The sequence below is a fragment of the Saccopteryx leptura genome, chromosome 7, assembly GCF_036850995.1.
Source record: "Saccopteryx leptura isolate mSacLep1 chromosome 7, mSacLep1_pri_phased_curated, whole genome shotgun sequence".
NCBI classification, from domain to species: domain Eukaryota; kingdom Metazoa; phylum Chordata; class Mammalia; order Chiroptera; family Emballonuridae; genus Saccopteryx; species Saccopteryx leptura.
Window position 1 is genome coordinate 68,303,078 of NC_089509.1, and position 211,452 is coordinate 68,514,529.

General features: G+C 36.8%; 1 protein-coding gene across 1 annotated transcript; it reads left to right on the forward strand.

Moving 5' to 3' along the window:
* Positions 1 to 70,082: 70,082 nt before the first annotated feature.
* Positions 70,083 to 211,251, forward strand: PPP1R1C (protein phosphatase 1 regulatory inhibitor subunit 1C). The gene is made up of 5 exons (XM_066345979.1): positions 70,083 to 70,163; positions 71,826 to 71,886; positions 142,721 to 142,758; positions 145,178 to 145,238; positions 211,156 to 211,251. Exons 1-5 carry the CDS (start codon positions 70,083 to 70,085, stop codon positions 211,242 to 211,244), a joined length of 330 nt encoding a protein of 109 aa, XP_066202076.1. The 3' UTR covers positions 211,245 to 211,251.
* Positions 211,252 to 211,452: the final 201 nt, after the last annotated feature.

Below are 211,452 nucleotides of genomic sequence, written 5' to 3' on the forward strand. Positions count from 1 at the left end.
TTAAAAGCACTTAAATAAAAAAATGTGTTTACCCAAGTCTCATCAGCCTGTGAGGACATAGGGGATTGCACTTATAATATAAACAAATTTTAAAATCTTTTCCATCACCTGCTGAGGTATATCCTCTACCAAATTTCATAATTTTATATTGGGGGGAATATCCCCAAGAATTATTCATCTATCTTTACAGCTGTTCTAATCTATTGATTGCAAGTGATTTCTTTTCTTCTTCTTTTTCTCTCTGTTGTGAGCCACAGAGCTGCTCTGCTCTTCCACTGGAGCCCTCAGTTGACCACATTAAGATAATACAGTGTGTCCGTAAAGTCATGGTGCACTTTTGACCAGTCACAGGAAAGCCCCAAAAGACAATAGAAATGTGAAATCTGCACCAAATAAAAGGAAAACCCTCCCAGTTTCTGTAGGATGATGTGGCAGCATGTGCGCATGTGCAGATGATGACATAACACCGTGTATACAGCGGAGCAGCCCACAGCCATGCCAGTCGAGATGTGCACGGTACAGAGGAAAGTTCAGTGTGTTCTGTGGCTCGCTAAATTCGAATCTGTGACCAAAGTGCAACATGAATATCAGCGCGTTTATAACGAAGCACCACCACATAGAAATAACATTACTCGGTGGGATAAGCAGTTGAAAGAAACTGGCAGTTTGGTGGAGAAACCCTGTTCTGGTAGGCCATCAGTCAGTGATGAGTCTGTAGAGGCTATACAGGATAGCTACCTAAGGAGCCCTAAAAAAATCTGTGCTTGAGCCCACATTGAACTGCATTGAATAGGTATGAAACTGGGAGAGTTTTCCTTTAATTTGGTGCAGATTTCACATTTCTATCATCTTTTGTTGCTTTCCTGTGACTGGTCAAAAGTGCACCATGACTTTACGGACACATTGTATATGTGGAAGCAGAGAGAGAGCTTCTCTTGCTATATCTACTTTCTATTTTGGCAGCAAAGCAGCTGCTTATAACCCAGCTTCGTCTCAAGAATCTTTTGCGAATGCATCATTGGTCATTTGTGTTTTCAGTTTATCCCCATGGGCTTGTCTATGGGTAAAGGCACCTGGAACGGACACTTTGCAGTCCTTTCCACCCCGTCTTCTCAAGCACTGACAAGCTCTCTTGCCCTTTGCCCAAACAGTCTCCTGCAAACCAACTACTGCAAGCCGACCCTGCCTGACTCTTTTGCATGAACACAGTTTAGGCACAGCAGGTATTTTAATGACAAATATTGAGCATTTGTATTTTATTAATTTCTATTCTGAAATCTTACCATAATTCGATTCATTCAACATATATTTAATGAACAATTGTTGAGTGCAAAGCATTAATGACAAAGTTAATATTCTTATGACCTTATTCTATTATTTGCTAATTATTAGCGTTTGAGCCAAGTTTTTTATTATTCAGAAAAGATAGTTTTTATTTGGTGCAATTTATTTTGTTGTGGTTTTTGTTACCTTTCATTTGCTTTCTAGGAAGTCAAAAGCAGAACACAAATAACATCACAATTCTGTCAGGTATAATCCTAAACCATCTTTTAGGCGATGTGAACTGGTGGGGTATGGATTAAAGAGTTGAGAAGATATTGGCTAACAAATTAAGCCAATTTATTATCAACATAGAAATGTTACTTCTGAGGGGTTCTTCTATGCAGAATACAGTTTTAGAGTTCTAATTGATAGAGATATTAGGCAGATGATTTTCAAGTTCTTATAACTCTGAAAGACAATCTAAAGTTAAATAGATATTCAACTGGTAGGAATTGCAAATAATTTGTACAACAATATTTTAAGGCACTATAATGGAGCAGTAGGCATCTCTCTAGCGGGAAGAATTTACTGCTCTGGGTCATGAGGATTGCTAAGGGAGTAACACTGAACCATAACTTAGAAACTGTGTATCTTAGAAACTGAAAATCAGAAAGCATGGACGTCAAATATTTTATGACCTAGACATCTCATTATAGGCAAGAAAAAGAAGAGGCACTTTGGAGAAGTGATGGCTACTGCCAACTTTCTAGTTTCTTCTTTAAACAAACATTTAGACATTTCTAAAATATTCTGATACAATGCTAGAAAAACATCTTATATGCAGAAGGAGCTTCTTTCCAACCCACCTATTTTTATGGTTGCTGGTATAAAACTTTGTAGTTGTTTCTTTAAAGAAAAAAAAATTAAAGGACTTCTAATTAATGATGATACTGATCTATAGAAGTATTTCTAAAAGGAACATAATATTCATAGTAAGCCCTGCTTTGGTTGTTAGGTAATTATTAAAATACATATTTGACTTCTGCTCAAAAAAGAATTGTGTGACCAATTTTATATACTTAAAGTTTTTCTTTTTTTAAACTTATAGATTCTAAGCACATAAAAATATATTTATAAATTGTGCATGGGGAGGGGAGAAAAGAGGGAAAAATATATGGTGACAGAAAATGATATGACTTTGGGTGATGGGCACACAACACAAGAGTTCAAAGGCTGTAGAAATGTTCTTCTGAAACTTATGTTTTCTTATTGACCAGTGTCACTCCATTAAATTTAATTTCTAAATACATAATAAATTTTAAAAATTGTGCCATGTTATTTTTTCCCTTCAAAGGAATGTTATATGCAAGGATTATGCCATTTGAAACAGCCATAGATTACTTTTATATTTTTCCCTTGCTAAAATAGCTAAGTAATAGCCCTACCACACTTCCAGTTCTGCTCAGCAAATTTATTGTCTTTTTTTATGCCAGGTATTTGCTGTTTTCCACCAAGTTCTGATAGTCTAATTCCTTCATGTCTAATATCTTCACTGCTAATATCTTAGTTCAGGCCCTCTTACTTCTTGCGTGAGTTATGGTACTATTTTCCACCGAGGTTTTCCTGCCTATAGTAGTTCATCTGAAGTCCTCATTCCCCATATTGTCAGAGTATTCTTCATGCAAATTTGATTCTATAGTCCTTTTATCTCTATTGCTCAAAGACTTCCAATGACTTCCCATTGTTTTTGAGTTAGTCTCCTATTTATATTTCTTTCAGTGATAGAAATGTTCCCCCAAATATTAATTTCTTTATGCAATCTTTTTTACTTAGTTCAACAGATTAATTTTCCAAAAAGTCCAATAATATGTCTCGTCCAACATATTCTAAAACCTTGCGACTACCCCCATCAAAAACTGGAGCCTATATCTCTTCTCCTTGCAACTGATTGAAACTTTATGGGTGCTTCAAACTATAGAGTGTAGTAGAAGTACTTACCTGTGGCTTTCAAGGTTAAAATATAAAAAATGCCATGCACTACCATTTAGTTCTTTCCTGATGCTTGATCTCAGAACCCAGCCACCATGCTGTCAGGAAGGTCAAAATACCTAGGAAGGAGAGGCCTATGTGGAGAAGAACAGAAACTTTTAGCCTTTGGTTCTGGCAGAATTTCCATCCAATGAATAGTATCCAATTGCCAATCACATGAGTGAGTGACCCCTAAATGTGAGTATTCCAGTTGCCAGTCAAGCCACACCAGATAGTGCCATGTAGAGTCGAGAAAGTTGTCCTTGCTAAGCCCTGCCCAAATTACAGATTCATGAACAAAATAAATAATGATTGTTGCTTTAAGCCACTAAATTTGGGGGTTAGTGTATATATCAGTAGGTAATTGCTACTAATTTTGGTACCTAGAAATAGAAATATTGCCATGACAAAAAAGCTAAACTTGTGACATTGGCTTTGGAATTGTACTGTGGGGAAGAAGTTGGAATGGTGTAGAGACTGTGAAAGCAAGAGGGTCTCGAGGAGAGTGTTATTGGAAGCCTAAATACCTTGAGAAGGCTGTCAGCAAAGCCTTCAAGGAAAATATCATTGAAAACTGAAGGCAAGGGACCCTAAGTAGGTGGTGGCAGAGAGTTTGTCAAAATAGTTGTCTGTGGTAATGTGCAAAAAGGAAGTGTACCTAATAAACTCAATGATCTAACTAAGATTTCCAAGCAGAATATTAACAATGCCACTTGATTTTTTTTCTCATTGTCTATAATAAAATAGGAGAGAGAGAGAGATGACCTAAAGAATAAATCACTAAATATAAAAGAGTCAAAACTTTCAAGGTTTGAAATAAAATTACCTTTAGTAATTGTCTAAAACAATGACTAAATTTAAAAATGGCTTCTAAAAAAGATCAAATCCAGGATAACTCTCTAAGCTGTTTGTTAATAGCTCAGGAGGATTTAGGACTGTTGTTTATAAAACATTTCAAAGGAAAGATTCTTTAAAAACCATAATGTGGCCCTGGCTGGTTGGCTCAGTAGTAGAGCGTCGACCTGGCATGTGGATGTCCCGGATTTGATTCCCAGTAAGGGCACACAGGAGAAGTGAACTTCTGCTTCTCCACCTCTCTACCTCTCTTCCCTCTCTTCTCTCTCTCTCTCTCTCTCTCTCTCTCGCTTTCTCTCAATTCCCCTCCTGCAGCAATGGCTCAATTGGTTTGAGCACAAGAGCCCCAGGCACTGAGGATGAGTGTTGAGCCTCTGCCTCAGGTGCTGAAAATAGCTCCATTGCGAGCATGGTCCAAGATGGACGGAGCATTGGCCATATATGGGGTTGCCAGGTGAATCCTAGTTGGGTACAAGTGGGAGTTTGTCTCTCTATCTCCCTTCCTCTCACTTTGAAAAGAAGAAAAAATAAAAATATAAAAACCTTAATGCCTACCTGGCCACCTCATTTCAGTTAAACAATAGGGCTTCTAAGATTAAGGGTGTTCTACTCTAAATATTTGATGGCAAACACACAATACTCTTTTTGGTGATCATACAGATGCTAACTTTCTTAGTAAATTTGGTGTGATTGAAAAATTACATGACTATCTTTAGTCATAAATTCAAAAACAAGGGGATTACAGTGTTAACTGCCTCTATTAGGAACAGTGCATGGATTATGGGAAATGAAGTGGGAAGCAAATATATCATATATGGCCAGCAGAAACAGTAAATATTGACAGAATCCTGTTTGAATAGTCATAGAGGATTATTCCAGGTGTTTTCTTTTACCTGTATTCACTTCAATTATGCTATGTGTAAGGAGGCAAACGAGAGTTTAAATTGCTGTAAAGTACCGTTTCACTGGGTTTACATAGAGACACCAAGTCCAAATGAATTTTAAGAAGTTTTATTAAAAGGAGGAAATTTAATATGCCAGCCGCATATGACTAACACGGGGCATAGCTGACCCAAATCATGTGCACCGCACACAGCCCTTGAGGCAGGTTATATACCTTTGATCACACACAGGTTGATGGGAAAATGGGGAGGGGGGGTAATGACACAATTTATTAGCAAGCTTATATATAAGCTTGTCTATAGGATTTATAAAAATATTCCTATATATCAAAACTTACAAGGTAACACATTAGCGAACATGTCGTTTTTCATATTAAAAGACATTTTCAAATTTTTCAGTGTTTATTTGCTACTCCTTTGTCTAGAGGTATATGCATTAACTATATGCTTTCAGGATAGGGTGGGAAGCCTACATGGCACCAGGGAATAAGCTTTTGTAAATGGCCAATTAAAGAAAGAAGAAGAGGAGAGGAAAAGATTCGCTTAATCTCTCCCTCCCCTCTCCAAACCTGGCTAGGTGTTTACCCTGTCTTCTCACAGAGGTGGGGAAGGGGGAATCTAAGTCTACCCAGCACAAAATCTCTTTACAATACAATGTTGTTGTCTATCCTGAGTTGATGCAAATCACACACAAGTATAAAATCATATTAACAAAATCTCTTTGTATGCTTAGCCCAAATTATAAAATGCCCTTTAAGCTTCCTAGTAAAAAGAGGGGTTTCCTACACAGTATGTTTCTGCAAACTGGGAAACTTTCACATTTCTTTCTCTTTATTCTTTACAGGAAGGAGAGGACAAGAAACCTATTTTCCTTAAAATATTAATATTAATTTTCTATTCTTTGGTACCTTATCACAAAATGTACCTGAAATATTTCCCTTTGGATTTGGCTTTTTGGGATTGGAAGCTAGTGTTACAGCAAGTGCATATTTGGGATTGTCTCAGCCTCGATGTGAAGTATGTTTTTCCCTGTGCAGCCTGCATCCTCCGTATCAACAGTAACTAAGTAAGCACCAGCTATGTAGCATTCCTTGGGAAACAATCTAATTATAACGAATCCAAAGACCTTAGCCGGGTGATAATTTCCAGGGTTAAATGCTCACAGGATGAAGTGGAAAAACAGTAGCAGCTCATCCTTTTCTTTGTCACCTTGTTTATGGAAACCTAAATATGCGAATGAGCTTCCCTTGTGTTTCCCAAGCTTCCTAGGGACATATATGGAATTCAACCCAATGAGTTAGCATTTCCATGCAAGTTCTATACAAATGGCTTTCTACTGTTTCAACAACTAGTCACTGTTTTCTGCATTTGAAATCATTTCCTTTCAAAGAAGCAAACCCAATTTGATCAAATTGCTAATCTAAGACCTAATGTTGAGTGATGATGGAATTTCATTTCTTAGTTGTCTGTCATTTGATTAGTCCAGTTTTATATTATTTAAGAGAGTCAGTGTCTGTTAGATTTTTATTTCTGGTTAACTCTGGCAGGACAATTTTTTCATATTAATTTATGCTCATTTCCTTGGTATTTTTCTCACTCCAATAAGAAGACACTAGCCAAGATTTACACGTCCTTGCTTCAGAGTTGTGATGCAAGGCTGATCCTATGAACTGAAGAAGGAGAGGCAGCTGTCCTGGACTCCGCACTCGGTGTGCTCCCCTTTGGCCCTCATCTCTTGACTGTTTCGGGAGAAAATTCACTACCACCATATGATAGCAACAGGTGGGTCTTTGTGTTATGACAGTCGACATACGACGTTTCCAGTTTACTACAATTACTCCCATAAAAACTTTAAAAAACTGAGTATTTTAATCAGAGAAGGGAAAGAGATTGGTGGAATTATATATACATAACACAGAGTTATAGAGAGCAGGAAAGCAAATCCTGGAGGGAAGGGGGGAGGGCATTGGAGGGAGGGGGGCAAGGGGGACGTTGAGGGGCGGTGTTTCCCAACGTGGGGCCCATGCCCCACAGGGGGGCAATTCGATAGTTAAGGGGGGCAATTTGAAAATGGACTCGACACGACTTTAACTCTTTCGCCCCGGGCCATTTAAATGCAATGCTAGATATCGGTGCCAAATTTAACAAAAAATGCAATTCTTAAATGATTGAGGTAAATAATTATTAAGTATAATTTCATTTGACGAGACCAAAATATCAACTGGGTGATTGGCGTCATCAAGTAAACTTCGTCCTGGGTTCACCGCGGAGCGTGCTGTCTGCCGCAGGGAACCCCAGATGTTTTAAAAACTCGCTAAACAATGCAGTTATTCTCACCTAATCGGCCCATCACAACTTCTGTAGTGTTTCACATCATTCAGTTGGTGTTAATTTGAAATAAGTGTCAGTCAAAACTGTTGTAAAAGCTCATTGATTTAATAAATATACATATATATATTGTATAGATATAATTGGTAACTATTTGATTTTATTTTTATCAATATTAAACTCTTTATTAAGTACTTCTTGCATCGGGGCTAGAAAGCACTAATATTTTATAAATTTTATTGGGGCTATAATAGTGCATGCACGACAATTTTAATTTTAGAAGCATAACTTTCCAGAAAATTTTGTCAAGTGGAAAAAATATAGATACCTTTTGATTTGCGGTGGTAGTGTAGTAAATGTGTTCTATACATTTAAATAAATATGAATTTTTAGTATACGTTTACTCTATGTCACATTGAATATATTTTAACACATATTTTAATATTAGTTTTTAATTGATCTTATTTTTATTTCTTATAGCCCATAGTAAAATGAGTGGTGCAAGCAAGAAAAAAACTCATCAATATTCGGAGGAATATTTAAAATTTGGGTTCATACCCGCTGTTCATGATGAGCGGATTCCTTTTTGTCTTTTATGCCAGCAATGCTTGACCAATGAATCAATGAAACGAGGTCATCTTGAGGGGCATTTGAAGGCGAAACGTAGTGCTCATATTAATTCAGATTTGAGTTACTTTAAAACTTTAAAGAAAATTTTTGAAAAAAGAACAACATTAAAGTCTCTATTTACTGCTCATACTTCAACTAATAATCGTGTTCTTGAGGCTAGTTATCAAATTTCTTTATTCATCGCTAAAACTGGAGAAAATCACACTATAGAAGAGAATTTAATAAAACCATCAATATCAGCATTTCTTAAAGCGGTTCTTGAAAAAGATCACAAAGATGTAAAAGCTATGCCACTCAGTGACAATACTGTTAGCAGAAGAATAGACAAAATGAGTGAGGATATTGAAAAACAACTTATTGAAAAGCTGAAAACAAGAAAATTCTCCTTGCAAATGGATGAATCAACTTTGAGAGACAGTGAGGCAGTATTGATAACTTACGTAAGATATATTGATAAAGGACATTTTGCTGAAGAAATGTTGTTCTGTAAAAGATTAGAAAGCACCACTACCTCCAAAGATATATATATATATATAATAAGCTAAAAGACTACTTAGATGTCAATGATATACCAATGGAAAATATAACATCTTGTGCTGCAGATGGTGCTCCCAATATGATGGGCAAGAAAAATGGCTGCTTAAAATTGATGAAAGATGCGAATCCAGAAATGATTCTTGTGCATTGTGTTATTCATAGGGAAAACTTGGTAGCTAAAAACATCTCGCCTGTTCTGAATGAAGTATTACATACAGTAATAAAGTGTGTTAATGCTATTAAAGCTAGTGTCAAATGTGAGCGTCTTTTCAAGCTATTTTGTGAAGAACAAAATGAAGACCATGTGAGACTTTTACTTCATACTGAAGAAAGATGGCTATCTAAAGGAAACTGTTTGAAAAGATTTATGGAACTGTTTGATACTCTTAGTGATTTTTTAAGCGACAAACCTGAAATGAAGTATCTGTTAACAATAGATGGTAAAGCATTTGTGAGTTATTTAGCCGATATCTTAGAAAAACTAAATATATTAAATAAGCAACTTCAAGGAACAAATAAAACTCTTGTCGATGCAAAAGCAAAGATATTTGGTTTCATTACCAATATTGAGTTATGTCAGAAACATATTAACAACAAAAACTTTAAACAGTTTCATTGGCTCCAAAAATGTGAAGTAACTGATACTGCTTTATTTGTTATTGTCAATCATTTGAATATTTTATCGGCTGATTTAAAAGAAAGATTTTCTGATTTAAAACAAATTGATTTCCCAACATGGATGATGCAGCCAATGTTAGTGGATTTGTCTGATATATCAAATATGCAGTATCAAGAAGAACTCGCAGAATTGCAAAATGATGAGTCAGTTAAAGCTTTATTTAATATCAAAGGAGCGATGGCATGGCTTTGTGAGGAAACAGAAATCAAATACCCAAATTCAACCAAATGTGCAAGAAAACTATTGCTACCGTTTCCATCTTCATTTTTAGCTGAATGTGGATTTAGTGCTGTAAATGATTTACTGGTAAAAAAAAGAAATCGGCTGGATATAACACAACATGGAGACTTGAGACTAAAGCTAACCAAATTGGAACCTAATATAAAATCTCTGTGCAGCAAGCATCAAGCGCAAGGATCACACTAAATTAAAATAATAAATTAATATAGAAAAATCTGTATTAAAATTATTTGGAATTTAAATTTCTGTTTTTCATTATATGTTTTGAAATTTTACTTACTGTGTTTTGTTAACAATTTCATAGTGATTTCTTCCTAGAACCTATCATTTATGTTTATTAAGGGAACAAATGAATTTTTTAATGTTAAAAATTATGTATGTTACATAGGGGGGACATAAAAATTTTAGAAAGGTTAAGGTGGGGCATGGCACAAAAAAGGTTGGGAAACACTGTTGAGGGGAATGTACATAGGTGGGGGATGTACTCAGTGGGACACTTGAATCTATGTAAACACAATAAATTAAAATAAATAAATCTTAAAAAATATATAAAATTGAGTGTTTTGGCTTACTCTGTTAGCATCGTACTTATAGACTACATGGGTGAACTAGTTTCAGGCTAGCCTGGAACAATTCTTTTAGAAGGGAGAGCGACCTGCAATATATCCTGTACCCTCCACATCAGCTGCTTCTCGAGATGAAACACCTGTAGTACAGGTAGAATCATCTCCAGCATCTCCTGCATGTTCCTTAGGCAATCCTGATTCACCTGACCCAGTATCTCCAACACCTTCTGCAGGTTCTCCTGCCTCTCCAGCTTCCTCTTCTCAATAGGTTACTCTCTCCCACCTTGCAATGCCCCTTCCAGTGTGCAAGCCAGCCACAGGAATAAAGGTTAGGAATTTTTTTTTTACACTCATTTTTTCTGTTAATACAGTATGGTATATTTATATCCTTTTTTCCCCCCTGTGGCTTAGTTGTGTTGATTTTACAACTGTGTTAGGATAGGTAAGTGACTTAGGCTAGGGTGTTTTTTGACTTACACCAAAATTCGAGTTACATCACTGTTGGAGGAACAGAACTGTGTTGTAACCCAAGGGCCCCTGTATAGCCATTCCATGTCAGAGTCCCTAGAAAAAGAGTTATGGGGCAGGGTGGGTAATCTCAGACCAGACACCCACTGTTCAACTCTGATGACATGTATAGAACATGGACTTTTATAGAAGGACTTCCAGTAGAAAGAAGACAAGATAGCCTTTGTCTTTTGTCTAGGAATAACTTTTGTGAACTTAAATGTTTATAAACAGTTTAATAGAACTTACTATAACTAGGTAAGAAAGAAATTGGAGATTCTAGAAAAATGATAATGGGCAAACGAAATTGGGAATTTCTTAAGTTTGTAGTTTTCTCATTTATTTATGTTCATCTGTTTTCCTAAAATAAACATCTGTAACCCACAAAAAAAAAAAAATCTGTGTACTCTCTTGGGGATTAGCTGATGAGATTGTATCTAGCATTTAGACATTCTTGGGAGATAAGATTAAGGGACAATGTGAACAAGACAATGATCTCTTGAAAGTAGAAATTCCTATGCAGGTTGACTAATCCTGTGACACAAATGAGGTGAGTTCTTTTTTTCTTTTTCTTGAGAGAGAGAGAGAGGGAGAGAGACAGAAACAAAGAAAGAGAAAGAAACAATTTATGCCATTATTGTCTGTCTCTTGTATGTACCCTGACTGGGGATTGAACCTGCAACCTGGGCATTTTGGGATGACACCAATCAACTGAGCAACCAACCAGGGTCATGAAGAAATTTTTTAATTTATTGTGAATTAAATGTGCAAAAATAAAGATTTTTATTTCTTTAAAACTGTGCATGCTCACCGTCTCTTTGAACTTGATGCTTATCAAATTATAATTTTTAAAATACTAAAAACATGATTCTGGCCCTAGCAGGTTTGCTCAGTGGATCGGGTGTCAGCCCAGTGTATGGACATCCTGGATTTGATTCCCCGGTCAGGGCACACAGAAGAAGTGACCAGCAGCTTCTCTTCTCCTCTTCCTCTTTCCCACTTGCAGCCAATGGCTTCATTGGTTCCTGTGTGGCCCCAGGCACTGAGGATGGTGAGGTTGGTCCGCCCCAGCCTCAGTGCTAACAATAGCTTGGCTTGGAGAGCCAAAATGGAGTTTTCCAGGTGGATCCTAGTCTGGGTTTATGCAGGACTTTATCACACTATCTCCCTTCCTGTCACTTAGAAAACAAAAACAAAAATGATTCTTCTACAAATATAAAATTGGCAAGTTTCAAAAATTGATTTAGTCAATTACTGAGGGAACCAAAGAAATAATAAAGCTAATTAAAAAATATACTGGACAGGTGTTGGGCAGATAAAATATATTATGATCACTTTGTTAAAGATGGCACTGCCCACATGGAAGCCGTCCCCCAGGTGATATTAATGTGTGTTGGGGGCAGGCTGTGGGCAGGCAGGATCCTTGTAGCCTGGGGCTTGTGTTGGGCAGATAAAATGTATTATGCTCACTTTGTTAAAGATGGAGGCCATCGCCCAGGTGATATTAATGTGTGTTGAGAATCCTTGTAGCCTGGGGCTTGGTTTTGGGATTAAGCCTTTCCCACCCTTTTTGATGTGGGGCGGTACAATCCAATCATGCCTCAGAGAAGTGACTTTGTACTAGAGACTTCCCTATTTTGTATATTGGATTAGAGGTTGTGAAGCTACAGTATAAAGTGGGGGCAAAACGGGAGTTTGGCTCTTGGTTCCTGAGATTAGCAAGAGAGAGCAGAGGAGAGCAGAGAAAGGCCACGTGGAGGAGGCCAGGAGAAGCAGCCAAGATGGCGGAGTGCTGAGTGAGATGCCAGTTTGTACAGAGTTTGTATCTGGAATAAGGAAGGAGATGGGGAACTGAGGAGAATAAGGCTGGTGAGCTAGAAACCTTTGATTCTAGGAAACTCAGATAAGTCAGTGGCTTTGTGAGCACTGAATGTGATTGGGTTTTGGAGCCCAGTGTGTGTTTTTACTTGCCCGCCGGGTGCAAGCTAGGATTAAAGACTATGGCCCACCAGTTTGTGGCTCCGTTATTTCTTTACCGACTGTCCGAATCCAATGCGAACCTGCATGGGCCAGAAGGCTGCTCTGATGGTGGCCCTAGCCGTGGCCACTGGCTTTACAGCTTGGTTTTAGGACTAAGCCTTTCCCACCCTTTTTGATGTGGGGTGGTGCAATTCCATCATGCCTCAGAAAGTGACTTTGTATTAGAGACTTCCCTATTTTGTATATTGGATTAAAGGTTTTGATTTCTGCACTATAAAGTGGGGCAGATGAGGAGCTTGCTCTCTTGGCTCCTGAGATTAGCATTAGAGGAGAGAACAGAGAGGAGAGCAGAGAAAGGCCAGATGGAGGAGGCCAAGAGAAGCAGCCAAGATGGTGGAGTGCTGAAAGAGAAGCCAGTTAGTGCAGAGTTTGTGTAGAAAGAAGGAGATGGGGAACAAAGGAGAATGAGACTAGTGAGCTAGAAACCTTTGATTCTAGGAAACTTGGATAAGTCAGTAGCTTTGTGAGCACTGAATGAGTGGGTGTTGGGCAGATAAAATGTATTATGCTCACTTTGTAAAAGATAATGCTGCCCACATGGATGCCGTTGCCCAGGTGATATTAATGTGTGTTGAGAATCCTTGTAGCCTGGGGCTTGGTTTTGGGATTAAGCCTTTCCCACCCTTTTTGATGTGGGGCGGTACAATCCAATCATGCCTCAGAGAAGTGACTTTGTATTAGAGACTTCCCTATTTTGTATATTGGATTAAAGGTTGTGAAGCTACACTATAAAATGGGGAAGAACGGGAGCTTGCTCTCTTGGTTACTGGATGATTAGCATGAGAGAGCAGAGGGAGCAGAGCAGAGAGCAGAAAGAGGCCATGTGGCCAGGAGAAGCAGCCAAGATGGCGGAGTGCTGAGTGAGATGCCAGTTTGTGCAGAGTTTGTATCTGGGAGAAGGAAGGAGATGGGGAACTGAGGAGAATAAGGCTGGTGAGTTAGAAACCTTTGATTCTAGGAAACTCGGATAAGTCAGTGGCTTGCTTTGTGAGCACTGAATGTGAGTGGGTTTTGGAGCCCAGTGTGTGTTTTTACTTGCCTGCCGGGTGCAAGCTAGGATTAAAGACTATGGCCCACCAGTTTGTGACTCCGTTGTTTCTTTACCGACTGTCCGAATCCAATGCAAACCTGCATAGGCCGGGCTGCTATGATGGTAGCCCTAGCTTCTGGCTTTACAGTGGGTTTTGGAGCCCAGTGTGTGTTTGTACTTGCCCGCCAGGTGCAAGCTAGGATTAAAGATGATGGCCCACCAGTTTTTGGCTCTGTTGTTTCATTACCATCTGTCCAAATCCAATGTGAACCTGCGAGGGCCAGGCAGCTGTGATGGTGGCCATGGCAACTGGCCTTACAACAGGCAGAAGTATTATCATTTAAAAAACAGAATAAGAGCCCTGGCCGGTTGGCTCAGCGGTAGAGCGTCGGCCTAGCGTGCGGAGGACCCGGGTTCGATTCCCGGCCAGGACACACAGGAGAAGCGCCCATTTGCTTCTCTACCCCTCCGCCGCGCTTTCCTCTCTGTCTCTCTCTTCCCCTCCCGCAGCTAAGGCTCCATTGGAGCAAAGATGGCCCGGGCGCTGGGGATGGCTCTGTGGCCTCTGCCTCAGGCGCTAGAGTGGCTCTGGTTGCAACATGGCGACGCCCAGGATGGGCAGAGCATCACCCCCTGGTGGGCAGAGCGTGGCCCCATGGTGGGCGTGCCGGGTGGATCCCGGTCGGGCGCATGCGGGAGTCTGTCTGACTGTCTCTCCCTGTTTCCAGCTTCAGAAAAATGAAAACAAACAAACAAACAAAAAAAAAAAACAGAATAAGATTGTTAAATATTAAAATTTTGTTTTAATCTTTTTTGAACATACAGAAACCATTTATACATCTACAGAATAAAATTCACTTGCAATGCTAACATACAAAAAAATAATTTGAATTATCAGTTTTCTATAAGTTGTTAAGTTTTTATAGTTGTAGATACTCTAATTAATGGAAATAGTAAGTCAAAAGAAAACTAAATACTGTTAAATAATCAATCTTTTGCCTATTTCCAATTTGGGATTTTTTTTTTCTGTAATGATATTAAGTCTATTTTCTCTCAACATAGAAAATATAGAGCAATTCCTTCTAAGTCCTGATTTCAATGAGGGAGAGAAAATATGATACAAATATTTTGGTATATATTTTATGCAAAACTAAAAACTAGTATTGATGGTTTTTGTTTAATTTAAAAGTGTTTGGAAGTCAAAGTAAAATAGTCAATGAAACAAAATGATTAATAAATTTAAATATAAAAGCTATGAAAATATTACAAATCATAAATTTAAAATAAATTTGTTATACATTTTGTCACTCTACTATAGATTAAAAGATAAATTGTACAAAAAATAAAAATTATATCAAAAACATTGAAATACTTAAAGTTTAATTAATCATAAGAAATAATATTTAATTTTTAATTACAATTAAGGAAAATAAACTCTTGAATACTGGAATAGTTATACACAAGGCTCCTTTTGTGTAGATCGTTACAGATACTGAAGAGGGCTTTTTGGCTTTTAATTAGACACGATAATGTTAAGTGTTAACTCTAAACTGAGGGTTGTTCTGTGATGCAAAAGGATGCTTTCTAAATGAAGACACTATTGCTTAATCAAAGTTATATTTTTTATTTATTTTAATTCATTTATTGATTTTAAAAGAGAGAAAGGGGGAAGGGATGGAGAGAGAGACAGAACATTGATCTTTTCCTGTATGTGCCCTGACCAGGGATCAAACCTACAACCCCTGTGTTGGGCAGATAAAATATATTATTCTCAGTTTATTAAAGATGGCGCTGCCCACGTGGAAGCCCGTCACCCAGGTGATTGCTTGGGATGGGCGTGATTGTATTGATGTGTGTTGGGGGAGGGCTTTCGCTCCAAAAGTTTTTAAAAGGAAGAGAGATTATGTTGTTTGGTGAGAAGAGTGATTACATTCTATGAGGAGCCCATGCTGTAGCAGAGTAGAGTAAGGCCACGTGGAGGAGAGGAGAGGCAGCCAAGATGGAGGAATGCTGAAGGAGAAGCCAGTTTGTGCAGAGAAAAGGAGATGGGGAACAGAAGTGAAGAAGGCTGGTGAACTAGAAACCTTTGATTCTAGGAAACTCGGATAAGTCAGTAGCTTTGTGAGCACTGAATGAGTGGGTTTTGAAGCCCAGTATGTGTTTTTACTTGCCTGCTGTGTGCAAGCTAAGATTAAAGGTAATGGCCCACCAGTTCTTGGCTCCATTGTTTCATTACCGGCTGTCTGAATCTAATGCGAACCTGCATGGGCCAGGTGGCTTTACACTCTATATATTGGGATGATGCTTTACCCCACCAAGCCAACCTGCCAGGGCCCAATACAAAATTTTAAAGGAGTGTCAGGACTCTTTGGGAATATCTCAAGATAGAAATGATATCAGTTCCATTTCCTTCCCCTTAGTACTGACTGCTTTTAAGATTTCCTCTTTAATAATGGTTTTTAGCAATTTAAAAACAATTTATCTTGCTGTAATTTGAGTTTCTGGAATGAGATTCTAGGATCTATAGGTTTATACTATCATCAGATTTAGAAATTTTTAGTCATTATTTCTTCAAAATTTTTTTTGTCTTTCTACCCCTCCTTTCCATATATTATATTATTCTGTTAGTCTTCAGATCACTGTGGTTCTGTTCTTCCTTCATCACCACACTATGCTTCATTTTGGATATCTCTATTTCTATGTCTTCAAGTTTATAGATATTTTTTTGTGTAGTAGCTAATTTGCTGTTAATAATATTCAATACAATGTTAAATTCCAATATTACATATACTTTTATCTCTAGAATTTCCATTTGTTTATTTTATATCTTCCATTTTCCTCCTTACTGTGTTTTTGTTTTTCTTTGAATCTTTGAACCTATTTACATTACTTATCATAGCTGCTTTAAGTCTTTGCTAATTCCATCATGTCTGTTATTTTAGGACTGTTTCTATTAACTAATTTATTTTTTGGTTATGAGATATATTCCCATGCTTCATCATATGACCAGTAATGGTGGGTTTTTTTGTTTGTTTGTTTGTTTGTTTGTGACAGACAGAGAGAGAGAGACAGAGAGAAAGACAGATAGGGACAGACAGGCAGAAAGGGAGAGAGATGAGAAGCATCAATTTTTTGTTGCAGCTCCTTATTTGTTCATTGATTGCTTTCTCATATGTGCCTTGACCAGGGGGAGTGGCTACAACAGAGTGAGTGACCCTTTGCTCAAGCCAGTGGCCTTGGGCTCAAGCCAGTGACCATGAGGACATGTCTATGATCCCATGCTCATGCAAGGGACCCTGTGCTCAAGATGGCGAGCCCCTGCTCAAACCAGATGAGCCCATGTTCAAGTCAGCAACCTCGGGGCTTCGAACCTGGGTCCTCCGTGTCCCAGCCCAATGCTATATCCACTGCACCACTGCCTGGTCAGGCTGGCCAGTGCTATTTTAAATTATGATTTTATAGCATTGAGTGCTAAATTTTATGGTATTCTTTTAAAGAGGATACTACTCTGCTAGGGTAAAATGCTTGCAAAACAGCTTGATCCTTTTGAGGCTTGCCTTTGTATTTTTCATACGGTCTACACAGAAACCTTTAATCCGACAACAAACTGTGAAATTTCTGGTGTTTCTTATGAATGCCATGTTGTTATAAAGTACCGTACCCCAGATTCTGAAAGGCACCATACCTTACTCCATCGGGTTTACGCAGAGACACCAAGTCCAGATGAATTTTGAAGAGTTTTATTAAAGGAGGAGATTTATTAAATATGCTGGCTGCATATGGCTAACACGGGGCAGCAGACCCAAATCGTGTGCCAGCCCCCAAAATATTTCAGGAGCTGTTTTATATACCCTTGATCACACATGCGGGGGAGAGCATGACATCATGGCACAAGCTGACAACATTTGTTTTAGGGTAACACAATCAAAGATGTTTACAAATCTTTTAGGGTTCATCATCCCTCACTAGCCTAGAGGTACAATTCTTTCAAGATTCCAGGCAGGGGGAGGAACTACAATCAATGCAAGGAGGTATGTAAATTCTGTCTCTCATTGAAAGAGAAGTTTCTCGGTTAACCTTTCTTTTAGATTTAAGTGACCCATTATTCTTGCAAGCCAGAAACTTCTACATTCTTCTTTATCCACAACGCAAAGGAAGGACAGGACAGGAAAGGCTGACCTTTTCTCCTGAAATATCAATATTAATTTTCAGCTTTTTGGTACCTTACTACAATGTGTGTTTTTTTTTTAAATTTATTCATTTTAGAGAAGAGAGGGAGAGACAGAGAGAGAGAGAGAGAGAGAGAGAGGAGAGACAGAGAGAGAGAAGGGGAGGAGCTGGAAGCATCAACTCCCATATGTGCCTTGACCAGGCAAGCCCAGGGTTTCGAACCGGCGACCTCAGCATTTCCAGGTCGACGCTTTATCCACTGCGCCACCACGGGTCAGGCCATACAATGTGTGTTTGACAATATTTCTCCACTTGGACACAAACTCAAAGTATTTCCAGATTTACATGATTTTTGAGTATAGTTTAGTTTATAGCCCCCTAGTAACTCTTTTATTTCTTTTTAAATTTTTTGTTGATTTTAGTGAGAGAGGAAGGGAGAGAGAGAAGAACATCAATTTGTTGTTCCACTTACCTATGCATTCACTGGCTGATTTCTGTATGTGCCCTGACCAGGGATCTAACCTGCAACTTTGGTGTATTGGCATTATGCTCTAACCAACTGAGCTACCTAGCCAGGACCCTTAGTAATTCTTTTCTCCCAGGATTTGTTTTTTATCTGGCCATGTTGAATTTTATCTTACTCACCAAGACTGGTATTCTACTAATGACCTTTAAGCAGATTTCTAGAGCTTGTACTTTGCATAGCTTGCTCCTCTTTTGTAATCATCACTGCAAATTCCAGCTGCCTCAGGCTCCCTCATGTCTGAGCTCTGTCTTCTCAACTTACTGTAACTATTAGGATGTCCTCCCTGTGCTGCAGTCTGGCAATTGTTGGAGCAATCAGAGGGATTGGTTCCCTTCCTTCAGAGAATGCAGTTATTTAATATATAAATGTTAAGCCTAATCTGGAGGGACTTGACATGTTGAAGACATGAACAAAATCCGTCAATTACACATCAAAGCTTTATTGTCTAGCTTGGCCAAGCGGGGGCAACTCTGACAGAAATCTGAGGGAGAGCGTGCCGGCCCTTTGTTCTACCTAGTTTTTATAGGTTTGTAAGTGGGAAGTACAGAAGCAAAAATTGCAATTAGGTGTCCTTTACCACTATTGGTTATAGTCATATGTCCTTTAACATGATAGGACCATGTTCAATTTGCAAGCCATACATCATTTTGGAGAAAACAAAATTTATAAGTCAACACAATGGTAGAAAGAAGTCTCTTTACATATTAAAAGGCATTCCTATATTTTCTAGTGTTTATCTGCCATCTCTCTGTCCAGAGTCACAGCTATTAACCACATGCATTTACATAGGAGAGGTAGTTTTCGTGGGGACAAATGCCCACAAATGGCTTATTACTATAAGAAAAGGTTTATTTTGCCTTTTCTCTTCCTGCACCTAGCTAGCCATTCACCCCTTTCCCCACAGGTGTGGTGGAATGTCTGGGAATCCATGTTTTCCTTCCCTTTGCATTTACAATAAAATGCCAAGGGCCATCCTGATTTTATGCCAATCACACAGTACAGAAATTATTCTCAAAAGTTCTCTGCACACTTTAACCCAAATTAATAAAATGTTCTTCAAGCCTCTTAAAATATTAATTCTGTAGCTTTTGGTACTTTACAACACCTGTGGGTGAAGTGGCACAGTGGCTCCTCATAAACACAGTTGTTTCATCTATTTTGTACAGTTTTCAGTTTTCTATATAGTTGTTTACAGGATGAGGGTAAGTTCTGTAAGCAGTTGTACTTTCACAAAGGGATGCATCAATTAAAAAATATCCAGAGTAACAATACTATACCAACAAAAATACTGTGTTTTCTTACTTAAGTATAGCATGGTTTCTTGGAATAGTAAGAATGCCAACAAGTGGGACAATAGAGCCCCCACATCAGCTCTTGCTAGTGTTTCAGATGCAGTGAGATTTTCTGTAATTCCTGAGGAGCCACTGAGCCACTTCACCCGCAGGTGTTGTAAAGTACCAAAAGCTACAGAATTAATATTAATATTTTGGGAGGCTTGAAGAACATTTTATTAATTTGGGTTAAGGTGTGCAGAGAAATTGTGAGAATAGTCTCTGTACTGTGTGATTGGCATAGTCAGGATGGCCCTTGGCATTGTATTGTAAATGCAAAGGGGAGGAAAACATGGATCCCCAGACATTCCACCACACCTGTGGGGAAAGGGGTGAATGGCTAGCCAGGTGCAGGGAGAGAAAAGCCAAAATAAACCTTTTCATATAACTATGAGCCATTTGTGGGCATTTGTCCACACGGAAACTACCTCTCCTATGTAAATGCGTGTAGTTAACACGTATGACTCTGGACAGAGAGATAGCAAATGAACACTAGATAATATGGGAATGCCTTTTAATATGTAAAAGATATCTTTCTGCCATTGTGTTGACTTGTAAATTTTGTTTTCTCCAAAAGGATGTATGGCTTGCAAATTGAACATGGTCCTATCATGTTAAAGAACATATGACTATAACCAATAGTGGTAAATGAGGAGCCACTGAGCCATTTCACCTGCAGATGTTGTAAAGTACCAAAAGGCTACAGAATTAATATTAATATTTTAGGAGGCTTGGAGAACATTTTATTAATTTGGGTTAAGGTGTGCAGAGAAATTGTGAGAATAGTCTCTGTACTGTGTGATTAGCATAACCAGGATGGCTCTTGCCATTGTATTGTAAATGAAAAGGGAAGGAAAGCATAGATTCCCTGACATTCCACCACACCTGTGGGGAAAGGAGTGAATGGCTAGCCAGGTGCAGGAAGGGAAAAGCCAAAATAAACCTTTTCTTATAACTATGAGCCATTTGCGGGCATTTGTCCCCACGGAAACTACCTCTTTTATGTAAATACATGTGGTTAATACGTCTGACTCTGGACAGAGAGATGGCGGATGAACACTAGAAAATATAGGAAGGCCTTTTAATATGTAAAGAGATATCTTTCTACCATTGTGTTGACTTGTAAATTTTGTTTTCTCCAAAATGATGTATGGTTTGCAAATTGAACATGGTCCTATCATGTTAAAGGACATATGACTACAACCAATAGCGGTAAGGGGCTCCTAATTGCAATTTTTGATTCTGTACTTCCCACTTACAAAACTATAAAAACTAAGTAGAACAAAGGGCCAGCACGCTCTCTGTCAGATTTCTGTCGGAGTTCCCGCCGCTTGGCCAAGCTAGACAATAAAGCTTTAATGTGTAAACGACGGACCTTGCTCCTGTCTTCCGTATTTCAGGTCCCTCCGAATTTGGATTAACAGTAAAGGGCTCTTAATTACAATTTTTGCTTCTGTATTTCCCACTTACAAAACTATAAAAACTAAGTAGAACAAAGGGCTGGCGCGCTCTCCCTCAGACCTCTGTCGGAGTTGCTGCCGCTTGGCCAAGCTAGACAATAAAGCTTTGATGTGTAACCGACGAACCTTGTTCATGTCTTCAATGTTTCCGGTCCCTCAGGATTAGGATTAACATTCCCATTCCACATCTAATTTAGGAGCTTCTTCCTTACAGGCCTCTGCTAAGGGCTGCAGCAACTCCAACTGGAGCATGCAGAAATTTCTCCAGCTGGAGATGAAGGACTATACTCAGGGTGCTATCATAGGCCTTCTCAGGCTGAATAGGCTCTATTGCCTTCTACTCTGGCACCCATGCCAGTATGGCATGAAACACTTTTTGAGGCTGCCTCCAATTAGAATTCCAGGCCATAAACAAGTAAAAGTTCCTTCTGCCCATAGAACTGAGCTATTTACAAGTTTTTGCCATCTAGTTTAGTGTCTCACTGGCCCTCTTGTATACTTGGGGAAAAGGCAGAGTGGAGGCCTCTCTGGAAATCTATGGCTCACTTACTTGCTCTACTCACCTTCAGGATTCTATCCACAAGCTTTACACTGAATTGTTTTCCCCTCAACTTAGTATGTTGAAGCCCTAACACCCTCTACCCCAGGGGTCCCCAAACTATGGCCTGCGGGCCGTATGTGGCCCACAACGGCCTTTTACCCGGCCCCCGTCGCACTTACGGGGATTCAGCTGGTTCCCTGATTCATTTCAATTGTAAGCGCTCTGGCGCTTACAATTGAAATAATGCGCCCGCCGCTATACAGGAACTCTCTTTCCTGTATTGCGCTCGGCGCTCACTGTCCTACCTAGATGATCATGTCACGACGTTGTAGCATGCGACGTGTGTATCTAGGCCTGACAGACTGAAGACCGAGGCGCCGGGTCCACAGCGGGGCAGCGGCTGCCACAGTAGGTAAGTATATTTTTTATTTATTTTTTAATTGGATTTTTAAAATGGACCTACATTGTGGGCAGAGACCTGAACCTACATGGGAGGCAGAGACCTGGATCTACATGGGGGGCAGAGACCTGGACCTACATGGGAGGCAGAGACCTGGACCTACATGAGGGGCAGAGAACTGGACCTACATGGGAGGCAGAGACCTGGACCTACATGAGGGGCAGAGACCTAGATCTACATGGGGGGGCAGAGACCTGGACCTATATGGGGACAGAGGGCATGAACCTACATGAGGGGCAGAGGGCATGGACCTACATGGGAGGCAGAGACCTGGACCTACATGGGGGACAGAGGGCATGGACCTACATGGGGGGGGGGGGCAGAGGGCATGGACCTACATTGTGGGCAGAAACCTGGACCTACATGGGAGGCAGAGGCCTGGACCTACATGAAGGGCAGAGAGCATGGGACCTATATGGAGGGGCAGAGAGCATATATATATTGGTATTTAACTATTATCAATTTGGAATCCCTAGGAAACAGTGATGTCAAGAAAGAGAAAAATTGACTCAGAGTGTATATTCAAAGAACAGTGGACTTATGATTACTTTTTCATGCAGTACAAGGAAAGAGCTGTGTGTTTGATATGTCAGAATATAGTGTCTGTGTTCAAAGAGTAAAATTTGCGTCGACACTATCAAACTCAACATAAAGATAAATATGATTGTTTGGTTGGAGATGTGAGAAAAGATAAAATATTAAAACTGAAAAATTCATTGTCAACTCAGCAAAATACTTTTGTGAAGCAGAAGCAGCTAAATATTTCATCACTGTGAGCAAGTTTTCAAGTTGCCAAGCTAATAGCGTGCGCTGGCAGACCATTCGTGGAGGGAGAATTTGTTAAAGAGTGCCTTCTTTCTATTGCCAAAGAGATGTGTCCAGAAAAGGCAGACTTATTTAGTACAGTTAGTCTTTCAGGATCTACAATAACATGAAGGATTGAAGAAATGGGGGACAATTTGCATCAGCATTTGCAAAACTCTGCGAGAAAACTTTCTTATTTTTCCTTGGCACTCGACGAGAGCAATGATGTTCGTGATTCTGCACAACTTCTAATTTTTATTCGTGGGATGAATGACAATTTTGAAGTCACAGAAGAGCTTGCTGCACTGCAAAGCATCAAAGGAACAACTACGGGAGAGGATATCTATGAAAGGGTTTCCCAAACTGTGAAGGATTTGGAGCTGGACTGGGCTAAACTATCCAGTGTGACAACTGATGGTGCACCTAGTATGGTGGGGCCTAAGAAAGGAGTAATTGCTCGCATTAACCTAGAGATGGACAAACTTAACCATTCTCATCCAATAGCCATACACTGCCTCATCCACCAACAAGTGTTATGTAGTAAATCACTGAAGTGGGACTCTGTTATGAAAATTGTGGTACGTTGTGTTAACTTCATTAGAACTAATGCACTAAACCACAGGCAATTTCAGGAATTTCTGTCTGAGCTAAATGTGGCCTATGAAGATGTTCTGTACTACACTGAAGTCCGTTGGCTGAGTTGAGGGAGAGTTTTGAGACATTTCTATGACTTACTTCCACAGATTACAGCTTTTATGCTTTCAAAAAACAAAGAAGTACCAGAGCTCAATGATGCAAAATGGAAATGGCACCTCGCCTTTCTGACAGATGTAACAGAGCTACTCAACAGTTTCAATGTGCAACTTCAAGGAAAAGGGAAGCTCATCTGTGATATACAATCACATGTAAAAGCATTTGAAGTAAAATTAGGCCTCCTTATTAAACAAGTGAAGGAGGAAAATTTTTGTCATCTCCCCTTAACTCAAAATCTGTTAGTGGAAAAACCCTTGATTGCATTCCCAAAAGAAGTATGTGTGGATTCACTGGAAAAGTTGCAAAAGGAGTTCCAATTTAGATTTAAAGAGCTTCATCTCCATGAACAGGACATTCAGCTTTTCCGTAACCCATTTTCTATTGACATTGAAAATGTGGATTCAATTTACCAAATGGAACTGGCTGAACTGCAGAATTGTGACTCTCTGAAAGACGCATTCAAGTCAAACAACTTGCCTAATTTCTATGCCTCTCTCTCATCAGAGACATATCCTAATATCAGGAACCATGCTCTTAAAATGTCAACAATTTTTGGCAGCACTTATGTCTGCAAATAGACATTTTCTAGGATGAAAAATTTAAAATGTCCAACCCGATCTAGACTAACCGATGAACACTTGCATCATATGTTGCGGCTAGCAGTGACAAATATGGAACCGGACATTGACTATCTGATTAGCCAAAAGCAAGCCCATAGTTCCCATTGAAATGTTGGTAAGTTTGTTGATTAAAATTTACTTGTTCTTTATTTTAAATATTGTATTTGTTCCTGTTTTGTTTTTTTACTTTAAAATAAGATGTGTGCGGTGTGCATAGAGATTTTCATAGATTTTTAGTCCAGCCCTCCAACGGTCTGAGGGCCAGTGAACTGGCCCCCTGTGTAAAAAGTTTGGGGACCCCTGCCCTACCCCTTAGTGTAGCTATGTTTGGAGTAAAGGAGTACAGGTAGACCTCAGAGATATTGCAAGTTCAGTTCCAGAGCACTGCAAAAAAAAAAAAGTATCACAATAAAGTGAGTCATAATCATTTTGCTGGTGAAGGGTCTTGCCCCCCCCAAACCTCACCCCTCACCCCTACCAAGTGAGGACATAGAGAGAAGGCAACCATCTGCAAGCCAAGAGTAAAGTCCTCACCAGGAACTTAATCGGTTGACACCTTGATCTTGGACTTTCCAGCCTGACAACTGTGAGAAATAGATTTCTGTCCTGTTGTTTAGCCACCCCGTCTGCATTATTTTGCTACTGTAACCCCAGCAGTCTAAGACACCAAACCTAAGGAAGCTTTTGTCATATTTTTGTTTCCTTTTTGGGGGCTAGAAAATGCCTCCTGTCATCTCCTATATTCTTCTTATTTATATATATTTTAGTAAAAACTATTCTCAGCCTTCCAGACTTTGTTTCTTGACATTTAAAGGAAAGATTGTGAAATTAAAAGCAAAAACAAAAACAAAGCAATAACTTCTTTATCTCAATCTCTTGTCTGGCTCTTAAAATTGAAAACTAAATTCAACTCGGTTCTTACTAAAACTGATCTTCAGAACCTAATTTTAGAATCCAAAAGCCAAACTCTGACCTCTGATTCTTTCTCCTTTTGAATTATATATGTCTTAACCCCCTCTAGAGGTAATGAAGAACTCTAGTTAAAGAGAAATAAGATTAAAAAAAAAACAAAACAAAAAAACAAGGAAGTGCCAAAATGAAAAGCATAATCATGTATTTCAAAATATTATTTCATCACACGAATATAAAACAAGGTTGTCTACCCATGCATAAAATAATAATTGAGAAAAACTAGGTAACAATAATGTTTTGTTTTTTTTAAGTAGTATTCTCTTATTAGCTGTTCTCTTCCTTATCTCTATCCCATGGTACCACTAGAACTCAGGTAACAAACTTCTCTTCTTCTTCAGCAGGGTCTCTGGTATGAAGCTCTATAGCAGTACATACTGGGCCCCTACACTGGTCTCAGGATTGCTGCCTATCTGACATTTTCCATGTCTCACCTTGGAGTGTAACTCTGGCATCTACTGAGGTCTCCCTATCTCCTCTTACTTCAGGGTCTTGGTGTCTGAGGACTTCTCTAGCTTGGGCTGATTAAAACCTATGCCATCCCCCACAATATGATTATTTTATGTGGTTTCTATGTAGAGTAGTCTTTCTTATTTTCTCAGGTGACTCCAGGTGTTATGTACTACTTGATGTTTTATTCAATTTCTTGGAAGATTTAGAACAGTATCTTCTATGGTCAGAGTCAGAGGACAATCCATATGGCATCACATGAGGTCACCTTGAAATAACACCTGTTAGTACAAAATCAGTCATTTTCCTATGATTCAATTCAAACATTTTCTTATTCCTTTCCCTGAGTTTTTAACATATCTTTTCTATTCCCTGAGAGGTTTTAAAGTTGCTTTTATCCTAATCTTTTTTGGGAGAATTTTAATTCCTTTTTTTCTTAGAGTCTATTTACAACTTCCCCTCAGGGAACATCACAATCTTCTGCAAATGTATGTACTAACATGTTAGACTTTTGGGTTAATATGCAACTCAGGTCTTTCTGGAATCCAACCAAGGCTGTTAAAAATGGCAGAGAAGTTTTATTGGCTTATATAACCTGACGTTGACTTATGAGCTGGCTTCAGGGTTGGTTTGAGTCAGCTGTTCAGTCATGTCTTCAAAGATCCAGTTTCCTTTTATCTTTTCTCCGTCTCTCGTAGGCTCAGCTTTTTCTTAAGCCTGGTTCTACTCTGTGGTCTGCTTTGATGGCTGTGTCTACTCCCAAGGCCATGTGCTTCTCCATGCACATCTAGTGGAGGAAGAAAGAAGCATTCCCAAGAGTGTTCTTCGAAGAAGGAGGGCAACATTTTTCCCTGAAACCACAAAAAAACCTCTCCTTTGATCTCATCAGCCTGCCATTAGTCATCCTGGAACAAATAACTGTGACCAAAGAGAAAGATTATATTCATTAGTTTGGGCTTCAGTCACTTTCCCCAATGCTAGTGTGATATGCTCAAAAGAGGTGAAAATATCTGAATTAAAATTTAGGTAGGACTAGCCCTGGCCGGTTGGCTCAGCGGTAGAGCGTCGGCCTGGTGTGCGGGGGACCTGGGTTCGATTCCTGGCCAGGGCACATAGGAGAAGCACCCATTTGCTTCTCCACCCCCCCCCTCCTTCCTCTCTGTCTCTCTCTCTTCCCCTCCCGCAGCCAAGGCTCCATTGGAGCAAAGATGGCCCGGGCACTGAGGATGGCTCCTTGGCCTCTGCCCCAGGCGCTAGAGTGGCTCTGGTCGCAGCAGAGCGATGCCCCGGAGGGGCAGAGCATCGCCCCCTGGTGGGCAGAGCTTCGCCCCTGGTGGGCGTGCAGGGTGGATCCTGGTCGGGCGCATGCAGGAGTTTGTCTGACTGTCTCTCCCCGTTTCCAACTTCAGCAAAAAAAAAAAAAAAAAAAAAAAGTATATCACCCTGGAGATTGTCTTTAAGTCACAGCAAGATATTGTTTTCTTATAAATGCTCAGTATCAAGTTTAACTTTCTTTGTGTCCAAAATCAAACGTTTTATTTTAGTTACATAAGAAATGTCCTTTTGGTAAGGGTAAAATGGACAATTAAACTAAAAGTTATATATATTGAACTTGAAATTGTTTAATGGCTTTATTTAAAATGAATAGAAAGGTACTTAAGGAAGGTAGCAGTTGTAGGCTTTCTTTTCTTAGGAAATCAATACTCATAAAACTCCAGGCTGGAGTTGAAAATTAAAAACCACAGTAAGTTTATTTTAAAACATGTAGTCTGTCATCTTGATTTTCCGTTTGGATAACGTAGCGTTTATACCCAGAGGTCTATCTAGGTGGCTGTAACTCTTTCACTGACTTTGAAGTGATCTTCATTGGGTGCTAGAATCAGAACATTAAAGCTTAGAGATCACAAAGTCCAACTCTCTCATTTAAAAAGAGTAAATTGAGGTCAGAGAGGAAAGTGACCTGCCTGGACACCTCCTCTGTTTCCTCCAAGGTGTAAAATGGAGCCTCCTGTTGTTCTTAACCGCCAGGTCCAGTCGGTGAGGACAGGGTGTGGCCTTACCCTGCTCGTCCCATCCATTGCCCTTGCTCTTCCACTAAACCTAGACAGTGCCTAGCACCTGATAGACACTCTACCTAGAGTTCTTGGAAGAAGAAAGGGATTGTATTTAGCTCAGACCAGAGTATTTCATTCTTACTAGAGCCTGATTAGAAACCATGGCAAATAAAAGAATTGTATTTAACTCAGAACAGAGTTTGTCATTTTCACCAGAGCCTGGTTGGAAACTGCAGCATTCTGGTGTGGTTTAAGTGGATCACTAATCACTGGTTAAAGAAAGAAAAAAAAAATCTTTGCTGCTCTTCTTCCAGATACTGTACATGCTTCAAGCAGTTGTCTGTGTGAGAAGCAGGTCCACTGCTAATCAATGCCTGCAATATAAAAGCATCCTACTCTTGTACTTTCTCATCTGCAGATTCATTTAAAACCATTTCCTCTTTCTAGGTCATCTACTGCATCCATCACCTCTCCTCCAACTTTCAAACGTACAGATGTATCAAAGTTCAGAGATGGTCAGAAGACTGCCTGTTTCTTCAGAGCACCCATTCAAGATACCAGGGAAAAAAATTACTTTTCCATTTATGTTTATGTCTTAGTTTGGTTGTCCCAAACACAATTTCAGTATTTACAAAAATTTTGTTTATGTCTTTCGGTGTGATTCAGATAAGGAGACTGATTTTATTTGTATTGTTTCCTTTAAGGCTATGTGGACTGGAGAATAATTCACAGCCAATGAAAAAGTTAATTGTTGAATAAAATGAATCAACTTTGATGGTTTGTAATGTTGGAGGTTTTTGTCTAGAAAAGAGATAGCTAAATCTGATACACCAATAAGCTTTCTGTTTGTTCTATGTGGGAGAGACCATCTGTGGCCCCACTTGACCGGTGTGAGCACAGTGGTCATTAGGTTGAAAGGGTGTCAATTCAGCATTTTTATAAAACCAGATACCTTTCTGGAGTTCCTATAATGAAAGACACCTCCATGGAATCCCTTTCATCTGTTCTCAAACTCCTTCTAACAAGGCCAGTTCTGCTGCTCACTCCATTTTGTTCACGCATGACTTAGAGCCTTGGTTCACGAACTGAGCCCACGTGCCCTGGCGTCCTGGCAGCGAACTCACTGCAGCACCGCAGTAGTGTTTTAAACTGTGAAGAGCAAGCACAGCGCCATCTGTCGGAAATCATGCCAACTGCTAATAAGTTGTTTGGACCTAGTAACTTCATAAGCGGAACTATAGGTATTTCTTTTGGCCTGGGGGTACTGTGAAAAATTTACTGAGACCTCAGAAAGCCATTAACCAAGAAAGTTTAAGAACCTTTGAACAATATTAACAGACGTCAGAAAGATCACAATTCACAGAGACGTTAACAAAAACAAAAAATTGGGAATACTCCACCCTTTTATTTATTGCCTTCACACTTCCCCGTTCTGTTCTCAGCTATGTAAACAAAGGCAGATATCCACGGTCAGTAACCAAACTCCAATTTCTTGCCTGTGATCAGTTTACTGCTACTTTATTGAATTCTACTTTATTATGAATTCTTTCTATGTATAGCTTTCTATCTGTAACTGTGGATGATATTTATCTGTACATGCATATAGATTTTTTTCCCTAGAGAATTCTTTAAAAATTATTTTTAAAAAGTTAAAGATATTGGTCTCATGTTACAGAATATGTTAGTGGAAGCTGTGGTGTTCTCAAACTACTAACTGAGGACCATGAGAAATGTTGCTTTGGAATCAGTCTTAACCTAGATGAACTCTTGTCAACTTTACAAGCTCTTTGATGACAAATAGTCCATTTATTGATATTAAACAAAGAAAATAAGCAGATGCTATTGAGGGTTTTTTGTTTTGTTTTGTTTATAAAATATTCTGAGATGCTCAGATGAAAGGTATGACTCATAGGAAGTGCCAAGTATGAGATAAACTGTCCCGCAAATTCACAGCTAATCCTTTTCAATGTAATGGAAACTTGATTTTTGAAAAACCCCTTTATCAGAATCCTGTTCTCATCAGCGGTGCCTTTCCTCTTACACTTGTTTCCTTTATCTTTCCCCTTTACCATAACTTCAAATTGGTTTAAGTCATTGGACAATTACTTAGGGGACACTTGCACAAATATAGTTTCTTTTTACAAAAGTAAAGGTCATGTATGTGTATTTAAATGTGTACATCCCTTCTCTTTCAGTATTTGTCCACCAAGGAAATAGATGGTAGGAAAGTTTGATTGTTTAGTCTCACCGCTACCAACAAAAAACAGTTCTATTTTGGCCTGCAATACTCTTTATATTAAAATGTTTTCTAGGCAGTACATATATATATGATAATTCAAAGAGATCAAAGTAAATCTCTACATAATTCACATGTGTCTGTATGATAATGTACTTTCATAATATTCCCATGCTCAGGTGACATTCACCCACTATACCTTTATTTGAGAAAACTTAGAATTATAGGGAAGATCTTTTTCATTCTCTTCTTCATAAGCAGCACTTTTCCTGATAAAGAAAATAAAATATCCTCAATCCTAGCACACAGAGATAAATATTATCAAAATATTGATGTGCTTCAGTCCAGCCTTTCATCCATGCATGTATTTTTTTAAATTTATTTATCTATTTATTGTGTTTACATAGATTCTAGTGTCTCCCCAAAAGCATCCCCCTCCCCAATATTCCCCTCAAATTCTCCCTTACCCTCCTCCCAACAGCTCCCTGCCCCCTTCCCTTCAGGTTTAATTCCATTCCTCAGTTCACATTGTTCCTTGGATTCCTCAAATGAGTGAGGTCATATGATATTTTTCTTTCTCTGCCTGGCTTACTTCACTCAAGATAATAGTTTCCAGGTCCATCCATATTGTTGCAAAATGTATTATTTCCTTCTTTTTCATAGCCACATAGTATTCCATTGTATATATGTACCACTGCTTTTTAATCCACTTGTCCACTGACGGATACTTGGGCTGTTTCCAGATCTTTGCTATTGTGAACAATGCTGCCACAAACATGGGGGTGCATTTCTTTTTTTCAGTTGGTGATATGGTGTCCTTGGGATATATTCCTATAAGTGGGATGGCTGGGTCAAAGGGCACTTCCATTTCTAATTTTTTGAGGAATCTCCATACTGTTTTCCACAGTGGCTACACCAGTCTGCATTCCCACCAGCGGCGTAGGAGGGTTCCCCTTTCTCCACATCCTCATGAGCACCTATTGTGTGTTGTTTTGTTAATGAGCGCCATTCTGACTGGTGTGAGGTGGCATCTCATTGTGGTTTTAATTTGCATTTCTCTAATGATGAGTGATGTTGAACATTTTTTCATCTGTCTATTGGCCATTTGTATATCCTCTTTGGAGAAGTGTCTATTCATTTCTTGTGTCCATTTTTGATTGGATTATTTGTCTTCCTGGTGTTGAGTTTCACAAGTTCTTTATAAATTTTGGTTATTCACCCCTTATCAGACGTATTGTCAAATATGTTCTCCCATTATGTGGTTTGTCTTTTTCTTCTGTTCCTATTATCTTTAGCTGTGCAAAAGCTTTTTAGTTTGATATAGTCCTACTTGTTTATCCTGTCTTTTATTTCACTTGCTGTGGAGATAAATCAGCAAATATATTGCTGCGAGATATGTTGATGAGCTTACTGCCTATGTTTTCTTCTAAGATGCTTATGGTTTCACAACTTACATTTAAGTCTGTTATTCACTTTGAAGTTATTTTTGTACATGGTGTAATTTGGTGGTCAAGTTTCATTTTTTTGCAGGTAGCTGTCCAGTTGTCCCAATACCATTTGTTGAAGAGACTGTCTTTACTCCACTGTATGCTCTTACTACTTCTTTTGTCAAATATCAGTTGTCCATAAAGGTGTGGGTTTATTTCTGGGTTCTCTGTTCTGTTCCATTGATCTATATGCCTGTTCTTATGCCAGTACCAAGCTGTTTTGAGTAAAATGGCCTTGTAGTATAACTTGATATCAGGGAGTGTGATACCTCCCACTTTATTCTTTTTTTTTCATGATTCCTGAGGCTATTTGTGTTCTTTCCTGGTTCCATATAAATTTTTGAAATATGTGTTCTATATCGTTGAAGTATGTTATTGGTATTTTAATTGGTATTGCATTGAATTTATAAATTGCTTTGAGTAATATAGACATTTTAATGATGTTTATTCTTCCTAACCATGAACATGGTATATGCTTCCACTTGTTTGTGTCTTCCTTGATTTTTTTTTAATCAATGTTTTATAATTTTGTGAGTACAAGTCTTTAACCTCCTTGGTTAAATTTACCCCTAGGTACTTTATTATTTTTGTTGCAATAGTGAAGGGAATTGTTTTCTTAATTTCTCTTTCAGATGTTTCATTGTTCGTGTATAAAAATGCTTCTGATTTCTGTGTATTAATTTCCTATCCTGCCACCTTGCTGAATTCATTTATCAGATCCAGTAGGTTTTTGACTGAGACATTAGGGTTTTCTATACACAGTATCATATCATCTACAAATAATGATAGTTTTACTTCTTCTTTTCCAGTTTGGATGCCTTTTATTTCTTCTTGTTGTCTGATTGCTGTGACTAGGACTTCCAGTTCCATATTGAATAAGAGTGATGAAAGAGGCACCCCTGCCTTATTCCTACTTTTAGGGGCATTGCTTTCAGTTTTTGTCCATTAATTATGATATTGCTTGTGGGTTTGTCATAGATGACCTTTATAATGCTGAAAAGTATGTTCCCTGTATTTCTACTTTGGTAAGAGTTTTGAACATAAACGGGTGCTGGTTTTATAAAATGCTTTTTCTGCATCTATTGAAATTGTCATGTGGTTTTTCTGCTTCCTTTTGTTTATGTGGTGGATCACATTGATTGCTTTACAAATGTTGTACCATACTTGCTTCCCCAGAATAAATCCCACTTGATTATGATGTATGATTTTTTTTATGTATTGCTGGATCCAGTTTGCTAATATTTTGTTGAGGATTTTAGCATCTAAATTCATCAGGGATATTGGCCTATAATTTTCTTTCTTTGTGTTGTCTTTGCCTGCTTTTGGAATCAGAGTTATGCTCACCTCATAAAAGAAACTTGGAAGTGTTCCTTCCTCTTGAATTTTTTGAAATAGCTTGAGAAGGATAGGAATTAGTTCTTATTTGAATATTTGGTAGAATTCACCAGTGAAGCCATTAGTCCCAGGGCTTTTGTTTTTTGGATGTTTTTTGATAACTGTTTCAATCTCATTTGTTGTAATCAGTCTGTTTAGGTTTTCTGATTCTTCCAGATTGATTTTTGGAAGATTATATGTTTCAAGAAATTTGTATATTTCACTTAGGTTGCTTAATTTTTGGTGTACAGGTCTTCATAGTATTTTCTTACAATATTTTGTATTTCTGTGTGTCAGTTGTTATTTCCCCACTCTCATTTCTAATTTTATTTATTGGAGTTCTCTCTTTTTTTCTTGGTGAGTCTTGTTAAAGGTTCATCGATCTTGTTTACCCTTTCAAAGAACCAGCTCTTGGTTTCATTGATCCTCTGTATTATTTCTTTAGCCTCTGTATCATTTATTTCTGCTCTGATTTTTATTATTTCCATCCTTCTACTACCTCTAGGCTTTTCTTGCTCTTCCTTTTCTAGTTCTTTTAAATGAAGGGTTAGGTTGTCTATTTGAGCTTTTTCAAAGTTCTTAAGGAATGCCTGTAGTACTATGAACTTCCCTCTCAGGACTACTTTTGCTGTGTCCCATAGATTTAAAGTTGTTGTATGTTCATCATCATTTATTTCTAGGAATTTTTTTTATCTCTTTGATTTCATTGTTAACCCATTTGTTATTTAATAACATGCTATTTTGTTTCCATGATATGAGTATTTTTTAGTTTTTCTATTGTGGTTGATTTCTAATTTCATACCATTGTGATCAGAGAAAATGCTTGATATGATTTCAATCTTCTTATACAGTGTGTCCATAAAGTCATGGTGCACTTTTGACCTGTCACAAGAAAGCAACAAAAGATGATAGAAATGTGAAATCTGCACCGAATAAAAGGAAAACTCTCCCAGTTTCATACCTATTCAGTGCAGTTTGATGTGAGCTCACACACAGATTTTTTTAGGGCTCCTTAGGTAGCTATCCCGTATAGCCTCTGCAGACTCGTCACTGACTGAAGGCCTACCAGAACGGGGTTTCTCCAACAAACTGCTGGTTTCCTTCAACTGCTTATCCCACCAAGTAATGTTATTCCTATGTGGTGGTGCTTTGTTATAAATGCTCCAATATTCACGTTGCACTTTGGTCACGCATTCAAATTTAGCAAGCCACAGAACACACTGAACTTTCCTCTGTACCGTCCACATCTTGACTGGCATGGCCATGAGCTGCTCTGCTCTATACCCAGTGTTACATCATCATCTGCACATGCACACATGCTGCCACATCATCCTACAGAAACTGGAAGGGTTTTCCTTTTATTTGGTGCAGATTTCACATTACTATCGTCTTTTGTTGCTTTCCTGTGACTGGTCAAAAATGCACCATGACTTTACGGACACACTGTATTTGTTGAGACTGCTTTGTGCCCTAACATGTGGTCTATCCTAGAGAGTGTACCATAAGCACTTGAAAAGAATGTATATTTTGCTGCTTTAGGGTGAAAGGATCTAATGATATCTATTAAATCAAGTTGATCTAGTGTGTCCTTTAAGTCTTCTGTTTCTTTGTTAATTTTCTTTCTTGAGGATCTATCTAGTGATGTTAGTGGGGTATTGAAATCTCCTACTATCATAGTAATGCTGTTGATCTTGCCCTTCATATCCATCAAAGTCTGCTTTATATATTTAGGTGCTCTCATATTAGGTACATAGATATTCATGATGGTTATATATTCCTGTTGGATTGCTCTCTTTATCATTATGTTGTGACCTTCTTTATCTCTTACTATAGCCTTTGTTTTAAAGTTCATTTTGTCTAATATAAGTATTGCTACCCCAGCTTTTTTTTAATTTCCATTTGCAAGAAATATTTTTTTTTCATCTTTTTAACTTTAGTCTTCTGTATCTTTTGTTTTGAGGTGTTTCTCTTGTAGACAGCATATGTGGGACCTGTTTTCTTATCCATGCAGCTACTCTATGTCTTTTGATTGGATCATTTAATTCATTTACATTTAATTTTATTATTGATATGCAGTTTATTGCCATTTTGTTCTTTAAAGCTATATTCTTCTTTTGCTGTATTCCTTTACCCCTTTGTTCTGTTTACAACAGGCCCCTTAACATTTCTTGTAGCCTTGGTTTGACTGTAATGAATTCCTGGATTTTGTTTTGGTCTGGGTGCTTTTTGTTTCTCCTTCGATTTTGAGTGATAGCCTTGCTGGATAAAGTAGTCTTGGTTGTAGGCTCTTGTTCTGCATTACTTTGAATATTTCTTGCCATTCCCTTCTGGCCTCAAGTGTTTCTGTTGAGAAGTCAGATGTCATCCTTATGGGGGCTCCTTTGTAGGTGATAGCCTTTTTTTCTCTAGCAGCTTTTAATATTTTCTCTTTATCTCTTAGCTTTGCTATTTTAATTATGATGTGTCTTGGTGTGGATTTCTTTGTGTTTCTCTTTAATGGAGTTCTCTATGTTTCTTGAACTTGTGTGACTTTTTCCTGCATCAATTTAGGGAAGTTTTCAGCTATGATTTGATTGTACAAAGTTTCTCTCCCTTTTTCTTTCTCTTCTTTTTCAAGATCTCCTATGATGCGGATGTTGTTTCTCTTTAGATTGTCACAGAGCTCTCTTAGATTTTCTTCAGATTTTTTCATCCTCTTTTCTTTTTGCTGCTCCACTTCTATGTTTTCATTTATCTTTTCTTCTAAATTGCTGATTCAATCCTCTGCTTCATCCAGCCTGTTATTAATTGCTTCTAGTGTAGTCTTCATTTCAGATATTGTATTTGTCATTTCTGACTTGTTCTTCTTTATTATTTCAATGTCCTTTTTAATATTTGTTATTTCTTTATTTATGTACTCACTGTGACCATCCATTGTTGTTCTAAGATCTTTCAGCATTCTAATAACCATTATTCTAAACTCTGCCTCTGGTAGTTTGCTTATATCCATCTCTCTCAGCTCTTTTTCTGAGGATTTCTCTTTTTGAGTCATTTGGATTGCACTTCTCTGTCTTCCCATTTTATCTTTGTTGTCCTGGGCTTGCCTGTTTTAGAGCCTGGGTCAGGTCAGTGGGAGTCACTGCCTTTAACTTTTTCTTATCCATTTTTTGGGAGCTACAGTTTATCAAGATCTTGTGGCTGCCTCTGCTGGGTCCAGGTGCCATTGTAAATATCAGTTGCACTCCTAGGTTTGCTTTTATCTACTCTTGGCCTCGGAGAAGTTACTTTAAAAGTTCAAGCTTCCCTAAAATCCGCTTTCTGTTGTCTTTTACTGCTGGCTACTTGTTGGGCTCAGTACTGTAATTCAGTAATTAGGTATGGTATTAGATGTGGCCTACTTCTTTGCTACAGGTGTTTTTCTATCTAGACATTTTAGCTCCCATCTTGTGGTCTCTCTACCAGGCCACCACCGCTGTTGCTGCCCAGGGCTTTTGGGCTCAGGTGCTGCTGTCTCCAGCCCACCTCCGTGACTGTGGCTGCCCTGGTTGAGCTCATGCATGCCTGCGCATGCGTGCACACCTGTTTGGACCGTTTCCAGGACTGTCTCTGTTGGCTCAGATCTCAGCAGCTGCCTCGGGGGTCGCATGTGCCCTCTCGGATCTCTGCCGAGGTCGCCAGTGCTACATTACTGCTGAGTGCCTATCTGCACCTTGAGCAGCTTTGTGAGCTACCAGGGTTTCTGCTGTAGCCAGCAGGACTTCTGTCGTCGCTGGCGAACTTGCACGCACACCTGCACTTCTCCACTGGGGCTCTGTCTCTGCTTAGATCACTGCCAAGAGTGTGCCCAACCCCTGGTCAGTTTGCGATCCTGCCTGGCTCCCTGCGGCTGCGAGGTGACTTCCGCCTTCACTGTCGGGCTCGCGCGTGCCCGCATGTTACCCCTCTGTTGATTCTCAGGCCTTCGCGTTCACCTAGGGTGAGCCACTCAGGAAGCAAGGGGGTATGTGAGCCCAGGCTTCCCACCAGCTATGGCGGTCCCGGGCTTTGCAGCTGCTCCCTGATGCCTTTGGCCTGTCTGCCCTGGGCCAGCACTCAGCAGTGTGGTGGGTGGTGTAGCTTAGACTTCTGTACTCCTTATTTGTGTCCCTAACATGGCACCTGGTGCTAAGCACCTTTGTTCTAGCTAGGGTAGGGAAGCCTCTGGTGGATGGGGCACTTTCTCTCCTTTGCTGGTGATGCTAGTTCACCTTAAATCTGGAGAGCGACTCAGCCCAGGGGTTAGGGCAGGGGTCAGGAACCTATGGCTCGTGAGCCAGATGTGGCTCTTTTGATGGCTATATCTGGCTCGCAGACAAATAAAAAAATAATGTTAAAAATATAAAACATTCTCATATATTACAATCCATTCATTTCCTACTGCTCATGTTCATGGTTGCAGGTAGCTGGAGCCAATCACAGCTGTCCTCTGGGACAACATCAAATTTTATTGGATAATGCATAATGTACACAGGTCATTGTATGGTTCTCACGGAATTTCATTTTAAAATATGTGGTGTTCATGGCTCTCTCAGTCAAAAAGGTTCCCGACCCCTGGGTTCGCATGTCCTCCTGGAGCCCTGGGAAAGTGGCTGTGAATGAGGTTCTCCGTGTAGTTACTTTAATACAGAGCCTGGGTCTGAGAGTCCTGCCTCCTTCTCTCAAACTGTGTCCAGGCTTTTTTCTCAGCCAAATATAGTCAGTCAGCCCCTTCCTGGCTCCAGGGCTCTAGGCTGGGATTCTGGTTTGGGGGATAATGACCTGCTACTCACTGGACAGCCCTCCCCTTTGTGAAAATTCTTCTTGGGCACTGCTCCTCATTCCCTGCTCCCCAGTACCGGAAGCGGAGTAGTCTCCGCCCCTCCTACCATACTCCATGTGGGTTCTTTGGTGATCTTTGGTCGTTGAATCCTCCTAGTTCAGCCCAAAATTTGTCTTTCACAATGAGTGTTCTCAGATTTAAGTTGTAATCCACCTTGGTTCTGGGAAGTGGGAGTTGGTGTGTCTGCCTACTCCATGGCCATCTTTGAACCCCCATGCACATTTTTATGTTATACACATTTTTTATTTTATTCAACTCATGTCACAGTTTTCCTGGGTAATTGAACACTATTCACTCCAATTTAATCAATTATATAATATTCAATACCTTTCTTTTTGCACAAGTTGTTTACAAAAGCCAACTTAAGATAATTGTCAATACAAGTAAATTGAAGTTGTGAAGTATAGATTTCTAATATATATATTTTAAATTTGCATCTGAAATGTTAGATGGTTTTATGTTTATTGACTCTGTAATTCTAATGCTCATGCCATCAGGTGTTCATATTGTTAAAACTTAAAGTGAATATTGGCCAAAAAATAATCTGTTTGAATTGATCAGCTTTTGAATTGGAGTAATGTGCAAAGTATTGATGTGCTTTCTCACTGAATAACTGTGCTGTTATCAAGCTGCCTCTTGAAATCTCAATTTGTAAAGCCTGGGTTTCATCTCTGACAAGTATTAATTTTCCCATTCTCAACCACTTGAAAATAAGTCCCTCTGACTGATTAAATCATAACATGCATTCATTCTATTGTTTATAAATAGAATTAATAAATATTAATGAGTTAAGGAATAGTCCTAGACAAAATTCATGAAATTAGATTGTCTTATGCTCAAAATTGTTTCTGTTTTGTGTCTTCTTCATTCCTTTCCAATGACCAAAATCTATGTACAAAATCTGATATTGCTGCTTATATTCCGAGGAAAGTTGCTTCATGCCTTACTCTGCTCCCCTTCCAGGCAAGGCTTGTGCTGTGGACCTTTCATAAACATCATTCCTTGTTGCAATAATCACCAGCCAGTGGTGAGTCTTCTGGTGGCTAAGTGTCTTGTCAGACAACTGTATTGCTAATTGCATTCAGCTAAAATGCAAATTATTGATAAATGCCTCCAAGAAGTCATGCCTTCTATATAATTAATGGAAACCTTTCAAGACTTTAGTCCCTAAGAGGAACTCTTTGGGGTATCAACTCTAGGCAATAAAGAAAAAAGAGTAGAGAGGGAAAGGAAGCTATATCCATGTTATATAGGGCTTCCGATGTGGCTGTTTTGTGTCTGATTCTCAGAGGATGGCTTGTGAATCTGTGAGCAAAAGATCTGTTAAGGCAATACCCCAAGAAAAGTGAGTAGAGGCATGAAGGAAGCTGGGCAGAGAAGGGAAAGAAGCTAAGCAAAGGAGCAGGGTTAAGTCAAGTCCCAACCTCAACCTGATTTTACTACAAGGTGTTGTGTAGAGGAAATTACATTTCAAAGTTTGTCTAATCCTTAGGGAAAGGATCTGGGCTTTCACTCTTTCATACTGGTCAATCACTGGCTACATATCTTTTACAAAAAGAATATTTTATGTTGGTTAATTTTCAGCCTAGGTCTTTCTAGCTTTAATGTAAGATTGAGGCACCCTATAAGAAGTATGTGGACACTTTTTGACACCTGTTGAATATAAAGAATTAAAAATAAGAAAAAAATTATTGTCAATTAGAAAAAAATTATTTTTGATGAAGAATTGTAAAACTTTAAAATAGTGTTAATTTTTTATTGACTGAAATCTGATAGCAAGTAAGAGAGAGGTGGTTGGCTGACTATGGACTATAATTTGAGAAAGCTTTGAGTAGTATGCCTGTCTTTAAATATTAGTGTCACTAGGTCTCATATTATTAGTATGGCTTTATCTTTTTAAGTGTTTAAGTGTTTTAAGACTTCTGTAGCAGCTAATTAATTATATTTTTAATTTACTTAATCATGCTATAGAATAACCTTTATTATATATTACAATATTAAATATATATTGGCCTTTGATAGCAGATTTGTCCAATCACATGACTTATGTTAATTTTTCTCCTCACAACTAAAAATATATAGAAAAATAAATGATAATGCTATTTTTAAAATTTTGTCTAAGAAAATTGTACCATCATGTACCATTTAGTAATGAGAGTATGCTCTGAGAATTTTTTTTTTCTGTATTTTTCTGAAGCCGGAAACGGGGAGAGACAGTCAGACAGACTCCCGCATGCACCTGACCGGGATCCACCCGGCATGCCCACCAGGGGGCAATGCTCTGCCCCTCTAGGGCGTCGCTCTGTTGCGACCAGAGCCACTCTAGCGCCTGGGGCAGAGGCCAAGGAGCCATCCCCAGCGCCCAGGCCATCTTTGCTCCAGTGGAGCCTCGCCTGTGGAAGGGGAAGAGAAAGACAGAGAGGAAGGAGAAGGGGAGGTGTGGAGAAGCAGATGGGCGGTTCTCCTGTGTGCCCTGGCTGGGAATCGAACCCAGGACTTCTGCACGCCAGGCTGACGCTCTACCACTGAGCCAACTGGCCAGGGCCTGCTCTGAGAAATTTATCTTAGATAATCCTGTCATTACAAGAACATCATAGAGCACTTGCACAAACCTAGATAGTATAACCACTACATACCTAGGCTATGTGGTATAGCCTATTGCTCCTAGGCTACAAAGCTGTACAGCATGTTACTGGACTGAATACTGTAGGCAATTTTAACACAATGGTACGTATTTGTGTATGTAAACCTATCTAAATAAACTGTCAGTCAATATCATACTCAGTGTTAAAAAACTAAAAAGCTTTTCTTTTAAAATCAAGAATAAGACAAGGATACCCTTTCTTACCACTCATATTAACATAGTTCTGGAAGTCTTAGCTAGATTAACCAGTCAAGAGAAAGAAATAAAAGTGATCCAAATTGCAAAAGAAGAAGTAAAAGTGTCACCTTTTACAGATGACATGATTCTATACATAGAAAACCCTGGAAGCTCCACCATAATACTGTTAAAAACAATAAGCAAATACAGTCAAGTTGTAGGACACAAAGTCAGTGTACAAAAATTTCCTTTCCTATATGCTAACAATAAAACTTCTGAAATAGAAGTTAAAAAAAAAGCAATTCCTTTTGCAATTGCAACCAAAAGAATAAAATACCTAGGAATAAACTTAGCAAAGGCTATGAAGAATCTATTTACTGAAAACTGCAATGCATTATTAAAAGAGATTGAAAAGACAGAATGAAATGCAATAATATTCTGTGTTCACAGATTGAAAGAATCAGCATAGTTTAAATGGTCATATTACCCAAAGCAATATACAAATTTAATGAAATCCCCATCAAAATTCCAATATCAATTTTAAAAAAAGAATGAGATTTGGATAGAACCGCAAAAGACCCATCAAAGCAATCCTAAGGGAAAAAAAATTGAAGCTCAAGGTATCAATATATCTGACTTCAAGTTATACTACAGAGCTACGATAATCTAAACAGCATTATATTGGCAGAAAAGCAGACACATAGACCAATGAAACAGAATTGAGAGCCCAGATATAAAGCCACACGTACATGGGCAAACAAGTTTTGACAAAGGAGCCAAAAAATACACAACGAAGAAAAGAAAGTCTCTTTAATAAATGATGCTGTGAAAATTGGAAAGCCATATGCAAAAGAATGAAACTAGATTACAGTTTGTCCCCCTGTACAAAAAATAATTCAAAATTGATCAATGACCTAAATATAAGATCTGCAATGAATTACATAAAGAAAACATAGGGCCCTGGCTGGTTGGCTCAGCGGTAGAGCGTCGGCCTAGCATGCGGAGGACCCGGGTTCGATTCCCGGCCAGGGCACACAGGAGAAGCGCCCATTTGCTTCTCCACCCCTCCGCCGCGCTTTCCTCTCTGTCTCTCTCGTCCCCTCCCGCAGCCAAGGCTCCATTGGAGCAAAGATGGCCCGGGCGCTGGGGATGGCTCTGTGGCCTCTGCCCCAGGCGCTAGAGTGGCTCTGGTCGCAACATGGCGACGCCCAGGATGGGCAGAGCATCGCCCCCTGGTGGGCAGAGCGTCGCCCCTGGTGGGCGTGCCGGGTGGATCCCGGTCGGGCGCATGCGGGAGTCTGTCTGACTGTCTCTCCCTGTTTCCAGCTTCAGAAAAATGAAAAAAAAAAAAAAAAAAGAAAAGAAAACATAGGTATGAAACTTATGGACCTTGGTCTTAGAGAACATTTTATGAATCTGACCCAAAGTCAAGGGAAATAAAGTAAATAAACAAATGAGACTATATCAAACCAAAAAGCTTCCTCACAGCAAAAGAAATTGAAACAAAATAGAAAAGCAACCAACTGAATAGAAGATGATATTTGCAAATAACAGCTTTGACAAGGAGTTAATATATAAAGTATATAAAGAACTCATAATAGTCAACACCTAACAAAGAGTCCTGTTTAAAAATGGGGAGAGGACCTGAACAGACACCTTTCTCAAGAAGACATACAAATGGCCAAAAGATATATGAAAAGATGCTCAACTTCATTAACTACTAGGGAACTGCAATTCAAAACTATAATGAGATACCATCTTACATCTGTTAGAATGGCTATTATCACCAAGACTGGTAATAACAAGTTTTAGAGCCTGACCAGGTGATGGCACAGTGGATAAAGCATCAGACTGGGACCCAGAGGGCCCAGGTTCAAAACCCCAAGATCACCAGCTTGAGCATGGGTTCATCCGGCTGGAGTACACTAACTCTACTCTACTTGGTAGTATTTTTCCAGGTCTGAGCTTCTGAAAGACATATTTCTGATACATATCTAAGTAAGAAAAAATTTATGTCCAAAGTCTTAAAGTGGCCTGATCAGGCAATGACACAGTGAATAGAGCTTTGAACTGGGGCATGGAGGACCCAGGTTTGAATCCTGAAGTTGCTGACTTGAGCACGAGTTCATCTGGCTTGAACCCTAGCTCACCAGCTCGAGTGCAGAATCGCTGGTTTGAGCGTGGGATCATAGACATGACTTCATGGTAGCTGGCTTGAGCCCAAAGGTCGCTGGCTTGAGCCCAAAGGTCGCTTGCTTGATCCCAAAGTTCACTGGCTTGAGAGGTCACTGGCTTGACCAAGGGGTCATTTGCTCTGCTGTAGCCCCCTCTCCTCTGTCAAGGCACATATGAGAAAGCAACCAATGAATAACTAAGGAGACTAAAGAGCTGCAACAAAGAATTGATGCTTCTATTCTCTCTCTCTTACTGTCTGTCCCTATTTTTCCCTCTTTCTGTCTCTTTCTTTCTCTGTTACAATAATAATAATAACAACAACAACAACAAGTGCTGGAGAGGCTGTGGAGAAGAAGGAACCCTCATTTCCTGCTGGTGGGAATGCAAATGGTACAGCCACTATGAAAAACAGTGTGGCAGTTCCTCAAAAAATAAGAATAGTTACCGTATGAACTGGCAATCCCTCTTCTGGGTAACTACCCCAAAAACTCAAAAACATTTATTCTCAAAGATATATGCATCCTTATGTTCACTGCAGCATTATTCAGTGGCCAACCAAAGTGTCTTTTAATAGAAGATTGGATAAAAAAGATGTGGTACATATATACTATATACTGTGAAATACTACTGAGTCATAAGAAAATATGAAATACTGCCATTTGTGACAATGTGGATGGATACTGAGAATATTATGCTAAGCAAAATAATAAATTAACTTTAGCTTCCTATAACATTTTTACTTTATAAACTCTGAATTTTTTTAAAACTTGTAAATTTTTATATTAATGCTTAGCTTAAAACACAAACACATTGGGCAGCTATACAAAACTATTTTTTTTCTTTATATTCTTACTTTATATCAGTAGCTGTGAGTAAAGCATCATGCAGCAGACATTACTACAGCTTGACATTATGACGGTTGTGATTTTACAACTATGATTTTTACCAAGGATACAGAATTATGACAGCTACATCCTCACTGAGCAATCAATAATTTTCAGCTCCAATATAATTATATGGGACCACCCTCATATACGCAGTTGTTATGCACTGTGTGACTGCATATACCTGTCCTCAGTCCTTAGCAGCTACCTTTAAAGAAAAAAATCAGTTAATGCCTTAACAAAGATTAGTAAAATCAACCACAAAACAAATCATTGGGAGATGATGGCTGAAAGAGAGAAAACCAAGGATAAGAGTAAAAAGAGAGCTGCTCATAAATCACAAAAAAGAAGAAAAAGAATAATTTTTTCACTGTTTTGCTGAAGCTTTGTCCTACTCACTGTAAGATGAGTGCAAATCATATGGCTTTCATCTGGTAGGCACTGGGAGATCAGTGATCTGGTAAGGTCTATTACTTTCAATATCTAATTCATAGAATTACACAGTGATTAAACAGGAAAAGAATCTAGGCATCTTGTAGCCACATTCCTTTTCCCAAGTAGAAGAACTGGGAAAAATGGTCAAGGACAACATTAATATCATACAAACATATTCCATCGTTCTAGAGTTTGATTTGCTTCAAAGACATCTCTACTACCCACCACCTCTCTCTTCTATCTCCCCTCAAAAGTTTCTTTTTATTTTTTTATGACAGAGACATAGAAAGGGACAGATAAGGACAGACAGACAGGAAGGGAGAGAGATAAGAAGTATCAATTCTTTGTTGCGGCACCTTAGTTGTTGATTGATCACTTTCTCATATGTGCCTTGATGGGGGTGTGGGGGGGCTAGAGCAGACCAAGTGACCCCTTGCTCAAGCCAGTGGTGGGCTCTGGTTGGTGAGCCTTGCTCAAACCAGATGAGCCTGCGCTCAAGCCTGCGACCTTGGGATTTAGAACGAGGGTCTTCCGTGTCCAAGTCTGATGCTCTATCCACTGCGTCACCTCCTGGTCAGACCTCTCACCATTTTCTATTGTTTTTCATTCACAGAAAAATCATAATTCTCTCTTTCTCAAGTCCTTGCATTAAAAAGAAAATTGTCTATACCCTTGTTCGTGTAGTCTCTTCATTTACAGACAACTGGGCTAGGCAATGGGATTATCAAGACATTGCTGCTGGCCCTGGCCGGTTGGCTCAGTGGTAGAGCGTCGGCCTGGCTGCAGAAGTCCCGGGTTTGATTCCCGGCCAGGGCACACAGGAGAAGTGCCCATCTGCTTCTCCACCCCTCCCCCTCTCCTTCCTCTCTGTCTCTCTCTTCCCCTCCTGCAGCGAGGCTCCATTGGAGCAAAGATGGCTTGGGCGCTGGGGATGGCTCCTTGGCCTCTGCCCCAGGCGCTAGAGTGGCTCTGGTCGCAAAGAGCGACGCCCCGGAGGGGCAGAGCATCGCCCCTGGTGGGAAGAGCATCGCCCCTGGTGGGCGTGCCGGGTGGATCCCGGTCTGGAGCATGCGGGAGTCTGTCTGTCTATCCCGTTTCCAGCTTCAGAAAAAAAAAAAAAAAAAAAAAAGACATTGCTGCTGTCATCCAAGAGTCAATTTTGAGCAGGGAGACATGTAAACAGAGCACAATTACTCCAGTGTAAAATGCAATATATTCATAAAAATTATAAATCAAAACATGTTCCCCTGCTGTGCCTATTGAAATTGCAGAAATTCTATTAAAATGATAAAAAATATTTTCATAGTTAAGAAATTTACAATGTACCCTAAGTAAAATAATGAATTTAACACACCAGTTTTGTGGAATTCATTGATGGTAAAAAGCAGACAGGATCTTCTTGCTGAAGAAATCGGAAGAGAGAGAACCATAACATAAAAGCTGTTGCTGGAGAAAGCTCTCTACAGTGTCTTAGCATTTCCTAAAGAAGCTAGGAGAGACATCACTCTCTGATTGAACAAAGCAAAGAGAGGGAGGAACCCTTGGGGGCAGTTAGGGCAATTAATTAAAGACTACATTTGAATACTAGGCCAGCTGGTCTGCTCCTCATTCCACCTTCTATCCTCTGTGCAAACACAATTGATAGCAGCAGTTTTTGCCTCAGTATAAAACCCCGGAGAAGTGTTTTATATACAGTATGGGTTACTTCCCTGGGAGAGTCCTGTGTATCAAAGTTGGGGCTGGAGATTAAGGGAAGCAGAGCCTGAGCTAACTTGAAACTTCCAAATCCAAAGCAAAGAGGGCAAAGGAGAGAGATCCACTGTACCCGTTGTCCACAGAATAAATTTGAGAGTGGGACATCCTGAAATAGGAGTTCTGAAATGGGAACACGCAAGAACCAGTAGAATTGGTGTTGTGAGCAAGGAAGAATCCCAGAAAGGAGTCAGTCAATCACATTTGTATCTTTCCATAAAGCCAGGTTTATTAGGGAAGACCTCCCAATAAACCATTAGAGTCACATGCAGATTACACACAGAGAAGGGGCATCTGTGATAGAAGTGAGCAGAATGAGCATGGGGCATGAAGTCCCTGTAACTGCTTGTGTCCTGCAATGGAGAGGCAGGCATTTGTCTCAAGCCAGATGGCTACAGTGATGGGGTTGCCTCCAAGTGGGAGATCTGGCAAGGGTTCCCATGTGACCTGGTACAGCTTGAGTTGGTGCTTAAAGCTCTGAGTTCTTATAACCCACAAATGCTAGAGGGCCCACTCATATTGGTGTCCAGACTGAGTCTTTATTTAAGTGTCCAGACTTGTGGTTTTGGGCCTCCTGGGCTCCTCCTTGGGGCATTCCTTTATACCCTAATACCCCATTCTTGACATAGTAATTGACATATAACTGTCATATCTGACAGTGACTACATATTGGATTGTCAAAGTTGTCCAAAAAGCCCATTTTGACTTTGCTGTATACATTGGGGAGCCCTCAAACATTAAATACAAATTATTTGTGGCCCTGGCCAGTTGGCTCAGTGGTAGTCGGCCTGGCGTGCAGAAGTCCCGGGTTCGATTCCCGGCCAGGGCACACAGGAGAAGCGCCCGTCTGCTTCTCCACCCCTCCCCCTCTCCTTCCTCTCTGTCTCTCTCTTCCCCTCCCGCAGCGAGGATCCGTTGGAGCAAAGATAGCCCGGGCACTGGGGATGGCTCCTTGGCCTCTGCTCCAGGTGCTGGAGTGGCTCTGGTCGCGGCAGAGCGACGCCCCTGAGGGGCAGAGCATCGCCCCCTGGTGGGCAGAGCGTCGCCCCCTGGTGGGCGTGCCGGGTGGATCCCGGTCGGGCGCATGCAGGAGTCTGTCTGACTGTCTCTCCCCATTACCAGCTTCAGAAAAATACACACAAAGAAACCAAACAAAAAAACAAAAACAAAACAAAAAACAAATTATTTGTGTAATTTGCAAAATTTTCAAACCTGACTCTCCTCCCAAACATCCAAAGTAGTCTTCTATATTCAGAATTTAAAGTCACTGACAGTAAAAGAAGTTTTCATTTGATCTGATAAAATACACTTCAGCAATCCTTTTTGATAGATGCCCAACCATAAATATGAATAGCGACTCCAAGCTTAACCATGAAGTGAGTTATTCAAAATAGTGAAAGTATCCAAAAAGTTTCTGAGTAATATAAATAATAATAGTAAAACTTCCCACATTTAGACATACTCTAATGTAATTTCAGAATGCCAAACATAAAGATAAAATCCTAAATGTTTCTCAGTAGAAAAATCAGATGGCTTATGAAAGAGATTCTCTCCCAATTAAAATCAGTAACACTGGATACAAGGTGTTGATGGAATAGTATTATCAACATTCTGAAAGAAAAAAAAGAAATTAACTTGAGTTCCTTACCCAGCCAAACTTAATCATGAGGCAGCATGAAATAAAGATTTGCATTTTAAAATATGCAACAACTTAGAAAATTCACTGCCTATGAATTATTTTTTTTAAAATTACCAAAGAACACAGTTCAGTAAAACAGAGAATTAATCCAAGACAAAGAAGTGAGGTATAGGAATAACGATGGGCAAATAAACCAGTGAAATAAAATACACTGCTCACAAAAATTAGGGGATATTTTATAGCTTCATATTCATTTTGAAATATCCCCTAATTTTTGTGAGCAGTATAGTTAAAACATATTGTAAAGAACAAAAACCCTGATATTAAAATAAAAGATAATTTCACCAGGTCAGGTGAGTAAAGACTAGGGAAGGTAATATGGTAAGCTTTTTATTTGGGGGAGAAGCCAGATGTAGACAATGAATGTTATTCATCTACTACATTAATTATTATCATAATTAATTTTTAATAGGGCAGAAAACAATGTATAAACAAAGTCTTGTGAAACCCAGAGAATTCAAGGAAGATATTTCAGAAGAGGGTGCTTTTGAACTCTGTCCTAGAGGAAGAGGTGTTGGTCAACTAACAAAAGTGAGGGAGAGGAATGTCTGAGCAAAATTTCCAAATGTACAAAGGATGCAGCATTGTGTTAGGGCTTGGATTATTCAAAATTAAATGAAAAGTCCAATGGTGGCTACTGGGTTACAGGGGTTAATATGTGTAGAAAATAAGGTTTTTAAGTTTCTTTCTTCTCTGAAGGGCCAGGTGATGGTCTAATTAACTTCCTTATCATAGTTTCTTAACTATTTACTACTGTCATTGATTTGCTTCATGACTCATTATTTGCACTGGAAAATAAGGCTCAGCACATGACAACCTCCTAGAAATTTTATGTTCTTTCTAAATTAAGAATAATCTCTTTTTTCCAATCTCATCATGCATGTATTATACAAGCAATCTAATGAGTCATATGTTAATTAAACATTTAAAACTAGTTGGCTAAGGAATCATAAAAAAAGGTTTATAATATATTAAACTTTCAAGAGACAGGCTATGGAATAACACCGACGAAACTCATAACTGGTTGCTGTGAAATAAATGTGATCAATAAGCAACTCTGTCTTAGAGACCAGCCCAGAGTCACTACAGGCCAACATGAACAAGAAACAATGGCAAACACTCTTAGATATTCAACAGAGGTTTCATGCTCTTACTAAGAAGCTTGCTTATACCCAGTGACTCATCCTAATCAGTAAACTATTTTTAATGTTCCTTTACTTAAGATTATTTGTGGATATAAATAAGTTTATGTTTCACATGGAAACATAGGCAAACAATCAAGAATAACTATCTCGTTCCTTTTAAAGTTCACTCAAAACCAGAAGATTGCTAAATTACAACAGCATGAAGTCAAAAGTTGGAATCATTTTATAAAGAAGTTTGATCATTTAAATGGAAGTTAGAACAAAGAAACATACACAATGTATTCAACGTGTAAATATCATTCACATAGTAAAAATGGAAAGGAGCAGAAAGAGTAAGAGAGAGAACATGACCATCAAGTTTTATAATAATAAATAATAATAATAAAGCATAATGATGTGTGTTCAAGTACCAATTTAAGCTAATCATTTCTTGATGTATAAGTTAGAAGAAAGGAATTTTTGGCAAAGCAAACCTTTCTCTGTCAATGAGAGTCCAGAAAACGATTGGCATCTTTCTACAGAGATATTCTTAAAAATATATTTCTTGAAAAATATAATCTAAATATAGCATAAATTCATATAATGCTATAGCCTCACATCAATATTGTATGAACTTTTTCTAATCACATGTATACTTAATTTGAATTTATATTTTGTTTCCATAAAAAGATTTTGAGAAGCTTATCAGATCAATTATTATAAAAGCACCAACTTTCTGTTTCTGGGGACTGATAAATTAATTTGTGATTTATGCAAACATTTGCCCTCAATCTTTTCTTCCCTCCATCTTGTCTTTAGGCAATCGCTTAAGTATTAGCATTTTACCCATGGCAGGAAGATTTAGGGATAGGAGATGAAACTTAAATCAGTCAATTATACCACCTTAGAGTATTTCTAATACAAGATATATATATATCAGATCAACAGAGAGATATATAGATATATCAGATCAAAGATATACATACATGCATACATACATGTATGTATAACTTTATACATGTATAGAGAGAGTTTAGGTTAAAACACCATTAAGTGAGGGAGAGAAATTGGAATCAGTTTCTAGAATTGATTTAAATCGTGTATATGCTATTTATCTCTCTTTCCCATAGAAATCTGAAAAATGATTGTGAATATCAAATAAAATAACATACAGAAGAGTTTAGATTCTGTTCTTGTTGGAAGCTGGAATGGAAGAAGACTGTAGCCATGCCCCTTGCATAAAGATTTGGTATCTACTCTGAAAGGGGATTTCTCCAGAATTAAGAAAAACCCGAAGCATCTCAATCACAACCCTACACACAGGATGGGCTTTTCCTGAAATTTCTCTAGGGAACTTTTCTAGTTGTGGGGAAATTTTCTGGTTGTGCCCCAGGGTTGTAAGAAACTGTTTGAGATTGTCCAAGCATGAAGGGTTAAAGTGGGAGATGGGCCAAAGCACCAGCAGGACAGTTTGTGTTTGGAAGACCCTCCTAATCTGAAAACCACAAATCAGAATTCTCACTTGTTCCCAGAGGGCAGAATTAGGCTGGAATTTACCTGATCTCCCACTAGTTACAGCTGAGTACCCTTTAAAATGCTGCATGTATTTTAAAGTAAAGTGCCTCACCCTGTCAGGAATCGAGTCTTCTCCTGTCTTCTTCAAACATTTAAAATAGTCTGTAATAAAGGTAGTACACAAAATACTTTACCTGATATTTGGAAAGTGAATAAAAAGATTTAAGAGTCTACCAAATTTTGATGACTAACAAAATTGTTCCTGACATCAGTCTTATGGGGTTACAAGGCATAGATCTTAGGTGACTCACAAAACCCAGCCATAAAAAATTATACACTTAAAAGTCTTAAAAATAATTGAGGCTTGTTACCAGACTGATGGAGTCTGTTTCTCTGTGTGCATAAAAGCCCAATAAGACATGAAAAGGAGTTTGCAGCCAAGAAAGTTAAGGATTTATTAAGGACATGGTGCTTTGCCTGAGGTCACATATAATTAATGCCTAAAGACTTGGCTTCCTAATGGCTTTAAAGGAGTGAGTTATATAGAGTCATGTTCTCTACTGATTGGTTGGTGTTATGGTAGGGAGTAATTAATCATTGCATTCAGTCCTGATGTTAGCCATAAAATTGTTTTGTCCAATTTTGCAAGATTTTTTTTTTGTATGTGTGGGATCAGTCTGCTTTTTTCGGGTTTGGAGCTAAGACACAATTGAGGTCAAGATATTATGCTTAGTTTGATTGAAAACTGTCTCAATAGTCAATAAACTCAATACTTTGATTCTAAGACAACTAAATACTAATCAGAACCTCACTGTCCTGAGGGCTTAATGATTAAGCAAGGGAGAAGGAGGTAGGTGAGTCAGGGCACTGGGTGAGGCCAGTGTGAGTCAAATCAATCAATCAATCAATCAATCAGTAAATAAAAGGCGAGATTAGAGAAAGGAAGATTTCTGCATGGTTACAAATTGAATACTCTAGAGCTGGCATTTGATAATATGTTTTCAAGACTAAAACTGAAGATATTATACTAGCTGGGGAGTCATTTGCTGCCCCTTTTGTTTTCTTCAGAATATTTTGTGTATTTAAGTTTCTCTTTTGCAAGATATCTAAAAATTAAATTAAGACTAGGCAAAACTTAGAGAGAACTTGTTCCTTCAAGTCTACTCTGGCTAAAGAGTATTACCAGAATATATTTCACATTTTGCCTGATCACATTTTTGTGGCATGTAATACCGGTTATATTTTGAAATTTTTTTCTGAGTAAAAGACGTAAAGTGTCTCCTTAAAGAGCTTCATATTCTGCCCTGTTAATTCTCTCTCTCTCTCTCTCTCTCTCTCTCTCTCTCTCTCTCACACACACACACACACACACACACATGCAAACACAAACACTCACATTGTTTTAACTATGTGCCAGTAAAAGTATGAACATGTTTCATTTGTTTTGCATAGTTTACAGAAACAATCAACACAGCTAAGAAAATGATAGCTGTTTTTGAGGAAACTTTGAGAAAACAAATTACAAGAAAACAGGAAATTCCAATTATAGTCGCTGTGTACATCATATTGCATATCTCAGCAAGTATATTGAAAGGCCTTCTATGTACCCACATTTTATCCTATAATGTTGCTCTTACAGGTATATGTAAGAGTGTTGGAGGAGAAAAAATGGCGACAAAGTAGGCAGATGTTACAACTCCCACCTCCCAGAACCAAAGTGGATTAAAACTTAACTTAGGAACAATCATCTTGAAAAACCAACATTGGACTAAACTAAGAGGAATCTATAACCAAGCATCACTGAAGAAACCAGACTGAGACTGGTAGAAAGGGTAGAGACACGGAAAGGGCAGCACCACTCCCAGGAGCGAGAGGCAGCCCAGAGGGTCTCTCACAGTTGGGTGGTTTGCCTGGAGAGTTGGGAATCCACAGCCCCAGGACTGGAGCCTCAGCCTGGAGCCCCAGAGACTAGAGGAGGTGTACGAACAGTATTTAGCTGAAAAAAGAGCTGGGTTACTGTTTGTGAGAGGGAGAAAGAACTCTCTGACCCAGGCTCTGTCTTAAAGTGACTGCACAGAAAACATCGTTCACAGCCACTTATTCAGAGCTCTGGTAGCGGGGAGTGCTGAGAGGACTGGAGTTGTGAGAAGACAGTGTAGTCTCAGGAGCAGGGAGAGACTGTGGGGGACAGCCACCCTGACCCCTATACTGAGTCACTCCCCAAACCTAAAGTGGCCATTTTTCCTGGAAGAACAACTGCCAGAAGGGGAAGCAATTACCCTGCTCACCAGAGCCTCTTCTTCTCCAGGCAGTGCAAAGAGTCACTTAAAAGCAGGAGGCATATCAGGGACACAGGTTTTGAATGCTGAGGTCTGGGCTAGACTGCCCCCCCCCCAAAGTGCTGAGTAACCTCTAACGGGTGAGAGGGCCTATCTGCAGCAGCAACTGCAGCGTTGGACCTGTGCAGTGGAAGGGGGTGGAGCCCAGCCAGGAGAGGCATCCTCTGCACCTGCAGAGACACGGCCTGGTGGGCGTCCTGCACGCCTATGGGGGTCAGATTCCGGAGAGGTGAGGTGTCCCCTGTGCCTGCAGGGGGGGGGGGAGTGGGGCCTAACAAGGCATCCTGCATGACTGTGGGGGGCAAGGTCGGGTGAGGTAGCCTGCACATCCAGCCTGCGCTCTCAAGTGCCTGGCAGTGTCGGTGGTAGTGCTGCTATGGAAGTGCCCAAGGAGGAGGTGGCAGTGGCAGGCCAGCAGACAGACCACACCGCATTACAAACTACAGCTGAGGCCAACCCAAGAAGATATAGAAACAACACAATTGAAAGCTGGAGGCAGACAACACCAACCCTATACTCATCTATCTACACAAGCAGTACATTCAAAGAAACAGTCTGTACAGAGACAAAATAGGCAGACAGAGAAATGTAATTCAAATGAATCAACAAGAGAAATCCCCAGAAAAAGAACTAAATAAGATGGAAATAATCAAGAGGCCAGATACAGAGTTTAGAATAATGACTTCTGATTAAAAAGAAACCCAAAGAGACCTACACCAAGACACATCATAATTAAAATACCAAAGCTAAGAGATTAAAAAAGAATATTAAAAGCTGCAAGAGAAAAGCAATCAATCACCTACAAAGGAGCTCCCATAAGAATGACATTTGACTTTTCTATAGAAACCATTGAGGCCAGAAGGGAATGGTAAGAAATATTCAAAGTAATACAGAAAAGAGTCTACAATCAAGGCTTCTCTATCCAGCAAGGCTAGCTTTAAAATTGAAGGAGAGCCCTGGCTGGTTGGCTCAGCGGTAAAGTGTCTTCCTGGCATGCAGGAGTCCTGGGTTCAATTCCCAGCCAGGGCACACAGGAGAAGTGCCCATCTGCTCCACACATCCCCCTCTCCTTCCTCTCTGTCTCTCTTTTCCCCTCCTGCAGCGAGGCTCCATTGAAGCAAAGATGGCCCGGGCACTGAGGATGGCTCTGTGGCCTCTGCCTCAGGTGTTAGAATGGCTCTGGATACAACAGAGCGACGCCCCAGAGGGGCAGAGAATCGCCCCCTGGTGGGCATGCTGGGTGGATCCCGGTCGGGTGCATGTGGGAGTCTATCTGACTGCGTCCCCATTTCCAGCTTCGGAAAAAAAAAAATTGAAGGAGAAATAAAAAGCTTCCCAGACAAAACAAACAAACGAACAAACAAAAAACAACCTAAAAGAATCCATTACAACCAAACCAATGCTACAAGAAATGTTAAGGGGCCTGTTGTAAACAGAACAAAGGGGGGGGGGAATCTAGTAAAAAAGGAATGTAGATTTAAGGACTAAAATGACAATAAACAACTACATATCAATAACAACCTTAAGTATAAATGGATTAAATGCTTGAATCAAAAGACATAAGGTTGCTGCATGGATAAGAAAACAGGACCCATACATATGCTGTCTACAAGAGACCCACCTCAAAAAAGAAAGAGATACACACGTACTAAAAGTAAAGAGGTGGAAAAAATTATTTTATGCAAATAGAAATAAAAAAAAAGCTGAGGTAGCAATACTTATATCTGACAAAATCAACTTTAAAATAAAGGCTTTATAGTAAGGGATAAAAAAGGTCACTACATAATGATAAAGGGAGCAATCCAACAGGAATATATTACCATTATAAATATCTATGTGCCTAATATAGGAGCACCTAAATTTATAAAGCAGATTTTGATAGGCATAAAGGGTGAAATCAACAGCGATACTATAATAGTAGGGGATTTCAATACCCCACTAACATCACTGGATAGATCCTCAAGAAACAAAATTAACAAAGAAACAGCAGACTTAAAGGACACACTAGATCAACTGGATTTAATAGACATCTTCAGAACCTTTTACCCCAAAGCAGCAGAATATACATTCTTTTCAAGTGCTCATGGTACATTTTCTAGGATAAACCACATACTAGGACACAAAACGGGACTAAAAAAATTTAAGAAGATTGAAATCATATCAAGCATCTTCTTGAATCACAATGGCATGAAACTAAAAATCAACTACAATAGAAAACTGAAAAACATTAAAACACTTGGAAACTAAATAGCATGTTATTAAGAAATGAATGGGTTAACAATGAGATCAAGAAAAAAACCAAAAACTTCCTTGAAACACATAAAAATGAACATACAACTCAAAATTTAAGGGACACAGCAAAAGCAGTCCTGAGAGGGAAGTTCATAGCATTACAGGAATACCTTAGGAAGCAAGAAAAAGTTCAAATAAAAACTTAACCCTGCATCTAAAAGAACTAGATAAAGAATAGCAAATAAAGCCCAGAGGAAGTAGAAGAAAGGAAATAATAAAGATCAGAGAGGAAATAAATGATATAGAGGCTAAAAAAACAATACAGAGAAGATCAATGAAATCAAAAGTTGGTTCTTTGAAAAGGTAAACAAGATTGATGAAACTTTAACCATTAAGAAAAAAAGATGGACAATTCAAATAAATAAAATTAGAAATGAGAGTGGAGAATTAACAACTGACACCATGGAAACACAAAGGATTGTAAAAAATACTTTAAAGAACTGTATACCCCCAAATTAGACAACCTAGGTGAAATAGACAAATTTCTTGATACATATAATATTTCAAAAAAATTAATCTGGATGAATCAGAAAACCTAAACAGACCGATTGCAGAAATGAGATTGAAACAGTTATCAAAAAACTCCCCAAAATAGAAGTCTTGGGCCAGATGGCTTCACAGGTGAATTCTCTAAAATATTCAAAGAAGAACTAACTTCTATTCTTAAGCTATTTCAAAAAATTTAAGAGGAGAAACGAATTCCAAGCACCTTTCATGATTCAAGCATATTTCTCATTCCAAAACCAGGCAAAGACAATACAAAAAAAGAAAACTGTAGGCCAATATCCCTGCTGAATTTAGATGCTAAAATTCTTAACAAAATATTAACAAACTGGATCCAGCATTATAAGAAAAAAATCATACGTCATGACCATGTGGGATTTGTTCTGGGGAGACAAGGCTAGTACAACATTTGCAAATCAATCAATGTGATTCATCATATCTAAATGAAGGAGAAAAACCACATGATAATATTGATAGATGCAGAAAAAACATCCGATAAAATCCAGCACCCATTTATAATCAAAACGTTCAGCAAAGTGGGAATACAGAGAACATAACTCAACAAGATAAATGTCATCTATGACAAACCCAAAGCCAACATCATAATAAATGGGCAAAATTTTAAAAAGATCCCCTTAAGATTAGGAACAAGGCAGGGATGCCCCTCTCTACACTCATATTCAACATAGTTCTGGAAGTCCTAGCCACAGCAATCTAACAAGAAGAAGAGATTCAAGATTGCTGAGGCATCCAAATTGGAAAAGAAGAAGTAAAATTATCATTATTTGCTGATGATATGATTCTGTACATAGAAAACCCTAAAGTCTCAGTCAAAAAACTACTGGACCTGATAAATGAATTTAGCAATGTTGTAGGATATAAAATTTATATTCACAAATCAGAGGCATTTTTTTACACCAACAATAAACTGTCTGAAAGAGAAATTAAGAAAACAATCCCCTTCACTATTGCAACAAAAAGAATAAAGTACCTAAGAGTAAATTTAACCAAAGAGGTTAAAGACTAGTACTCAGAAAATTATAAAACATTGATAAATCAAGGAAGATACAAACAAGTGGAAGCATATACTGTGTTCATGGATAGGAAGAATAAACATTATTAAAATGTCTATATTGTCAAAGCAACTCATAAATTTAATGCAATTCCTGTTAAAATACCAATGACATACTTCAAAGATATGGAACAAGTATTCCAAAAATTTATATGAAACAACAACAACAAAAAAACACAAAACATGAATAGCCTCAGCAATCTTGAAAATGAAGAATAAAGTGGGTGGTATCAAACTTCCTGATATCAAGTTATACTAAAAGACCATTGTACTCAAAAGAGCTTGGTATTGGCATAAGAACAGGCACACAGATCAATGGAAAAGAACAGAAAACCCATAAATCTATCCACACATTTATGGACAATTGATATTTGACAAAGGAGGTAAAAGCATACAATGGAGTGAAGACAGTCATTTTAACAAACGGTGTTGGGAAAATTGGACAGGTACTTGCAAAAAAATAAAACTGGGTCACCAACTTACACTATTCACAAAAGTAAATTCAAAATGGATAAAATACTTAAATGTAAGTCATGAAACCATAAAAATCTTGGAAGAGAACATAGGCAGTAAACTCTCCAATATTTCTTGTAGCAATATTTATCCTGATTTATCTCCATGGGCAAGTGAAATAAAAGATAGGATGAACAAATGGAACTATATGAAACTAAAAAGCTTCTGCACAGTAAAAGACACCATTAACAAAATAAAAAGACAACTCACATAATGGGAGAATATATTCGCCAATATGTCTGATAAGGGGTCAATAACTAAAATTTATAAAAAAACTTGTAAAACTCAACACCAGGAAGTTAAACAATCCAATTAAAAATTGGGCAAAATAAATAAATAAACACTTCTCCAAAGAGGACATACAGATGGCCAATAGGCAGATGAAAAAATGTTCAACATCACTAATTATCAAATAAATGCAAATTAAAACCACAATGAGATCCCACATCACACCAGTCAGAATGCCGCTTATGAACAAAACAACACATAATAAGTGCTGGTAAGGATGTGGAGAAAAGGGAACCCTCCTGCACTGCTGGTTGGAATGCAGACTGGTGCAGCCACTGTGGAAAATATTATGAAGATTCCTCAAAAAATTATAAATAGAACTGCCTTTTGACCCAGCCATTCTCCTTTTAGGAATATATCCTAAGATTACCAAATCACTGATTCAAAAGAAGAAATGCACCCCATGTTTATTGCAGCATTGTTCACAATAACAAAGATCTGGAAGCAGCCCAAGTGTCCATCAGTGGACAAGTGGATTAAAAAGCAGTGGTACATATACACAATGGAATACTATGCAGTTGTGAAAAAGAAGAAAATCTTACCTTTTGTGACAACATGGATGGACCTGGAAACTATCATGCTAAGTGAAATAAGCCAGGCAGAGAAAGAAAAATATCACATGACCTCACTCATATTAGTAATCTAATAAACAATGTGAACTGAGGAGTGGAATAGAGGCAGAGGTGGGATTAAAGGGACCAGATGCAAAACTAACAGAGGGAAAGGGGATGAGAGGATGGGATCAGAGAAGGGAAAGAGATTAGTGAAATTATATATACATAACACAGTGTTACAGAGAGCAGGTAAGCGAATCCTGGAGGGGAGGGGTAAAGGTGTTGGGAGAGGGGGCAAGGGAGATTTTTGATTTCTTCCTTGATCTCATTGTTAACCCATTCATTATTTAATAACTTTCTGTTTAGTTTCTAAGTGTTTTAGTGTTTTTCAGTTATTCTATTGTAGTTGATTTTTAGTTTCATGCCATTGTGATTCGAGAAGATGCTTGATATGATTTCAATCTTCTTAAATTTGTTTAGACTAATTTTGTGTCCTAGTATGTGGTTTATCCTAGAGAATGTACCATGAGCACTTGAAAAGAATGTATATTCTGCTGTTTTGGAGTAAAAGGTTCTGAAGATGTCTATTAAATCCAGTTGATCTAGTGTGTCCTTTAAGTCTGCTGTTTCTTTGTTAATTTTGTTTCTTGAGGATTTGTCCAGTGATGTTAGTGGGGTATTGAAATCCCCTACTATTATAGTATCGCTGTTGATCTTGCTCTTTATGCCCATCAAAATCTGCTTTATATATTTAAGTGCTTCTGTATTAGGTGCATAGATATTTATAATGGTAATATATTCCTGTTGGATTGCTCCCTTTATCATTATGTAGTGACCTTCTTTATTCCTTACTATAAAACCTTTGTTTTAAAGTTGATTTTGTCAGATAAAAGTATTGCTACCCCAGCTTTTTTTCCATTTCCATTTGCATGAAATATTTTCTTCCATCCCTTTACTTTTAGTCTATGTGTATCTCTTTCTTTTTTGAGGTGGGTCTCTTGTAGACAGCATATGTACTGGTCCTGTTTTCTTATCCATGCTGCTACCCTGTGTCTTTTGATTGGAGTATTTAATCTATTTACATTTAAGGTAATTATTGATATGTAGTTGTTTATTGCCATTTTATTCTTTAAATCTACATTTCTGTTTTACTAGATTTCCCCCCTCCCCTTTGTTCTGTTTACAGCAGTCTCCTTAACATTTCTTGTAGCATTGGTTTAGTTGTAATGAATTCTTGTTGTTTTTTTTTTTGGGGGGGGGGGTGTTTGTTGTTGTTTTTTTTTGTCTAGGAAGCTTTTTATTTCTCCTTCAATTTTAAACAATAGCCTTGCTGGATAGAGCAGTCTTGGTTGTAGGCTCTTGTTTTGCATTACTTTGAATATTTCTTGCCATTCCCTTCTGGCCTCTAATGTTTCTGTTGAGAAGTCAGATGCCATCCTTATGGGGGCTTCTCTCTAGGTAATAGACTGCTTTTGTCTTACAACTTTTAGTATTCTTTCTTTATCTCTTAATTTTTGTATTTTAATTATGATATGTCTTGGTGTTGGCCTTTTTGGATCATCCTTAATGAAACTTTCTGTGCTTCTTAAACTTGTTAAACAATTAAACAATTACTGAGTCTTGACTATATATGCCTGTCCAAAACTTAGTGGTGTAAACAACAATCAATTAACACAAAGGTCGGGAACCATTTTGTCTGAGAGAGCCATGAATGCCACATATTTTAAAATGTAATTCCGAGCCCTGGCCGGTTGGTTCAGTGGTAGAGCATCGGCCTGGCATGCAGGAGTCCCAGGTTCAATTCCCAGCCAGGGCACACAGGAGAAGCACCCATCTGCTTCTCCACCCATCCCCCTCTCCTTCCTCTCTGTCTCTCTCTTCCCCTCCCGCAGCCAAGGCTCCATTGGAGCAAAGTTGACCTGGGCACTGAGGATGGCCCCATGGCCTCTGCCTAAGGTGCTAGAATGGCCCTGGTTGCAACAGAGCAACGTCCCAGGTGGGCAGAGCATCTCCCCCTGGTGGGCATGCCGGGTGGATCCCGGTGAGGTGCATGCGGGAGTCTGTCTGAATGCCTCTCCGTTTCCAACTTCAGAAAAATACAAAAAAAACCCCAACAAAACAAAACTCTAAAATGTAATTCTGTGAGAGCCATACAACAACCCTTATACATTACACATTATCCAATAAAAATTTGGTGTTGTCCCAGAGGACAGCTGTGATTGGTTCCAGCCACCCACAACCATGAACATGAGCAGTAGAAGATGAATGGATTGTATTACATGAGAATGTTTTATATTTTTACCATTATTATTTTTTTTATATTAAAGATTTGTCTGTGAGCCAGATGCAGCCATCAAAAGAGCCACATCTGGCTCGCGAGCCATAGGTTCCCAACCCCTGAATTAACATGTTGCCAAATTCTGTAGGTCAAGAATTGTCACAGAGACAATAACTACTTGGAGACCAGATGGAGTACATCAAGGAACCTAGGGGAGACTACCTCACAATCTCCTATACAGGTTTCATGAGAATAGCCTCGACCCCCAGTCTCTATGGGTATTTACTGATACACACAAATAGAAGCAGAGACAAAAATGAGGAAGTCAAAAAGCAGAGATGAGAATGAGGAAGTCTGGAAGGAGAACTTCTTTAGAGTAGAAAAAGGGCAAGGTTAAGTAGCTCACTTTTGCTATATTTACTCCACCTATTGATTAATCAGAATTACTAAAATTCTATCCTTATTATGCTGTGTTTAGCACAGTACTATGCTCAGTACACTTTTTAGTGATGCCACTGTGGCTTTTTCCTTGAGGCACTGAACTGTGTCCCTGTTCTATGTTCTTATTCAGGACCTCTACAAAGAATCAGACAGCATAAAGTAAGGATAGCTCCATGATGTCTGGGGCCTCAGCTGGAATCCACAAGCAGCTGGAGGTGATTCACAAGGCTGAGGGCTGGAATCATCTGTATGCTTCTTCAGTCACTTGTCTCATGGGATGGCTGTGATGACTCAAAGGCTAGACTTTACTGGTGCTGTTGTCTGAGGTCAACATATGACCTCTTCTTGTCACTTGGACTTCTCACTGCACTGGGGTTCTGAAAGAAAGTGTCTCAAGAGCAAGCACCTGGAATGTAAGCAGACAAGGCAGAGCAAGAATACTTTTTTTTTTTTTTTGCATTTTTATGGTGCAAGCTCTGAAGACACAATCAGCTGGGATGACTTGGCCACTTAAGAACTAGAATGCTCTGGGGGTCTTCTTAACTTACATATCTGACATCATTGTAAAAATGACTCCAAAGCTAGGCTCAGCTGGGGGTACAGACAAAAGTGCTTACAAACATCTTTCATGTGGCTTGGGCTTTTACATGGTGGTGGTTGGTTTCCAAGAGGGAGCATTTCCAGATGGAGGGACTAAAGAGTAAATTGTTGCAAGATAACTAAGTAAAATTGTTGTGGCCTTTTATGACTTATCCTTGGCAGTCATGTGGCATCACTTTTTCAGTATTCTATTGGTTACTGATGAGTCAACAATAGGAGAAGAGTTTGACTCCACCTTTTGGTAAATGAGTAGTAAGAACATATTATAGAAGACTATGTGGAATGGGAGATGTTTTAATTATCTTTGCTAAATAGCCCCCAATCAGGCTATGTGATAAACACTTTCCATGAATTATGACTCTGATTGCTCATATGCACCCTATGAAATGGTTATAATTATCATCCTTATTTAAAATTTAATTTTCACTAATTTTAATGATGATAAAATGAAGAAACATGATCATTTTTAGGGCTCACTGGCACCAACACAAATCTAAATAAAATAGAATTTATTTATTTATTTATTTATTTATTTATCTATTTATTTATTTTAGCAAGAGAGAGAGAGACAGAGAGAGAGAGAGAGAGAGACAGAGACAGACAGGGACAGACAGGAATGGAGAGAGATGAGAAGCATCAATTTAAAAATTTTTTTTTTTGCGGTTTCTTTGTTGTTCTTTGATTGCTTTCTCATATATGCCTTGAGTGACCTCTTCCTCAAGCCAGCAACCTTGAACACAAGCCTGGGACATTGGGCTTTAAGCCAATGACCATCGGGTTATGTCTATAATCCCATGCTCAAGCCAGTGACCCCCTTTCCCTTCTCGAGCAAAATGAGCCTATGCTCAAGACAGCGACCTCAGGTTTTGAACCTGGGTCCGAAACATTCCAGGACAATTCTCTATCTACTGTACCACTGCCTGGTCAGGCTAGAATTGATGTATTGCTTTATATCTTGTCATCCTCACATTTTCTCTCTTAGTAAGTTATACCTCCGTATGCTAAACTGCTAAATCTGAAATATTACTCACTTTAACTCACTCTCTTTCTTGCCTTATCATCATCCAATTCCATTAAATAACTATTCTGTTCATCTCCCTCTCTCCATCTTCACTGCTGCTACTTTAGCTAAAGGTTTGTCATCTCTTGAGTAGATTATTTTAGTGTCCTCAGAGGCTTTTGACTCTGATTATGACTCCTTCAAATCAATGCTCCAAACAGGCATAACAGTGACCATTTAGGACTCAAATCCATTACTATATTCTCTTATTTAAATCTCTTTAGTTTTACTTGTTTCCTTCATTGTAAGTCTTACATTTCTTTAGCATGATATATAATGTTGTCATGCATGTCTTCTTCTCACTCAGGGATTGACTGGAGCTAGCTGGGTATAAATACCATGCACACAGTGTTAGAGGTGGAGTTGAAGGTGACTGCATAGGTATGAGAACCCAGGTTTTCCAGCCCTTCTATTTTAGTAAGAGAAGTGGGATGTCTTTATTTTTTATTAGTTTTAAAATGTCATCTCAATTTTAAAAAATGCTGTGCACTCAAACAAAAAGGGTCTGTGATCCAGAGTCAGCCATCACCTTCATTCCAAGGTCCCTTTCTATTTTTTTTTTTGTTTGTATTTTTCTGAAGTTGGAAACGGGGAGGCAGTCAGACAGACTCCCACATGCACCCAACCAGGATCCACCCGGCATGCCCACCAGGGGGCAATGCTCTGCTCATCTGGGGCGCTGATCTGTTGCATCCAGAGCCACTCTAGCGCCTGAGGCAGAGGCCATAGAGCCATCCTCAGTGCCCAGGCCAATTTTGCTCCAGTGGAGCCTTGGCTGCAGGAGGGGAAGAGAGAGACAGAGAGGAAGGAGAGGGGGAGGGGTGGAGAAGCAGATGGGCGCTTCTCCTGTGTGCCCTGGCCAGGAATTGAACCCCGGACTCCTGCACGCCAGGCCGACGCTCTACCACTGAGCCAACCGGCCAGGACCGCCCCTTTCTATTTTTTATCACCACTTTCTATTATAGCATTTCTAGTTCTGTGATGCTTACTTGTTTAGGATTCTTCCTTCTTATCTTAATGGTAAATTATTTGAAGGTTGGGACTTTATTTAGTACATGTTTATATCCCAGTGCTTGGCATAGAATGGGATGCTCAGTAAATATTTGTTGGGTGAATGAATAATATTTATGAAAGCATTTACTTTAAATAAACTAATATACTTTATGTACTCACTAATGACAATTTCTATATTTCAGATAATGATTCTTTCCCTCAACTAAAAGGCAGAGAAAGTCTAAAATTAAATGATGAGGATGAATAAAATTGAAAGGTATCAAAACAAATGAAAACAGGGATGGGTAAGGAATAAATCTCACATCTTCTTCCCATTACTCTTGTGCCTTTGCTGGATTTGAGTTAAAAATCTTATCAAGAGTCCACATGGTCTAAAATTTCAAAGGGTCCTGGTCCATACTAGATTGTGATTGACTCTGTCTCCACAGAGACAGAGTCATGACACTCTCCTGCTTGGACTGTCCAATGAACTACTTCTCCGAAGGTGGCATCACAAAGTCCCACAGTGCCAAAGGTCCCTCAAAGCAGGCTCCAGCTCAACAAGTCCCTGCAGTTCCCTCTCTCTGATGTGAACTTATTGCTCTAGCTATTGATTATATGAACTTTCTGTAAACCCTTCAAAGTTTTCTAGTTTCTTTGTGAGCCTACCTCCCCAAGAAATAAAGATTAAATATCATTGAGTGATGATCCAGAAAAATATTATACATTAAACAAAACAACATATCCATAGTTAGAAGGAAAAAAAAATCCTGAGTATTTATATAACACAGTAGTAATTCTTCAGTTCAACAGACATTATAAACACAGCATTAATTGATATGGGGATCCTAGGGTAAATCAAAGTTGTTTGAGTTAGTGAGGACCAAGAATATGAAGTCACAAAAAATTAAGAAAAATTTAAAAGGACATGGTATGCATAAATTAATAAATGAATCAATGATGTCAACATTTAAGTATGATAGTGACTTCAAGTATACTTTTATACTTAAGGGCTGTGAGGGTTTAGACTTTATTGAAGATTATAATTTAGTAAGCTTAGTCTTAGAAGGCTTTTTATAAGTATAGAGTTTGAATAATATAAGATTTAAAATGGCATAGATGAACTTAGAAGATATTCTAAAAAAAATTAATATAGTAAAAAATAAAAATATTATATGGTTAATGATTTTTCTGGAGAAATTTAATTTAAATGGGTACTGGGAGACAGTGGTTCATTTCCCTTAGATTAGTGGTACTCAGTCATATTTTAAAGATATACCTCTTGGTTTCAATTAGGTATTGGTGGTTCACTAGTAACTTGTTAATACTAATAATGAAAGTTTTGGAGTTCTCTAACAATTACCATAAAAATAATTGAAACTATTTTACACAATCCAAATAACAATGTCATTCTTCCTTCACTTCTGATCAGTTTTCTTTAATGGGGAAAATAAAGTTATACCTGGAATTGAAGAAGGGCTGAAAGGAAATTTGTCTGATTTATGACTGCCATCATTGGAGTGTTGAACACAGGAAGTTGAAAACAATTGTATTAGGGTTAGAAACCTTTTAAACTGACATGTATCTAGATACTATCATATGGTGTCTGCTTTTGTCCATTATGGTATTGCCAGCATTTAATTTAGTCCTACATATTTGTAGGCAGGCTTAATAAATATTTGTTATGATTTTTGATGATATGCACTTAGCTAACCAAATGTTAAACAAAATAGTATTGCATATAGTCATATATTTTTCAAGAGTTGGAAACTCAAGATGTTTAAAACACAGCTTTAAGTAAGAGCTACATTAAAGAGCAAAAAAAAAAAAAATCTGATTTTCTTAGCAAACTTTTTTTTCCTTTTCTTTCCCTTCCCTTCCCTCCCCTTTCTTTTCCTTCCCTTTCCTTTCTTTCTCTCTTTTCCCCCGTATCTTTCCTCTTTCCACAAATAAATCACTTATATATCAGGTGAATATGTTACACTGAATGCTTATGGTTTTCTCCATCCCCAAATATATAAATTGTAATCCTAATCCCCAATGTGATGGTATTAGAAGGTGGAGCCTTTGGAAGGTGATGAGGTCATGAGGGCAGAGCCCTTATGAATGAGATTAGTGCCCTTATGTAAGAGATTCCAGAGAGATCCATTGCTCCTTCTGCCATGTGAGATTACAGCAAAAAGACGGCTGTCTAGGAACCAAGGTCTTACCAGACACCAAATGTGTTGGCACCATGATCTTGGACTTCCCAGATTACCGATGTGTGAAAAATAATTTGTTGTTTATAAGTCATTGGCCTCTGGTATTTTGTTATAGCAGCCTGAAAAGAGTAAGACAAATGACAATGAAAAAATGATTACTGGCAATCATCAAATAAAGAAAAACTACATAACAGTTATCAGAACTATGAGGGAATACAAAGCCAGTTGGGGTAGTAAGAAATTTCAATAGCTTTGAATGGCATCTTTGTCTATGACAGTACAATAATTGATGTTTATATAAATGCTACAAAGTAAGGTAGAAAGACAGAATGTGTTTGATATAACTTTTTTACAAGGCATGAGAATATAAAATATACTTTAAGTGTCCATTAAAATATTAAAATAAAAGTGAGGTGTGGTGCTTAAGAAAATGAGCAGCAATTTGGAGGGGGGTTCAGTCTATTGAAACACCTTACATTTTCTGACAAAATCAGAGAGATGAAACCAAAATAGAGATATTTAGTAGCTATTAGGTAGCCCACATCTTGCTTGTTCTTTTTACATTTAAGATAGAACGGAAAGGATTTTCAGCCTAGGGGTGGAGGTAAAAGGAATACATAAAAAAATATTATAAAAAAACATAAAATGCCATAGCTGGATAGCTTGGTTGGTTAGAGCATCATCCTGATACACAGAAGTTGCCTGTTAAATCCCTGGTCAGGGCACATACAGCCTGTTAAATCCCTGGTCAGGGTACATACAGTAACAGATTGATGTTTCTATGTCTCTCATCCTTCATCTCTCTCTAAAATCAATAACTAAATTAAAAAATAAAACTACATATAATTAAATACCAAGAAAGGAAAATAGGGAATGATTCATCTTGTCTGTAGAATCTGAGTGTACCTTTCAAAGGTGGTGGGATTAGAGGAGGAATCCAACTTGAGTAAAAGGAGAGAAGGCAGGAAAGCTTTTGGGAAGGTAGAAGAAGCCACAGAAAAGCTGGCCGTGAGGCAGAGTAGGGCCTGTATGGCAGTCTTCAGGAGCTGTTGAAAATAGGGTCAGATAGATATTATTATAGGGTAAAGTTAGGAAGGCCTAATGGCTCATCTTTCTAACGTTCTACCTTCTTTAATCACAGTATCACCTACCTTGAAGAGAGACTATAGATATTTCTTGTTCTAGAGGCATTTTTAGTCTTTAATAATAGAATCCATTATTTAAAAAAAAGAAAGAGAAAAGAAAAGCTACCTTACTTTAAGTTAGTTTGGAGACATAATACCCAACTCTAAGTCTTTTACTTAATATTGATAGCTACTTTGAAATGTAAGAATTTTTGTTTACTAGTATCTTGTAACCATGCTACTTTCTCCCCTTTTATTGATATAACATGTCAACTTAATATTTTTTAACATAGAGCTCCTGTGGTCTGAACATTTAACCACTGTGGAGGTTCTGGTACCTTTCATTGACTTTGATAGGCCCTTATATTATAGTAGCCATTATGACTAAAAGCTTAGGTTCTAGAAAAAATTGCTTGGGTTTGAATCCTGAGTCTGCTATATATTACCTAGAAAATCTTGGGCAAATACCTTAAACTTTTTGATTCTCAGTTTTTTCATTTTAAATTAAGGATATCTATCTCAAAGGGTTGTTATGAGTATTAAATAAATTAACTCAAGTAAAGCATTTATAATAGTGCCTGGCACATAAATGTCAAATAAGGGCTAGCTGTTACTCTTATCTGTGACAGGGAGAAAAATGTGCACCTAATATTTAGTATAATTATACTCTCCATAGAAGCACATTAAAAATTTTAGGTTATTTTCAATTAAAGTTGCATTTTAAGTGGATTTTAGAATAAGAATTTAGCTTTGAAAACGCCTCAAACACTTCTGAACACAGTCTCTTTTCTAATGCATAGCAAAAGGCCTGGCACAGAGGAGACTGTGGAGTCGACTCAGCAAATATTTGCTGTATGAGTAAGTGGCATTTCAAAATGCTAACTTGTTAAAAGACAGATAGATAGTTATTGTACTAAGTGGAGGTATGCTGGGGGTTTGGGGAACACAGAAGAGGTGTGTCTAAACCCAGGACATGTATGAAAAAAACCTATAAAACCTCTTAGAGCGGATAATACTCATCTGAGTTCTGAAGGATACACAGAAGTTGACCCGGTGAAGAAGAAGCTTAAAGGGTCTAGGTAATCCTTTTATAATATATTATGTCTGGTCAAACTATTCAAAATAGAGCAATTAGTTAATGAAAATAATTTTTTTACTATTTATACTATAATGCATACATATAATAGAATTTCACTTTATCACCCCTTACCCTGATATCTAATTATTCTAAATAGGTAGAGACTAAGATTTAAAAAATATATTTTCATGCCTTTTGAAAGGTCTAGCTGAAGGAAAAATAATAACTATCTTTTACTGAGTGGTTATCATGTGCTGGACTTGTAATACATTCTTTTAAAAAATTAATTCATCTAAACCTCACAAGTAGAAATTTCTATTACTGCCTATGTTGAAAAACTGAACAAGTAGCAGAGTCAGGGTTTGAACTCAAGGCTACCAAGTGTATTCCATATGAAATGAAGTTCTGAATTAATTCTTCATGAGAAATACTTTCCTGTTTTCCTTTTATGTAATTTATTTTTATTTTTTGATAGAGACAGAGAGAGTCAGAGAGAGGGACAGACAGACAGAAAGGGAGAGAGATGAGAAGCATCAATTCTTCATTGCAGCAACTTAGTTGTTCATTAATCGCTTTCTCATATGTGCCTTGAATGGGGGTTGGAGGGCTACAGCAGAGTGAGTGACCCTTTGCTCAAACCAGCGACCTTGGGCTCAAGCCAGCAACCTTGGGTTTCAAGCCAGCAACCTTTGGGCTCAAGCCAGTGACCATGGGGTCATGTCTATGATCCCACGCTCAAGCTAGCAATCCTGTGCTCAAGCTGGTGAGCCTGTGCTCAAGCTGGATAAGCCCGTGCTCAAGCCAGCAGCCTTGGGGTTTCGAACCTGGGTCCTGCATATCCCAGTCCGATGCTCTATCCACTACACCACCACCTGGTTAGGCTCCTTTTATACAATTTGAAAAAAAATTATTTGGAGAAATAACCTTATTGATGATATTAATTCATGTTTTCTTTTAAGATCTTTCTAAATAAGCTGTTACACATAATATAATTTACAATTTTTTCTTCGACACTATAAGAATGAACCCATTACAAAATTTCTTGCCAGTCAGCACTCTTTTCTAACTGAAAGTGCTTTCACATCCTCATCGTCATTTGCTTTCTTCCCTAGTGAGTATATAAATCTACTTGAATAATGCATATTACTTTCTATATTCTTTCAACAGAATGTTGCATACGTAAATCATTAAGATGGATTCCTGGTATGGACTCAGAATTAAAAAAAAAGCATTTGTTTATAACTGAAATAGTAGTCAAGTCAATGTCTAAATTTATTATATAAATCCAAAAACATATAAGAAATCTACTATTTGTTAAACAATGTATTTCCAATAAAGAAGTAGAAAACTCAAGTTCTTTCCTCCATTAAAGCTGCTTGATTTTCAGGCCTTCTTCACAAAAGGAGCCAAAGGTATAAAGGTCATCTGACTATGTTATTGCCTCTCCTTAACATTCACGGATGTGAGGATCAGGCAGGTTCCCCTTTCTCTCTGCCTTCACTACTGACCAATAAATATGACCATCATCCTCTAGCATACTGAAGATTACCCCTTTTATTCCTTTTCTTTAAAATTCTTTTTTTATCTTTATACATATCCCCACTATTGGCAACAAAACACAACATTTGATCCCATTAAATTTGCACTAATATTTTCTAGGCACTTCTGTATTCTTCCAAATCAAAGGATATAACCAGCTCCGCCAGAAAATAAAGTAGAGGTCATTGCAGCAGCCGTGACTTCCAAGCTGATTGCTAAATTTAGCTGTTCAATAATTTCCACTCTAATGAAAACTGTGAACTACAATTACAGAGTGTTGAAACAGAACAGGACCTTAAAGGTCATTGAGTCCGGTCTCGTGTTTTTCTGATGAGGATATGGGGGCCTAGACATAGCCTGTGATTTGCTTGAGGCCACAGAACTTGGTATAGAAGAGATGGAACTTGAACTAAGATCTTTTCAGCTGGTGGCAATCCTGTCTTCAGTACACCACAGGTGCTCTCCCTACTCTGATCATTCTCACTTAACCAGATATAGCAGATATTATAGGTTGTGGCTTACCCTCTGTGGCCATTCATCTACTTGGTGGCTGAATATAAAATAGCAAGGGTGTCTGAAGTATAAGTTGCTGCAAGAGAAATAAAATGACTCCATTCTCAACCCTGCCCCCAACTCTAAAAACTTCCTGCTTTATGTTCATCAATAATGAATGGCCCATCCCTGCAATACTCAGAGGGAGCTTACGTTGCACTTTTGAGCAGGCGATTAGTAATGTACGGTGGATAGAGCCTTTCTTTTAAATCCCAGGGCAGTGAATCCTTCAACGGCTAGCACTGCCTTTGCAATTAGCTGCTAAGTGAATGTTTGGTATGTGTATTAGTGAAGAGGCACAAAATTAACTTATCACTCTTTTCTGTATTGTGCTTAGAAGATTCAAGGGATTGGTGAGGGAAGAGTCAAGCCAGACATCACTGTGGAAATTGAAGAGGGAGTTACTCAGACCTCAGCATCTTCACTTGCTCACTCTGGAATAACAGCTATTTATTACGAAGCGCTCTATGTGGCTGGGTGGAGTGCGCCTGAGGAAACACATACCAGACACCACCTGGGGTTAGTCTTACTGAGCTCTTCACGTCTGTCTCTAACTAATTCTCACCATTACCATGGAGCCCAACAGTCCCAAAAAGATACAATTTGCTGTGCCTTTATTCCAGAGTCAGATTGCTCCCGAAGCAGCAGAGCAGGTAAGTGGAACTGGGTGGGAATCAGTTATTGGATATGAAGTAACACGGACATACATTCTTGTTATTAATTGAAGGCTTCTCTACCTCTTGAATTAGCCTACTTTTGTGGTTTTCCAGAATATGAGAATGAGAAATAAATTGATTTCCTTATGCACTTGATTTCCTTTGAGTTGCACTGGGGGAACTGTTCATTAAAATGCGGCACTTCATGTGATACAAAATTAGCACCTGTGAATGAATAATGGTTAGATTAGCAATTCAGATTTGGACACAAAAATCTGTTTTTGCTTATTAAAATAACAGGTTCAACATTTAGAGAAACTTCAAAAGAATTTTAAAATTAACAATTTTTCATTTCATTATTTTAAAATAAAAAGATTCATTTAACAATGGAAGCATCAAATCATAGAATAATTTTAGATTATAGACTTAACATTCCATTTAAATGTTTTTCATTGTGTATCCAGAGCAGTAATTATATGTAATATATGATAATTAAGATTTTTAGGTATATGTATAATTTAAGGAACATTTATCCAGATATTAAAAATAGTATTTTAACATTTCCTGGGTTCCTTTTCCATGTGTCTATATATTTGTACCTCTCCTTCTCTCTGTCTCTCTCATGTGTGATTGATTTCCATCTTTATTACCTTTCAGATAACAGATTTACTTAGACTCTCAGTGCAGTGGAACCACTTAAAAGATCATTTATGGTTATATTATAACAGTAAAGAGGTAATAGCAAAGAAATGTACAGGGTCATCAATCTAATTCATTAATTTCTTAAAACCTAAATTATCCGTGATTTTTTTATAAATATTATACACCAAGTTTTAAAAATAATTATTAAATCTGAGACTCATAGTTTTTTAGATGTTTTGATAATCTGAAGTAGATTCACCCAGATTCAGGACAGATAAATACAACCTTGAACATGTATCTATGTTGAATGGGGTATGGTCAAGTTGGACAAAATGTCTGGTAAATTTATCTAGTATCCTACTAACATATAGTTTATGAATTTACTTACATGTTTAAAAAATCAAGAATACATTAAAAATTCTAAAAAATAATATGCCCCTATAACTCTTAAGAAAAAATTCCACACCAAACATACCAGTTTTAAATGAATTATATACTCTCATAAAAGCCATATTTATTGTTTGTTGATTTATTCTAAATACTATACTAAAAAATAAGAAATGCATATAATATTAAAATTAAAAAGTCATGCTAATAAATTTAACTTGATAGAAATTTAAGTTTTCAAAACTTTTTTCATTTAGAAATAAGGGTAATGAATCTTGAAAGCATCATCAGTATTATGAGGCTCAGAGAGAGCCATTAAAATTAGCAAGTCATCCCAAGTACTTTCAATGCATATTAATTTTAGGTGGCATCATTTGATTATATACAACTACTTCTTTTTCTGTAGAAATGTAGCTTTTTGGTCAACAAAGGCTATACTGATATATGACAGTTCTTCTCTCTGACTTTCTATATATAAAAATAAAATTAGTGAGCACCTACCATGTGCCCTCCAAATATGTGCTATTGTATGTTGGGAAAGATAAGGATGGGATGGCTTTGTGTGCGGTAGGGGACCCTGGAGCAGTGTCTAACTCTCATTGACCTCAGCTGGGCTTTTGTTGTTCACAGATCAGGAAGAGGAGACCCACACCGGCATCACTTGTGATTCTCAATGAACATAACCCCCCAGGTAAAGAAGCATGTCGTGTTTCACACTGATGGGACGGAATTGTTAGGAGAGCATCGAAGAGCATATCATTGCCAAAATATTTCAATTCCCGAATTCAATTAGCATTAATTTAACAAATTAGTCTATACAATGGATCATAAACAAAACCAGAAATAAATATTATAAGACCTGTCTAAGCCAACAGTCCGCTTGCTTTTCCTCTAAAATGACACACTGGTGCTGATATGCTATGAAATAAATGTTCTGCTAGCATTTGCTGTCAGGTGTTCAGGCGTTTGGTTCAGTGTGTACTCATAAGGCTGGGGGGGGGAAGTTGTTTAATTAGGTTTCAAAGCTCAAATTACAGCTCTTGATATGCTTATATCTTTACAGAATAGGTTTTTTATTTATAAAACGTTGTCATGGGACGAGCAATGAGCCCAGCATTGGCTATAGCTTTGCTGCTGATGTCATCTCTGAATAATGCAATTGACAAGTAACTAGATCAATTTTCATCATTTTCCATTTGAGAGCCATTCTGAGGGACTGCATCCATTTGTTGAGGTTTTGTTTTCCATTTCCTGTTAAAAGTAAAGCTGATTATTATTCCTGATAAAAGACTATAATCTGCAATAGGCAGACATTATTTACTTATTGAATGGAGGTAATTTTAATCTCTCATTTAAGTGCTGTTTCTAGATAAAAGTAAAATAAGACATTAAAGGTTATGGTATCAATTTATAACCAGGCAGGACTTGGTGTTGGATTTTTGTAGGTATAAACAATAAGGGTATACAAAAGGAGTCTGAAGAGTGGAACTACAAGTCTAAGTATGGGCTGTAGTAAATGAGCCATTTTAAGAATACTAGGGCAAAATAATCTGACTTTTTCAGATTTATTTCTTATTAGAGAAACATACATAAAAGAAGAAAAGAAAATTTTAATAGAATATTTATAATTGACCTCAAATATAGGAAAGTGTTTATCTGATAGAAAGAAAATAAGCAAATAAGCAAATTTAATTCCAGTTGAAAACCAAGAATTAAAATTTTATCTTATATCTTTAAAAGGCTGTAACATTTTAAAATCATTTCAAAATATATTATCTCATTTAAAAATATTAATTTGTATTTGGCTGATTAAGAGATGTAAATGGTATGCACTTATAGTTTACAAATAAATATAAGAAAATATAATAATGAAATCTTAAATTGGAGATAATTTTATAGATACTTTTCATTACTGCCCTTGCTCATAGTGGTAGACTTTCCCCCAATGTCCTGGAACTTACCTCCCTATGCCAACCTTGAAAAGGATTGCCCAACTTGATTTCTAGGTGTTCTCTGACAATTAAAGAGCAGTTTTCAGAATTCTGTAGACATTACAGTTCAAACATAGTGAAAGTTCTTTAATCCCATATGACTCTCATTAGAGCTCCCAAACTAGTAACTATTGCTTCTGAATGCAAAATATTTGGAATTTAGAGATGTGAAAAGTGAATATCAGAGAGGTGAAGTCATTTTTGCAGAAGTTCTTCCACTAGAAGTGACAGATTGTATACACAAACAGAGATAGTTCTGATTCTAGAGCCCCTGCATGTCCTATGGCATGATCCTGGCCCTGCAAATTTCAGTTAACATTACATAGTGAAAGCTCTGTAAATGTGATTAGATATTGAAGTCCTATTCACAAGCAAACCCAAACTTTAAATAAGTCCTTTTCCTAGACCACTTATCTTATTAGATTAGGAATTATATGATATTTTAATATTCTTGTGAACAAAATTTAGATTTTCTCTAGAAACCTTTTCTTACCAGACTTTCTAATCGCTAGATGGCCTTATGCTATTTCCCTTATTGACTCTGTCATTTTCTATTTTTAAAGCACCTTTGGGAAGAACTTGGATGCAAATAGCTTCTCATAGAACTATGTGGTTTTAGAATATTTCCCTGCATCTTCTTCTTCCTTTTGGAAATCAGGATAGTTTACAAGGGACTGGTCAGCCTTTGTCTGTGTATAGCAGTGTGTATGGCAATCAGATTTTTGGACTAGTGTGGTTCTTGCAGTAAAAAGCCCAAATGTTCATATAATTTTTTTTCAGTAAAAATGATCTAGAACCATGATTACCAAGGAAATAAATCTAAGGATAGAACAAACAAACGGCAGCAAAAGAACCCCATACTAAATTTAACCAACCCTACCTACTGGTTTTTATAGCCATGTGTTATTGGATAAGGAACAATAACTCCAAGCTTTATTTTGTTATCTATAAAATAGAGATTATAAATTCCATCTTTTCTACTTCACCTAGTTGTTGTAATGATTGAAAGAATTAATGTAAACACACTTTAAAAATTGCAAAGTGCACCAGATATTGAATGTTATTAGCTTATATGTTCTGGAATACACAGGATATTTAATAGTTAAGATATAAAAAAGTAAAACAGATTCTTCAAAATATCATTTGTACTAAATATTTCTGCCCTATCCAACAATTCTTTATGTTCCAAATATTATCTGAATACTCTATCAAACAAAACAAGATAGATGACAGCAACAATAAAAAACTCTTGTTAAGTGTTAAGAGGCCTTTTTAACGCAATTGCTTTTTCCAGCTTTCAAATGCAATGTGTTCTTTGACAATAAAAATTGATTGCAGCTTTAGATCCTGGCAAGCTAAACACATCTCTAATTTATTGAAATTGCCCAGGAAACAAGTAAGTGTTCTTGGAATCACCTATCTTTAATGTTGTTTAAAATCTCTGGAAAAAAAAACCTTTCTTTTTTTTCAATTAATGAAGCTAAGGAAGTGAAAATTTCCATACAGAGATGTAATTAACAAACCCTTTTAATTCATATAATTAGATCGGTGCATTGCAATCACTGTTAAATAAGTTATACATAGCTTATTTTTTAACCCTTTCAAGAGTTTGCAGAAATAGTCAATTTATAAAATAATATTTGAAAGAATAATTTAATTTTAAACTTAGACATACATATGCATTCTGTTTATATGTGATAGAGGAGAAAGATATTTCAGCACAGAAATTCAGAATGTTTGCTAGTTCATCTATGCTGGTCAGAACACAAAGACGAGGCAGGCAGCTGATTGGTGGGATTCCAGGGGCAGCCAGATGTCCCATTGCCCTTTCTAACCAGCAGCCTAGAATGCTCAGCATTAGAAACGCTACAGAAACAGATACCTAAGTAACTTGTTCAGGATATAGCACTCCCTGGCATAGATTAGTCAGTTTAACTCAAAATGATGGGAAACAGAACTAAACATTTTGAATTAAAGACATCAGACCTAAAAAAACTTCATAGCAAAGGGTGTGTGTTTAGGGTGGAGAAGGCAAGAACTATGTGTTTGTTCCTAGGAATAACTTCAAACAGCCAGAGGCAGTAAAAACATACTGGACACTTGAGATGTGGAGGTAGAGAAACACAAAAGAAAACTTTCATCTTTTTAAAATGTTTTCTGGGGCTAACCATGTGAGTGACCGTGTAGAACACTGCTTATTTTTGCTTTATTTTCAGTTCACTTTCTGGTAAGACTCAATTTATGATAAGCTCTTCGAGGCTATTACAGTAGAATCTCATTGTCTATTCTTATACTCTTTACTTTTCCTCTTGGATAATCTGTAGTTAACTGTTTGGCTTCTATATTTTTATTTAGAGGGATGACTTCACATACACCTTCTCTATTTAGAAATAAATGACAATACCACTTTCTGCAATTTTTTCCATCACATTTCTAGACTTGCTTAAACATACTTGTTTTTACGTAGACATATGAGGAACTATATATTTGATTACCAGTATTAGAAATCAAGAAGTGTAAAAGAACTTCAGAAAATACTTTAACCATACAACTTCATGAAAGATACAAAAATCAACCCAAGTCCCAGAAACTAACTCCATTTTATATATCTCAGAGAAGGATTTATAGTTTTCAACCCAGATCCAATAGTTTTAGATGTTAGAAAATGCAGTTCCTTACCAACCTGAGTAATGCCACACTTTATTCTCTTTGTTTACTCCGTTCAATAAGAGCTTATTTACTCACCTTTCTAAATACATTAAAAATATTCTTTATGATTTCCTTTTCTGGATGAATGTTCCCAGGCTTTAATGAAATGTCTCTAAATTTTCCTTGTCTGTTGGCCTTTACAACCCAGAACTGTACACAATTTTCCAGTAAAAAGCCAGCCTAGACCAGGCCTTCCAAATAGCGAAGTTTTTGGCATCATTCTTTTCCATGTATGGTTAAGCAGAGACAATATGGTTACAATTAAATTTAATGGACCTGACTGATGCCTGTTAAACATGAGTGAACCAAAAGAGGCCTAGAGCTTAGTGAAGATTTGGGTAAGTACCCAGAAGTTTTGGCATCATTTACAACCTTGTTGTACATCTAAAAATTAGGACCAGAACTAAAACGTAAAATAGTTTTGAGATCATCATATTTATTGAATTTTCTATCACAGTCCAATTTTAGGCTGTGAAATTAACTTTCTCTTTGACACTTTGCGCTCCAAATATTCTTAGAAATGAGGAATAAAGCAAAAAGCACCATGATAATGAGTCCAGTCAGTATAAAGACCTGGGCTTTCCAATTGATTATGGTATTCAGCTCTACAAACTGAAAAATATCTACAGTTTATACATATGAGTTTCTAAATGAAGCTTGCATTTTAGGACTCTGACACTAAGTTAACCAGTGAAGTTTAAAAACCTCTGCATTTATAATCCTCAGACATTGAATGATAGCTAGAAGATATTGCTAGACTCAGACTGAGTTGATCAAAAAACAAAGGCTCTAGGAATTTCTGGTGATGGGAAGTTTGAAAGGTCAATAATGTTAAAGTGGAGCAGTATTTTTGATATTAGAGCATTCATATGCACATAATCTATTTTCATGGGGATCTTCTATGTAACAAAATAAATAAATATATTATTTGTGATCAAAAGGTAGTGGGTAGTTTTCTCTGAACATATGTACCCTGATTTATCAATGTCACCCCATTAAAATTAATAATAATAAAAAAATATCCTTAAAAAAAAAGTAATGGGTATCTTGAGTGCAAGCTCTAGAGATCACACTAAAATTTTCCTGGAATACTTGAGGATGGGTAAGACATCATCAGCCCAGGCCTGGAGATGCTTGTCACTCCCAGGGACCTCCAATCAAATGTATTTAAGTAAGAGCTGCACTAGAAACATAGTCCAGACAGTTTTGTTTCATTCCATGTTTCTCATCTTTTCTGGGAATGAGATTGTAATTTATTCTGATCCATAATTTCTGTTGATTGTTCAGCTTTTATTTTGCCTTCTCAGTATTAAAGACAGTGCAAAACAAAGAAATAACAATGTTTGAAGACAATTCAAGTGTCAACTGGTAAGGATTTCTAAGGAATATCAAAAAAACTTAATTTTAAAAAAATTATTTTTAAAATTTTTCATTAGAAAATTAAATTTAACAGGGTGATATTGATCCATAAGAGTACATGAGTTTTACGTAAACATTTCTATAGCATTTGAACTGTTGATTATGTTGTATATCCATCACCCAAAGTCAAATTATTTTCCATCACCTTATATCTGTCCCTCTTTACGTTCTTCCCCCACCTGCTCCCCCACTTTTATCTATGTCCACGAGTCTCAGTTTTATATCCCACTTATGTGTGAAATAATACAGTTCTTAGCTTTCTCTGATTTATTTACTTATTTCACTCAGTATAATGTTCTCAAGTTCCATTCCTGTTGTAAATGGCACTATGTCATAATTTTTATGGCTGAGTTGTATTCCATTGTATATAATACCACATCTTTTGTTAATCCAATTCCCTATCAAGGGACACTTTTGTTGTTTCCATGTCTTGGTCACTGTGAATAATGCTGTGGTGAACATGGGGGTGCAGGTGTCTTTACGTACCAGTGATTTTCAATTTTGGGGGTAGAAGGATTACTGGGTCTTATGGCAGTTCTCGTCTTACTTTTTTGAAGAGCCACCATACTTTCTTTCATAATGGTTGTACTAATTTGCATTCCCACCAGTAGTGAATGAAGGTTCCTTTTTCTACACAGCCTCTCCAATACTTGTTATTACCTGACTTGTTGATAATACCCAATCTAACACGTGTGAGATGCTATCTCTTTGTAGTTTTGATTTGCATTTCTCAAGTATCTAGTGAAGATGGGCATTTTTTCATATATCTGTTGGCCATTTGTATGTCCTCTTGGGAGAAGTGTCTTTTCAGATATTCTCCCCATTTTTTAATTGGATTTGTTTGTTGCTGAGATTGGTGAGTTCTTTATATATTTTGGATATTAACCCCTTATCAGAGCTGTTGTTTGCAAATACTATCTCCCATTTCATTGGCTGCCTATTTGTTTTGTTTTCAGTGTCTTTTGCTGTGCAAAAGCTTTTTAGTTTGGTATAGTCCCATTCATTTATTTTTGCCTTTATTTTCCATGCCTTTGGGGTCAAATTCATAAATTGTTCTCTATGGCCTATGCTATCTTCTAAAATATGAGTACCCTGACCAGATGGAACATGTTGTCCCTGATAATTTAGAGAAATGGTCTATGTGGAGCTCAGAAGGAACCTTGAAAGTCTGAGGTGGAGGGAGAGGAACATCCTGGAGCAAATGTCCCAGCTGGGAAGGTTAGGGACCTCAGAATGATCTCTTCCCTCCCAGTCTGTTTGCTGTCTCTTCCTTCTCCATGCTCTGTCCCTTTCAGATCTTCCCTCATGGTCTAGGGGCACGGAACACATGCTGAAAAATGTTCCACTTGTACCTATGAGTCTTCTTTGTACTATGGGTGTAATATCTTTGAAGTTAACTCAATGACTTTGTATCACTTAGGGTAATTTGATATAAAGACAATTATAGTGCTTAACAAAGCTGTTTATGAAATAAATTGCCAAAATCTGCATCATCAAAGTGAGATAGATTGACAGTCTGGTTAGAATATAATTACAGTTCGACCTTGGCAATAATGCTGAGGAAAATGTACTGAGAAAACTAAGAAAATCTAGGAAATTTGTAACCTTTCTATTTTTCATTGTCTGAGAACATTTCATTCCATCATTATGGGAAACAATTTTCAGAATCTCACTCTTTACATGTAAATACATATTGATCTGCTTGTAAAAATAGAACTGACTACACAAAATAGAAGAATAAGAACAACAATTATTTGGAATCCAATTTTTGGAATAATTTCTCTCAATGAAACATTATTTTGTGTTTTCCTTGTCTAATGAAGAAACAGACTATTAGAAACATATACACATATCTATATGCACAAACACATGTACACATGCATATATAATTCAAATACCCAACTATGTGTAAAAACATCACAGGTTAGCTCTCAGTATAATAAAATCTACTTCCATTAAGTGACCTGAGTTACAATAAGTCTAGGACATTAAAAATATCTAGGAAAGCTTCGTGATTTGGGTTATAAACATAATAAAACTAATAATAACAGTAATATAAATTTCTAACCCTTTGAATTTAAGACCAATAGATCAAAAACTAATTATATAATTTGAAAAATCACAAATAAAAACATTGATATTACTGGCATGGATTCAAGTGATGATATTTATTAAATTATATTTTAAATCAGAAGTATATTTAAAACACAAGTTAAATTTATTAATTATTAATTGTTTTAAGGCTAGTTTCTCATTTGGGTAGGTTTCATATGCCCATTTTCATAATTCACGAGTATGAGAAGTATTATAATTATATAGAAAGTGAATTTCTCCTTTCCACCTGAAAGTCAATGTCTAACTGAAATGTGTTTTCTAATTTGAAATCAGTGTTTTAACTCTTGACCTCAGCTTTTATGTTATTGATATTCTCATTCCTTTAATTGTTTAATCACATAATCTTGGGATCACCTCTGACTCCGCTTTTTCTTATTCCTCAAATCTATCAATGTCTTTTCTACTAATTCTATTACAGAGGTTGAATCTACTCTTCTATATTTTTATTGGCTGTTTAGTCTAGGACACTAGTGCTTCAGTCCAAAATCATATAGTAACTTCCAAACTGCTTTTCCATGACTTTAACATTGGGAGGTGGTTTTGTGTAGAACTAAGAGTCCTAACTTTAAAATTAATGAACAAGGCATGATGGTTAATCTCTGAGCTTTAATGTCCAGTCCCGTGAAGCACAAATCATGGTAACTCCAGCACTAATTCCGCTGCTAGAATCAAGCAAGATGGTGTATGCTAACAACACTATTTATAGTGGATCTGCTCTTGCCCTATTCTGGTTTGTATGAGAGATAAGCAGACTTAATTATAATGGATGATTGCCTAGGCAAGATATACTTTTTATAATTGGTTTGGTATGACTTTTAATTTGTATCCTGTAATTTACCTGTTAGCTTTCAAGTAATAATGATAAGGCACATGAGGTCTTTTCATGAAGAGCTCATATATATCATCACAATATGCACATCACTCGTATTTCTTGTTTAAAGTCATTCAGTCATTTCTTTTATAGTCTATGGAAACTTTATTGCACAACTTGTTAACTGTACTACAGCTGAGATTTAATTAAAAGAAAGAAATAAACAGAGCAAAGAAAAATAATTGTGTTAGATTATGGTTGATACTACTGCTTTATTATTTCTTTTCTATTTTCTCCTTTATATTATATTCAGCTGAGGGTTCTAAAGCTGAATACAAAAACCTTGCTGATTTGCTATTGGTAATTTCTTATTGAAAGTAATTTTCCATGCGTTCAGGGGCATCAGCAGGACAGCCTCAGACTCGGTTTGCTTTTCAAAGCACTCCAAGGATTATCCACTCTTCTTTCCTGGATTTTCAGCACTGTCTACTTCCCCCAATGATTAAAAGATTTTTAAGAAATAATGCCAGAGACCTACTCACCATCACATTTCAGTGAAGAAAAATCTATTGAATGATTTAACTAAAACGGCTCATCTCAAATTTTACCACAGGTCATTTTACTTGGTGAATAACCCAGAATTCCTGCTTCACTAAGCCAATAAAGGACACTTTTTGCTCAAGGTTCTGGAGACAGTCAAATATATTTTTATGCCATAGCTCTATGGTTCACAGCCCATAGTTGGAGTCAAGGCCAACACCAGCTGTACTGTTTTGACTGTTTATATGGACAGTTCCAACACAAGGAACATACTAAAAATATATTTTGAGGTAAATTTAGGATCTTAAAGACAAAATACCTCTATGTTACAAATAAAACAATTTAAAAATTTACTGGAAGGAAAATTTCAGGTCAATAGTGATGTATCTTACCTTTTATAGTTTTATAGTTTGAAAACTTATATGTCCTCAGAAATGCTGTGAGATGAATATTATTACCTTTATTTGCAGAAAGAAGGTGATAGGTGAGCTTCACATGGTCAAAGGAGGTAGTAAGTCAGTGGGTCTGAAACTTAAACATGAGTTGTCTATCCAAGGTCAATCTACTATATTAATAATATTTTTTCTACAAATAAGCAACATCATATCATACTCTTGCTATTTTATTTTTATCTTCCTCATGAAAGTAATTATAATCAAGTTTTTCATTGTAACCTGGCCACGTGAGGTTCTGTTTAATGTGATACCAGAATGTACTTTTTTTCTATTTCAATGTAAGTGATGTTGTTTTAGAGTGGCAATCCTATATCTTTTTCTTTCCCTTGATAATTCATTAAATAAGATGACTTTAGATTTATTATACTAGATTTTTTAATTATATAAGTGGAAAATCAGACAAGCAAACAAGAAAAAATCTCACGCACTATTTCATTCTTAAAGTTAGACCCTGTTATTAATTTATATCTGTTTGCCTACTTATATATCTACACATATTAAAACAATCATTGTTTTGACTTAAAACATTAGTTGAAAAGCTAACAGTTTCATTTGGATTCTGTTTGACCAATATGACATTTGTACTCATACTGAGATGTCATCTTCCCTTCCTGTTTGCTGTAGTTCTTTTTATCCTCCTAGGTTCAGATCAGATCCCCCTTTCTTTTTTTTTATTATTTTTTTTTTATTTTTTTTATTTATTTTTATTTTATTTATTCATTTTAGAGAGGAGAGAGAGAGGGAGAGAGAGAGAGAGAGAGGAGAGAGAGACAGGGGGGAGGAGCTGGAAGCATCAACTCCCATATGTGCCTTGACCAGGCAAGCCCAGGGTTTTGAACCGGCGACCTCAGCATTTCCAGGTCGACGCTTTATCCACTGCACCACCACAGGTCAGGCCAGATCCCCCTTTCTTTATGAACCTTTCACTGATCACTCCAGCTGGAATACTTTACTCCAGTAGGAATAACAGGTCACTGGATCTATTAACTCATTTGCTCCAACTGATTGTCAATACATTTCTGTCACCTTGTAATGTCCTGAGGGAATAGATTATAGAATTATTAAATTTCAAGTGAGTAGGAAGAAATGTTGTGTCACCAGACCCTTCCACTTGTGTCAGGCTTAAGTTAAGACTTCTTTGGGTAGCAGGATTGCAGATTAGGGTTCTGGACATCTGGGAGAGTGAATAAGAAGAACCCTTACTCTGGAAGGAAAACAGAGACCACCTGAAATTAACCTGATAATTTCAGAAAGTTTATCTTTGCCCTCACATTTCACAAGTACCTGCAAATGATAACCCACTGAATCCTCAGGAGCTCTTAAGTTAAATATTTATAAGAGTAATTTCAAGTGACTTTTGCAGTACATACACAAAATGAGAAAAGTTCTTGCAATCATCTCAACAAAGATAAATTTTAGCAGTTGAGGACTGGAGCTGGCTGTTTCACTGTTTCAGTATGGACATGTTCTGAATCAGCACCGCAGCCAACTAGTGACTGGAGATAAACAGACCATTTTGCACAACGATGAATTTGAGACTTAGGTCCCAAAGACTATGTTTGTCCAATGATCAATTTTATTCTTTTTCTCTCTTTAAACTATTTGAATTTGTTTTTAAATAGTCATTAAAATGGTGATAGTAGAAAGCTGGACATATAATCAATTTGGCTACATAACTCCTTTAACATAGGAGTTAAAGAGTACAATTCAATACCATCACATAGCAGCAGTATCTATCCCACTAATGGTCATTTATTTTTCTTCTAAGTTGACTAGTATATGGGCTCAGATAAATAAGGGTCATTTTCTTTTTCATTTTCTTAGAATTATGAAGTAAACATTTTACCCAGTAATGCTCTTAAACTTTGTATTTCTTTGTAATAAACTATCAAGGAATAGTTAGTAACTTGCAGTTCATATTAAAAATCTAATAGTTCCTGACTTATCAAAAGAATTTAAAATTACACACTTCATCCAAAAATCTATTTGGTTTATGTGTAAGATTTCAAAATAAGTGGAACCTAATGACTATAAGAAAAATAATTTCAGAGTGAACTTTGTTCCTTATCCTTCCTTTCATTCATAGCTTTTACATAAGGAAACCATAGAAACAACTTACTTTGGTTCCTGTGAATTATTTGCAAGCATATTGTAACACATAGTTTTATATTATAACATTCCATCTGTTTTATTCTTTTTTGGACTGAGATAAGATTATTTTCCAGGTATTTCTGTTATCTGGATTCTTATTAATATAGCTATCAGTGTGGGCAGATTGCTGGCATATTACATAAAAATGAGCTCATTGCAGGCATCAGTTCCATTTTCTTATTTCTAACTTACCTTGACACTTTTCTTGACAATTTTTCCAGACATACCATAATCTACTTTCTATTGTAATTTCCCCCATTTCAATATTAAATTTTTCTGTGCAACAGCTTGTATTTAAAATTGACCTCTTTGTTTTTAGAGCTATAGGCCTACATTTAAAAAAATGTTTATGTTATTGACTTTAGAGAGAGAAAGGGAGAGAGTGAGAGAGAGACAGTAACATCTGTTCCTATATGTTATTGTCAAACTCCTAATGAGAAAATACCTTCCTTAGGTATGAAATAAACTTGAACCTTTGACATAAAATAAATTGAGAAACAATAGAATATGACTTCATACTCTAACTTTTACATTCTAAGGCATATATACAAACTGAAATAAGACAAGAAAAAGTAAAAAACCCATGATTTAAAATATTATTTGTATATAAGTCATCAGATTTATATTTTTATATAATTATATAATAATGAGTAAGATTCCTTTTCTTAAAATAGTATATTTAAGTTTTACTTTTTATGAACAATTTTGGTTGAATATTTTGATGAAGGAAAACAATGACTAAGACAAAAAGCACTAAAATAATATTTCAAAGATCTGAAATATAAAATATTATTGGCTTTCAACAATTTATTAATATACTCTCTGATCTAGACTTTTCTGTTTTAAACACTCTAAATTAAATTACAAATACAATAATATTCATGCTAATTGTCTCCAAACATTTGGTATCACAAAACATATATGAAAATAAAGTGTTTTTAACATCACGTCATATATCTGTATATTGAAATTGTCACCTTGTTCTATAACTTGTAGAACTATTCTGTACAGATCCATGGTAAAAAACAAAAACAACCCTTCTCTGCAAACAGTCCTTAATCATCCTATTAGGACAGCATTAATCTGTGTGTTCTTCCATAGCAAGCAAATAAAAGGAGCTTTCTTTAGTGAGGGATAGTGGTGATGGTTAATAACATCATGAAAACTATCAATGTGTCAAGATTATAAAGGGAGAGATAAATTGTTACACTATTGTAATAAAGGCATCTGTAATTTGTACTTACATTTGAGATCTAGTCTATATATTCTTACCTCATCTTTTCCAATTAGTACTCTTATAGTTCACTACCTATACTCTCTTTCATCTCCTATGGGTTAACATTTAGATTCCTTAGTCTGACATCCAAGATCCTTGAGTGTTTGGGTCAAGACAAATTCTCCGACTCTTCTTTTGTCCCCAGGACTGAAACTGCATCTCTGGTCAGACTGGCTACTTCTCTAACCAATTCCACTTTGGGTTTTTTTTTTTTTTTTTTTTTTGTATTTTTCTGAAGCTAGAAATGGGGAGAGACAGTCAGACAGACTTCAGCATGCGCACAACCGGGATCCACCTGGCACGCCCACCAGGGGGCGATGCTATGCCCCTCCGGGGCATTGCTCTTCCGCGACTAGAGCCACTCTAGCGCCTGGGGCAGAGGCCAAGGAGCCATCCCCAGCACCTGGGCCATCTTTGCTCCAATGGAGCCTTGGCTGCGGGAGGGGAAGAAAGAGACAGAGAGGAAGGAGAGGGGGAGGGGTGGAGAAGCAGATGGGCGCTTCTCCTGTGTGCCCTGGCCAAGAATCGAACCCGGGACTTCTGCACGCCAAGCCGACGCTTTACCACTGAGCCAACCGGCCAGGGCCTGTTTTTTGTTTTTTTGACAGAGACAGAGACGGAGAGTCAGAGAATGGGACAGACAGGAATAGACAGAGGAAGGGAGAGAGATGAAAAGCATCAATTGTTTGTTGCAGCACCTTAGTTGTTTATTGATTGCTTTCTTATATGTGCCTTGACCTGGGGTTTGTGTAGCTACAGCAGAGCAAGTGACCCCTTGTTCAGGCCAGTAACCTTGGGCTCAAGCAAGCAACCATGAAGTCATGTCTATGATCCCACGCTCAAACCAGCAACCCTGTGCTTAAGCTGGTGAGCTGGCTCTCAAGCCATATGAGCTTGTGTGCAAGCTAGCAACCTCAGGGTTTCAAACTTGAGGCCCCCACATCCCAGTCCAAAGCTCTATCCACTGTGCCACTACCTGGTCAGGCCACTTTAAGTCTGTTTACTTGAACAGAAATTTTTCATACTTGAATATGTATCAGAAATATGTCTTCCAGCAGCTCAGACTGGAAAAATACTACCAAGTGGAGTACAGTTAGTGACTTAAATCCACAGGTTTCTTATGTTTTACTGCAGGTGGACATTAATTCAGTCCTGTAGCATCTAAAACCTAACAAATTCAAGAGTTAAAGAATAGTTGAACTACCATTGTTTTCCCCTGAAACAGAACTTTACTATTTGATCTTGGCACAAATGTAATTACCTATTGGAAAAAAAAAAGCTCAGTATTCACCTTACCATCCACTAAAACTATGCTTTTTCTCTAATTTGGTATGTAAAAGGATATTTTTGACAAGCAAAGGAAGCATGCAATAAAATGAATAAAATATATAATAGTATTGGTTCTATTTTGGTCTCAACTTTACATGATTACTTTCTCCAGGAATCCCAACTGATGATTAATCAGATTGCACTTGACCATTTCATGATGAAGAATTTAGCTTTTTTTTGAAGCATCATGATTATGGTTGGACAGCTCTAATTTTTAGAAAATCCTGTCTTATTTGTAATTGAAATATCCTTCTTGAGTCTTTCAGTTGCTGATCTTGATATATCCATCGAAAGGATATCAGAAAAGGTGTAACACTTCTTCCATGGAAACCCTTTATATATATTTCAGATAGATATTTTTTTGGCCTTCTGTTCTCATCAAAATTTTCAGTTACACTTAGCTTTACAATTGTGATATCATTTTCAGAAATTTCACCATTCTGCTCCTCAGTGACACTCATCTTTTTCATCTTAGTACCTAAGTATCATTCACTTATTGAACAGTTAGTTATTTAATACCTACTTTAGGTCAGGTAATGGAAGATTACACTGAAAGATGATGAGGTTTGTAGTAGCAGAAATATTGGATACTTTAGACGCACACAATAATGGCACATACATAATCCAGTCCGTGAAGGCTTAATGGAGGGAGGAAGTTGTGTTGAAACCTGAAGAAAAAGGTAAGCAAGATTATTCAAGATTACAGTAAAAAACAAGACAAAGTGTCAGAAGTAGTGCAAGGCACTGCTGATTTGAGGAACTGTGAATAGTTCAAGTATGATACAACAGGGAGTGCATCAAGTTGGGGTGGAGATTAGGTGGGCACCATGTTGCAAGACATCATAAACATTTTATAGGAGTTATGATTAGGAACCACCAAATGGTTTCAAGCAGGGGGGTTCACACTTAATTCTAAAAATGTCCCTGTGGCCACCAAAAGTAATAAATGAGAGGAGAAAGTCTGAGTTTATGGCAATTCAGTGGACTTAGTTAATTGGATGGCAGATGAGAGATGGTGATTAAAAAGTGTTTGAGTTAAGGCTACAAGTACTAGCACCTTTACTAAGAAGGCAGAGCACATTTGGAGAAGAGTGGGCAATGATGATGAGTTCAGAATTAAGCACATTACTTTAGATATAGTGGATAAAATCTTTCTCATTTTAATTTTGTATGAAATATTTAAAACCTTCCTGGAAGTAATGCTTCAACAATGGAGCCACTGGTATTAAAAATCAATTTACTAGAGCCTTTTAAAAGTAAGTGCAAAGTGCTGGAGCCCCCAAGTCAAAGCACATATGAGAAAGCAATCAATGAACAACAAAGATGCCATAAAAAAGAATTGATTCCTCTCATCTCTCTCCCTTTCTGCCTGTCTGTCCCTATCTGTCCCTCTCTCTGTCTCTCCCACTAAAAAGAAAATAAGTACAATGTGCTTATAAAAAGAAAATGTTTACCTAGTAATGATTACCTTAATAATATTGGTAATTTGTCTATAATAGACTCAGTACAACTACCTGAAAAACCATTATTGCTCTTAATCATTAAAGAGTTCCAGTTAAACTCATACATAAGTAGCCAAGCAATTAAGATTATCTATTCACCTCTACGTCCCTACTGAATCACAAACATGCTGCCAGACAGCCTGGTGCATGAGTGTTATTTTACCTCTGACAGATGTTTCAAAAATATGGTCTCAAGGAATAATTAGCTAATTGAGAGTCATATGACCTCAATGCAATATGTCTGTATAAATTCAAGTGTAACTAGAGCAATATTTTTGTTTTTGATGAATTTTATATCTTTCTAATTTTCAAAGTTTAGCAAAGTGAGCATGTATGGCTAGACAAGTTATCTAAGTATGGATCTTGGGAGTTTTGAAAATTTGTAAAGTCAGAAGGAGCACATTGTTTCAATCTGTAACTAAGGACATTTGTTATACCTCATATAAACACCCATGTTATCTACCACTTATATTACTCATAGCATTATTTTCAGGTGTACAATAAATGCCTGACTACACTATCTATTTTGTCAGTTCCTTCTACCTCAATCTTAGATGTTCTAGAGGTATGGGAAAATCAATAGTTGTAACCTTCGGAAACAGAAAGACCTAGGACTGAATCCCAACTCTGTCACTTACTAGCTCTGTGACTTTAAGCAAGTTACTCATCCTCTTTGAGTTTCAGTTTGTTCACATATAAAATATAATGAACAATCTTACCTCAGAATTGTTTTGAAGGTAAAAATTACAAATGAAAATATTGGACAATATAGCATCACAGTTTTAGAGTCAATAGCAATAAGAGGAAAACAATCATTTGGAAATTATTGAAGCAAGAATAATTCTTTCCTTTTTCCTCAACTGGAAATGCAGCCAATCTAGCCACTGCACTTGCTTTGTTTGATGGTCATTTTATCAGTTGTAAGATGAAGTGTCTCCAGAGACCACTGGTTGGAAGTAAGGAATGGTCAACTGAAAAATCATTGAAAGCAGGTTTAAACTACTGTCTTTTATTATTGCCTAGGATTTTACTAAACATCATAAAAACAATGATATTTGGAAGTAAGAGTTTGGTCATAAAAGATTTTTTCTTTTCCGAAACTTTCTGAGAACTTAAAAAATTGTCTTTCAATTTCTTAGTCAGAAAATAAAGATTAGATGAGGGAGACTAAAAGTGGATTTCAAATAAATAAGGTCTGCACAAATGATATAGATTGTTGATGGAATAAAAAGATTTTTTTTTGAAGTGAAACATTAGCCAGTTTTTTTTTATATCTGCTGGTGACACTCAAGACTGAAGAATAAATGTTATTGTTGAATGTGATTACAGTTATGAGCAAAATTACATGAACTAATTAAAAATTGTCTTTAAAATTTCCTGAAATATTTTCTGTCTAATTTTTTTTTTGTTAACAGTAGCCATGGGTTTTAAATAGTTTCCTCTTATAGAAGTGTGTTCAAACATGCATATGAAGCTATGTGCCATTATTAGTGAAACACAAAGAAGTTAAAACCCGACTCTACATGAGCCATTATTGAAATATTTGAGATATTACAGAACAGCAAAAAGCTTAAAGTTTTGAGCAATGATCAAAGTTAAAATGATGGACTGAAGAAAGATTGCAACATCAGGATTTAAAATGGTTAACCTGGCTTCTTCACTTGTTAGTGGTCTTCAAAATGAGAATGTAGAGTAGGAATTTTCTTGTTTAAAAGGAATACTGATTAGATTATAGTCATATTATCATGTTTTATCTATAGAAAGTGTTTGTGGCAGCAACATAAATATAATTAAAAATAAAAACAATAGCCTGTGTTCTGGTCGTCAAGAAATCTGCATTTTAGTTTAAGTCTGCCATGACCTATCTATACAAAAGGGTTAATCATGTCTTTGAGTTTCATTTTTTGGGTTTATGAAATGAAAAGATTTGATGAGATAAGAATTTAAATCCTTTCTCTGTACTGAAATTTAATATTTTATGGTTATTATTGGATATATACAAAGATACATGTGTGTGCATACACACAACCTTCAAACACACTGTATAACTGATGGCTCAGAATGTCCCATCATCCTATGACTGTGTATTATGGCTTTTTTATTTTATAAAATGCCCAAACCATTACTAATACTACTAACACCTTCATCACATTTCCTTTTAAATCTAAATGTTATTTAACGTCTAACAGAAATTCTACTCAAAACCTGAGCTTCATAGGGGAGACCACTTGAACATAGACACCCCCAAACCTGTCATGCATGTCCTATGTTATGCAGAAGTCTATGCTTTGGGAAATAATGCTGTATTGAGACATGTGATGGTGAAATTAAAACAAAAACAAGAACAAAAATACAGATCAAAGGGTCTCCTGTCCTGACAACTATTAAGTAACCTACGTAAGGCACTTTGCCTTTCTTTTCATAGTGCCATTTCCCCCCATAAATCAATAAAGACATATTACCTAAGGACTATGAGTTTTACTGTACCTATTGAGAAGCATAAGGCTTGAAAATTTTAAGTGAACTTTGCACCTTAAAAAATACTTCAAAATGCAATCAATGTTTTACATAAATAATCTATAAACTATGTCAGGCAGGCCTGACCAGGCAGTGGCGCAGTGGTTAGAACACTGGACTGGGACATGGAGAACCCAAATTCGAAACTCCAAGGTTGCCAGCTTGAATGTGAGGTAGCTGGCTTGAGTGTGGGATCATAGAAATGACCCCATGGTCACTGGCTTGAGCCCAAAGGTCACTGGCTTGAAGCCCAAGATCACTGGCTTTAGCCCAAGGTTGCTGGCTTGAACAAGGGGTCACTGCTCTGCTGTAGCCACCCCCCCCAGTCAAAGCACATATGAGAAAGTAATCAATGAACAACTAAGGTGCCACAGTGAAGAATTGATGCGTCTCATCTCTCTCCCTTCCTGTTTGTCTCTCTGTCTCTGTCACACACACACACAAAAATATGTCAGGCAGTTATTTGAAATTCAAAGAATGTAGTTATGAATAAATGGTGTTTAATGTAAGATTATAAGTGCATTGTGCTGCTTAATATGATATAAGCTAGGCCCCTTCGTTTCACTACCTTTGCCTTTGACAAGGACACATTGGTAAGAGGGAGGGACTCAATACTTAAAATGGATAATTTCATCTTGAACATTTTACATGTTCACTGTTTTTTTAATGCTTTTATTATATTTTTTAATGGTTTCAATCAAAGAAAACTTAGAAAATGTGTTTTTTGTGATAACTTTTACCTTTGAAATAGGAGAGCAAAGATAAGGCTTTTGGGGGTAAGATAAATGTGGGTTTTTATCTTAGTTTTACTACTTAGCATTTAAGGGATCACAAAAGTCATACAATGTTCTTGAGACCCAGTTTCTTCACCTAGAAAATAATACATGCTATTCACCTCATATGAATATTAAATGGGGGCTAAATGAAATAATACAATTATTGGCACTATGTGATAGTTTCTTAATGAAATGTTAGCTCTTTTCATTTTGAACATAAAAGTTGGCATTTTTTAGAAATAATTATGTATATTTTTGAAAAAGACTGATTCTTATTCTTTACAGCTAAAACATGTTACCATTTCAGTTTCTTTAACCAATAGGCATCATTTAGTCAGATTAAGTATCTAATTTTGTCTTTGTTTTTGATAAATAACTATAAGAGTTTGGGTTCCTGATTATAGGGTCAACACACTTATCCCTCTATTAACTACTTAAAAGTGGCTAGACTTTTGTTTAGTTTTTGTTCATTTTATAAGCTAGGCTCTAAAATATTGTTTGTGTGTTTCATAGCCAAATTTCCAATTACAGAACCAAAGTTTTAATCTCACTTTCATCCATGATCCAAAAGGAGAGTTTCCTTGTCATTGCAAACACATGATAGTGTCTAGTCTGCCCATCTTTGAAGTCTTTGCCAAATACTTGGTAGGCCAACAGGTTTTATAATTTTCTGCTAACAGTAGACTTTCCAAATGAATCAACTACATCTTTAGGATGTTTATTAATTTACTTATTAAGTATAAATTTAGCAAGAAATTAATAAACAATTTTAAAAGAATTATGTACACATAAATGTACATATATAAAGTATATAATCAAGATATGTCAATACAATTTGGAGTTAATAATTTGTATTTTGTGGACAATACAGTTAATGGGGTTCTAGTCTAAGTCTGTTTCTACTTTACTATGTTGGTTTACAGGTTAATAAACCTTCCTAGACATTTGGATTGTTGATGCATAAAATGAAGGAGTCACCTTTCTATTCTCTTTGAGGAGAAGAGACAGTGTAGGCTTTCAGAAACAAGACTAAGTCCAAATCAGTCTGGCTAGGTTTAGGTTTTAGATGAGTGTGAAGAATGTACTGAAACTGTTCAATGGAACAGATTTAAGGTATGACCAAAGTCAGAGAGGAGAGAAAGCAAAACCTCAAATCTGTAATCAAGGGTAAAACGTTCATGTCTGTACATGAGTGTGCATGTGTGGGCACCAATGGCCATTCATATTTAAGAGATGGAATGAAAGGAGGAAAAAAATTTTAGAGCCCTAAAAAATCTGTGCGTGAGCCCACATCAAACTGCACTGAATAAGTATGAAAACTGGGAGAGTTTTCCTTTTATTTGGTGCAGATTTCATATTTCTATCGTCTTTTGTTGCTTTCCTGTGACCAGTCAAAACTGCACCATGACTTTGTGGACACATTGTAGTTTTGTGTCTTATTCACCTTTGTATATGTTGTTCACAGAGTCTAGCACGGCACTTGCACATTAGAATGTTAACATTTGAAGACAATTGAATTGAATTAAAATAATTTTTTATTTGTTTGTTTATTCAATAAATTTTTAAAAGATTTTATTTACTGATTTTAGAGAGAGGAGAGCAAGAGAAAAAAAGAGGTGAGAAACAGGAAACATTGACTCATAGTAGTTGTTACTCATATGTGCCTTAACTGGGCAAGCTAGGGGTTTCAAACTGGCGACCTCAACATTTCAGGTCAACACTTTACCACTGCACAACCCAGGTTGGACATACTCAATAAATTAATAAGCTTTGAGCATTAAATATATGTTCTAGGCACCTGGAGATGCAGTGGTGAAGAAAATAAAGTCATCATTCTTTTGATGTACACATTCTAATGGGAACTGCTGGGAGAAGGAGTCATTAATAACTAATTTCTTATCCCCAACATGAATGTTTCTGTCAAATTAGAGAAATAGTAAGTTATAATATGTGACTTGTGCTGTATTTAGCAAAATACATTCACTCATCATTATGTATTTAATAGTAGTTTATTACAGTTCTCATTAAAACTGTCATACTGCAAACCCTTTGTCATCTCAAAATAGATGTGTGATGTTATAAAGCTCTAGATTTCTGGGAGAAACAAAGGGAAAAAAATCATGCTCTGTTGTTTCGCACTGTAAATAATGTGCTGTTTATGTTGATAAATCGACATTATTCTAAATTATTGTCAGCTAAAAGAACATGGTTATAGCTCAAGGTTTAGAAACTTTATGTCCATTTATGCTGATCAATAATGACCATTTCTATTGATTTCTCTCAAATTTTATCTTGTGATCTTATCTTTTTAAATATTTTTAAAAAAATAAATAAACAGTAATATGAAAAATGAATTCACACTGTACAGCTCTGAACTGTAATGATCTATCCAAATTAAGACAAAGTAGAGATATTGATTACTGAATCCAATTTCTGTGCTAGGTGTGCTAGATAAAATAGATTGCAAGAATCTAATTTGTGAGCTTATAAACTACTTTTAGGAAACAAGACAAGGAAATGAGAACAGTAAATAGAGGCAAAGAACACCATAACTCAGTAAGACAGATGATTCATTATTTAATGAATGAAATCAACAGTAAATGCTGTAAGAGTTCAGAAGAGTGAGAACTCTCAATATTGGTGGTTTTAGAGTTGACTTTATAAAGAAGGTGGAGTTTTATTCCAGGCACAGCTTGTGGAAAATCATAGAGGTAGGTCAGGCAAAGTTAATTGCTCAGGTCGATCAGACTGGAGCAGATGGTTAATTAACATGAAACATCAATGGGAATTTCTGTGTGTGGGAGCCAATGTGTGGAGGGATAAGAATAAGAGAGTTTGAATTTGTTTTACCAAGTAGAAATTACTGACATCATTTGAGCTAGAGTATGATGAGATCAAATGAAGCTCAGTCTTGCAAAATGTGGTGTTGAATGTGGACCGGTAGTGAGGTCAGTTGGAAGATCAATGGGATAGTTGAGGAACGAGTGTTAAGAACCTAAACTCTGTGGTGGCAAAGTAATGGATTATAAAGCACAAATGTGTGAGAAATTGAGAAGAATGAATCAATTTATTGCCGGAGTCATCTAGTGCCTGAATGAGTATGAGATGAAGAAGCTAAGAGAGTAAAGCAGAATGAGTAATAGGGGCTTGGGAAACCAGGAAAAGGGAATTTTCTGGTAAAATGAAGTTAGTATAACTGTAAAAGTAATGGTTATGTAACTACCTAATAACACATTAAACAAATTCATGTTGTATATACAGCATATATGATACTGAAATATTATTTTACATATATTATAGTTATAACCATATTTACACCTTGACAACTTGCTTATACAAAAACTCAACTTCAAAAATAAAATCAAATGACAGCTTCTATTTAAAATTGATAGTTTTTTTGAAAGAGTGGAAGTTCATATCATCATGGATACAACTTAAAGTGTTGTAGACCTTGCCAACCTATAGATATAGATATAATCTTATTTATAATGATTCCTAAAGTTCCCTGGTATGACAGCTATTCCTTACTAATGTGGGTCTTCCAGCCTGATTCAAATTGCTTTTTCTAATCAAACATTTTCTCTTGGGTGAAGTATCACATTTGTACCACTTCTCATTATTTTTACTGCTCCATTGGGCACAGCTGCTAATACTCTGAGCTGTTTCAACCACCAGGCACATCAATTTCCAGTCTGTAGCCACGTTCAGCCCTGAGCCTCTTGGTAATTCAGTGACATCATGCTTTGGCTGGGCAAAATTGGCTCTCTCTTGTTGGTATTAACCTATCAGTGGGGATCCAAAATACTTCGGAGTAAGTTTATTACAGAATATGGAGGTTTTACTTACAGCTCCTTTCTCCATTTTTTTTTGGGGGGGGGGAATAAGGAATTGGGTTTAGAGAGATTAAGTAATGTGCCAAGATACCATATGGTAAATCAGCGACAGAGATGGAATTCAAACTTAGATCTAGCTGATGGTGAACTCTGTACTCCTAAACACAGAGTCTTTTAAAAAAAAGAATTATGACTGTCATACAATTTCATAAGATAGCATTGAAACAAACTCTAAGGATCAGAGCCATTATCTTATTAAATTAGTAAGACAGAAGCAGACATCTCTGAACTGAAGCAAAGTTTAGTAACTAATTTGGTGACATTTTCTATAAAGTAGGCAGTTGCAAAAGGGTATGTTTCTATACCAGCAGCTTAAAAATGTTAAATAATTGAGATGTTTAAAAAAGTTCATATCCTGGAAATAAGAGCATGTTGAAATTGGTTTAAGCAAGTTAGATGTTGTTTGACATTTAATATTGGAGACTCATTAGAAACATAATTAATTCTTCATCACAGCATGAAATTACAAGACAACTGAAGGAAATATTAAAAGGAATACAATACCCTATATGTATTTAAATGAAAAAAGCACTTTGATTTGATAAATCATTTTAATGTGCTTATAAATATTCATAATGTGAGTCTTGATAGAAAAAATCTGAGGTAAGCAGCTTATGTTTTAATTTCCATATTATTATTACATAGAATTAGAAGACAGGAAAGTAATATCTTAGGTAATAAAACATTATTAGACATGATATGAGTTCTGGATTTGGGATTTAAAGAATGTGAACATACAACCTGTACTTTTCTTTTTCTCTCTGAGAACCATATAAGAGTTCTTCTTGACTATGAAGTATCTAAGGGTAAGTTTTCATTTTTATTTATTTTTTTATTTTTTTTAGAGATGGAGAAAGAGGGGGAGGCGGAAAAGAAAGAGAGGGGAGGAATAAGGAAAATATACATTTCTTTTTCTTTTTAAAAAAAGTTTATTTTTCTGAAATGCGAAGCAGGGAGGCAGAGAGACAGACTTCTGCATGTACCCAACTGGGATCCACCCAGCATGCCCACTAGGGGGTGATGCTTCGCCCATCTGAGTCATTGCTCTGTTGCAACAGGATAGCACCTGAGGTGGAGTCCATGGAGCCATCCTCAGTGCCAGGGCCAACTTTGCTCCAATGGAGCCTTGGCTGTGGGAGGGGAAGAGAGAGATAGAGAGGAAAGAGAGAAGAAAAGGTGGAGAAGCAGCTAGGCACTTCTCCTGTGTGCCCTGACCGGGAATCAAACTGTGGACTTCCACATGCCAGGCTGACACTCTACCGCTGAGCCAACTGGCCAGAGCCAACATTCATTTCTTGTTCCACTCAGTTGTACTTTCATTGGTTGCTTCCCAGAGCCTATATTTTAAGAAGAAAAAGAAGCAAACCCATGTCCTGACCTTCACTGACCCCTTCTATAATACTACTTAATTTCTCTCTGCTATTTATGACTCAGCTTTTCTAAGGTTAGCCTGTCCTTACTATTAGATTCTTATTAGTCATTCAACCCACTTCAATTTGGCTTTCACTAAACCTCCTCTCTTAAAGGTCACTTTATGGAAACAAACTTGTTTCCTTTCTATGCTTATCTTTCTTGATTTGTCAGCTGCTTATAAAACTGCTAACAATTCCCTTCTTAACATTCTCTCCACTGTTGGCTTTTGTGATGATTTCATGTTCTTTTATTCCCTCAGTCAAGATGACTTCTCTTTCCCAGTCTTGTTGCTTGGTGGCTCCTTGTCCCCGCTACAATCAATGAGTAATGGTTTTCCAGGATTCAGCTGTTCTTCCTTACTCAGAATTAGTGTCACCAGCTGCATGTCAGTCAGCTACCTTTTCATAGTTACGTTACCTCCCTTCAGGATTTACTGATTTATATAACAATTATCTTTAATATTATAATACAAATAAATATGTATGTTTTTAGATTTATTAAATTTACAACTATTCCCTAAGGTGTCTTAATACTTGTTTTGTAGATTCATGTACTGATGTTCAGAGAGCACAATCCAAGGTCTGTGAATTAAACTTAAGTTTATCTAACTGCACATCTTATATTACTCATACTTTCCCAAGAGTCTTCCTTTTAATTTGCATTTGCACGCAAAGCACTTCTATATTCATAATCTCATTTGTTTTTCTTAACAGTGCCTTTAGGTAGATAAATCATGTGTTCTTATAATTTCTATTTTAGAGATAAGGAAACCAGTTCTAAACAAATTTTCCTGTTTGCTTTTCAAACTTAAGTGTTCTGATCCCAAATCAACTTTTCTCTCTATTTATTATTCTGGGACATGGATATGTTGCTTTGCTTTATAATTTTCCACAGGTCGTTTCATGACAGTCTATTTTGTACACTTCAGTAAATAGATTTATAGGATGAGATTGCTCTCTGTATGGCAGAGAGCTAGTTTGTTTACTGTTTTTCTACTTAAAATAATGTTAGTTATTAAGCTACCTGAACTTTCTAAGCATATTTTGTACTTAGAGTTTTTTTTAATCTAGGATTTACAAATAAAAACTTATCACTCTAATTGTTTTTATTACTTCTAATTTTTTTTCTGGAAAATTTTTGGCTGAGAGATATGCTTAAACTTGAATGGTGCCCCAAACTCATAGATACTCACAACGTATTTTTGAAATAAAATTTTAAAAACAGCCTCCTGAGCAATTTACATTGTAGATGTCATACAGCTGTATATTTATTTAGACAATATTCTGATAGTGACAGTAAAGATTTTGTTCTAATAAAATCAGCATAATCTCATCACTTTCCAATTGTTTAAAGTCAAGTGTCTTAAAGAAAAAGCACAGTAAAAACTAGCAGTGAACCTAGAATAAGAAAACAGAAGGAATATTTTTTAAATGCAGAAGAGTGCTCTTCCAAATAATCCAAAATTTGTGTAATTTATAATAGAGTAAGAAAAATACATAATTTTAATGCAAACCCATATGAGTTGAGGTTATAGGAACACATATATTAATAAAACATAAAGCATTACACTATAACAATCAAAGTCTCCACCATGTGGTAGATAAAATGTAATGTAAATGAATTTTCTGTAACTCAAGCAAGATCTAGACAATCATTTCTCAGAGATGTGGAAAAAAGAGGCCTCCATTGTTTAAAAAAAGTATGGAGTCAGACTCTTTAGAAGTTTCTTCTAAGAATTTATTAATATGGCCCAAGTCATCTAACCTTGTCTAGTGATGAATGCTTGTTATTTTCCTAAGATTTTAGAATCTCTAATATAGAAAAGCAGATGTTATTCATCTCTCTTTGACTTTTTAAAACTTCTACTGGTAAGAACAATTTGGCAGAAGGGAGATAATGAGGTAAAAAGAAAGTCAGATAAAAAGGCAGTTGGTAAATTCTTGAAAGTATAAAGAAGATATTTAACCATTCCCAGAAAAAAAAAAAAGTGGTCATTGCGAACAATTGGACCAAAACTTGAGATACAAGAGCTACTTTTGCTTGACCTGTAGTGGCGCAGTGGATAAAGTATCGACCTGGAAATGCTGAGGTCGCTGGTTCGAAACCCTGGGCTTGCCTGGTCAAGGCACATATGGGAGTTGATGCTTCCAGCTCCTCCCCCCTGTCTCTCTCTCTCTCCTCTCTAAAATGAATAAATAAAATGAAAATTAAAAAAAAAAAAGAGCTACTTTCCTGGCACATTGTAAGTGATCGATAATTATCTGTAAATGAGATAGAAATAACAAAAAGAGAAGAGACCACAGATGAAAAGCCATAAATTAATATCCATGCAGTCAGGGTTAGATGACAAGACAGACTCTATAATGATTTGTTAATGAATAATTTATAAGTAAATATTTCTTTCAGCCTTGCTCTAAATTGCATTTTTTAAAGGAAATGTTAAGCAGAATTAATAGTCAATGTTTAGTTAACTTATATGCTATTATTTAAAATAGATCAGTGGTTTTCAACCTCCTGTCTGAATACTGGTCCTCCAGAAATTTTCTGAAAGTTTGCAGAAGAGTTAACCACCCTGTGTATGATTATAGACCCAATGATCCTAGTGGAAATCACTTATGCTCAGGATGATTTCTGCCTTAGTCATCTCTGAAATAATTCTCCTGTTTTTACCAGTCTCCAAGTGTAAAAGGTTGAAATCACCGAATTAGACAAATAATTTAATTAAAGAAATTTCCACCACATATTGTTGAAAACAAATTGGCTTTTGTTTTTTAACTGAAAACTTTTTGGTTAATACAATTTTTATACTCAAGTTAATTCACATTTTCAATTAAATTCAAAAGATATTTTGAACCACTGTGTTATGCTCTAGGGAGAAATCTGACATAAAGCATAAGTCATAAATCTGAATAAAGACAATTTAATGGAGCTGTATTACAGATTCTCCCTCCTCAGTTCTTCATAATATTTTTTTAAAAGTTAAACCAGAAAGAAAAATGACAAGATAAAAATTAGCAGCACCAGAAGTAGTAAAAGGGTAAAATCACATGCCATAAATTTCAAAAAGTGGAAGTCAAAGAAAGAAAGAAATTCTTTCCCATCTCAGAGAAGCTTCTTACTCCTCCTCCATCCTCACTTCCACCCCAAAAGCAGTACAATATATCCTGTGAATTTTTATTTAAAACCTTCAGGTTAGAGAGTTCTTTGCTTAAGAATATCCTATAAAATTGGGAGGTGGAATGAAACCCTAAGGAGTAGAAGCTCTTCATCACCACTAAAAAGTCATAGGATCTCAGTAAAAGCTTGAAACTCCATTAGAGATCATCATATCCACACTTCCATACTTAAAGTGAAGAATACAAGTATCCCTCTGATGAATAATATACATTTCTAACTGGCAGAGTCAACTCAAATGTAGGACATTTAATAAGATGTTGAATCTTATTGGCAAAGCCAGTACCTATAGGGTGTTCCCTCCTCATTCCTTCCTTACTAAATCCTTAGGTTATATAAAAGTGGATGTAAAAATACTCATTCCTTAATTATAATTTGGCAAGAAGGTAAATAAGTCAAATATAAAGTGGAAATTGTATAAAGAAGAATAATCCACAGTTTATCTCATAAAAAAATAAAATAGAATGGCAACTTTGTTAACATAACACAGAGAAAAAGTAAATACCACAATACAATACATCTTGCTAAATATAGACAAAGAAGTCAGTATGGAAGAATATATTATGTAAGAGACAGAAAAAGATATTACTTATCAGTACCTAATGATACAAATATAATTAGTAACAACATAAATATTGTGTTTCCAAAACTAAAACTTGAGAAGATGAGAAGGAATGAAATAAATGGAAAACTGTAGGCCAAAAGACACCAACATAGAATTGATGAATAAATTACAAATGGAAATAAAACATAATAAGCTATCTAAATGTAAAATTACTGATATAAAAAATAATTAGTATTAATGCAGAGGGGAAAGACAGATTAAAACAACTAGACAAAAGTTAAAGCAAAGACAGCCCAATTAAGAACAATTTGTTCCCCCATCCCTCCACCAAAAGAAAACAAACAAATAAAAGGAAACTTAAATTTTTGTTTGTTTGTTTGTTTTAACATGAGAGAGATGGTGAGAGAGAGAGAGAAGGACAGACAGGGAGAGAGGAAGGGAGAGAGATGAGAAGCATCAACTCATAATTGCAGCACTTTAATTGTTCATTGGTTAATTTCTCATATGTGCCGTGACTGAGAGGCTCTAGCTGAGCCAGTGACCCCTTGCTCAAGTAGCCACCTTGGGCTTGAAGCCAGTGACCTTTCAGCTCAAGCCAATGGCCATGGGTCTATGTCTATAATCCCATGCTCAAGTCAGTGACCCTGTGCTCAAGCTGGTGAGCCCATGCTCAAGCATGATGAGCTCGCACTCAAGCTGATGACCTCAAGGTTTTGAACCCGGGTCTTCAGCATCCCAGGTTGACACTCTTTCCAGTGTGCTACCACCTGGTCAGGCAAGAAACCCAGAGTTATAGCAGCAATTTTTTATTATAATAATGAAAGAAATGACTGAAGAGTGAAAGGGCATCTAAAGAGCCAAAAAAGCTTTTGTAGTATGACTGGGATAAAATAATTTATTATTAAAATTTAATATTTATATTATTTTACAAATGTACAGGCACAGAAAGCAAATTGCTCTTTCCCACAACGCTAAATTACAGATAATGTTAGGGGCCTTATCTACATAGTTCTAAAGAAGAGTGTAACCCAATGTATTTACACTAAAATAACCTTTATAAATCAAAGTACGGATATTCTCAAACATGTAAGTATTCAGAAGAGTTTCCACGAGGCATTCTGAAAAAGATATTTTGCTAACCCAAAGGGAAATTCAAACAAAAAAATATTCAGGATGAAGAAACTGTTTTTCATTTTGAGAATCTTACAATAGTCTTACAATCTAGGTTAAACAATTATGTTTTAGAAGTGAATATGAATACAGTATTATAAGTCCTGAAATATAAGAATTGGAACCAATAAATTCAGGACTTAGGGGAGAAGTTTGACTAAAGATAAAGTACTAATTAATATCCTTATTTTTTATGGCATAGTCATTTAATAATAACTAGAAGTATTCATTAAAATAATGTTCTTATTACCTCTTTTTCATAATGTTAGAGTTATCTTTAAAGAGTTGATACCTCTTTGGTGAAGAAATATTTATTTGAACTTTACCAGCTTCTAAGATTTTATCTCAGTGTGTTTCCTCTCATTACATTGAAGAAATATCAGAGTATTTTTTTTTATAATAAATTTTTATTAATGGTAATGGGATGACATTAATAAATCAGGGTACATATATTCAAAGAAAACATGTCTAGGTTATTTTGTCATTAAATTATGTTGCAAACCCCTCGCCCAAAGTCAGACTGTCCTCCGCCACCCTCTATCTAGTTCTCTGTGCCCCTCCCCCTCCCCCTAACTCTCTCCCTCCCTCCCTCCCATGTCCTCCCTCCCCCCACCCTTGGTAACCACCACACTCTTGTCCATGTCTCTTAGTCTCATTTTTATGTTCCACCAATGTATGGAATCATGTAGTTCTTGTTTTTTTCTGATTTACTTATTTCACTCCTTATAATGTTATCAAGATCCCACCATTTTGCTGTAAATGATCTGATGTCATCAAGAAATATCAGAGTATTTTTAAAACTAGAAAACTGTCAAACATATACTGATGACTTCCAAATCTGTGTCTTGAACCAAAAATATTGCATAGTCTTTAGATGTTTATGTTTAAAATTTTTCTGGAAATTTTATTTTGGATGTCCCAGAGGCATAGCAAACTTAGTATGTCAAAAAGTTAAAATACCACTTCCTTTCACTTCCTCAAATCTGCCCTTTCTCCTGTATTCTTTAACGTCCAACCAAATCCCAATTACTGCCAATTTTACCTTCTAAATATTTCTAAAATGCAGCCCACATCTGCATTGCTACCACTACTTCTTAACTCAGGCCCTTATTATCTCCATTCTTTTGCAAGAACCTTGGCTGACATTTTATGCCAACTTCTAATTTATTCTCTTTTCCAACAGAGTGATATTCCAAAATACACCTTTGACCTGATCCATGCCTTGCTTAAACACTTTTAGAAATCCTCTCATAAAATGCAGAAAAAGTTCCAAGTTCTTTTGCTTGACATTAAAGCCTCCCTATGATAAGAATTCTGCTGATCTTTTCATTCTCATTCCCACTCTAAAACATTCTAAACCACTTCTAGTACCAGGACACAGCTTACTATTTTACAACTGTGTTCATTTTTCTTTCTTTTTTTTAAGATTTCATTTACTGATTTTAGAAAGAGAAGAGAAAAAGAGAGACAGAGAGAAAGAGGGGTAGTGTGGAATGGGAAGCACCAACTTGCTTCTTGTATGTACCTTGACCAGGCAAGCTCAGGGGTTCGAACTGGTGACTTCAATGTTCCAGGTCAAGGCACTATCCACTGTGCAACCACAGGTCAGGCTGTGTCAATTTTTCATACTGTTTTCCATTCCTGAAAGGCTCTTCTAATCTTTTTTTTAGTGGTCCACTCCTTCTCTTTTGTCAAGGTTCAGATTTGGAATCAGGAACTTTTTTTTACTCTAAGCTAGAGTATGCGTCTTTTTTGGGTTTCTTTGACAATGTGTACACATCATAATATACTTAACCATTGATCTTTTCATGTAGTGAAACATTTTGAGAGCCTACTATGTCTAAGAAATTTTTCTATTGTACTTAGGATAGAGGCCAACTTCCTTTCCTTATAAAGTGGGCTGTTTAGGAACAGAAGACAAATATTAAATAAATAAGAATACAAATACTTAATTTATAATCATGATAAGTGCTAGAGAGAATTAAATGGTGCCATTAGAGTATATAACAAGACATAGATGTAGCCTCGTCAGAGAGTCAAAGGGGCCTTGTTTATGGGGTTAATATTTGAAGCATAAAATGAGAAGGATATAGAGTGTAGTTGCTTCACTTTAGTTGCTTATTGATTTCTTCTCATATGTACCTTGACTAGGGTACTCAAGCTTAGCCTCTGATACCTTACTCAAGCCAGTGACCTTGGGCTTAAGCCAGAAACCTTGGGCTTCAAGCCAGCGACCTTGGGCTCAAACCAGCGACCTTCAGGCTCAAGCCAGTGACCTTGGGATCATATTGATCCTGCGCTCAAGCCGGCGACCCCACTCTCAAGCTGGCAACCTTGGGGTTTCCAACAGGGCCTTCAGCGTTCTGGACCAATGCTCAATCCACTGCACCACCACTAGTCAGGCTGTAAATTTTTTTAAGTGGGAGAAAGAACATATTAAAAAGACTGGATTGGAAAATAGAATAAATAGTTCTTTGGGCAAACTAAAAAAATGCTATTGAGTTTGGAGAGCAGAGATTGGACAAGAAAAGTGTCATAATATTAAATGTTCACTATATGCTGACACTTTTCTTTATAGATGGACTATATTTTGAGGACAGAACTGGTCTGATTGATCTTTTAATCATGCATACTTATTGGAGTCCTTTAATTATAAGTGACAGAAACCAGTTCTGGCAATTTAAATAAAACATTTAAATTGGAAGATTATAAGGAAGTCACAGATATGATGGAAATGTCAATAAATTGGCAGGATTCAAGTAGGTCCTCAGGACTAGAAGGCAAATTGCAATCTCTCCACATTTATCCAAAGAGAAAAGATACAAGTCCTCAAAATTTACTAGGTTTCTGTTGGAAAAGAAAATGATATTTTGTCCAACAGAATCAGTGAATGTTCATATCAATTACTGTGGCTCTTGGTACAGATTAGGAATGCAATGAAAAGCTTGTTGTATTAAAATGTACTCCAATGGCCCCTTAGGCAATAATTACCTTACTAATTATTGCACTATACTGTAATGTTTTGGTCTGTGTCACCTTGAGAAAATGAATTGCATTAGATGTCATTTTGTACCTAGCCTAGTGCTTGGCATCTGGTTGTTGCTCAATAAGTACTTGGAAAGGAAATAAGAAGTGACTGTATGTCCATGTATGTATTTGTTAAATAGCTCAATAGTCTGAGAATGTGGGCTCTTCATCATTACATCATGTTGCTTCTGTCTATCCTTAGCATGGAGCAGAGTACCTGATTTATGAAGTTTATTGCATGAATGAATGAATGAAGAAATGGTTGTTATAATACCAAGCTAGGTTTTAAAGTCAAATAGCTATAATTTCTTGGACTTTTGTCTAAGAGTGTAAAATCAAATACCTAAGTGAAATATTTTAACAATATTTCATCAGCTTTTTATAACTGCTTAACTTAATCTTACTTTGGAAGAATAAACCTCTGAATAGTCATTTAAGTGCCTTAGCTATAAAAATAATTGTCAGGAGTAATAAAGTATAATTTTATTTGGCATAGAGTTTATTCTTGTCATTCTTGCTGCCAAATGTAAATGCCCTCACGGGGGCGGGGGAGGGGCAGAGACCTATTCTTTATTCACTAATTTCACTCTGCTTTTCAACACATTTTTTTTTTTGCTTATTCATATATAATGAGTTTGGATAAATAAAAGGGAAAATAGATTCTCCAAAACAAGTCCCTTCAAGAAAAAGATTTAGAGGCCGGAGTTACATTCAATGTAAATTGGGTTAAAATTTATTTAGTAACACAAAATCCTCTTATTTCTTTTATAGTCTCTGTAAGTCTAGACAATTTCTTCTCTTAAAGACTCAGAGGTTTCCCCAGACCTTGTTTGAAATCCTAATTTCACCATTCACTATTTGTTTGTCTCTTTTATTGCCTGAAAATTGAGGACAATGAAAACTACTCAATAGTTGTTGAAAGAACTAAATAAGATAACATTTGTTAAAAGGTTTAGCACAGTCCTGATACAAAGTAAGTGCTCATTAAATAGCAGTTATTGGATTATTACCATTTACTGTTTATTTCTATATGTATATTTAAAATTCACAAATATTTTAAACATGAAATAATTACACAGGCATACTAATACTTAATTTTGTTTCTCAGTATAAATATAATTTTTAGTATTTGGACATTTGTAATAATCAACTAGAACATATTTATCTAGAAGATAATCCTTAAGATATTTCTAAGCATGCTACTATCAACATTTCATAATTTTAAATTTATTGAAAATAAAGACAATAAATATAACCTACACTGGAAAAGTATTTGACATAGACTCATAACATATATTATAAAACATTGTTTTAAAAATACTATCACTATGTGTGTATACATCTATACAGTATTAAATGACACATTCAGAAGTACTTACTTTATAAGTTGTATTTTCAAGGTAAACTCACTATAATTCTGGATATACATCCTGTCATTCTGTTGTTAGCATGTTTTAATAAGAATAAATCCATATGCCCTGGCCGGTTGGCTCAGTGGTAGAGCGTCGGCCTGGCGTGCAGAAGTTCTGGGTTCAATTCCCGGCCAGGGCACAGAGGCGAAGCACCCATCTGCTTCTCCACCCCTCCCCCTCTCCTTCCTCTCTGTCTCTTTCTTCCCCTCCCGCAGCGAGGCTCCATTGGAGCAAAGATGGCCCGGGTGCTGGGGATGGCTCCTCGGCCTCTGCCCCAGGCACTGGAGTGGCTCTGGTCGCAACAGAGTAATGCCCCGGAGGGGCAGAGCATCGCCCCCTGGTGGGCAGAGTGTCGCCCCCTGGTGGGCGTGCCGGGTGGATCCCGGTCGGGCGCATGCGGGAGTCTGTCTGACTGTCTCTCCCCGTTTCCAGCTTCGGAAACACACACACACACACACACACACACACACACACACACACACACAAAAGAATAAATCCTTATATGTTTTATTATTAGAAACAACATAAAGATTTTTAAAAAGAACATAGCAACACATAAATGTCAAAGAGTTTTGTGGATTTGTAAGAATTAAGTTAGAGAGGCTAAACACCAGAACAAGTGGAGGATTAAAAATAAATGCCTTGAAACATAAACATGAAACAACTTTTAGTTCCTTTTAGGAGCAAGTAATAGGAGGATCTTGGTTGTTTTGTTCAGATATTGTATTCTTAACTTAAAAACAAAGGCAAACAAAGACAGAAGTCTTTGACTTATATATTTCTCTCATCTTTTTCTACAAGACAAATTTTCCCTCAAGCAAGAATGTACTGTGAACATTATTAAAAGAGACTTGAATATAAGCTTACTATAACCAGAAAAGAGCTTTTTGTTATTTAAGTGCAGGTTCCAAGGCTCAGAAAAAAAGTATACCACAAGAAAATAAAATAATAGCAAATATGACCAAAGAGCTAATGATATCAACATTTAAAGATGGGAGTAAAATAAATGAGAAACCAAGAAGACTGTAGGAGTCCTGATGTTTATGACTGAGAAATATTATAGTGTAGAAACTGTGAATTCTTAATCTGAACTTAATCTGAAGCAAAACTCATTACAGATTTCTGAGTAATCTAAAATGGTGATTCTTAGAAACACAAGTAGGTTCATAAAAACAAATCATGTCCCACAACTTTATTTTTACTTTTTTATTAGATTATTACATTGATTGATTGAGAGAAAACGGAGTGCTGAAACCATATGTATGTCAACATGATAGCTGACAAATACCTCCTAATATTCATATATAGGATGAAAAGTGGACTTTAATGCATTGTGAAAATTCATAATTTTTTAACAAAACATACCTAATGATCAGTCAGTATATGTGGGTCTGGAGTAAACTATCTTATTATTTGCTTCCTATTGAGCCATTTGCTTGATATTTTTAATTAATTACTCTAAATTAAGTCTTGCTAATGCTTCAAAACTGGAGACATACATGGAGGATTTGGATGGCAAAGTCAAAGACATCCTGTCAAGGTATTTAGATGGATTGAAAGCTTTTAAGATTAAATATATCAGAGAAGAATGTAAGATCCTATATTTAATGATTTAAAGTCAAATATACAGAGAAGAAAGAAAAAGAGATTATGTGAATCAAATCCATGGATTTAAAAGGACCATAGACTTTGTGAACCTGTCATGTATGGCAGTTAATATAGTCTTTTGCAACGTGAAGAGAACTATAATATACTCTCATTCGGAATGTAGCACTTAGTTCTAAAACTTAGCTTTTAAGAAGGTCATCAACCGGCAAGAGAATTAATTATGTGGACTTGCCGGGGTCCAGCCCCGGGGGAGGATCCAGGGGTCCCACAGGAGGAGACCGCATCGGCGAAATCGAATGAGAGAGCCGAATTCTTTTCTTTCTCTTTATTCTCTAGTTAGCATTTACTGCCAGGCATCTCTGCCAATGGCTGGTCTAACTTTACTTTTTATGCACACACACTAAGTTACAATCACATGGTATTTTGAATACATCATTGTTTTAGTTTCACTATGGTTACATATTTCTAGATAACAGTTAATTCATATCTATAAGCTACAAGTCAGGTGGTAAGTTATTCAAAGTACAGTTATACAATAACTTGAATAGTAATAACAATATCGGTACAAACTTCTAAAAGATTAGTACTAATTAATAACTCTATTTTACTGTTGTTGTGAGTCAAGGGCGCAGAGAGAGATAGCAGACAAAATTATCAAGGACTAGCAAAGGACCACCACTTGCTCAGGCAAATAGCCTTGAGTTCATGTAGTGTCCTAATTCTTTTTTCACAAGACTACAAAAGGCTTGCTATTTAAGCAACTGACATAGTATTAAGAGTAATTTTTACTTAAAGATACATAGAGTGCACCTGCAAGATAGCTAGCAGCAACATAATATCAGAAGGCATTAGTTGCTATTGCTGCTATGAATCCCACCACATTCCTCTCCTTATTCTTGGAAAATGCAAAAATCTCATGAGAATGTTTTACTGAGAAAAGCCCAGCAACTGTCTTCAGTGACAAAACAAGTCTTTTAACAAAACATTCTTTACTAGCCAGCTGCACTCCTATCCAAGGCCACGCAACAGGCCACTACACTACACTTTACCTAAGATTCTAATGTCTAGTTAAACTTTATTTATTTACTATATTCATATACTAGCTAAGTTCTAACTTTATTCTTTCTAACATGATTAATAAGAAGAAATTCTCCTACAAACTTAACCCTTTATGAGGGATATCATGGCCAGCCTCTTATGTTTATGAGCCCAGTTCAAGGGGCTTACAGGCTTTCCTGTGGAACTTACACCTTCTGTCTCATTTCCAAAGAAATTACTACAAATCTACAGGGAAAGCACGGTACTATTATCCCTGTGCCATAAATAGCACACACCCAGAAAAAGGGGGAATATAAGGCTAGATTAATTCAAAAGATTAAAGGGGGAAGTATCGTTGTGCCTTTCCTTTGCGGTGACTTTGTCAACCCGCAGCTGTTGGTCTTTACTGCGGTGACTCTATCTTCTTTTGCTGTGACTTTGTCAACCAGCAGTTGTGGATCTTCTCCTGCTGTGACCTAGTTAGCCAGCATTAGTGGATCGGCTCCCGACATGGACTGAATCTCCAGAATGGTAGATTTTAACTCATAACAGAAAATAATTTTCTAACGGTTAGATTTTATAATGTATTGTATAAATTTTCTTAATTCACTACCTTCAACTAAAACTGTTGAAGCTAATATTGAAAAAGTGTGTTGGAACCTGCAGAAAGAATTCTTGCTTTGAGTAGAAAAATTTTCTCCAGCTTTATTGAGATATAATTGACTTACAACATTGTGTGAGTTTAAGGTGTACATTCTGATGATTTGATACAGTTATGTATTGCAAAATTATTATCAAAGTAAGGTAATCTATTATGGCACATAACTACCATGTGTGTGTGTGTGTGTGTGTGTGTGTGTGTGTGTAAAGAACATTTAATGCCTGTTTTTTTTAGCAACTTTCAAGTATATAATATAGAATTGTTAACTATAGTCATTGTGACTATAGTTACATTGTGATCCCCAGAACTCTTTCATCATGCAACTGAAAATTTGTACCCTTTAACCATCTCCCCATTCCCCCTACTCCCAACCCCTGAAAACTACCAGTCTTCTCTCTGTTTCCATAATTTTGGCTTGTTTATGTTCCACATATGAGATAATATCACATTTACCTTTTTCTGACTTATTTCACTTAAACATAATAAATTTGTATAAGTTTAGCTTTTTTAGATCTCACATATAAGTGAGATGATACCTTAATTGTCTTTCTCTATCTGACTTATTTCATTTAATTAAGCATAATACTCTCAAGGTCGATCTATGTTGTAACAAATGGCAGAATTTCCTTACTTTTTATTGAATAACCTTCATGCAATTTCTCAATTTTCTTGTCTCAAATGTAATTTACTTGAAGGTTGCACAATGCGTTTTTAAAAAATGCTTATTTATAGGAGATATATGTATATATGTATATATGTATATCTATGTATAGTAGATATATATACAGTGGTAGGATTCAACTGGTTCACATAGTTTGGCAGAACTGATACCTAATATTTTGTTGAGTTCGGCGAACCACTTGTTAAAATGGCACTTGTAATCAGGGTTCTCTCTAAGGTGGGTGCCTGAGCAGCCACTCAATGTGGAAATCACAAATTTATATTCTAGAGAGGAGAGAGAAAGAGAGAGAGAGAGAGAGAAAGGGGGGAGGAGCAGGAAGCATCAACTCCCATATGTGCCTTGACCAGACAAGTGCAGGTTTCGAACCAGCGACCTCAGCATTCCAGGTCGATGCTTTATCCACTGCGCCACCACAGGTCAGGCACAAATTTATATTCCTTACTCTTTTTTAACGTTCATCTGCACAACAGTATATTCTAAGCACCTGTAGAAATGTTCGTTCAGCCCATAAGTGAAAAAATTTTAAGTGACAATGCCAATCAAGAAGCAATATGGAGGAGGCCCTGGCCAGTTGGTTCAGTGGTTAAGCGTTGGCTCTGCCTGTGGAAGTCCCAGGTTCAATTCCTGGCCAGGGCACACAAGAGAAGCACCCATCTGCTTCTCCACTCTCCCCCCCTCCCCCATCCCTTCTCTCTATCTCTCTCTTCCCCTCTCACCGCCAAGGCTCCACTGGAGCAGAGTTACCCTGGGTGCTGAAGATGACTCCATGGTCTCCGCCTCAGGCACTAGAATGGCTCTGGTTGTAATGGAGCAACACACCAGACGGGCATAACATCGCTCCCTGGTGGGCTTGCCAGGTGGATCCCTGTTGAACACATGCAGGAGTCTATCTCTCTGCCTCCCTGCTTCTCACTTCAGAAAAAAATAAAAAATGAAAAAAGCAACATGGAAATATCTTAAATAGCAGTTTTATTGTTTTTTGTCAGGTTTTATTTAATGTTTTTCATTAACATTTTAAAACTCTTATAACATAATCTAGTTTTGTGTACCTTTTTATTGTTCTTAATCAAGTATTAAATGCATGAAATAAACTACCTTTTGGTATATCATTTTTTTATACTTAAAATGTTCATTAGGGAAGAGAACTGTTTGTTAAATTATTTGAATCTCAGTACTATAATATAGAACAATACATTACTGTATATATGTATACACATAGATCACAGTCTCCAGGGAGTTTACACTCTGTTGAAAGTTATAAGCAACTAAAGAAACAGCCATAGTACAATGTGATAAATTAGGACTGTAACAGAGGAAACACAAACAGAGGTAGGAGCACAAGTCAAGAGCATCTAACTTAGCCTCGGCAGAGTCTGAAAGGAACTTGAGGGAAAGGATACCTAAGCTGACAGGGCCAAGAAAGGTAGATGGCCTAAAGGAAGTTGATGGGACAGTGTAGTTGAGATTTTCATCAGAAGAAACAGCTAGTGGGACTGTCTCTGAGGTGTGAGAGTGAATGACAATTTTTTCAAAACTGAAAAATAACTTAAATATTTGTATCACAGAATGCCAGGGGTAAGTTCAGAAAAAAAGTTGCAGACTTAAGAAAAAGCTGAATTATTTAGGGCTTTGTGGCTATATGAAGAAGTTTGAACTTTATTCTAAAAGTGACAGGAAATCACTGACAGGTTTTAAGCCAAAAGAAACAAGATCGTATTTCGCTTAAAAAGGATTGTTCTAAGAATTGTGTGGCTAATTGAATTGGAGAAGTCCATATGGATATAGCTAGTTCAGTCAGAAAGGTACTGCAGTAATTCAGGTGACAGGAAATGATCATTTGAATCAGGTAGGGAGATGTTTAGAAGAAAGAATGGACAGGACTTGGGACTGGCTATGAGACAGAAGTGACAAAGGCAAAAGGAGTCAAAGATGTTATCTTTTTCTCCCCCTATTGTGAGTTTCTTTCTCTTCTACTTGCCTGTGAGCATATACTGTACTTAATCCATTTTACTTATGTTCAATTGGACTATGGTCATACTCACTGAAAAGAAATCGCTGACATAGAATTTAAAAATATACTCAAATTTTCTACAGCTTTGGTCTACTTCTTGATCTTTGTTTAATTAAGTCCAAGTATGTACTATTCCATGTCACAGATAAAATGCTAAATATAGATAGCTTAGTTTGGATTCTTTGGAATGCAGAGCCTGAGAAAAAGATTTATACAAAAGTACTTTAGCTGAAATGTAATCTCAGAAAACAAGAATGAATGAGAAGGCAGGGCAGGGAAGGAAGAAGGAAAAGACTCATTAGCCAGGTCATTGCTGTGAAATGAGGGCTTAATAGTGTTGGGATCTCTTGAGAAGCGCATAGAATGCCTTTCTAGAGCTGCCCACTTCAAGAACAAGAAACTAGAGCTTGCACCCACTGTTTTAGTCCTCTAGTGGTTATACATTGTTCCCGGGAGCATTAACTTCACCAGCTGGTGGTTCTCCTAGAGAAAACCCAAGGGAAAAAGAGGAAAAATAAACATGACATGCGTGTTTGAGATGGGATGCAGAGAGCAAGAGCATTATAGGCCTTTAGTACAATAATAGCATTATAATGTCTTGTGCCTTGACCTGGAATGTTATGCTCAGTTCTGCACACCAGCTTTTAAGAGAGGGCATTGCACGGTGAAAACAAACAGGGTAACATATGTTATGGAAACCAAGTCATATGGAAAAACACTAAGAAAGCTGAAGGTATTCGCTATAAACACTAAGGAAGCTGAAGGTATTCGCTATAAACACTAAGGAAGCTGAAGGTATTCGCTATAAACACTAAGGAAGCTGAAGGTATTCGCTATAAACACTAAGGAAGCTGAAGGTATTCGCTATAAATGGGAATAGGAGAAAAAAAATAGGTTCAGTCAGCTGGACGTGAATCTGAGCATCTCGGGAACTTGGCTGTAGCCACAACTGAAACCAGGGGTAAGTGGATGTGATGAGAGGCCGTGCTGCTGAAGCATCTGCCACAGCTGTCAATCTTTAAGGAAATCTTAGCAAGAAATTATTTTAAAACTTTCCTTTTAACCTTAAAATTATGTATGCTACTTCAGATAATGAGCCACCAGAGAAATCAAAGACAGAATTGACTAGTAAAGGATAATGGCCAAATATTAGAAGTGCCAAAGAACACACAATTCAGCATTTGTTCAATTCAGTACTCATGGTTGTTATGTTTAGACAAGGGCAAAATACATTTGGTCAACCACTCATACTTAAATTTATGTGTGTGGAAGTAAATTTGATCCATCTGTTCCTGAATTATGTTCTTAAACCACCAACATTTTATTTTACAAGAACTGATTTCCAAAGAGTCTCATGACATCCCCAACCCCCTGCCAACCCTGCTCTGAAGGTCTGAAATATGGCTGTTTTAACAAACCTTCTCAAATATATGGTTGTTTTAAAAACTAAAATAAGCAAAAGATTTTATGATTTATATGCCACAATGCCATCCACATTGAAATCAAGCATAAAACATATAAAAGAAGAAAGAGCTGCACAGTATCGATTTTTTACTGTATATGTTCAGAGAAAGCGTACAAATAATCTATCTGGAGAGTAAGCCATGTATTGTGGCGGAGACAATGACTACTCCGAGACCAGAGGGAGTGCATGAGGGACCTAGAGGAGACTGCCTTGCAATCCCCTATACAGGTTTCATGAGACGGCCCTGACTCCCAGTCCTTTTGGGTATCTATTGATACCCACAAAGAGTAGCAGGAACAGGAATGAGAAAGTCAGGAAGCAGAGAAGGGAATGAAGAAGTCAGAAAGAGGAACTTTTTTAAATAGGATGAAAGGGCAGGGGAGTAGCTCAAATGTCCCCAACTACTGATTAATTAGGATGGCTAATTCTATCCCTACTGTGCTGTGTGCAGCACAGTGCTGCAGTTAGTACTTTTGTCAGTGAAGCCACTGTGACTTACACCTCAGGGCACTGAACTCTATCCCTGTTCTATGTTCCTATTTAGGGCCTCTACAGTGTATAAGCAGTTTATATATGTGCCATTTGCTTAAACAGGGTGTGGATAACCCAGGACAAATTCATGCTCACTCTGAAGAATGACTTGTCAGATGCATTCCCCCCACCCCTCACCAACACACACACACACACACACACACACACACACACACACACACACACACACACACCCCTCTTGGCTAAGTTTTTTGTCTACTTACAGGTCTCTCTTCCTTAGCTTGTTCCTTAACTGCTACAATTACTAAGGGTGCCACCAAGGCCCTCTGCTTCTCTAGTTCGCCACTCTCTTCCTAGGCACTCTCATCCTTATTATTTAAGCCTACAAAAAGTTATGTAAAGTAGAGTAGGATTTTAAAATTGACAGTGACTTATTAAATCTTCTTTGTAATTTGCATCAGTCAGAGAAAATGCAATAGTTTTTATTTCTAGAAAAGATATTGGGATATAAAAGTAAACTAAAATGTTTCTTTATATATCATAAACTTAATTAGTAATGATTGTTCAACTTCAAATTATCATTAATGTATTTCTTCTTTTACTAGCACAATATATTTACCATTGTTGATATGATACCCCCAGTTGCTTAAGCCATAAAAATTTTACCATGTTGATTATAAGTACCCATTTGTAGTTAATGTGTAGAGTAACCCCTTGTGACTTTTTAGAATAAACATACTTTCCACTGGTATCAAAAAAGGAGAAATTTGTCTTTTTTTGGAGAGGTAATTGCTTTATTTTATGCCATTTTACAAAGGTTTACTCAGAATAGAGACACTCGAATGAAATTATTTTGAAATTTATAATGGTATGTCTATAAAGTCCAAGATACAAAGGATTTGCTAAGAAATTATATTTCAGTAGAGAATGTCAAATAATATGGTTAATAAATAAGAATATGATTTAAACAAGAAATTCTTTAATTTAATAGTTAGATTAAGTTAGGGAAGCCCCAAAAGATCAAATGTTCACACATATTTATCTTCATAAGAATACACTGAATCCACCTGACCTGTGGTGGCGCAGTGGATAAAGCATCAACCTGGAAATGCTGAGGTTGCTGGTTCAAAACCCTGGGCTTGCCTGGTCAAGGCACATATAGGAGTTGATGCTTCCTGCTCCTCCCCCCTTCTCTCTCTCTCTCTCTCTCCTCTCTATAATGAATAAATAAAATCTTAAAAAAAAACACTAGTACTAAGAATACACTGAATCCTAAGTTTAATCTTATCTCTCTGTTTCCCAGTTTTTGTGAAAATGCATTCCCTCTACATTGACCAATAATTCAAATTAGAAATACACTGATCATGATTTCAAGTTGAACAATCATTAATAATTAAACTTATGATATGTAAAGAAACATTTAGAAGTTAACCTTTATGTTCCAGTGTCTTTTTTAGAAATGAAAACTATTATGTTTCCTCTGGTTGACGGATGCAAATTGTAAAGCAGATTTAATAAATCATTGTCAATGTTAGCAGCCAGTGTGCAAAAAGAGAAAGCAGTCTATGTTCCAAATATTGGTAAGCAGGTAATTCTATTCTAACTCCAATGCCTTGCAAACCCACCTCTAAAGTAGATGTTCTCAAAATTCCCTATTGTAATCATTCAAATGATAACCTTCGATTAATTTTCTTATGCTACATTCAGTTTTCCCTGACTCTGACCTAAAGGCACATGGTTATGGGACTTCATTTGAGGACTTTGCTAAGACTATCTTTGTGATATCCTGTGTAGTAGGATAATGAAATTTTAGTGTTTTAAATTAGTTAAAACCTAAATTATTCAAATTTCCAACTATTAAAGGAAATAGGTTTATTAGGTCAAAATGACATAGAGCAGTGGTCCCCAACCTTTTTTGGGCCATGGACCAGTTTAATGTCAGAAAATATTTTCACGGACCGGCCTTTAGGGTGAAACGAATAAATGTATCACGTGACCGAGACAAGCATCAAGAGTGAGTCTTAGACGGATGTAACAGAGGGAATCTGGTCATTTTTAAAAAATAAAACATCGTTCAAACTTAAATATAAATAAAACGAAATAATGTAAATTATTTATTCTTTCTCTGCGGACCAGTACCAAATGGCCCACAGACCAGTACCGGTCCGTGGCCCGGAGGTTGGGGACCACTGACATAGATAGAGCACATTGTTGCAAAAATAATAAATGCTCATTAAATAATTATTTGATTGGTTGTCAACATTGCCTGAAACGGCTGATATTTTAATTAAATCTATAAAATTGATGTAAAATGTTATTTATAATCAGTTCTTAGGTAAGTCTATGAAAAGGAGGTGGAATTTTTAAAGTTTAAATTCTTGGTAAGTGTGGCTGTTTAAACTGATGTTATCCCAAAAGAAAACCAATGTATTAAATAAATTAATCTATTTTTCTTGGAGAAAGTGTGGGAAATTTAAACTCCAAATAAGCAGAAAAACCCTTACTGATGATTGAAAATTATGACTTGTAAGATGATGCAACAGTTCTTTGGCCCTCATAAAAACTGGTTCTGTGGTGGGATAAAATAGGTTTTATAGGAGAAACTAAGTTTATAAAAATTGCAAATACTAATGAAAAGCAGGTTTTAAATAATCTGATTTTTCTGTTCTTCTTTTACTGTGTTTGGAAGTAGCATCAGAAATTATAAAATAGCATATTAAGGTAGTTTGGAAGATATTTAATCTCTATCACAAGACAATTACTGGTTGAAAGTTTTTTCTTAATAAACCAATATGATTTATCTTGTGCATTTCTTGTATCTCCTTCAATATTTCCACATAAAAGACTTTGCACCTCGCTCTTATTGACTGCCATTAAAGCAAACCAGGTATAGAGAATTTTGAGAGATCTATATCTATTTATTATTGGGGTTATGTCTTTACTATCATCAATTAAAAGTGGAAAGCTATAAATAATATCATAAGAAAAATACAGCTGTGTGAATATTGGCACATCAGGGTGAATCTAGTCCCACTGCTTGCTTCTTCTTCCCTTGTCCCTTTTCAGTGCATATAAATTCATGGCTCTGGTGGTTTCACTTGGGCCCCCATTATGACTAACCCGAAGAGCTCAAAGAAAAACACAGCTGAAACCACTGCTAGGTGGCTTAACTCACAGCCCCAAATGATAGGCTTCCAACAGAGCCGAGCAGGCTTTCAGCAAAAAGGCAGATGACTAGAGCTCATTTTGGAAAAATAGAGAGTTTGATAATAAGTTAAAAAGAGGGGCTCTCATGTAGCTGTTTTAGGATATTTGCATAGCCCTACTAATAAGAAACATTAAAGATATGGTAGATTTCTCTGGCACTTGAAACTGACTGATTCTATGCTGGCATGCTAAAACCACAAGCCAATGTCAAATTTACATGCAAAGTGCAGAGCTGAGCTACTATGCACAGCAAATTCTTTTATTTGTACCTTGATTTGATTTTATTCTTTTTTAAAAAATTGAATTTATTAGGGTGACACTAGTTAACATAATTATACCAGTTTCAAATGCCCAATTTCACAACACACCTCTGTACAGTGTATTGCGCCCAAATCAAGTCTCCGTCTCACACCATTTATGTTCCCGGACGCTCCTCCACCAGTCCCCTCCCAGCACTCACCACACTTCAGTTCTATAGCTTGTAGGTCAGTGATTACTCTTGAACTGGTAAACCCAAAGCCCATGGTTGCGACCCAAGGGTCTCTGGAAAGAAAGATGTTCTATCTTCAGATATATTTGGCACTAAAATAGAAACTCAGCTGAAATGCAATTAATTTAAATTTCACTGCAGTTTTCAAAAAGATGATGGTAAGTTTCTTCTGAGAGGGTCAAGGATGGAGCCAAAGTTCTTGCATTTAAATCTCTAGGACCTACAAAAGAGAACTATAAATTGATTTTTTCTGTTATTATTCCTCTATAGAACATAGTTGTTTCCCCCTCCCCCCTTCAAAGTGGGGCTAGAAAATATTAAAAAGAAAAGCTGAATAAAAATACACTAAGGACTTAGGAGAGTATCTCCATTTGCTGCCAAAGTAAAAAATCCCATTGATTAGACAGAGGAGTGGAACATAATTAACTGGAAGATACACTGAGCATTCTTAAAGGTGTTATTCAAATAAAGTTACAACAAACTTTTCTTATCAAAAATATTTCAGGGATTATATTGTCATAAGCACACTCAGAGAGTCATTAGAGTTACAGGGTGACCATGAAGTGTGCTGTGGTCCAGATAACATGCAGGTATAGCCTCTGTAGGTGTCTGTGTCTCTTTTTTTTTTTTTTTTTTAAATAAATTTTTATTAATGGTAATGGGATGACATTAATAAATCAGGGTACATATATTCAAAGAAAACATGTCTAGGTTATTTTGTCATTAAATTATGTTGCATACCCCTCGCCCAAAGTCAGATTGTCCTTCGCCACCCTCTATCTAGTTCTCTGTGCCCCTCCCCCTCCCCCTAACTCTCCCCCTGTCCTCCCTCCCCCCACCCCTGGTAACCACCACACTCTTGTCCATGTCTCTTAGTCTCATTTTTATGTTCCACCAATGTATGGAATCATGTAGTTCTTGTTTTTTTCTGATTTACTTATTTCACTCCTTATAATGTTATCAAGATCCCACCATTTTGCTGTAAATGATCTGATGTCATCGTTTCTTATGGCTGAGTAGTATTCCATAGTGTATATGTGCCACATCTTCTTTATCCAGTCTTCTATTGAAGGGCTTTTTGGTTGTTTCCATGTCTTGGCCACTGTGAACAGTGCTGCAATGAACATGGGGCTACATGTGTCTTCACGTATCAATGTTTCTGAGGTTTTGGGGTATATACCCAGTAGAGGGATTGCTGGGTCATAAGGTAGTTCTATTTGCAGTTTTTTGAGGAACCACCATACTTTCCTCCATAATGGTTGTACTACTTTACAGTCCCACCAACAGTGAATGAGGGTTCCTTTTTCTCCACAGCCTCTCCAACATTTGCTATTACCCGTCTTGTTGATCATAGCTAATCTAACAGGGGTGAGGTGGTATCTCATTGTAGTTTTGATTTGCATTTCCCTAATAACTAATGAAGCTGAGCATTTTTTCATATATCTGTTGGCCATTTGTATCTCTTCCTGGGAGAAGTGTCTATTCATGTCTTCTTCCCATTTTTTTATTGGATTGTTTGTTTGTTGTTGAGTTTTATGAGTTCTTTGTAAATTTTGGAAATTAGGCCCTTATCTGAGCTGTTGTTTGAAAATATCATTTCCCATTTAGTTGGCTGTCTGTTTATTTTTATATCAGTTTCTCTTGCTGAGCAAAAACTTTTTATTCTGATGTAGTCCCATTCATTTATCTTTGCCTTCACTTCTCTTGCCATTGGAGTCAAGTTCATAAAATGTTCTTTAAAACCCAGGTCCATGAGTTTAGTACCTATGTCTTCTTCTATGTACTTTATTGTTTCAGGTCTTATATTTAGGTCTTTGATCCATTTTGAATTAATTTTAGTACACGGGGACAGGCTGTAGTCGAGTTTCATTCTTTTGCATGTGGCTTTCCAGTTTTCCCAACACCATTTGTTGAAGAGGCTTTCTTTTCTCCATTGTGTGTTGTTGGCCCCTTTATCAAAGATTATTTGACCATATATATGTGGTTTTATTTCTGGGCTTTCTATTCTGTTCCATTGGTCTGAGTGTCTATTTTTCTGCCAATACCATGCTGTTTTGATTATTGTGGCCCTATAATATAGTTTAAAGTCAGGTATTGTAATGCCCCCAGCTTCATTCTTTTTCCTTAGGATTGTTTTGGCTATTCGGGGTTTTTTATAGTTCCATATAAATCTGATGATTTTTTGTTCCATTTCTTTAAAAAATCTCATAGGGATTTTGATGGGAATTGCATTAAATTTGTATATTGCTTTGGGTAATATGGCCATTTTGATTATATTTATTCTTCCTATCCAAGAACAAGGAATATTTTTCCATCTCATTGTATCTTTTTCGATTTCCCTTAACAATGCTTTGTAATTTTCATTATATAGGTCCTTTACATTCTTTGTTATGTTTATTCCTAGGTATTTTATTTTTTTTGTTGCAATCGTGAAGGGGATTATTTTTTTGAGTTCGTTTTCTAATATTTCATTGTTGGCATAGAGAAAGGCTATGGACTTCTGTATGTTAATTTTGTATCCTGCGACCTTACTGTATTGGTTTATTGTTTCTAATAATCTTTTTGTGGAGTCCTTCGGGTTTTCGATGTATAGGATCATATCATCAGCAAAAAGTGATACCTTTACTTCTTCTTTTCCAATATGGATGCCTTTTATTTCTTTGTCTTGTCTGATTGCTCTGGCCAGAACTTCTAGCACCACGTTAAATAAGAGTGGAGAGAGTGGACAACCCTGTCTTGTTCCTGATTTAAGGTAGAAAGTCCTCAGTTTTTTGCCGTTTAAAATGATGTTGGCTGATGGTTTATCATATATGGCCTTTATCATGTTGAGATATTTTCCTTCTATACCCATTTTGTTGAGAGTCTTAAACATAAAATTGTGTTGTATTTTATCAAAAGCCTTTTCTGCATCTATTGATAAGATCATGTGGTTTTTGTTCTTTGTTTTGTTGATATGGTGTATTACGTTAACCGTTTTGCGTATGTTGAACCATCCTTGAGATTCTGGGATGAATCCCACTTGATCATGATGTATTATTTTTTTAATATGTTGTTGTATTCGGTTTGCCAGTATTTTGTTTAGAATTTTAGCATCTGTATTCATTAGAGATATTGGTCTGTAGTTTTCTTTCTTTGTGCCATCCTTGCCAGGTTTTGGTATGAGGGTTATGTTGGCCTCATAAAATGTGTTTGGAAGTATTGCTTCTTCTTCAATTTTTTGGAAGACTTTGAGTAGAATAGGAACCAAGTCTTCTTTGAATGTTTGATAGAATTCACTAGTATAACCGTCTGGGCCTGGACTTTTATTTTTGGGGAGGTTTTTAATAGTTTTTTCTATTTCCTCCCTGCTGATTGGTCTGTTTAGGCTTTCTGCTTCTTCATGACTCAGTCTAGGAAGGTTGTATTGTTCTAGGAATTTATCCATTTCTTCTAGATTGTTGTATTTGGTGGCATATAATTTTTCATAGTATTCTACAATAATTCTTTGTATATCTATGATGTCTGTGGTGATCTCTCCTCTTTCATTTTGGATTTTATTTATTTGAGTCCTGTGCCTTTTTTCCTTGGTGAGTCTTGCCAAGGGTTTGTCAATTTTGTTGACCTTTTCAAAGAACCAGCTCCTTGTTTTATTGATTTTTTCTATAGTTTTTCTGTTCTCTATTTCATTTATTTCTGCTCTGATTTTTATTATCTCCTTTCTTCGGCTGGTTTTGGGTTGTCTTTGTTCTTCTTTTTCTAGTTCCTTAAGGTGTGAAGTTAAGTGGTTTATTTCGGCTCTCTCTTGTTTGTTCATATAGGCCTGAAGTGATATGAACTTTCCTCTTATTACTGCTTTTGCTGCATCCCAGAGATTCTGATATGTCGTATTTTCATTTTCATTTGTCTGTATGTATCTTTTGATCTCTGCGCTTATTTCTTCTTTGACCCATTCATTTTTTAGAAGTATGTTGTTTAGTTTCCACATTTTTGTGGGTTTTTCCCCCTCTTTTTTACAGTTGAATTCTAGTTTCAAGGCTTTATGATCAGAAAATATGCTTGGTACAATTTCAATTTTTCTAAATTTGCTGATATTGTCTTTGTGGCCCAACATATGGTCAATTCTTGAGAATGTTCCATGTACACTAGAGAAAAATGTATACTCTGTCGCTTTGGGATGAAGTGTCCTGTAGATGTCTATCATATCCAGGTGTTCTAGTATTTCGTTCAAGGCCACTATATCTTTATTGATTCTCTGTTTGGATGACCGATCTAGAGCCGTCAGCGGAGTATTGAGGTCTCCAAGTATGATTGTATTTTTGTTAGTTTTTGTTTTAAGGTCAATAAGTAGCTGTCTTATATATTTTGGTGCTCCTTGGTTTGGTGCATATATATTAAGGATTGTTATGTCTTCTTGATTCAGTGTCCCCTTAATCATTATGAAGTGACCATTTTTGTCTTTGAGTACTTTTTCTGTCTTGTAGTCAGCATTATCAGATATGAGTATTGCTACACCTGCTTTTTTTTGGGTGTTGTTTGCTTGGAGTATTGTTTTCCAGCCTTTCACTTTGAATTTGTTTTTATCCTTGTTGCTTAGATGTGTTTCTTGTAGGCAGCATATAGTTGGATTTTCTTTTTTAATCCATTCTGCTACTCTGTGTCTTTTTATTGGTAAGTTTAATCCATTTACATTTAGTGTAATTATTGACACTTGTGGGTTCCCTACTGTCATTTTATAAATTGCTTTCTGTTAGTTTTGTATCTAGTTTGATTCTTCTCTTTTGTTTTTCTATCATTTGTTTCTGTTTGTTTGTGTTCCATACTTCTTTCCTCTGTTGCTACCTTTTTTAAGTCATGTGTTTTTGTGGTGGTTTTTTCTAGGGTGGTTACCATTAAGTAATGAAAAGGGTACCTACCATATTCATTGTAGTACCCTATCTTATAAGTATTTCTGCACTTCATAGTCCTTTGCTACTGTTAATCTCCATTCTCTCCCCCCTTTTTTTTTTTCCTTTGTTGTCACAGTTTAGGTTTGGTTTTATTGTGTTCTTGGTGGAGCTGTTACTTGTGGTGTTGTTTTCTTTTGTTCTTTGAATCTGGTTGGAAAACCCCCTTTAGTATTTCCTGGAGTGGGGGCTTTCTCGTGATAAATTCTCTCATCTTTTCTGTATCTGTGAATGTTTTTATATCTCCTTCATACTTGAAGGATAGCTTTGATGGGTATAGTATTCTTGGCTGAAAGTTCCTCTCTTTCAGGGCTTTAAATATTGGGGTCCACTCTCTTCTAGCTTGTAGAGTTTCTGCTGAGAAATCTGATGATAATCTAATAGGCCTTCCTTTATATGTTGTACTCTTCTTTTCCCTGGCTGCCTTGAGAATTTTTTCTTTGTCATTGGTTTGTGTCATCTTTATTATGATGTGCCTTGGAGTGGATTTGTTGGGGTTAAGAAAACTCGGTGTTCTGTTTGCTTCTTGAATTTGAGGCTTTAGTTCTTTCCACAGGCTTGGGAAGTTCTCGTCTATTATTTGTTTGAGTATATTCTCCATTCCATTTTCTTTCTCTTCTCCCTCTGATATACCTATTATTCTTATGTTATTCTTTCTGATGGAGTCAGATAATTCCTGTAGGGCTTTCTCGTTTTTTATTATTTTTGAGTCTCTTTCTTCTTCTCTCTGTTGTGCCTCAAGTTGTTTGTCTTCTATTTCACTAATCCTATCTTCAATCTGGGTTGTTCTGCTAGCTAAGCTTGTTACCTCGTTTTTCAGCTCGTGAATTGAGTTTTTCATTTCTGTTTGATTTGTTTTTATAGTTTCAATTTCCTTGGTAATATATTCTTTGTGTTCATTGAGTTGTTTTCTGATCTCCCTATATTGCCTTTCCGTGTTTTCTTGTATATCTCTGAGTATTTTTAAGATTTCTATTTTAAATTCTCTGTCATTTAGCTCCAAGGCTTCCAATATGTTAAGTCTTTTCTCCATAGATTTTTCCACATCTATTTGTGTTACCTCTCTTTCTTTTGTATCCATAATATTCGATTTCCTCTTTCTTATTGGCATCTGAGGGTGGTCTTGTTGATAGCACACAGGCGCACTTTCTCGCGGCTTGAATGAACGTCCCTGGGGTAGCTTCCTCCACACCCTCGTCTCTCAGATTCGAGTGATAACAGTCCTATTGTTTTCAGTTTGCTCCGAAGATAAATTTTCCTGTTTCTAGTTGATAAATTTGTTGTGATTTTGGGGAGATCTGTCGGACGCGCTGCTCACGGCGCCATTTCCGTGACGTCACTCGGTGTCTGTGTCTCTACTTGGGTTCACTTCCTGGAGTTTCTCTTAGTTCTCGGAAGAACAAACATTTTCAGGCTAGTCTCCAAATACAGCTCTTGGGGGTGGGTAAGGAGAGATATATGTTGATGAAAAGAAAAAACTAGCAACCGTGTTTTTAAATCAGGAAGTTGACAAGGAGATTGGAGCAGATGCACGATCCAGTGTGCAGATAGTGTTTTGTTGGGTTGTGCATTTGAAACCTGTATGATTTTGTGCACCAGTGTCATCCCAATAAATTGATTAATTTAAGATAAATAAATAAAGTTGATGAATACCTGCTAGAAATTTAAAAAAGGAAAAAGAAAATAGACAAGGGGATTTACAAATTCAGTTGTGATTCGATGAAAGAAATAGATAAAAACCACCTTTTCTTAAAAGAGGTATGAGTCAATATTTTAAAATTAGAACTTACACAGGAGCTTCACTGCTTGAGTTTTGAGTCAAAGAAAAAAATATATTTTAAAAAATCTGTCTTAGAGCAGGCATGATTTCATATTTCTATTTATTTTGGAAGAATAATTTTATTGCATATAGAATTTTGAGTTGACAGATTTTCTTTTAGTATTTTAAATGTTATCTCATTGTCTTTGGGATTCCATTGTTTTGTCCATGTTATTACTGCTTTTGAAGATAATTTTTTTAATTGGCTGCTTTTTATATTTTCTCTTTTATCTTTAGCCTTCAGAAGTTTTGCTATGATATACCTATATGTAATTTTATATTTTATCCTATTTTTTTCTTGTTCCTATTTGAGATTTATTAAACTTCTTAAATATGTATCACCTGATATTTCATTTTTTATTTTTAATTCTTGGCCATCATCTATCTCTTCTTTTTCTACTAATGGGACTACAATTACTTTTAGTTTATACCTCCTGACTCTGTGTCAAATACCTGGTATTCTCTGATCTGCCTTTTCAATTCATTTTTTTCTCTGTGTATTTCATTTTGAACAGTTCTACTGGCCTGTGTACTAGTTCATTAGCTTATTTGTATCTTCTACTAAGTCTAATATGCCTTTCAACCATTCATTGAATTCTTAAATTAAGATCTTGTCTTTTGAAATTCATCACGTTGTTTCTTTTCATGGGTTATATTTCTCTGATAAAATTATTTCTCTGTAAGTCTGTTTTGTTAATGTTTCTCTTTCTTTTATTGAACATATTAATGATAGTCTTTGCTAGCTAACTTTAGTAGCTGAATCACCTCTCTGCTTGTATGTTTTTCTTTCTCTTAGTTATCAGTCCTGTCCTTTTGTACCTTGTAATTTTCATTGAATGCTGGACATTTGTGTTTAAAAAATTTTAGAGGCTCCAAAATATTACACAAATTTTTCAAGTGTTTAAAGAATTTACCATTTTTAAAATTTTTATTTATTGATTTTAGAGAGAGAAGAAGAGAGAGAGAGAAAGAGACAGAAATATCAATCTGTTCCTGTATATACCCTGATCAAAGATTGAACTGGCAGTCTTTGCTTATCAGAACAACGCTCTAACCAACTGAGCTAACTGGCCAGGGCTGTTTTGTCTTTTTATCTGCAAGACAGATAGAGTAGGGTACTAATTACCTAATCCAATTATAAACTGTGCTAGGGTGAAGTCAGCTTTCCTATGACTCGGTTTACCTATGTTTTGCATCAGTTCTAATCTTTAAAATAAGAACCTGCATATCTTTGTCTCTTTGGAATTTATGTTCTTCTTTAAAGATGCTTTTGAATTATTTATTCACCTACCCTTCAGAATCTCTCAAAAGTTTTCAGGGGGAGACACGTTGTATGTTTGAAGCCCCCCAGGTCTTCAGTTTTGTTACTTTAGTCCTACAGTCACCAAATACAATCTCTTCTGGATTCTCTGTTCTCCTGCAGTTGTCCTCTGCCAAGGGCCAAACACGACTTGTCAGCCTCTCACTCTGAAATTGTCTCACGTCTGTAGTTTTCTTCGCTTCTGCAAGTCTCGCTGCCTTCTGTAATTTATCTTGTTTTTTCTCGTTCTGATAAGTGCTGTCATTGGCCTACTGTGAATGAGTGCATGCTACTACAAGCATAACCTTAAAATTTAATTTGAAGGACGTTTCTATTTTCTGTTTAGTTTTCCAGTTCTGTGATTATCCCGTGGACCTTCTACTCAGTCAGTCTCTTAGTAACTGTTCTCTCACAGCCTAGGCCAGGGGTCCCCAAACTACGGCCCGCGGGCCGCATGCGGCCCCTTGAGGCCATTTATCCGGCCCCCGCCACACTTCCAGAAGGGGCACCTCTTTCATTGGTGGTCAGTGAGAGGAGCATAGTTCCCATTGAAATACTGGTCATTTTGTTGATTTAAATTTACTTGTTCTTTATTTTAAATATTGTATTTGTTCCCGTTTTGTTTTTTTTACTTTAAAATAAGATATGTGCAGTGTGCATAAGGATTTGTTCATAGTTTTTTTTTTTTATAGTCCGGCCCTCCAGTGGTCTGAGGGACAGTGAACTGGCCCCCTGTGTAAAAAGTTTGGGGACCCCTGGCCTAGGCCCTAGGGTGTCAGCGTCTGCGCTCCTGGTCTCAATGCTTGGTTTCATCAAGCTGATCTTTATCACCTAATTATGATGGCTTTGAGCATGTACTATATACCTTGAAATCTGAATTCTGGTCTCTAGGACTGAATTGCCTCTCCAAACTCCATTCTACCCACTGACTTTGTTTCAGTTTGGTCTTTTGAATTCAACACGACTGCATCTACCGTCCACTCCACTCCCTGCAACTTCTGCTTGTGCATGTGTTAACTCTGACTAGCAGCTCAGGACCACCTGCCTGGAGGCTGCTCTCACATGGTTCTCTGGTTGTACGTAGTGTCACACTGACAATAGGTACGCATTTGTTCCACAGCCTTGTTTAATTATTTTATTCTCTCAGATCTTTGCCAAAATAAATACTAACCTTGTTTCGCTTAGTTAGATCTGCCTACCTGTCATCCATGAACCAGTGCTTATTTTTACAATAAAGTAAATTATAAAACAAAGGTAAAATTGAGAGAAAGTTTCAAAACGACAAAAAAAAGTAATGTAGAAGATTTTCTCCCACTTTATTTATTAATTTGGGTGTGCTTTGCATATATTTTTTAGAGTGTGAGTCCCAGAATACATTTGACTGAAATTTTAATCAAATTGCATTATAGCAGTCATACATTTTCTCTTGACTAATTTATTTTTAATTTTTACATTGATTTGAGAGTAAGAGCAAGAAGAAGGGTAAGGAGGAGGGAAAAAGAAAAAGAAAAGCATCAACTTTTCATTCCACTTAGTTTTTCAATTTAGTTGTGCACTCACTGGTTGCTTTTTATATGTGCCCTGACCAGGTATGGAACCTGCCCCCTCGGGCACGTCCCTACGATGCTGTATCCACTGAGTCTCCAGGCCAGAGCTTCTCCTGGCTAACTTTAAAAAGAAAGAAATCTAAAACATTCTCTCTGAATTTTTCAGAGAAACTGCCCATGAAGATAGAGAACATACTGCTTTTAAACAAAAACAAAACCACAGTTACCCTTTTTTTTTATTATTATTTATTCATTTTAGAGAGGAGAGGGAGAGACAGAGAGAGAGAAGGGGGAGGAGCTGGAAGCATCAACTCCCATATGTGCCTTGATCAGGCAAGCCCAGGGTTTCGAACCGGCAACCTCAGCATTTCCAGGTCAACGCTTTATCCACTGTGCCACCACAGGTCAGGCAACACAGTTACCCTTTTATAATTCAGCGCAACACACAGGTTGGATAGGAAAATAACCTACCCTTGCCTGCATGTTTTGAATTTTACTGAGAAAACTGATGCGGAAAGATGCAGCTTTGTTCCAAGCACTAGCTCAACAGGATAGAAAAAGAAATGGGGAAAGAATATTTGTGTGATTGAGACTTATTCTGCAATTTTATTTGCTGTGCAAAATGTATTAGAGTTTCTTGAAGAAAAGGAAAATAACTTATACACTGGCTATTGTATAAAGTCTGTGAAATTGTGTTTACTCTCTTGTTAGTAGGTTAAAGGAGGTGATAGGGTGAAGAATCAAACTGTAGTAATATTGTGGCAGCTGGAATATTGTGTTTTAACAAGGGAGTTTTTTTTTTTTTTTTTTTTTTTTTTTTTTTTTTTTTTTTTTTCATTTTTCTGAAGCTGGAAACGGGGAGAGACAGTCAGACAGACTCCCGCATGCGCCCGACCGGGATCCACCCGGCACGCCCACCATGGGGCGACGCTCTGCCCACCAGGGGGCGATGCTCTGCCCATCCTGGGCGTCGCCATATTGCGACCAGAGCCACTCTAGCGCCTGGGGCAGAGGCCACAGAGCCATCCCCAGCGCCCGGGCCATCTTTGCTCCAATGGAGCCTTGGCTGCGGGAGGGGAAGAGAGAGACAGAGAGGAAAGTGCGGCGGAGGGGTGGAGAAGCAAATGGGCGCTTCTCCTGTGTGCCCTGGCCGGGAATCGAACCCGGGTCCTCCGCACGCTAGGCCGACGCTCTACCGCTGAGCCAACCGGCCAGGGCCAAGGGAGTTTTTTTAATGCAGAGCTGTACAGGGGAAAGTGGTAATATTCATAAGCATTAGTCATAAGTCTTCTTGGTAACTAAATATTTCCACATCAATTTCAGTATTTCTATTGATGGACATTTACAAAAAAATCAAAACAGTTAAGTAATTATTATTTTGTCACCGTGCTTTGTAAACTTACATGACCTCCATATTTCAATTCAAATTTAGTGTGAAAGCATATGGAATTCTTACAGCTATACTAGGTAATTCTCACTGCCTAAGAAAACACTTAGAAAATATTTATTTAATAAAAAGTTTGACTGGCATATAGAATTCACTGGTAAATAATGACCTCTACATATTTATTCCCACTCTTCAAATATATTTAAAATATTTATTTTTGAATATGTATATGGGAAAATTCAGGTTTAGTAAAGATGAATGATTAATATTTTATAAAACATTTAAAAACCTGATAATGCAATGATTCATACTAAATATTTTCATTATATTTTTTAAAAACTTGGAAGTACCAAGTTTTTATCCAACTTTAGGTTGATAATGATAAATCTTGTAGAAAGGGTATCTGTATAAATGACACTGTATCTAACAAACATGTTAACAATATAAATGAAAATTTTAGGTTTTTTCTCCTTTATAGTTTAAGATAATTTGGGAAATTAGTCTACTGTGTCTCAGAATTTGTTTCAGTGGATGGTGTTGAATACAGTGTAAATCTCCGTGAACTGTGCTATTGTGCTCACTGTCTGGAGCAGGACGTGTCTGCCAAAGCACTGTCCTAGATTCTTAACATGGTATGGTAGCAATCAATTTTTCAGTTATTAGTAAAAACATAATAATTATGGAAAATGCTATAAGTGAATGAATTAAATGCTTACTTCCACACACATTAAAAAATTTAATTGGCAGAAAACTAAGAAGCCTGAAGTCAGTGTTCACTCGGGTTTTTGTTAATGTTACATAAACAGTCCCAGCTTAGTCCACCATGCCAGTCTCTGTCTTTTAATAAAGTGCCTTTTTGTTTTTTGTGTTTGGTTTTTCTCCTTGCTATTGTTTTGTATTTTTTTTCCTCCCTCCTGTAGGTTACTTAAACATTTTTTTATAACTACATTTTGATTTAACTATAGTTTAAAAAAATTCATTGTATTTATTGGGTGACATTGGTTATTAAAACTAGAGATTTGAGGTGCACAATTCTATAACATGTCATCTGTACATATACTGTGTGTTCATCGCCCCAAGTTAAATCCCCTTCCATCACCATCTATCCCCCTTTACCTCCTCTACCTTCCCCTACCCCCTCTCCTCCACACTGTGGCCTGTGTCTGTGATTTTTCTTTTCTATGCTTAATCCCTTCACTTTTTTCACCCAGAGTCCTTATGTTTATTAAGCATACTTTTATAATCATGTCTATGATTATAAATATAAATAAACTATTATATAAAAACACATATGTGTTTATACATAATACCCAAGATGTTAAAGCTATACTTACTCCATTCTAGAGATGTTCACCTTTTTTGAATTTCTTATATCTATAATTAAATTTTGTATTTCTAATCATTTCTTTTTATATTAACCTGTTCTGTATTTACTTAGCTTAATTCTGTTTCAATATTTTGTGATTTTTAAAACATGAATATGGCCCTTGCTGGTTGGCTTAGTGGTAGAGCGTCAGTCAGCCTGTTATGTGGATGTCTTTGGTTTGATTCTTGGAGAGGGCACCTATCTGCTTATCCACCCCTCCTCCTCTTGCTTCTCTCTTTCTGCAGTCATGGCTTGGTTGGAGCGAGTTTGCCTCAGGAGCTGAGGATGTTTCCATAGCCTCTGCCTCAGGTGCTAAGAAGAGCTTTATTGCTAAGCAATGGAGCAACGCTCCGGATGGGCAGAGCATTGCTCCCTAGTGGGCTTGCCGGGTGGATCTCGGTCAGGGTGCATGTGGGAGTCCCTCTGCCTTCACTTTTCTCACTGAATAAAAAAAGAAAATAAAAAGACTATACTTTCATTTTTTCTTGGGTCCCAAATATACTGATTTTGAAGACATTTTTACATTGCTTTAAAGTTTTCATTTCATCTGGAGGATATCCATCTTCTAATTGCTTTTATGGAAGTCATTCTTAAATATCCTTTTTCTTCTTATGTTTTGAGGTTTTCATTTTCAGCCTATCATGATTGAGAATCCCATCCCTCACCACCTGTCCTCACTTTTCCTTGGTAATATTCTTGAGTCTTTCCCCATTCAATATTATAGACTTTTCATCTAGAATCAAATCCATCTAGAATGGATCTCAGTTCTCCTGTTCCATAGTGATTTTAGAAATAGAGCAGATGTAGTCACTGAGCCCATGGTGACTTGTCCCAAGTTGCCTGCTTTCTCCCATTGTCCTAGATACAGAGATCAGTGCCTTTTTTCAGCATAGGTGATAGAACTTGCTTCTGGTTTCAGTCAGCAAGTCTGGCTTTTGTCCACTCCTTCTCATGACGTCAATTCCTTTACTCAGGAAAAGAACCCTCAGCTGTCTCTGCCTGCTTCAGGAGCTAAAGTATTTCAGGCCCATGCCTTTTCACTTGCATATTACATTTTATCTTTTTTATGTTTATGGCCCATAGAGATATTTGACTAAACTTGGACTGTGTTTGTATCACTTTAGTCATCTGTTTTTATATATAATTTGTCATTGTTACTGTATTTGAGCAGAGGAATCTTCAAAGCAGAAACTTACAGCACTCTTTTTATTGGAAGTACTCTAATTTCCTCTAAACTGACTTTTTTCTTGCATTTCCAAAACAATTGCCTAAAATAATGATTCAAATGGCACTCTGTTATCTAAATACATCAGAAGTCTGTACCTTTTGGTTCTATGCTAAGAAACTAGATCTCTCCTTACAAAAGCATTCTGTATATGGACCAGTGCTCTTCTGCAGCCAATAGTCTGAATAAATAATGCATTTTCACAGTTTAGTTTTAGTTATTGTCTGAGGTTCATATTAATAAAATAGTATATAAATTTGAATTTATCTACCATTAATTTATTTCTAATTTCTCTTATGATAGATATTGTCCTTGTCCCGGATATCTTCCAATCTCTAAAAATCAACAAAGCAAAATATATATATTCTGTTTTTCCTCCTTGATTTCTTTTTAAGTGACTTGGGCAATAGTTACAAGAGTAGGAGTGCCTGTGCCATTACCTTGGACCTGGTAAACTGATTTAAAAGAATAGAAGTCATGGCCTCTGTTTAACAAGTTTGCAAATCAAATATTTACTTGTTTTTATTTATTTGTGTATTTTTTCAATTATTATTTACATTCAATATTAATTTGCATTAGTTTCTAGTGTAAAACATAATGGTTAGACTTTAAATATATATTTGTTAAAACTATTCAGCACTTGCGTATGAGTAACTAATTGCACTATTGTATTTTGTAATATAGAGAAGCAGCAAACATAAGGTTTTGTTTTATGAAACATAGGCTTTAAGACATATTTGGCCTGACCAGGTGGTGGCACAGTGGATAGAGTGTTGGACTGAGATGTGGAGGACCCAGGTTCAAGACCCTGAGGTTGCCAGCTTGAGCGCAGGCTCATCTGGTTTGAGCAAGGCTCACCAGCTTGAGCCCAAGGTTGCTGGCTCGAGCATGGGGTCCAGTCTGCTGTAGCCCCCGGTCAAGGCACATATGAGAAAACAATGAATAACTAAAGAGCTGCAATGAAGAATTGATGTTTCTCATCTCTCTCCCTTCCCATCTGTGTGTCCCTAACTGTCCCTCTCTCTGACTCTCTCTGTCTCAGCCACACACACAAAAAAAAAGACATATTTGTTTGACAATCTGCTATTATATGTCAGCTGCGCTACTGTGCTAAGAGCTGTGGAAAAATCAAACACGCAGGATAATAATCCTCATTTATTTAAAGGTTATTTCAGGAGATAAAGCAATAATGAATTTCATTTACTTTAAAATCTGGCTCACAAAAGGGGAAAAATAAAAAAATGAAGGGAAGGAAAAAGGCACTAACCAGCGGTGGGATTCAAATAATTTAAGAAATGGTTCTCTGCCCTAATGACCATCTTAAGTATAAAAATCTGATATACCAAAAGGTACTTTATTATCGCATACATTTAATACTTAAATAACAACAATAAAAGAAGTACACAAAATTAATTATGTTATGAGAAAGAGTTTTAAAATATTAATGAAAATATATTAAATAATACCTGACAAAAACTTTTTTAAGCTATTTCCATATTGCTTCTTGATTGGCGTCCTCACTTGCAATTTTTTTCACTTTTATCCAAGCATCATCAGCTGTGTGATTTATTCTTAACCATCTTTTCACTGTAATAGTAGGATCCCATTTCTTTAGAGGTAGGCGGATTAGACTAATAGTCATTGTGTTTGATATATTAGAAACAGGCGACTTCTATTCTCTGAACACATTATGTTCATCTTTGAAAAGGCCCTTTTCACTTTTGCTGAACTTACAGCAATAGTTCTGATAATATTTTTTGCACTTTGAACACTTTCAGGAATTGCAGTGTTCTGGGATTTAAAAAAAAACATTTTCCACAGAATCTCAATAATTATTAATATCAATTTGGTGATTTAAAACATCATTAAATATGAGCCATTGTTCTTCAGCTGCTTTCTGTGGAACTAGTACTTCTTCAATATTTCTGTAATCTGGCTACAAAAAATTGAGAAATTGTAAATTTTTCCTATCTTGAAATCGGCTGTAATGTGCTTTTAAATGCTCACAATTTATTAGTCTTTTTTTCAAATTGGTTATGATGTTTCTAAAAGTCTTTCCCAAGGAAGCTAATCAAATTAATGATTTTCTACAAATTTTATATTTTTGAAGATTTCTGGAGTAATTAATTCATCAATTTTTTTGTATGAATCCTTATTCCTTCCAAGCATTTGAAATGCTTTAATAGATCTTATCACATGATTTTCAGCCTTTATTATGTCCCTATTTCTTGCTTGCAGTGCATTTGAAAGAAGAGAAATTGTATTTAAAATATCAATTATCAATGCCAAATCAGTTGTAAAATATATATTTTCAAAACAAACTGCCATACTTACATACTTTTTATTTGAATAAAAATAGTGATGTAGAGCTGGATAAGCATGCCACACAGCTAGGGTTGACCTTAAACTGTCAGCAGCCCATCTGGGTCCCAAAACTCTACCAGTCTTAATTTCAATTCCAAGTTGTTTGTATTTTGGTCAATTCAGTTTGTTTCTTATTGAATTGAAGAAAAATAGTATATATCTTATCAATAAATATTTTTAAATGATTACTTGCTTTATTTCCTTCATCAAATTATCTAAAACAAGATGGAGGCGATGGTTTAAACAGTGCCATATTATTATGTTTGCAAACTCTTTTGCTATCCTAGTGCTTACTACAGATTGTCTCCCAAGGATAACACTGGTACCATCAGAGCAAAATCCTATTAAGTTTTTTTCTAGGTAGTTCTTAGTAAGCCCAACATTATTTCAACTTTCCGTAACTGAAGAACATATTGTCTCTGCATCTTGTTTTCCCAATTCAGCTAGCTCAATGAAAAATTTTGGTGATATAACAGGATCCTCAACTTTTAAGAAAAGAATAATAACTGGTTTGCAAGATATCCTTAAAGCATCATCAATAATCAAACATATTTTTGGATTATTTTCAATAAATTTACTAAATATTTCTTTTTAAATTTCCTTTGCAATGAAATGAACTACTTTCACAGCAGTTTTATGTGAATGCAATCCTATTCTGTTAATTTGCATTTTTATCTCATCTTTTATGTCTAAGAACAGTTTACATCTTTTTGCCAGGCTGTAAACTGTAATAATTACTCTACAAGTGGTACTTAAATATTTTTCATTTATTTTTATTACTTTTGTTATTGAATCCTGCTCATATTTTTTAAGTTCCCTTTACAAGTGTTATGAGCTTTTGATGGAAACTGTTCTTTCATTTTTTTCCTTAGAGAAGCTTGCTGTACCTCTTTATTTTTCCCTGATGTCTCAGTCTGAAAACATTTCCATTCTTTTGACACATGAACACTTTTCTCTTTCATAAAGTCATATTTTACACAATATTCACAATCCAACATTTTGTTAGAAATTACCAGCCCATCATATTTTTCTTTAAAATTGTTATATTGTTGCACATATCTAGCATTCCAGAAGACTATATTCAATTTTGGAGTTATCATTTTTTATTTCAATAACTGACATTCTGCTTTCTTCAAGTTGGAGTGGTTGTGCTTGTGACTGTTTTTTTTTTTTTTTTTTTTTTTAAAAAAAACAAATGAGGCAGAGCCCAGAGAAGGGCAGTCCCTGAGGTTTTTTTTTGTTTTTTTTTTAAGATTTTATTTATTCATTATAGAGAGGAGAGAGAGAGAGAGAGAGAGAGAGAGAGAGAGAGAAGGGGGGAGGAGCAGGAAGCATCAACTCCCATATGTGCCTTGACCAGGCAAGCCCAGGGTTTCGAACCGGCAACCTCAGCGTTTCCAGGTTGATGCTTTATCCACTGCGCCACCACAGGTCAGGCCAGCTTGTGACTGTTTTGTATCATCCAGGGCCAATTCTAATTTAGTAGATTCCGATTTTGGTTTCTTATTAAAAAAGATTTGCCAAACACCGTTGCCTTTTCATCCTTTTAAGGGCTACTGCAAAAAATTTTTTTTAATGTTTTATTTTAATATATTTTAATAATAACGTTTATTTCCAGACATTGATACCCTTTACTGAAGTTACAAGATGTTGTATAAAACCTCATTGAAAATAGTAAATCAGAAAAAAACAAGAACTACATGATTCAATACATTGGTGGGACATAAAAATGAGACTAAGAGACATGGAGAAGAGTGTGGTGGTTACCAGGGGTGAAAGGGAGGGGGAGGTGCGGGAGGGAAAGAGAAGAGGGGGAGGGGAAGGAAAAGAGGCACAAAGAAAACTAGATAAAATGTGAGGGAGGATAATCTGACTTTGGGTGATGGGTATGCAACATAAGTGAATGACAAGATAATCTGGACATGTTTTCTTTGAATATATGTACACTAATTTAATGATGTCACCCCATTAACATTAATAAAAATTTATTAAAAATATATATATGCATCAAAAACCAAGCAAGGACATGTAATAAAGAGTGCGAAGTTTTATAACATACTACAATTACCAGAGGAAAGTATAGAATAAAGAGTAGGCAATAATTAGTATTAAAAAAAAGAAAAAATGATAAAAGATAAACCAATAGATGGTACAAGACAAAAATATCACAAAAATAAGCTGGTATTGCTCAAGTAGAAAAATATCATGATTCAAGCAATATGTTTAAACTATATCAATATCAGTATTTAGAAATAAGGTATGTCAAGAATAAAAGACAAATATATAAGGGAACAAAAGAATATATAATCACAGAGCATGGAAAGAAAAGAAAAAAATAGAAAAAATACAAAGTACCAACAATGGAAGTTGCATGGCAACACATACATAGAATCACAATTGGAATTAAATTTAAATATAGGCAATAAAAGAGTAAAAATTATCAAGGCATTACACAAAAAATAACAAAGTGATAACAAATATTATAAAAGCTGCATAAGTTATTTATATTGATAAGTAAGAGGCAGTTTCTTACATTTCCTCATCATGTTCTTTATAGAACTAACGTAAGCATAATTTCTTCTAGAGGCACTCACATTAAAAATCTTGCTTCCTTTTGTTATGACTTTAGAAACATTGAAACACAGGGTCTCAAGGAGAGCAGGAAACTCAACAAGATGATTACATAGTTTGTACATGAAATTTAACTCAGTGACCCTCCTCCTGTGCAGGAATGTTGTTGGGTTGTGCTTTCATAACATCATCATCAGGTAACATGGCCACGTTTATAGGATATTAATTTTAAGAACTTGTGTTGTACTCTTTCGATGCTATTTTGATAATTTTTATAATCTGGGTTACAATCTGTTGAATTAAATTCCAAGGTAGATCGAAATAGGGGACAGTACTGGATTCTTGGCACATTAATGTTACAAAAATCCTTCATGAAGTATTAAACAAAAGCAAACTCCTTGATGTTTTTGTTAACAATGCCTTGAATGTGCAGTGCGTCTGTAGGGCATTTCAGCTCAACCTTTATGGGATATATTTTGTTTGTGGATGGTTTACCCAGTTTATGACCTGTAATTTTGGATACGTCAATGGAATCAACCTTAGAGAGCAATGATTTTACTTGTTCAGCATTCTCTGTTTGATGTGGTTATTCTCAAAAATTAAAAAATTATTACATTGTTTGCTCTAAGATGTCTGTCTTCAAACCTGTGAGAAAATATTTTGTCCACTTGTGGTCATATCATAAACTTTTATAAACAAAGCACTGTGCTCATACTATTGATAAACATCAGTCAAAACATATGTTTATTTTATCAATACTAAGTGAAAATTTCTAGGCTGATTAATAAATGGCATAGGATACATAGATTAAAAATGATCAAATAATATGCATGAAAAATCTGTTTGTCATGGGACAGTGTGAGTTTTCTTCCACAGCTTCCAAAATGGCCAATAAGATAACCCTTGAAATATGTATTTATATTGGTTCATTGTATCCTAGCTTCCTATTGGTTTCTCCGTATGGCGAACACCAGTGCACTCATAATATCTTGGAGGGATTTGGGGCATAATACAAAACTGAAACAAATGACAGCTTGACAGCCCCCTGGTTGTTTGGCACTTTTTCTCTTTCCCTTAGATGTTTGCTTACCAAAGAACCAAACGTGAGGGGATTAAAATGTAGTATTTCATCAAAGATATGACGAGTTTTATGAAATAAATAAATAAATATTACAAGTATAATTCTGTAAAATTTTTTTCACCTATGGATGGAATAAAAATTACTATGGACACTTAGAATATGCTGTTGTTATATATAGTCAAATAATTTTTGATAAAGGGGCCAACAACACACAATGGAGAAAAGAAAGCCTCTTCAATAAATGGTGCTGGGAAAACTGGAAAGCCACTTGCAAAAGAATGAAACTGGACTACAGTCTCTCCCCCTGTACAAAAATTAACTCAAAATGGATCAAAGATCTAAACATAAGACCTGAAACAATTAAGTACATAGAAGAAGACATAGGTACTCAACTCATGGAACTGGGTTTTAAAGAGCATTTTATGAATTTGACTCCACAGGCAAGAGAAGTGAAGGCAAAAATTAATGAATGGGACTACATCAGACTAAGAAGTTTTTGCTCAGCAAGAGAAACTGATAGCAAAATAAACAGAAAGCCAACTAAATGGGAAATGATATTTTCAAACAACAGCTCAGATAAGGGCCTAATATCCAAAATATACAAAGAACTCATAAAACTCAACAACAAACAAACAACCAATCCAATAAAAAAATGGGAAGAGGATATGAACAGACACTTCTCCCAGGAAGAAATACAAATGGCCAACAGATATATGAAAAGATGCTCATCTTCTTTAGCTATTAGAGAAATGCAAATCAAAACTGCAATGAGATACCACCTCACACCTGTTAGATTAGCTATTATTAACAAGACAGGTAATAGCAAATGTTGGAGAGGCTGTGGAGAAAAAGGAACCCTCATACACTGTTGGTGGGAATGTAAAGTAGTCAACCATTATGGAAGAAAGTATGGTGGTTCCTCAAAAAACTGAAAATAGAACTACCTTATGACCCAGCAATCCCTCTACTGGGTATATACCCCAAAAACTCAGAAACATTGATACCTAAAGATACATGCAGCCCCATGTTTATTGCAGCATTGTTCACAGTGGCCAGGACATGGAAACAACCAAAAATCCTGTCAATAGATGACTGGATAAAGAAGATGTGGCACATATACACTATGGAATACTACTCAGCCATAAGAAATGATGACATCGGAACATTTACAGCAAAATGGTGGGATCTTGATAACATGATACGAAGCGAAATAAGTAAATCAGAAAAAACCAGGAACTGCATTATTCCATACGTAGTTGGGACATAAAAGTGAGACTAAGAGACATTGATAAGAGTGTGGTGGTTACGGGGGGGAGGGGTGAAAGGGAGAGGGAAAGGGGGAGGGGGAGGGGCACAAAGAAAACAAGATAGAAGGTGACAGAGGACAATCTGACTTTGGGTGATGGGTATGCAACATAATTGAACGACAAGATAACCTGGACTTGTTATCTTTGAATATATGTATCCTGATTTATTGATGTCACCCCATTAAAAAATAAAATTATTAAAAAAAATATGCTGTTGTATAGATGAACATTAAAAAAAAAAGTAATGAACATAAATTTGTGATTTTCACATTGGGCGGCTGCACAGGCATCCACCTTAAAGAGAACCCTGATTACAAGTGCCATTTTAATAACTGGTTTGCTGGTTAGGTATTGGTTCTGCCAAACCAGTGTGAACAGGCTGAATCCCACCACTGGCACTAACCCTTCAAATCCCCCAGAAGTCATTTCATCCTGAGGTTGAAGAACTTGTAACAATGGGGGGAGGGAGTGCAACAACAATGGCTGCTCATCCCCTTATCTCCTTTCACCTCTGGTATCAGAAGCAGCAGTTAGTGATCAGAGCACAGATTTCTGATATTTGGAGAACAGGATCCTCTTTATTTACCCTGGCTCCCACAAAGCGTGCAAGCTTCTCTTGTAAGCTGCCTTCCATGGGGCTAGGGAGTGAGGGAAAGGAAAATTGACTAAAAGTAATCAAAATTTACAATCCGAGTCTTCCCTTGGAAGTTGAAATTCTTCAACAATCTCTAGAATACCAAAATTGTTATATCAAATAGATTCTTCCAATTCAATTATTCTTGATGTACCTATTCCTGGGGCTTCCTACTCAACTATCTTTGCAACATCACTTTTCTATTAATATTTTTCTGGCCTGACCAGGCAGTGGTGCAGTGGATAAAGTGTCAGACTGGTACACGGAGGACCCAAGTTCGAAACCTAAAGGTCACCGTCTTGAGCGCAGTCTCATCTGGCTTGAGCATGGGCTCACCAGCTTGAGCATGGGGTCACTGGCTTGAGCGTGGAATCATGGTTACTAGCTTGAGCCCAAAGGTCACTGGCTTGAAGCCTAAGTTCTCTGGCTTAAGCCCAAGGTCACTGGCTTGAGCAAGGGGTCACTCATTCTGCTGTACCCCCCATCCCCATCCAGGCATATATGAGAAAGTAATCAATCAAAAGTAAGGAGCCACAATGAATAATTGTTGTTTCTAATCTCTTTCCCATCCTGTCTGTCTGTCCGTATCTGTCCCTCACTCTGCCTCTCTCTCTCTGTCTCTGTCAAAAACAGATTTGTCTGACTTTTTCTCATGAGTAGACTGAGGTTGTGGGTTTTTAGAAAGCAAATCACTGAGGGGAAAGTGCCATCTTTATCATACTGCATCAAGTTTTCATACTGTTAACATGAATTATGACAATTGTTGTTGACCTTGATCATCTGGCTGAGATAATGCTTATCAGGTTTCTCCACTAAAAAGTATTAGTATTTATGTGCCCCCTTTCATATTCTACTCTTTAAAAGGAATTCACTGTGATGTCTGATAGGTACTAGACTGATTTGCATGATCATTTCATATTCCATCAATGTCTAATTACTATCTTGTACACCTAAAACTAATATAATGTTGTATGTCAACTGTAACTGAAAAATATAAACAAATATAAAAAAATATTCACTATGTGCACTCCATAGTTAAGGAGTGGAGAGTGTTGCTCCCATTTTTTCAATTTCTTCATTCCTAAAAACAAGTTTAGGATAAAATGAGGAAAGTAGAGAATTATTATGCTTTTCTAAACCCATTTTACATATAGGAAAAATGGCAAGTTCATGAAAATTAAGTGACTTGTCTAGAGTCGTGACAGAAAAGTAGAAGAATCATATTAGGAATTATGTACACTCTCCAGTGCTTTCTTCAAGAAACAAATTTCCTGGACCTACAGTCAAGACTCTCTAGGCTTTCCTTACTTTTAGAGTTCTCCCAAAATCTGATGAAATTGCATTGATATTTCTAAAATAATCAGACAACTGGGTTTGTAGTTTATGTGCATATCCACATAACCTTCTCAATTTAATAACAACCTATTGCAGAAAATGGAAATGTACTTATATTAGTAAATATAAAAAAAATAAATAAAATTCATGATCTATTCTTGTCTTGCTTTGTACTTTTTGTCTGTGTTTCTTTGATTTAGGTTTGTCCTATTCCTTTCATGAGTTTAAACGTTTTAAGAGCATTCTAACTAATCAATGCTCAAACCTTTCTAGACCATTTCTGTCCCCATCTTCATCTTCAATGACGACAATATTATTTGAAACATTATACTTAGAAGACTTTTCTTTTGTCTCTCAAAGCAAGGAATTTCTTCTTTATATCATATATATATATGATAAAGCTAAAATAAATACAACAGCTTATTTCAGAGTTTTTGTCATTTTAGATTATGGATGATCAGCTAACAAACCTCTCACATATTTCCTAATTATGTCCCATCCTAGTAAATATAGTATTTTTTTTATTTGATGAGAAATCTAAACAGTATTTGAAGATAGAAATATATTCTTAACATTTCATTGATAACTTGGGTTTCCTAAATATTTTTGGTATTGGCCAGGGAATCACAGTTGAGGCCCTGAAGAAAACATGAAGATATTATAAACTTCATTTTAATGTTTTTGTATAGAATCAAGAGCTGGAGAAGTATGCATATATATTTTTTGGGGTCTCCTCTTTCAGTTACAACCTCCTTGGTTACAAATTAGAGAGAACGTTGTGTTTGGTCTGTATGTGGTTCCTGTATATTAGTGTTGTATGAGCACATAGAATGTGTGTGTGTGTATGTGTTTATATGAGGTGGTTGGAAGGCAGAAAACATGAACCTTCCCAACTTAATAACAATCTATTAAGGAAAATGGAAATGTACTTACATCACAAAAACATCCATGGTCTATTCTTGACTTGACTTGTATTTTTGTCTGAGTTACTTTGACTTGAAACCATGTAATTTTCACTTCTCAGTTTCAGGAACACAGGGCTGAATTTCCTTGATCCTTGTCTTTATGGCAAAAATAGTTGCTTTAGGTCAATTAAATTCAGCAAGAATTAAAACCTTTTTTTATTGAATTATACAATAAGTGAAACCCACAAAATTACCTTAGAAAGACACTTAGTGTGTGTTATGTCTCATAATCAGACAGAAAATAAGCAAAGCTGAATTATTGGACTTTATTTTGTTGCTTAAACAATAATTTATGAATCCTAAGTTCAATATTAAAAGCTGCTAAGGCATAACAAAATTTTAAGAAATTCCATTGACATTTAATAATTCAATGGATCATAACATGTGCATTGTTAGGGTGGATCATATTTGATATTAACTTAAAGGTGATAGCAAAAAAATTCACATTACTAGATAGAACTTTAAATTCAGTATATTGATAACTGACTGATATAGAGCCAAGTACTTTTAGTGATTTCATTAAACAATCATGAATGCTGTCCTCAACCAATAGGAGACCAATAGTCTCCTTCTTTGTCTGCCTTCTCCTATACAAGAGTTAAAATTATTAGAAGGTTCCATAAATTTTTTATATCTAGTAATCAAGATAATAATATTCAAATAAACAATATTTATACATATTATTCATTCTATTTGCTTGGCTATTTTAGTTTATTAATACATGAAGGTCAACTTTGTATTATACACAGAAAAATTTACTATATATATGTATATATACATACATATAATTTTTTTATTATAAAAGTAATGCATGTTTACTGTAAGAAGAAAAGCAAGCAATACAGATAAAGATAAGACAAAATATGTTATCCAATTACCCAGATAACTATATTTAACATATTGGTAAAAATCCTTTGCTTATGGGTGAATTTCTCTATCATCTCTACATCCACATTCTATCTATTCTTTATAAAATAAAAATGCCATAATATAATTTCCAAATTGTTTTCATCTACGTAGCACACATTTTTATGTCAATAAATACAGATCAATAGTTAAACACATATTCTTTGATGAACTCCTCATTCAGTTTTTGGATCAGTCTCTCGGCTTCAGGACTAACCTAACTGTCAGGAAATAGCAAGTGGCTTTAGAAGCCTAGAAACAGAATCCATGTAAAGTAGGTGACGAGGTAGGAAAGAAGCCCAGCCCGGAACGTCCTCCCTTTGTGAAAAAGGCACACGTGAACACCTTCTTCTCCTCTTTCTCTTTCCTCACAACATTTTTACACAGACTATGTAGAAGTTGCCCTAAAGCTGTCATAAGAAATATTTCTGATCAAGTAACTGATTCTTTCCAGAGAGTGTTGACTCTCATAGTGTCAGAGGACTTGAACTGAATGAAAAAGGAGGTTTGCTCTGCTTAAAGGAAACTTGCCACAAACTACAGTCTATAGACAGTGGCAACAAAATCCATGAGAAGAGGAGCTTGTTTATTCCTTTAAACCCTTAGGTTGATGACATCAATAGTGGTTCTAAGGGTCATTTCCCTGGTCTTCTTTCTGGACTACTGAAAGGTGGGCAATTTGGGATTTCAGGAGGGATTTTTTTTATTGCCTTTTTAAAAACTTTGGGAGAAAGAAACCACCCCTTTCTACTCACCTTTCTTTCTCAGCCTTTAGACTAAGCCACAAATGTTATAAAGCATAGGCAATTATTAAATCATTTTGACTGTTATTGAAAATATTAATATTATAAGAAAGAATATCACCTTTCTAATAAATTACATCTACTTCTCTTGCAGAAATAGATGACAAGAGGGTGACCAACACACAGGCAGAGGTAAGTTTTCTTATAATTTCTTATAAATAGATATTCAACTGTGATGTAAAACTATTTAGTTCTCTTTTTCTAACTGAACATACAAAAAATGTGCCATTCAGCCTCTGCCTGTAGGTTACCTATGAAATGCAAACCCTTTAAAAAAGTTCTAAAGTAAACCATGTTTTAGTGGCAAGAAGTGGTATTATAATTTCAATTTGGTGACTGCTGACCGATGACTATCACAGGCTGCAGACAGCCAATGATGGAATTCTGGAGCTAATGCATGGCGGACAGGCACCTTGGGGGTTCTGTTGTGTGGAGGCAAGAGTAGATGATAAGGCCAGAGTCTCCAAATACACATGTAGGAGTTTAGATAGAGAACAGGAACTGGAGGAGGCTAGCGGAACTGGTAATAGAGAACACATAAAATACAAGGAAGTCAGTAAACTTGCACCCCAAATTAAAACAAATATGTAATAAGTTGCATGCAGACTTAGTAATCAGTTTCAATGGCTGCATAAGTACACATATAGCAAATTTAATGAGACTGTTATGTATGGAAATGTTTTGGAAACTAAACTCTCACATAAGTATAGTTTTTATTACTTCAGTTTTACTACTGTTACAAAAAAACACCCAAACTTTTCTGAAGAGTTAATTTTCTACTTGACTTTTAAATATGTATGTAAAATTATATGTATAAAAAAAATCCTGGAAGAGATTGCTTTTAAAATCAACAAGGTATGACCAAATACAGTAGAAGTACACCAGAAATATCAGTCATCCACATGTTTACACTAATGTAGAGTCGCCCTGCCTGCACTTGTGCATAATGGACTGGTACCAAAACATTCTATTCTGGAGAAGTTTGCTTGTACCATTTACTTGGTTGATATGAATGTAACAATTACCTGTTTGAATCTTTTTACTTTTTATAAATATTACTAGTATTTACTTAAGATTTATTTAATTTGCTAAATAAATTATTATTAAAACATCATTATTTTTTAATATTTTTTCCTTTATTTCCAATAGATTTTAGCTTTAATAAATTTCTATTTTTAATATTTCAATTCAAATATATCTTGCAGTGACAAAATATTTTAAAATATTTTATTAAGTTTATTAATTTATTGAATTTTAATAAGTAAAATTTATTGGTACCTTACACTTTTATTAACCAATGAAATTTTTCACTTTTTAATAGAATGTTTCGCATCAGGTAAACACCAACATCTGGATGATGCTATGAGGACAATTAAGCTTTAGTATGTACCAGAAACATGCCTTAATTTTCATTTACAACTTTCTGAAACAGTTTTTAGAGTTTTTTAGACTATACATTATGTTCTTCCTAATATACATGAAAAACCTAGAATAAATCTTCCAAAGTATATTTTAACTACTTATCCTTGAGCAAAGCAAAAGTGATTGCTCCAGATGCTAAAACCTTTACCTTTGGCATATCAAAATACAAATTGACACACTATTATAAAGGAGTCTTTGACATAATCTGCTTTGAGAATAGACCATATATATATATATATATATATATATATATATATATATATATATATATACTTATATATATATGTACTATTTATATTTATACATACACAGTGTGGGTATGAACTGTGCTGGTCCACTTATATGCGGTTTTTCTTCAATAAATACAGTTGGCCCTTTCAGTCCATGGGTTTTGCGTACACAGATTCAACCAACTGTGAATTGAAAGTAGTATTTTCTCATTCCCAGTCTCAGTTTCCAAACTCCAGATTCCCCACTGTGGATTGAAATACTTCTTTCCTTAAGTAGTTGACTGAATCTGCTTATATGAAGGGCTGACTGTAGGTAAATTTTGCAGGACTCAAGTCAACTGGGTGGGACTTTGGGGTCCATAACCCCTGCTTTGTTAAAGGGACATCTGAGAAAAAGAACTTCTGATCGGTGTGCATAGGGAAGAGTGTTAAATAGCAGTTTTGTTAGAAAAGGATTTATCTTTTCAACATAAAATAAGTATTTTTTTTACATTGTAATTCCAAGTAGAACCATTTGACAATCCTATGAACAGGAAAATTATCCCATGGACGTAGCTTTTGGAATATATTTACCCCGACCCCTTTGCTCTGCTTTCAAGTGGAAAGGATTCGTGTTTGTTTCTCTCTCTCTCTCTCTCTCTCTCTAGGTGAAAAAATTAAAAGCAATTTTAAGACTGCAATGGATGAGGAGTTATATGATAAAATATACCCCATAGATTCATATATCTTTTAAGATTGCATATTAGTGAACATGTATATAATTTCTTATTGATTAGAGTTGTATTTCATGCTGGGGAAATCACCAACTCTTTGAAATACAGCACAGTGTTTATTTCCCTCACAGGGCTGATGGCATTGTCTTTTGATCTAAATATAAGACTTTTCCTTTTTATCCACAGTCACAGAACGCATCCCCTAAACAAAGGAAGCAGAGTGTGTACACACCACCCACCATGAAAGGTACTGTACAGGTGCTGCTTCGGGTTGTTGAGAGTGTTGAGGCCACAGCTGGCAGGCTGTCTGTTCTCAAGGACCATATGCTTGGTACTAAGCTAGACCTAGTCTCAGCTCTACAATTTAGTAATGTAAATTTTAGTAAGATTATCAATTTAAAACTTGGTTTCATCAACAGTGAAATAGATGGTTGAAGAAGGGGTAACTACAAAGGCTCAGAATCTCTCTGAAAATTCATATTTTTAAAAAACAATGAGAAAGGTTTCTCTTTAACACTTCTTCACATATTTTCCTTGAAGATATTTTTCTAGAATCCTTAATGACTAATGCTAATACTGACAGATGATTATTTTTTTCTTGGCTTAAACCAAGAATTTTGGGAATATTTAATGTAAAGTGTTGTCTCATGGCCGGGTGTCAGGAGCAGTTCTAAGAACCCGATCAAACAACTCTTAGCTCTACATATAACAGCTGTTGGAATAACAACTAAGAACGCTAACTCAGATTCTGACTTTTTCCCAGAGTTTCTCCCAAAATTGGAACTGCTAAAAGAACATCTAAGTGTATCAAAATTTTGACTAGCATCTATTCCAGGAAAGGCTTCTTTTATTTCTCTCACCAAAATGTTCCTGACATAAGGCAGAGTGTGTCCAATCCAGTAGTAGCTCATGTTCCTGCCTGGCGCTTGGGCCACTGGCCCAGAGGTTTATCCAGCTTGGTTTCAACTACAGGAGAGGCCAGCTGAGCATCTTCCTCTGGAGTCTGGAGAGATGTCTAAATTGAGAGTGAAATTTTCCACTCTGTATCCTCTCTAGATTTGGGGCCTTTTCAGGGAAGTGGGCTATAAATGAAGACATTAAGAGCTACTTTCAATAAACTTTCTTCCTGTGTAGTTATAAAACACCATTTTTGCTTGTTCATGAGACGGTAGTAAATAATCCAGCATTGTAGTTTATGCCAGGGTAATTATTGAGACTATCAGACATTTTCCTCTGAAGATAATATGTATCATTTTGGAGATAGTTTCCTTATTGTAAGTCATCATGTACTTTCAAGATATATTGGTTTTGGCATGAATGGGCAACAATGAGATATATGTTCACTCATTTAATGATTTCCTCTGTTCTATTTTTGGTTAGCTTGACTAAATAAAGTAATACTGTTCTCATGTCCTCAGAAAATAATAGTACTATTTTTAAAGGGATTTTTTAAAACCAAGGCCCCAAGGGCTTATGGTTTTCATTATATCTAGCTCTCAGATATCATAAGAATGTAGGGTTCTAACATTTAGAAAATTTAATTCATATAGCATATTTTCATGTAAAATCTTACTCCTGTTAAGCCCTCCAAGATGGTCATCCAGTGATATTTATTTTTGGTAGTGAGTTAAAGGCTTGAGAAAGCAAAGTAATTCTTTCAGGAGACTATCAGGGTGTTATCAGAAGCCACTTAGAAAGACCCTCATTTATGACTAGTAAATACTTAGGTAAGTGCCTTGTTTCTGATGGAAGAGAAGAGAAAGCTAAATCCACGTGTTTTATTTAGTCCACCTGTCTGAAGAACAAGAAATAAACATTTCAAGACAAAATTAAGCAATGGTAACATAGGGTACACATTGCAAAATTTCAACCATAAGAAAGATGAATAAGCAAAGGAAATGTTACTGAGATGCTAAATGCAATAAACCAATTGCTCTGAAATGTATACTTCTTCAAATTGCATTGGAACATGCAATTATTGAGTGTAAGAAAACATTTGCTGAGATGGCAAAGCAGCAACAGAGATGATTAAGTGTTCTGAAAAAAAATATCACTTGGACCAAACGGCCAACTAAGTATTTATGGAGGACCCAGTGAGTAATTACTTAGTAAAACAAAACAAAAATAAATTAGCAAGACTCCTTTATTCTCCTCTCTTATTAAGTTATGAAAAGTTATAGGCTACAGATGCCAAAATAGCAGGAAAAGATACTACATCCCACCTATGCCATTTCAAGTAATGGAAATAAAATTTCCCACTCTGTATTCTGCCTGGATATGAGACCTTTTCAGAGTAAATTGCTCTAACTCACAAATGTGATCATGCCATCCCCTTAATCAAAATCTTCAGTGACTTCCTGTTATATTCAGAATCAAATGAGAACTTGACAGGTAGTTCTCCTATCACTTATATTTTTCCCTCTTTAAATTGTTATGGTTCTGACGGATCCGCCAGGTTTCAGGTCAGAGATATGTCCAGCCTCTCATAACGAGGATTTTATATGAAGGTGCAGGGGAGCAGTAGCGAAGAGGAAGAACTTTTAATAGGCACACTATCAGGACGGATATGCTGATGACTCTCAAATTTATTTATTTATTTATTTATCTATTTATTTATTTACAGAGAGAGAGAGAGAGATTGTCAGAGAGAGGGACAGATAGGAACAGACAGGCAGGAAGTGAGAGAGATGAGAAGCATCAATTCTTCACTGCAGCTCCTTAGTTGTTCATTGATTGCTTTCTCATATGTGCCTTGATGGGGTGGGGGGTGGGGTGGCTACAGCAGAGCGAGTAGCCCCTTGCTCAAGCTAGCTACTTTTGGACTAAAGCCAGCAACCATGGGGTCATGTCTATAATCCCATGCTCAAGCCAGTGACCCCTTGCTCAAGCTGGTGAGCCCGTGTTCAAGCCAGTGACCTCGGGTTTTGAACCCGGGTCCTCTGCCTCCCAGTTCGACACTCTATCCACTGCGCCACCGCCTGGTCAGGCGATGACGCTCTAATTTATATTTGCGGTTCTAACATATCTCTTGAAATTCAGACTCCCATTTCCAATTAGGTACCAAATTTCTGCCCTTGAATGTTATTAGGTTTCTCAAATTTAATATATCCAAAACCAAACTTCTTGTCACTTTTATTTTTTTTTCCTTCTAGTAAATTGTATTGAAATTGTATTTTGTTGAAAACAAAAACCTTTGTGTAACCTTAGGTACTTCTCCTTTCCCCAACCCATGGTCTATACTTATTAGCTCTAATTCAAAATGCATTCCTTACCTAACTAGTTGCTGTATTTTTCACTGTCACTACTTTGTGCAAGCCACCATTCTTTTTTGCCTGGGCTTCTGGAATAGCTTTCTTACTGGTCTGCCTGATTTCACTTTTGCGCCTCTACAATCTCTGTATAAAAGCCAGAGTAAATTACTCTAACTCACAAATGTGACCATGCCATCCCCTTGAACAAAATCCTCAGTGAGGCCCTGGTGATTGGCTCAGCGGTAGAGCGTCGGCCTGGCGTGCGGGGGACCCAGGTTCGATTCCCGGCCAGGGCACATAGGAGAAGCGCCCATTTGCTTCTCCAGCCCCCCCCCTTCCTCTCTGTCTCTCTCTTCCCCTCCTGCAGCGTAAAGCTCCATTGGAGCAAAGATGGCCCCGGGCGCTGGGGATGGCTCCTTGGCCTCTGCCCCAGGTGCTAGAGTGGCTCTGGTCGCTGCAGAGCATCGCCCCCTGGTGGGGAGAGCGTCGCCCCTGGTGGGCATGCCGGGTGGATCCCGGTCGGGCGCATGAGGGAGTCTGTCTGACTGTCTCTCCCCGTTTCCAGCTTCAGAAAAATACAAAAAAAAAAAAAAAAATCCTCAGTGACTCTCTGTTACATTCAGATTAAAAGGAAGACTTCAACCATGGTTTACAGGTCCCTGAATGAGTTGCATTGGCCTCCCTCTCTCACCTCATTTCCTTTCCTGCTGCCCTTATTCATTGACATTCATCATTATGGACTTCTTTGCTGTTTTTAAACATGCCAAACAGACTTGCATTTTAAAGCACTTGTACTTTCAATTTTTTTCTTCGTGGAATGCTTTTTACCCTGTGGCCTGAGAGATGGCGCAGCTAATGTTACCTCCTCAGAGAGGTCTCCTGCCATGATGAACTATTTAGTTGGTTATAATTAAGTTATAGCTGGGTTCATTAGGTAATTCATGACATAAAATGAAAGTAATTAGGAGTCAATTGAATAGGCAAAGACACTCATAGCAAGCTAAATAACATAGGCTTTAATTCACTCACAGTTAAGACAAGTGGCCAGCTAAGCCTATGTCCTTGCTTTGGTGGGGACCCAAACGAACTTGCTTGGAGAGGCAGAGTGCTTCGCGGCAGTTGCCAAGGGGTCTTGGTAGGCGATGTGGAGTCTGCACTGGAGTCTCAGGAGACTGCCTTGATCTTCGCCCCAGCTACTTTTATCTGATTTGGCCACTTGTCACGATAAGGTTGAAAGATGGAGTTTTCAGAAAAGGGAGTAAACCTGTTACACCTTGGCAATTGGGTCTTACTTAGTGGGCTTTTCCATAAAATATAGTCAATCACATTAATTCTCACATGCAGTTGGAACGTATGGAGTTATCTCAAAAGGGTGTGACTGGTTACACCTAACTCACTCTTAGTTTCCTTTTTACATTTTATGTTAATTTGATTTTATGTTTATTATAACACCTCCTTTTCCTGGTAATTGCCCCTCCATCTTCACTGTCTATGTTCTTACACACGGCTTTATTTTTTTCCATGGCACTCAATATGATGTACCTAGATGAGGTGTCTGTGACAACAGTTTTGTTCATTTGCATATGCCTAGCACCTAAAACCATGCCAGGCACTTAGTAGGTACTTAATAAATACTATTTGTATTCAACTGTAATGAACTGGGGAATCCAGCCACATTGTCATTGGATCAGAAGCAGTTATCTCTTGAGCTTTGTTCTACTAATTGTCATACCTGTGACTACTTCTGTTTCTCTTTGCTTCTTGTTCTGCCAGGTTTTCCCTTAGCTTTTGTGCTCCTACTATTTACATGCTTTTGTTCTTCTGGCATACTTTTTCCCTCTCCCCTCTCCTCTGTTCAAAGATAAAATCTGATTTGGTAAATTAGTTACCATCCAAAATGATGCAAGATTGGACTGTATTCTTAAGAAGGGTCATCTCACAGACCACTGGAACATTTAGGTGGTTGCCTTTGGCTAGAGCCTGGTTCCTGGATCAGTTAGTTTGCAGCCAAGATGGCAATGCCGTTGGACACAAACATAGAAAAGTAAATAGAAGCATCTAGAGATGGCTTTCCTTCTTCAGGGTGTTTCATGGCTTGTCCAGCACATTTATGCCTAAAAAGTAATAATAGATTTAATACTCATTCAGGCCATCTTTCTGTTCATAAATTTGTGGGATTTCAACAATGTCAGGGAGCTTAAAATTTAACTGGTCCAACTTTCTAGTGATGACTGAATATTTTCACAGTATTTAACCTCAAGGTATTATATTAGTTATGTTCTCTTGAAGATTCTAATATATTAGGCCTGGGTAGAGTCAGATAATGAAAGATTTAAAATGATTCTACAGTCACAAATCTAAAGACTCAACTATCTAATCACCTACCTAACATGTCTTTCTTGTGTCATAGGTAGATATCTCATGGAGATCAAAGAGATCATAAGATCAAAATTAACATGTTCAAAACTGACCCTTTGATCTTTTCCACAACAGATTTATTTGTCCTCCACTCTTTCCCTTCTCAGGAAATGGAATTTTCATCTTGCTAAGAGTTTTCCTGAGCTCTAGGAGTCTCCAGGAGCTCTCTTCCAGGTCTTGTGGATTCAACTCCATTAGTATCTCTCCACCATTCCTCTTCTTCTGGATTCAACTCCATTAGTATCTCTCCACCGTTCCTCTTCTTCTGGATTCAACTCCATCAGTATCTCTCCACCGTTCCTCTTCTATCTCCAGGGCCACCACCGTATTTTGAGTCACAATCATCCCTTTGCCCAAATCTAATTGGTTACTCTCTCCTAGTTTTTCTCTTTTTACCTCCTATTAATTTTCTACACTGTAGCCAAAGTGGACTTTTTTTTTAAAGTATCTAATATTTTTAATTAATTTTAATGGGGTGACATTGATAAATCAGGGTACATATGTTCAGAGAAAACATCTCCAGATTATTTTGACATTTGATTATGTTGCATACCCATCACCCAAAGTCAAATTGTCTTCTGTCACCTTCTATCCGGTTTTCTTCTCTCTTCTCCCCCCCCGAGTTACCATCACATTCTTGTCCATGTCTCTGAGTCTCAATTTTATGTCCCATCTATGTATGGAATCATACAGTTCTTAGTTTTTTTCTGATTTACTTATTTCACTCAGTATAATGTTATCAAGGTCCATCCATGTTATTGTAAATGATCCAATGTCATCATTTGGTACAAGCTTTGGTACATATATACTATGGAATACTACTCTGTCATAAGAAATGATGATATCGGATTATTTACAAAGTGGACTTTTAGCACACAAAAATGCTTATACTACCTTCCAGTTCAAACTCTTTAATAACTCCTCATTACTATTAGATAAAATCTCTGTTCCAGAGCAAAATTTTGAAAGCTTACTAAGTCCCCACACCCACTAGGTCACAGCCATGTTAGTGTTTTGCCAGCTGCAGGATGCACCAATCTCTTTGTCTATCTGGGGAGAACTTGCACATTTCTCCCTACCCCTAGGATGTTTTTCCTGGCCTACTACTTCTTGTCATCATGCCTTTATTTGGCTAATTCCTACTCGTTATTCAGGACCTTCCCTTAAAGGTCAATTTCTGAAAGGAGCCTTTCCTAACTTTCCATTCTAAATTCTCTATAGCTATACTCCCAGTGATAGCTATAAATTCCCTATAGTTCTTTCACTGCAAATAATCACAATGTCTAAATTTTTTTAAGTGAGAGGAGGGATATAGAGAGACAGACGCCCACATGCACCCCAACTGAGATTCATCCAGCAACCCCTGTCTGGAGCTGATGCTCAGGCCAACCGAGCTATCCTCAGTGTCTGGGGCCAACTCTTGAACCATCTGAATCACTGGCTGCACGAGGGGAAGAGAAAGACAAAGGGGAGAGAGAGGGGAAGAGAAGAAGATGGTCACTTTTCATGTCTTCTCTGACCAGGAATTGAACTGGGGATATCCACATGCCCACCAATACTCTATCCACATAGCCCACAATGTCTAATTTTTTAGTGTCTGTCTCTCTGGCTAGACCAGAAATTATCTATGTGAGTGATCATTTTGGCAGCAATGACTGTCTATTTTGCCCTCTACCATATCTTCAGGGTTTAACCTATGCTTGAGACATAAACCATGCTTACACATATATTTAAATAAATTTAAAAAATATACTCAACACTGGTGTTGGTGAATGAATTATTTTTGTAGGAAAGCCACCTTCTCTCTAATCTATTAGAAAGAGCTCCTCTCAAATACAGTACCTATAAACTGTAATCTTGGATTCTTGTTCTATAACATGTTGCTATTTGTGGCAAATTTTAAAATGACAACTATTTACGCATTTCAAGACATCTATCAAGTTCTTGCCTCATTCTTAAATTTCTTCTCTCCAGGTTGAATATCTAGAAGTTGATTATGCTTTCTAGTTAGTCCTTTCATACTCATTCTTTTTAAAAAAATTAAATTTATTGGGATTACATTGGTTTCCAAAACCATACAAGTTTCAAGTGTACAACTCACTAAAACCTCATTGGCATATTGCATCCTGTGTCCTTTGTTCTAAGCAAAGTCTCTTCCTATCCCTATTTCCCCTCATTTTTCCCACTTCCATCTATCCCTCAACCCGCTTCCTCTCCAGCTATCACCTCACTATTGTCTGTAGCTATGTGTTATCTATATGTTTTTTGGTTAATCCCTTCACCTTCTTTTATCTAGTTTTCTACCTCTCTGACAACTGTCAGTCTGTTCCATATATCCATGCCTCTTTTTCTATTTTGTTCATAGATTTATCTTGTTCATTAGATTCCACATATAAGTGAGATCATATGGTAGTTGTCTTTCTCTGACTTGCTTATTTCACTCAGCATAAAACTCTCCAAGTCCATCCGTGCTGTCACAAAAGGTAAGATTTCCCTTTTTACAGCCAAGTAGTATTCTATTGTGTCAGACTTGATCTCCTAATAAGCCCATCTTTGCCTATGTTATTCTAGAAGTACATCATTCAAAACTAACCTAATATTTAAGGTGTGGTCTGACTAGACCAGAGTGTTGACTTCAATTAAGCCTGTCACCTCCTTCATCCCAGATCATTTAATTCTATTAATGCAACCCAAAATCATATTAACTTTTTCTGGCAGCCATATACATTGGTGACAAATAATGAGCTTACTATAAATTCAAAACTTTTAAGTCTTTTTATGTATTGTTTTTAAGACACATTGCTTAACTTGCATCCCCCCTTTACAAATTGTTTTTTTAACCAAAAAACAATTTTTCCCTCTTGTTAAAATGCAGCTTTCACGTGAACATGACATATTTTGTATCATGATTCTATTATCTATTCTGTTCTCTATTATCTCAGGTGTGTTACCTATTCATGGATAAGATACCTTGTCTTTGGTATTTTGATCCACATGTGTAATAAACATAACAAATAGAAAAGGGCAGAGAGGGACCTGCAACACACATCTCCCTCTAGTTGACATTGATCTCCACAAATGCCACCATTTAACCAGTTATCAATTAAACATATTATATGGGATCTTATCCCTTAAATCCAGAGGATATTATGAATGCTCTTGTTAGATACATTGTTGTCTTTCAGATATCTTGTGCTGAGCATATTTTTCATCTAAACAAATGAGTCATAAATTTATGATGTATATTAGTATAAAATGACAGAAGTTGCTTTGCATAGAAAACAGAATGAAAAATAGTACTTGACCCGTGGTGGCATGGTGAAGAGAGTGTTGACCTGGAACATTGAGGTTGCTGGCTTGAGCTGAAGTCTCCAGCTAGACCATGAGGTCACCAGTTTGATGCCTCTGTTAAGGCATGTGCGAGAAGCAATCAATGCACAACTAAATGGAACAATGAGTTGATGCTTATCTCTTTCTCTCTCTCTCTCTCTTCTCTTTTCCTCTCTCTTAAAAAAAGAAAAAGAAAACAGACTCACTTCCCCACTACTCATTTCTCCAGTATAGTGCTTTATAATTATATAAGTAGAAAGTTCTGAAGGTTATCAAAAAAATGATAGTTGACTTCTGAATACCCATGTGCACTTCCCTGGTGTTTATGTGGTGGTCAGCCCTGTAATTTACAGAACAGTCAATTAAATTATTGTTGGATAGCTTGTAGCATGTTTTCAGAAGAGTAAAGTAGGTTTTAATCTTGGAACAGGAAATGACTGACTCATTTCCACCCTCATTTTGTGTTTATGTTGTTTTACTGGAATGCATTTGCCTTCAAGTTGAGGGAAGCAGAGCAAGTGCTATTGATTTGAAAGAAAATCTGAACATGAAACAAAGCTGCTGATTGGAAAATGGCTTTGTATAGCACAGCCTCTTCATATTACGTTACCATTCTTAAATGCATAGCAAGTCATATTTTTTTCTTGTACTTCTGAAAAGCATTTTCTTCGTCTCATTCTTCATCATTTCTTTAACAGGACAGTTTAGCTACTTCTGTGTTCAGAGGTTGTTCTTTGAATGCTTGTAGCATTGTAACTTCTACATTTTTTTCTTCAAGGATAGTTATGATCTATATATTTTATCTCCATTTAGCTTCTTTTCATAATAAAGCAATAAATTCAAAGAAGAAACAACCCAAGGAGGTTGTTTAAACTGGAAAAATTTTAACTGGTCCAGTAAGAAGTGGACAGTGGCAAGGATGTGACTTGTAATATTAAATGAAGGATAATGTTCAAATCAGGGAAGGCTATGAACATGATTTCAAGAGAACTGACATAAAACAACTATAGACTATGAGGGGCAAATGATCAGGGTTCAAACCTCAGCATCACCACTTATTAGCTTTTCTACCTCAGTAAGTCAGCAAGTTTAACTTGCTCTCTTCTTTCATCCGTAAAAAAGAAGATGATACCTACCACCCAGGATTGCTGTAGGGAAAAAAATGCGTATGTGGAGAGAATGGTTAGAACAGGCAGACAATAAGTAGGAAATAATTTAAATATTATTTAAACCCTGGCAATCCACTCCTGCATTTCCACTGAACCTGGCAGAATGGAGGCAGAAGCCTGGGGGAGAGACCAAGGAAGAATGAAAGGACTTGAAGGAGAATGAAATATCTGATGGAGCTTTGCTGTCATTCCAGGGGGAATTGAGAATTCAGGTTTAGAGGTGCCTGGTTCTGATAAGAATGTAGATTACCAAGCCTGGCAACATGTACTTCACCTTTATGTGCACCAGCCTCAGGTGGATTTGTGGCTTTAATCTTTTCTCTGTCACTTCTGTTTTAACAGAATCTGGCTTTGGCTTCATTTCACCTGACCCCTCCCCTCCGACACAGTGTCCCTTACTTCCCAGATAACTAATAGCCCTTTCAGAAGTGTTGATGTTTGAATAAATAAATCTTCTTTTTCAAAAAAAAATTAGGAACAAAATGATGCTTATTGGTGAATTTGGGGATACTAAAAATTTTACAATAAATATTTCTATCCAGAGAGATAAGCAGGAAATCATGTCACATAAATTCAGCCTGTAATTAAACAATGTAAGTAGATTAATGATTATATCAAATTCTGACCATTTTACTCTTTCTGAATTTAAGCCTCCTATAATTGTGTATAATATATGTATATATGTATATATGTGTATGTGTGTGTGTGTGTGTGTGAATATATATATATTCAAAAGGAATAGACCAGCTTGTTACCATCACTCTTTATACATCGAAAGTTGAAATCAAGGAGAGCAGGTAGAAAGATCTCTTGGCTTCTCATTAGGCCTTCTCCACATTGCATTCTTTTTTTAAATGTTTCTCTCATTGGGTGTTCTCCAGGTCATCACATTTGCCCCTCTAAATCATGTCCTTTTTGTTTGTTTGTACTGGCTCAGTTTATTTACTGTGTAGGGTGGGGCTTATTTATCAACTGGAGACACATTTTAACAGACTTTTAGATAACAAAGAACATTCTAAATATATACAAATTGTAGTCATTAAAAAAAAAAAACATGCTTCTGTTTCCAGATTTACTTCCTTCACTTCTGTTTAATTTCTTCCACTGAATTTGATGTTCATCTTTCCTCCAATCTTTGAATGCAGAAGGCAGGGCCAGTTTGGAGACCTGGTCTGAGAATGAAGGTACCTTCTTGAAAGTCACTAAGAGGTCATTTTATTTTAAGATAAACATTGAAGGTGAAATGAGAAGAAAATGTCAGCAAGTAAGAGTGGATTTGATATTTTATATAGTTTTCAAGGATTATTAGGCTGAAATGGCTACAGGATCTTGAGATGAATTAAATCGCAAATTTGAAATTTGAGACAAGAAACTTAATCACATGTAGTGCCACTTACAGAGGTGGATTAAGGTTGGTTGAGGCCCCGGGCACAGAAAAAAATATTGGGCCCCTTATATTAGAAAAAAGTGTAAAGTTGTGGTTTTGCGGGGCCCCTCAGAAGTCGGGGCCCAGAGTGCATGCCTGGTGTGCCCACTGTTAAATCCGCCTCTGGCCACTTACATTTTAAAATAGAGACCATTATTTGTTAATATAGTTCCATTCATATGTCTATGCATTTACCTATTTCAAAATTAGTCTTTTAAATTTGCATCACTCTGTATAAATAATATACAATTTTTAAAATTGCTTCCTACCTTGGAAGCAGGGGAAGAGATGAACTTCTGTATTTGGTTTAAACAGTGTCTTTAAGTCTTTCCCTAACATGCAATTAGTAAAATTCAGTTGCGTAAAATAATATACTGCTACAAATCACAAGTGATTCTCCACTGTGTGCCCAGTGCTGCAGTGGACTGGTGTGGCTGCAGAGATGAAGTCCCCGCCCTCTGGAAGACTCATCTGGACAAAGCAACATGCAAGCCGACAGGTAGAGCTCACCATAAATCTTTGAGTAAGGATTTGGCACAGTTATCAGGAGATGTGAGGAAACACACTAGTCCTGGAGGGCAAGGGAGTGATGCCACTTTCAGATCACAGAAGGAGCAGTCATGTTTACACCTGTGTCTGCAGAGTACAATAAGTCGTCATGGAAAAGTGGAATACACAGCTCACCATTTCTAATCCTCCTGCTTATAATAACTTGCAAAGCATTTAAAATGACACATACTGTAGACAGTTAAATCTTACAAGGATCATCATAAAGATCTTTGCTGCCATGCAAAATCTAAATAGGTCCCACTAATGGACTATGTAGACATCATGCTCTGAAGCATTTGGAAAATTCATATATTTGATTACATTTAGTTCTGGTTGTGAACTTTGTCTTTGTGTCTGGTTCACAACTTTGTCTTCACTCTTAATAATATTATTTTTAAAACAGCTCAAATAATACTTTTACAAATAAACTTTAAATTTTAGAAGTTTAGTTTTATCAAAAGAATAAACAAATCATGTTGATGATAGTGTAGAACAGTGTTTTTTATCTGCTGGTCTGTGGATCTGTCCGCCAGAAATTTCATGCAAGCCCATGAAAGAGTCAACCACCCTAATGTTGTATGAATATTATAGACTCAATGATCTTAGTTGAATTTGCTTATGGTCAGGGTGATTTCTTCCTTACTGGTCTCCAAAATAATTTTCCTATTTTCACTGGTCTCCAAGTATAAAAAGGCTGAAAACCAATGGTATAGAGAGTTTGCATATGCCCTGCAGTCCGTTTCTCCAGTGATTATATTATATATTAGTATGGTATATTTGTTACCATTAATAAGTCAATATTGATATTTTACTATTAACTGAAGTCCATATTTCATTTGTATTTGTTTAGTTTCACCTTTTTCTGTTTTAGGAACCCATCCAGGATACTACATTACATTTAGTATCATGTCTCTTTTGGCTCCTCTTGGTTGTGACAGTTTGTCATCATTCTTTTTTTTTAATTTGTATCAATTTTTAATTTATTGTGTTTACATGGACTCAAGTGTCTCACTGAATATAACTCCCTCACCCCCATCCCTGTGTCCCTTTTTATACCCCCTTTGCCCCCCCTCTCCCTAACTCCCTCCCCCCTTCCCTCTAGGATTTGCTGTCCTGTTATCTATATCTCTGTGTTATGTATATATAGTTTCACTAATCCCTTTACCTACTCTGATCCCATCCCCTCATCCCCCTTCCCTCTGACAGCTGTCCCTCTGGTCCCTGTGACCCCACCTCTGCCTCTATTCTGTTCCTCAGTTCACTTTGTTCATTAGATTCCACATATATGTGAGATCATAAGATTTTTTTTTCCCTCTGCCTGGCTTTTCATTTTTTATTCTTGATGAACTTGACAGTTTGGGGAAGTGCTAAGCAGGTATTTTCTAGAGTTTTTCTCTTTTGGTATTTGTCTGATGTTTTTCTCATGATGAGTCTGAAGTTTTGGGTTTTGTGTAAAAAGACTGTAGAGGTGAAGTGACCTTTCCATCCCGTGCTATGAAGGACATATACTATCCACATGACTTATTACTGTAAATGTGGATCTTGATCACCTGGCTGAGGTAGTGTTTGTCAGGATTCTCTACAAAAGAGTTACTCTTTTTACCCCCTTTCCATATGGTGCTCTTTGGAAAGAAGTCACCATGTGTAACTCATGTTTAAGGGTGGAAAGTTATGCTCCACTTTCTCGAAGGATATGTATCTGCATGAATTATTTGGAATTCTACGCAGGAGAACTGTCTCTTCTCTCCTGTTTATTCAATCATTTTATTAGTTTGAACTCATGGATATTTATTTTACACTTTGGGATTTAACCCTATACTACTTTATTCTGTTGCTCAAGTAGTTCTAGCTTTGGCTACTGGGAGCTTTTCCACTTGACTTTGTGTCCCTTTGACATACCCATTATTGTAGGGTTTTTGTTTATTTGTCTTAGCATAGCCTTACTTTATGGCACTACAAGATACTTACGGCTCATTTATATATTTTCTGTTCCAATCTTAGAATCAGCCATTTATTCAAGGAGCCTTCAAAGTACAATTTCAATTTCTATTTGAGTCAGTATACTGTAAAATATATGGTTGCATCAGTATATAGTTATTAAAAATAGAAAAATCTCTCTCTTGCTCTGCAGAAATGTATGTGCATCATATCTGTTAGTGCCTAGGAGGGGTAACGCTACTCTATTACCATGTTAAGATGTACATACTCCACTCTTATTAATGCTAATGGGAGTTCCAGAAAGAAAAAAACAATGCCTAATAGCCTAGGCAGATGTTGTCTTTATGGTCTTGCCTCCCTACCTTTAATACGGTTTTCCCGATTGCTGGGATGAGATATGTATTGCCCCTTTATAGATACAGAATTAGTAATAGGTATACAGCCTTCTTGGAGAATGGCTGCTTGGTTTACTTAAATTCGAGATTAGAAAAAGTAATGTTTATATTACCTTATATTTGTGTAATGCTTCAACAAAAGCAATGTGTTTTGTGTAATTTTTTTCACAAATGAATATCTAGAGTTAAGTAGGATATCTTATTTTAAAGGAAATTGAAGCTCACAGAAGAATAGAGTTTTTATGTTAAATGCCACTCTCCTTTACAACTCTACAAGGTTAAATTGTGACATGAGCCTTTTTTTTTTCTTCTTTTCTTTCCTATTGAAATAGCATTAGGGCTCTTTATTTTCTGTTTATCCCTCTATGCTGTTTGCCCTTTGAAATCCAAAGATCCTTCAACCTCATAACTTAATGAAAAATTTTTACAAGATATTTTATACCATAGTTTCTATAAAATGCTCAGTACCTTCATTTTTAAAATATTTTTGTATATTAAACTGACCATATAGACCTATATGTAATAAAAACTTTGTGCTCAAACCAAGCTTGCCCTTAATCTTGTCTCTCTCCAATCAGCCTTCCCACTACCCTGACAGCCAACCACACAAATCTGACCCAGTGTCTCTTTGTTTTACAGCCCTTCAACTGTGCACCAATTCCTTTAAAATAAGGCCCTGGAAATAATGTGCTGGGCTGATTACAATCTGGTCCCCTCATATCTGTCTAGCCTCACCTCCTGCCCCAGCCTCCTTTTATTTCATGACACAGCAAGCTGAATTGTATTTAGTTCTTTGAAAATAACATTTCTTCTCTAGCCTGCACATTTGTCCTACAGCATTATTTAAATAGAGGCCCTTTCTCTGTCCAAATTTAAATTGAGGTCCTTTCTTTGTGTAAATCCCTTGAGCTGTGCTACTGTGAGACTTGGAGTTTATTATACGTATGTCTTTGTGTTGTGGGGGAGATAAAGAATTTTTCTCTTAGTCTTCTAAATTCTTCTGGATGAAGAATTTAATAAAATTAACATGAGACAGGTTAACAGGGGAAAATTACTAAATTTAATATATATGTACATATGGTGGTTCCATAAGAACAGGGCACCCTGGAACTAATCTGGGAGTTGAGGTTTATATGTCATCATGAGCTAAGGACAAGGGTGTGGGTGAGTTGTAGTTTGAAACTTCAAAATCAGACAGGCAATTTACATGCAGATGGCAAAGCAACTGTTTGGAAACACATGTTAACTAGGCCATCTTACCAACCGGACACAGAGAGTTCCAAATTAAATGGGCCTTGATAGGTTCCTCAGTATCCATAACACACTTGTTCATGTTAAACTATAGTTCTTTATGATGATATCTCCCTTCCTGGAGCAGGTCCTCTAACTTCTTTTAAGCATTTAGGGGGAATGTCAAAGAATTTTCCCGAGTCTTTCATGTCTTAAAAATAACTTGCTTAAAATAACCAATTTCCCAAAAATTGTGTTTTGCTCTGCACCCCCACCTGCCCACCCACTGTGTGTCTGTCATCCCTTTTAAATAAATTGAATTCTTAGAGGAGAGGGCCAATGTCTTCTTTGTCTTCTAGGAGTATTCATATTTGGCTTCTATTTTAATTGCAGAAGGCTTTTAGTAAGTGCTGAATCAATGAGGGAATAATATTTCTGCTTTAAAAATGTTAATTGAATGACTTAATTTAGCCATATATATATAATTCCAGGTGTGGATTTTATTCTCTCATTTATTTGGTCACTCACTCATTCTACAAACATTTATAAAATGCTTGTTATCTACCAGACCATGTATTAGGCTCTTTTACTTTAAGATGAGATAAAATTGCCTGACCTGTAGTGGCGCAGTGCATAAATCATCGACCTGGAACACTGAGGTCACTAGTTCAAGACCCTGGGCTTGCCTGGTCAAGGCACATATGGGAGTTGATTCTTTCTGCTTCTCCCCCCTTCTCTCTCTCTCCCTCTCTCTCTTTCTCTCCCTCTCTCTCTCCCTCTCTCTCTCCCTCTCTCTTTCTCTCCTCTCTAAAATGGGTAAATAAAATCTTTAAAAAATAATTTCAAAACAGATAAGATAAAAAGCAGCCTTTGTCCATAGAAAAAAATGTAATCAAATGGAAAAAAATAGTTTTGTAAGAAAATATGTTCTATAAGATCAATGTGGTCAAAGATATTTGAATGCAGAGATGGAAATCACTAGTTCTCCTTATCACAGAGTGAAGAAATAAACATATGTCAGTTGAGGGATGAGTAAGATTTTCAGAGAAGGCTGAAGGGTGGATTTCAAGTGAACGGTTGAGCAGATGCAGAGGTGCAGAATGTGAAAGGCATGTCAATCCAGAACAGGGAGAGGCTGGGGTAGAGCTTGTAGAGGAGAGAACACTGGACCAAGTCTGTGTGCCGTGTGCTCAGAAGTTGGAATTTTATCCGGAGCACTTTTAGACAATTTTTAAGATTATTCAGTATGTTACAGTTTCCTCTTGAATGCTTTAAAAAAAAATGGGGGAAGGAAAAAGGGACAACAAAATTGATTTACAAAATTAACTCTTAAGGATTTGTCTACTTTAGATTTTATTTGCCTCATTTCATCTACCTGTTTCTGATGCTCTTATTTATAAAAGAATGACTACTGCTAGTGTCAGCCCTATTTTTCTCTTTAATGCATTTAGACCTTCTAAATAATATTTATGACTTATGCAAAGTTGAAATAAATCAACATATTATCTTCCAAAATAAACTAAAGAAAATCTAATTAGGAAAATGTTATATAAATATCAAGATAAACTAAAGAATTGGTTTTTAGTGGAGCAAATTTAAGATAGGATTACATTCTTTTTTTTTTTTTTTTTTTTTTTTTTTTTTTTTTTGTATTTTTCCGAAGCTGGAAACCGGGAGGCAGTCAGACAGACTCCCGCATGCGCCCGACCAGGATCCACCTGCCATGCCCACCAGGGGGCGATGCTCTGCCCATCTTGGGGCGTCGCTCTGCCGCAATCAGAGCCATTCTAGCGCCTGAGGCAGAGGCCGCAGAGCCATCCTCTGTGCCCGGGCAAACTTTGCTCCAGTGGAGCCTTGGCTGCGGAAGGGGAGGAGAGAGACAGAGAGGAAGGAGAGGGGGAGGGGTGGAGAAGCAGATGGGCGCTTCTCCTGTGTGCCCTGGCCGGGAATCGAACCCAGGACTCCTGCACGCCAGGCCGACACTCTACCACTGAGCCAACCGGCCAGAGCCAGGATTACATTCTTTATAAACTTGTGTTGATCTATAAAAATTTTCTAAATATTCTTTCCTTTTAAACCACGTCTTTTTGTCGAATCTCAAAATAAGGTTTAATTTGCAAAATAGTGTTAAGAAGAGTTTCATTCATTTCTTTCCCTGCAGGTCCTCATGACAAAATATCCCACATTTTAGTTTTCAGAGCAGGTTGCCCTCTTTCTGTGGAGTGTTTATTATGGTATAATAAAAGTGTCAGCATTGCTGTCAATCAATATACAAATATTTATGAAACTCAAATTCTGAGCAAGGCTCTGAGCTATTGTTGTTTTAAACAGTGAGTTATCAAGTTTTAAAATACCCTAGGTCAAATCTGAGGAAGGTTTACAATTTGGGGTATTTTTTCCATAAAAAAGACAAAATACCAAGTAGAAGAGTGTCCAAAGTTTTGTTTCAGGAATGACTAGGCCCCCAAGAAAAAAATTGATAAACATTGCCTTTATGGTCAGTATTCTGCATCCCTTTCTTTTTTCTGTGATTGCCAGTTGGAGCCATCCTGGGCTTTTCTTATCCCTCACAGGTATGCTGAAACTATCCTTTTTGGTTTTTTAACAAAAATGTTATTCACTGCACACTCAAACAACTTTTAAAAATTTTGTTCTCAAAATGAAACAATATTATCTTGTTGACTTCCACTGAGTTGCTGTAAAGCAAAATATTCACATGTTTTCATCACTATAAACACCAAAAGACATCGTCAGCTTTAAATCCAGCTGGACTGAAATTGATAAAGGACTTTGAGAATTGGAAATGGCACTTGCATCTTCTAAATCTGAGGCTGAGCTTATTGGTTCTCCTAGACCCTGGCAATCCAGAGGCAATGAAGAAAAGGAACAAGCAGTGAAGTAACAAGTAAAATGACTACAGGAGATGCGAGAGCTGGCTGTCTGAGGGAAGAAGCAGAAACAGTTCACATTTATACTACAACACGGTTTAAACCAAAGATAATCAAAACAATGACCGTGAGTCCCTCAGAAAAAAAGTTGTACTATTTTTATTATAATGTGTACTTTATAGGGCAGGAAAGTAAAAGTACCAATAAGATATTTAAAATTCCTCTTTTTTTTAGGGTTTCTATACTCAGTGTGATATGTACTGCTCATTATATGAAAACACAAGGGCTCATGCCCTCTCATTTTTTCTTTTTCTGAAGACTTGGTACCTACCCTTATGATCTACAGTGGCCACTCAGTTAGTGAGGGTGTGAAACAATAGGAAATGGGAGAGGTCTTGAATTCAGTAACTCATAACCTGGTATTCTAGTCATTCCAGGACATTAGGAGGGCTATGAAAACAAAGTTGGTCTACATAGCAATTTTGCTTTGGTCAACACCTTACCTCTTGAATGAAACATAAATGTTGGTTAAAATATTTCTCAGAAACAAAAAGGGAATGACCAACTTGCAAGATTTCTTCCATCCCCTACAAAGTATTTAATGAAGTTGATCCACTCTTCCTAAATCTTCTAACCTTACCATTCCTTCTTGACAGACTTTCTCCTCTTTATAATAAATTATTTAGCACTTGTGCAATAATCTTCACCAAAATATTTTTCTATTGATCTTTCTCAAATATGTATGCCTATAGAATTTTATTTATGCTGTTTTCTTCAATGTTATATTCTTTCTTCTATTAGGCAAGTCAGTTGGATTTTGAATAAATCATAACATGAAGAAATAGGAGAAAGAGATCGGTTTGTCAAAGATTCTTAATCTATTTGACAGTGTGGATCTCTGCATACTTCTTTGTAGCAATCGTACTCATCTAATCATTGCAAAAACTAATAATAATAGAATTAATTTTACTTTGGGCTATCATAGAAGATAATAGGCAAAGTGTCATTTAATTATTATTTAATAGATCTTCTATAATTACTTGGACATGCAGATGCATCTAGAAGTAGAGGAAATGTTTTAAAAAATAGTCTATTTATAAATTTTAAAAGAAGTACAAACATCAGTACATAGTTGACAAATTAAAACTAAAACGTTTTTATGATCTCAAAGAACCCCAAATATAACTTAAATATTGCTACCATATTTGTTTTGAAATAATTTGAAATATCACAGAACTTAAATGACTTTTTCTAAGAGCTGAACCAAGATAAAAAAGAGAAGTATAGTCTTTATTTTAATGCAAATCAATTTAAATAACATATCAGTTTTTTAAAATCAGCAATAAAAATATTCCAAAATTAAATCCACAAAGCCTTGTCAAAGTCAAAATTTTCTTTCATCTTATTAATTGCTGAATCACTATAGGTCTCATGTTTTTACTTGAGAAACTAAACCAAATAATCCTTTGCATATATATATCAGCATCCTTCATTTTACAGATAGGCATTTTAATTTCTTCCAATCTCTGAGATATACATTTTTACATAATTAGATAATTAGTCAATAGAGCAGAACAGATCTTATGGAGCCACTCCACTGTGTGCTGTGTAAACATGTTCTGTTCTACCCCTGGTAATTGGCTAGCAGATCCCCCAGGAATGTTTTGATTCTCTAAATAAACATTACATGGGCAAAGGTGGGGAGTGTGTGTATTTTCTTTATTGCCAGTGGAATCAGAATGAAAAGCTTCACATCCAATAATTATTACACCATTCTCAAACAAATTGTGACTGTTTAGCTTCCTCTCTGCTGGTTCATAGAGTTAGAAAAATACAAATAGAAATAATGCTTATGAACTAAGAACTCAGGAGAAAAATGGGTCATTTTAGGTAGGCAAGGAGGTGAAACTGAAGAAATAAACAACAGAAAGGTTTCTCATTTTAATGTTTAAGTTGTGAGCCACTTTCCTTATTGTCTTCAATCATTTCACCATGACGTGTGCCTGTATTGTCTTACTTTTGCAAGAAAAAAAAAATGCAGGCTCTGGAACATTGAGCAAGTAATTTTTCTGGACAATGTCAACCAGAGTAAGTTTCATGAGTCTATGAGCTCCACTTGAATAGACATTCTTCCATGAGGCAAGGGGTTATTCATAGAGGCACCAGGTTCCTTTACTCCATCTACAGGGCTGGCAAATAGAAGGTGTAAAGAAGTAAATGTCTTTTTACAACTAATCAGTTGAAATCCTGTGCATCTCATCTGTATGGCACTAGTGACCATCCTTATTAGGTATCGCCAAAGCAGCTGAAAAAGAGAAGGGTGGAGAAGCATGGCTTTGAATTCCAACTCTGACAAAATCTGTGTCATCTTCTTCAAGTTGTTTATCCTCTCTGTTCTTTCTTGTTTATATCTATAATTTGGAGATAAACTTCTCAAAGGTGAGGGTTAAATAAAGTAATGTATGTGTAACGCCTCGCATGTGGCAGATGCATATAAACTGTAGTTAACCCTGTTCCTGGGAAATCTGGGGTTCTGTTCCAACCGTCCAAATGAGCCAAAGAGTACCAAGAAAAAATAACTTATTTCCCAGAATTCTGAAAGTGCAATACATGTTCAATCATATAAAGCATAGTTTATTTTTTAGATTTTATTTATTGATTTTTAGAGAGAGGAGAGAGAAGAGAGAAGGAAAGAGAGGTGGGGAGAAGAAGGAAGTATCAACTCATAGTAGTTGCTTCCTGTATGTGCCTTGACCAGGCAAGCCCAGAGTTTCAAACCGGCGACCTCTGTGTTCCAGGTTGACACTTGATCCACTGCGTCACTACAGGTCAGGCTAAAACATACAGTTTTTATTGAAAGAAATTGCTATGATTTGACTTCACCATAGTTACACAATCTACAAGCCAATCATATTTATTTATATTATTTATTTTTATTAAACTTATTAGGGTGACAGTGGTTAATAGAATTATAAAAGTTTCAACATATTAATTTATTGATATGGAGACAAGATCAGAAATATAGTTGAATCTACAGAATTGTAAGTCCCAAAAACCTATTAAATTGAGCTATAAAGAAGCTAGGTAAATAATATATTCTGATGAGGAAGATTTAAATAGTTATAAATGTTGTTATAGATTATTGCACATAAATTCATGTTGTTAACAACTCTTTGGCTATGCATATATTAAATGTGTTTATTTCAGCATATTAGGTTTTTATAGCATAGCAAACAATGGTTTTATAATCAAATAGCTAGATAGGGAAAAGTGATTTGAGCCTAATATTTATATATTCTGAGTGACAGTTTGCCTCCAGAGAGTGCTGTGCTGTCTCTAGTTCTATGTACACAGTCTATGTCACTCTTTATAATCAGGTTATAAAAAAAAATAGTGGCTAACTGCAAAAGTCTGAAGCTAGATAATCTGGGTTTGAATTCTAGCTCTCTTAGTTGCCTGACCTCGAGAGAGTGCATGGAACTCTGCGTCTCTGCTTCACTTTCTTCACTTGTAAAATGATGCTATAAAAGCATACAGCTTGTACCAGTTTCCAAGGCTGCCTTAACAAATTACCAAACACTTGATGGCTTAAAATGATGAATTTATTTTCTTTCAGTTTGGAAGGCAAGAAGTCTGAAGTCAAGTTATCAGTAAGACCATGTTCTCATCAAAAGCTCTAGGGAAAAAGCCTTCCATTTTCTCACAGTTCTGGTGGCCCCAGATGTACCTTGACATGTGGCAGCATGACTCTCATCTCTGCCCCCATCTTCACATGGCCTGCTCACCGAGTCTCTGTGTGTCCTGTCTTTTTCTTGTGAGGACACTGATCATTGCATTGAAGATATCAGATACCTAATCCGTTATGACCTCATATTTGTTACATCTGCAAAGATCCTATTTCTTTGTAACATAAGGTCACATTTTAAGGTTCCAAAGGGACATGAATTTTAGGAGGTCACTATTCAACCCAGTCATAGGGTACTTTTGACGATTAAATGAGTTACTGGAGTTTAAAGCACAGAACAATGCCTATCACAGATGTGTTAGCTAAGGTGACTTCTAAAATTTTATAAAGTTTAGGCAATTTCACCAAAGTTACAGGTGACCAATTAAGAATATCTGCTAGATAAATTCTCCCAATGTCACGGAGAATTTAAATTGAATTTTAAATTCAAGCCATTTAAAATTGCCTACATTTTCACTGCCAAGTCAGAACCACTGGCTTCCCTAATTCTTGTAAGTGGCATTACTAGCTGCATTTGCCCATCACTCATTTCCAAGATTTAAAGCCTCAACAGCATTTGTAATTCCTCCTTGTTGTCTTATCTAATCTACCATTTGGTCCTATAGAGTGTGCCTGGAGAGCAATTCACTGTTATAGTCTTACTTCTCCTTTCCCAGGCCAGCCCTTCTTTAACGTTCACTCAGATGAGAAATAGTGCATTATGGTCACACCGTGAATCACAGTGAATACACACAAATGTATACATACACATTTATGTTTCAAAGAGGAGAAAAATAACTACATTTTCTTGCATTCAGAGACTAGGTCTAATTTATGATTTAATGAGAAAATATGGAATATAATATACAACAAAGCAACCTTACTTAGTGGCTCACTTTGTAAACTATTATCAAGAAAAGAGAAGCATGGGGGGTGTATATAGTGTGTGTGTGTACACAGTAAAATGTAAACACAGGCATGGAGATCTGGAATGGATTTTTTCCGGACATTTTATAGCTCTGGCCTCAGTTTCCTGATTAGTAAAATGTGACCTTGACAAAGTTATTTAAATTTCCTAATACTATAGATCAGGGATTGGAAACCTATGGCTTGCTGGCCAGATATGGCTCTTTTGATGACTGCATCTGGCTCGCAGACAAATCTTTAATAAAAAAATAATAACGTTAAAAATATAAAACATTCTCATGTATTACAATTCATTCATTTCCTACCGCTCATGTTCATGGTTGCGGGTGGCTAAAGCCAATCACAGCTGTCCTCCGGGACAACACTAAATTTTTATTGGATAATGCTTAACGTACACGGGTTGTTGTATGGCTCTCATGGAATTACATTTTAAAATATGTGGTGTTCATGGCTCTCTCAGCCAAAATGGTTCCCGACCCCTGCTATAGATAATTTTCTATGATGCGTAAATTGAGTTTATATTTGCCCCTAAAGTTATAAAAATTAAATGAGCAAACTATATTTAAAATGTTTCAGAATAGTACTAGTTCCCTAATACATGCTCAATAAATGTTAGCTATTAGATATAATTATAGAATCATGTAGACATTAATTCTCTAAAATTCTTGCATCCATTTCTTTGCTGGTTTGTGAAGATGCTGTTGCATTTTTGCAAGGCGATGTGGTTTGAGTGCTGTGTGTGCAACTTTAGGAAGAATTCGGCTTCTGAGTCATCAGCTGCTGTTAGACAACTCCTTAGGCAAGAGCTGTACTCTTTCTGAGCCTAGTGTTCTCTGGTGTCCTATCTGTAAATGGAAGGTGAGATATATTACAGGAAATAAATAGCAAATAGTAAGCATTCAATAAATAGTGGCTGTCAGTATTTTAGAAGTTCCTTTTCCTGTCTCAAATTTTATGTATCATTGGGTGCAACCCATTATGGTACAGCGGTTATATGAGATATCTGGTCAAAAAAACATTTGACCATTGTGATAGAAATTCTTAAAATACTTATATTTCTAATGCTAGAATAATTAACATGAATTCAGCAACTATTAAAAGTTTGATTCTGAAGAATGTTGGAACAGATGAAAATGATCACTTGATACAGTGAATCAGAGAGTCTTAATTTTGAGAAACAATTAGCAGGGTTAAAATAGAGGTGAGCTTTTATTTGGCTTATTTTAAAAGCCATGTGGATGGCTTCTTTTAAAAATATTATGCCATCAATAAAAACTGTACTTAGCAGCAATTACACTAACTGGGTCTAATGTGTATGGTTGTAAAGCTCTCAGACAGCTTTTCACATACACCTCAAATCCCATGTAAGGCAGTGCTCATCTCACTGTAACTGCGTATTTTATTGTGCACAGTACCAATATCCCACATGTTGTCATAAATGTTTAGGAGAGAAGCCACCTATGCAGAACCTTTGTAGTTTATGGGAAAATAAATGCTAAAACAAGTTCTAACTACATACACACACATCCTTTTTTCAATGCCTTTTTTTCTTTCTTTTTTTAGTAGCTTTAAGAAATAGACACAGAGCTATTACTTTGACAAAGCAGACACAAACACATTGAAATTTATGCAGGGTTATTATACATTACTCTTTAACTACTACTCTGACATTTTTTTGCTCCATAAGAAGCTCTTGTGTGGGTTAGAAATCCTCACTGCACCCATACAAAGGACAGAAATACACTCATAAATCAACAGATGAATGTATGCCTGTGATACTGGGAGTCATTTGCTTTTAAAATGATAACACTTAGCGAGGTGATCAGAGGGAGTAGTGTTACAAAAGTATTTTGTAGCAAAGGTTTCACCCAGTTTTTAAGAATGATCCTGTTTATGTCTGACAACATCATGATGCATTGTCTCTAAAGAATATTTGCATGTGTTCGGCATAGAAAACTAAGTTGGAAAATTACTCTGAAGAACAAAGGCTCACTGAGTTTCTGCTTGACTTGGCAAGAGAGCCTTAGTCTTTGAGGGGCTGATTCTGAGCACAGGGTCCATTCTGTCACTCACACTTGTTTCCTGCTCTCTTTATTGGCCTTATGTCTGAGTCCTAGAAGAATATAAATACTCAATATATGTTGACTCTGATAGCATTAGAAATAATATGAGAGACTAAAGCAGATAAGATAAACTAAGAAATTGAAAGAGTTGTTTTAGTAAAGACGTTATTGGACATTGAAGAGCTAAGCAATATTACTAGAGGGACCTCTAATTGACTGCAAAATGAAAAGAGAAAGGATAGTCCTGCTTTGCCCCAGACCATCCTCTCCCTCGGTGTCAGGAGAACCTTGGTTAGCAACACTTGACGAAGCAAAGATGTACCTGATGGGGAGCTGCTCTACTGAGTGGAGTCTGGTGACACCCAGTGGGAGACCACAGTACTTGATAGGACCGAATCAGTGCAGTGCAACTGGAATACATTTAGGTGGGAACGTGGTTACATCCTTACACCCTGGAAAGTCCTGAATGCCTGGGACAGGTCCAGGGCAGGGTGGATTTGGTGGGTTCAAGAGTCAGAAAGATTTCAGGAATTACTGATTTTATGATCCCATTAGCTTCTTAGGTTGCTAAAGTCTAGAAAAAAAAATCAAAACTAAATTTTCATATTTCCAATTCTTTATAAGTTTTTGGCTTAAATCTTCTAATTGATAGAGTTGAATAACTGGATGAAATATAAAATTAATTTTTTGTTATCAATTTTATTTTGCAAGTTTTCTCTTATACACACTTATCTCCACTAAGATAGCCATACATCTTAATCCAATAAGAGTAAAATATTCTGAATATTTATCCTTCATTGTACAATATGTGTAGCTACAAAAAAAAAACAAAAACATTTTCTGAAAGATCCATCAGGAATTTATGTAGCTTCATTCTCTAGTCCCAAAAGAATTATAAATGTGAATATGGGCGCAAACATGGTACTTCTAAGAGATAAGTAAGTTCTCATTCAATTCACTTTAGACAAAATGGGAAATGTCTTGTATTTTATTGCCTTTAGCTTCTCACACTAAAAAAAAACCCTAAAAAATCTGCTGCGTGAAATGATTTTGCTGCCCAAAGCAACTGTCTACTCTGACTCTCTGACAGAATTGGCCTCAGTTATATTTGTCGAAGTTCAAACATGAGGTGTTTCTTCAATGAATAAACTACACTACAACATACTGCAAAGGGAACGATTTTAAAGTAGGAAAGGGACAGAAAAGAAAGTTGATCATATGACCTGCATTCTTGGTCTACTTTCCCTGTAGTATATTTTAGTGTTTTGATCAAATGAAAGTGTATTGATAAATATATAAAAAAATAAACTCAGATGGTTCACAGATTTAAAAAATGTAAATAATGGTATAAAATAACCTAGAAAACAATGTTGATAACATGAAATATATTCACAAAATATATCTAAGACATAAAAGAAAAGTTAGGAATTTACCAAAAAAAATTTTTTTTGAGAAAAAAGCCTATAGAAATGAATAGAAAAAAAAAATTTTCTGAAAGCCAGATCATTACTAAGAAATAACTGGCTGGCTGGAAAACATGGCAGACAAAGTGTCATCATCATTATATCAAAAGCTCTTAGAAATCAAAAAGAAACATGTTAATACTTCTTTAAATGAATTAAAAATGTGAACGCTTTATAGAAAAATATTAGTGCCTCCAAACAAACAAAAAAGCTAAATCTCTTTTATAATTAAAGAAATAAAAATAAAATGACTTATGCATTTAGAATTCTCTTTAAAAAGAGAGTATCCAAGATTTGGGAGAGCATGGGAAAGGAAACCTTCATACACTGTTATTAGAATGTAAATTGATACCACTTTTGCAAGAAATAAAAAAAAATGTTCCAACCTTTTATTACAGAATTCAATGCTTATGACATGGGTAAATTAACCATCATAAAACAGTAAATGAAAGAAGCTAGATTTACAATAAGACTTGTTTTTTCCTTCGTATAATATCAATTTCATAGTGAAAATGGAAGAAAATACAGTATTAACAATGGTTACCAGCATAAGAGACTGTTTTAAATCAAGATAGGAACTGAAGGATTAAAACAATAAGGTTCTATCAGTACATATGGATGCCATATTAATGAATATATCTATGCCTGTCTATACATATATCTCCATGATATTATACAAATATAACTTTACTAGTAACTATATAAGACCTACAATATGACACATAATTTATGAGGAATAAGATGATTTTAAGGAGTAAATTTTCTTCTATTTTTCTTGTCAGGTAAAGAATATAGTCTAAATAAATTGGATGATCTATAGTGATACAAAAATTATATGAAGAATTTCTCCCTCTATTGAGGTGAGTTTAGATTACATTAACTTAAATATTTCTATATTTAACACTATATGTTCCAAATTAAGATTAAGCTTTTAAAGTTTATATCTAAAGCAATGAGAGAGAAATGTCACCATTAATACCACGCGTTAGTATTTGTAGAATTAGAAGAAAATTTATTACTAGCTGGTTAATAGCAACTGTATATCACTGGTATCACTGAGAAGGTCTATTAAAAATGATTTCTTGTAAATTTAATCATATTTTTAATGATTTTTCTCCTACTTTTCTTACCACAAGATTTACTTGGCAGGATTTGACACGGCTGATAACTTTCTTCTCCATAAAGTACTTTCCTTAGCTTCTATGCACTACATCTACCACGTCACTGGCTGCTTCTTCTCAGTTCCTTTTGTTTCTTCCGTGCTCTTCTCAATGGCGGTGTGACTTAACGATTAGTCTGGGTCCTCATATCTATCCATATACAATTCACCCTCTTGCTAATCTCATCCATTCTAGTGGCTCCAAATCCTTCTATATGCAGATGATTTCCAAATTTATATCCTTTAAATTCCATATTCACATATCAAACTATCTTGGCAATATAAAGGATATTAACACGAATACATAGCAAACATATCAAACTTAATATGTTCTTAGGAAACCCTGATCTTCTCCTTTTCCCTACCAACTATCTTATCAAGGAATAACAAACAAACAAACAAAACATGCTTCTCTTGCAAACTTCTTCCTCTCAGTTAATGACATCTCCAGTCCAGTTGATCAGACCAAAGTCTCCTTGACTTCATTTTTGTTCTCACATTTCATATCCAGTCTGTTAGGGAATTCCATTAACTCTACTCACAAAAGATATTTAACCACTTCTCCCAGCCCCTATTATTATCACTCTAGTTTGAACTATCAATAGTTTTCACCTGGATTAATGCAATAACCTATTCATGGGTCTGTTTTTTCCTTTGTACAACACAGCCTCCTCTTAATACATCAACCAGAGTGATTCTCTATAGTCCTTATAAGGCCTACAAGGCCTGGAATCTGGATCCTTATTGCTTCTCTGCCTTCTTTGCTTACTACTCTCCCATTAGATCCTTCTAATAGAGCACAGTGGCTTCTCTTTTGTTCTTTGACAATGCCAGCCATCCCTTTGCCTTCAGGTCTTTGCACTGTCTGTTCCCCCTACCTTAGAACTTCTTTCCTCTATATATCTCCATGATCAATTCCCTAGTTCCATCAAGCCGTTTTTCAAATGTGTCACCTTCTTGATAAAAGTTACATGAACTACCCTACTTAAAATTACAGACTGAATTGAGTACCTGAGTCCTGTTCCCTTGTTCTATATTTTCCCATAATATTTTTATCTTTTCAGCATATTTTATCATTTATTTATGTTTTGTGATTATTAAAACTTTCCCATTAAAAATAAGCTCACCAAGGTCAGGAATTTTTTCTTTGTTTACTTGCATTTTATAGTACATAGAAGAGTGCTTGGCATATAGAACATACTCAGGAAGTATTTGTTGAGTTAATTAATGGACTCTAAATGACTATAAGCTACATGAAACAGTAATAATGTCTATGTTGGTCACTATTGGATCCCCACAGCTTAGTACACTGTTTAGCACTCAATGTACTATATAAAGATTTGCTAAAGGAATGAGAATAAGAAGTGAATTTATCAATCATGACACAACTTTTGGTCACAAGTTCATAGTTTATGATAACATATATTTGTTTTTGTTGCTCAAAATTAGAAATATTTATACTTACAAAGCTTTATAAACTACACAAAGTTAGTAAGTATTCAATGAGCCCCATAGATGTAATCACAGACTAAGAAACGGAACAGTGGTAATACATGGCTGCAAATGATGTCATTAAAATGACTGGTCCAAATGCTAACACCATCCTCAAGGAAAAGAGTGATCTCTTTTGGCTATCTTTTTTTTTGGATTTTTCTGAAGCTGGAAATGGGGAGAGACAGTCAGACAGACTCCCACATGCACCCGACGGGGATCCACCTGGCACGCCCACCAGGGGGCAACGCTCTGCCCACCAGGGGGTGATGCTCTGCCCCTCTGGGGCATCGCTCTGTTGCGACCAGAGCCACTCTAGCACCTGGGGCAGAGGCCAAGGAGCCATCCCCAGTGCCCGGGGCCATCTTTGCTCCAATGGAGCCTCGGCTGCGGGAGGCGAAGAGAGAGACAGTGAGGAAGGAGAGGGGGAGGGGTGGAGAAGCAGATGGGTGCTTCTCCTGTGTGCCCTGGCCGGAAATCGAACCCGGGACTTCTGCACGCCAGGCCCACGCTCTACCACTGAGCCAACCGGCCAGGGCCTCTTGTTGTTGGCTATCTTTTAAGTGATACAATATTTTCTAGTAGTTCTCAGTAGTTGCTTTTAACTTTTGTAAGGGTTTCTCCCTAACTTTTATTTTGAAAATCTTAAAAGTCTACATGCATTCCTTAACTGTAGACAGACATCACATGGAACATTTAAAGCTTTACAGAAAAATCCTTTATACAAATGCCTTGAACATTTTTTATCTGTGGTTTCCTGGGGTAACTAATAATAATACAAGCAAACCTTGTAACAACTCCTCATTTCCTAATCGCAGACTTTACTTCCAGTAGATTCTGATCACCATGATTTAGACTGTTAAAAACAAATTCTTTACACATGTTTGGAGAACTCTTTGAATAGAAATTTTCTAGTCCACAATTGAGTTTCAAGAAACTTCTCAACTGTCACTAAACTGAAAAGCGCTGTTTAGTGACATTTGGAAGAGGGCTGTTGATGTTCATCCATAGCAGCCCCATAAGTGGTATTTATCTGTCTAATTGGTCATCAGAATTCATGGGTAACAATAAAGGTGATGGGGATATCAAGCAAAGCTCTAACCAGGGAATAGACGATTTCCCCTGACAAGGCTGAAACTGACAATCAGGCCAAGGCTGTCTGAGGGTTTGACAGTTTTCTTATCACTTCATCCCTCTTGCGCTGAAAAATTGTGTGGATATTTCAACTAAATTCATTCTTTACTTTTCTTTTTTTTTTCTTTTCTTTTCCTTTCTCTTCTCTTTAGTAATGTGTTCTTTTCTTAGCTCTACATGTTTGGTTTAATGTAATCAAGACTAAGACAAACAAATTTGCTAATAGAGTCACTACTAGCAAGTATGCTATAAACATGTCATATTTAAATGAATCACACTTATTCTTTGGTGCATACAACATTTTTTATTGAAATTAATTTACACTATCTTAGCAAAATACCAATAGGAACTAGATCCCTAGGCCTTTTTAATAAAGTGAGATGATCTTAAATGCTAGAAAAGAAGAATAAGCAGTTGGGCTTTCTTCTCTCTAGACAACTGGGTCAACCAGTTCTGGGCAAAAACACCATTTATGTCTTAGTTATGTAAACTGAATTCTGTGATTACAGTGAAGATCCAGCTATGAACAAGAGTATTTTTTTTTCAAAAGCATGTCCAGCTGGAGCCAGACAGCTCTGAAAGAGATCCCAGCTGTTTAGATGATCTCAACCCAAGAACAACTAAATATTGCCATAAAAAAGGAAAATCAGTAGTAAATTCTTGCTTAAAGTTTTAGGTATATAGAAAGCCTAATCCATAAAGACCATTATTACCACTCAACAGTAGCTTGGAAGGGTAGTAAGAGGAACAGATTAATTCTTGCTTGTGATTTTAACTGGCCCAACTACCACAAATCTCTGGGTATCTTAACTTGTTTCAAACCTGAGCATGCTCATTTGTTAATTGTGTGTACTTCTGAGCTGGAAAAGCTAGCCTTTTTCCAGGAAATTTAAAAATTTGCCAGTTTTGAGATAAATGTTTCATGTATTATAATTACTTGTGGATTGTGTACTTTGTCTCACATTTAGCTTTTCTGCCTTTTAATAAATGCAACCAAGTATAGATATATCTATACATAAAATCTCATTTTTACTACACAGCATAAAGCATGTATTACTGAAAGCATAAACAAATATTCCAAGAGTAGCATGGTAGATAACCAGATGATAATTTCCTTTGACAACAATAGTCATCACTACAATGCTATGTAACTTGATAGTAATCTGCCTTAGTCATCATACACTTTTCTACTACTAAAATAAATAATAGTATATATAATTTATGAAAATTAGATTGAATAATTTTGTTTTCTAGTAAATAAGTCTCCTCAGTTTCACTTTGTGTCCAGAATTATCTTTCAATAGCAAACATTTTTTAAAACAATTTGTTTAATATAAATTAAAAAATATAAAATTAATATAAATCATACTGCCATTTAACACACACTTGTAGTATACTATCTCAATACTCACATATTTGTATATTATACCTTTGAATTTGGTTTTATGTTTGAACAACAGCAAATTATTTCAAGTGTAAATATTTAATCTCTCAAGAAGAAATGGATTTATTTTTCTTTATTGTATGTGCTATATGTTTGATTTGGACATTCTTGTCTATGGAAACTTAACAAACCTAATGAATAAAAATATTTTGTATAAAAATATATGCTAATTCTGGCCTGACTGGTGGTGGCACAGTGGATAGAACATCAACCTGGGTCTCAGATTCAAAACCCCAAGGTCGCTGGCTTGAGCGCAGGCTCACCAGCTTCAGCATAGGGTCACCAGCTTGAGTGTGGGATCATCGACCTGATTCCATGGTCACTGGCTTGAGATCAAAGATTGCTGGCTTAAAGCCCAAGGTCTCTGGCTTGAGCAAGGGGTCACTACTTGGCTGGAGTTCCCTGATTAAGGCACGAATTAGAAGCAATCAATGAATAAGTAAAGTGCTATAACTACGAGTTGATGCTTCTCATCTCTCTCACTTCCTGTCTGTTCTTGTCTATTTCTCTCTCTCACAAAAAAGAAGAAAAAAGATATGTGCTAGCTATGATTGGGTAACACTTTCGAACCATAGGCAAAATTTATTTTGCCACCAGATGTTATGTCATCTTACTATAAAGCAATTCTCTTGAACGATAAGTTTGTGATTTGCACGTGTGTGAGATGAAGATATTCAGTTGAATATATCTTCTTAAACTAAGGCTACAGAGAGTTAATTGGTGAAGGGTGTGTTTTCAACCTTAAACAAGTGGTAAATTGTGTGACATTTGCTATTTATAGTAGATAAAAACCAGATGAGAATTTCTTTCTGCTCTAACTTCTGATAACTAGATAAACTCAGTTTCTCTAAATGCTTTTTTTAATATTTATACTGAATCTTATTTGAAAAGATAGTCTAAGATTAATAGATGAAAACATCCCAAGTGTAATCTTCCAGAAATGATAATATGATCTTAATTACTCTAAGAATAAATTTAGGCAATATGCCAGGTTTTAAATGTCAGATGCTTTTAGATAATAATTGGTAAGTTTCTCATAACATGTAAAGTTGCAAACTAAATTTTTGATACCCCAATTCTTTATTCATACATGCACTGTCTTCACAGTTACATTTTAAAAATAAAAACTATAGGTCCTGGCTGGTGGTGCATTGGATACTGTGTTGTTCTGGAGCGCTGAGCTCGCCAGTTCCATACTTGGGTTGTTGGCTCAATCCCAGACTGTCCAGCTTGATCCCAGGGTCTCCAGTTTGAGCCCTGGGCAGGGCACTTATGAGAAACGATTAGTAGGTGCACAACTAAGTGGAACAATGAGCTGATGTTTTTCCTTCTCTCTCAAGAAACAATGGAGAAAAAAAATGAAAACTTTAAAATTTGAAAATAGTAATGCACAATCTGTTTCCCAGAGTAGATGAAATTATCCAAAAGTTTGAGCTTTCTTTCCCAGAGAAAAATACTCAAAGCAGTTTGCTAAAATCAGGATTAAAATAGAATAAATGAGTGTATAGTTTAGATATGTTGAGTTTATAGTGCCTGTATTTGTGAAGGATGTTTTTCTAATCTTAAGTAATCAATTACCCTGGGGAATACTAATATTTAAGAAGATAGTAAAAACAGAAAAGTAGAATACAGAGGAGACAAAATAATTAATTAAATGCAATAGGAAAACCACCAGTAGAATTGTATCTCAGAGGGCAGGAGAAGTTGAATCCTCAAGAAGGAGTGAACATTTGCCTGACCAGGCGGTGGCACAGTGGATAGAGCATCGGACTGAGAGGCGGAGGACCCAGGTTTGAGACCCCGAGGTCGCCAACTTGAGCACAGGTTCATTTAGTTTAAGCAAAGCTCATAAGGTCACTGGCTTGAGCAAGGGGTTACTCAGTCTGCTGAAGGCCCACGGTCAGGGCACATATGAGAAAGCAATCAGTGAACAACTAAAGTGTAGCAATGAAAAATAACTGATGATTGATTCTTCACATCTCTCTCCATTCCTGTCTGTCTGTCCCTATCTATCCCTTTCTCTGACTCTCTCTCTGTCTCTGAAGAAAAAAAAGAAAAAAAGGAGTGAACATTTAACAATAGCAAGGCTTAGGAATGGTGAAATAAGATTAAAGCTTAATAAAAGCCAATTGGATTTGGCCAATCAAAGGTCATCTATAAACAGATTTTGTAAAGAGATTTGGAGTACAAGTCATATTGCAATTCATGGTTGAGAGTACAGGAAGTGAGAAAGTGGGACCAGCAGTGTAGACATCTTCTTTCTTAACGGATGAGACATAGCAAGAAGAATATGTGTGATTAAAGTAGGCTTTTGTTTGCTTATGTATTTTTGGATAGAGAACACAGGAGTATTTTTTTTAACTAAAGGAAGAATGCAATAGAAAGAGGATAGAATGAACTTTTAGAAAGATAGCAGAAGCATGTCCCAGAGGAGACTGGAGTTGGGGATGTGTCTAGAAATCCTCTCAAAACCACCAGCTTTCCAAATCCTCTTTACTTGCTCTATATTTATTTCCCTATAGCATTGATAACCTTTTATGATACCAAATAACTTATGTATTTATTACATTTATCATTTCATTTTCTCTACCTCTCCATCCTTAATCTCTTCTGTGATCTTTTTGTTTTCTACTATTCCCTCTTGTCCTTTATCATCCCGGGGCTTTATAAAGTGCACAGGGGCAGAGATCTTTATGTTTTGCTTATTTATATATTTCAAGTATATAGAACATGGTGGAAACTCAATAAATACTTGTTGAATGAAGAAATATTGGAATGTAGAATAAAAAAAAGTGTTGGGATTAGCCTGAAAGATTTCCTTTTCAACAAGCAAAGTAGGAATAATTAATAAATAATCTGCAATTTATAAGAAAGGTGGAAGAGAGACGTAATGCATACTGAAAACTAAACATTTACTCTATAGATCAGAGATTATTTGTGGAAGCCCATAGCTTCATTTAAATTCATGATTTGGGCCCTGGCCAGTTGGCTCAGTGGTAGAGCATCGGCATGGCGTGCAGAAGTCCCAGGTTCGATTCCCAGCCAGGGCACACAGGAGAAGCGCCCATCTGCTTCTCCACCCTTACTCTTCTCCTTCCTCTCTGTCTCTCTCTTCCCCTCCCGCAGCTGAGGCTCCATTGGAGCAAAGATGGCCCGGGCGCTGGGGATGGCTCCTTGGCCTCTACCCCAGGCGCTAGAGTGGCTCTGGTTGCAACAGAGCGATGCCCCGGAGGGGCAGAGCATCGCCCCCTGGTGGGCAGAGCATGGCCCCTGGTGGGTGTGCCGGGTGGATCCCGGTCGGGCGCATGCAGGAGTCTGTCTGACTGTCTCTCCCCGTTTCCAGCTTCAGAAAAATAAAAAATATATATATAATAAAAAAAAAATAAATAAATTCATGATTTGTTTATCCCATATAACAGTTTTTCCTTATTATTAACTTTCATCATTTAGACATAGATTTAATGCAAAGGTTCAGGTGTATAGCTTATCTTAGAAAGCAAGAGTATGGGGCAGCACTTGATTCACATCTTGGTATGATAACAATTGTCTGGATCTGATTTGAGGCTGTCCCCTCACTGCCTCCCCCCCAGCACCTAGGCTCACAGGATAAAGCACGTGATCTTCATTTGCCAAAGTCTTCACCATTCACTGTAGCAGCCCTAACTCTTAAGTCTCTTGTCAGTTGTCATTTATTATTGAACTTGAGTTATTGTTTTTTATCATAGTGCTTCTGTATCCATGTATGTTACTTTTCTGGCTTCTTTAGTCAGATGTGATTACAGTCCATGATATTAATAGTATTCGACTAACAAATAATTTTTGTTCCAGTGGGGTTTTCTGCTATCCTTAGAAACACAAGCACACCTCATTTATTGTGCTTCACAGATGTTATAATTTTTTTTACAAATAAAAGGCAAGATCCTCCAGCAAAAGGATTATGACTCTTATTGCAATACTGGCTTTATTCTAGTAATCTCGAACTGAACCCACCATATCTCTGAGGTATGCCTGTAGATTAAAACCTTCATCATGACTAATCAGGCCCTATATAATTTATCTACTCTTATCTTCTGACCTCCTTTCACAACTCTCCACTTGACTTTAAATGCACTCCTATTTTTGGTCTTCAATGCCTTCCTCCTTTTTCTTAGTATGTCAAACTCCCACCAGCCTCTGTGCTTTTATATCTTTAGTTTTCTTGGCTGCAATTTCTTTCCTTTAGATAATCAGCATGGCTGGCTTCTAATTCTGATGCACATTCAAGCCTTTATTAAAAAACAGCTCCTTCCCTCGAAACCACACAAGATATTCTGAAACCTCAATGTATCTACACCCTCTCTCTTTTCAAGTTTTCCAACAGAGACCCTCCATGAAAAGTTTACTCAAGACAAAGGAGACTATCTCTTTTTTTTAAGATTATTTATTTATTTATTTATTTATTCATTTTAAAGAGGAGAAAGAGAGAGAGAAAGAGAGAAGGGGGAGAAGCAGGAAGCATCAACTCTCATATGTGCCTTGACCAAGCAAGCCCAGGTTTTTGAACTGGTGACCTCAGCGTTCCAAGTCAACACTTTATCCACCGCACCACCACAGGTCAGGCAGGAGACAATTTCCTAATGGCAGAATTAATTTAAACTCCTAGTCAGGATCAGATGATGAAGACTGCACACAGAACAGATTGCAACCACAAGAATATGTTTCACTTTGAAGAATGCATGCTGTTCGGTTTACTAGATTTTAAAACCCTATTTATGCAAATGCAAAGTTACTCATTTAATATATCTACACAATATTTTGAACACCACTCAGTTTCCTGAAGAAAAAATATTACTAACACATTATATGTTAATTAATAAACTTTCTGGTATTGATTGGAGTTACACATGATTTTCCTCTGATGTAGGTTTTCCATTAGAATCTTTCAAGTGCTAATGAACTATTAGTTCTTATTAATGTTCTTGAAATATTAATCAAACATCCCTAAGAGATAGATAAAATTAACACACACTCACTCTGATACACATATACTCACACCTACCATATTTTCTATTCTGATGTGTTTTAAAGTAAATCATAGAAAAACATAACAATTAGAGAATCTCTCATACATAGAATAAATGAAATGACTGTGAATCTCTCTTCACTGTGCACCCTCTGTACATACCAATTTTGAGTGACTTGACAGACTAGAAAGTTAGTTTGCTACTGGACTAAGAATGCCCTTTACTCTTTATGGTTCACATGGAATTTAAGGAAAATTTTCTGGTACCTCTTGTAACTTGAAATGTATTTTGTCACAGAAACCAAGTCATCCTTGATTTGGCTCTGGGGTCGCCCATGAGGTACAAAGTCAGCCACTACCTGTGCCCTGCCTGAGGCCACCTGGCATGAGCTACAGAGCATTGTGCAGATGGACCTGGAGATGCCCGGGAGAGGCCAAGCTGTGACCCAAGGCCAGCTATTGCTAGTGCCAATTCTGGGGCCACTTAGTAAGAGATGCAGATGCTGCTTATTTGGGAGATTTTAGGAAAGTCTTAAGCATGAGGCAAGAGAAGCCATTTGTATGAAAAGCCACTGTAAACACCTTGAGTGGGCCCAGAAGTTGTGTGGGGCAAAGTCTCAGGAAATCATTTCAATGGGGTAAAAAAAATGTGAGTCAGATGGATGGAAACTCAGATATGGTGTTTGCCTGCTGGCTCAGTCTTGATGTGGCTTCTTGAAATCTCTAGTTGTAGGACTTCCATTCAGCCAGATTTCAGACAGTTCTGAATGATGGTTGTTCTGTAGTTTAGTTGTAATTCTGATATGTTCATGGGAGGATTCAAGTGTTGTGTTTACCTATGCCACCATATTAAACTTGCTCCCTGGAAGGTTCCACCAGCACCCCAGGCAAGGCAATGTCCCAGACTCTTGAACCTCTCATGAGACAGCACTCTTTTTTCAGGTCTCTGATGCCTCACACATGATTAAATATTATAGATGTCTTCTCTTCCTCTTCTTTTCTCTCAGAGCTGTCCAGCTCCTGTGGCATCCTTCCCTTCTTCTCTTCCAAAAACATTAGTATTTCTTTTCTCTTACATATATAACAACCCTATCATTTACTCTGAATCCTAGATACCAAGTGATTGCCCAGACCCCAAAACTCCAGCTTCCACAATGAGTTTATCAAAAGAACATGTGTCAGTGTTTTCCTCTGAAGGATTTGTATATCAGCAACCTAAAGAAATAAAATAATTATCTCACATTGTTACTTATGTTCTTACAGAAAAATTGATTGAGTTCCAAACAACTAGCAAAATACATTTTGGAACACAATCTCTTCTTAATTTAGAGAGGTCTTAAGTAATGGAAATAAGGAAACATGCTCATTAATTTTATTAATTTTGGATCTTTGTCAACTGTGATGGATGTGGCTTCTTATGATGACCCCCCCAAAAATAAACTCAAAATATATTAAAGACTTAAATGTTAGACTCAAAACTATAAAAATCTTAGAAGAAAATTTAGGCAGTAGAATCTTGTACATTTCTTATAACAACAGCTTTTCTGATATATCCCTTCAGGCAAGGGAAACAAACAAACAGTAATAAATAAATAGGACTGCATCAAACTAACAAGTTTTAGCACAGCAAAGGAAACCATCAACAAAATGAAAAAACAAACCACTGAATGGGAAACATACTTGGCAATAATACATGTGGTTAATATCCAAAATGTATAAAGAACTTATAAAACTCAATACCAAAAAAATAAACTAATCAAAAAATGGTTAAAGAACCTGAATAGATAACTCTCCAAAAAAGACATACAGGCATAAGAAAAGATGCTCAATGTCATTAATCATTTAAAAATGCAAATTAAAACCACAATAAGATATCACCTCACAGCTGTTAAAATGGAAATCATCAATAAAATCAACAAACGTGTTGACGAGGATGTGGAGAAAAGAAAACCTTCATGCACTGTTGGTTGGAATGCAGATCAATGCAACCACTGTGGAAAGCAGTATGGAGTTACCTCAAAAAGTTAAAAATTGAAGTGATTGATAATCCAGTGAGTCCACTTCTGAAAATATATCCAAAGAAACCCAAAACACTAATTTGAAAGAACATATGCAAACCCTTTGTTCATTGCAGCATTACTTACAGTAGAATAGCCAGGATTTGAAAGCAGCCATGTGTTCATCAGTAGCTGAGTGGATAAAAAACTGAGGTACATTGACCCTGGCCAGTTGGCTCAGTGGTAGAGCATCGGCCTGGCGTGCAGGAGTCCCGGGTTCGATTCCCGGCCAGGGCACACAGGAGAAGCACCCATCTGCTTCTCCACCCCTCCCCCTCTCCTTCCTCTCTGTCTCTCTCTTCCCCTCTTGCAGCCAAGGCTCCATTGGAGCAAAGTTGTCTCGGGCACTGAGGATGGCTCCATGGCCTCTGCCTCAGGTGCTAGAATGACTCTGGTTGCAGCAGAATGACGCCCCAGATGGGCAGAGCATCGCCCCCTGGTGGGCATGCCAGGTTGATCCCAGTTGGGTGCATGCGGGAGTCTGTCCGGCTGCCTCCCCGTTTCCAGCTTTGGAAAAATACAAAAAAAAACACACACACAAAAACCCCACTGTGGTACATTTATACAATAGAATATTACATGGCCATAAAAAAGAAAGAAATCTTATCTTTTGCAACAGCATGAATGGAACTGGACTTATTATGCTAAGTGAAATAAGCCAGTCAGAGGAAAAAAAAGACCACAAGATTTCACTTATATGTGGAATCTAATGAAAAAAATAAACTCACAAACAAAATAGAAACAAACTCATATAAACAGAGAACAGACTAATAACTGTCAGGGGGGAGTAAGTTTGGGAGGCTGGGTATAAAAGATGAAGGGATTAAGAAAAAAACCCTCATGAATGCAGACAAGAGTATGGTGATTACTGTAGGGTTCAGTGGCACAGCCCCCCACGCCCAGTCATCCAAACTGGATGCTCCAGGTGTACTCCTGTGTGGGCTGCATGTACTATCCTGGTTGAGCCTTGACTGCTGTTGGCAACAGGGGGAGGTAGAAGAGGATCAAGGAGAGGATAAATGTTGACAGAATGAGACTTCACTTGGGGTGCTGAACACACAATTCAATGTACAGATGATGTATTATAGAAGTCTACACCTGAAACATATAATTTTATTAACCAATGTCACCCCAATAAATTCAATTAAAAATAAAATTAATTTTTCAAAGAAACTCAATAATATAAAATAAAATACAGTACATTCAAACAAGAGTACTCCACAAAACCATTAATAAGTATTTATTTATAAAGTAATTTTGTGTTTTGTTTTTTTGTTTTTAGTGAGAGATACAGATAGGGATAGACAGACAAGAGGGAGAGAGATAAGAAGCATCAAATCTTTGTTGTGGCACTTTATTTGTTCATTGATTGCTTTCTCATATGCCTTGACTGGGGACTCTAGCTGAGCCAGTGCCCTCTTACTCAAGCCAGCAACCTTTGGCTTCAAGCCAGCGACCTTTGGGCTCAAGCCAAGAACCTAAGGGTTTCAAACCTGGGTCCTCTGCATTCCAGGCCAACACTCTATTTACTGTGCCACCACCTGTTCAGGCTACAAATAGTTCTTAATAACTCATTATATTATATTAAGGAGAAATTTTATGATGTAATATTAAACGAAGAAAGTAAGAAAGATAATTGCATTTTGATCTAACATGATAAAAATGTATAGGAAAAACTCTGAGGGGAAATAGTAAAAACAATATTTTTCACTAAGTAGAAGGATCATGGATGATCTATTGTCTACTTTATACTTTACTGGGTTTCCAACAAAGTCACATGCTATTTTTATAAAATAAATAATAAAGTATTCCTGCACGATCACACACACAGAAACTGTTGGGTTTTTGTCAAATATGATGGATGTGGCTTCTTACGATGATATCTGGTATGTAACAAAAAGGTACAAGCTGTACTGTCTCTACACACACTAATCAACTGTTATTTGTGTACAGAATATTAATCTAAGAACAAATATCTAAAAATAATTGGGACATCATAATATGCTCCCTAAAATAACTTTGTTGGAAAAACACTGAAAATTTTGATTCGAGTAGTTGACTCTTTAACAGATATAATTTGTCTCTCTACATTCTTTTGGTGATGATAATTTCTAGGAAAAAAAATCAGGACAAAGGTCATTTACAATGTTGCAGTAATATTGGTGTAGAAAGTAGTTTAGGAGATGTTGGAGCTACTAGGACATTTTCATAATTTATGAGAAAAGCAATTCAGAATATTTGAAATTACTATCTGCCTCACTCCTAAGTTTCATCAGTCCTACAAATAGACAGAGAAAAGAAACCTATCTAAATATGATGTATATGTAAAAGTCCTAATTTTCTGAAACATCTCCGCCTAGCATGGTTTTTCTTGACACCGATATTAAAATTGCCATTACTTGAACCATTTTTAAAAAATACAATAAATAAATGTATATTCTTCTGGAAAAAAATGATTAAAATGTTCACCATAGTATATTGCAAAGGAATGAAGAAAGATTCTTAATTAGGAAGAGTTAGTGACTAGAAGAATGATATCTTGACCCAAAGGGAATGAAAAATTAAATCCCATACTTGGAAATGAACTAGATTAGAATTCAGGAATTTGAGTTCTGGTGCTATTTTTTGATATTGACTTGAAAAGGCATCTTGCGTGACTCATTTCATTACTGGCAATCTCCCAGTATCTCCAAATGTGAAATGGGGATCATAGAAATAACCCTTCTGACTTTACAGTGTTATGCGAAGGATAAAATGATATGCATTTTTCCCTTTAAAAAATTGTAAAGTGCTATAATAATATAAGATATTGCTATTATTAAACAAGATGATAGAATTAGATCAGAAAAATAATATGGACAGCAGAGGGAGCCTCAGATCAGGTTAGCTAGTGATAACTATAACTATTGACTATAGAGAATGAAGACATAAAGCAAGGTCAGAAAAAGAAACTTCCAAAACAATACTATACACTAACAGGGATTGGATGCCCCAGGAGGAAGTTGGGGTGAGCTGTGCTTACACTGAAATTTGCTTTTACCTAGAAATGGCTGTGACCATAAAACAAGTATAAATTGAGTGGGAAAATATATATTTGAACAAAAAAGCATGGCACAAGAATATAGACGCTGTTTACTTGTATTTTCAAAGCCATATTGAAATATGTAAGGTAGAAGCACAAGTGTGAATTCATTAGAGAATTAAAAAAAATTTTTTTGCTGTTTTTCTAGAGTCTTTAGCATCAATAGCTGATCTATTATTTCCATATTTTTTAAAGTAAATGTTTACTCTGAGAAAACTGACAAATTATAAACCTAAATTGTGACACTTCTTGATAAAACATGTCTTTTAGAATCACTCAAATTATTTTATCAGGTTATTTAAAAATCCACACAAGAACTAGTCATAAACACACAAGGTTTTGTAGTAATAAAATTATTGCCTTGGAACGAAGGAAGGCATGAAATCAGTTGTGATAGTTTTGACTTCTGTTCTTCAAGTTTATAATGCTTATCCTTCAAAAAATTCTTGGCGTATAAGGAGACAATTAGCGATTTTATGAAAATAGTGTCCTAAATTTTCTCTGTTCCTTTAATTTCAGTAATGAGTCTAAGGTTTAGATGTTACTTGAAAGATACTCCTAAGATACAATGAAACATTTTTCATCATTGTCTGGTTCTCAGCTCAGCATAAATCTCGTTCAAAGCTGGAGAGAAAAAAAGAAAGGAAAGAAGAAGAAAGAAAGAAAGAAAGAAAGAAAGAAAGAAAGAAAGAAAGAAAGAAAGAAAGAAAGAAAGAAAGAAAGAAAGAAAGAAAGAAAGAAAGAAAGGGAGGGAAGGAGGGAGGGAGGGAGGAAGGGAAGGAAGGAAGGAAGGAAGGAAGGAAGGAAGGAAGGAAGGAAGGAAGGAAGGAAGGAAGGAAGGAAGGAAGGAAGGAAAAAAAGAAAGAAGAAAGAGAGAGAAAGAAAGAAAGAAGAAAGAGAGAGAGAAAGAAAGAAAAGAGAGAATGGAGGAAGAAATAGAAGGAGAGAGAAAGTGAGAAATAAAAGGAGAAAGAAAGAAAGAAAGAAAGAAAGAAAGAAAGAAAGAAAGAAAGAAAGAAAGAAAGAAAGAAAGAAAGAGAGAAAGAAAGAAAAAAGAAAGACAAAGAAAAAAAAAAGAAAGAAAACAAAAAGGAATACCCCAAAAGGAAAGACAGAAGGGGAAATGCCTTTCATTTCCCCTTCTGTCTTTCATACCAAAAGGAGATTCCATAAAAGATAAATGACAGATAGAATAGACTATTCAGGACACTTTGGGTTTCACATGTCAAAAACTATCCCTGGACCTGGCCAGTTGGCTTAGTGGTAGAGTGCCAGCTGGCATGTGGAAGTCCTGGGTTCGATTCCTGGTCAGGTTATACAGGAGAACCCACCATCTGCTTCTCCACCCCTCCCCCTCCCTCTTCTTTTTCTTTCTCTCTCTCTCTTCCCCTCCCACAGCATAGCTCAAATGGTTCTGGCAATTTGGCCCCAGGCACTAAGAATGGCTCCTTGGCCTAGCCTCAGGCACTGAAATAGCTCAGTTGCCAAGGGACAGAGCAGTGGCCCAAAATGGGCAGAGCATCACCCTGTAGAGGGCTTGCCAGTTGGATCTCGGTCAGGGAACATGTGAGAGTCTGTCTCTGCCTCCCTGCCTTATGCCTCTCACTTAATAAAAAATAAAAAAAATGATCCCTAATCAGTTTAGATTGCCTGACTCCTTTATATTATTAAGGGAAAACAACCCACTAGGAAAGCAGTCAGCCTCAGGAAACAAAGAGAATCAAATGAAGCTGCCAACTCTTCCATTTCATTCATTTTGCCTGTCAACTTCCTCCTCCCCACAGTCCCCTGCAGACAGACTGTCTTCTTAAGTAGGAAACAAGATTATCAAGAGCAAACAAGTTTAATATTCTAAACTGTTTATCATTTAAAAGCTCTCTCCTGATAATTTAGTTTCAGACAGCAAGATCATGGGGGAAGAGTTATGACTGGCCCAGCATAGGTCAGGTACGCCTAGTGGCCAGACAGTAGGGTGATGTGAGAACAGAGAAGGCAGTGTTCATTGTTATGCCATGTTTGTAGTGAGGGGAAGAGTGGTTCTTGAAGAAAGGTGAGTGAGGAAAACAGTCATTCACTACGGGAAGGGGAAGGTAGAGAGTGTTGCCCAAAGGACTAAACAATAGATAAAAAACAAATAAGAATATCTGGGGGATAATGTTACTTGTTGAGAAATTAGTAAATCTTCCTTAGAACGTTATACCTTATTGTGAAGCCAGTATCAAGGACCACCATCACAGCCGCCTGGCCTGTGCAGGTTCACATTAGATTTGGACAGATGGTAATGAAACAATGGAGCCAAGAACTGGTGGGCCATTAGCTTTAATCCTAGCTTGCACCCAGCAGGCAAGTAAAAACACACACTGGGCTCCAAAACCCACTCATTTAGTGCTCACAAAGCTACTGACTTATCTGAGTTTCCAAGAATCAAAGGTTTCTAGCTCTCCAGCCTTATTCACCTCTGTTTCCCACCTCCTCTTTTCTGCACAAACTCTGCACAAACTGGCTTCTCCTTCAACACTCTGACATCTTGGCTGCTTCTCCTGGCGTCCTCCATGTGGCCTCTCTCTGCTGTCCTCTCTGCTCTCTCTTCTAATGCTAATCTCAGGAACCGAGAGAGAGCAAGCTCCTGGTCTGCCCCACTTTATAGTGCAGAAATCAAAACCTTTAATCCAATATACAATATAGGGAAGTCTCTAATACAAAGTCATTTCTCTGAGGCATGATGGGATTGTACCACTCCACCACAAAAAGGGTGGGAAAGGCTTAGTCCTAAAACCAACCACCAGGCTACAAGGATCCTGCCTGCCCTCAGCCCGCCCCCAAAACATATTAACATCACCTGGGCAACCACGGGCTTCCACGTGGGCAATGCTATCTTTAGCAAAGTGAGCATAATATATTTTATCTGCCCAACACTTATATTTCTGCCTCCTTCTAATTTTAATCTGGTAGTACTATTGGTAAATTTCTAGAACATGCAGCCTCCAATTATAAAAATGGATTGTGTGATGAAAATTGACTTGTAAGGGATTTAGAGATGAAAACACACAGAATCAATACTACTAGTGGTATTTTTTTCAAGTTATAGAATCAGAATTAGTACTATGCTTCCATTATTATACTAATAATCCATTTGCATGTCACAAAAGATCCATTAGAGTATCGTTCTAAAGAGTCCAGCTTCCACATGCTATCTAATACATTTTACCTCTTAGTGGTTTTGCACTGACATCAGACAACCAGGTCGTGGTTAGGGAAGAGAAGACAGGAAAGTGAACTCTGCTGGGACTCCAGGAGCCAGCAGTTTATTCACTCTCTGTCTGCTGTGGTACGATATAAAGAATATGAAATAAAAGACTGACAAATAATGTTCTAGACTGAGTTACTGAATCTTGCAGTGTTTCTTCAGAAAGCAGGCCTTGGTTTTCACGTCTAAATATAATGGCAGTGGTGGTGGTGGGCGTGCATGTCTGTGTGCTGGGAGGCAGCTGGACTGCCATTTAAATTCAATACTATCTTTTAAAGGTGTTTCAACTGTAAAAGGTCATGCTTCCAAGATTGAGAAAAAGCACTTACCCAAGCACTGTAGCTGCTTACAAGAAGGCAACCCTCTAGGCTAATAGTTATGGGTGAAAGAGACTAGAAGGGCAAGAGCGGTAACACAGGCTATACCCCTTCCATAGAACTTCTTTACTAAGGCCTTCTGGAAGTAAAGCAGAGAGTCTGACCACACTCGTTTTTTGAATTTTCCTATTTTAACAAATGAAGAAATTTCAAAACAAGATTGCAAAATTGATGAAGTTGCCAGTACTTTCATTTGACAAAACAAACTTTACAATGTGAGATCGGTAAACTATCCATACTTATGATAAAAGAAAAGAAAGAAAGAAGGAACAAAAGAAAGAAAGAAAGAAAAGAAAGAAAGAAAGAAAGAAAGAAAGAAAGAAAGAAAGAAAGAAAGAAAGAAAGAAAGAAAGAGAAACCATTCATGGTATAGTCCAGCTAATTTGGTCAAATAATCAGAGGAAGTGTGATGTTTTATGAGAGATACTTTAAGAAAATATTGTCAATAGATACATCCTTTGTTGTATATATAAATTCATTTGGCCAGTTTTGCATCAAATGTGTGAAGTCCTGCTTCCTGTGTAAGTAAATGGGAGACTGAGTCTATTTAGTAAATTGGAAATTCTTTCCAGTGTATCAAACCAAAATAATAGTGCTGTTCATTCTCAATTATTTCATTGTACCACTAAAATCCTGATTATTTATCTTATCATATATATATATTTATGTTTATATATAAAGTATAATTTCTTTTTCTCAACATAGTATATTTTTCTCAAAGGAGTTTCTATTACTAAGGGAGAAATAGAGTAACTTTCTAAGAAAAGGTATGTAAATTAGATACACAGTAAGTTTGGAGAACACATGGAATGATTTCAAATCTTTGATAATGTATAAACATACTTTAACAGAATTCTTGCTCACAAACTATGGAATTAAATAAAATTCAACATGAAATTTTGAAAAATATTACTTTAATTTTTATTAATAATTATAGAAATTTTTCTAATACAAAAATTGTAAATTTTTTGTATATTGAATACAATTTATATACACCCCAAAAAAGATTGTTTCTCTTTCAAGAAAGAAACTTGAAATTTCAAAAGTCATGATTTTATTTTATTTTTTGTTTTGTTTTGTTTTTTAAATTTATTTATTAAATTTAATGCAGTGACATTGATAAATCAGGGTACATATGTTGAGAGAAAACATCTCTAGATTATTTTGACGTTTGATTGTGCTGTATACCCCTCCCCCAAAGTTAAATTGTCTTCTGTCACCTTCTATCTGGTTTTCTTTGTGCCCCTCTCCTCCCCCAACCCCTCTCTCCTTCTTCGCCCCATCCCCCCTCCCCCCACCCCTGTTGCCATCACATTCTTGTTCATGTCTCTGAGTCTCATTTTTATGTCCCTTCTATGTATGGATTCATATAGTTCTTAGTTTTTTTTCTGATTTACTTATTTCACTCCGTATAATGTTATCAAGGTCCATCCATGTTATTGTAAATGATCCGATGTCATCGACAACAAGAACAGAATAAAAAGACAAACTTCACAATGGGAGAACATATTTGACAATACGTCTGATAAGGGGTTAATAACCAAAATTTATAAAGAACTTGTAAATCTCAACACCAGGAAGACAAACAATCCAATCCAAAAATGGGCAAAAGAGATGAATAGACACTTCTCCAAAGAGGACATACAGATGGCCAATAGGCATATGAAAAAATGCTCAACATCACTAATCATTAGAGAAATGCAAATTAAAACCACAATGAGATATCACCTCACACCAGCCAGAATGGCGCTCATTAACAAAACAACACAGAATAAGTGCTGGCGAGGATGTGGAGAAAAGGGAACCCTCCTGCACTGCTGGTGGGAATGCAGACTGGTTCAGCCACTGTGGAAAACAGTATGGATATTCCTCAAAAAACTGAAAATCGAACTGCCTTTTGACCCAGCTATCCCACTTTTAGGAATATACCCCAAGGACACCATAGAACGGCTCCAAAAGGAGAAATGCACCCCCATGTTTGTGGCAGCATTGTTCACAATAACGAAGATCTGGAAACAGCCCAAGTGTCCATCAGAGGACGAGTGGATTAAAAAGCTTTGGTACATATATTCTATGGAATACTACTCAGCCAAAAGTCATGATTTTAGAGCAATTAATTTATAATGTCTGAGCCCTGGCTGGCTGGCTCATTGGTAGAGTGTCACCTCAGTGTGTGGAAGTCCCGGGTTTGATTCCTGGTCAAGACACACAGGAGAGGCAACCATTGACTTCTATTCCTGCCCCTCCTTATTCTCTCTCTCACTCTTTCTCTCTTCCCCTCCTTCAGCCATGGCTTGATTAATTCAAGCATATCAGCCCCAGGAACTGAGGATGGCTCATGAAGCCTTCACCTCAGGTGCTAAAAATAGCTCAGTTGCAAGCATGGCCCCAGGTAAACAGGCAGAGCATCAGCCCCAGACGGGTTGCCAGGTGTAACCTGGTCAGGGCTTATGTGGGAATCTGTCTATCTGCCTTCCTCTCACCTGGAAAAGAAGAAAAAATAAATAAATAAAAATAAATTAAATTAAATAAAGAAACTAAGCAAAAATTTAATCATGCATGATATAACCCCAACTCCTTTGCTCACTCAGTTCTGGAATGGAGGCAAAAAGAGTTTACATCCTAGATAGAAGATTAGATTATTTTCCAATATAGAAAATAAGTAGTTCCAGAGAAAAGATCTACAGACACTGGCATTTTACAATCACCTAATTAGATGGCCTAGTTACCTCCTACTGAAGCCCACAAGTCAAAAAACACTATCCACTCATACTGAGTATACATCAGCTTTTCATTGTCTCCCTTTCAGAAGTGAGCCAGTGGCCACTTTTAGGAAAGCCTGTCTCTGAATCTCCCGTACCCTCACTAAAAAAAAAAAAAAAAAAAAAATTATAATGTCTGAGAGGGTAAGGGGGTTTTCAATTTTCAATTTTGATATTAAAAAATAATTTCCCAAGTAAGTAATACTCATGTGTTAAAAAACTATGTAAATTAGGCAAGTAAATAATTCTCCCTTCCAGTTACTCCATTTGAATACTCTAGGGTACAAATAATAGAAAAATATCATTTTAAGTAAAAATTTATATTAATATTTTTCTCCTTCATGTAAACTATATACAAATGGCTACTCCTTGTAGAATTTCAGTATATCACTACTTCTTTGCATCAAGTATTCTTAGTAAAATTTGAAAAGAAATAACCAGAAATAAAAGAAATGGTATCAGCTCAGCCAAGAAAAGTTTGTTAAAGGTATGTGTAAAATGAAGATAGACTGCAATCTTCCATGTGGACAAGTAGACCAACTGTGGGGCAGTGAATCAAAGAAAGTAGGCCCGTGAGCCCCACAGTAATATGGTGAATTACTATTATTTAAAAGAGTGGTCAGAGAATAAAACTGCCTGTGAACAAGAAAGCCTGTAAAAACAATGGGAAATGGAACATAAAAGCAGGGTCAAAGCAAGAGTTGCAAGGCACAGAGTGTGAACTCCATGTCCCTGGGTCAGGCAGAGGCTGAGGGGCAGAACAGAGGCTGTTTTTGAGAAGCAAGTCGGTAAGGACAAGCCAAGCAAGCTCAGGCCCTCCACAGAAAAAGCAGAGGGAAACAGCCTCAGGGTATGGAGAGCACTGGGCTGAGGCTGGATACAACTATCAATTCATCAGGGTTAGCACTTTCCAATTTAAAAAACATGAAGTGAAGAGAGAATCACTGAGGAGAACAAAATATTTGGTCAAATTCATTTACATTACTTAGGTTTTCTCATATATCCAAATGGGATTAATTGTGCGGTGATCAGAGCATCATACTATACTGGGAAAGTACCACTTCTTGTTTTTATCTTTAAGATTTACTGCACATTTTCTTCAAGTAGATGGAATTTCAAAGTGATAATTGCTAAGTGAGTCTAAATTGGTAATCTAAAATAGTATAGGAAACTGGCAAGAACAAACTAGCTCCAAACATTGTACCATTTCTATTTATCATAGGAAATGTGATATAAATCGATAGGGCAGAAGTTCTCTCATCTGAAAAAAATATGACTAGGTACTTCGAATAGGAAATACTTTTAATGAAAGTGAGATTGAAGTAGCTAATTTTTTTTTTTCACTGAAAATGCATTGAGCATCCACGATGTTCAGGCATTGTCTAGGCTCTGCAGATCAATCAGTGAATAAAACAATATATTGGTTCTGATTTCATGGTGCTAACATTATTGTGGGAGAGACATACCACAAGTCCATAAATAAATATGACACCAGGGATTGATAAATGCTCAAAAGCAGCAATTTTCAACCAGCGTGCCGCAAGAACTTTTAAAACATGTAGTACTATTTAATCAGAGGCACTGAGCTCTTTTCCCTTAGATTGTCAAATTAAAAAATGACAACAGCCAACACAATAGCCATCTGATGTGAATAAATCAAAATTATACCTATATTTTTTTGTCAGATTGGCAAAAAATAGAATACATTTTTGGTGTGCTGCAGAATTTTAGTAATTAGTTTATGTGTGCCATGAGACGAAAAAGATTGAAAATCACTGCTCTAAAGAAAAAAAAAAATAAATCACAGTAAATGGATAGAAAGTAAGGCTAAGAACCATGAGGTATTTTAGATAGAATGGTCAGTGAAGGCTTCTCTGAAATGATGATATCTGGGCACAGACCTGATGGCCCAAATGAGGTGAAGGAAAAGTCACCAGGGGTGTCTCAGAGGAGGAAGAATCCAGTGGAGAGAGCAGAGGAGGACAAGGCTCTTAGGCTGTATAATGGCTGTGTGTAAAAACAGACCAACATGGCTAAGCAAGGGAGAAGAAGGTTGGAGGGAGTTAAGGTCAGAAGTCAGAACTTAATCATGAAGGATTGTAATGATCATAAAGTGTTGGAATTTCATTCTGAAGATAATGAGAAGTCACCAAACATTTTCATCAGAGGAATGATGTAATTTGATTTGACTTTAAAAAGATTATTCTTTAAATTGTTTGGGGAATCAACTATCGGGTGAAAGGAAAGAGAGTGAGGACACCACTAGAATGCTATAGAGGTCCTCTTGATAGAGACTAGTGATGGATTGGATAAAGTGACAGTGCTGGAATTGATGAGAAATTATTAGATTTTGCATACCATTTTGAATGTCGACCCTTCAAAATTTGGCCAAGCATTGGAAGCAGAGTATGAAATGAACAAGAGGAGGCCAAGAATACACTTGGCGTAAAAAAATATTAACAAAGATGAGAAAGATTTGAAAAAGAGTTGTTTGGTGGGGGGCAGATGCTGGCTTATATTTGTATGTTTAAAGATTGCATTCGGGCGACACTAGAATCCAAGTAAACACAATAGATTAAATTAAAAAAAAAAAGAAGATTGAGGTCAGAATCAAGGTCAGATTTTGGATATATTAAGTTTAGAATGCTGTAAAGTCAGTAGCCACGGCCACTATCACAGCAACCTGGCCCTTGTAGGTTTACATTTGATTCGAACAGATGGTAATGAAACAATGGAGCCAAGAACTGGTGGGCCATTATCTTTAATTCTAGCTTGCACCCGGCGGGCAAGTAAAAACACACGCTGGGCTCCAAAACCCACTCACTCAGTGCTTAAAAAGCTACTGACTTATCCAAGTTTCCTAGAATCAAAGGTGTCTACCTCACCAGCCTTATTCACCTCTGTTCCCCATCTCCTTCTCTCTGCACAAACTGCACTAACTGGCTTCTCCTTCAGCACTCTGCCATCTTAGCTACTTCTCCTCTCCTCCACGTGGTCTTTCTCTGCTCTTCTCTCTAATGCTAATCTAAGGAACTGAGAGAGAGCAAGCTCCCAGTCTGCCCCATTTTGTATGTAGTTTAGAAATCAAAACCTTTAATCTAATATACAAACAAGGCAGTCTCTGATACAAAGTCACTTAGGGTGGAAAAGGCTTAGTCTTAAAACTAAGCCTTAGGGTATAATGACCCTGCCTGCTTACAGCCTGTCTCCCACACCCAATGCAAACTATAAGTGAGCAAACCTATGTATCATATTTACAAACTTATTTGACCAAGATTCCACCCCTTTTGCTCGCTTCACAATCTAAAGCACAGGTATTCTGGTACAAGAAAATTAAGTACATTACACAAATTACAAACACAGCACAAATCATACAGTTTCAACAATTACAAAGGTACATTTCACCAGTCTCTGAGCACTTTGCCAAAAGCACAAAATGTCCTTGGCCTTCTTTATAGCCATTTGAAAAGCTTCTTGGGGCAAGGGAGTGATTCCAGCAAAGCTGCCCCCCATCCCCATCAGGGTATTTCACATTGTCCAAAATCCATAAGTCCATCCAACAAAGGAGCCAGTGCCCACTCCGGTCATAGTCCAGGAATCAGTCTACGCACATGGGGCCTCAGCCACCACCCTCATCCCTGCTGTCCTGGCAGGTTTTACATTGTCTTAAAGAGGAGCACGTGGCAATAGCAGGCAGCATTTCCATCTCTGCTCTGGAGAGCATGATGGCATTCACTCCTATGTCCCAAAATTGCAGACCTACCAGGGGCATAGTAGGTACTCCTTGATGCTGGGGTCTCACCTTCTGGAGACTGCGGATTATAACTCCAGCCTGATTCTCCTCATCCTCCAAAGAGGAACTAAAAACATCAGCTCCTGCTGCCGAGCTTAAGCCCTGGGCTGCCACCACCTTCTTCTCTGTGGGCCTTGCAGCCCCAGCTCCGGCCTCAGCCCCAGCCTCCCGCTGCTGTTGACTCTCCACAACATCCAGGGCAATCTCCAATTCATGAACCTGTGATTCCTTCGCCAGCAGCTGCTCCATTTCCAAGCGAATCTTGAGAACCTGGTTGGCCTCCTTCTCCTGTGCTTGCTCCAGCTCCAGGGTCTGCATCTCTTTCTCCCACATTTGCTCCAGCTCCTTCCACTGCTCAGTTTGCAGGTCTCGGGAAGCCTGTTCCACAGAGCTCTTGGTTTCCTCACACATGGCTGTAAAAGTCAGCCAGCCTACAGCCCCCAAAAGAACAGCCCTGGGGAACCATAACTCCAACCAGTCCTCTACCATGCACCTCAAGGGTGGCAGCTCCATACTCATGTCCAAATCCTGCCACAGACTACGCCAAATGTAAAGCCAATATCCACAGCCACTATCACAGCCACCTGGCCCATGCAGGTTCACCTTTGATTCTGACAGACGGTAATGAAACAATGGAGCCAATAACTGGTGAGCCATTATCTTTAATCCTAGCTTGCACCTGGCGGGCAAGTAAAAACACACACTGGGCTCCAAAACCCACTCATTCAGCACTCAAAAAACTACTGACTTATCCGAGTTTCTAGAATCAAAGGTTTCTATCTCACCAGCCTTATTCACCTCTGTTCCCCATCTCCTTCTCTCTGCACTAACTGCACTAACTGGCTTCTTCTTCAGCACTCCACCATTTTGGCTGCTTCTCCTCTTCTCCACCTGATCTTTCTCTGCTCTTCTCTCTAATGCTAATCTCAGGAACCAAGAGAAAGCAAGCTCCCGGTCTGCCCCATTTTATAGTTTAGAAATCAAAACCTTTAATCCAATATACAAACAAGGAAGTCTCTGATATAAAGTCACTTAGGGTGGGAAAGACTTAGTTTAAACTAAGCCTTAGGGTATAATGACCCTGCCTGCTTACAGGCTGTCCCCCACACCCAATGTAAACTATAAGCAAGCAAACCTATATATCATATTTACAAACTTATTTGACCAACAAATGCCTATTAAGCATTTAAAATTCAGAGCACAGTTAGGCTGTTGGTTATATGAATCTGAGCTCAGATTAGGGGTTGCAACTGATAATATACAATTGGAAGTCTTGAATTTATAGATTATATTTAAAGCAGTAGTATTGAATGAGATTATCTAGGGAGTGAGTGTAAATGGGAAAGACATTCAATAAACAAATCCTGAATTTGAATGGCATTGTTGGGGTAAAAATGCATAGAACTGGCTAGCAGAAAAGATCAAGAAGGAGTAGCCAATGAGGTTGGTAGGAAAATAGGAGTGTTATCATCTTGAGGTCAAATTATTGATCCAACAGAGAAGTGACTGTGCTGAACATCGCCAAGTTTTTATATAAAATTGGTGTGAAGTTAACTACTGGATTTCCCCAGATGGAGTCTGTTGGAAAACTTGACAAGAACTTTCAAAAATAGTAATGAGCATAAAAGTCTAATTGAAGTGTGTTAAGTAGGAATTATCAAGTGGCATAGTCTCTTTAGTGTAGTATAAGGAGTTTTGCTATGAAGAAGCAGAGAGAGATGGAGCAGTGGCCAAAGGGGTTTCTTGAAATAGAAGATATTAAAACATGTTTTTGTGGATATGGGAATATTGTTATGGGATGAAAACAATTGGGAAGATTATAATTTTTTGAGCATACTGTGAAAAATGAGAATTTAAAAAAAGGTGATTTTTATAAGAAAAGCCAGAGATGGGTACAGATCCAGATATATTGGTAGATTTGGTCATGCTGATGTCAATTTATTGACGATTGCTTCAATTTTCTCTGTAAAATGAACTGAGTGTGAAGAGGGTATGAGGATTTTGGAAATTTGAGGAGTAAAGTGATTTAGAAATGACTGCAAAAATAAAGTTCTTTTAGGAAATGTTGAAGCCCACATGGAAAATGTGGTTAACAATTTCATGTGAAAGCAGCCATTTTGTCTATACATGCCTAGAGTTCAGGAATTATAGAAAACTGGGTTTCATAGCAATTGTAATTTTGTCAGGTGTGATGATCTTCTTTATCTCTGAAACCATTCCTTATTTTGAAGTCTGTTTTTTTTTTCTCTGAAAGTAATATAGCTACTCCTGCTTTTTAAAATTAACATTAGCAAAGTATATTTTACTCTTAATCTACATGTCTTAATATTTAAAGTAAATTTCTGGTGGGTAATCTATTAAGTCTTATTTTTTTATCCTCTCTAACAATGTCTTTTAATTGGTTCCTTTAGATTACTGATTTTCAAAGTAATTACTGATGTAGTTGGATTATTACCATTTTTATTTTTTGCCCCTATTCTTGCTCCTATTTTTTGTCTTCCATTCCTTTTTTTTTTTTTTTTTTGCCTTTTGTAGTTTTAATTCAGCATTTTACATGATTCCATTTTCTCTCTTAGTATATCGATGATACTTTTATTTTTTACTGTTTTTAGTGGTTGTCTTAGAAATGGCAATATATATATTTTACAACTAATTCAAGTTTACTTTTAAATACACTAGACTACCTCAGAGGTAGTGTGAATACCTTAAAATAACAAATTAATTCTATTCCTTTCTCCTGTCCCTGGTATCATTACTATAATTTCATTTACTGACATATAGGCATATATATTTGTGAAACACACACACACACACACACACATATATATATATATATATTAGCACATATAATTGAATACATGGTTGCTATTATTTTAAACAACTTCTTTGTGTTAGATCAATTAAGAATAAGAAAAAAAAGTTTTAATTTTACCTTCATTTATTCCTTTATTGATGCTTTTCCTTTTTTTAATATAGATCCTGGTTTCTGCCTCATCCATCTGTCTCTACTCTCTGAAGAACTTCTTTCCCCATGTTTTGCAGGACAGGTCTCCTAGCAAAAAGTTCCTTATATTTTTATTTGAGAAAGTCTTTATTTCTCCTTGACTTTTGAAAGACAATTTAAAAGGGTACTGATTTCTAGGTTGGTGGGGGGTTTTTTTTTCTCTTAACATTTTAAATACTTCTGCTCATTCTCTTCTTCCTTGCATGATTTCTAAGAAGAAGTTGTGTGTAACTCTTATCTTTGTTCCTCTCAAGGTAAGATTATTCTTTTAGTTTATTTTTCCTTTATATTTGATTTTCTGTAGTTTGAATATAATGTGCCTAGCTGTGGTTATTTTGGCATTTGTCCTGAGCTTCCTGGCTCTGTGGTTTGGTTTCTGACATTAATTAGAAATTGTCACTCATTGTGGCTTTAAGTATTACCTCCGGTTCTTTCTCTTCTTTCTTCTTTTGATATTCCCATTACTATTGTGTTATACCTTTTGTAGTTTTTCCACAGCTCCTGCACATCTGTTTTGTATTTTTGTATTTTAATTCTTTGCTTTTTAGTTTTGGAAGTTTCTAGTGTCATATCTTCAAATTCAAATATTCTTTCCTCATCCAAGTCCAGTCTACTAAAAGAGCCTATCAAAGATATTTTTTACTTTTATTATAGTGTTTTTGATCCCTAGTGTTTCTTTTTTATTCTCCCTCAGCATTTCCATTTCTCTGCTTATATTATCCATCTGTTCTTGCATATTGTATATGTTTTTATTTTCATTAAAGTCTTTAACATATTGATCATAGTTAAATAAAAATCTTGGTCTGATACTTCCAATATTCCTACCATATCTGACTCTGGTTCTGTGCTTATTCAGTCTCTTCAAACTGTGCATCATGCCTATAGTATGCCTTGCAATTGTTCTGTGGAAAAGTAAACATGATGTATTGGGTAAAAGAAACTAGTAAGTAGATGTTTAGTAACGTGTTGATAAGGTGTGGGGAAGAAGTATTCTATAGTTTATAATCAGGTCTCAGTCTTGTGGGAAGCCTGTGCCTCTGAACTATGAACTTCACCAATGCTTCTCAGTCTCCCCCTCTCCCATTAGGTGACACAAAATGACTAGCAAAGAGTTGAATTGGTATTTCCTTCTTCCAGGTAGGTTGGTCTCTGATAAAACCACAGAATGTTAAGCCATAGTTTCTCCTGAAGCCAGACCTTGCTAGGAAGAACAGAGTTCTAAAGGGGGGGGGGGGACTATGGGGAGCAAAGGGCGGGGATGAGGGAGTTATATTGAGTGGGACACTTGAATTCATGTTAACACAATAAATTACAATTAATAAAAAAATTTTAAAAGAGCCAGTCTTCATTAAATAACATATAACTCTCCCTGCCTCCTTCCTTTTCTTCTATAATGATGCCACTTAACTTATGAGGGCTGATATTATGTCACTGAGGAAACAATTTGGTTAAAGTCAACCATGCACATAGTGTGTGCTTGCTTTTCCCTAATTTGGATGCTAAATAGGTGAATAAAGTAAAAAATAAAAATTAAATTAAAAAATAAGAACAGAGTTTGTTCTCTGTTTTTAAAAATGGACACTGACCCTGGCTGGTTGGCTCAGTGATAATGCATCAGCCTGGCATGTGGATGTCCTGGGTTTGATTCCTGGTCAGGGCACACAGGAGTGTGGACAAGTCCTGCTGGGGGGTGAGAATGATGGAGACACAAAAACCTGACTCCAGGGACCAAGTTCAGTGACACAGATCTACTTTATTCAGGAAGTAAGCTAGCTTATATACATGGATTCAGCCAATAGGGTGTTACAGTGTGTCCTTCATAGCCAATGGCTGAGAAGATCAGGGAGCTGCATGGTTGGCACTAAGTCACTTCCTTATAGTGGGTGAGCTCCCTTCCTGGGTATGCCCAGGAGGCTTCTGGGAGCTGGAGTATTCTCACAGCATTGTATCAGCCACAGCTGCTAGGAATGCACTCTGTGATCCACCCACACAGGAGAAGTGAACATCTGCTTTTCCACCCTTCCCTCTTATCTCTCTCACTCTCTCTCTCTCTCTCTATTCCCCTCCTGCAACCATGACTCAATTAGTTCCAGCAAGTTGGCTCCAGTGGCTGAAAATGGTTCTGTACAGCTTCTGCCTTAGGTGCTAAAAATAGCTCAGTTGTGGAGCAAGGGCCCTAGATGGGCAGAGTATCACCAGTAGGGGGCTTACCGGGTGGATCCTGGTCTCATGCAGGAGTCTGTCTGTTTCCCCTCTTCTCACTTAAAAAATAAAACAATGGCCACTGTATCTCTTCCCTGTCAGAAGCATGAGGAATTTTTTCTTTGATGCTTTATTGTGAGAAACCAATAGAGCTCTGAGAGGTAAAAGTTATAAAAGTGAGATGTCCCCTTATGGCTGACCATGTCTTATGCCCCACACAAAGTTTTAGTCACTTAGTCTTATCCACACTGAGCCTCCAGCCATTCAACAATTACAAGTTTAGGTTTTCTTACCCTGGCACTGGTCACTGCATATGTTTCTACTCTAGTCAGTTGTGTTCATATTCTTCGGTCTCTCTTTCTATATTTTGGCATGTTTGGGCAGTGATTTTCCCTGTGACCTTGCTTCTCTAATGGACCTAAGAGTTGTTTTTCGTTATTGTTATTTTGCTTTTGTTTTTCAGTTTGTTCAGCTTTTTTTAAAAAAAAATTATTTATTAATTTTAGAGAGGAGAGAGAGAGAGAGACAGAGAGAGAGAAGGGGGGAGGAGCAGGAAGCATCAACTCCCATATGTGCCTTGACCAGGCAAGCCCAGGGTTTCGAACTGGCAACCTCAGCATTTCCAGGTCGACGCTTTATCCACTGCACCACCACAGGTCAGGTAGTTTGTTCAGCTTTTACTTGTTAGAACAGAGTGGTGGCTTCTAAGTTCCTTACATCCCAGGCCCTAGAGTAATTCTTTAAAAATATAGATTAGATCATGATTTTATACCAAGAAAATTCTACCAGTGGCTCCCCAGAAAAACCGCCAAAATGCTTATAATGTCTTATATGGTCCTTCATAGGCTCCTCCTCCTCCCTGCCTGCATTTATGTCTCTAAGCTTACCTTATCTCCATCATTCACCTCATTCCTGACACTCCAGGCTTATTCACTGCTCTTCTTTGACCTTGTGAGGCATGCTCTAAACTTCAAGCCTTTGCAATTCTTGTTCCATCTTCCTGGAATGGTCTTTTCTCTCAGCTAGATCCATTAGCTATCTTTAAGTCTAGTCAAGGTCTTTTCTTCTCACAAGCAATCCTGGTTGTTATCAGAAGGTCTCTCTGTGAACCTAGGACCAGAACTGGATAATTTGGTTATGTGATTGGGCACCTACTGGCATCAGGCTGTGGTACCACCTAGTAACCATTTCTTCAATAAGAATAACCCTGACTGGAAGACAGCCTTTAAAAATACCAGCAGAGGACATCCTCCTGTGGACACGCTTAAGAAACACAAACAGCATTTGCTTTCCTGGTTGGAAATGCAACTCTCCCTTCATTATTTTATTTTTAGTGCTTTCAAGGCTAACCACTGACTTTTGCTTGTTGATGCATTCTTTATTTTAGATATGCTATTGTGTTCGATCAATGGCAGTCAAGTCTTACAAGCTAGGGAGTCATTCTGTCTCTTCCTAAAGTGAAATTGCCCAACACAATGTAGCTCCATTATGTGAAGGCATAAAAATTGAACCCTACTTCTGAGTTCATGGGGAATGCATTAGCTTGGAAGACAAAAGGGGTATTAGAAGGACACTTGACTGTAGAGGGCAAAAGAGGCACTCAGTCTATCAAGTGATTCTTATCCTAGGTGGAGTAGCATGATCCTTGCAAAATTTATATGTATATATTTTTGCCTGGCCCCAACCTCAGACTTACTGATAAAGATGCAGACACTTTACATTTTGGTAAGTGAACAAGATTACTCTCCAGAGATTTTATTTGAATCCACACTTCGAACAACAACAGTGTACCTTCTCCTGCACCCTCTCCTCCGAATTTACTGCTAAATCTTTCACTATGGCTTTACTCTTGTGCACTAGCTTTGGTAAAATGTATGATAGGTTAAAATATACATAAAATATAGAATATTTATGAATATCAAATAAACATGCTGTTCTGTTCCTATATCTTACGAAGAGAGAAGCATATTACACATTGACTCTCCCATAGAAAGAACGTTTCCCTAAGTAATAGGGAGTTAAGTGAAATAATTTTGTGTTTATCTTCAGTTTATCTTAACTAACCAGTCATCATATTAAAACAGAGATTAACTGTGCTGTGTATATATATTTTACTTCAATTAAAGTAGAAAGAGAGAGATTTAAGGTGAGTTCAGGACATGATATGTGTTCAGCTTTAGAATAACATCAATATCATTTGATCTCTGTGACCTTCAGTGTATTGATGTATAGCTATTCATTATAAATGAATGACAAAAAGATTAAATAATATATATGTGAAAGCATTTTGGGAAATTTAGAGCCCATTTTTCATCTGTGAGACATTGGGCCTTTATTGAGGAGTTTTGCTGTACCATATTATAGATTAAATTCTATTTCTCAAGTATATTTAGCATGATTATTTTGATAAAATTTGAAGGGTCAATACACAAGGAACTATTAGAAAACTGTTCTCTAGGGCCACTGAAATCACTCTTTTGTATATAGTAGGCTTTCAGAAAATTAATCCACTTTTTAATAGTTTTTCCATATAAAAATCAGATTTGTTTTTCTCTTAATCTAACTAGTGTACTGCTCAATGAGTGGCTGTCAAAATTATATTCTGAGTTGGAGCTCTTCATTTTCATATCAGAACTCTCCAAATGTATTATTTGTCCTACTAGTTCATAACATGTCTTCACTGAATTAACTTCATTTATGTGCATACTCATCTACAGGAGAGTCATGGCATTTATGTGCATACCATGACATACATCCCCATCTGATCTGTAGTTGTGTCTCTCTCATGTTTAACACACAGAGGGAGGTAGGCTGCTTTTTTATATGAATTCATATTGTTTGATGGCTACTATATCTCATCTCCCAGACTAGACATGATCCGTGATATAATTTCTGTCTCCCAGAGTCTAGTCCCAGGTTTGAACACAGCAGAGAGAGAGGCGGCTTCTTTTCTAATGACCTGAAAGTTATTTTTATCTTGGTTTTATTCTGGGAACATTCCTGGAATATTAAATTCTATATTTCCTAACTCCAAATTCTATTAAAAACAATGACAACAACAAAGACTGAAAAGTTACATCTAATTTATCAGCTATGTAACATCTTTTGAAAGAATTTGGAAATAGAAAGGGCCTTATGATCTTGAGGTACCAACTTTTCCTTCAGGGTTTAACTGGAAAAAAGATCAATGACAGTGGAAGACTGTGTCCTGGTGACCCAGATGAACAGACCCCAATAGCAATTAAAGATCCTGGTTTGTGCCCCAACTCAGCCAATGGTTGTTCTGTGAAGTTAAGTCATTTTTCTATCTGAAATTATTAGATGAGGGCATCTTTAAACTGAAGAGATGAGTCTAGGATTCATATTCACAATTACTTGTGTGTCAGAGACCCCTCTAACATTCTGCTGAAAGCTAGGGATCTTCTTCCCCGAAAAGCCACAAATACAACTATAAATAGAATTCCTAGAGGTGTCAGAGGCTCTCTGTAATCCACCCACAGATTCCTTAGAGGGCTTTAAGATGATTTCTAAGGTCTGAAGTATGCGGGTATAAAAATAAAATCCATTATATGTGCTACTCTTGTTGTGAATTAGTTTTAAAATGTGGATTTGCGCCACTTATGTCATTTGACATTATAATTATTTTTTGTAACTTAGAGTACTCACAGCAGGCAAATTTTTTAGTTAAAAAAAAATCACCTTTGTGCATAAATAATATTTAAGAGTAAGTAAAGTTGTTAGTCTACCCTAGTACTCAATGCAGGGTTCCTTCTATAACTCACTCAGAGATCAAAACACAGCTTTGACTCACATGTTTATTGATGGGCAAACGTAAAGAGTTCAGAGATTTTCTGCTTTATATTGGGCTGTAATTGGCCCTCACCATGTAAATTTCAGTCATTGACCCCATTTCTGTTCTCAGGAGCTACTACACAAGTAAATGTTCTTTCTTTTTCCCGTCTGTTAGGAATTTAGTGACAGCCTCTTTTATCCCTTATTCCCTCTATACTTAAACATTCTAGTTATATACAGGTATATATTCTTCTAGAAAAGTGATTTTATAAGATTACTTTTAATCCCAATTACCTTCTTCAATGGAACTCCTGAAACTCAGCCAAGAATTAGGCACCATGATGCAGAAAAGTTCTGACTAACATGTGGTTAGAGAGTAGTTCCTTCTCTCAAACTGCTGACTCCGCTGTCAGGAAGGCCGCCAATACCACCAAGAGCTCTGTTCCTAGAAACAGGTGATTCTAATGGAGCATTCTGCAATTGTGGTCACCTGAAACCCCTAACTATAATCAATCTAGGTCGCCCTCATTCTCCATATTTTAGAATAAAAATAACCTGTCTAGAAACAAAACTCCCTATTGACCTCTACCATAGTTGTTTAGGCCATCTTTCCAGCTTAGAAAGTTTTTGGAATACCATAGGTATTGTCATTCATTACATCATCTTTTCTCTCAAGTTTTGTGTCATCTATAAATGTAATAAATCTGCCTCTTTTTTCCTCTAAATTTATTGGGAAACATTGACCTGTGGTTTGCCATAAATAAGCCTCCCTCTATGGATTCATTATTTATAATTCTTCACTCAGTCACCTCTTCAAAACCTCATCCAACTCACATTTAACCTCCTGAGCTACAAAGTGAAGACCGTGATTATTATGTCCTGTTTGGGGGCATTGCTTATTTCTTTTCCTTCTGTTCACTTGGCCTTCCTTCTTTCCTCAAACTCTATTTTCTTTCATTCCTTCATGTATTCCTACTGCATATCCCGCTTTTATACCTGGTCTCCTTTCCCATGTGCTCTTTTTGCTAAGGAGAAAAGAACGAATGTACGCTGTGTTTTTTGGGAGCCCTTTGTCTTCTGCCTGGGTGCAGGCCTGGCTGAGTCTGTGTTGGCTCTGGCAGGCCCTTTGCCCATGCCGAGAGTCAGCCCTGTGCAGGTGAGCTGTTTCCTCCATACTCGTTAGCACTTGGCAGAGGAAGAGGCTCTGATAATTTCATCAATATCCCCAGATCAGGTTATTCTCCTCTACCTCTACCACCTCCTCCACTCAAATACCAAATGTAGATTTAAAGAAAATTTATAAACAGAGTATATGCATGTTTGGAAATGGGAGGAGGGGGTAGGGAGAAAGAAATTATTGGATAATACTCAAAGACTTCACACTTTAATCTCAGCATTATTGTACCTATAAGCAAATAAATAATACTGTTAGGGGAAAAAAAAAAGATTCAAAGTATAAATTTGCCAACCATCCATTATCCAATGGAAAGATGATGGTATAAACTGCTTTGGGAGCCCCAAAATTTGTGGTTTTGTAGAAATGTTCTACAGAGCAGCTCTGGGATATGTCACCAATTCTTGCTTCATCAAAGCCTTTTACCTAGAAATAGTTAATGTCACACTCAAATAAGGCTAAGAAAGGCACCTTCCAACATTTGCCAAGTGAGTGACTGTACTTTTAAAAAGGCTTACTTACATAACTTTGTAATCAGTAGTATTGTAAAAGAAATTAAATGTGGATCAAGGTAAACAAGCAGACCTATACTCAAGTATGAGAAATTGATTGACAGTTGCTTAATGGTTTAATAAGTTGGATATTTTTATTACTGATTTTTTAAATGTTTAACACCCTAATATAGACAAATCAATGCTGGCATTAAGTTTTTAACCCTAATTTAAAGAAAATTGCCTTGAACACAACTATATTACTCTGTAGTTATCTTGCAAAGAATACTAGCAAAGGGAGGTGCTCTGAAAGCCTTAGAATCTTTGCAAATCCAGGGAGGTCCAAGCAATTTCAGCTGAGGAGAGAGAATGGCAGACAGCTGAGCAACTACTGTGCTTTACATTTCAGAGTGGATCCCGAGATCACCTGAGCTAGGTTAATAGATACTGTAACCCTACAATAAATCCTAGAGAATGTTAAGAATGTCTGGTCAGCCTCCAAAAAACTAAAGGTGAAGATAAGTTGGAGTCTCCTGACGGTGGAATTTAATGTCTCAGCCAGTCAGCCACTCAATCAGTATACACCGAGGGACTATGATGTATCTGACCTTCTCTTAGAACTACATTATCTTTATAACCTTGAACAAATTTTATCTTCTCGGACTTTAAATTTCACCATCCAAGTATTTATCTCACGGTGTTATTGTGAGCTTAGTGACTCCGGTATGGAAGAACCTAGCAGTGATTAACTGGATGCTCTTGAACTCCTTTCCTTCTCCTTAGCATTTAGACCTATTTATTTTTTTACCACGTAATTTTAAATAATATGAAATAAGTTCCATTTGTTAATAACCAATATCTTTCTACAGTCTTGGGTCAACAGGAATTTTGAGTGATCTGTGTTTGCAGATCAAATTAAAGTATTTAAATATTATTACAACTGATCAAATATTTTTCAAGATAATCCACAAAGCCCAAGGACGTCATTCTTTGCCAAACAGCACTCTGAGGCTTGCTGATTGCAGTACATGAAAATCCACACTATTCTTTTTTTTTTAGTTTCTTTGTTTCATCGGAAGTATGAGTAGTGACTTCCTTTCATTTATCAATTCCTAACTGGTTCATTTTTCACTAACACAAAGATCTCATAAACCAACTTTCTAAAACATAAAATATATATAAAACTTCCCAAATGCACAGAGTATCAGCTAGTATAAAGTTTTTTTTTCTTTTAATAATTTTATTTTTTTAATGGGGTGACATCAATAAATCAGGATACATATATTCAAAGATAACTAGTATAAAGTTTTAACAGAAAAACTCAAGTGAAATTAAAAATAGTTTTGTAGATTGAACATGGTTTTAGTAGTTGTCTTCTGGTTTATATTCCAAATTTTAATTTTTCTGGAAAAAAATTAAAGTATACATTATTGTGGAATAGCCAAAAACATATATCACATTGTTTGCTACTTCATTAATTCCATCAACCATCTGTGCAATAAATATTAATGAGCACCTACTGTTTGCCAGGCACCCTAAAGTGAAACTACATAATCCTGACATCAGGTTTGCTCTAATGAGAAATATATGTAAACAAATACAGTTCTATATGGTGATTGTTACAAGAGAAAGTGATCCAAGAGCAGTAGAGAAATAAGAGAAAATAATTCTATTTGGCAAATTAGGAAGCCTCCACAGCGGACACAAGCCCACACAAGAAGGGTCAGTGGGAGATTATCAGGTGTGTGAGTAGGAAGACCAGAGGCGGATTTAACGCGGGCGCACCAGGTGCGCGCCCTGGGCCCTGACTTCTGAAGGGCCCCGCAAAACCCCAACTTTACACGTTTTTTTTTCTAATGAAACCAAGTGTAGTTTCATATGTGCAATTTTAACATTAATCGTACATAATATTTTTATTTATTTAAAAATATGGTTAACATGTATTTTTATTTTCCCTGTCTCTCTTTTTTTTTTTTTAATCGTATTTTTCTGAAGCTGGAAACGGGGAGAGACAGTCAGACAGACTCCCGCATGCGCCCGACCGGGATCCACCCGGCACGCCCACCAGGGGCGATGCTCTGCCCACCAGGGGGCGATGCTCTGCCCCTCTGGGGCGTCGCTCTGCCGCGACCAGAGCCACTCTAGCGCCTGGGGCAGAGGCCAAGGAGCCATCCCCAGCGCCCGGGCCATCTTTGCTCCAATGGAGCCTCGCTGAGGAAGCGGAAGAGAGAGACAGAGAGGAAGGAGAGGGGGAGGGGTGGAGAAGCAGATGGGCGCTTCTCCTGTGTGCCCTGGCCGGGAATCAAACCCGGGACTTCTGCACGCCAGGCCACGCTCTACCACTGAGCCAACCGGCCAGGGCGTCTCTCTCTTTTTTTTTTAAAGGGGCCTAATATTTTCTTCTGTGCCCCGGGCCTCAACCAACCTAAGTCCGCCTCTGAGGAAGACACTATTTGTCAGAGACTAAAATGAGAAAAGCATGGAGGCTTGAAGGAGTTTGGGGTGGTCAAGGGTCGTGGAAGAGTAGGTTCTATTGTTAAAGAGTGTGTTACTGTGAAAGGCAGAAGCAGGAAGGGCCAGTGAGAAATGAGGCAAATAAATAGAGGCCAGATCATTTAAGCCTGTGCAGCAGGCAAAGGTATGGCAATGTTCCTTTTTCTCTGTAGGTGGTGGGAAGAGTTATTGAAGGATATTGAATACAGAAGTTTCATAATCATCTGGGTATGTTCTTATTCCCAGTAACAATATTATTATTCTTTTGCTCTTTACAAGTTACAGAAACGGCAAACACCAACCATTTTGTTCCTAGGGGTTTCGGTGGTTCTCGTCGTAATAGCGTTCAGGGATGCCAAAAGAAATATTCGAACTAAAATGATATATCAGAAGTACAATAAGAGCCTGTAAGTAGACTTTTAACCGGTTTTAACAGGCTGTGATGCAATTTTTCATGGAGAAAAATTAAATTATAAAAGACAGCCTGCCTCTAATAGAAATTTGGCTGGGTATGTTTATATTCCCTGGTGAATTAAAATGTTTATATAAGATTAGATTATTGAAATTCCTAGAGAAAACACATATATACCAATGAAAACTTTCACTCATTTTCTTTATCTCTAGCAGTAAATCAGTAGACCTGTCAGGATAAATTTCACTTAAATTGAGCATAATTTTTATAATTTCAGGGGTTAAACATCTGAAAGGCCAGAATGAATCAGCATTCCCTGAAGAAGAAGAAAGCGTCAAGGAAAGAGAAGAGCCATGGGACCATTAATTATGGGTTTGCAGCAAGAAGGCTTCTTGGGAATAACTGAACTATGAACTTTCCTGAATAACCCTGGGATGCCGCTGCTTGACTATCAGAAGCACTCTCCACCTCTGCTTTCTACACTCATACAGTACTAGTAATATACCTCCCGGAAAGCCTCCTTGATTGAACTTTAGAACGAAGTACAGATTGTTCCGTATCACCCACAACTAAA

Coding starts and splice junctions, on each gene's coding strand:
- PPP1R1C (XM_066345979.1), top strand. CDS start 70,083: ATGGAGCCCAACAGTCCCAAAAAGATACAATTTGCTGTGCCTTTATTC. Junction 142,759..145,177: donor TGACCAACACACAGGCAGAG/GTAAGTTTTCTT, acceptor TTTTATCCACAG/TCACAGAACGCATCCCCTAA. Junction 145,239..211,155: donor CACACCACCCACCATGAAAG/GTACTGTACAGG, acceptor TTATAATTTCAG/GGGTTAAACATCTGAAAGGC.